This window comes from Hydra vulgaris, chromosome 02 (assembly GCF_038396675.1).
Source record: "Hydra vulgaris chromosome 02, alternate assembly HydraT2T_AEP".
NCBI lineage: Eukaryota > Metazoa > Cnidaria > Hydrozoa > Anthoathecata > Hydridae > Hydra > Hydra vulgaris.
Window position 1 is genome coordinate 52290001 of NC_088921.1, and position 235000 is coordinate 52525000.

General features: G+C 27.8%; 3 protein-coding genes and 1 long non-coding RNA gene across 4 annotated transcripts in view; 3 read left to right on the forward strand and 1 right to left on the reverse strand.

The window, feature by feature from the left end:
- The first annotated feature begins 24469 nt into the window (after positions 1 to 24469).
- On the forward strand, positions 24470 to 129700 carry LOC100202736 (DNA (cytosine-5)-methyltransferase PliMCI). Its single transcript, XM_065791342.1, has 40 exons — positions 24470 to 24646; positions 40182 to 40209; positions 40396 to 40436; positions 57851 to 57902; positions 65194 to 65237; positions 67515 to 67548; positions 69097 to 69177; positions 69270 to 69379; positions 69644 to 69762; positions 69854 to 69946; positions 71243 to 71328; positions 76575 to 76640; positions 76835 to 76912; positions 77272 to 77381; positions 77530 to 77587; positions 82529 to 82734; positions 82819 to 82891; positions 86137 to 86196; positions 93868 to 93951; positions 102114 to 102344; positions 115303 to 115400; positions 115574 to 115682; positions 115757 to 115824; positions 115923 to 115997; positions 117615 to 117660; positions 120663 to 120750; positions 121491 to 121572; positions 121730 to 121803; positions 122017 to 122135; positions 123927 to 123989; positions 126900 to 127017; positions 127178 to 127329; positions 127498 to 127629; positions 127729 to 127931; positions 128012 to 128123; positions 128192 to 128338; positions 128438 to 128601; positions 128732 to 128972; positions 129056 to 129172; positions 129248 to 129700. The coding sequence occupies exons 1-40, from the start codon at positions 24606 to 24608 to the stop codon at positions 129380 to 129382; spliced, it is 4038 nt and encodes a 1345-aa protein (XP_065647414.1). The 5' UTR covers positions 24470 to 24605; the 3' UTR covers positions 129383 to 129700.
- A 16045-nt stretch (positions 129701 to 145745) lies between these two features.
- LOC136076543 (uncharacterized) lies at positions 145746 to 146429 on the forward strand. Its single transcript, XR_010636358.1, has 3 exons — positions 145746 to 145824; positions 146137 to 146205; positions 146346 to 146429. It is a non-coding gene; the product is annotated as an uncharacterized LOC136076543 (long non-coding RNA).
- Positions 146430 to 163020: 16591 nt separating this feature from the next.
- Positions 163021 to 175088, forward strand: LOC105849994 (putative uncharacterized protein DDB_G0282133). The gene is made up of 5 exons (XM_065791343.1): positions 163021 to 163243; positions 163356 to 163423; positions 166591 to 168609; positions 168979 to 169032; positions 170721 to 175088. Coding segments are annotated over exons 1-5 (6387 nt in total). The 5' UTR covers positions 163021 to 163241; the 3' UTR covers positions 174965 to 175088.
- Positions 175089 to 184891: 9803 nt separating this feature from the next.
- The window catches only part of LOC100199921 (E3 ubiquitin-protein ligase COP1), a 62250-nt gene continuing 12141 nt past the window's right edge, over positions 184892 to 235000 (reverse strand). Inside the window, exons 2-22 of the mRNA XM_065791344.1 lie at positions 233621 to 233680; positions 228281 to 228378; positions 227371 to 227438; positions 224900 to 225004; positions 219218 to 219286; positions 218917 to 218976; positions 218743 to 218787; positions 216155 to 216213; positions 215938 to 216016; positions 215733 to 215847; positions 213116 to 213251; positions 207464 to 207524; positions 207092 to 207283; positions 203927 to 204008; positions 203318 to 203434; positions 201667 to 201784; positions 186360 to 186484; positions 186197 to 186285; positions 185979 to 186038; positions 185425 to 185469; positions 184892 to 185293 (exon numbers count right to left, since the gene is read on the reverse strand). Coding sequence (XP_065647416.1) covers positions 185276 to 185293; positions 185425 to 185469; positions 185979 to 186038; positions 186197 to 186285; positions 186360 to 186484; positions 201667 to 201784; positions 203318 to 203434; positions 203927 to 204008; positions 207092 to 207283; positions 207464 to 207524; positions 213116 to 213251; positions 215733 to 215847; positions 215938 to 216016; positions 216155 to 216213; positions 218743 to 218787; positions 218917 to 218976; positions 219218 to 219286; positions 224900 to 225004; positions 227371 to 227438; positions 228281 to 228378; positions 233621 to 233680 — 1801 coding nt within the window. The 3' untranslated portion in view covers positions 184892 to 185275. The remainder of the gene's footprint in view (positions 185294 to 185424; positions 185470 to 185978; positions 186039 to 186196; positions 186286 to 186359; positions 186485 to 201666; positions 201785 to 203317; positions 203435 to 203926; positions 204009 to 207091; positions 207284 to 207463; positions 207525 to 213115; positions 213252 to 215732; positions 215848 to 215937; positions 216017 to 216154; positions 216214 to 218742; positions 218788 to 218916; positions 218977 to 219217; positions 219287 to 224899; positions 225005 to 227370; positions 227439 to 228280; positions 228379 to 233620; positions 233681 to 235000) is intronic.

Below are 235000 nucleotides of genomic sequence, written 5' to 3' on the forward strand. Positions count from 1 at the left end.
CTTTGCTTGCAAATTACTAGTTCATTTAGTTCGGAAAAGAAAAGCTTTCCAACTTCTTTCTCAACTTCTTTTTGTCAAGCGAAACAGTTTAAGCAAATGATTAGCCACCCAGGTTGTCAAAGTAAGATTATTCAAAATTTTTTCTGTTATGGGCAATGCGAATCTACCTTTACTCTTTCAATTAATAACAATGAGTCTGAGTCACACGCCGTTATGAAATGTTCCGCTTGTCGGCCGACGAAACCTTATTTTAAAGATGTATCGCTAAAGTGTGACAACGGTAAGTCTATTATAAGAACAGTAGCGTATTTTGAGTTTTGCCAATGTATTCATCGAAAATGCAACAAGTTAAGCTACCAAAATGTTTTAAAAATTCCGCAAAATAACAACAATGTTTATCCCAATACTCAAGATGTTGCGCCGCAGCTAGATAAAATGAATTCTTCAAAAAGCCAACTTAACAACGAAAGCAGATCCGTAAGAAGAATAAAAAAGTGTATGGCTAAAATTGGAGACAAGCAGCAAGCTTGTTTCAAAAGAATGAGAGACAAAGAAATAAAAGAAAAGGCTTCAGAAATAATTCCTTCTCTGATTGAAGATGGAACTCGTAATGGTTTGAAAAAACTTTGACATTCTTCAACGTGATCATTGAATAAACTGTTGTGTACCATGTATTATTGTTAAACACCCATAGCATTAAGAATGACTGGTAAATAATTATTCAACTTGTAGTCAGTGTCTTACAAACCACTTCAGCTGCTCGCAAAAACTGTTTTAATCAAAGCTATTTATAACTACGACGTAATGTATTTTCAATGCGTTCAAAATTCAAAGAAAATGAGAAAATATAAGTTTAGAAGCTATACATTTATTGGTTTCTGCCACAAATATATTTATAAAGAGTGTTTTTTCTAAATTTATTAGTTTATTTCTATTTAAATTAATTTACTGTATAAACTAGATGGAAATATATTATGATACCTATTCAATTATAAGTTATTGTTAAGAATATTTTAGTTTTTATAATAATATTTTAATAGAAGAAATTTTTTCTTTATTTTCTGAAATCCAAAGCTTTTCAGTCGGCTCATAGGGATGTAGCCTCAAAGCAAATACCTGAAGTCAAAATATATGGGAAGTTATTGTCTTTAATGTCATTTTATTTGCATAAAAAATGAAAGATTATTAAAACTGAAAAAAAATACAAAGTAAATAAATTAATAATCAAATTAAATAAATAATTGTCCTAAAAGAATTTGAAAGTTAAAAAAAAAGTTTAAAAACACGCACCCACACATACACAAATTAAAAAAACAACCTCTTTTTCTGATTTCAAAAAAATCTGTAATATAAAAAACATTATGTCGACAAAAAAGTTGTATTAGTCGACAAAAAAGTTTGAACAGCATAATAATTCCAGCTTACACCTGCGGCTAAACGCTAGGCGTAACTCTATAAATATAAATATAAGAACCTAATGCTTAAATTTGAAGTCTAAGTCAAAGTATAGGCTTATAGCATTTAGATCACCCCAGTGGGCACGTGTCGTCTGGGGGACGTGTCGTCTGGGAGAAAATAATTTTATTCTTTGATAAAAAAAATTTTAACAATTACTCCTATATTTAGGGGTCGTTCATAAAGTACGTACGCTTTTTTTTCGCCCACCACCTCCCCCCTCTGAGTCCCCTTTGAGTACCCTTTACCTCCCTAAAAGTACCTACGGTTTTAACCTACCAACCCAACATTTTATGATATTTTTTTTAATTTAGTGTCTTCATGCTTTTATAATTTGCAGACCCCCTCTTCCTCTCCGAGCGTACGTACTTTATGGACGATCCCTTGGTTAGTTTTTCAAAAATTGACTCAATGCTTTGTTGGTTCGTTCTTTTTGGCTCTTCTTATTGAAAAATGTAACAGAAAAATTTATAAATGTTATAAACTTTAATTATAAATTACTTTCTATTAAGTTAATTTACTTTCAAATTCCTGAATCCTTTTTGTAATGAACAACATTTATTAAATTGAAATGTACATAAATTTGAGAATTGTCTGTAATAAACTTTCAATACATAAATAGATAAAATAAAAAAATGGCAAAGCTGAATACCGACGAAATCAAAAGGCAATGAAGCGTCAAATAATATTAAAAAATGTTTTTTTTTTATTTTTTAATTTTTTTTTTGTTTAATATTAAATTCGTTAGGGGCAAAAAAACATCTTCTTTCCCAAAATGCTGGCCCTAATTATTTTTTCCATATTACTGCTCTATTTGTATTTCCGGTTAGGATTATTTTTCCGGGTCTGATATATTTTACGTTTAAATAATTTTTTAAATAGGCTTTCTGAATTAAGCTCTTTGTCTCTAGAAACATTTTTTATAAAATGCAGGTAAGCATTTATTTGAGTATTCTTTTTTTTGTGCAACTTAGGTATAAGATGGTTATAGTTCTTTTTATTAAAAACCAAATTTAAAGAGAAAATTTCAGTTAGACATCAGTAATCTGACAATTTATTCTAAAAGAAACTTATTTATTGTGCCAAAACCATATGTCATTTTGATTGAGCTTTTTTTCACTAAATTGCTTAATAAATTGGAAATATATTTAACAATATATAAATTTTTAAATACTTTTAAAACATCAAATCAGTTTTACTTAAATAACATAAAGCAAATAATTAATTATCAATACTTTTCCTTATAATCGAACAATCAAATTGTTACGCATCAGTTTGTGGATCTTTCTGTTTCATAAACATCCACATTTATAAACTTGGGAGGAATATCGAAAGATGTAAGATTGTTAAACTTTTCCTGAACTGAAATTATTTTAAACTTGTTATTTAGGTATCGGTTAGATCTACAGTTTATGTTTTTAACCTAGAACATTTTTAAATAAAGAATTCCTGCAACATTTTGTAACATTTATAAAGAACATTTGCTAGCACAAGTACCAATTGTACAAAGTTTCAAAAGGTTTACAGTAAACAAAAGCCTCCGTAAAGCATTCTATTTGGAGAAATTAAATTGTTTTGTGAACCTACTCTACGTGTATTTGGAGCCTTTAACATTTATAAACTCAAAAACAAAGCTAAGATTATTTACAAAAATATTCCACACCTTTTTTAAAGAAGTCGACAATATGTACTCTACGAGACAACAATTTAAAGCACTCCTCAGACAGCAATTTCGTTATTTCCGAATTTAATTTAAAAGTAAATACTCAATTCGGTATTGTGAGCCAAATTTATAGAGTTTTCCAAAATAAAACTAATTTATATATATATATATATTTTTATCTATTACAAGTTTAAACAATAAAATTTAAAAATAAATTTTTTTAGCTCAATCAAAATCCTTTAAAATAAAAGTTAATAAAAAAACTAGTGTAGATCAACCTAAAACAGAATTTAAACTTCGTTTTTATTTATAGATTTTAGTTTATTAGAATTTAAATGTTTCTTTTAAATTAAATTAAACTTGATAAAAGCATAAATATATTCTTTAATTAGATTAAGTTTAGAAATGTTAATAACTCCAAATCTTTTTACTTATAGATTATGTATCTAAATAATTTGAATTAATTGCTTTTTAAAGTTTTATTAATTGTTTAAAACAGTATTATACATTAATATTTCATATAACACGATTTTATAAAAATTGAACTTAGTGATAGACTGTCTTCTCCAAACTTCTTACACACACATATATATCAGCCTTCTTATATATATATACATATATATATATAGTGCAAACAGTTATAATCGTCACAATTTTCTTTAACAAGTGATTCACAGCATATGAAAAAAACCGAAACTTTCTTTGTGGGAAAATTGTACTTTAAATAATGATGAACAGCTTAAACATGATGCAAAGTAAAGTGGTTTTAAAGAACCACTTTTCTTTGTCTAAAAAAAGCGAACAAAGGTAAAGTAAAGAGTTAAGTAAAAACCAAAAATGATTGAACACGTGATAAAATTAAACTTTTAAAGTGTTACTTTTTTGCAAACAGAAACAGTTTTAATCAAACACTGTTCACCTTGAAGTTAATATTTTTTTGCTGTTGTTATATGTTCAAATTTTGCATAAAATCTGTATTTTGTATAAGTATTAGTGTTTATATATTTAAACACGTGATTATATAGTGTTTTTTTTGTGTTATAAAAAAAAATCATTTTTCATTATTAAAAGCTCTTATTAAAAGCTTTTATTTGTTTGTAAAATCATAGACTCTGTTTCTTGTTGTGTAAAATGTACTATGAAAAACAAAACTTTTTAAATAAAAATAAAAAAGTTAGATAAGATAAAAACAAATGAAATTAAACAAAACAAATTGAAACTATCTAATCTATTATAAATTATAATGGCTTCCTTCTAAAAAAGGTCCTAAGTTATGAGAACTCAGCCTAAGTCAATTAAATTAACAACAAAGAAAAGTTCAAAGATTACAAAAAAAAACTTTATAAACTTTAAAAAACTTTATAATTTGTAAGTAAAGTAGTATTAAATAAACAAACTTGATGCAAATTTCAACTTCTGCTTCAAAATTTCAACATCAAACTATGTACAAAAATTGAAGAAAAAAAAAAGTATAAGAAGAAGTTGCTGAAATTTATTTTAAAAATTAAAACTTTTAAAAATTAAAAAAAATTTTAAAATTTAAAAAAATTTTAAAATTTTTAAAAATTAAAAATTAAAAAAAAAAATTTTTTTTTTTTTCTCCTCCCTTAAACGCGGTCTCTAACGACCCGAAAAAAAAAAAAAAAAAAGTTCAAAACTTGTCAACTCAAATGCTATCTGTACCAATTATGGGGGGTGTAGAGTGTGGATATATATATATCTATATATATATATATATATCTATATATATATATATATATATAGATATATATATATATATATATAGATATATATATATATCTATATATATATATATATATCTATATATATATATATATATATAGATATATATATATCTATATATATATATATATATATATATATATATATATATATATATATATATATATATATATATAGATATATATATATATATATATATATATATCTATATATATATATATATATATATATATATATATATATATATATATATATATATATATATATATATATATATATATATATATATATATATATATATATATAAATAAGAAAACATCAAACAATACGAATTCTCTTAATACAAATAATAATTTATTTTGAGAAATTTTCACTGGGTTATGGATACCAGCATCATCAGCTCGTAAAGTATTACAAAATTTTTTGAACGTTAAAAAACAGTTTAATAAAAATTTTTTTTTTTAACTGACGTCAGCAGTTGAATGGCTTCTTGTTTCGTTACGCAAGAATATAAAAAATGGAGTCCAAAATTTAGTTTTAACAAATTGCCCATTATCGAGATTTATTCGGCCATTCGATGGGAAACATTGGTGCCTCTGTATTTCGAGTGCTTCTCGTACTTTACGGTCGAATTTTTTTGTTTCAACTTTAAGAGTTTTAATTTTCTCCCAATTAATTTTTTCAGAGCAAAACTTGCTATGTGTTGCAATTGCTGACTAATGATGTTTGCCATCATTTAAACTTTTTTGGTGTTGTTGAATTCTTGTTTTAATTTGTAATTTTGTTTCTCCTACATATTTTTTCGAACAATTGCATTCAACTAAATATGTACCAGGCTGGCTATTTAGGGGCAATCTAGATTTGTTTTTACATGTTAATATTGTACTTAAATTTGGATTTAATTTAAAAACTACTCTATAGCCAACTTTTCTAAATATTTTCCTTAACTTTGGTGATAGTGAAGGTATCCACGGTAATGATACTGTTGGGAAAGCATTGTTCTCGGATTGAATTTTATTGTTTTTTAGGTAGCGTTTTTTCCTAATTTGATTTGCAATACTTTTTAGTTGGCTTTCGGTGTACCCATTTTCATTAAAAACTTGAATAAAAAAGTTTATCTCATTTTTTAAATGTGTAACACTGCATATGGAGTATGCCCTGTGAACATAACTTTTGAATATTGTCCATAAAATTTTGGGGTCGTGATTCGAGTGCGGTTTTATTTGAATATTTGTAATGGCTTCTTTTCTGTAAACTTTAAACTCATACTTACCTTTGCTGTTATTTATTATTGTTATATCTAGGAAATTCAGAGTTTTGTTATGGTTTTCTGTCTCAATTGTGTATTGTATTGCAGGGTGTTGTTTATTTAAGATTATTTTGAATTTTTCTGCTTCTTGGATGTTTGAAAATCTAGCATGGCTATCATCGACGTATCTTAGATAGGATTTTAAGTCGAGAGGAGGATTTAATGTCTTTGCAATTTTGAAGGCATTTTCTTCGTGATGTTGCAGAAAAGATTCTGCCAATACAACGTTGTTCGTTGTTCCACAAAAAATAGCAACGATATAAACAAAGCTCTATAAGTGTTTTTGTTTCTGATATAGTAAGCTTGGTAGAACATCTGTAGGAATCATCTTTATTTAATTGATCTATAAGAATTAAAGTAGCTTCTTTAAGTGAAATTGATGGATAAAGGTTTATTACATCGAATGAAACTTGAACTTCGTTTTCGTCTACATTCCATGAGTTTGCTTTGTTAATAAAATCAAAAGAATTTTTCAAACGTGTTTTATTTTTATTTAAGATAGGTTGTATTGCTTTAACTAAGTCGTTAGATATTCCATAATTAGGTGTGCCGATAGTTGATATAACTATTCTCATAGGGTAAGCCTTTTCAGGCTTATGAGCCTTAATTAGACCATACATACGAGGTGGGATTGGATCACTTGGATATATACTCTCATATTCTGTTTTTGAAAATCTTTGTTTTTTATTAAGTTGTGAGAGGTTTTAATTTTTATAGCATAACTAGAAGTAGGATCTTCACTTAAAACCTTTGTTTGACCAATTTGATCGCGAATTCTTTCTAAAGCTTTTTCGTGTTCAATTCTCACAAACCCATTACCCTTATCAAACGGATATATATCGACAAGTTTGTTTTCCTTAATTTCCTTTAGAGCTTTTCTTTGCTCTCTTGTTAAGTTTTGACTAATTTTTTTACCCATTTTAAGTTCTTTTAAAACATTTTTTCTCAAATCCAGCGCATTTTCAATTTTGTTGTTATATTCTAGCTTTAAAGCAAACGACTCTGTTGTGGCGATAATATCCATATAAGGGATATGTTTTAAAGAAGGTACAAAGTTTGGACCGAGATTAAGAAGATCATTTTGGTTATTAGGAATTTCGGTATTGCATAGGTTCAAAACAGCGTTCTTAGTATGTGTAGTTAATTTACCGTTTTTAATTTTTTGTTTATTCTTAAATTCGTTTTGAAGAATATTAAACTTTTTGAATAATCTTTCTTTTGATCTTATAAACATTATTTCCCGGGCTTTTTCAGTAACTCAAAATAAATTATTATTTGTTTTAGAAGAATTCGTATTGTTTGATGTTTTTTTATTAATATAACATACACTCTTATACACGATGTCTACACTGAAATCATATATATATATATATATATATATATATATATATATATATATATATATATATATATATATATATATATATATATATATATATATATATATATATATATATATATATATATATATATATATATATATATATATATATAAATATATATATATATATATATATATATATATATATATATATATATATATATATATATATATATATATATATATATATATATATAACATTTTTAAAGTTTTAAAACTGATAATATTGATCACAAACAAATTGATTGTGTTTAACCTTAGTTTTAAATTTCTAACTAAAGACTTTTACAAGTCTGGCTTTTGACATCACTTAAAAATATAATTACCCATAGTAAATGTGAGAAAAATTTATATATTCGGTTTACCTAGATTATTTGTAGAACTTAAATAGTAATATTTGAAGAGGTAGTATGAACTTAATGTTTTATTAATAAAGCTTCAAGAAATTTCAGAGCCGACGTCATGGGTTTCGAAGTGGGTATGTAGGAGGAGGGGTGCAATCTTAAATTTCTAAAAAAATCCACTATATCTTGAAATTTCGGAACTTAAAAAAAAATGGGGGGGGGGGGGAGAGAGAGGAGCGTGCCCCCTGACTTTCACGATGGCATCGGCCATGAATTTCTTTAATTAAATCAGGATTTATGTTTATAAGTCAAAAGATTGAAAATAGTGGAAAAAAATAATCCTCTCCATAATTTTTTTTTAACTTAAAGATGCAAATTAACAATAATAACAAAACGAAATTGAACTTCTTATTTCAAATTCTATAATAATTCCAATTGAAAAACTTTCCAATATTCATTTAAATCTGAAGTTGTTTATTTGTGAAATTTAATAATAAATTTAGACAATAATTTAATTCATAAAATAGTTTATAAAATAAATATTAAAAAAATCTTAATTTGGAGTCGGTATTAAGTACGAGCTAAGTATTAGCTCGTGTTTAACTCTAGCAAATATACGTTGTTTAAGTTCGGCTTGTTTGAAATAAATCTCATAAAATCAAACAAGTGTTTGTCGTTAAAACAAACAAACTGATAACACAAAAATTTAATTTCGGTTCTTTTAAGCATTTTAAATTAAAACGAACAAAAAAAATAATTAATAAATATATGGTTGATTTTATTAAAAAGTCATCAATCGACAAGTTTTTTAATCAATCTTATTTATTAAAACTGCTAGTTTGTCAACTTGCATATGTTCCAACCTTCTATGTTTTAATCCACAATGCATGAACTATTGTTTTTTTCAAAAAGGTGGGAGTTGCAGTCCCTTCACCTTCAAATAAACGAAAATTCCTATCGCACCAATCAAATTTGATCAAAAATAAAAAGAGTATTTTCTTTATAAAAATTTGAAAAAAATACAACTGATTCTATAACTATAATATTATATAATATATATGATTATATATGATTTATAAAAATTTGAAAAAAATACAACTGATTCTATAACTGTTAATGGGAGTCATTTCAAAATTGTAACACCAAAACCTGGTGAAAATAGGTGCACAAAAAAGCAGAAAGCACATCTTTTTACTGCAAAACATTTTAAAAAAATCCAAATGCTACAACTTGATAAAAATATTTTATTCAAAAGTCTCCTATTTTACAAACTGTTTTTTGCTGTTTTATAAAGACAAAGTGAATTTAATAGCTGTATGAAGTAAGATAATTATCAAAGGTTTTACGTTAGGATAAACAGAATTAGACACCTGCAAACAATCTACGTAGATCGAAATTTTTTTTTCTATAATATTCAATAGTTAAATATTATCATTTAGTGATGTCAAAATCCAGACTTGTAAAAGTTTTTGATTAGTTGGAAATTTCAAAAAATTCATAGGACCAATACATTCGTGGTCTAAACATAAGGGGCGCAGAAAAGCATGTTCCCAGGCGAGACACTTGAACAGATTAATATTGTGTTTTTTATACAGCACTAGTTATAAAAATAGACAAAAAAGATTTTAAGACAGCGCTTTGTTTATGAACAAAAAGACGGCACTTTAAAAGCTTTTTCTTGGCACTCTTTAGATATCATATACAAAAACTTTTCTGGTGTCAAAATCATTTTATGTAAGGTTTTTAAAGCACTCTTAGTTTTAATGTAAATATGAAGTTCTACTTTTATTTATTTGTTTGATCTTTTATATTATTAAAAGTTATCATGCTGGCATCAATGCTGTTGTGATATTCTTAGCTTATCCATTTATCGGTAAAGGCATTACCAAACTGGCATCAAAATCAACGTCAAGACTTTATATTTGTTTTTGGCATAAGTAAAAGTATTACTCTATAGTCAATCTCAATTGTATTTTTGATTAGTTAATAGCATTATCATATTAAAAATACAATTGACACTGGCTTAAATATTTCTTGTGCTAACACCAAGAGACATGCGGCATGTCGTGTAGTCTATGTGCATAAAATACGTGTCTATTTACTCAATAGATATACATTTTTTAATTTGTTCATAAAGTATTGCGTTAATGTATGTAATTGCGCAATTTTTTACTGGATTTAATATACCGCTTTAATTAAACTAATACGTCGAAAAAATCAAACGAACATTCAATTATTCAAACTGTGGGGCGGAGCAAAAATTTTTTTAAATAAGCCGGCATTTCATCAAATGTAAGATTTAATATAATTGGCCAAATATGTTATGGAACATTTTGCATAAACTGTTGGTAAAATAAGAGTAACAACTCCAAATTTTTCTCATTAATTTATTGTTTCAATGATTTCTAGATTAAAAGACATATTTATTTAGCATTCATAATTTGAAATGTGAGTCGATAAGTAACCCGTGGATACCTCGCTATTGAAATATAAACTACTTTGTTATTGCTATGATATTTGTCGTCTTTTTCATGTAATTCGTATTGATCACAGTTTAAAAGAGTAGCTTTTATTGAGTAGACACTAGATAATTGGTATTTTGTGAGTCAATGCCGAGAAGGATGGTTTCGTGTCGTTTGGTAACACTTATATACTAATGTTAATACCATCAGTACTAGTTCGATACCACACAATACCGATAATAAAAAGAATTGTATGGTATCTAGTGGTCGCGTAGTCACGCTGAGAAAAAAAAAAGAAAATGTGACCTTTTTAATTTATTATTAACAAAATAGTAAGATTGCTTTGTAGAAGTTTAGTTTATAATGTTTAGTTAACGAAGTTATAAGAGGCATAATAAATGATGATTAGTTTACTATAGTAATGGAACACAGTTCAATGTTGAACACAGAACAAAAGATTACACTTAGCGAGATTTAACTAAAGTAAAGAGACCAGATAAGAAATTAAATTACGTAAGCGATACCACATAGTTAATTAAACTAAAATTGCAATACTTCTTGAAACAGTAAATGATAAATATGATATAATACAATACCACGCAATTCTTGAGAATTTCTGTTATACTATATGAATCAATTATATAGAGAAGAGTGGGGAGAAGTGGACGCAGGAAAAGTGGTACACCTCAAAAATTCCAAATTTGGAGAGATCTCTTATCAATGTTATCTAACTTAAACAATGAGATTCCCCGCCCCCTTTTATTTAGTAAACGTCTCCCTGCGTGTGGTATAAACTACGTTTTTCAAAATTACCTCAAATAAACATTTTTTTGAGGAATGAAACGAAACAAAGAAATTTAGTTAATCTTCCATTTCTATCATATCACTTTTGTGTAATTTACGATAGAAAACTCTAACATTTTTTAATGAAGACTACGTGTTTATGGTTTTAATAGTTTTTAATTAATAACTTTGTTAATATGTCGTTAATTACTCGTTTGTCCCACCTTATCCAATGGCTGTCTCACTTTACCCCAATGGCACGGTTCCTCTTTATTATAAACTGCTCTCAACCTGAGGGGATGGAATCAGTGCCCGAAATGATGCTTTACTTGTTAAAACTAGTTTTGTGCAGTATATACATTATATAAAAAGATATTAAAATTATTTTAGAAATATTTTTTAATGTCCCGCTTCTCCCTACTCTCCCCTACATCTCAGTTATTATATAAATTTACCATTTTAAGTTACAAATCGTTTATAAAAATAAAATACAAATTTCCGTAAAGACCCGAGCTGCAATACCAAGTGATACTATCGGTACCAAACGATACCAAATAACCAATAATTTTAACACAAGTATTGGGAGTTATCACTCAATAATAGACAATAAGTATCAAAGAAATGTTTATTTGTAAAAAGGGTTACTTTAATTCACTTTATGTGAGTTTTTTATATCAAGTTTCCAATATGCTCTATTTAAAAACTGTTTTACAATTTGCTCATGTTTAAATCGTTGATAAAGATATCAACTTTTTCTTTGAGCTATTTGAAAAAAGATCAAAAGCAGATATATTTAACAGTTTTAAAAAGTGGCTAATGTTGCCAAGTTAGTGTTTTTTTTAGCCATTTATATATTTTTAACATTTTATTTATGCTTTAGTTAATAGGTGAAGGCGCATGGCTTACATTATCATTGTTTGATGTTGCACTGGAGCTAATATGTTCAATTCTTTTTCTTTTCTAGAACACTTTTTTAGGTTATTATTGACTGGTATAATTTTTGATTCAGATTCTGGAAAAATTCGTTTTTACTGGTGCAATATTTAATTACTTTTTGCATCCTATTGTTAAAGTTACTCGGTCTGCTCAATTGTCATTTAAATGAGTTAAATATGTTTTAACTCATTTAAATGGCTTTTATTGACAGAATGATTTATCCTGCAGTAGCATACAACTAATAAGAAGTATTAAATCAAGATTAATCGAGAGAGAAAATTCCTCACTTAGCAAAACCTAAATTTTTACTTTCACTAGGTGTTTAATTCACAAAGTTTCTTTCTTTAGATACAAAATGAAAATTGTTCGTCTAAAAGTTTTCTAGTTAATTTTTAGTGTTTAAAACAGACAAAACTTAATGGTTGTGTCAAATGCGTTAAGTTAGGAGGTAAGCACACGTAAAAACTGTGTTATTTTTCTGACACAATTTTAAAACATTCTGACTGATTTACGATGACAAATCCTGTCCGTTTTTTTAGGATTGGAAGACTGAGAGCTGTTAACCATTCAAATGTGACATCTTTTAGGTTACTCTTTCAGGGTGTTTCACCCTCAAAGACAAAAATTTTTTTTGCGGGTTAAGCTATTACTTTGGTTTATTTCACGGCAGTTTTATTTATTTTCTGATGGACCTTTTGTCACAACTTGTGTGAGGTTTTCAATAAACTTGCTTAAAGTTATTTCTTTTAATAACAGCTCGACTGCGTTTAATATTGGCTGCAAACTGTACTGTGAATTTAGGGTGTCTTTTTAAAAATTATTTACTCCACTTGCTCTGGAGAGGTGTTTTTAAACGATTGAATAGCTTTACTTTGGTAAGAATTTGGGAACAATTACGATGCCAAAATGTTGAACTTACCCTGCTAAATCGATTTAGCAATATAAGTTAAACATGAGGGTGGGTATTGAAAGACGATATGGTTCTTTTATCATTTGTTTACTTATCTCGATTGAAGTGTGAAGGTGGACAAGCCGAGCTAAACAGCTAAACAATAAATAAGTATCAATTCAATACAATAAGCTTACAATTTTTTATTATGTACAAAGAAAATCCAGATGATGCACTATGCATCACTAAGGGAAATAGAATTTTACTAACATTTTATAAAGATTTTCCAATTAAAACTTTTGAAATATTTTTTTACGGAATTAGGTTAGTCGTTCCTAATTAAAAAAAGATGTTTTAAAATTTTTTCAATTTTGGTTTTTTAAGAGGGGAAATTTCAGGGTTCAAAAAACATATGTTTTTCATAAAATTTTGAATTGCTTATGATGAAAACCAAACTTCTGTATAATACTCAAGGCCCTCTCAAAGAGATATTAAAGTTGTTCTTTTTAAAATTTCTATCCATTAAGGAGCATTCCCAGAACAATTATAAATTGCAAAAATTGTTCCTATTTTTAAAGAAGGGGACATGAAATCAGCAAGTATCGCCCCATCTCTGTTCTCTCCAAGCTTTCAAAATTTCTAGAAAAATTATGTTCAACATAATATACAAATATTTTCATCAAAAAATCTGCTTTACATCAATCAATTTAGTTTCAAGAAAGATAACTCAACTGAACATACAATTATCGAACTTGTTTGTGAAATCTCAAAAGCAATCTAAAAATCACAACATGCACTAGGAATTTTTATTGACCTATCAAAAGCTTTTAAGGGTCAGGGTAACAACATCAGTTTTTGCCATGTTTAATTAACATTTGTTCAACAACATCTGTAAATATAATGATATATAATAACATCTGCTCAACAACATCTGAAATTTTATTGATGTCTAGTAACATCTGAAAATTCATTGATGTCAAATATCATCTGTGCAAAAATTAAATGAGTATTGCGGATGTTGTTACATCTTTTAAATTATCAAAGTGTAATAACATCTGTGCAATAACATCTGTAGATTTCAAGATGAAGTTATTTTTAAGATAAATTAACTAATAATGCATTATTTTAACCAGATATTATTACATATAGAAATTTTTTCAGACGTAACTTCATCTGGAAAATAATAAACAAATAATGAATTATTTTAGCCAGATGTAGTTACGTATAGGATTTTTTTCAGATGTAACAACATCTGGAGAAAATTCTTCCAGATATTATTGGAATTGGCTAAAAATTACCAGATGTAATTACATCTTTCTAAAGATGTTGTTAGGGGTCGTTGAATTTACAGATGATATTGGACAGATGTTATTAGAGTAAAAGAAAAATACAGATGATTTTGGACAAAAGTGTACAGATAATCTTGGACTACTCCACAGATGTTGTTGGACAGATGTTGTAATCTTTTACCGCTTTTGATACGATCGAAACTTTTTTGAAATTATTAACATTGAAGAGAGTATGGCACAAATTATAAAAGTCATCATGGAGATAGAACCTTTGCCTAAATTAATTGCGAGTTGAATAGAATTTTTGAAATTTATAAACATAATGAATTTAATTAAAATTCTTTTTTAATTAATACAAAATGCTTTTTATGATTGTGTAAACTATTAGATAATGACAATCATGGTTCAAACTTTTTAAAATTAGTAACATTTTGGGACAAATTTTACAATTACCATGGAGATAGAACCTTTACTCAAATTAACTGTGAATTGAACAGAATTTGTAAACAATGTTCTTGTAATCAATATTATTAAATTCTAAGTGAAATCTTAATCTTAATTAGCAGAAAAATCAGAAAATTGTTATAATACTGAAAAAAATGACTGACAAAAAACGAAGTCTTAGTTCTATTTATCTTCATAGTCCGATTTAAGAACAAAAATTGTTTTAATAGCAAAATTATATAACAGAATAATAATAGTAATACTGAAAAAAATGACTGACAGAAAACTAAGTCTTAGTTCTAGTTGTCTTCATAGTCTAACTCATCAATTTCTGACTCATCAGCAGTTGGTTCTGGTAAACTGTCTCTCATGGCTACTGCAGACGGTAGGTTGTTATACCATTGGGCATAATCTGGTGGAATAACACGCGATTTCACCATGCGCATGAGATCTTTTTTTTTCGCACCCGAAATAGGCAGGCGAGTAGGATACAATGGCCGAAGCTCTAATCCTTCGAAGTTGGATCGTCGTCCTCTTCCAGACTGTACATTTATTTCGATAAAGGTAGGCGATGTAATGCTATATTTGTACTGCATAATGAACGGTCTTGACTTTTCAAACCTTGCCCACTTAATATTCAACCAGTTGACGGTTTCACCTTTAATACTTTTTGTACGATTTTTCACAATTTTACCGCAAAGTTGTTTTGAGTCAAAAAAATCGGTGTGTTGCAGTGGTTTAACAAGATATGGACACAGATTCTTGCGCACTGCAGCAATCAGAACTTCGTATTCTTGTGTAGTGTAAATTTTTTGATGGCTCTTACTGCGTTCGATAGTACTGTGCATAGAGTCAACTTCTAAATAAGAATGACCCGACTCCATATACTTCATATCGATGCATTCCAGGTGAGTTGTTTGAACAATGTACATCATTGTGGCAACAATAAATTGGTTTTTATTTTGTCCAGAGCACGTATCACTAAAAGAAGTCACCCTCTTCACAGAAACTGGAAGAGACTTCATATAATCTAACAGAGCTGTATTTATTTCATTGGCTCCTCGTTTACCTTCACTTTCGTCCCATAGGTAACAAATTCCTTTTTTGGTCGACGTTTCATAAATAGTAAAATTATAAACGGCAAGTTTCTGCATATAGAAAATTTGTGCATCACCTGCAAATGGAAGTGGTAACACTGTTTCGAGGTCAAAAGTTATAGAACAAATGGACTTGTCAGCAGCAGATGCAGTCTTATCAGAATTTTTTTTGTCCATAGCTTCCTTTTCACGAAATTTATGACTGTCATAATTTGGTCGTAGCGTTTCTTTATCATCACCACTGGCATTTCGAAAAGCATTGCAAATCGAGCGTTGGTCTTTTTTGGGAATAAAAAATTTTATATTAAAATCAGTAACAAATATTCTTCGATATACACCAATAGAAACTGGATCTGTGATATTTTTCGTTGTGCAATAATCATCTTTGTATAGTCTATAAAGTTCCTCAATACTTAGTTCAGGACTAAGGTATTTTGCCTTTGATGAAGCCCGACAGTAGTGAGATTCGACCTGAGGAAAGCTTAGGATGTGCTCTCGAACTGCATTGGTTCGCATTTTTGAAGTCTTATTGACTGGAGTTTTTCCTTTTTTTGAATTTGGTGGTATGAAAAGACCAATCTCATTTTTATTTTTTACAACAAACTGAACAGTTTTCTTCCTTATGCCAAAGTCGTGCAAAAAAATTTTTGGCACACTCTAATGACACTGTTTTCATTCGCTTCCACTGGCAGATGATATGCACAGGATATTGTTTTTGGTCTTATTCCTGAATTGTCACGACGACGTGAAACACTGCTACTTTTTACTAAATGGCATATGAAATCTTTTTTTCTATTTTCACCCTCTAGTTGGTAGTAGTGTTTATTAATTTCTAGTCGATTGGTTTCCTCAAAATGTTCTCCACACTTGAATTTGCACTTTAAACAGTTCACCATTCTAGGTGTTTTGGGCGGTACTGCTTTACCTTTTCGTGTCTTGTATGCCATTCCTTTCTCTCTTTTGTCTTTTTCAACAAATCGTTTCCAAAGATTTGGTCTTTTGCCTTGTTTGCGTCCAATTTTTGGTTCAGTGAAAGTTCGCTTTTTTGAACCATTGTTTAATTCCATGGTGAATTCTTAGAATTACGAAAAAAAACTATTTAAAATTACCTCTGTTTTAATAAAAGGTTGTTTATTCATTATATTTCGTTTGTTATCGTCTGCCATTTTCAAGAATTACGTCATAGGGCAAAGAAGATATCTCCGGTATAGTCAGATGGCAAAGGAGATAACACCTTTGCCATTTTGGGATTCCGCACAAATGTAGATAGCTCAAAACTCGCACAAATTTATTGCTCTTCTCCTACTATGTGGAGATAGATCCGCTGCCTAATCTGATTCTAGCACTTAAAATAGATGTCCCTAAAGTCATAGTTGAATTTAAGCACAACATGGAGATAGAACCTCTGCCCTCTTAGGCGACGATATACATGTTCACGTTTATAGAAGTTTATTCCTACTTATTTATTGTTCTTATACTTTTTACTTTTTAATTTATATGTTGGTTTACTCTTGTATAAAATTCTGATGAGAAGATCCTCTTGACCTTTCTCCAGACACGGAATATTTACCTTACAATTTTGTAAAAGTTTATTAATTTTATTTTTTTAATCTTATCTTGTTAAATGCTTATTTAAGGTTCTGACGACTAGATCCTTCCGATCTTCTTTTAAATACCTAGTTTATATTTGTTATATTTTTTATCATTGTGAGCTGTATAACGGCTAACAAATGTAAGCCAAATATTAAAAAAAAAAAAAGAGTACATGATACTAGAGAGAAAACCAGTTTTTTATTTGACGCAAATTTTATGTAACAAACCGACCTTTTATAACTAAAAAAAAAGTATTCTTGCTACCTCTGTAGTAAGAAACTTTTATTCATTTTTACGGGTGTGAACTGAATAGAGAACCGATTCAGGTTATTTTCCTAAAATATGGCCGGGTAGCTAGGTTGGTTAGAGCGTCAAACGAGTTGTTAAAACCCGGACTGTTTTGCAATACGAGTTCAAATCCAGTCACAGCCAACTCAGCACTTGAGCAGTATTTTGGTAGACAAAAATGTTAGTTAATAACAGACGCTACTTTGGATAAGTTTATATGACTATTTGGGGCTGTTCCTTTGCTTAGCCAACAATATCTTCGGATATAATAGCATTGTATAACAAAATATAGCATGAAATTCAAATAGATATATAAATATGATAATAATTAAACCTTTGTCATTTTTTTTTAATAACATAATAAATAAACATGCTTTAGTGTTTAATAAAGAGAACTATTGGTTTGCAACTTATTTTTACTGGTAAACTAAATTAATCCGGTAAAGAATAAATCTCCGGTTTTCTAAACAGTTAATTTTTTTAATATGAATAGAATTTGTTAATGAATGAAATAAATAGAAAAATTCACAAAAATGAATATATGATGTCCTGTGTAAATATTATTTCAAATATTAAATGATTCTTGGATTAAGAACTTATTTCTTTTTTTAATAAGAGTGCGATGTTCAGTGTAATGTTAGTGTAATGTGCGACGCTCAGTGTATTGTTAGGACATATAATGCTTAAGTTTGTTAAGATATGTGACAATTACTAACTCGGACATTTTTTTCATAGAGAAAAAGAAGGCTTTAAATATTGGGAGCCCTAAGTTATAGCATATGAAGCCTACATACATAAATTCTGCACTGAATACGTATTAAAAACAAAGATTACTTTAGTCAACACCCTGAAAAAGCTTGTTTTATATAGTCTTTTTCAAACTTAATCAAAAAGTTTTCTTACAATTCAAAATACTGAATATTAGGTAAATTGAAAGTAAGATTTTATATTTTGTTTATTATTAATTTTTTCTTCTTTTCAAAAATGCTGATTATATCAAGTGCAATAAAGTACAACCAATAAGGCACAACCTTGGCTCTATACTTTACCCAAAAGGTTCATTATTTCTACATTGTAATAACAATATGATGAACATAATAAGTTAAACATTTGTTTAACTTATTATGTTCGAATTGTATATATAATTCGAAATGTTCTAAAATTTAAAAAATAATACAAGATTACAAGTGCAATGTTCAAAAATATTTGTTAAAAACAAAGTCAACTTTATTTCAAAAAATTATTAAAATAATAAAGACAATAAAACCTCAAGTGCGTGATCAATTTCATCAATGAGCTTCTGCTTATTATATTACTAAATTTCAGAAGAAGCAGACATTTAAATTCATTTTAATATTTTCTTTTAAATTTAATACATAATAAATTTGGTTTAGCTGTTTGGTTACAGTTGTCGCAGTATACGACGAAAATATATTAGTCGTTCCTATTCTAATCAAATTAATATACTTATAACTTAATCTTATTATATTTTTAAGCCAAGCTTGTTATATCTAATTCATCGTTATTATAATTAACTTTACATTGCTTTTCACATAGATGCTTTATGAGAAAAACTTTCTCGAAATAGTTATTAACAACAAATTATCTAGCTTCGTTGCATCAACCAGGGGCGGGTTTTGTCACTCGCCAAGGAGGGGGCTAAAAAGGTTTAAAAAAAAAGAGGTCCGCATATTTTCATTTATAAGTAACTTTTATTTTTAATTTTTTCTACTTTAGTGTAACAATCAAGTTCATATACGTATAAGTACGTATAATAGTCAGTTTCATTCGTCAGTATAATTTTCCAATTCTGTATAATAGTCAATTTACAAAAGAATATTTCTGAAAAATGGGGAAAGGGGCTACTACCTCATGCACCCCCCCCCCCCCTAAAACCCGGAAGTAGCATCAACTATATCTATTTCACTCCTTCAAAAAAAAAAAATATCAAAAAAACTAGAATAAAAATAACATACTTTTTCAAATAATTTATATTCATTAACTAGAAAAACAAGTAGAGGCGGTTCTTCGCTGTGTGTATGTGTGTGTGTGTGTGTGTGTGTGTGTGAGAGAGAGAGAGAGAGAGAGAGAGAGAGAGAGAGAGAGTGAGCGTGTGTAGGGAAGGGATGGGGCCGGTATTATATCTCCTCTGCCCAAAGAAGGCGATTTTCGAGTTATAGTGGGTTTTTTGAGGAGTATAGTTGGTTAGTTGGGTATTTTACACATTTCAGTCGGGTGATTCTTACTTTTAAGGAGTTTTTTTTTTCAAAAAGTAGTCAGTATTTTTTAAGGATTCATCTCCCCCCTTATTTTATTTCAAGAATCGCCTCTTAAAAAAACAACAACATAGACTTGAATGATTTTACATAAAATATATACTTTCTAAATTAAACATTATTTATTTTGCAATTTTATTTAGAACTTTATTTATGTTATTTTGTGATTTTTTTTAACTCTCTTTAAAAATATTATTATTTTCTTCATAATTTTTAATTCGGCAAAACTTTTAAAAAGGACTTTGTTCTTTTAAAAAGTTTTTCTGCATTAAAAAAAGTATTGGGAGCAAATTTTGTCGTAATTTTAAATCAAGCATCTCAAAATGGAAATTAAAAGAGTGGCGTAAGCTATTTAGAAGTTTAACGGAGGAAAACAAATTTTATTAACCTTTAGGCTGCTACTCAATCGATGAATATAAAATTGAGCATGGCATAGTAAATTGTCTCATACAATCTAACTGGGAAAAAATATTTTATTCAATAACTTGATTGCTCTAGTCATGAAAGGTTGAAATACGTAATACTTTGTTGTTCTATTAAATAATTATCTAAGGTTTAATAACTTAGAAGTTTTCTTCTGTAGAGAATAAGGGACAAACCCCCTCGGATATAACCCCCATACTCCCTCATTGCTGCAACTTTTGTTATAAAAAAAAAAGTACGAAAAAAAAAATACATATTTAAAAAGCTAAGTTACATAAAATTACAAATCAATTTTTATGATTAGTTATCAGAAAAATCACGATTTGTATTATTTGAACACTCATAACTTAAATCTTTAGAAGTCTCACCATTTAAAACATTAAATTATTCATCGGACAATCAAATTCAAAACCATTTATTGGCAAGTTTTTGCTTCTTTATGCAGGCAGTTCTCAAAGTGAGTTTATTTCAAGGTCAGGTGTTCTTAAGAGCATATTCAGCAAATGTATAAGTATAGAAATACCCAATTTTTATCCTAGTATGGTGTTCTCGAAGTCTCCAATAATCTTTGTTTTGCGCTTCTTGAGATTCTTTCGAGAGCTAGTTAGTTGGAAGAATACAGAACTTTATAACTTCCGTATTATTCATTAAAATTTTGTGCACTGTAACAGACATGTAATACCACGAAATTAAACCTAAAGCCCTAGTTTCAGAACAAAGTTTTTCAAATTTGACATAATCAATATCATGGCCTGAAGAAAGGGTTCTTAATAAAACGCTTTATTTTTTAATTAATTCGACGTCTAATCTTGGAATCTCTGCGCTCGTTTCTGGATTAAGAAAAAACCTGAGAGATGTGTTGCCATCTTTTGTATTGCCATAACAAGGTTTCGGTCTGTCCATAATAAATCCCATTTGCATTTTAATCTTTTGTTTAATCACTTTCGAATGTTTGTGATACGACATTTAATCTCATTTGATACGAAATTTAATCTCATGGCTTTTAACTTGCCACTTTCCTCTGTCCAAAATATAGCTAATGTGTAGCAAGCATTTCAAAAAATGCTTAAAAAAAAAAAAAAAAAAAAAAAAAAAGAATTTAAGAATGCAAAACTGTTAATTTCTTTTTTATCAACCATACCTTTTAATTTACCATTCATTATTTTTGGAATAGCACCACAAGTATAACATTTTTGTTTAGAGCACGTATCAGTTAAAATACTTCATACTTTTCCGTTTGTCATTTGTCATTGTGTTTCACAATAAATTTAAATTCACCAACGGTACACAGTGTTAGAAAAATTTCAGATATTTCTTTTAAAACTTAGTTTCTAATACTGTAAATTCCAGTGCTTTTTAAAAAATAGGCTTTTAATTGGTCTGCAATAAAGTGTTAACGATGGCCAAGGATTTTGCCAAATAAACATTCCTCAATCTCAACAAGAAAGTGTTGATTTAAGTAGAATATATATTCTACTTAAATCAACACTTTTGTATGTCCAAGTTTTGTATGTTTTGTATGTACCAAGGGCGGGGCCGGCCAGGCCGCGACCTGAGACGCCAAAATTGGGAGGGCGCAAATTTTAATAAATTAAAAAAACAAGAATCAGTTTATGAAACAAATTTCTACGGCGTCGCTGCTGTTGATAAGAAAATTAATTAAAATTTCGCCTCTTGACACAAACTCCTAAATATTAAAGCTCATTTACTGAACAAAAGAGCGCCCTTTAACACTAACATACATTTGATAACTTTTGAACATTATGATTCTATTATGAATCGAACTAAAAAATTATCTGGTGCTAAATTTAAGAAGAAAAGAAAACAGCGCCAAGAAAGTGACGAATAACTACGAAACTGTTTCAAAAAGTGGTTGGTAACAAACTCAGTGGAAAAATAAATTATTTCAGAGGAAATTTGTATTGAAGTTAATGACAGTTCAACAGATCCTATAATTGACTTAAGTTCAGATCATCATTTGGAATTAATTGAAGAGGAGATTTTCATCAGCCAAAGTCAAGAAGAATTTTGCACAACTGGTTTAGAACCAACAAGGAAAGATGGAAATGCCCAGCTTTCAGACCCAGCTGAAATGGACGAGGATGAACTTTATTAAGAAATTTCAGAAACAGAACTCAGATCTTAGTGTAACCTTGTGTTTGACAGCATTATTACACAAATTGAGTGGTGGTTTGAGGCTATATCTGCTGTATCCTCTGATTTTGACTCCCTCAGTGGGCATTCACTCTCTAAAAGTTCAGTGGATGAACTCAAGAAAAATCTCAAATTTGCCAGGCAGATTTAGATTCTTTCGATTTCCAGTCAGAAATGACAAGCTGCCGCAATGATGGACAACTTTGAAAAATCTAGCCCGATCGACATTTTGCGGCTTATTCATAAATATTCTTTAACCGATGATTATCCCAACACGGCAATTGCTATTCGCATCTTCCTCACCATACCAGTCACAGTTACTCCGTGTGTAAGAAGTTTCAGTAAACTTAAGCTTATAAAAAACTATATGAGGTCAACAATGGGCCAAGAACGTTTGTCTAGTTTGGCTATTATTTCAATTGAAAATGAAGTGGCAAACAACATTGATTTTGAATTTGCCTCAAGAAAAGCAAGAAAAGTGACATTGAACTAAAGTTTGTGCAACCTTAATGACAAATTTTACTTATAACTTAATGTGATAAATTTTGTGATCAATAAATCATTTTTTTTGTTTAGTTTTCTTCTTTTTTGGGGGGAAGGGTGGGGAAGGGGGCGCGATTTTCTTTTCTTGCCAGAAGCGCAAAATTGGCTCGGTAGGACCCTATAATAGCAAATAATATATCTGATCAAATTTATGTCGTCTAAAACATATTTGACTGAGTGAAAATGTCATTTGATTTACATTACATTAATAACATTTTTCTTTATAATTTTTTATCCACAACTACAACCCATAATCTGCAGTACCTAGATCTAAAACAGCTAACGATACAAATTTTCACTTTTCTCTAACAAAAAAGTTCGCTCCAACAAATATGCTTTACTTTAGTCTTGTACATAGTCAGCTTTTGTACGCAAATATTGTATGGGCCAGCACCCATAAAACCAAATTGCTAAAATTGCAAAATCTGCAAAACCATGCATGCAAAGCAATTAATTATTTAAATAGGTTAGTAAACCCGGCCCCAGTGATGAAAAGCATGATGGTTCTAGATACTGAGAAACTTAACACATTTCAGATATTAATTTTTAAAATTAAATCACAGCAGTCAAGTTTTCTAATTACAAACCGTGGTCCATCAATATCGAATCGTTTCCAAAATAAAAATATTTAAGACCTAAAAAGCATTTCATCGTTTAAACAACAAACTAAAATGCATCTCCTTAATTCCTGACATATATATTATAGTTTACAGTATTTGTTTTCAGATTTTTTTGTATTTTTTCTTTTTATTTTTTTTTGTATTTTTTTTTTCTTCTTCTTATGTGTTTTAATTTTTTTTTTTTTTTCAAATTTTTACACAAAAAAAAAAAAAAAAAAAAAAATGAGTTTTGATTTATTAAATTTTTATTTTACTTTAAAAATTAAAGTGTTTTTTATTTTTATTTTAATGAGTGACTAAAGGGGCTCTATAAATAGGTTGTGATGATAAATACATCATCCTTACCTTCTTTGAGTCCCTGATTGATTATAACAGTATATATATATATATTATAAATTAAATAGATTAAAAAAGTTTTTTATAAAGGTTTTTTATGTTTACGATGTTATTTATTTTATATGAAAAATTGTAATGTTGTTTAGTCAGCGAAATAAAAGTTAAATAATAATAAATAATAAATACTTTAAATGCATAGAGAAAAGGAGAAAGCTGACAATCTCTTTGGGAGGGGGGGGGGGAGAGTAAAGAGGAAATGAGTTGAAAAATACGCATTGCATTAGGGATGGAGAAGGAGGGGAGGAAGGATGATGAGAGGAGTTTTCAAAATTCTTAGTTTTCGGCGTACGGATTTTATAAAACAAATACAATTTTAAAAAAAAATATTCGGCTGTCGTTGTATTAATACAAAATGTGTTCGCGCGGGAAACCTGATAAACTAAATAATACTCTTGTAGTAAAACTATATTTTATTTATCGTCTTTTGTCAGTTATTAAGTATTATTACATTTATTAAGTGATATTTTTCAATTTTAGATAAAATTATAAGAGTATTAATTAAAAAAAATAAAAAATAATGCCTGTTTTAACAGACGAAAGAGAAGCTACGGATCACAAGTATGCATGATTTTTTTTCAAATGTTTACTTTAAACTAAAACAAAGACATTTTACAGATTTTTTAATTATTTTTAATTGACGTTAAATATAATCAGAAACTGTAACATTTTAGTTATCTAGAATATTATAATAATATCCTGTTGATAATTATTAAGATTATCAACTTCAATTTATTATTTTTGTTTAATTTATTATTTTTTGTAATTTTAAGTTAGATTTCATTTGTTTGTTTACTTTAATTTTGCTTTTATAAAAAATACTTTTTCCATTACTCATGCAAAATAAAATACTTTAAACCTCTTCACTTTTTCACATGTACCGTAAAAAAAGGTTGATTTTTTCAATTAATTTTGATTTTTCTTCTATACTAGCCATTCCAGAGGATTTTTTTTTGTCAATATATTTATATATGATTAACATAGTTGTATAGAATTTAAAAAGACTTGAAAGATGAGAAGCCTTTTAACTTTAGAAGTTAATTGGATTCAAAATTATTGCATTTTTTGTGCTGGAAAAACTAATGATTTTTTGACAAAATACCTTGTCATTGAGTATGAAAAATTTGGAGTGAAATGGTACTGAAATTAAATATAAAAACATCGCAAATCAAAACAAACAATATGCAAAGGAATAAAAACATTATATACATAATTTCTAAACAAAATTCCTAAGCACCATTTCCTCAAAAAAACATAAATATATACTTGATTTGAATAGAGGAAAGGCATACATAGTTTTTAAACGCTTTTATACTACTATACATAGTTTTTAAACGCTAAGAACTTAGAAATTATGTTTAAATGTTAAAATGGGTTCCCTATTCCATTAGATTTCTTATCCTTTTTTAATCTATATGGAAATTTGATATTGCTAGCTATACCTTTTCTTGTATATTTGCATTTTTTTTTTTAATATTATTTATTGCTATGTGGCTAAATTATTTTTGGATTGTGTTTAAATTAACTTAGCTAAACACAAAAGATAAAAGTAATTTGTATAACTGTCATGTTTTAAAAATTAGTATTAGATTTTTTTTATACAGCCCAATCAGAAAAATATTTTCACACTTTTGAGGACCTTTTTCTTTTTGCTAACCCAAAAAAGGGTCCTTAAAAATTGTCTGACATAAATATATGACAATATATATAAAGTATTATTATAACTCACTGACTGTGCTGAGATCAAGCAATACAGATTCTGTAGTAAATTTTTCTAAATCTAATTTTTTTAATATTTGTAAACATTCTTGATCCCAGAATGGGCTGCTCTTATTAGCCATATTGGTTGTTGATATAAACAAAATAGTTCATATGTGACTAGGTACAAGTTAACTCCAAAGTTAAACTTCTTTGCTTATACCTTTGTTTGCTTTGAGTGCTTTGTTTGTCTTCCTGTTTACTTGTAGAATAGAATAATGGAAACTGGAAGTAAAACATAACTTTTGCTCTTAGATCCTGAATTTAGGGAACTAAGAGGAACTTGGTTGCCTTGAAAGAAAGAAGTTCTATATGTTTTTTGTTTTCTGCATAAACAACATACTGTAAGACACAAAATGCTGGAATTATGACTGATCAGATTATTAAGCATCTGTTTGATATAGACCGTGTAAATTAAATGTCATTGATTACTATTGAGGAAGACATTTTGTTCCTATAGCTGCAAAAAGAAGGTAGCATTGGGTACATGGTATAAAAAAACATAGAGTTATCAGTGCTGGAAGTTAGAATAGTTGAATAGAGAATAAATCTGCTGCAGCCGAACAATCAGCAGAAGACCAAAGGAGACTTAGTAAAGACGGAGTTAAAAATATTTGGCTACACAACTTTACAGAATGACAGAAACAATACTGATGAAAACACTAATTGTTCTGATTATAAATCGAGCACACTAAAATGAAGAATGTATCAGGATTGGCCAGGAAGGGGTGCGAAAACAAGCCTTTTTATAACCCACAAATAATATATTATTTTGACGATTTTTTGTTCCTTTTATAATAAGTATTTGTCGAAAACAAAATATTTTATTTTTAAACATTAAAATATTGTTTGCATTCACAGCTTCCGAGGTCATGTTCCACATCTCAGCAACTCAGTAAGAAAAACCATAGTTTCCTAAATCCAAGCTACAAAATTGTTTGCCTATTTTATAAAAATTACCCTGGATGTGGCTATTGTCAATTGTATAGAATATAGATTGTTCTGTACAATTTTTTTAAAGGCCCCGAATTTTGAGTGACCCCAAACCAAGCAACTGTAGTCTATTATGATAGGACAAGTTTTTAAGGTTCTTAATTTTCTTTGTAAATTTTTGTTGGACACTTTCAACTGATTTAATCAATCCAATTTGGTGTGGCAACTGGTGAAAAATATTCTAAAATTGGTCATATATATGGAGTGAAAGCTACATATATACGTAATATCGTATATTTTTTATATTTATATAAGTATACATTTTTTATTATAAATTCTTTGAATAAAAAAATTATATAAACTTTTTAAAGAAACAATTTAATTATTTTTCCTATTGTTTATGTTACTGCAAAGAACTGTTAAGAATCTTTTTTTTTAACTTTTAAATGTGCGTATTTATTAAGCAATCATTAGATGTAAGTTACTTTATTTAAAAGAGTTTCCCATAATATTATATCATAAAAACATTAGTAGAGATAAACTATGTTGTTCATACCAAATGAATAACATCGTTTGTTTAAATAATCAAATTAAATAATCAAATTATTATAATTTATTATTTATTTATAAAATGCGACCCCTGCATGACTGTAATATTTCACTTAATTGTGTTGTCTCTTTGTTTTGTGACAACATCCAGCAATATTATAATCCATAAAAAGCCTCACACTTTATTTGAGTAACTGTTTAGGCATAGTTTATTGCATACTGATTTCCATCACCATGTTATTAAAGTTATCCTTTTACATGTTTTTAAGCTGTGCTTTGGAGGATTATATGGTCCTGAAAATAAACTATTTGAGTGTTTCTATGACTCTAGGTTTATCTATTTTTTTTTTTTTAATATCTTCACTACTATTAAAGTTGAAAGTTACTGGAAGAGAAAAGATAAAGTTTATGTTTTTTTTATAGTATTTATAGAAAAGAGAAAGAGAAGCAACATTATGACGATATGATAATGGTTAAAGGTTGGTTGCAAGAGCAGGTCCAAATAAGTTTAGAATGCGTTTTTGCACCTTGTCTAAAACAGAAAGGGTATCATTCGAAGATCTGCCCCAGTTAGGTAAGAAGCACATTTGTCAGAAGGAAGACAAAAGATTTCTACCCAAGGACCATCACAAAGAAAATCATGGAAAAAGTCCCATCAGCTTCAAGCACCTAAGGGTAAATGTGGAGAAACTAGGCACTGACTAAGATCAGAAACAAGACATAAGTCAAGTTGAGAAAGTAAATGATTTGAGTTGTCTGGAAAGCAAGTTGGAAAATTGACTATTTGAGTTAGAGATTGAGAAAGGCAAAAGTTGTGGGTCTTGCCTGCAGAGTCACTGACACTAAAGCTAAGCTATTCAGTATGCTCAGTCACTAGCAACAACAATATTGGGTGAATGATAAAGAGAGATAATATGGTCAATTTAATCAGAAATAGCACCAAAGAGAGTGCAGTCTTGAAATAAAGGAGAGTGGTATAGAACAAAGAGAAAGGCGATAGAGTGAAGTGGTGCTAAATGAAAGGACATAAAGGAGTAGTCTGTGTAGACATAAAAGAGTAGTCTGTGGACCTAGTTTCCTGACAAATGGGTGAATTCTTATGGATGTAAATGCCTAGGCTAAACATGTGACTATTGGAGTCTTTACAAAAGGAAGATAACCATCAACACAAAGATCACAAGATGAAACGACCAAACTCAAATTAGTCTCACAAAGAGCAAGTCTGGTAAATTTTGCAAGAGATAAGACAACAGAAGAAAAGTTTCTTTGAAGGCCACGAATATCAGTGAATGATAGATTTAGAGAGCATAATGATGACGATGGTTTTTTGAGTTTTATTGGTTTTGGTACTTTCGTTATTTTGCATTAAACTACTATAGTGTAAGGACTGACATCTGCCCATTCACAACACTGGTAATTTATTTGATAGGCATTTTATGCTATGTAGTGAAAAAAAAAAAAAAGGTAAAAAGATTCTATCTGTTGACCAACTTCACACTCCTATTCTATTATCTCCTAATTATTTTATTATCTCTATTGTTCTATTATCCTATTATTCTATTATCTCCTAATGAGGGTACATCTCTAAAACTCAGTTTTATGGTTCTGAGGCCGGCTGTTAGTCAGGTTTCCCGAACTCTGTGGTAGCTCTCAGAAAGGCTGATTCCATCAACAACTGAAAAATATCAAAGTATTAACAGTGCCATGTTGCGCATGGACATTTACATTCGTAAGAATTCACTTATTTGTCGTAAAACTAGGTTTGAATCCACAGACTATTCTTTCATGTGCTTTCGTTTAGCACCACTTCACTCTATTGCCTTTCTATTTTTTCTATATCGCTCTCCTTCATCTCAAGACTGCACTCTTTTTGATGTTATTTCTGATCATATTAACCAAGCCCTCCCTCTTCCATCAGCCAATATAGTTGTTGTCGGTGACTTAAATGCTCACCACTCTGAATGGCTTGGCTCTAGTGTCAGTGATTCTGCAGGCATTAAAGCCCACAAATTTTGCCTTTCTAAATCCCTAACTCAAATAGTCAACTTTTCAACTCACTTTCCTGACAACCCGAATCATTTACCTTCTCTACTCGACTTATGTCTTGTTTCTGATCCTAGTCAGTGCTCAGTTTCTCCACACTCACCCTTAGGTGCTTCTAATCACAGTTTGATCTCTCTAAAACTAATATCTCATTCTTCTTCATCATCTGAATCCCCTTATTATCGAACCTCTTACAACTACAGTAAAGCTGACTGGGATTCTTTCCGTGATTTTCGTTGTGATGGCCCTGGAGTAGAAATCTTTTGTCTTCCTGTCGACAAATGCGCATCTTACATAACTTCGTGGATTCAGGCTGGCATGAAATCTTTTGTTCCCTTTCGACAAATCCAGGTCAAGCCTCACTCTCCTCCATGGTTTTCCTCGAACTGTGCTGCTGTGATTGCCAATGGAATCAGTTACTTCCATATTTATCAACAAAACAATTCTCCATGAAACAGAAGTCTGTTTATTACTGCTAAAAACCATTGTGAAAAGGTTTTGTCTAACGCCAAAGCCCGCTATTCTCAGGTCATGAAATCTCGTATCTTATCTCAAAAATTAGGCTCTCGTGACTTCTGGAGAATCTTTAATAGTATTAATAATAAGGGCAAATCTTTAATTCCACCTCTCTTGTATGGTTCAGACTTTGTCACCTCACCAAAAGACAAAGCCGAATTGCTATTGCTAAAAACTTTTCATCAATATCATCTCTTGATTCCACTAGTTGCGTTCTACCTGATATTGCCAACAAACAGGTTGATCCATTGCTTGACATTCATCTCACTCCAGCTTCTGTATCTAAAGTGATTTCCTGCCTTGACTTCTACAGCTTGTGGCCCGAACAACATACCTGTTATTGTCTTGCAGAAGTGTTCTCCGGAGCTGTCGTCTATACTCTCAAAACTATTCAACAAGTGCTTATCAGAGTCTTGTTTTCCAGCCTGCTGGAAAGAGGCATCTGTTATCCCTATTTTCTAAAGTTCTGGAGAGCGATCTGATTCGTCTAACTACCGTCCCATTAGTCTTCTTCCTATCATAAGCAAGGTTTTTGAATCTTTAAATAACAAACACTTAATTTCTCATCTTGAATCTAATAACTTACTTTCTGACCATCAATATGGATTTCGATCTTCTCGTTCTACAGCTGATTTGCTAACAGTAATAGCAGATAGGTTTTATCGGGCATTAGATAAAGGTGGAGAGGTTAAGGCCATCGCTCTTGACATTTCAAAAGCTTTTGATAAAGTTTGGCATGCTGGTCTTCTCCATAAGCTTTCTTCTTATGGTGTATCTGGCAACATCTGTAAGATTTTTGAATCCTTCCTTTCCAATCGTAGTATAAAAGTTGTCCTTGATGGACAGCACTCTTCTTCTTATTCTGTAACTTTAGGGGCTCCTCAAGGTTCTATCCTTTGTCCTATACTCTTTTTAATTTACATTAACGATCTTCCAGATATTCTCACATCTAAGGTGGCATTGTTTGCTGATGATACTACCATTTATTTTTGTCGTGATAAGTAACCAACACTCTCTGATTGCTTGGAGCTTGAAAAGGGTCTCACTTCTGCTACAGCATGGGGCTCACAGTGGCTGGTGAACTTAAATACTCAATTTTTTTCAGCCAATCGTTATCGCAATAGTTTAGATCTTCCTATATTTATGAACGGTGATGTACTCGATGAGTCACCTACTCTTCATCTTCTAGGATTAACTCTTACTTCCAATCTTTCTTGGAAACCATATATCAAATCAGTTGCAAAATTAGCATCTGCTAAGATTGCATCTCTTTATCGAGCTCGTCACTTTCTTACTTCGGATTCTATTCTCTATTTCTATAAATCTCAAATCCGGCCTTGTATGGAATACTGTTGCCATACCTGGGGCAGATCTTCTAATGATGCCCTTTTTCTTTTAAACAAGGTGCAAAAACGCATTGTAAACATAGTTGGAGCTGCTGTTGCAGCCAATCTCCAACCATTATTACATCGTCGTAATGTTGCTTCTCTTTCTCTTTTCTACGAATGCTATAATGGGCACTGCTCTAAAGAGCTAGCGTCTCTTGTGCCATCAGCTAAAACTCATTCTCGTGTTACTTGTCATTCAATTAAGTCTCATCCCTTTTCTGTGATTGTTCCTAAGGGCTTCAAAAATGCATATTCGTCTAGTTTTTTTCCTCAAACATCAGCTCTTTGGAATTTGCTTCCTTCATCATGCTTTCCTGATTTATATAATTTGCATTCCTTTAAGTCGTCTATCAATCTTTGTCTTGCTCTACGATCTTCATCTTTTCTCTTTCAGTAACTTCCAACTTTAATTAGTGGCTGTTTGCTGCCTTGTTGGAAGCGAAGATGTTTAAAAATAAAAAAAATGTTGTGTTTTTTCTTGATTTCACTGACAATAGCTTTAAGTACTTAGTTGAATAAAAGTTTTCACTTTATTTTTTAGTTGTACCAAATTTTTATGCCATTATCAAACACTATTTTCCGTAACCTTAATCATTGAGCAAAATTGAAATGTTTACGCATTTGAAAGTATGGTATGCAACATTTATACTTTTTTACTTTTGCATGTTATAAATTCATCATTTAAATTGAACAAATTCTTTGGTCTCTTTGAGGTTTAATATTTATGATTGAACTACTATAATTTGAAAACTCTTTCTATTTTTAGTATATTAAATATTTCTTTTTATTATAACTAACATATTTTGATGATTTTATGATCTTATTTGCATAAGTTCAACTGTAAAATGTAAACATCTGACAGTATTTGCCCAATATTAGATTTTTGTATTGAACCAATATTGTTGTCAATATTAGAGTAATATTTGTTTATAATATTGGTGCAATATTGATTGCAATATTAGACCAATATTTCAAACAAAATTACCATGAATTGCTAAATGTTTACTTTTTATATTAAACCAATATCATGAAAAGTATTGCACCAATATTAAGATGTAATATTCAGCGTGGAAAATAACGGGCGGTCAACAGTCACTTACCGCCCGAAATGACTGAAATTGATATTTTGACCTCTCAAAACGGATTCTTCCCGGTCAAGGTTGACCGGTTGAAAAAAAAAAGAGTTATATAATGTTTGACAAATTAACAGGATGTCTTTGAAAATGCATATACCAAAATTTCATAAAATGTAAATCTTTGAAAAAAGCTTTAAATATAATATTATCGTCTGTACGCTACTTTAAATCGCTTTGTTAGTGAGTATTATAAATGACGTAAACTATTAATTTTTTTTTGCTTCACTTATCAAGACTAATTTCATTTTACTGGTGGTGAATTCCATAACTGCTCTTTTCCATAAATGATTGAAGTTCTTATTTTATTATTGTTTTAATAATAATATAATATTAACTAAGAACATTTTTTTACTCCTACATTTTATTTATATTTCCTTTATATCATTTTATTTATTTTTTAAATTTCAATGAAAAAATGCCTTTATTTTTTATTTTTAGTTAAATTTATCCGTAGTCAACAAAATTTACAAATTATTGACTTAAAGCGGCACACCAAGTCCCTCTGTGATGAAAATAAATTTTTTAGATTTCAATTAGTTAAGACTCTGAAAAAAAAAAAAGTTCGTATTTGAAATAGTCGAGGTTCTTTGTGTTCACCGCATTTTGGGTCAAAGAATTCCATGGGTTGACAACACGGTCGGTGAGAAAATAGTTTCTTTCTGAGCAGTTTTGAATAAAATGTCGTTTGAGTTGCTTTGTGTGTCCACGCGGTCGATGACTCTACTTTAAAGACTCTTTGTTCGGTTGACGCTGAGTGACTGAGAAGTTAGCTTTAATATTTAGATAAAATTTAAGTTACCAAATGCGCGTTTGCTGTTTTTTCTACTATTGAAATCTTAAAAATATATATATATATATATATATATATATATATATATATATATATATATATATATATATATTGTAGTATAAAGTTTCGTTTTAAGTATCATAAATAACTTTGATAGTATTTCATAAAACGATTGTCATGATTTTATTAAATATTAGTTCAGCATCTGCCAGCGAGAGGCATTAACATTATCAACTAATTAACATTAGCAGTTTATAAAATGATTTAAAATGAAAATGAATGAAAGATATAAAATGATACAAATGAGAAATAAAATGTGCAATCATTTTTCTTTCTCAACATCAGTACAGATTGAAGTTCTTATTTAACCATTATTTAAAATTAATGTAACTAAGAACATTTTCTCCTTTTTTTTTCATTTATTTTTCTTGTAACCTTTTCCCGCGATTTCCGAAGTCATAGCAATGAATGAGTTACTTTTATATAAATTTCAAATTAACAATTTCGAATTTGCACATTTTTATATATTATTAGATTGTAAGAGAATCGTCAAACATCAACACTTCAAAATGGAGGCGACTAAAAAGAGACAAACAACACTTTCATTTTTAACACAAGCAGGATCGGAATTAAAACCATCTGGTGAAAAGAAGAAAAAACTCAATAGTAGGAAATTACAGCTAACAACAGCTCAAAAATGGGTAAAGGCTACTTTTGCAAAATATAATGCAAAAGAATGGCTAGAGATATTAAATAATGGAAATTATGTTACAGATTAAAATGTACTGTATGTCGTCAGTATACTAAACAAATTGATATTTATAAAGGCTATACGCCAGAATGGGGAAGATTTATAAAGGATATACGCGACATCAAAGAGCCTACGAATTAGCAATAAAAAGTACAGGAATGGATGTAAGCGAACGAAATGATAAATTAAGCAGCCTGCAGAAAGAAATGCAGCAAACTGATATCTTATCGGGCCTGAAAACCATGCCCGCAAAATATCTAAATTTAAGAAGAAAAAAATTTGAAGTAGCATACTTTATTGCAAAAGAAGAGTTTCCGCTTAGCATATACTCTAAAATACTACGTTTGGAAGAAAATCATGGTGTAGAGTTTGGCCAAGCATATAGAAATAAAATAACTTGTGGAACTTTTATTGATTACATTGGATTGTTTGTCAAATATTCTCAGAATTAAATTAAAAACACAAAATTACTTCAGTATTTTAATTGATGTATCAACAGATGTATCTGTAATTGAAAAAGAAGCTATATTTATTATCAGTTTCGATCCTACTCCAATAGGAAAGACCGAGATATGCGTTGAGTGTTTTTTTCTTCCTATTTCTGATCTTGAATACGGAATATCTGAAGGAGTTTTCAATAAAATCAGTCAATCCCTTGAATCAGAAGGTATCGAAAATTTTAAAACTAAATTGGTTGGTTTTGGTGCTGATGGCGCAGCTGTAAATAGAGGAAGTAGGACAAGTGTAAATGTATTACTCCAGAAAGAAGTTGGTTGGTGTGTTGCACTTTGCCTTGAGTTAGCGTTAAAAGATAAATCATTTTGAAAATGCATAACTTTTAAAAAAAATTCCCTAAAAAAGTTACGACAGCTAGGAAAGCTTGTTGCTATCCTTGAAGAAGGTAATTCATTTGACATTGCAGGTATTCGCCCCTAAAAAGCATCAGATATATTGGATTTTTTTTTTCAATTTTATCTATAAAAAATATTTTATAAAATAATATACTTTATTAAATGCTCGTTTTTTTATACAACATAAGTTTTTTATAAAACAGTGTTTTGAGCAATAAAAACTTTTTATAAAATAAAATACTTGTGCAATAATAAATAGGAACATGATGGATTGTACATAAAATTCAAGCACTTGAGATGATCTTAGCCAAATATGGAGTATATATGAAACATCTCGAAAACATGATTGCAGATTTTAGTTTTACTCAAGCAGAAAGAGCGAAGTTTAAAGGGTATCATCAGAAGTGGAATCATGGACGAATACCTTTTTATATAGCATTATTCATAGAAGTTTTATCGCCAGCAAAGTTGCTATCTTAATCTTTTCAAAGCAACGAAATTGATTCCGTAGCATCATCTGGATTTATTGAACAAACTTAAAAATAGTTTAGTCGCTTGAAAAAAAAGAATTTAATGATTTACCAACAGTCAAACGTTTCCTTGCAAAAGTAACAAACAACACTGAAAAGTATTCATTCCAGGATGTTGAGCTTCATGACTTTACAAACGCACTAACTTTAGTTAAGAATTCGAAATCAATGATTGTAGCGTTAATTGCCGAATCCATAGAAGAACGTTTGGAAGCACAATTTACAGCTCCTGATATGTATGGAATGTTTATCCTAAACACTGGTGTCTGGTTTCAAAATAACACCAATAATTCATTTGATGACGATAACATTAAAAAATTGTATGACTTTTATAATATGCTGTTACGTTATGCTGGCTTCACTGGGAGTGTAAATGATATGTTAGATGCTTGGCATAACTTAGTTGATTACACTGTCAAATATTTGGTACCAGATAAAACTGAGTACCGTAAAGTATGGTATTAAATTTTTTTAGTCCAGCGTCCAGTTCTACTTCTTGTTAAATTGTTGTTTGCATTGCCTGTTTTGAATGGAAAGGTTGAGCGTCTTTTTTCTCTTGTAAATAGAATTAAAACTGACACAAGAAATCGCTTCACTGAAAAACGGCTAAATAATTTAATTCGGGTGTGCACTGATGAAACAAATAGTGAAGATTTTGATGTGAATCCTGTCATTGAATTATGGGCCGAAGATACGTTGCGAAGGCCTTCACAAGAAAGTCGAAAAATTTATTCAAAAAAAAGCAACAAAAAAAAACTACAAAAAACATTATTTGATTTAGGATCGTGATCAGACGAGTCTTTGGATCTAAAATCGTCTTTCAATGAAACTTTGGATAATGAATCAGATGAGAAGTATCTTTAAAAAAACATTACATAAAACTTACATATAAGTTACATAAAACTTTGTTTTTTTTTAACTTGGGCAATTATTATTGTAGTATTACATAAAATGATACTTGATTAAGTATTCAGTTTAAATTATTTGGATATAATATAAAAATGTTTATATTTTATTTTAAAAAAAAATAGAATACAAATAAAAAAAGAATACGAGTTCATTCAATTTAAAGTATCAAGTTATTTTTTTATTTACAAAGTTTCGCCATGCAGAATAATTACTTCGATGAAAATTTAAACCAAAAAAAAAAAAATTTTTGACTGCCTAAAAAAAAATTGACCGTCAATTTTATGTATTAGCCGGTCAGTTTGACCGCTCACCTTTGATTTCTTATTTTCCACGCTGGTAATATCTGACTAATATTGCAAAAATACTGTTTTGATTAGTATAAATATTCAAATAGCACTAATACAAAGTGCTGTATTCAATATATTAGTTCAATTTTGAAATTTTTATTTGTAGCATTGTCGATCAGCAATTTAATCATCAGCTGTTTTTATATTTTTACTAATGTTTAGTTTATATACTATTGTTATATTAATTTATATGAATACAGACAATGCACCCAAACAGTGCTTACAGTAATAAAAAATAAAAAATAATTTTTTTTATAAAAATTTAAGGATGAACAAAGACATACAACAAATATATCACCAAACAAAAACATACAAAACAAAATACTGACTACAACATAAAAAGTATGCATACAGCAATGTAGGGCCTAAAAATGGAAGAAAAACATTAATGTGTAAGCATAATTTGTGTAGTGATAATGTAATAGTAAGCGACCGGGGTTGATATTTGACCGGGGCCGGGGCCGGGTTTGATAAAACATAGCCGGGGCTGGTGCCGGGTTTGTGACCGGGGCTGCATTACTATTGATATTCCTTATAAATATATTATTGTTATTTAAAATTTATGATATATTTTATATAAAGGTATATATATCATCTCATCGTCATCACCATCATCATCATCATCATCATCATCATCATCATCATCATCATCATCATCATCATCATCATCATCATCATCATCATCATCATCATAATATCATCATCATCATCATCATCATCATCATCATCATCATCATCATCATCATCATCATCATCATCATCATTACCGTCATCATCATCATCATCATCATAATATCATCATCATCATCATAATATCATCATCATCATAATATCATCATCATCATTATCATCATCATCATCATCATTATCATCAAGCATACAGTTGATGATGATGATTAAGATGATTATGATGATGACAATGATCATCATCATCATCTTAATCATTGGCATCATTATTATCTTCTCTGATACACACTATAAATATAATTACTACTCTCATACTCTCTCTAAGATCATTGCTTCTTTTCCTATCTTTTAAAGACTCCATATATCCATCTGATTCACTTTGTTCTTTCTTATTTGTCATTGTAAATATTTATGAATTATATTATATTTGTATATATTATTTTTGTGACTTTTTCTTATATTTTCTTAAACTTTCATAACAAATTTTAACTTGAACAAAATAAAAAAAAACAGCAACAACAACAAAAATCCAGCCCCGGCTAGTAACCCCTGCAAATTGTGTTTGTTTATTCAAATGTCATTGCCACTTATCCTTTACCCCGCGACTTATGCCTATTTCATACTGCAGTAAAAAAGGAATCACTACTAATAGCCAAAACCCAATAACCCCAAAATAACCCAAAAAATGTAAAGCACCAATATTTTTTTTTGATATCATACAAAAGTGTAGATCTACTATACAATATAAATAAAAATAACTAAATAAATCATTTACCATTCCACCGGAAGAAAACATGAAAACACAATAAGTTAAAGTTCTAATAGAAACACAAAAATAAACAAAAACTGTAACTGCTGCCCTGTATGTTATGTTATAATATATAGTCCATAATTTTTGTTTTTCATATTTAGTTCATCCAGTGTCTTTACTTCATATTTATAGTATAAAATCAACGCAAATATATGATATATATTTAATTTATATTTTGTTGTGCTAGTATATGAATGCAAATATATTTTTTTTATGAATAAATTTTAATTAAATCTTTTATATATAAATTTAAATTATAAAATGCTTATGACAATGAAGAAAAAGAAAAGCAAGCAGTAAACACTTTTTTAAAATTGACAATATTAGAAAATATGATTATTGTTCCTACAAATAATCAACATTGAAGACATTAAAGTTAGATGACTCACATGGACTGCTGTAAAAAAAAAAAATATTTTTTTAAAATGTGACAAATGATTACTGAACAAAAATTTTGTAACTTAATATAACAAACTTAAACTTTATATATAAGTTTAGCAGCTTTATATACAAAGCCACTGCGTTGAGTGCAGTTCTACCAGAGACATGGTGGAGACGAACTATTTCTTACAAAGCATGTACACCTACTGCATGTACACCGCTAACCATTTGTTCTCAAGAAAGTTATTAAACATGTTAATAAACATGTTGTATTTTTTTTTCAAATCTATTATTTTCCACAAAATAAAGGGTATTTAAGAAGCTATTTGGTCAAATGTGCCACTACAGTCAAGGAGGCTACATTTAAATATATATATATATATATATATATATATATATATATATATATATATATATATATATATATATATATATATATATATATATATATATATATATATATATATATATATATATATATATATATATATTGTGACTAAAACCCTCTCTTAACTCTATAACTCAAAAACATTAACCTTGACGAACAAGGCCACTGTTATTAGAAACACGTTGAGCGTATTTCCAGCAACATTAGGATCGAAATCAGAACCTCTTGCCTAAGTGGGAACTTTACCATTACACAACTACTTTGTCTCTTAAAAAGGTGTTTAAGTTAAGGGATAGAGAAATAATTTTATTTACTTTTTATCTACTTTTATTTACTTTTCATGTTCCCTAAATTTGATTGATTTGCGTTTCCTAGATTTTATTTGGACAGTTCCAGAAGTTGCTTTGATTTTTATATATATATACTATATATAAATCAAATCAACTTCTGGGTTAGTTGCAACTTATGAGTATTTGTAGACTTTAACTTAACAAAACTGGTAATGATCAACTTAAAATAACAGACTAAGAAAAAAAGCAGGTTATTGCAGATATTGATCAATACTGATTCCAATTAAAAATATTTATCAGTTGATTCCAATCAAAGATATTGCTTAATTTTGATTCCAATTGAATATATTGGTCAATAGGGTGACCTTAAAAAACAACATTCTTAAAAATTGTTTACTGGGACCTCTCAATGTATTTTATTTAATGAAATAACACTGCGCTTAAAAATTTTTTAATTAAGATTTTCTTTAGGAGTGTTGCTAGACCATTTATTATTTAACAGGTTCCTAATATTTTGGAAAAAAAAAGTCTTTCAAAAGTAGGTCAACCTGATACTTAAAGGAAAGCAGAATTATACAAAAAGTTCAAAAATAATAATCGTTTTATAAAACACTTTTTAAATTTTTAGTTGATAAACTATAGTTTTTAAGCACTTAATTCTAAAATAAAAATTTGTATATAAAAGGGTTATTATTTTATAATTTTTTGTTTAATTTCACTACTTTTAAGTGCCAGGTTGACCTGCTTTTGAAAGACTTTTTTTTTTCAAAAAATATTAGGGACTTGTTAAATAATAAAGGCTCTAGCACCTCTATAATAAATTTTTAATTAAAAGTTTTTTAAACTTGATGTTATTTCATTACATAAAACACATTTAGGGGGTTCCAGTACACAATTTTGAAAAATGTTTTTTCTTATGGTTACCCTATCGGTTAATTCTAATTCCAATTAATTATAAAAGGAATAATTTAATGGTTTGTTAAAAGGTTAAGAAACTTTTTTAATTTAAAAAGATAACTGTTTTATATTATTTTTCAGAGCATGTGGAAGTAGTAAAACTAATAGGGTAAATTATTTCTATTACTTACGTTAATTTTTTTTATGTATTTTATTTTTTTGTAATGTATTTTATAAGTAGTGTATTTTATTTTTTATGAATGTGTTCTATTTTTTATTCAAATTTATAGCTTAAACTTTTAGAAATAATAGAAGCCTTTTTAAGTCATTCAGAAAAATAATTAATTTTGTTTAGCAAAGCAAGCAATCAACAATTAATGCTCTTTTTAAAAAAAGGTATGAATTATTTATTAGTTTAAAAAATTTTCTGTTTTGGTTTCTATTCTTGTTTATATCTATAAATATGTTTCTTAACATAGTGATTTGAGTTGTAATAAAAATTATTAACAGTGCACACTTAATTGTACATCCATAACGATATAAATGTACAAATATAGATATATATACAGGGCCTATCTTAGGAAAAAAATTCGGGTGGCGGTACCCCCTGGTTCCCGTGAACTTTAGCAGAAAATTGGTTGTCGTATAGTTGCCATAAAAAACGGTTTTTTTTAAAAAAAAATTTCCTGATATTTTTATTTGTGTAGAGCCCAAATATTTTTGTCTCTATATATAACTAATAACCCACGATATATATATATATATATATATATATATATATATATATATATATGTATATATATATATATATATATATATATATATATATATATATATATATATATATATATGCAGGCCTTGCTAAGAAGCCTTCGTAATTGCTGCTCACATTTTATGTACGAAGTGCCGATTTTTGTACGTGTCAACTGTTTTTTGTTAAGTGAAAACTTTCATCTTTTGGAATATTTAAATTATCTTTTAATATCATTAATGTGACTTTTATTTAAAAAAAGATATTAAACTGCAATTGTGAATTTTTTTGTTAAAAAAAACAGTTGAAGTTAAATATGATATTAAAAATTAAAAATTTAAATTTAGTTTCAATGGAATGTAAAACAGTTAGTAAAATTTTTTTTTTTTTTTTTTTTTTATTATATTATAACCTCCCCACCTTTCCAAGGCCCGAGGGGGGCCACTACAGTCGAGGAGGATACTCATTTTTTTTTTTTTTTTTTTTTTTTGGTCATTATTCGTGATGCAACCCTCTCTCAACTCTTTAACTCCGAAACATGAACCTTGCCGAGCAAGGCCGCTGCGCGGAGAAACTAAGTTGAGCGCGGTACTTCCAGGGGCGTGGTGGGAGTTGAACTCCGAACCTCTCGCTTACAAAGCGAGCGCTCTTACCACTACACCACTACCGCATGCATGCAAAATGCAGAATGTAAAAATTTAGTTATAAAGAAATGTTTTTTTTTTTTTTTTTTTAAACATCTTCACATCCATCAAGGCTGCAAGCAACCACTATTAGAGTTGGAAGTTACTGGAAGAGAAAAGATGAAGTTTATAAATCAAGATAACGATTAACAGACGAATTAAAAGATATCAATTATGACACCCTAATATATATATATATATATATATATATATATATATATGTATATATATATATATATATATATATATATATATATATATATACATATATATATATATATATATATATATATATATATATATACATATATATATATATATATTCTTTTTAAATATATGTTCTTTTTAAACCAGTCAATAAGGTTTGAGCACAGTATGACTCTCGTTTTTTATTTAACTCTTGTCACTGTTGTTCAGTGGATTTTTTAAGTATTTCTAAATCAAAACGTGTTTCCCACTCCTTTCGAATTGAAAATATTAAATATTTAAAACCCTCAAATTCGACTTTCGTTTTCTACGGATCTACATCTCTGTCTTGTTGCACCGTTTGACTGAATTGATTACTTTCATGAAGGTTCCCATAGTGATTAAATAATGTTGACAACTCCGCTTTGCTGTAATCAATCAGATCAGTCATCTTTGTAGGAAAATTGCAAAGATCAAAAACTAATAAACATTTCCAAAATTTCATTTGTTCAAATGCTTTCATTAGCTCAATTTTAAAATTAAAAATGTCAAATAAATGCTCTTTTCAAGGTTTTCAAAAGTTATTTTTTCCTTGCGCAAATGACTTGATGTAGGTAGACATGCGCAAATATCACGGGCAATAGATTTCGTATTTTTGTAATTTTCTAATATAAAGAATTTTCTTACTGATCCGTTTAAACTTGCATTCAAATTGATCTATGTTTGTTCAAATATATAGAAATATCACTCAAACAAATACTTTTTTGGGATGACTGCCGAAAAAGTACAAGAGGACCAATTGCAGAAAAAACATCTAACAACATAAGTATTGACAGTATTATTTCTTTACTTGAAGCTTGCATAAACAAGCCAAGGGCTTCTTTTTTTATGTTATAGCAAGTACATAATGCAATTAAAAAGTTGTTATAATTGTCAAAGAAAGTCAAGCAGGCTCTTTGGTGAGATGTCCATCGAGTTGTACTTGAGCATATATAGGCACAATATTGTCAATATCGCCATAAATATTGGCATTTTCCTACAGCATATTCATCACTGTTTTTCAATATTAAATTTCCTAAGATTAAGAAGAAACACGCTAGATTCCTTTACACATTCAAAGTCAGATATAAGATAATTAAAGCATAACGCTAACCTGTGGCCACTACAGCCAACCCAAATTAGTTGTGGGACTGAATGTTCTAAGTATGCCTTCAAACCCCTTTCTCACCTGATTTCACATTGGTAGTATCCATGCATGCATAATTAGCGTTACACATGGAACATCTATGATATAAAAAATCTTCAATAACTTTAAACAAGTTTTTGGCAGATAAGCTAGTTCCAACTAGTTTACTTAACAGTAGGGTAGTAGTCCAATAAAATGTTCTTTTACTAAACCACAAAATTCAAAAAATGCATAAATAGCTAGTTGTTCAACCGATGTCATATCTGAGGTCTCATCTGAATAAAATGCAAATTTTTTCCCTTGAAGTGACTCAAGCAGCGGGCGCTTGACAAAGTTGCGTATAATATTAATATACTTAGATATATACTTGGGTGACATATAGTTAGCATTTCCAGGTGCAAGCAGTAGATGAGATTGAACATCTTTTCCCCCTCATTGCCCTATAAGCTCTATTAAGTCTTCAAAGTTATGAGTATGAGCCCAATTCTTCATTATAAGTAAATGAGTTAGGCGAAAAAAAACTTTAGAACAAATCTTTAATATTTTCTTGTGCAAAATTATTTTCATGGATTATTTTCTAAACATCTGTGTCTCTTTAACTCTTGGAATGTTTGTTTGTTTTTTATCGCATTTTTATGTCAAACCAATTATAAATGGCAGATAAACGTTCAACAGGATGCTCTGCATTCCAGGCTTTTCAATAAAAACCCTTTAACCACCATGAGCGGCAAATGATGTGCAGATTTTACAGAACCAACAATTTAACGCTGACGAAAAATAAAAATCGGTAAGTAGTCTCTCGTACTTTTCAGTCGACTTCAAACGTAAATTAAGTTTTGGTTTCTTAGCTAATGAATCTGCCTGCAGTTTAAAATTTTAAATATGATTTGGGAATCTTCAATTTTTACTATTTATGAACCGTCTACGAAAAGCGTTGTTACGTCGAATTTAACTAATAGCTAGAAGTAGGAGATTAATGGCTCTCGTGTGCACAGATTTTTAAAGTAATATAGCGATTTATGACAACCTGAAAGAGAGCCAATAATCTTCTACTTATTATCATTTAATTTCTGCTAGACGTCCTTTGTGGACAAACCCTTACATCATAATGTAATAGATTGTGTCCTCAAAAGGAATGTTTTATTAATAGAAAAATAGAAAATGGTAAACAGGAACTAGTAAATTTCATAATTCACATTTATTGTGAGTTCAATTTTATAATTAATGTTAATTTTCTTTATACATATATCGCATAGCGAAGCAGTCTCACCAAAAACATTACCAAATGTCATTTAATTACAAAAGAATGTTGATTGCCAGCGATCGGATGCTATCGTTGCCGCGAAGAACACTAATAATAATTTTTTCATTCATAGTCATAAAATGTTATTATGACTATGGTTCATTCAAACATTTGCTTTTATGTTTTAAATTCAAGCAAGCGGTGAATTTAGTTTTCTTGTTTTTTAAATTTCTTGTACCAGTTTGTTGTTATAAAAAAAATATTGTTATTAAACATATGAAATTTACATTTTAATATATGTATTTAATTCATTTTTTAAATACAAGCAAGCAGTTAAGTAAAGAAATCTAATTTCCACGTTAAACAAATTTCTAGTAACAGTTTGTTATAATTATAAATCATTTTTTGTATTTGATATATATTTCAGAGGGCTTTTTTAAAAAAGTTAGTTGAGAAATAATAATAGATAAATAAAAAAAAGATTTATGCGATCACATAATTCAGTTGATATAAAATACCAAACATAACAAAAAAATAATAACTAAAAGATTTAACTTTATATTCGCATTGATCAAAATTTCAAAAGTGTCTGACGTAAACGGCTTCTCGATATTTTGAATTAACCTTGGTGACGAAGCAGGTGTACTACTTGAAGTAGAATTTGTCAATAAGTTGTTTGAATTTTCAGCCAAAACGGGTGAAGCTTTTGAAGAAATAGCATTTGCAGGTTTTTAAACCAAACAAACTTGTTATTTTTTTAGATTGCACTTTATTTCTTGCTAACTTTTTTATATATTATTTGCTGTTGTTGGAAGACATTCCAAATAATGATTTGCAAATTTTGAGAAATAATTTTACTAGCAAGTTGCCGAGAAAATCCCTAAAGTCGTTTGGAAAATCCCAATTCTCAAAAAATTTTTCCCAAGAGACATTTTCTTGGTATAATTACGTGATACATTTAATTAGTATAATTGCGCGATTTTGAGCAATCGCATAATTATACCAATAATGGCGATTTTATTTCAAGTATGACACAAATAATAAAATTAGAAATTCTTACGTTATTTTTCTCGTAGTATTTAATAATAATTAATTTTCAATAATTTTTAGAATTATTATTAAACTTTAATTTATGATTTGGCAAAATTTATTTAGAGAATAGGATTTTTTTTACCTTCAAATTGGGAATTTTAATTTTATGAGCATTTGGGAATATTTCAGTTGTGGACAAGAAAGATGTGCGATCCCACTCTATTCCTGACCACATATTTCTTATTTTTTTGCGACAACTTAACCACAGCTTTTTAGATTTTTGAAAACGTTTAAAAAATGCGCTAAATAAAGTATAAGGTTATAAAGTATATTAGTTAAAGCCAATGCTTTCCGGCATTTAGAACAAAGAGTCTTGAAACTCCAAAAATGTTTAGAAACTTAATTATGATAAAAAAAAAAGGACTTTAGGATTTCTTGAAATTATTTTTTTATTATTACTACCTATTATTTTTAGTAATTAAGCAAAAGGATCATAAAAGGTGTCATTCATTTTTTTCATTTTTTAAAACTATAAATAAGTTTTTTAGTTGCAAAAAAACATTTTTTTAAAAATATTTTTTTAATTAGTTTACACAATCTTAAACATAAAATAAGTCAATAAGTCAATATTAGTATTGCAATATTAGTATAATAAGTCAATATTAGAAATTGCTTTCAAAGATTGTATACTGTAAAAGACATTTATTTAAATTATCGAAAGATATTATTTTGTTAGAAAGTATATTTTTTATGAAGAGTATAAATGTTTTCAAAACAATTGGTACAATTAATTTTATAAAAACAACGAAAACGATTTTTTAAATAAACTTTTTGATGAATCCATAAATTTAATTTAATAGTCGAAAACATAAAAAAGTTATTTTTTTTGTTATGCTATGTAAACTGTCTAAATTTGTTTACACTTAAATGCTTTTAAATAAAGTTTTAAAACGCTATTAAATAAGTTATCATAGAATATTCAATAAAACTTTTATTTCAAAAGTATTTTTTTTGATGAATTGATGAATATTTTTTTAAACAATTTGTATTCTTATTTTTATAAACAACGGCGACAACAAATGCATTTCAATAGACTTTTTTTCAAAATACTTTTTGATTGTTTAAATAAAGTTAGTCTTTTATTAAACGATAATTAGATTTTAGTATTTTTTTATTTAAAAGAGTTTACCTAATATTATAAAAACATTAGGAAAGATCAAAGTTTTATAACACAAAAAATCATGTTCACAAAAAATCCGGAATGAAAAATTGTTCTTAATTGAATACAAAATTAATCGATTTTTTACAAAAATTTTAACTAAAATGAGTGACTGGACATTGTTAACTATTTTATAACCGAAAGTGGTCCTAAATCAGCGGCTTTTCGAACTTTAGTTTTGACTGAATCCATTATGTTAAAAAAGTAGTCTGGATCAAACTCTTTCAACTTTAATCGAATTCTATTCTTAAGGTGGTCAAGATTTTTCGCAGTAAATCCATTTCCATAAACTTTTGCTTTTAAATGTGCCCAAAAATTTTCAATTGGCCTCAACTGCGGTACATTTGGGGGGTTATCTTTAGCGTCGACAAAGTTAATACCTAAAGTGTTGTAAGTTTCTAATGTGTGTTTTGCATAATGACATCTCGCTCCGTCAGGCCAAAATAAAATTTTCATGTTTTGATGCTTGGAATTTATAAATGGAAGAAGTCTTTTTGTAATACATTCTTTAGAATAAGTTTTTGCATCCAGTGCACAGTTTTTTACAGCAAAATAAGGCAATGAATGACCAAAATGACTGATTGCAATCCAAACGAGAACTTTCTCGTCAAACTTTTTTTTGAAGTTGAATTTAATGTTAGGATCAGTTTGAGAACTATCCTTTGTATAGTAGCCAGAGTTTTGTTTTCTTTTGTTTAATTTCTTGCTTTTCTGTTGTTTTTAGTGCATTTTTTCTTTTGGTATACTTTAGTACATGCATACTTAATAATCTATTTACGTATGAAACGCTTATCTTATATTTAAGTGCCAATTTTCTTTGCGAAATCCCGATTCTCTCTTCTGCTCTTGCAATCATGGACTCTCTCTTTTCTGGTGTAATTTTAAAAGGTTTTCTGCCACAACCGATTTTTCTATTCATTGGCAAATTATTTTCAGACCTTTTAATTATGTCATAAATTGTAGATTTAGCGATTCCTATTTTCTTAAAATGATCCACTGTAAATTTCTTTCCACTGTTTATGTTTTGTTTATAAAAATTTCCAATCACATTTCTAACATCGTTCTCTTTTAGATGCTCCATGTTTATTTGAATTAATTATTTAAACTCAATTTTGCCACAAAATGAAACTGTTGTTGTTGACCGATTAAATTTAAAAATTTCGAATCGAAAATTCGAAATTTAGAACAATTTGTGTACATTTGAAATCAGTCCGGATTTTTTGTGAACAGACGTTAGTTTGTCCCGTTGGTATGAAAAGGTTATTAACTGAAATTTTATTAGGTGAATTAAGTGAATTAAAAAAAAATCTTTTTTTTTTTTTTTAATGTTTAATTAAAATTATTGATATTATTATTTTTTATTTGTTTATGTATTCTTTTTTTGATTGATATCTAAAAAATACATGAATAAATAAAAACTAATCATAAATAATTTTATTTAGACATTAAAAAAAAAGAAAAAAAGATTTAATTGCTATTCTCCTAATATAAAAAAATCAGTTAGGAACTCGTCAAACGCGACAAGTTATTCAACTTAAATGTAATTGCAAAGTATAATTAAAAATAATTTTCTATTAAAGTTTTAATTTTTCATATTTATATTAGTTGATTTTTTTTAGAGCTATAGGTTTTAATTTTTTTTTTTAAATTTCTCTTTCGTTAAGATTTCTTTTTTATATAGTTTAGCCTGTACATAATTTTTTTCCTGTCTGTTTTTTTCAGCGCATTTAATTATCGAAAAAGCCATGGTCAAGTTTTCAAGAAAAACAATTACTTGCGTGGTCATGATTGGAGTGCGATTGCACACCTTTCCTGCCCACAACTGATATATGTATATATAAATATATACATTAGGGTGATGCAAAATTTTTAGATTCAAAACTTTAGTTGTCGTCAAGCTTGCCCTTGTTCTATATGACAATCGTAATTATTTTCCAAAATTTGAATCAAATCGGATGATATTTAGGGGTTGCCATGTTTTGTCACATTTTGGAATGAGGTTAAAATAGTAAAAAATAAAATTATTTTCTTAATTATTTATTATCAGTTACTTATTATTATGTGGTGGATTGTGGATGTTTAATGTTAAACAAACAATAATACAGTACTGTACTACTATGTAATTACACTAGGCAATAATAGATCAATTATTTTTATCATTCAACAGTCATTTTCATCAGGGTAGACTTTGATGTAACGGGAAATTCTTTCCGGTGAAGATCAACCAATCAAAGAAGAAACTGCTTTTGGTTTTCATCTTTCGTAACGCTTTTGTTGAAGGATGTTATAAGTGCTATGCCTTGTTCTGCACAATCGTTGACGACCTTCATTTGACGAACCTTGTGCTTCATTTTAAGATATGTTGAATCCATTTCCCACTCTGAAGATTCTTTCATTAAAAATGATTCAGCTTTTTCTTTGCTATTCATCAAAATTAGATCGAAAAGTTCTGTGGTGCATTGTGTAACGAAGGAAGACAATGTATTGTGACAATTGAATGTGGCAGCATCAAGTCTTTTGAGAGATTTCTGTTTTGGCTGTTGTTTTTAGGTTGTTTGCCATGTCTCTCTTGGTGTTGTTGTCGACACGGGAATCAAAGAAAGCCCATCCTATTAGATGTTCAGAAAAATACCACAGATGGCGATGAAAAGCTTTTGCTGCATTAATTGCAATTGTACGATTTGGATATTCTTGAATTTGTTGAAGAAGCTTGGCATCATTGAATGGTGCTCGTTGAGCTAACGGAGCTTCATTCCAAAACTGTCTGTATATAATTGCCGCAAAAAGACTTATGTCTGTTATTCCTTTCTTATCCTTTGCAGTAATAATAAATTGATCCTGAAACAAATATATCTTCATACAATATATAGCTTTTGCCATCCAACGTGCATTGTGTGTTAAACTTTACATTCAACTTCGATGTTGCAGTTAATCCTCCAAGAAAAATAAGGCACAAATTCAAGAGTTCTAATTAATCATCCCTGGGTTGTTGACCTTTAATTGCTTCACCATAATACACTACCATTTCTTCACGGAGTTTGAGAAAAAAATCACAGTTATACAATTTTTCATTCCCTATAGTGAACACCTCCTTGTTGATTGCTGGCCGTTGTTTCTGGAAACGGTTAAAAATTCCAACTTTAGGTCCTCCACTGCTTCCAAATGCAGTCGTGAAAATGGTGGAAAGCATGACTTCAAAGACATGGTATCTGCATGCTATCCGTATAAGATTACGGTCAAGATTCTGCTCTATTATTGTGCAGGCACCAATTTTAAATCCAGTGTTGGATGAAGTAGTGTCAAAAACCAGTCCCTGAACAAGTTCTTCCAATTTTCAATCTTTAAGAGCCTTCATGCAAGCATCAGCCTGTTGCTCACCTGTACCTCGACCAATCTTTGGAATGCCCAGCAATTTTTCCACCCCACCACCAGTCACAAGGATGGCAATTTTATCCACTTTTTTTTGACCACCAGTGATATCAGGTAAGAGCTTTCCATCCTAATGCAGAAGAAGTGGATCATCAGGAGAGAAATCAACCTTGTCAGCTGTAGTCAGCGCTTCATGAACAGATCGCTTTTCTCTGCGGATTGTGCTGTACGACAATGATAAATCTTTTAGAGAGTGACCAAGAGCCTGAGCAACTGTTTCAACCATGAAGAGTGCATGGCGATCAGAAATATTAACACGATCAAGAGACGATACAACATTATTTGTTAGAACTTTCATCTTCTTTTTCAATGAACCACTTGTGCTCAGTGTGCTGGAAGCGGAAGGAGACTGATATTCATCATCATCCGAGGAACTTGAGCTACTTTCACTCACAATGTCAACTGCTGATGAAGAAGAAATGAGTTCTTTTTTTTCTATCAGTTCCGCTTTACTGCTTTGACGCCTCAATTCCATTTTAGTTTCTCGGACTTGTTTCCGTGCCTCCCTAGCTGTTAAATTCCGATCAATTCCTGCTATGCTACAACTTAATGGATCTTCTTGCTGCTGATGTAAAAATGCTTTATCTTCATCGTTTTTCATAACTTCTGATGCATTTTTGGTTGATATATCAAAAAGTTCTTCAAGGTCAGCATGGAAAAGTCCTTTTTTCATTTGACAGCTGTCCAATTTTGATGGTCTGTGTTTTTTCAGCAACAGATATTCGTCATAAAGTTTTTTTAACTTTCTTTCTGCATTGTCAATTCTTTGAGTTGGAATTCTTCCTCTCTCCCATATAACAAGAACTGCTTCAATTGTTGCCCAAATACTTTTTTTCACTTCTTGTTTCTCTTCTATATGATGGAAGAGCAACCTTCTCTTGAAGGAAGTCTGGCAGTCGACAGAGTTTGTGTAGGTTTACCAACAAGCCACACCACAGCAGAAGATCTAGTGGTTGCTATATTAATTTCTATTCAAAATATATTGTTATATATATATATATATATATATATATATATATATATATATATATATATATATATATATATATATATATATATATATATATATATATATATATCTAAATCTAAATCTAAAAAAAACAAAAACAAATTTGCAAAATTTTAGAGAATCACAAAATTTTACCAATGGTTAATTCATCTTATAAAACATGGCAACCCCTAAAATTGCTTCTTTTAGTCTAATTTTTGGCACACATGATCCTAGGTGATAAAGAAACACAGGCAACCTTGAGGAGAATGCTTTTTGTGAACTTTTTTTTGTCTATTACAATCTGAATTACCCTAATATACATATATATATATATATATATATATATATATATATATATATATATATATATATATATATATATATATATATATATATATATATGTATATATATATTTAATATATATATATATATATATATATATATATATATATATATATATATAAATTTAATATATATATAAATTATATATAAATTAAATATATATGTATATATATATATATATATATATATATGTATATATATATATATATATATATATATATATATATATATATATATATATATATATGTATATATATATATATATATATATATATATATATATATATATGTATATATATATATATATATATGTATATATATATATATATATATATATATATATATATATATATATATATATATATATATATTTAATATATATATAAATTATATATAAATTATATTAGTGTATTCTACAAACAGAGTGCTCAATGTTCTAAAAGAACAGAGCAAAAATAAATTAGTAAAAACACTTATCTAATTTTTGATTTCTTCTACACTGTGTTTCACCATCAGTAGGTTCATCAGGAAGAATGTCTAAACATAAAAAAGTTTTTAAATTTTAGAAAGTATATTTCACAGGAAGTTAGGAATTGTTATAATTAATTATGTAATAACTGTAGTATTTTCTGACCAGAAGGTTGCATCAACTACATTAGATAATTAAAGAATCATGAAAAAAATTCTTTAGAATCATAATAAATTTGGACTGGTCATTTGTTTTTATAATTTTTTAAAAGGAACTTATTTTCATGTCTGCATTTAGAAATTAATTCTGATTTTTTATTCAGTAAATTTTCTTGATCTAAATGAGTAATAATTTCAAATTTTTCTTGTAAACAGTATACATTTTTTGGAAATGTTATTATAGGCATGTGCAGTTCTTAGGATAGACCAGTTTAATTTAAAATTAATATTTTTTTCTTTTAGTTGCCATATATATTTAGACAGCATAGCCTCTTTTGAGTAATCTTTATGTTTAAAAGATTGTTTGTGATTGGGATAACGTTTTTTCCATTTGCCCTCGGTTAAGCCAATATAATGTTTATCAGGGTTGTTTTGCAAGGAAACAATGCATTTCCAATGTTTGTTGAAACATTTTTGCTATACGGAGGGTTGGACCATATTATATTTCTATTTCTATTTCGCTTTTTTGCAATTTTTGTTTCAAATTTTAGCTCGAAATTTTTAAATCCGCTCTTTATAAGAGCATCTTCATCACACGTTTGGAAGTGTTAAAAATATTTTCATTTGAGGAGTTTTAAATAAGTCTATTGTTGTAGCAGAAGTGAGATCCTTTTCAAGCTCAAATGCCCTCAACTGAAAATAGCCAGTTAATTGATTTTGGTTGCTAACTAACTTTTTAAGTTGCCAGTCACTATTTTTTTATAAAAACTTTTGCATTCAGCAGATTTTTCGCATATTCTAGTAATTTTACATTATAGGACTAAGTGTAAACTAGAAATAATTTGCGTAAATAAAAGTAATATTGTAAACTATTGATAACATTCACTTTTCTACTTTCAGATAAAGTACATGCTGATATTCCATTAGGTTTTTCACTCGAATTGATTACTTGAATTATTATTGTAACACTTGAATTATTTTTTCAAAAAAATATACTCTTTTTTTTACAACAATAAAGTATTGACAAATATAAAAAAACAATATACAAATACTTTAAGTACCTTTGCTTTTAATGTATTGTAATTATTAAGATCTTATTTGTCACAGGAGCTTAAAAACTAATGATATTTTGAAACTATTTTAAAGTATCGTGTGGTAATTAAATTAATTAAAAATGAAACAAAAGATTACGAAAAGTTTAAGATTGTTTTAAGAAATAAATTATTAGGAAATATAATCTTTTTCAAATACCAAACTTGGATTGCATCAGTAATTTTTGTAAAATAAGTTTAAATGATTTTTATCACATATTAAGATTAGATTTAATTATAACATGATACTTCAATATACTCCGTTTAACTTTTAACAACGTAAATATCCAAGCTGTGTTAAAGTTACATTTATTAACATTAAGCGTTTTTACTATGCATTAAAATCTCATAACAAGGTCTAAATAAGACTATGCATTGTGTAACTTAACGAATTATCTCCATACAAGTTTTAAAGTTTCTTAACAAACAACAGTTTTTCAGCATAATGACAACAAGTATCAGAATTATCAAAATTTGCTTGTGTCAAAGTGACAACATTTAAAAGCATAAAATAATGGTAAATTTCTATTGACTTATTTCATCAGGAGACTGGTTTTTTGAAAAACCTACAAGGTTTTAACATTTTGTAAACCACGAAGCCAATACAATAACAATTTTTATGTTGCACCGAGGCCTACAAGGTGCAATTTGGAAATATAAACAACATTAAGCTCTAGAAGTGGCAACAATTTTTTTTATCTATGATGCTGTTTTTGTTTAGAATTAGGAATTGTGATATCTGTTCAGTTTTCTGCATACAAATCTAGAAAGACAACTTCTTTTATTATACTTTTATTATACAAACTTAAATACACATCTATAATAATCTTTTGCATCTATAATACCTATTGTGGTTTGTTATATGAAGGTTACCCCAGAACTACCTAGCCTAACAAAGAAAACGCAAAAATTTTGAAAAAATTTATTGTTATTTCTCAACGTAGTCTCCTTTTAGCTTGATAGACTTTTCCCAGCGATGTTCAATTGCTTCGATACCTTGTTTATAGTAAGAACCATCGAACTCTGCAAAATAGCCATCAACCCCACACTCTACCTCTTCATTTGTAAAAAATCTTCTCTCACCAAGCCATTTTTTCAAGTTTAGAAATAGAAAATAATCTGAGGGGGCTAAATCTGGTGAATAAGGTGCGTGAGGAAGCAAATCAAGCTTTAATTCATTAATTTTAGCCATGGCAATGACAAATGTGTGAATGGGTGTATTGTCTTGATGAAGCAACACTTTCTTTGCCAAATGCGAACATTTTTCCTTGATTTTTTCACTCAAATGCTGTAATAAGTTTGGAAAGTTTGGTTTTTTCTTTTCGAAGTTAATCAATGAAAATTATCCCACACGCATCTTAAAACTGGCACCATAATTTTTCCAGCCAATGAAGTTGTTTTTGCCTTCTTTGGAGCTGATATTCCCCTTTTGGCCCATTGTTTTGACTGCTCTTTTGTTTCAGGAGTGAAATGATGAACCCATGTTTCATCCATAGTTATAAATTGACGCAAAAACTCAGCCTTATATTGGTGAAACATCACTAAACAATTCATCGAAACATCACCAAACAATTCATTGAAACATCCTCATGACATTGTTTTTGGTTTGTTGTGAGTAAACGGGACACTCATCATGCGCACAGCTTTTTCATGTCCAAATTTTCAGTCATGCGATGTACAGCACTTTTTGATATGCCTACCATATTAGCTAACTTGCGCACTTTCAATCGACAGTCGTCCAGTATGATTTTGTGGGCTTTTTTAAACATTTCTGGAGTGGTGGCCTCATTTGGTTGACCACTGTGGGGTTCACCTTGACAGGTCATATGGCCTCTTATAAACTCCGCAACCCAATATTTCACAGTTAAGCTTTCAAAGGTTAAGACCATGGTTGTTTTGTTTTTTTTTAAATTTTGTGTTTTCTTTGTTAGGCTAGGTAGTTCATTTGTTAAAGATATGAGGACAACCCTCGTATCTTTAACAAATGCACAACTAGTTGAATCAAATATAAAAGCATTCACAGATGGGAAAAAAGGGAATCTGCTGCTACAAATCCAAATTCCTTAAGTTTTTAAACCTCTACAATAAAATCAGATAAAAAAAAAGATTACATGTGTGCATTTTCTTTCAATTTTATTAACTGTTTTTTAAGTCCTGAATAAATGTATTTACCATTATTTTTATGGAGATAATACAATTTAGATTACACCAGCAAATTTATTTGTTTTTAAAACGCTGACATATTTTGGGAAGGAATGATATTGGCCTAAAATGGTCGATAAATCTGATAGAAAAAAGTGTAAAATAAGTTTTTTTTTTTAAATTTTACACTGTGTGTTATTAACAAAGTTGCATCAGAGTTTTAACTAAAAAACTACATGATATGTTAAGCTATAAAAAAAACTTTTCTGTTAAAGCTTGTCAAACTTGTCAAACTTCTGTTAAAGCTTATCAAACTTCAAAATATACTTTAAAGAAAATTATTGATATTCAATAAAGGCATGTATATATACATGTTTTAATTGAATATCAATATGCCTTTAATGAATATAAGCATGCCAGTATTATGTCAATATTATCCTTTATTTAATGTGCACACCAGTATTATCCTTCCGTTAATGTACATACCAATATTATCCTTCTGCTATTGTGCGTACCGATATTGTCTTTCTGCTAATGTACATACCAATATTGCCTTACTGCAATTGTACATACCAATGTTATCTTTCTGCTATTTTACATACCAATATTGTCTTTCCTTTATTGTGTATACCAATATTTTTTTCCATTATTGTACATGCCAATATTTTCCTTCCGTTATTGGCATACCAATATTAGGTAACAATATTGGTATGCCAATATTAGTATAAAGTTGTTTGAAAATATTAGCACAATATCACAAATCTTGACCAATATTGCTCCAATAATGTTTGCTACTTGGGTGGCTATTGCGGATTAAGGTCTGCATCAAAAACTGTTGTAAATTTGGTTGAAATTTATAAGGAATACAGAGCACATTCTTTGATAACTATGGTTTTTGTCAACATGAAGGATTACATTGGAAAAATTTGCACTAAATTTTAATATCTGGGACATTTTAACTCCTTTTGTAGTCATAATCTTCTCTACAATTTAAAAAGCGACATATTCAACATATTCCTAATCCAAATAGGCATTTTGACTTTTCTCTAATAAATTGTGAGATTGTCTTCTACTAAACAATGAACTGTGGCTTAATTTGAAAAAAGCAATTAGAGCCATTCAGTGTGAGGAGCATTAAAATCACCAAAAATCAACATTACCTGGCGTATAAAGAAATAGACCTTGTTAACTTTATAATAACATGGAAAAGATACACAAGCATCTTTTTGATATTCTTGATCAAAATTTTTATCATCTTTTTTTAAGAATAATGTTAAAAACTTATTATTGCTGCAATTTAAATTATCAAAAAATATATTATTAAAAAAAGTTTTTCGAAAGTATCTCATGTTAGGTCTCAAGCGAAATTATATATTAAATTTAAAATAAAAAACAGAGAAAAAAATTATAATTTAAAAAATCTAGTTGAATTCCCTTTTTTTGTTTTAAGTTAAAAAATGTCATTTTCTATTTACTAAAATCTAAAACAATAATTTATTTATAAATTGATTCGTTTTTTTATATATCTGTATTTTTGTGTATATGTATGTATTTATTTGTGTATTATATGCTTACTCTAATCATAATAGTCTAATAATAGCTATTATGTAAAATCATATAACTTGGCTAGTATATTCTTTTCCTCATCTAGTATGTACACACAATTCGTATAATAGACTTGTAGAATATTCAACATTTAACATATCATTCATATAAAATATTGTACACAGTACATATAATAGACATTATATATTCAATAAATATACTAGCCAAATATACTAATATATGTAATTGCATTGTATAAATATACAATGCAATTACACAATACAATATAAAGTATAAATTAATATTTAATACTGTGTATTAATTATCTTATTTAAAATTAAAATTATACATAAGAAAATATTTTCACTCAGAAATAAAATAAGTTTATAAATTTATAGTGTATTTTATAGTATAATTCTGAAAAAATGGTCTTTCTTCTTTTTCTCTACTATTTCTAAAGAGAAAAAACCAAGTAGAACTAAATCATCAAGGTGGATAGCCTAGGTGGTTTCCATTTATCTACACAATGTAAAGTAAAAGTTGCAAAACACAAAACAATTAAAGCAAAAATGGCCTCTAATTGTTAGAAAAATTTTTAAAGTTTCTTATACATATTGTTATGTATATATTATGCATATTTCATACACAATCTTTACATATATAATTCACATATATGTATATAATCCTTACATATATAATTCACATATATATAAGTAATTATATTGTGCATAATATGATATGAGATACACTTTTACTGTGAAGTTTAATGTACTTTTACTGTCAATTTTTTTTTTTTTTTCTTTTTTAGAAATGATTACATCTAATTAACAATTTCAATGTTCTGCTCTTAAAATAGAGTAATTCTCAACTGAAAATTTAGATTAGGGTTAGGGTGTTACACTATGAAAACTAAGGTTAGGGTTAGGGTGTTTCACTTTTTGATGGGTAATTCATTAATAGTTGTCGAACTCTTTGTCTAATAAATATATATGTTCTTTATAATATTGCCTTTATGCTTGAAAACAATTAAATTTTAAATGTATACTTTTTTCTATAAGCAACCTCACATACATTTTTTTTCTTCTTTATCTTTTTCCGCTTTTTTTTTTATGTATTTGTTTCTTATGTTCATTTTCTTGCTCTTTTTCATAATACTTATAGAAATAAGCATGTTATTATAAATGTATTTATTGTATTTGCTGTGGTTATGTGCTTTCTATGTCTTGCCCTTGAGACATTTTTTTTATGTTAAAATCTTTGACAGTTTTTGCAATTAGAAATATCTTCAGTGATAGAGGGCTGGCATATATATAATGCATATGTTTTTTTTTTACTTTTTTAGTGTGAAGAAAGCAAAACGTTCCATTTCTCCTAGCAAAGAAGAGAATGAAAATGTAGTTTGTTCAAATATATATTTAGCTGTTTTTTATTATTTTGTTTGTGTTATGAATAAAAAGTTAATTTTAGTTCTACTTCTATAGTATAAAACAAACAAACATTATTTACATTATAGTAAGAATGTTATATTACATATAACATTTTTACATTATAGTTGCATACTAATTCTTTAAAGATTTGTTATTATATTAATAAAGTGATAGTTTTAAATAATACTGCCCAAAATAAGAGCTGTACCATAATTTTACCATAAGAATATCATAATAGTTAAAATAGTTCACAAAATATTATATAACAAATATCATTCCTTGCTATTAATTTTTGGTGCAAAAAGCTATAGAATAAAAATTAGTTTTTGTTACATAATGCTATAAAGTTTTTGATAAGCTTTTATTTGTTTCTTTGTGCTTTGTTTTTACAAACAAACATACATACATATATACATACACTATTGTATAATCTCTTCTAAGTCTTGTTTACAAGACATAGTGAAACTTGTTTGTAGTAAAGATCAAAGAAATTTAATGTGGTACCTTATTGTAAAAATGTCTTTTAACAATTTGCAGCAAGGCATTAAAGAACTGAATCTTTTGCCTTGTTCATTTTGCATGTAATTGGGCAAGAGCACATATGTAACACAGTGTAGCCATACCTTATGTAAATATAGAAATGTCAAGTATGGAAGAAATTTTTCTTTTTTGCAACTTTTTTTTGGGAACTACAAAAGCAATGGGCATCTTGAGTAAGATAAAAAGTTATCTCATAAAACACAACTTTGGTTGGAAAAAAAAGCTTGACAGTTTGTATAGATGAAGCACCTGCAATGCTTGAAACACTTGCTGGATTGGTGAAGAAAAAGATCCCTTATGTCACAATAATTCATTGTTTCTTACACCGAAATTTACTGGCATCATGAACTTTGTCTACTTTACCAAAAAGAGCCATTTAAATAATTAACTTCAAAAGAGCCAGGGCTTTAAATTGCCATCTTTTTAAGAAAGTTCATCACAAAATGGGATCTGAAAACAAAGTACTACTCTATTATACAGAAGTTTACAGGTTATCAAGAGGACAAGTTTTAAAGTGCTTATTTGAGTTATGCATGGAAATATTTCTGAAAGATAAAGAAACTTCACTGTACCAAAATCTGGAGAATAAAAACTTGAATTTCCAGTTATTTGAGCAATATATATCTGTCTCTTCAAGATACTGTGGTAAATATAGTTGGTGCAACTGAAAAACTAAAAGCTCTTCTAGGTAAGCTTCGGAAAAAGAGAGTAGATGCAGGAGTTAACTCAAAGTTTTTGCACTTCCTAAGATTTCCTTAATTTAAAGTTTATAACAGAGGCAGCAGCAACTTTCTCATTAAACAGCTTTCATGTGCTAATTCTTACTTAATACTAATAAATGGTTATTGTTTTTTTAAATGCTTTAATTTCTTTCTCTATACATTTACAATTAAGTTTGCAGTGTGTTTGATAAAACTTTAAAAGTGGGCTGTGACTACCAGAAGGGTAAAAATGACTGACAAACAGTTTCTTCACCGTTTATTTATTTTTCTCTTATTTATCAGTTGCCGCCTGTTTTTTTTTTCCAATCTTGTTTTTTTTCTCTAAACACTAGAGTCTAGCACGGTATCTAATACACCAATTTCTTCAGTTTTTATTCTATTTTTAGAGCTGTAAACCAGGCAATATTTTTAAACTGTAACTTGTAAAATTTGAACTGGCCTGATTGATTTCTTGGTTATATTCCCTCATGTTGCTATGTGGTAATGACAAAAATAATTTAGCCAGAGTAAATAGTTGAAAGATTCGTTGGATGGAGTAAATAGTTTTCTTTGTTGGTCCTAGAGGAAAATATGTTTATCAAAGATGCCTGTAATAAAATATTAGTGTATAATAAAAGTCAAAAGTAATGTAAATAAATGTCAAAAGATATGTTTATGAACTAGTAAACGCATAGTAATTAATATTGCAAGTAATCAATATCGCAAGTAATTAATATCGCAAGTAATTAATAGTAATTTTTTTAACTTAATGGTGAGAATCGTCAAATAGTCAAATAGAATGTTTAAAAGTTTAATAAAACATTGAATAATCAAGCCAAAATAAAATACATTATGTATAAGTTAATAAGCTGTAAACCAATATCTTCATCAGCATCTTTAGCTGCTCTTGTTTTTCTAAAATCATCTTTCTATATAGTTAGACTGGAAAGTAAAAAAAAAATTTGTTGAAAATAATTTAGGCCTTAGTAGGACATCTGAAGCAATTGTTTCCACTTAACTAAGTTACTTAAGTTACTTGTTTCAATTCCTGAGTTACTAAATTACTTGTTACAATCCCTTCTGCAAGTTACTAAATAACTAAACAATAGTTACTTACACCATTTATTCTTTCATCCTTAATAATTTTTATCAATAATTATTCCAAACAAAAAAACCAAATCAATAAATTTTATTGAATTTTTGAATCAATAAATTTTATTGAATGCGCTTAACTAAATTTTTTTTTTAATTTTTTTGAAGCCATTATATAGTCATTACTTGTATTTTTTTTATTTTTTTTTTACAGCTAAGCATATTGTAAATAAGCATTATTAATAGTTTCTAATTGGCTTGCAATGACATCAACAAGATGTTCTTCTTATAATGTTAATTGTGCAAGTTTCAAGTAACGGTGAACTTTCATCAAATTACTTAATTTATTTAAAAAAAAATTTGTTATGAAATAAGTGAAAAAATTATTTGTTTGCAATTGCCAAAGCGTTTGCTAGCCTAATGGATGCAATTTTTTTTGTTTTCAATAATTTCTCATCTGTATTTTGATTATATTTATTTCATAATTGCTTTTTATTGAACACTACTACAGTATAATAATAATTGTACCTAGATTAAATTGCTGAGAGAAGATTGGCATAAGTATGTCTACATTTGTAACATAGTTTTCTCAAGCATTTAAATCTTAAACCTATTCATTTGTATTTATTTAACTATGAACAGTTTTTTTTTTCATCTGCACTAAGTCAGTTAGTTTTATTTTTCTCTAAATTGTTTTATTTATTTTCTTGTAAGTTTTGCAAATAAATTGCAAATAAATGAATGAATGGTTTCTAGATAAATTAAAAATTACTAATTGAGCGCTTGCAGTTTTTTTTTTTTTTTATTAAAAATTATTAAATATTATTAAATATTATTAAAAATACATATATATTTATTTAAAATCTCGTTTTATGTTAATTTAATAATTTTTATAGTGTTTCATTAAACAAATTGTTTAATGTTTTAAAATTTAATTTTTAAAATTTGCTTCATTAAACATATTGTTTAATACTAAGAAGACGAATGTTTAAAACAATTTAAAGTATTAAATATTCAGTTTAAATAGTATCTGCAAACAATAGTTAGCAGCATTATTATTAACTCATTAACATTAGCGGTTTTTGAAATGATTTTAATGAGCAAGAGATATAAAATGTGTGAAAGTTTTTTGAAATTAACTATTTTTAAATAAATTAAAAATTATCAATTGCCTGTTTGCACTTTTAAAAAAAACATTGATTTTATTTAAAATTGTTATTATTAAAATAATTTTTATTTTTTACCCTTCAAAGCATTAACTTATTTTTGTATTTATAAAGTTTAGTCAAGAAGAACTATTACTAAGATTTAAACAAAGAAAAAAGAAAAATTTTGACTGTCCAAAAAAACAATTGAGCGTCAATTCCTTGAGTTGGCTGGTCGAATTGACTGCTCGCCTTCAATTCACACGTCCCGGGAATCATGAGAAACTGTCACGGAAAATTCCGAAAAAATCCTTTGGAGGGAATGATCTTCACATATTACTGTTCTCAAAAATGCAAAAAATGAAATCTTTTGTGACCGTCCGAGAAAAAAAAATCAGTTTGAATTTTTTCATTTATTCCTTAAAATCATGAATTGACAACTTTGACTCTTTTTGCATTTTTACAGCATATCTAAACAAGTTCTACTCAAGCACTCTTTAGATATGGATACTGAGATGAATTTGACCAAAAACATCTTTACTAAGAAAAAATAAGTAAAATATAAATATATTAATATAAATCCTTTTTAAAGTTTTATATCTATTCTAACAAGCCATAAATGATACCATTTCCTGATATGTAATTTTTTATTAGACAGGATTTGTTAGTTCTTCCCAATATGTCTAAAGGACCAATCTTTAAATAAAAAAAAGCAAGGGGAGAGTCTGTCACCATTTCTCCTGTCTTTGACTTCTCCTCTATCAGGATGAGACCAGTTACAAGAGAGCAAGCATGTGACTGTTTTATCTGTAAGATAGGGCGGATGAAGCTCCTTGAAAAGCATCCTCTGGACAACCCACCATCTTCAAATTCAGCACAGCCTTAAGCAACACAGCGGAGGTGCTCAGACTGCCTTTCAATCATTGGAAGAGGGGTGCCACACAAATGCATCAATGCCTCCTTCAGTGAAAATATGACAGCACTTGCACTTGAAAACCCTAAGGTTGAAGAGCAAATTGCAGCATCTGTAGTTACTGCCAAGGAAGCCTCTCCACATGGAACTGACTCAAGCCTCTGGTGGGCGCCCTTTGCGAGTGAAGAAAGGTAAAACTTATTGTTCTTAATAGGTACTGCTACATTATTTTCGTGGTTTAAATACTTAAGAGATTTTTGTAAATTAGTAATGAGAATTCCTCTGTGATCCTAGGTCCATCCAGTGCCAAAAATCTCTTCCCTGAAGCTGATGTTTTGAGCGCTTGAGACTTAGGAGTGTTGGCTTGAAGTTGCACTTAAACCCAACACCAGGCTGTCAAATCAGTCTGTAAATAAGCTAGTGTCCACACTTAATCACTTCTCCCAGGCTCGAGTTTTGTAGCCAAACATTCACGCAATGTTTGCTGAGCTTGGCAAGAGCTTAGCAGAATACTTTACCCAATCTACAATTGAGATCACCACTGACAAAACAGAAAAAAGAAGTCAAATTGTTTTTCACTGCATCAAACTAGCAGACCTTCTTGATCAGCTGCTGCTCCAAAGGAAAATTTACTCAGAACATGTTGTGAAGCTTAGCATTGATGGTGGAGGAGGCTTTCTCAAGATCAGCCTCGGAGTTCAAGAAGCTGAACAACCTGAAGACTTACAATCTCCCCCTCGAAAAAAGACTCTGGCTTCAGGTGGCAAAAGACACAAGCGTCAAGTGCCAGCTTCTGATTGCTATTGCTGAAGATGTTCCTGAAAACTACACCAACATTCAGAAGATCCTTGACTTAATCCATCCTGATGGAGTTGACTTTCTCCTCTCCTGCGACTGAAAAACTGGCCAACATTGTATGTGGCATTCAGTCCCATTCCTGCTCACATCCCTGCACTTGGTGTGATGTTGAAGAAAAAAACTCTCTCAAAAAGGGAACCTTCGGGCGTTTGGGTCACTGCGACAGTGCTTTGATGCCTTTCAGGTAAAAATTACATTCCTTCTTTATGTGGAAAATTTATAACAGTCTGAATTTTTGACTATATCAGTTACCAATTCAAACAACAATAACTGTTTCTTGATACCAGATCTAACCTTTATTCTTTCATTAATGTCAATTTAATAGAAAAATTAGAAAAATAAAGTTGTTCTTGTGTTTCAGGTACATGGGCAAGATCCAAAACAAGCACAACTGTTCAAGAATGTCATTCACTTGCCACTCTTCGACAAACCAGACAGCTCTTTGTTCCTCCTTTTTAAGTTTTACAACTTACCTTATGCTAATCTCTTCAGATGTACATGGTATAGTGTTTTGTTTTTATTTTTCTTTACTAAATTTGAGCATTTATTTATACAGGATTGTGCCTTTAATATTTTCGGCATCATCGACACTCTTCAAAAGTTTGATGCTGTAGTGTCCTCCTGCTTTGGCAGCACCCTTGATCCTCACTTCGCTTCAAAGATTCAGGCCTTCAGAGCATCATACCTTTCTCTCCAAGGGGTCAGTGTCACCCCAAAAGTTCATGCAGTGTTCTTCCATGTGGAAGACTTTATTCTGTTGAAAAATAAATCACTTGGCAAATACAGTGAGCAAGCCACTGAGGCACTGCATCACAGCTTCAAATATCATTGGGAAAGATACAAAAGGCCCAACAACCATCCAGAGTATGCAAAGTGGCTCACAACATGCATGGTTGACTTCAACAGCAAGAGTGTCTAAAGTCATCAAGAGTTTATAATCTGTTTGGCTTGATTTAGGAATCCTTTTTAAAGATTATTGTGTACACATTCATCTTATTATCCATATATAAAGAGTGCTTGAGTAGAATTTGTTTAGATATGCTGTAAAAATGCAAAAAGAGTCAGAGTTGTCATTTCATAATTTTAAGGAATAAATGAAAAAATTCAAACTGATTTTTTTTTCTCGGACAGTCACAAAAGATTTCATTTTTTGCATTTTTGGGAACAGTAATATGTAAAGATCATTCCCTCCAAAGGATTTTTTCGGAGTTTTCCGTGACAGTTTCTCATGATTCCCAAGACGTGTGAATTCCTTATTTTCCATGCTGATATATAGTAAATAATATAATATATATATATATATATATATATATATATATATATATATATATATATATATATATATATATATATATATATATATATATATATATATATATATATATATATATATATATATATACAGGGGCTATTCTAGGAAAAAAACTTGGGGTGGCGGTACCCCATCCCGGAGAAATTAAGCAGAAATATTCCAGAATCTTGGCATTTTTTCATGAAAAAACTAATATTTGCCGTAAAAAAAGGGTCTGCAATTTTTAATTTGGGCATGCCCAAATTGGCGCTTAAATACAGTTGACACTGTCGAAAATGGTCTAAAATAGCCCCTGATATATATAGTAAAAATCAGTCTTGGTCAATTCATTTTTTTAATTGAATGTTTTTTGCCACTAAACACAGAATTTTGGTTGGCTAATTTAGTAATTAACACACAAAATTAACACAAAAAATTTAAATTAAGATTACAAAAAGGATAAGATGTTTTAAACATGATCATAAAGAACAAGGTTCCTAATGTGCAAACCATTGTAATATATGTAACTAGTATTTTTTTCTTAAAAATTTTTAAGAATCAAAGCTTAATCATGGTTCGCATCTTCCATTTTTACTTAAGTTATTATTTTGTTATTTTTATAAATAATTCTATTATTACTGTTATTACTAATTACTGCTATTAGTTAAGTAATATTTTCACGCTATATAATTATTTTTATTCTTTTTGATGTATTTAGAAAAAAAAAAGAACTAATGGTGATATTAAAGAAAAAAATACAAGGTATGTTCATGAAAATTTTCAAAGATTTTAAGGCCAGCTAGTATTAAAGTTTGCCAAACTCAAAGTTCAAAGCTCTCAGAGAATAAACTCTGATTTATTTCCTATCAGATCTCAGAGAGCCTGATTCCATCAACAGCTGTAAACTCTGAGTTAGCTCTCATAGGGCCTGTGTCCATCAACAGCTGTAAAATTTTAGAGTGTTATTATTACCATCATACACGTGTTTTCGCTGTTAGTGCTTTTAGTTTGTAATTTGGAGGCTACATAAGGAGCTATTATTTATGATTTTAAGTTAATTATAAGTGCTGAGGCAGCTATATTATCGTTAAGGAGGCATACACTATCTATGATTAAGTAAGTGTCTCTAATAGTTAAATATGATAATAGTGTTATAAGGTATTAAACATTAAAAAATCATTATTACCACTAAATTATTTCAATATATCTTTTACAAATAGTTGTGGTCTTTGAAGTAACCTTTTATCTATTGAATTTTATATTACGAAAAAAGCACCAGACCCATCTGCTCTTTGTGAGGTTGATTTAAATTTGGCTGTTTTAACTTTGGATCTCAGTGTTGTTGGAATAGTTATTTGGTTTGTAAAGACTCTAATAGTCACATGCTTTGCCTAGGTGCATATCAATTCATCTATTTGTTGTGAAACCAGGTTTGAATACTGTGACTGTTTTCTTAATGTGCTTTTGTTTAGCACCACTTTACTCAATCATCTTTTTCTTTTGAACACTAGAACTTAGAGTTTTTGTCTTTCTCAATCTTTTTATAGTTTTCCCGACAACCCTAATCACTTCGCTTCACTCCCTAATTTGTGTCTTGTCTTTAACTTTAGCATGAGCTCAGTTTCTCCATGTTATCTCCAAGGTGGTCCAGACAATATTATTATGTCACTAAAACTTGAATCTTCTACAACTTCTAAATCTCATTCATCCTATTGTTGGCCAAGTTTGAGCTTCTGTCTCATAATTGTAAGGTTGCATCTCTTTCTCTTTTCTGCAATTATTATCATTGCTGCTTATTCATTAACTGAAATAGCATTTAGCAATAAACATTAGCATTAACTCAACTTTTTTTCAATTAACATTAGCATTAAATCAACTGTTTGTGAATCATCATTAACACTCACATTAACTCAATTATTTGTGAATCATCATTAAGCTAAGTTGCATCATTTTATTGTAATTATAGTTTATGTTCAAAATACTTTTAGTCGTCTAGTTTTTTTCTTGGAACATTGATGCTTTCAAATTCTCTATTTTTTTTCTTCGTATTTTCCTGAGTTTTTTAGTTTTTCAAGACTTTCAACAGTTTGTGTGCTTTTTAATATGTTACTTTACTTTCTGTTAACTCCCAACTTAAATTGTGGTTGCTGATAACCTTGTTAGGATTCAACATGTTTAAAAAAGAAAAAATGCATTTTTTTAAATCTTTATGTTTACAATTTTTAATATTTCATTATTACTTAATTATTACATGATTCCTTTAATTAAAGAAAGACTTTTCTAGTTTTTTTTATAGTTAAGCACTACGGTATACAAAATATAATATTTATTTATATTTTATATATAATATATAAAATAAAATGTTTATAAAATATATTGTATATATTTTGTTACTGTATTTAAAAAAAAAGGAAACACAGATTTATAAACCTTGAAATACCATATTGTACAGTCATATGTGTTGTTGTTACTATTATTATTATTATTAATATATTTATTAACAGGCCTCGGTGGGAAGCAAGAGTTTTAGCTCTCACCTACATTCTCCTAATACAATTTAAGGAAGCAATTTACAGCTCTCGCAAAAGTATAATTTTTTCTCTCAAAAGTATAATTATCATTGTGACTAAAATGAAAAACACGAGGTCATTTTTATATAAATAAATTAATGGGCTAATAAACTGCAATGCTTTTTAAAAGGCACAGTTTTTGCAACAAAAAAAATTTAAGTCTAAAGAATTTTTTCGCGGCGCAATAAATGATGCTTGTTATGTATATATTATTGTAATATTAACGTTACAATGCTTGTAACAAGTATAATGCCAAATTTTGTATTTAATAAGCAATTTTTGTATAAATAAGTAGATAGCTTGTGCAAAAACCAAAAGATCTCGAAAAAGCAGTTTAGAAAAGCAGCTCGCATTGCTCGCCATGTTTGTTTTAGGAGAGCTTTTCTCCGCTCTTGTGATTATATTCTCCTGCCGAAGTCTGTATTAATATTAATTTTCAATATTTAAGTAAAGTGTACTTTTCTTGTAGTTTCTTAACAAGTTCAGAAAAGCCTGGAATGAAGGTTTGTCTTGTAATTAATTTTTTGTTACTGTTTGTATTACAATAGTTTTTTTTTTGTATTTCTAATATATTTAAATATTTATACAGTATCATATAAAATATTTGTGCAGTGTGATTTTATGTAATCGCCACTATTTAATCACAGATATTATTTTGGATTATCTTATAAAGATAATCCAAAATAACCTATAAAAAATAAATATCTAAAATAAATACTTGAATGTTGTTAACTTAAATAACAATTGACTTGAAATTAACTTTGATCTGATTAGGAATGATATTTGTGCAATGTTGTAATAGCATTTTTTAAAGGTTTTTATTATTTTATTGAAATTAATTTGTAAAATAATTGTCTTAGTTGTCCACTGGAATAAAAAAAGTTGTCGGAATAACTTGATGAAACATGAACTTAACATTCCCTACCAGTTCAATGAGAAATTTCAAAATTTGACAAAAAGTTCAATTTTTAATGTACTTTAATTAATTCTTTGAATTGGAAATTTCTAATTGAAAGAGATTTCCAGTTGTGGAAATAGAAAATAGGTCAACCATATACCGATGTCTCCAATCATAAACAATTCAAAAAATCTCTCGATGTAGACAATTTGAATTTTTTTTTTTAAATCATGATTTGCCATTCCTTTATTGTTTTAAATTTGAACAAATTTATTATAATTATATAATCTAAATTTAAACAAAAAATGTAAACTTTCATTTCTTCTATAATTTTGGATGGTTTTGTTAATAAGCTTGAGTGCCTGCCATATAACTTACACCTAAGAAACATATTTAATTTCTTTTTTCTTTATATTTTTTCAGTCAGAAAAATCTTTAAAATGTATTCAACTTTTTACTTTCTTTTGTAACTATATCATAGTTTTATAGTTCTTTTATTAAATTTGTTAGTATATATAATATATATACTATATTATTATAATATTACTATACTATTATTATACTATATTATTATACACTACTATAATACTATATTATTATTATATACTAGTATAGTACTATATTATTATAATTGCTATAGTATATATAATATATATACTATATTAGTGTGTATATATATACTATATTAGTGTATATAATATATATATATATATATATATATATATATATATATATATATATATATATATATATATATATATATATATATATATATATATATATAGTTCTTTTATTAAATTTTTATAGTTCTTTTATTAAAGTTGTTTTTTACTAAGTATTTGAAAAGTATATGGTAACAATGTGCTTGTAAATATGCATTAGTTTCTGATTGGTAATTTTTTTCTTCTATGTTGGACAAAGTAAAAATATCTCTAAAATATATTTATAAAAGGTCTGAAATATTTTGCCAATTTAGTGATGTTATGTTGGTTTATGCACAACAGAGCTGTTTTTATTTTATTCATCATGTCTTATGGCATCAAATTCATGCAACTGCCATCTTTTTACATTTGATGTTGTTGATGATTCAATGATGGAAGTTTTGTTTTAAAATTTATTGCCAAGATAATTCAATTTTAATTTCATTGTTTAGACTGTAGAAAAATGCAAAGAATGTCGACAACTATTAAATAGCAATGATATAAAGTTGTTTCAAGGCGACCACAGTGATGCTGTGAGCTTTTTTTTATATTCTTTATGAATGTTAAACCTAGGTTTATAGATGAATTTTTTTATATTTTCTGAATAAATACAAATTTTTATTAGTTGGAAGAATTTGCAATGCTGGTTGATCCAAGATTATCGTTATTGTCTGGAAATGAGCAAGATTTTGATACATACGAAGATAGACCTCAACACAAAGTTACAGAGTTCAGGTATTTTTGTAAAAAAACTTTTTATATCATTTTCTGCATTCTTTGGTCCTTATTTTTTAGTATTATATAATTCATCATAATGATCCAAGAATCTTACAGTAAATAATTAAAATAAAAGATAAATGTAATGTAATTTATTAATTTAATTTATAATGTAATTTACATTAATGTATTTAAACTATTCTTTGGGTTTTGATAAATATCATGTTATATAAAAGTTTTACCTTTTTTCTCACTCCTTGTAAGCTCTTGTTTTTCGATTAGTGTTTATGACAAGTGTGGTCATCTTTGTGCTTTTGACACTGGTCTAATTGAGAAAAATGTTGAGCTCTTTTTCAGCGGTTATGTTAAGCCAATTTTTGATGAAAATCCTGATATAGAGGGTAAATCATTAGTGATAATTTTCGACTATTACAAATTATTATTAGTAATATTTTTATTTTTAATTAATGTTTTTATTGTTGTTATTCCCAGGAGGCATTTCCACTAAAGCTATGGGGCCAATCAATGAGTGGTGGATTGCAGGTTTTGATGGCGGAGAAAATGCTCTGATTGGTTTTGGAACTGGTATAATTTCATAATTTTATGAGAAAATATTTTATTACTAATTTTAAATGTTATAGAAAAAACTTGTCTAACATATGTAATATTTAAAACTTGTCTAACATTTGTAACATAAAACTGTTACATGTATAAGATTGAGAACTCATAAATATTGATGTTCAAGGAAAAACTTTTAATGAATAAAAATATTTTGAGTATGAAGGAGCAGTTACTGAAAAAGAATGTGGCTTTGCTGATTGATAAACCACGTGAGATTGCATTTTTGTTGATGGAACAAGATACGATTGCTTGATTAAGCAGCAAGTATGGAAGTATTTTTAGAAAAGGGAAAGAGATGCAAACATACAATGGTGGGACAGAATCAAGATGAGTAGCCAGAGCAGGTCCAACAACATTTGCAATACATTTTTGGACCAGTATGAAGTGCAATAATAGGGTACGTGAGATATAGAAGTAATATGACATCGAAGTTTTAGTGAGAGTAAATTATGACCTAAACCACCTTACAGAAGACTAAGAGAAACTTTGCACAAACTAGGGTTAGAGATACAAATCAATGAGTGTAGGTAAAAGAAACTTAACACAAACTACGATCAGAGACACAAATCAATGAGTGTAGGTAAGAGAAACTTGACACAAACAAAGGTCAGAGACAAAAATCAATGAGTGTAGGTAAGAGAAACTTGACACAACCAAAGGTCAGAGACAAAAATCAATGAGTGTAGGTAAGAGAAACTTGACACAACCAAAGGTCAGAGACAAAAATCAATGAGTGTAATGATAAGTAATTAGAGTTAGTTAGAGAAATCTCTAAAAGATTAAAAAAAAAGATTAAGAAAAAGAAAAAAATTAAACCAGCTGGGTTAGTGCTACTTAAGCTAAGTTATTCAATCTAATGAGCATTAAAATCATGATTAACAAAAATATTGGCTGAGAGATCATTGGAAAAAATGCAGCTTTGGTAAGTAGAATAATAATAGAACAAAACGAAAGAAATGACTTCAATGGATAAATGCAAAACATATTAGGGACGAAGGTTTCCTTCTATAAAGTTATTGAGGGGTCATTTAACCTCTATACACTGAACTACTATCTTTAAAAAAAAAAATTTTTTTTTTTTTCTTATAAATTATAATGATAGATTATCTTTTTAGCAACTGAAATGTTAGGGTTAATTTAGAGAATTTTAGGGAACACGACCTTATTAATTTAGGGAAATTAAAGGAGCACAAGCTTCCTAATTTCAAATAGAAATTCTTATATGTGTACATGCAATTTTGATTATATTATTTTTTTAAGCATTTGCTGAATACATCTTAATGAGACCATCTGACGATTATGCTTCATTTATGAATGCAGTTACTGAAAAAATTTATATGAGTAAGGTAAGAAATTATTACTTTTGTATTATCAAAAATCATACTTAACAAAATATATAAATAATTTTTGAAGGAACTAATAATTATGAAATATTTATTTTTATTAAAAAAAAAGTTTATGAATTGTGAAAAAACAATTAAAAGCTTTCTAGTTTAGTAATCTTAATTTTGTAATGTTTTTTTTTGTATGCATAAGTTGAACATTTTTGTTTTGTTAGATGGACATAATATGTGAAATTAACTTTGAGTTAATTTCACATATGTCCATCTGTAAAATTATGTTCAAAATTTTATATATATATATGTATGTATGTATGTATGTATGTATGTATGTATGTATGTATGTATGTATATATATATACATACATATATCGGCCACTTTTTGCACAATCGGTATCGGCATCAGCCTCATTTTCTGATTTTTCAACTAATACTTTTACTACCATTGTGTTGTTTTTAGAATAATTTTATTTTGTGTTGTTCTTTTGTTATACTTAAAAGTAACCTCTTTAAGCATTGTTATCTATATGTATTCAAGTATACCCTACCCTACTTTATTTCTATATTTTTATTTGTTATTTTTGTTATATTTCAATTCACCTTCTTAAGGCCACTGCATTCAAGGAGGCTACTTTAGATTTGGTTACAACCCTCTCATTTTTATAACTCCGAAACACAAACCTAAACAATAAAGGCCGCTGCGTTGAGAAACAAGTTTAGCGCGATACTAGAAGGGACATAAAGTTGTATTTATTTCTTGAAAGCATACTTTTCATAGTAAAAAAAACTAAAAAATGTATATTTTTTAACTGAGTTTTTCAAATATCTTTTAAAATAATGGTTTGACTCTAATTTGAATCCAAGTATTTGTTTACCAGTACTGATTCCATGAAAAAGATTACATGATTTAAAGTTGTATGGTTTTATATTTTCAAAATTTTAATAGTTAGTTAATTCATCGGAATCGGCATCAGCCAAAAAAGTGCTATCGGTACATCACTAGTGTATATATATATATATATATATATATATATATATATATATATATATATATATATATATATATATACACATACATATATATATAGATATATATATATATACATACATATATATATATATATATATATATACATATATATATATATATATATATATATATATATATATATATATATATATACATACATATATATATATATATATATATATATATATATATATATATATATAGACATACATACATATATATATATATATATATATATATATATATATATATATATATATATACATACATACATACATACATACATATATATATATATATATATATATATATATATATATATATATATATATATATATATATATATACATACATACATACATACATATATATATATATATATATATATATATATATATATATATATATATATATATATATATATATATATATATATATGTTGAAGTTATAATTATGATTTTTGGGGAAATGAATCCTTAAGATTAAAAAGTTGTTTTATGAAATTCTTATTTTAAAGAAAAAGACAAAGTTTACTACAAATTATACTTTTTCAAGTGTCATTTTTTATAAAAAGAGCTAAACACAATCTTGATTTAGAATAATACAATCTCTAATTATGTAAAAATGTAAACATTGAATTAAAAAAATTAAATTAAAATTCTCTCTATTACTATGTTTTGTTATAAATAAAACAAAACAAATACGTTTTAAACAGAATTAGACTTGCAAGCCATTGGTAAATAGAACATGTGGCTGGCTCACAAGTTCAAGTGGCAGGATAGCCAGCTAGCCACTAAAAAAAACACAAAACTAGCTGCGGCTGGCTTATAAAGAATGAGGCTGGCTAGCCGGCTGAAAGTGGAAAATATCCTCTCTTGTTTTTAGTTATTACTAAATTTATAATACAACTCTAAATTATTTCACAGCAAATAATGTTTTTGTGTATAAAAATAATCATATTCATATTAGTTGGGTCCAGTAAACTTCTGCGAGAATTAACAATCAATCCAGCAGTTGAAATCATGGATTCTACTGCTACACTACTTGATGGAATACATAAATATTCATTCGCCAAATGTGCCAGATAGGGAAATTTTTTATGGTTATTTTTCAAAAATACCACAGGATCTTTTTCTTCTTCTTCTGTTGGCAGACAATTAACATAATTATTTACTTCTCTTGCTAGTGTTTGATGTTTACTTTGATCATGATTTGGTAGTGTAGTTTTTATTTCTAGAAGCAGTAATTTCTTTGCAGTTGAATGATTTTCTAAAACATAATGATTTTAATTGAACATCATAATGGTTTTATTTAAACAACATAAACATTTAATTGAACAACATTTTTGGTCAATTGAATGTTTGTTTAATATTTGATTAATTAAAATTAGTTTTATTATTTAACATTTTTATTTTATTTATATCATAACTTTTATTTATTTAGCTTACCATCTTATTTTATATTATTTAGCTTACCATCTTTTAGTAGTTTATTGTCATTTTTATCAACTGTATTGTTAATTGCTGAATTTGAATTTGAAATTTCTGTAAAACTTGATAAAGTCCCTAAGAGTATATCAGTTGCATCATTATTTGGAAAGATGGATTTAACTGCTGGATCTAACAAACATGATAGTTTGGCTGTTTTTGACAGTTTCAGACGCTGTTCTAATTTTGAGCTACAAACTAATTTAAGCTTTTTTATCACAGGTAAATTGTTAGAAGATACCTGGAGGAGTGATGCAACTTTATGCTTGACAAATGGAAAAATAGAAAGAGATTTACCCCCACTCACAACTTTTGTCAAGTTTTGAAATGGTTTAAGGAACTTTACAAGTTCGCCTAATAATTTTACATCAAATTCATCTAGACACAATTCTCTTTTTCCAATTTTTTTTTAAAGTTTTTTTACACCATTATATAACTGTTCAATAGACTCTGTCATAAAAAGTGCACTGTTCCATCGACTACATACTTGGAGTTTTAAACTTTTATGTTGTTTAGATTTGTATTTTGAGTTCTCTTCAAATAGATTATCATTTTTTTCATATTCATCCTCACTATCTACAATAACCGGATTGTCATTTGGGTTTAATTGATTCTCATTTGATATTAGTTTAATTGGGAATTGTTCATCAAGATTAACAAGTTCTTTTACTTCAGCAATTTTTCTTAATTTATTATAAACATCCACATCATCATTTGTGCACAAAAATTCCTTAATTAGAACAGTAGATTTGAAGCTCAAACATGTAACAATATTTCGACATTTCTTGAGCAATTTTAAGACTCCGGAACATTTGTTAAGACCATCAGAAACCAGAAGTAAATTCAGCACATGAGCTAAGCAATTTTGTGGCTCTTCACAACCCAGTAGACTAGAAGTCTTCATCATATTTGCAGCACCATCGTGAACATTATGCAAATGTAACTCTCCATACTGCTTGCTAAACATATCTTTAATAACATTCTTCATAAAAACTGCAAAATTTTCTGCTGTGTGGTTTTCCAGTGGTGTACAAGCTAAAGAAAAAATTTTCCTATCCCATTCACTGGTTATTACTGAACACTTTACACCTATATATGACAGTTTTTTGTATTTATCTGTCCAGCCATCAAAGAGTAAAGAAGCAGCAATGGAATATTTTAAAACATCTTTGACACTGCTTTTGACAGCATTGAACATATCAATTAAAGCCCAGCATCCCAAAGATGAGCGTGATGGAGTGACTATACCTAAATATTTTTCAAAAAAATTTATATAACCAGTTCTTTCAACAAGATTAAAAGCTAGCAAATCAGTACAAAACCAAAGTGCAATGTCATGAGGAATATCAAATTTTGATTTCAATGATGAACCGCTAATGCTGCACCAATTTTTTAAGATGTTTTTATTTTTTTCTTAAGTAAATACTTTATCAGTAATAATTTTGTGTACTAAAAACAAATGATTTTTCATGTTTCCACTTGATGTAGAACGTTTTACTGAATGAATTTTCGACAAATGGGCAGACTTTTTATTCTCTAATTTGGCTTTTTCAATTTCCAAACATGGTTTGCAATAATAATTGCTTTTATCGAGATTTTGACCATCTTCAGCTACAAATTCTCCATAATAATTCCAAACAAGTGAAGCACATTTTTTTTTAAAGGTGCTGCACAATCTTATCTACAAATATTTTATTGATGAGTTTTCATTTGGTTCGCGACAAAATAATGATGTATTATTTATTGATCTTTATATATTAAATCTCTAATTACCAAAAAGTAAATGTACCTGGAAGAAAAGGAAATTTTTTTTATATGCAGTTTGCTCCTAATGCGACGGTAAATAATATTTGTTATCAAATTATAAACCGAGTCAAACCATGGAAGTAAAAATTATTATATTGCCATGGTCAAACGAAAAATAAGCGCAAAAATGAAGTAAATTCACAACAAAATTCATAAAAATCAGAGGGAAAAAAAAAAGGATTGAGCATAACATTATAGTTTTAAAAAACAAAAACTGACCATTTCAGCTGTATTTTAGCGGCGGCTGCATTTTGAATAAAATAGCGGCTATTAGTGGCTATTAATAAAAAACTGGCGGTAGTTGGATATTAACTAAATTGGCGGCAGCGGATGAATAGAGGCGGCGGCTACCAAGTCTAAACAGAATATAAATATAGACTTCTATTAATTGTTTTTTGCCAAATAGCTTTTTTTAATAAGTTTTTTTATTACATTACAATCATTTTTGCTTATGTAGTTTTGTGAGACAAATTTTTAATGGTTATGCGTTAATAGTTTTTGTACATACTTATATATTTTTTTTTTTAACGTTATTTACCTCACCAAAGTCGAGAAGGTCACTACAGTTGAGGAGGCTTCTTTATTTTGGTTACAATCCTCTCTGAACTCTTTAACTCTGAAACACGAACCTAAACAAAACAAGTTAAAATTTAAAGTTTAGTGAAATGTGCACCAGCTGATAATTTTGTTTTGGGGAGGTATTAGTCATGATTTTTGAAAACCAGACTAATGCCTATTAAAATTGCTAGTTGATTTGTGTACACTTAACTGCACTTATGTTGCTAAATGACAAACGAGGCAAAGTTCACATAATTTTTTTTTTTTTTTTTGTGCTTGAGTTTTATTTACTACTAATACTAGTTAAAACTTAAATTAAAAAAATAATAATAATTTTTTATTCAGTGAATATTCTTACTTTTTTTAAACAGATAGTAATAGAGTTTCTTCTTAACAACCATGATTCAGAGTACGAAGAACTTCTTAATAAACTTGAGGTAAGAAATTTAGTTTTTGGTTTGAGCTTAAAGTTATAATTTTAAAGTACTCATCTAACCTTTAAAACGATAAAAACTCTAAAAAAAAGTAAATAAAAGTTCTAATTAATTTTGTAAAGTTTTAATTTTCCCTTTGAATTTTAAAAGTAAAACTTTTAAATCTGAATTACTTAAAACTGTGATTTTATTTTCAGACAACTGTACCACCTGAGAATTGTGCAAAATTTACAGAAGACACTCTGTTGCAACATGCGCAGTTTCTTGTTGAGCAAGTTAGTTATTATAATTTTTTTAATGTCTTCTCAATGTATAGCGTACATAAAAAAATGTTTGCTCTATCACTTTTATATGTATTTTTTTTCTGTATTTTTTTTTAAATATTTTTATAATATAATGTACTTAAAGCATAACAGTGTATAATTGTTGTTTAAATATTTTTTTCTACTTGTAACATGTACATGTTCTTGATTTTCTTTGTGTATTTACAGACTAATCTTTAATGTATGTGTGTGTTGGTGTTGTTCCGCACTTACTTTCAATAAAATTTTCAAAAAAATTTTTGCAGGTTTTTTTAAATTCTAACCAATCTTATGTATTTTGTGCAACCTAAAATATAAATATTGTCACTCAGGTTGAAAGTTATGATTCAGCTGCATTAGATGAAGAAGATTCTCCACGTTTGATTACATCTTGTTGTATGAGAGATCTTATAAAGTTGGCTGGTGTAACATTGGGAAAAAGGTAAGCATAATATATTATGAGGTCTTTGTCTTTTAATTTTGTCAATGGAACCACAACAAAGTGCTGTGATTTATATATAAAATATATAATGGTTATATATAATAATGATTAGCAACTAATATGAAATATTTTTATTTTTTTTTCATAGACGACAAATGCGTGGGTTAAAAGTTAAGGAAGAAAAGAAAACTCTTGGTCCAACTCTAGTAAGTAAAGTACCTATTAGTTTTTCTTGAATTTATGCTAAATTATAAAGGGATTTTTCGATAAGCATATTGTGAAACACTGTATCCAAAACCACAAAATCTTGTAGTATGAAAACAAGTTTCAAATATGGCTGTATTTCCGATATGCTTAAGACTAAAGACATACATATAGACATACACATGCAATAAACATAAAGTTGATATAGTTAAAACAGATTTTGACTTTAAGTAAGTTCAGAACTTGGCAGCTAAAGCAAGTGTAAATATAATTGCAATGTAGATTTTAGAAGAACCATCACAAATATGAAGCCAGTGTTCCATACGGATAAAGACAGATTCAAAATATATAGTTTGTGAATGGAATCTGGAGTAATTTATTGAAAAATTAGCAGATATTAACTTTGCAATAAATTGTATACATGGTTTCAATGAGAGTTCAATAGTTAAATAGAGGACTTAGTAGGAGTGTTATTTACCAAAAAAGAATCATCAATATTGCAAAAATTATTAACAGTAAGGTCATCTGGAAGATTGTTAATATAGATGAGAAACAATGCAGGACCAAGGATAAAACCATACTTACAACTCCAAAAGTTACTGGAAATGAATTGGAGTGATGTCTATCAAAGAGATTATGATGCCTTCTTCCTCCTCCCTTCTCATATATTCCCTTCTCCTGCTCATATATTCCCTTCTCCTGCATACCATTGCTGCACTGAGTCTAAAATCTAAAAAAAAGTTCTTTCTAACATATAATAAATATTTAAGGCATCAGGTTAAAGATGAATATGACATACATGAATAGCTTTAGAGCACCACAGAAATTAAAGTTGTTTTCTTATGATATACCGTCAAGACAAATTATGCTTGTTTTAAAAATAAACATTAGAAAACAAGTTTAAAATTATATAAACTTTTCAATAAAAAAAATTTTGAGATGTTTAGAAAAAAACTGTGTTGTTTCACCATTATACTTCCATTTAGAAGGTTAACAAACTTACACAAATTAGATTGGGTTTTACTCTTATTTTAGTCTGTGGTGTTAAAAAAAAGCTTACCCTTTTTAATACGACTGGGAACTTACAAACTATTTGAAATTGTGTTTACTTGAATAATACCGCTTTCCTACTTTCATTTTAAAAATACATCAAAGTATATGTTTATATCTCCTTATAACTTATTTTAAATAAATCATCAGGATGACATCTTAAATTTTTTTTAAATTAAAAAAAAATATATTTTTAAAGTTATTAATTGTGTGGAAAACCTTTTTTTAATATTTGTACACTTTTTGTATATTTATATTTAATAATATTAGATTATAGTTATACTTCATAAAACCATATTAAAAATAATCTTGTCTATATTTTCAGAATGTTTTAAACTAGTATAAACTTAAATTGAGTTCATTTTTTTAATAAAAATTATACATAACTTCTTTTTTTATATATTATTTATATAATTTTTATAAGAAATTTACACACATAGGAAAATATTTATTTTAATTATTATATTTTCTAATGTAATTATTTTTTAATTTAAATAAAACGTTTTGTTTTAAAGCCACAAGAAAAGATTGTAGTGTAAAAAAATCAATGATTTACATTAATCTTCAACTTTTGAAGTAACATCATATGTAGGTGTTACACCAAACAAGTTTTTTATTTTTTCAAGACTGAACTTGTTTTTTATATAGTACTTGATGTTGTTGAAGACTTGAACATAATTGCATATCATAAATTACCGATTTTATGAAATACTCGCAGGGGAAATCCCAAGTAATTTTTGTTAATATATATATATATATATATATATATATATATATATATATATATATATATATATATATATATATATATATTAATTTTAGTTAGTGAAATTAAAGCTGAATTATGCAAAAAACCATGATTTTCTTCAATGTTTTAAAACGGAGCTTTAAAATAGCAATTTTCTTAAAAGTTTTATTCATTAATAAGTTACCATTTCTATCATTTTTATTTTTAATATTTAAAAATTAATAGCATAAAAATTAATAGCAAAAAAATTAATGGCAATAATTTTCAAAACTATAATAAAACTTTGGTAAACTTCTTCACTTCCAAAAGGGCTGCCGACATCCACTATTAGAGTTGGAAGTTACTGGAAGAGAAAAGATGATGTTTAATAGACAACTTAAATGATTGCAAATTATATAAATCAGGAAAATAAGATAAATTGAGCAAAAAAAAGAGCTGATGTTTGAGGAATAAACTAGACAAAAAAATTTTTTGGGGCACTTAGGAACAGTTACAGTAAAAAGATGAGACTTAATTGAATTATGAGTAACACAAGAATGAATTTTAGTAGTTGACGCAAGAGACGCTAGCTCTTTTGAGCAGTGTCCATTAGAGTATTTATATAAAAGAGAAAGAAAACCAATATTACAACGATGTGACAATGGTTGAAAGAGAAATGTGATAATGTTTGGAGGTTGGCTGCAAGAGCAGGTCCAACTATGTTTACAATGCGTTTTTGCACCTTGTTCAAAAGAGAAAGGGCATTGTTTGAAGATCCGCCCCAGATATGGCAACAGTATTCCATACAAGGACGGATTTGAGATTAATAGAGATAAAGAATAGAATTCTTAGTAAGAAAGTGGCGAGCACAATAAAGAGATGTAACCTTAGCAAATTCTTATTTTGCAATCGATTTGATATATGGTTTCCAAGAAAAATCGGAGGTAAGAGTTAATCTTTGAATAGAAAGGGTAGATGACTCATTGAATACATTACTGTTAATAAATATAGGAAAATCTAGATTATTGCAATAACAATTAGCTGAAAAATTGAGTTTTACCTGAGTTAAAGTTCACCAGCCACTGAGAGCCCCATGCTGTAGCGGAAGTGAAATCCTACTCAAGCTCAAATACCCCCTCTAAGCAATCAGAGAGAGTTGGCTTCTTATCAAGACAAGAAAAATAGTAGCATCTTCAGCGAACAATGCCACCTAAGATGTGAGGATTTCTGGAAGATCCCTAATGTAAATTAAAAATAATATAGGGCCAAGAATAGAACCTTGAGCAAACCCCTGAAGTTACAGTATATGAAGAAGAGTGCTGCTGTTGAGGACAACTTTTATACTACAATTGGTAAGGAAGGAATTAATAATCTTAAACATGTTACCTGATATGTAACATATTTAAGATTATTATTTAGTATGCTGATCTTATGGAGAAGACCAGCATACCAAACTTTATTAAAAGCTTTAGAAATGTCAAGAGCAGCAGCCTTAGCCTCTCCACATCTATCTAATGCATGATATAACTTATCAGTTATTACATTTAACAAATCAGCAGTCAAACAAGAAAACCTAAATCCATATTGATTATCTAAAAGTAAGTTATTAGATTCAAGATGAGAGATTAAGTGTTCATTAATTAAAGACTCAAAAATCTTGCTCATGATAGGAAGAAGACTATTGGGACGGCAGTTAGACAAGTCAGATTTTTCTCCAGAGTTTTGGAAAATAGTGATTACAGATACTGCTTTCCAGCAGGCTGGAAAACAAGACTCAGAGAAGCACTTGTTAAATAGTTTTGAAAGTATAGACGACAGCTTTGGAGAACACTTCTGCAAGGCTATAACAGGTATGTTGTCCAGACCACAAGTTGTAGATGAATCTAAGCAAGAATTTACTTTAGATACAGAAGCTGGAGTGATACGAACGTCAGGCAGTTGATCAGCAAACAATTCTGCTTTGTCTTTAGGTGGCGTGGCAAAATCTGAATCATACAAGTGAGGTGGGTTAACAGGTTCGCCCTTATTATAGATACTGTTAAAGATTCTCTAGAAGTCACGCCTAATTTTTGAGATTAAATACAAGATTTCATGATCTGAGAATAGCGTTTTTGGCATTAGACAAAACTATTTTACAATGATATCTAGCAATAGTAAACAGGTGTCTGTTTTCATGAGAATTATTTTGCTGATGGATATGAAAGTAATGATTACGATTGGAAATTGCAGCACCACAATGAGAGGAAAACCATGGAGAAGAATGAGACTTGACTTGAAATTATCGAATAAAATATTGAGGGTTCAAATCCTTTTAACAGATAATTTTCCTTTTATGTTTTATTTGCTTAGTAGGCATTAGAGAATATAAAAGTTTCAAATTTTTAAATAATTAAGTTTTGAAGTAATAAAGCTTGGATTAAATAATTTTGAAACTTCGATCTTTTATAAATTCTATGAAATAAAACACTTTTAAATTAAAATAAAGACATTAAAATGATGCTTTTATTTTTTCTGTTTTGCCATTTATTTATTTTATCATTTGTTGAGATTTTTTTTTTTTTAGTTTAGTTGTGTGTTTTTTTAGTTTAGTTTTTATTTCTCATTTCAGTTTATAGTTTGTTTATTTTAACTTTAGTTAAGTTTACATTTGTTTATTCAGCGCATTTTTTAAAAGCTCTAATTTTCAAAACTTGCAAAGGGCAGTGGCCAAGTTGTCAAAACAAAATATTATATGCATGGTCATATAATGCGTGCAACTGCACGCATCACCTGAGAAGGCTTGAGTTTAGTATGTTTTTAATTGATTCTTTTTTGTTTATACTTTCTTATTATGTATTCATTTTTTAAAGAAAAAAAAACTTGCACAATAAAGATAGTAATCAAAATGTTTTAATTTTGAGGTTAATAGATTTTGCTTTAAAAAATATTTTTTAAATCAAAATCTATAAGCAATTACAAACTTAGTAAAAACAAATATAGATAAATAATAAGCAAAAAAATGCTGCTTTTCACTATTTATTCCTTTTTAAATTTAAAGCGAATTTCAATAATCGAATGAAGAAAAGTGATTTACTTTAATTACTTTTATTTTTACTATTGTTGATTTATAGCATTGTTTTAATACTTAAATCAATTGTTATTAAATTTTTATTTTGTTTTATTAAAGGCAACAACAACACCACTAGTACGGCATGTTTTTGATACGTTTTTCAAAAACCAAATTGATTTAAAGGGTGTGACTACACAACGTAGGAAGCGCTGTGGAGTCTGTGAGATTTGTCAGCAACCAGATTGTGGAGTTTGTCGTTCTTGTAAAGACATGGTTAAATTTGGAGGAAGTGGCAGATCAAAACAATGTTGTATAAATAGAAGGTAATGTTTTTTTTAAACATTTTTACATTAATCAGTTTTGTGTATTTACTTATATTTGTTTTAAGTTTGTATATTATAATGCAGATGTCCTAATTTGGCAGTTCAAGAAGCTGAAGAGGATGCATTGTGTTCACAAGATGAAGATGAACCAATGCTGGTATTTATACTTATTTAAAAGCTAGATATATATTTCTGTGTGTATGTGTGTGCGTGTGAATGTGTTTATATATATTAATAAACACATTCACACGCTATATTTAACAGGTTAATCCATTGCCTGACCTTCGTATCACTCTAGCTTCTGTATCTAAAGTGATTTCCTGCTTAGACTCTTCTATAGCTGTAGTCTAAACTTACAAAACTATTAAACAAGTGCTTACTAGAGTCTTGTTTTCCAGCCTGCTGGAAAGCAGCATTTGTTATCCCTATTTTCAAAAATTCTGGAGAGCAATCTGACTCATTTCTAACTACCTAACTACCGTCCCATTAGTCTTTTTACCAATGCTTTTATTAACTTGTCGTCTCTGTTTGTTTGTCTGTGAGCATCAAATCTTGCAATCAATTTTTGAGTCACTTCCTGATGATAGATTGTTTTCAAATTTTGCTTACATACTCTTGCTTGATGACAATACAATATTCAATAATTAGTTTTGTAATAAGTTAATTAATTTAGGTAATTTTAAATAAGTTTATTTTTTGTATGGAAAAAAGAATAATAATTTTTGAAATTAGTGCATTGATTGTTTTCATATTTATATGCGCATTTACCATATTTAGATAAGATGTTGACTTGGTAAACGGAATGTCTGTGATTTAAGACCCGCATCTTCCTGAACCTTTTTGTTTTTTTACACAGACATACAGCCATATGTTAATAAAATAAAATAGTAATATCAAAAAAAAAATGATTGCAAAATTTGTGTTTTAACATATAAAAGCATTGGGTTTTAAAAATTTGTTTTTAATTTTACTTTTTATTTTGCTACTATCATAAGCAAGATTTTTGAGTCTTTAATCAACAAACACTTAATCTATTATCTCAAATCTAATAACTTACTTTCTGATCATTAATATGGATTTTTATCTTCTTGTTCTACTGCTGGTTTGTTAACAGTAATAACTGATAAGTTTTATTGTGTATTAGATAGAGGTGGAGAAGCCAAGGCCAACACTCTCAGCATTTCGAAAGCTTTTGATAAAGTTTGGTTTTTGATATGCTAGTCTTCTTCATAAGTTCTCTTTGGGTGTATCAGGTAACATCTTTAAGATTATTGAATTTTTTCTTACTAATTGTAGTATAAAAGTTATCCTCGATGGACAGCACTCTTCTTCATCTTGTTACCTCAGGGGTTCCTCAAGTTATCGCAATAATCTAGATCTTCCTATATTTATGAACAGTAATGTATTTGATGAGTCATCTACCCTTCACCTTTTAGGATTAACTCTTACTTCCGATCTTTTTTGGAGACCATATATCAAATTGATTGCAAAAGTTGTATCTGCTAAGGTTGCATATCTTTATCGTGCTCACCACTTTCTTACTCAGGATTCTATTCTTAATCTCCATAAATCTCAAATCCATCCTTGTATGGAATACTGTTGCCATATCTGGGGTTGATCTTCGAATGATGCCCTTTCGCTTTTAGACAGGGTGCAAAAATGCATTGTAAACATAGACAAGGTGCCAAAATGTATTGTAAACATTGGCTGCAAGAGCAGGTTAGACCTACTCTTGCAGCCAACCTCCAACCATTATCACATCGTCATAATGTTGCTTCTCTTTCTTTTTTCTATAAATACTATAATGGGCACTGCTCTAAAGAGCTAGTGTCTCTGGTGCCATCTACTAAAGTTCATTCTTGTCATTTAACTAAATCTCATCCTTTTACTGTGACTGTTCCTAAGTGCTTCAAAAGTTCCTATTCATTTAGTTTTTTTCCTCAAACATTGGTCCTTTGGAATTCGCTTCCACTTTTTTTCTGATTCATTTTATTTCCAATCTTTTATGTCATCTATTAATCGTTATCTTGCTCTATAAATTTCATCTTTTTTTTTCCAGTAACTTTCAACTCTAATAGTGGTTGCTTGCAGTCTTGTTTGAATTGAAGATGTTGAAAAGAAAAAAAAATTATGTGTGTGTGACCCAGCTCGGTAAATAATTAGAAAAGTGAAAATAATGTTCTTGATGTGTAAATAAAATAGTAGAAAATGTGGAAATAATGTTCCTGGTGAGTAACTTCAAATTTCATTGAAATGAACAGCTAGAGACATTCGCATTTGTGCCAACACCATCAAATGAAAATCTTCTTATTTTTAATGAGGTGTGTGACATTTGTATAAATCTATTTTGGTTATTTGTGTCCCAGCTATTGTAAAAGATGAATTGTATCTTCCTTTCATCACAAAAACTTACTATGTGATGTTGCAAAAATATGCCACTCTGCAGTAATGTTGAAATCTTGTTTATTGTTTATCAAAAATTTTATTGATAAACCAATGAACATAATTGAGTTTGGCATCTGTTATCATACTATCTGTATCATCTGTTTTGTGTTTCAGATGGTCTGATATAACATAGTAACTTGCTTTAGATGGTCTAATATAACATAGTAACTTTGATTATCAAATTTTTCATCTTTTAGAAAATAAAAAAGAAAGGTGAGCAAAGTTTCCTGGCTGCTATTTTAGTGGAAACCTTGCAATGCAACTTGTATTGCAAAACTGTAGTTTTCTGCAAAGTCAAAGAGAACTAAAGCTTGTTTTTCTTTTAAATTAGTTTCTAAATGTTGGAAGTAGGTGGCTTGACTTTTTGATATAAAATGATGTTCTCGTAAGTTGTCTAACTTATCACAAACTAAAATTCATAAAAATTGAATTCACTAATTTAATGAAAATTTTTTCATCAATTAATCATTAATTGATTTTAATCAAAAATATTGCAAACGTAATCAGACAAAACTAGCTTTGCTGCATACAATCTCTATTTTTAATGCTGCAAATCTGTAATTCCTAGAGCTTTTAGTACAATAAGCTTTGCCTTTTCATGACAAAACAAGCTGCATGCAGTTCGTAACCCACAGAAACTTTTCTAATTTCGATATAAATATTTATGTGTATGTACGTGTGTATGTATGTATGTATGTATGTATGTATGTATGTATGTATGTATGTATGTATGTATGTATGTATGTATGTATTTATATAAAACTCGAGTGGTCACAAAACGCAATAATATATAGATAAATATATAATATATAAATAATAAGTAAATATATAAATATTCATTTTGAGTTGCCTAAAAAACAGATATATAAAAAGAAGAAAAAATAGTGTTAAAAGCAGTTGCGATTTGTGATCATAGTACACTTAATATTGTATACTAATATTTTATTGATTTTTAAGAAATCACCAAGTAAAACAGATATATCTCCTCGACACCACCGAAAAGGTCAAGAAAAAAAAGTAAGATTATTTGACTATTTATATTTTTATTATTATTAAGCGTCTTTTTCTTTTGCTTTCAATTTAAATATTTAATCATACATTGAAAATCAACTAGAATTATATCTATTTTTAATTCATTAACTTGAATCGAATATTGTTTGAATTAATATTAATAGTTAAGTATTTTAACAAAATATTATTAACACTATGTTAATGTAGGGTAAACCACCCAGTGGGCGACATTTTTTTAACCTAGTCTTACACAAACATTAATCTCTCACTCATTATTCATAAATTATCAATCTTAAAGTTTTATCTTATGATCGGGTAGTTGCTCTTTATTATACACTTAGAGTGACTGATCTCCCAAAATAAATAAAGGAGTTGACATCTTAAAATTGATAACATCTTAAAATTGATGTTTTTGTTCTCCAGTATTTAACTCTTATAAAATTTTTTAAAAATTAGATACTTCTTTAAACACAAGTACTTAAATGATACGTAGTAAAACAAAAAAGTATGTTTTTTATAATTTACAGTGTAATCTATAAAAAACAGTATATTTTTAAGAAGACATTTAAAAATCTGTTTTTACAGTGTTTTTTACAGCGTAAGATATCAGGGTGGCCACGCCTCCTAAAAAATCCTAAAATGTCCTAATATTTGAAAAACATCCTAAAAAGACCTAATTTCTCCTAAAGTACAGATGATTTTCTCAAATGCTCCTAAATTCTCCTAATTTATATCTCCTGAGTATAATGCATAAACTATTATCAGCCAATCAACAATAAAGTTAATAAAATGGTTCAGACTTGGAGTTAGTACTGTTGTATACTTAGAGAAATTAAGTTACTCAAATGTATATTCAATATTTTTGTTATATTTTAATAATTTAAAAATTTTATTCTATTAAAATTTAAGTTTTTTTTTCTTATTTCTGTCTAAGTTCTGAACATCAAAATTATTTTTATTAAAATTTTATTTTGATTAAGTTGACCTAAAATAATTTGTCCTTTCAGAATAGAAAATGTCAGTCAAATATAAAGCTAAATTTTAAGAGAAGTTAAAAGACAATAATTATAAAAAAATTGTTTAAGTATTATGATATTATATTAGGTATGTTTGATGATTTTTTATTTCCAGATATCTTTCTTTTAACTATTCCTTTTTGCCAAAAGTTTTTTTCTAAAATATAATTTTGTAATACATAAAACTGTAAATCATAAAGTTGAGAAAGTCACCAGCTGTATTCTTAATTTATAAAATAAATTATTCTGCATTATTTAACAATATTTTTTGCAAATTATATTATGAATTTTTTAAATATGACCTAGATGATTGCTGTATGTTTAAAGGTTTTATCTGTTGCAGATCTGGATACAAACACATTGGAAATACATGTTAATGAAAAAAACATGTATTTTTGAATGTTATATGTGCTTGAAGTTTATGTTTGTTGCAGATCTAGATACAAATACAATGAAAATACATAATAATGAATGAAAATATAAACGATGTATGCCTGTGATTGATAAAAGAAATACAAACAGTCATTGAGCTACAAGTTGCGCCAAAGGTGTACACTGTGTACACTTAAATTGTGTTTGTTTAATGGTATAAATTTAACATGGTAACATGGGTAATATTTAACAGCATTTGTTTTGAAAAATTTTTATAACATGCTTTTGCTATTCACAAAATTTAGTTTTTTCACATATTTATTTTATTTATTTATCTATGTATGAATAAATTTAATATATTATGAAAAAATGTTATTAAATTTTTTTATCTGTTTATTATAAAAAATATTGTGTTTTGTTATTTTTTCTAACTTTACACTGCCATAATGTGCCAAAAATGTAAGTGTTTAATACAGGGTACATAAGTTTCAAAGGATTCTTTTTTTATTCTAATTTCTAGCTCTACTTTTTTCTTATTTCTGTCAGTGGCAAATCTGGGAATTAAAACTATTTTAATTCATATTTTTATTTTATTAAGTTAACCTTAATAATTTTTGTATTTTTAGAATAGAAAATGTCAGTCAAATATAAAACTAAATTCCAAGATCATTGGTTAAATGATCTTGGAATTTAGTTATTGGAATTTAATTAAATAACAATAATTATAAACAATAGGTACAAAAATGTCCCAACAATTTGTATTCTGTAAAATGTAAGGTATGTTTGAAAGTTATATCTGTTGCAGGTCTGGGTACAAAAGCGTTGGAAAAACATGCTAATGGTAACAAACATAAATAACGTATGCCTGTCTGTGATAAATATGCATTAAAAACTGTTGTAGAACCACCAGCTAGCCCAAAAGTAGCACTATGTCCACATCAAACTTCTATTGTATTTGTTGCAGAGTCACAGTTAGCTAAGAAAGCAGAGATAATATGGGCAGTTGATGTTGTGCTTTCAAAACATTTTTTTCAATCAAGTGCAAACAAATCTGAATTATTTACTGCAATGTTTATTAATAGTCAAATAGCTAAACAATTTTCTTGTGAAAAAACAAAGTGCACTTATCTGGTGTGCTTTGGAATTGCACCATATTTTAAGGAAATTTTGTGTAAGGCATTATCAGAGCTTGATCAGTTTGTTTGCCAATTTGATGAATCTTATAACCAAGTTGTCAAGAAGAGTCAGGTAAATTTGCATATTAGATATTGGGACTCCTCATTAGAGATGGTAAAAACAAGGTATTTCAACTCTGAATTCTTGGGAAATGCTGCTGCTGTTGATATTATGATAAATTTCCGTAAATGTAGTGGTTTAGAAGAAGATAAAATGCTCCAGGTTTCAATGGATGGTCCAAATGTTAACATGTCTTTCCTCTCTAATTTGAATGCTAAGAGAAGTGAATGTGAACTCAGTCAGTTAGTATCAATTGGATCATGCGGCCTTCACACAATGCACTGTTCATTCAAGAATGGTGCAAATGCTTCAGGATGGAAATTGAACAAATTGTTGTCTTTATTGTATAAGATATTCCATGAGAGCCATTCCCGTCGTACTGATTTCAAAAATCTTAATCAAGCTCAGTCTTCAGACTATGCTCTACAGTTCTGTTGCCATCGTTGGATTGAAAATGAGAAAGTAGCAAAGAGAGCGATGGAAATATGGCCCAAGATTATTGTGATTATTGACTTTTGAAAAAATTTACCGTAAAGCAAGCAGCCTGGTCAATGTAAGCCTGGGCAAAATACTAGTTATGAATACCTTTCTTCATGCTTTAAAGATGTGTTAGTCCCAATAAAGTTACAATTTTTTAAGGAACCTGCAAAATTGTTAAATTCTTTCTTGTTAGTTTTCCAAACCGACAATCCTATGACACCTTTTCTTGTGGAAACACTTGAGAATTTCCTAAGGCTAATTTTATCAAAATTTATCAAAAAAGAAGTTTTGTCTGAAGCATCTACAACTTTTAAATTATTAAAAGTTGATATCAGTGATGTCAAAAATCAAGTGTTGGTTGCAAATATTGATCTTGGGTTTGGAATAAAGTATGAGTTGCAGCAACTAAAATCTAAAAAAAAAGTTACCGATGCACAAATATATAATTTTATAACAGAAGTTCAACAGTTTTTAGTTACAATGTACAAACATATGGTTGGAAAAAGTGCGCTAAACTCATGTTTTGCCAGATACTTATTATGTTTATCACCTTTGTACGTGGTGGAATCTCATGAGATGTGTGAACTTTATTTTGACAAGTTGTTGCTGAAATTAGTTGCTTATAAAAAGGTATCACCTTCAGCTGCTGATCAAGCTAAATTGCAGTATTCACAATTTTGTGAAAGTGAACAAGGAGAAATTTCTTAGGTTCAAAAAAGAAAGTGATAGGTTGGATTCTTTTTTGGTTCAATATACAGATGCTTCAAGATTCAAGGACTTAATGAAAATTAACCAATTGTTACTAATATTGTCTCATGACCAAGCCAAGTAGAGCGTGGACTCAGTATAAACAACCAACTTCTAGATAATAATATGCTAACTGATACTCTTGTTGCACAGAGAATTGTACATGACCACATGTGCAGTGAAAATATAAAATCGTCCCATTTAGCTATGACAACTAAACTTATGGGACATGTTAAGGATGCACGAAAACTTTAGCAGTCAAAAAGAGAAGTCCCTGAAGGCCTTAAAAACTGACCATGATATCAAACTGAAAATTTTTAATAAAGAGATTGCTAGTCATAATGAACATATTCACACCCTTGAAGGTACCATACTCCAGCTCAAATATGATGCGTTGAGTATGCATTGCAAGCGGAAAAGCAGAAGTCATTGATAGAAATCAAGTCAACAATTTTAAAATTTTATGCGCTAAAAAGAGTTGCCTCTGAAAAGCAGGATTTACTTGAAAAAATTACAGCAACAAAAATAGTACTTATTGACAAGAAGGCTGAGATTTAGATTTGGATGTTTGACTTTTTCAATTGTTTTGCTTTTCTTATTTGATTATTTCTTTATATATAAAAAATATTATATAAATATAAATTATAATATAAAATATAAAGTTTAGTTTTTGTAATTGGCTGTGTATTTTAATGATTTTTGAGTATTTATTTTTTGTTACTTAGTCATTAAGTAATCTATTTAGTACAATGTTAAGTTTGATAAATTTATAATGCAAGTATGAAATCGATTTGTTTCAAGTTAATATTTTTGTATGTGTAGAGATGTTAGACTGTTTTAAGTAACAGTGTTTTGGCCCTAATTTTATCTAATTATCTTAGATAGGCATTCTTACAGTTTTTAAATAAAATGAAAATTTTTTAGTGTTACTTTATTTTTGAAATCCTCCTAAAATCTCCTAAGATTTTTATCCTTTTTTTTTCAAATTTCCCGATAAATCTCCTTAAAAACCTTTAAAAATCTCCAAAATTATCCAAAATTATCCTAATTTTTTCAGACAAAAAAAGTGTAGCCACCCTGGATAAAAACTCACAATTTAAACTAAAATAGGAAACATTTTTCTGCTTTATTTTTGTGGTTTTCTTAGCATCACAGTTTAAGTTTTTTTTTTACACCAGCCATTGGTGTGTTTTTCTTCTTTTCTGCAGTTGTCAGTCGTATTTGCTTATAACTGTTTGTTTATAAAGCGATGCTTATGGAGTTAAGACAGGAGGAGGTAAGAAAGTTTTGATTGCGTATATAAAAAAAGGAAATTAAAACATTAAAATGGAGTTTTAGGGCAAGCATTTACATGCTGGAGTTTCAGGGCAAGAATACATGCAACTTAATACAGGGTATGCTGCTTTAATAGAGTTTAAAGGAAATATAAATATTACCTGCTACATGGCTTCATTCCTCCAGATGTCTCATTCACTCTGCAAGGTTCGTTGATTGTCTGCATTTCTTCTTGGCTCATTGATTATCAGCATTTCTTCTTTGTAAACTATTTTTTCCTAGTTGGAAAATGCAATGATTCTAAATGAAAGCATTCAGTGACCGAATCATCATATCCGAATGAACATCCATAAAAGATATGTACCGAAAATAAATGGATTGAATGTTTGTACGGCTATTGATTTTTTTTAAAAAAAAGCTTGAACTATGGTTTGAAATGATGAAAAATAACTTACAACTTTATAGTTGCACTTGCTCCCAGTGATTCTATAAGATTAGTAAGATATCAAGATACTTGAGTAAAAACTGATTATAAAATTAAGTAAGAGAGCATTAAATATACTAAATTTACATCCTAATATCTTGAACTGCATTACCGATATCCTCCTTAATGTATTGGAATCTTAACGTCGTTTTCGAGCAGCTGCTTATTTTAGGAGAAATCATTATTTTACTTTTAATTTAATTTTTTTTTTTTTTGATTCAGAAGAATATAAACACATTATATAATAATAAAAACATTTAGATATTCATTTGAGAACTCCAAAGTTTGGAGTTAATCTCCAAAGAATTGCTTTGTTGCAATATTTAATGATTGTGCAAATAAAACTTTACAAAACATTATTAATTGTCCGAATGGAACTGTAGCAATCATAACATTCAAGAAAGCAATATTTTTTAAAAGTAATATTATACGATAAAGTAATGATGGTAAATTTTTTTTTTTTTTTTTTCGAATACTGGAAAGCATAATAAATATCTTCCGGTCTTTGACAACCCTTCTACCCCTTCTCCCTTATCAGTATTTTGATATTAAAGATTTCTACATTAATTTCACCTATTTCTGTGCCAAGTTGGAAAAGAAAAAGTTACGTTACATTTGTCATGCATTATTTGTGGTTATTTGAAAATAGTTGTGTAAATTATTCCCAAGAGTTAAGGGTATTTGATCTGGGCAGCCAGTTCAAATCTCCTAAATGGGAAATCACTTAACTAAGAAATAGGTGTCTTCAAATCTTCATAGTTCCCCAAGTTGTGTGAGCGGTTTCTCCATCCTGTTGAAATCAAAAATGATCAAGAGCCATTGCAGAAACTTGCAGCAAAAGACAAACAAACTATTTTAGCATCTTCTTGTAATGGTAGCCATTTACAGTAATACCAGCGCTATTGGCATCTTTAAGAAAGTAAGGACCGGTCACTTTTTTACTATGAATGCTGCACCAAACAGTCACTTTGAGGGGATTCAATTCATTTTTTTGCATTACATGTGGATTCAAAAACTATTACAACGAAGGTCTGCTGATACTTAGTTGTGTGTATTAGTGATGTGCCATCAGCAAAGGCCAATTAAAACTAATTATAGAGTTTAATGTATGTATATAAAGGTAATATCTTAATATTAGGTATGCAACTTGCATATATAAGGTGTGTCTATGCACCTAGTTAGTTTGGCTTAATAGTCAATACCGATGCATCGGCCAATGCCGATTAATCAACCCATTAACCAATGCCAATTAATCATGCCATCAACCGATTAATCGGCCAATGGTTTAGCTGATTAATTGGTTGCTGGTTACCAATAGCATAGGCTAGTAGGTTGAATCACTTCTGATGAATAGGTACATGTTAAATATGTAATTTAAATCCTTATTATTATTATAATACCCTTAAATAAATACATTAAACCTATCATTAGCCACAATCAGCATTAGCCGATGGCACATCATTAGTGTGTATCCTTGTTTTGTTGGTGTTTGTGGGTTCTTTTTGATGTTGTTTGCAAGAACAACAATGTTCTTGTTCAAATGAGCACAATGAGGCCAATCACTTCTTGCAACATTTGTAGTGGACCCAGTTTGCACGAGACACTTAACACGAGACAACAGCAAAAACAACAAGGAAATTCCCGTTAGTTTAAAACAACAGATTGAAAATTTGTCAAATAAGCAGTAAAAATAAGTCCTTTTTCTTGAGGTTTGTATTGCTCCATGGCTTGTTGACAACTAATATACTATATATTTATATCATAGTTGTCAATGCACAGTGATACTCTGTGTTTTAACCAAAGCTAAACTCATTTATTTACTTTTAAAATTTTTGTTACAGTGTTATATTGCACTGTTAAGTTATTTTTAAATGACATACTTTATAAATTTACATTTACTTGTTTTTATGTATTTTATAAAAATGTTGTTTTATAATTTGTTTTAATGTAATTGACTTCGTAAAAAAAAGCAAATTATTTATCACTTAAATAATATTTAAATTATGGCCTAAAATTTTTTTATATGGTCTAATATTTTTTTAATATGGCTTATAATTTTTATTTTAGAGTTTTGTAAAGTGGGCATGCGAAGACTTTGTTGAAAGAAAAGGAAAAAAGTTGTACAAATCTGTACAAATCAATAATGAATTGGTGAGTTGAAGATAATGTTGTTTTTTTGCATACTTTTATAGGTCTTAGTAATTTTTGGCATTTTTCCCCATATTTTCAAATTTTTTTTTGCTTATTAACATTGTAAACACACTGTATGTAATAATGCTGTTACTTGTAGTAAGGGTAGTAAGGGTAATACAGTTGGTAATTTTTATTGCTTGCAGTAAAGTTGTCAGTAGTTATAGAGTAATTTAAAAGTTATGTTTAAAACCAGAAAAAGTTTCCTGGTTTTAAACTTAATTTTAAACTTTTATATTTTATTGCTTTATATTGTTTAACATTGTCATTTTTATGACTATTTTAAACAATATAAAGGAATATTTATAACATTGGTAGCTTTATTTAAAACATGAGGATCTGTCTCACTAAATTTAGGCATTTTTTTTTATCTCATTCTCATGCTTTTACCAAAAAAATCTAATTAATTTTTTTCAATCTGAATGATCTGAAAAAGAAGAAACTGAACAAAGAAGGAAACTTGTAGAAACAACTGTCTTGGTATTTAATTTTAGTTTTTAGGTTTTCCTGACTAACCAGAATCAATGGAGGCAACATAAAAGGGACCACATAGTAATACTGAACATTGAATATTCTCCTTACCTTCTTAAAGTTGTTTTTATGAATTCTATATTAGTGCTATGTCTTTGTGAGTCCAGATGGGGATCAAAATGTTTCTGGAGAAGAATAAAGTCAGATGATTTTTATTTAATGGAGTTATTTTACACAACATAAAGCACTTCTGCATAAAACATTTGTTGCATCAAATAAACATTTAAGTTATGCTTCACAAAGTTAATAATTTCAACATCAATGACTATTTGATATCTTGGATTGTCAATCAGCCCATTGTCAACATTAAAAACTAAAGACTTGACACGTCTACGATCATCCCTTTTTTTTCTTTTTTTTTGACATCTTACTTCCAACAAGGCTACAAGCAACCACTATTAGAGTTGAAAGTTACTGGAAAAAAAAAGATGAAGTTCACAGAGGAAGATGACAGATTGACAGATGGCTTAATAGATTGGCATGATGATTAAATAATTGACAGATGGCTTAAAAGATTGCAAGTTTTATGAATCAGGTAAAAAAGATAAAGAAAGCGAATTCCAAAGAACTAATGTTTGAGGAAAAAAGCAAGAGGAATAAGAATTTTTGGAGTACTTAGGAACATTCACACTAAAAGAATGAGACTTAATTGAATGACAATTAGCACTAGAATGAGTTTTAGTGTATGGCACAAGAGACGCTAGCTCTTTAGAGCAGTACCCATTATAGTATTTTTAGATAAGAGAAAGAGGAGCAACATTTTGGCGATGTGATAATGGTTGGCTGCAAGTGCAGGTCTAACAATGTTTACAATGTTTTTGCACCTCGTCTAAAAGAGAAAGAGCATCTTTGGTTCTAATCCTAGAAGATGAAGGGTAGATAACTCATCAAGAACATTACCATTCATAAATATAGGAAGATCTAGATTATTGCAATAATGATTAGCCAAAAAAAATGGAGTTTTACCTCAGTTAAAGTTCACCAGCCACACTGAGAGATAATCTTAAAGATATTACCTGATACAGCATAAGAAGAAAGCTTATGGAAAAGACCAGCATGCCAAACTTTATCAAAGGCTTTAGAAATGTCGAGAGTGATAGTCTTAGCCTCTCTACATCTATCTAATGCACAATAAAACCTATCAATTACACAGGTCTGGGACATAAAAATTGTTTCAAATTTAATAAGTGACTTTTATAGTATTTTCAATGCTGATTTTGGGAAAAATAGTCAAAAAATTCCATCTTGTACAGTTATTTCTTTAAACTGCTTGTCTAGTTTTATATTTTTTCTATATTCTTTAAAAATAGTTCAGCACTCTAGTAAGTTTGAATTTTGGTTTTAAGATCTCCACAAACTGTTATTTAGCCTAAAGTACAAGTTGTTTTATGGATAATGGCTACCAGAGGATGTATAAACATACCAGATTCCTTCTGCTACATTTGTGGTATCTATACCATTAAAAAGAGACAAATAAACTGATTTTGTTGAAAAGGTATATTTTGCCTATTTTGGTATAAAGTTAGGCGATCAAGATAAATCTTGGGCTCCACACAAAGTTTGTTCAATATGTGTTGAAGAACTGAGGCAATGGTTTTAAGGTAAAAACCAGTCCTTACGTTATGGAATACCAATGGTTTGGAGGGAGCCCAAAAATCATAGTGATGACTGTTATTTTTATTCTTGCAAGGTACAAGGTTTCAATTTGAAAACAAAAAGGATATTTCTTACCCTAACATTCAATCAGCCATTCGCCCTATACCTCATGGACCTGGAGTACCAATACTCTCTCCAGATTCTTCGGATGATATTTTAGATAATCATGAGACATTGGCTCAGCAAGGTGATAGTGAAGAAGACAGTGATTGCTATGATCCTGGCACAACCGATCCCGTTCCATTCCCACAATCTGAACTGAATGATTTAGTTAAAGACCTAGGTCTTCCTAAAGACTCGACAGAAGTTTTACGATCTAATTGAAAGATAAAAATATGTTGGCTCCAGTTACATCCTTTTCTTGGTATCGATCAAGGGAAAAGGAACTTGTGTCTTTCTTCTTTCAAGAAGGTGACCTGGTATTTTGCAGTGATGTTCCTGGACTTATGGCGTGTTTTAAAATAGAATATGTTCCTGATGAGTGGAGACTTTATCGATTCATCAAAAAGAAGCCTTAAAGCAGTACTTCTGCACAATGGCAATAAGTATGCTTCTATGGCAGTTGGACACTCGGTGCAATTTGTTAAAGCATTGCCAAAAGAAGAAGAGACTTTCAAATATCTTTGTGGGTAGTTTCCTGGTTTATCCGAGGCAAAGCTAAAGGAAGGAATTCTTTGTCGGACCAGACATAAGAAAACTTATGAGAGATTCTAGTTTTGTGGACAAAATGGAAACAAAAGAAAAGGCAGCATGGACATTCTTTAAATTAGTTGTTACCGGTTTCCTAGGAAACAGCAAAGATCCAAACAACAAGACCATTGTCACAGACATACTCGACAACTTTAAGAAGCTGGGCTGTAACATGAGAATTAAAGTTCATTTTCTCCATTTACATCTTGATTTCTTCCCTGCAAAACTTGGTGATGTAAGTGAAGACCAAGGCAGAAGATTTCACCAAGACATCAAGGAAATGGTAAGAAGATCTCAGAGAAGATCAACATGATAGCGGACTACTGCTGGATGTTGAAGAGAGATGATCCTGAATGAGTCCATAGCAGGAAAAGCAATAAAAGAAGCTTCAACAGAAAGCAAAAACGTTATTATAAGGACTTATAAGCTGAATGAGAAATGTAACCGTTCTTGAAATAGTTTAGAAGATGATTTATACTTAAAATAAAATTCTATATTGTTTGAAATATGTGAAAAATTGGTCAGATTTTGTTATTTTACCCAAAAATAATCCCTTTTTTGTGAGGAAACCTAACGTGATAAAAAATAATGGTTTGCATTTTCGAAAAAATTCTGGAGAGCAATCTGAAATTTCCTCACAAAAAAAATATTATTTTTGGGTAAAATAACAAAAATTTTCACATTTTTCAAACAATATAGAATTTTATTTTATGTATAAATCATCTTCTAAACTATATTTCAAGCGCAGAGAAATACATAAAAAACAGTTATCAAATTTCAAACAACTTTTTAAAAATATTTTTTTGCAGACCTGTATTGTTATTGTTAAAAAATCAGCAGTAGAACAAGAAGATCGAAATCCATATTGATGGTCAGAAAGTAAATTATTAGATTCAAGATGAGAAATTAAGTGTTTGTTAATAAAAGACTCAAAAACCTTGCTTATGATAGTAAAAAAACTAATGGGACAGTTGTTAGATGAGTCAGATTGCTCTCCAGAATTTTTGAAAATAAGGATAACTGGTGCTGCTTTCTAGCAGGCTGGAAAACAAGACTCTGAAAAGCACTTGTTAAATAGTTTTGAAAGTATAGACAATAGCTTTGGAGAACACTTCTGCAAGACTATAACAGATATGTTGTCTGGACCACAAGCTGTAGAAGAGTTTAAGCAGGAAATCAGGAAAAAAAACAGATACAGAAGCTGAAGTGATACGAATGTCAAGCAGTGAATCAACCTGTTTGCCGGGTATATCAAGTAGGATGTGATTAGTGAAAACAAGAGACAAAATTGATGAAAAGCTCTTAGCAAACAATTCAGCTTTGTCTTTAGATGAGGTAACAAAATCTGAACCATACAAGAGAGTTAGAATAACAGATTTGCCCTTACTATTGATACTGTTAAAGATTCTCCAGAAGTCACTAGAGCATAATTTTTAAGATAAAATACAAGATTTTGTGACCTGAAAATAGTGGACTTTAACATAAGACAAAACCTTTTTACAATGGTTTCTAGCAGTAATAAACAGACGTTTGTTTTCTGGAGAATTGTTTTGTTGGTAGACATAGAAGTAATGGTTTGGATTGGATATTGCAGCAGCGCAATGAGAGGAAAACCAATTGGAAGAGTGAGGCTTGACTTGGTATTGTCGAGAAGAAATGAAAGATTCTATGCCACCATGAATCCAAGAAGTTGTGTTGGAAGCACATTTGTGAGCAGGAAGACAAAAGATTTCTACCCAAGGATTATCACGAAGAAAATTGTGGAAAGAGTCCCTTCAGCTTTAAGGTAGTTGTAAGAGGTATGATGATAGGGGGAGTCTAATGATGAAGAAGAATGAGGTAATGGTTTTGGAGAGATCAAACTGTGATCAAAAGCAAAGGGTAAATGTAAATAAAACTGAGCACTGACTAGGATCAGAAACAAGACACAAGATAAGTTGAAATGGCAAATGATTCTGATTGTCTGGAAAGCGAGTTTGAAAGTTGACTATTTGTATTAGAGATTGAGAAAGGCAAAATTTGTGGGCCTTAACTCCTGCAGAGGGCTTGGTCAATTTGATCAGAAATAACATCAAAAAGAATGCAGTCTTAAGATAAAGGAGAGCAATATAGAACAAAAAGAAAGGTGATTGAGTGAAGTGGTGCTAAACGAAAGCACAGACAAGAATGAAAATAAAAATAACTGTGTGGATTCAAACCCAGTTTCCTGACAAATGGGTGAATTCTTACGAATGTAAATGCCCAGGCCAAGCATGGAAGATAACCATCAACACTAAGATCACAAGATAAGATAGCTGAACTCAAATTAGTCTCACAAAGTGCAAGTAGGTCTGGTGATCTTTGCAAGAGATAAGACTTAGCATAAAAAAAGTTACTTCAAAGACCACAAATATTTGTGAATGATGGATTTAGAGAACTTGGTGATGATGATGGTTTTTTGTGTTTTATAGTTTTTGATACTTAAGTTATTTTTGGAATTTGTCAAAAAACTTTATTCAATGCACAGCAATAGTACCAACAGGCACATGCACAATATGGCACTGTTAGTACTCTGATATTTTACAGTTGTTTATGAAATCAGCCTCTCTGAGAGCTGCCACAGAGTTAGGGAAACATGACTACGAGTCAACCTCAGAACCATAAAACTAAGTTTTTAAGATGTACCCTTATTAGGAGATAATAGAATGAGTTGCCAAATCATATAAACAAAGACACAACCAAAACCCATGCATTGAGTCAAGAAGATCCAACATTCAACATTCTAAACTGGAAACAATGTATTTTTATATTAAATTATAAATACATCTATGCCAGCCTAATAGATGAAATATTAAAATCTTGTTTATATGTAAATGTAGATGAAGGAGCTTATTTGCTGGATTGACTTACAATGTGTATTGCAATAGAACTAGTCACATCTGGTTTATCAAGACCATGAGCATTGATTTTGATTCCAGCACAGACAGAAATATTTATCTTGTGTTAATGAATCATTACCCAGTCATGGTCAGGAAATGCATTTATATTTCAACATTCATAAGTAATAGTGCTTTCTTATTTCTGCTGTCAATCAAATTCCAAGATTTATCATCCTGGCTAGTAAAACATGCTTCTTTTTTTTTTTAAGTAAGTATTAAGTTTTCTAAACATATACTTCAAAGGAAATTTCACTTGCAGAAGCATGCTGTATTTTAGTGTGCACAGTAGATTTGTCTGAAAATGTCGGCTGTAGAACTACCTACTAACACAAACAAGGTTCAGCTTATAAGTGTTTTTAATTTATAGCAGAAAATATGCAGCAGTTTTAAAGTTCCCTGCTTAAGACAGCTTAAGATCAAGACACCATACTGATTAAGCATGTGCACATTACAAAGGCAAGTCAAATATGTAATGCTTTTACAAGAAAGTTCAGTTGTTCAATTGCTTGCAGTTCATTGAAGAAAAGTCAAGTTCTACCTAAGGTGTCTGTTCAGAAAGCTTTCTAAGCCAGGCAGCTAGCTTTAAACAGTTTTACAATCTATGAAAGTGAGGAAAAAATTTACTGCTATACATGGATTGAGAGTGGAGCAGCATGTGGATTGAATTAGATAGCAAGTGTGGTTTACCACTTTCTTAGTAAGGTCTTCGTTAAACTATGCAGTTTTAGACAAGTGTCACATTTCAAATTATTCAGAGTTATTCAGGTATCGCATAATATCAAAGCAGCTGCAGCAGCAACATGCAAACCGCTTGTTGGACTGCAAGAATATTCATTCATTTGTGTGAGTCAAAAGGAACGTGCATTATTACAGTAAGTACCAGTCATTGTTGAAATCAAAAGCATTTCATTCAAAGGTCAAGCCAAAACAAGTGACAGGTTCCCGACCTTTGCCTACTGCAAAACTTGCGGAAATTAAAAATTTCCTTAAAGTGACATTAGGTGAAAGCTGGGAAAGTATTTCAGAGTCAGCTTTTTTACAAGACACTTGTAGCCAGTGAATCTATTACACAGGTCAACAAAAAAAAAATTTTTTTCTGGTGCCGAGCAAACAGTTTGTTTTTTGTATAGCATTTCTCATTTTGATTTCAAATATGTAACTCTTTTTTTACCATCAGGTCAAGTTGTAAAGATATTTAGGTTCAAATCTTAAGTATTTAGGGTAAAGTCCCTAATATTGTTGAAAAAAAAGTTATTCAAAAGTATGTCAACCTGGGTCTCAAAAGAAGCGTATTTTCATAGAGATTTTAGAAAACATAAATATTTTTCCTTAAAATTTATTGACAAAAAAATTATGTGAAAAAATGCTAAAGACTCTTAAAAAAAAGTCAACAGAATGTTATTCACCAAAAATACACAAAATACTTATTTTTATTACAAATGAATAACATTTTTAAAATCTCTATGAAAATACGCTTCTTTTGAGACCCAGGTTGACATACTTTTGAATAACTTTTTTTTCGACAATATTAGGGACTTTACCCTAAATACCTAAGATTTGAACCTAAATATCTTTACAACTTGACCTGATGGTAAAAAAAGAGTTGCATATTTGAAATCAAAATGAGAAATGCTATACAAAAAACAAATTGTTTGCTCGGCACCAGAAAAAAAAATTTTTTTTGTTGACCTGTGTTATACTTTGTTATATTTTGTTGACCTGTGTAATACAGATAATACTGAAAGTGAATGCTACTGCTGTACCAAAGCAAAAATTTAATATAGTGGTATGGACTTTGTGCGACAGCAATAAGAAGTTATTATGGTCAAGAGTACACTGCAGTAAAGCAAAGTTAAAGACATAGTGCTATCAAAAGTACAAAGTGCTGTGTATTAATGGTCATTATAATAGTTCATTTTGTAATAATAGCATCGTTATCAATTATGCTGAGAAAGTGCTGCAAAACCAGACAGTTTCCTATTTTGGTGCAAATACAGACTAGTCCAAATTTTACTTTTTCATAAAAACTTATAACAAAGTATTTTTAAGGACATTTTTTATTTTCTGTGAATCATGATCCTCGTCAATATATGCTATGTTGGTGACATTAGAATGTTTCCAACATAAATCAAGGCATTAAAATTATCAAGATATGTTAAAACTTTTAAATATGGATTAGTCTGGTTTTGTGTTGGAGCTCTTCAATTATACTACAGAAATTATAATATTAATATTGTTCAATTATTTTTATATGAATTATTAATTACAAAATCTAAAAAGGCAAAGTAAATAGTTATTTACAAATAATCAGTTTATAAATTATCATAGATTAATGTCGGTGAATTTGTGCAAGTGTACCCTACCGATCCCTCTGATCCGTTGTATATATGTCGTGTGATGTACATGTGGGAAGACCTGAATGGGGATAAAAAATTTCATGCTCAATGGTTATACCGCTCATCTGAAACTGTCCTTGGCGAAGTTGGTGACCCAAGTGAAGTTTTTCTATCAGACGATTGTGATGATATTAAACTTGGAGCAATAATGTCCAAATGTAATGTAAGTGATCTATAATAAATTGTTAACTAGCGCTATAGAATTCCATTAGCATAAAGTTCAATGATAATTATTATAATTATGATAATTATTTTTTAATGCTGTTAGTTGTTTTCAATTAACTTTTTTTTGTTTTTTTTGTTTGTTTGTTTGGTGCAAATAAAAATTGTAAAATTTGAAATTAGCTTGACGCATTTAAGTGCTGCAATTAACATTAAAAACAAAGGAGCAACACTTTTTATTTGTTAACCTAGCAAACAAACAAAAATTTTGATTATAATTAAATGTAATTTATATTTGACATTGATGTTTTATTTTATCCATTTACTTTTTGTTAGTTTACAAGCAAAGAGTTCTATTACAAAAAAAAAAATGGTTTAAAATATTGGAGTTTTAGTTTAAATATTGGAAAATATTGGATATTTAGTTTATTTTAGATGTGACATGGCAGATTATACTTTTTTTTTTTTTTTTAATTCATACAGAAATTATATATTTTGAATATTTATTATTGCACTTATTATTGTTTTGAATATTTATACAAAACATTTATATTTAGTCATTAAATCATTGGTTCTGTTGATTCATTTAGTCTTCAAGTCTGTTTTTTATGACTATATAACTCTTTTCAACAAAAAATATAACAATGTTATTTTGCAATATTATTTTTAACAGTATTTCTTACCTGGGTATTACCTTAGCCATTACCGGGTTAATTTGCAAGTTTTTCTTACCTGTTACCCAAGTAATTTTAAAAAATTACCCGGGTAATTTTAAATTTTATAAGTTTTTCAAAAGTTATTTCCTTTAATGAACATTTTTGACTGTGATCAATTTTGCGAAGATATTTAACTGTATAAAGAAGTTTTATAATATAAACCCACATTTATTGAATGTGTTGAGGTTTCCAGCTTAGTCTGTAGTCCAAATGCTAGTTATGGATAAACTAATCATAGTTAACACTGTTTTTTATAAATTTTCTAAAATTCATTGATATTAGAAAACAGAAAAACAAAACAAAAAAATTTTATTTGTTTATTTTGTAATAAGCTTTTAGTTTAATGTAATTATTCTTATTTTATTATATTTTTTTTATTCTAGGTTTGTTTTGTTCATTTTTCATTAATTTTTTTATTTTATTGTTAATTATTATATATACCTATTATTATTATTATTATTATTATTATTATTATTATTATTATTATTATTATTATTATTATTATTATTATTATATATCTATATAGTTTGTTAACTTAGTTACTTTAGTTTTACTTATTAACTAATACTAAGTATAAACTTAATAATTTATTATTATATATTTTCACTTATTATAACTAGAATATTTTACTTATAATCATTCATAATTTTTTATTATTTTAATATATTTTATTTTATACTTATAACTTATAATTTAACTGATTATAACTTGTTTTTAATATAAATATATTATTCTTCTCTAACTTTTATTTTTTTACTTTTATTTTATTTATTAATTATTTAAAAAAATAATACTATTAATTTTTTTAATTTTTAAAAAAATAATACTATTAATATTTAATTAATAGTATTTTTTTTCATTTTTTATTTTAATTGTTAAATAAATATTATTTTTATTTTATTATTTTATTAATTGAATTATATTTATATTATTGATAAATACTATTATTATTTTTAATATTTTTGGTTTTATTGCTGTTTATATTACTGTTTGTTTCCTTATTTCACTTCATTTCATTTTATAAACAGTACTACTTGAATGTCAACTCACTGCAAAGATTGTTTCAAGAAAATTTATACAAACCATCACTTCCTTCAATGTATTCATTGCCTAAACCTTTTTCATAAAAAATCTTGTCATCTGAATGATTTGAAATAAATCAAACAGGGACATTTAAAATATAAACGATAAAGTGGTTCATATTAATGAACTCTCAAACAACATCTTTTCCAAACACCACGGAGTCTCATCTTTATAATGAACTTCATTTAATGACTTCATTTCCCATCAACTTAATAACAACAATGACAATGGCGTAAACCTCAAAGAAAACCTTATTAATTGTAAATATGGACATAGAATGTTTTAAGTCTCCCAATATTGACAAAAATAATTTTTCTTTTTTATTTAAATATTGCTTCTCTTATTAAAAATTTTGATGAATTAAACTCACTTTTATCTCTTATTAACCATGAATTCAGTATAATTAGTATAACTGAAACTAAACTAAAGTATGATATTCTACCAACTATCCCATTAAATCTTACCGGTTATGTTTATGAGCACATTCCAACAAAATATTATTTTGGAGGAGCATTATTTTATATATCTAATACATTAATTTACAAACCTTGAATCGATCTTAATATGCTTAAACCAAAGTTTTTAGAATCTGTGTTTGTGGAAATCACCTTTCCTAAAATATTGAACATCGTTATTGGCTGTATTTATTGCCATCCTATTATGGATATTTCAGAATTTATTAAATCATATTTAATTTTACTTTTTAAAAAGCTATCTATGGGGAAAAAAAACTACTTTTTTTAATGGGCAATTTTAATGTCGAACTCAGATAATTCTGTCTCTGAATTTTTAGACACCATTGCTTTAAATAACTTTTATCCCTTTATTTTATTGCCAACAAGAATCACGAATCACTCCAAAAATTTTAATTGATAACTTTCTAATGCTACTTCTACAAATATTTTTGCCGGTAATTTTACTTCTATCGTGTCAGATCATTTACCCCAATTTTCAAAACATCCATTTTATAGAACCAAAATTAATCCTTGTATAAGCTGCATTTTTTGTTGGAATTTAAAAAAAAATTGCAAGGAATTATGTAGTGATTTTTCAAAAATTAGCTGGACTAATGTAATCAATGTCGACAAAGGTAAGACTAATAAGTCATTTGAAGAGTTTTTCACAAGTTTCAATTCTCTTAGATAAACATGCACCATTAAAAAAAGTCAGCAATTGCTGCTTATCAAGATATCTCAAACCTTGGATAACACAAAGAATCTTGACTTCAATTAAAATACAAAATAAAATATTTAACAAATTTCTTATTACAAAGAATCCTAATCACAAACTCAATCTAGAAAAATCTTATAAAACAAATAGAAACTTACTTGTTACTCTCACCCGTTGTAGTAAAAACAACCATTACTCTAAGTTCTTCTTTGATAATGCCAAATATTTGAAATCTACATGGGATGGTACTAGGAATCTTTTAAACATCAGTTTAAGAGATAACTCATATAAACGTTTGAGAGATAACTCATATCCCTCCTGCTTATCTTCTAACAACTCCATGATATATGACCCCATTTGAATTTCAGAACCTTTAAATTCATTCTTTGTTTTAGTTCCGGAGGAATTACAGAAAAAGATTTACTCATCCAATACTAACTTTAATAAATATCTTAAAAATCCTAATCTTAAATCAATATTCATAAAACCTACAAAAACGAAGTATTATCTATTATTCATTCTCTTAATGACAGCAAGGGTTCAGGACCTAACAGCATTCCAATACCTATTTTCAAAGCACTCACAAATGATATCTCTCCTGTACTTTCTGAACTATTTAATTTGTCATTCATCACCGGTGTATTCCCTGATATTTTAAAAACTGCTTCTGTTATCCCAATTCATAAAAAAGACTCAAAATTTGAATGTAATAACTACAGACCAATTTCATTATTATCAAATGTTAGCAAACTTTTAGAAAAACTTATGTATTCTTGACAGTTTGGGTTTCGCTCAAATCACTCCACTTCTCATGCTCTTATTAGCATTGCTGAAATGATTCGTGGTTCCTTTGCTTGTGATGTATTCATAGATCTTCAAAAAGCTCTTGATACAGTTGATCACAACATTCTAATAATAAAGTTAAACTACTATGGAATACATGGTATTGCTAATCATTGGTTTTTTTCATATATTAGGGATTGCACTCAGTTTGTTTCAATTAATGGATTTGAATCCATGCATAAAGTTATTAAATATGGTTCCGTTCTTGGACCGTTATTGTTTTTATTATATATAAATGATTTATCTTCATTAAAAAATGCAATGGTACATTATTATGCTGATGATACCAATCTTTTATATATCAACAAATCACTTACGACTCTTTGTAAAAAAGTTAATTAAGATCTTCATTGCTTATGTAACTGGTTAAATAGTAATCGTATTTCATTGAATGTCAATAAAACTGAATACATTATTTTTCATTCCCCTCAAAAAACTATTGATAATATTATAACTAAAATTAACAGAAAAAACTTTTTCTGTCAAAATATATATAGTATCTTGGAGTATATCTAGATGAAAACCTATCTTGGTATAATCAACCGTACAATCTTTAAAAAAAACTTACACGAGCTAAAGCGTGTACACAAAATAAATGTGAAAGTAGAAAAACAACTAAAAAAAAGTACTCCTCAATTTTTATTTCAAACCAAGTAATAATTTTAATACAATAATATAAGAAGATCAAACATTGAAAAAAAAAAGTTAATTATTTCTGTGGGAATCTAATAAAATTTCAAGCTTTTGCTTTAGTGGTACCCATAAGCTTGTGCACAGAATAAGAATCAAAACTATTTGATGCTTTTTTAAATGATATTTTATTATCTTTAATGTTTCTGCAAAGCTTTTGTGTTTTTTTCATTTTTCTATAATAATAACAGCCCAGTACTTTTCAATAACTCTCAATTTTGGGCAGTTTGGAGGATTTTCTGTTTTAGGCACAAATTTCACATTATTCTTTTTATACCATTCCATAGCTAGTTTACAATAATGAATTGAAGCTAAATCAGGCCAGAACACAGGTCTGTTATTGTGTGATCTAATGAGAGGTAAAAGGCGTTTTTGTAAACATTCTTTAACATATATTTGACCAGAAAGTGTGGACTGAGAAATATTTGGTGCTGATTTTTTGCCACAACTGCAAATAGCTTGCCAAATCTGTTAACCAGTTTTCTAACTGGTTTTATATCTTTAAAACCTTCCTTTCTTCCACCACCAGATTTGCGTTTGATCGATATTGTTTGAGAAAAATGTTGAATAACATGACTAACATCATATTATTCAACATATGGATGTATTTGAAACAATTTTGCTATCGAATTGTAGCTACTATTAGGATTTTATAAATATTTGTGCATAATATTTTCTCTTACGTCTTTTTCTTTTGTCATTTTTAAAACTAATCTCAAATCAAATCCAAAAAGTAACATATTTTTTTGAAACCACAGCACGTTGCAAACAAAATACAAAACAATTAAAAAGATTTTAATACAACCATTGAAAAAAAATGAAGTGCTTATTCTTTCACATTTATTTCGTGTACACGCTTTAACAGTATGCTTTCTCTAATTCGTTATTATGTTCCTATCCAATCTTCGAATGATTTATTCTTCTTTATTCTCTTCTCACCTTTGCTATTGTTGTATTGTTTGGGGTAAAAAAACTAACCTTTTACTTAATAGCATTGCTAGTTTACAACGCACATCTACTAGAATAATGACATTTTCATCAATGAGATCTGATATCCAAAAAAAATTTTTGAACTAAAAATACTAAAACTCTATGATCTTGTAAATTTTTACAATTCTCTTTGTGTTTGACTTTCTCCAAAATAAACTAACAAACTCTTTTTAAATTTTTTATTAAAATAAATGAAATTCATAATCATCACGCCAGGAATATAGAAAGTAGTAAGCTATGCTCTTCTTTTTTCAACACAATTAAATATGGTAAGTTTTCCATAAAACAACTATGTATTTCCCAATGAAACCAGTGTATTCCTGCATTAATAAAAAAGTTTAAAAAAAAATATCCCCTTAATACGGATTATTTACTGCTCAGCAGAATTTAATTTAAAAATATATTGTTGGAGTGTATTTCTTTATAATTTCTCTTTGTAATGTAGTTGTCTTTGATATATAATTTCTTTAACTTTCTTTGATTTTTGCTTTAATTATTATTTATCTATATTATAGTTATTTATTATTGTGTTATTATCGGTACATTTTATGTTATTATTATATTTAATTATTATCTATGATATGTACATACAATTTATATTGTATTATAATTATTCTTAATGTTATTAATACTTTATTATTATTGTTATTATTTTGTATTAATACTATAAATATTACAAATATCATTATTATTTGTTTAACAATCTTTTCTTTTTTTCTCTCTTATTTATTTATTTTTTTCCAAGAGTTTTATGTTTTTTAGGTGTCGCTCCATTGACTAGTTTGTAACTATGAGTGACACCTAACTAAATTCTATTAATTTACGATGAGCATTTGTAAATTTTTATTGATATGGTTGAATAAGAAAATAAAAAAATAAAATTATATAAATAACTTGTTGTCCTGATATGCCCCATAACAGTTTACTAAAATTAATACACTTCAAAAAGTTCAATTTCAAATATTTTTTTAAAGCCATATTCTAAAAGAGGATAAAAAATAGTCTTAAAATTATAAACTTTTAAATAAATAAAGCAAATCAGCAATAGTTCAAGATAAATCTTTTGTCGTTGAATCGCTTATGAAAATACACAAATTTACGCTAACTTACTGATGCGTTTTGGTATTTGGTAACTTACTGATGCATTTTGGTAAATACACAAATTTACGCTAACTTACTGATGCATTTTGGTATTTCTAAAATTAAATTTTTATTACAATAATGAAGCACAATAATTTCAATGTTTTATCAAAAAAATAATTTTTTTTAGCTGAAGTATAAGGCTTAAGGCATATTTTTCCTGTTATGCCCCACTGTTCTGATATGCACGGCTCTACCCTATATATATATATATATATATATATATATATATATATATATATATATATATATATATATATATATATATATATATATATATATATATATATATTTTGTGCTACTTAATTGTAGTTATAACTCTATAACTCCGAAACACGAAACTTGACGAACAAGGCCACTGCGCAGACAAACAAGTTGAGCGCAGTACTACCAGGGACGTGGTGGGGATCAAACTCGGAACCTCTCGCTTATGAAGCAAGTACTCTACCACTACACCACTACCGCATATATATATATGTAGATGACACAGGTAAAACCACAAATGTCACATTTTTGCTCATTTTGAGAAAAATGAAATTTAGTGTTTAATGACATTAGATATCTGTTTGTTAATAATGTATTTAATTAAAAGTATATTTTTATGACATTTTGGACATCTGTGATTTTTCCATCGTTAATTCATCAACTCATAAACCACGTTAGCTTATAACCTTTTTTAGCACTTATTTTTTTAAAAGGTAGATGGTAACACATTGTAATATACAACCACAACGTACTAAGTAAGAAATGGGATAATAAAGCCGCCCCCCTCCTTTCCCCCATCTCCTTCTTTTCATTAAAAAAAATCAAATAAAAAATTGCATGAAAGTTTTTTTTTTAAACTTTATACAAAATAGCAACCTTATCTTGCCCCAACCTCTTAATTAATTGGCTGTATTTATTACTATTATTACTATTATTTTTATTACTATTATTGTATTTATTATTTTATACAAAATAGCATTGCAACCTTATCTCGCCCCAACCTCATCTATTTACCATAAATAATTCCATGATGTTTGTGTTTCATGACTTTATATCAAGTTTGTATAAACCATACAAAAAACCAACTGTGAACAACACGTTAATAAAAATGTGTTTTTTTAATTTCAAAGAAAAATAAAATAAATTTTTTAAAAATAAGATAAAATAATATCAAATAATGTCTTCTTTTGTCCACTTAGAAAATGTTTAGCTTCGATAAGTTTTTAAATTTTTAATAGAAAAGAGGCCACAGAGCTATGTATGCTTATTTCAGTTTATCAGGCGCTTCGATCTTTGATCTAAACATATGGGATGTAAAACACATAAAATTAAATATTTCCAATTTTCCATATATTTAAATTTTAAATAGCCTTTAATATTTCAATTTCTCTAAGTGAACATGTCTTAAATGAACAAACAACTAAGAATTTTGGCTTTGAAATTCTGCAAATTCCAGAAATTTTTCTTGTATCATGTTTGTATCTAATATTGAATTGTTATGGTTTTTTGTGAGATTGTCTAGCGTTTCTGCCAGAAACTTTTAATTTGCAATGGCCATGTTTCTGTCACATTCTATAGAAGTGTCGTGCCTATACAAAATGTGACAAAGTTCTAATTGGTAATGAAACAGTAAAGCTGTCAAGTTTTTCAGTTTTATGAACCAGATAATTAAATTGATCTAAAACTTTTCATTTTATATTTTGCTCAGCACATAAGTTGCAAATCAATTTAATATCCTTTACATTTGAGATAATTGATAATTTAAAATCATGCAGCATAGAACATACATCATCAAATTATCTGTGTCCAACAGTTTCATCATAGCAATAAAAATGTAATTTTTGAATTGAAAGTATATTAGTGCTTAAAAAATAAAACAGCTGTTGCCTGGAACATATTGGTTTCAAACGTTTAGGCATTTTTTTTTTTTAAAAAACCAAGCAAATTACTTAACAATTAAAATCGTGATGAGTTAAAAGACATGTAACTCTTTTCCTCTATTAAAACATTCAAGCTTTTCTCTGACATTCAAAACATTCTCTTTTTTTAATATATAGTTAACAGTATCAAAATCAGAATATTATTGAGTCTATTTTTTACTTTGTTAAAATACAAAAGGTATACCTTATGAATTAAAACAAAACTTAAAATAATTCAAGAGAAAATTTTTGTCACTATAAAAAAAAACTTTTATATATGTACATATATAGTTGTTTTTTTAATATTTTTCTGTGAACATAATGTTGTTTACTTCATCTGATGTATTTTTATTAAAGATAAAAATTAGTCATGTGACTTTTATTATCATTGATTTAGTTTATAAATAACTTGGACAACTATATTTTTTACCCGGTGAACATTAGACAACAGTTGTTGTTTCATAGAACCTTAAAACATAGTTTTTTTGTTATAAATTTTTAAATTAAAATGGCTTAGTACTAAAATTTTATAAAACTATATAAAACTTGAAATTTTCAAAAAGTACACATCTGTGGTTTTACCTGTGTGGTCATATATATATATATATATATATATATATATATATATATATATATATATATATATATATATATATATATATATATATATATATATATATATATATATATATATATATATATATATATATATATATATATATATATATATATATATATATATATAGGTTGATTCATATTTTATGTACATAAAAAAAGTGAAAATGCAACTAAGAATATTTTAAATTAAAAGGTATTTTACAAAATATTATTGCATAATTATGCAACATCATGTTAAGCAAATTGAAAATGTTCTGATGTCTCAACAATAAAAACCCGTTTTTGAAGAATATTTTAAAACTTTAATTATTTCTTTTTAAAATATTCAAACCTGAGAAGTTAATTTGAAAAGTTTAACGAAATCATTAAAAACCACATTTTTGTTTGAGATTAAATTTCTTCCTAACAACTCGCGTAAATGGCTTGTAAATAAAGTCTCGCTTGTAGCATTTTGTCTTCTTTTAAAGTGACTCTGATTTCAATAAAACAAAATGCTCATTATGGCATTTTTTAATTAAAAAAGCGCAAGAAAAATGAAGTGTTAAATTATAAATAATATTATTTTGATGAACTCTTCTGAAACTTTAGGTTTTGTGTTTTTAGTTGAACTTTTTACAAAGTTAATTCTTTTTTTTAAATTTCTTAATTTATGGAACTCTTTTGTTCGAAAATACTTTTAAAACAAAAGAAATTTTTATTTACTTTTTAATAATTTACTTAAATAGCTTGCGTACATAAAATACGAGTCAACCATATATATATATATACACACACACATATTTACATATTATATATATATATATATACACTTTTTTTAAAAAATAAGAAACTAATTGAAACTAGACCAACAATTTTTCAAGAAACTATTAGTATCAAGTTACTTTTTGAAAAGAAACTTATTTTATTCAGAGTTCGAGTTGTTAGTTTTCACCTACATATCACATTCACATAAGTTGAAGTTAAAACCAAGCAATATCTACAATAAAGAATAACAGTTGAAATGAGTATTTAATTTGAATGTTTAATCAAATGGAATTCCATTTCAAATTTTCTTAAGAAAAAGTTTCTTGTTTAAAATTGATTCAATTGAAACATCATTAATAACTCATAATAAATAACTTAATAATAATAATAACAATAATAAACAAAGGCATTGAATTTCATATGAAAAACATGTAAAATAATTAATATACAGAAATACAAATTTAAATAATTTATATTGCAATATAACTCTTGATAAGCTCTAAAGAATCTTTAGTATCAGACCAGAGCTTAAAATAAGACACTTTTTAGTAATTAATTTTCTTGGTTTCTTATAAAAAAAGTGTAATTATTTTTTAATTATACATAGTTATTATTTAACATATAACTACTGTTTGTCATTATTTGTCACTATATTTAACAGAGGAAAATAGATTTTTTTTAAATGTTTGACTAAAAAGGCGTCAGTTCTCAAAGAAAATCACTTGTTTGGGAGCATTTTTTGAATAGCAAAACAGAAGATAGTGCAAAGTGCAAAATTTGTGCGGCAGTTTATAAAAGCGCATGGAACAAAAAGCCTTATATATCACCTTCAAGCATTATGCTTTGCTTGAAAGTGATATATAAAGCTTTTCAAGCTAAATTTTGTTTTGAGAAAGATCTGTCACCAGAAAAACAATCATCAACACCATCAAAAGTTTCTCGCATTGAAACTTTCTTTACGAAAAGCTTTAAACCTCTTGGTGAGGTGGTGAACCTCTTGGTTAATTTGTTTATGGTAATTGGTTGCAATTGATGGTCTTAGTTTAACCAAATAGCAAATATCTTCTTAAAAGAGCATTTAAGTCAGATGGTTATACTTTGCCAAAAAGTCCTCAAAATATCAGAGATCAATCTATGGCAGAATATGGTAAAATTATCACCATCATTAAGCAAGTCATTTGAAAGATTCAAGAAGAAGAAGGTTGTTTTTCTATTAGCTTTGATGAATCCACTTCAATCAGAAACCGGCGTTTTATGAATCTGAACTTACATGGTTTAGATGGTTTTCAATCACTAGGAATGATCCGTGTCAACAGATGCACGAACACTGAAAAAGCTATTCAACTTGTTAAGTCAAGATTGTCTGAATTCCAATTAAATTTGGACAACAACATTGAGGCAACAATCACTGATGGTGCGAGTGTTATGATAAAATTTAGAAAAAATACCAGTCCCATTCATGTTGGCTGTCTTGCACATGCAATCCATCTTTGTGTTTGTGATATACTTTATAAACCTCATAAGATAAACAATAATTTAATTTTTGATGAAACTGAAGAGGAAGAGAATTATGAAGAAAAAATAAAGGAATGTGATGAATTAAGCACTGAGACAAACTTAGTTTTTGATATTGGTACTATTGTTGTTAAAGTTCGTAAAATTGTTAAAGTCTTCAGAAAGCCTAGTCAGAAATGATGACAATCTTCAACCTTAAAATAATCAATCCTTTAGAAAGGAAAAAGTTATACTTTAGATTATAAAATACACTGGAATAGCCTTGTTAAAATCCTATGAAGATTTTATGAAGTTCACAAAGAAGTTAAAGTAGCAATGATCCATCTTGAACAAGAATTTGATGTTTCCACTAAAGAAATGGAGAAGATTAAAGAACTATGCGATGCTCTTGCCCCCATTAAGATGACTGTAGAATATTTATGCAAGGAAGATGCTGATATTTTGCTTGCTAAAAAAGTTACTAAATTCGCTGCTAAGAAGCTGATAGGTCAAGAGACATCAATAAGCCTTAATTTCCTAGAAATTTTTGGATTTTGAATTCAAGAAAGAAGAAACCCCGATCTTGTACACTTAATACAATACTTAAAATCTCCAGACACTTTGAAAGAGCAAAAGAATAGATAAGATTGGATCTAAAATTTTAAAAAAAGAGATGATTTCATTTGAAGCTACTTGTGCAAGGCCAAATCTTGGAAAGCTTTGTAAAGCTTTATTAACTATTTAACCAACATCAGTGGAGCCAGAATGAGCTTTTTCAGCGTTGGATTTTTTTACCACAAAAGTTAGAAATAGATTGGGAGATGATACCATTGATGCATTGATATTTATGCATCGTTTCTACAAAAAGAAATAAATAAAAATGTAGTTTAAAAATAAAAGTTATAAGACCTCTTCATTTTAGCCTTTAAAAAACTTGTCTATTTTTAAATCAAAATTAACTAAATATACACCCCATAGGTTATTTAATAGCTGCTGAAACATCTAATTGTTAAAATTATCCAGGTATTACCCAAGTAAATTTGAAATTACTCGGGTAAATATTTTTGGCCGGGTAAAAGAAATACTGATTTTTAATGTAATTTGCAAAAAAACAGTTTTATCTGAAAAATTAAGACATTCATGAAAACTATAGTGAAATATCAAGACCAGTAGTTGCTTCAATATTGAGCTTTATAATTGACTCCAAGTTCGATAGCATTAATAAAAAAAATTTTTAGTGAGTTTTGAAATTTATAATATAAATTTATGTTTACATATCTTTCTAATTCTCCTAAAAGTTCTTTAGAACTTTAATATGAACTTAGTAAAGTTCATAATAAAGCTCTTAACTTACTGATGACGTATTACCACTTACATAAATGGATTATCTGTCTTACCAGGTCATTGCCAAAAAATATAAACCATCAACATCGGCTCCAGCTTTTGCTTCTTTTTTTCACCAGCATTTAGCATTAGAAAGCATTAGAAATTCAGCAATTCGACAATTATTTTATGTTTTTGCTGAAAAATATTGTATAAAAAGGTTTAAAAAATATTTTTTTTGCAGGTCAGTTCAAAGTTTGCCAGTGAAAACTGGTTCCTGGAGGGGGGAAAAGAGGGTTGTATTGTTTCAGAAGAAAACAATGAACTTTTCTACCAGAAATGGTAAAATATTAATTTAGTTGTTTTTTCTTCTTTTTTTTTCAATAGTTAATTTTGTTAGTTATATTAAAAAGAAATAATTATGTTAAATATTGAGACTAATTTTTATTTATTTTTTAAATTTGTTTTGATTAAGGATATAGATGTTATTATAATATAGTTATGTTATTATAAAGGTATGATTATGAAGATGGTCTTTTTACAGATCCCCCTACAGAGTTTCTCTTTTCGAAATTCGATGAAAAATATTGTCCTAGTTGTGAAAGGACTAAAACAAAATTAAAGGTTTTTTTGTTTTTGTTGTTGCAAAGTTTTGTTAATTTACCTGTGTTTAACATATAAAATTCTATATTCGATAGTATAAGCAGCCAACTCTTGGTGATGAACTACAAACAGAGAGTTCAACAAAATCAGAACATTGCTTCAAGTAATTTATTATTTTTTTACTTCATTATATGCACAAACACATGTATAATGCATATTTGCATACATATATAAATATACGTATATATATATTATTTTTAGAACTGTAACTTGGCAAGGTGTATGTTATAGCTTAGGTGATTGTGTGTACTTAGATCCAGATGCATTTACTTTCAAGTAGGGTTTGTTATCTTTGTTAGCTTTGTTTTTATAAAACACACAATATGCAATTAAAACATATTTTTAACTTTTTCAAATTGTTCAACTTTTTCCCCCTTTTGTATAAACATGACAAGCATAGCTGACATTTTCTCAGAAAGCATTTTCTCCTTGATTTTAAGTCAATTTAAAAATTTCTTTTGAAGTTTACATTGCAATTTTATTGTGACATGTCACTATCTAGATATTTCAGCTTTGTAGAAATCCATATTACTAGGATATAATGTTAGCTGCATATTGTAGCATTGTAACTAGTGACAACATAACAACAAACCTGTAGTTAGTCAATGGCTACATATTACAGCTTTGCAGCTAGTAATATTGTTACAATTTTATTAGTTACATATTGTAGGTATGTAGCTAACTACAACATAACAAACTTGATGCTAGTTGATGAATACATATTGTAGCTATGATATGTTTCTTATAAGCTGTTGATACATATCAGCTTTGTCACTAGCTACTACATAATGACAATTTTTTTAACTTTGTTGATTGTTACATATCATAGATTTTTAGCTTGCTAAAACATAACTATAAATCTATCGGTGGTTGATATCACTAGCAGTATTGGCTTTTTAGTTAGCAATAATAGTATTATTATATTATTGTAGCTAACTATAATATAACAAGTCTGTTTCCATAGCTACATATTGTAGCTATCAATATTGTTATTTTAGATAAAGTTGTTAAAATCTATTGTTATCTACTATTAATAATACAACCATAAGCAAATAATAAAAAGAGTTTGGGTGGTTGTTTTTTCATTTGTTCCAGTTTTCAATTTTAAAATTGAAATTTGGCTATGATATATAATAATGCGTGATGTGTAAAGTTGGTTAACAAAGTTTTCTGTAACTATTGTAGATAAGTTAATAATATGTAATAATAAGTAATAATCGCATAGTATATAGTATAAACATGAATAAGTTACTATATAAATAATAAAATAAATATGAATATTATTGATTTAATAAAAATTTTTGCTAGTTAATTGCTAGCGATCATTGTGGTCAAATTGTTGCCTTTATTGTTATGAGTTGTCGCAAACTAGTTGCTAGCTTATTAAGCTAGTGATTCTTTTAGCTAAATTGATGTCTTTATTTATACAAGTACTAGTTAGTTGCTGGCCAATTTCCTACCAGGTACCTATTATATCAAAACTAGTATTTTCAGAGTTTTTTTATGGGTTTGTGGGTTTATTGTGGAACAGAAACCTTTTATGGTTAAGTCAGAGTTAATAATAAAATCTATTTTTAAATGTAAACAAAGTTGTTCTAAAATTTAAGAAATAAAATTGTAAAAGAGTAAATGTCTGAATAAATTATATTTGCACTGTCTCTTTATATAAGTCTCAGTTTCTTAAACAGTTAAAATGTCAGCTAAAAAATGTTCTTTAAATCTGGTTTACCTAAAATGTTTACATTAAATATTAAAGATCACATTTTCATTAAATATTAAAGACCAAATTACATTAAATATTAAAGATCATTTACATTAAATATTAAAGATCAGTTTACATTAAATATTAAAGTAATTTTATATGAAATTAAAATTGTCTTAAATATTTATTAGAATAAAGCAAAAATCTGAGCCTCCAAAAAGCAAAAGTGTGGTGAAGGTATTTTATTTTATTTTTTTTATTTTTTATTAAGTTAATTTGTGTGTGTGTGTGTGTGTGAGTATGTGTGTGTGTGTGTGAATATATATATATATATGTATGTTTATATATGTATATATATATATTTATATATATATATATATATATATATATATGTATGTATGTATATATATATATATATATATATATATATATATATATATATATATATATATATATATATATATATATATATAAAGAGCCTAAATAAAAATCTTTGTTTATATGCCAACTTAAATAAAAAAAATTTACATAACTGAAAAAATAACACATAACTAATTATAAAATATGTTAATGCAACAAAAAAACTTTAAAAATTTGCTAAATATTAGTAAACCAAATAATTTTAATGAAGTACACTTTGATGCGCAATTTATTTTTTTAATTGAATAATATTTAAAGTAGCACATAAAATCAAAACTGCACATACCACATTTTGAAAATAAGCTCTTCATGTAAAAAAAATTTATAAATATAACTTTTTGATGCTTTTTATCACACATTTTTCTATTTTACTTTTTATATTATTCTAGAGTTTCTATGAGAAATTGAATAAATATTAGGGTTTAGGTCAAATATGTATTTTTATTTGGTAATATTGTGTTATATTGTTTTATTTGTATTTGAATTGTTTTTGATTAAAAGCTTTTAATTTAATATTTACTAAGTACTTAGTTATTTATATCTATTCTTCTATTTAGCATATCATTTTAGAATATTGTCCTAATTTCTTTAATTATTTAACAAATAAATGTTTTTAATTACTTCGTATTAAGTTAAAAGAAGAAAAAAAAGTTATTCATTTTTGTTATAAAATGCTTAAGTAACAATGAGTCTATTTTTGTTTATTTTTTATGCAAAAAGATTTTTAATATAAGAAACTGTTATATGTTTCTTAAAATTAAAAGTAAATGCATTATTTAATAAAATTAATTTAAAAGTATTTGCAATTCCATAAACTAGGTTAACCAGTGTTTTTTTGGGAAATACCACTTTATTGTTCTTTTTCATTTTTAACACTAAAATAAAACAAAATTTTTTAAAGGGATATTTGTTAGCAGACTTGTTTTCATTCTTCTATTTAGTATTGTTTTATTTAGTTTTTTTCTATATAGTAAACCATTTTATCAGTCTTATCTTGAAAAAATCTTTAAATTTTTTCTTCATCTAAAATACAAATATTTGTATTTGGTAAATGCTGATTGAATATATTTGCTTTTGAATTCGCATTTGGAAATCTGAATCAAATGTATTTGACTCAGATTTCCCTGGTTACAACCCTCTTTTAACTCTTTGAATTCCAAACACAAACCTTGATAAACAAGGCTGTTGCACGGACAAACAAGCTGAGCGCAGTATTACCAGGGATATGGTGGGAATTGAATTCAGAACTTCTTGCTTTCTGAAGCAACCACTGCACCATTACTGCATCTACCACATCTATTTGCTAGCACTAATAAAAATAATCAGAAGGTTGTTACAAAAAGTTAGTATGAGAAGTCAGGCTTTGATCCACTGCCTACCAACTCATTGTTACTTTGTCTGTATACTTCATCTTGTTAAAAATGGCTCAAAGAAGGCTAAATCAAGTAATTTACTGCCTAAGTGTTAAAGTTGGTGTCTTATGTTTGTCACTCTAATTTAGTACCAGATTTGTTGCAAATTAAGACTAATGGTCAATGCAATACATTGACAAAACTTGATTCTAAGTTTGAAATCAGTGTGTATATACAATATATGTATATATAATACAATATATGTATATTGTGTGTATATACACTCTGTGTGTATATACTCTCTATTGACATCTAACTAAGTATGAAAACATTGATGTATTTCAAGTTGTAGCTGTGTTAGATCCACGCTATTGCTTTGGATTCAAGCTAATGTGTTTGTTTTATGTTCAGAGTAACTTGTATATAAAAGTTGATTATTTGTATTTTAAAAGTAAAAATTAAAAATTTGTATTTTTTCTTTACCTAAAATACAAATGTTTTTACTTTGAAAACTTATATTTGTATTTAGGAATCTAGCATGAACATTAGGGTAGAGCGATTTTAAAAATTTTCAAAATTTGATTTGCATGAGCTGTGAATCGATGTCTTTTGGTGAAAAAAATTCCTTTTTTAATTTAGATGAGTTCTTGAGGTTCCTCTTTGGATTCTAAATTTTTGACAAGTTCTAATATTGTTGAAATTTTTTCTAAACTATATCAACCTATACTCAAAAGAAGCAGAATAGTATGCTGATTTTGAAAATATTTGTTTTTTATTTAAAAATAAAAAATAAAAAAATATAGTCTTTTTTTTCCCCCGTTTTCAACAAAATGGGGATTTTAAGGTATATTTTTGCAACAAAAAAAATTTTATTAGAAAAATTTTTTCTGCTTTTTTTGAGTTTAAAGTTAACATGATTTAGAAAAAAAAGTTCAGGACCCGTCAAGAATTTAGAATCCAAAGAGGAACCTCAAGATCTCATCAAAATCAAAAAATATTTTTTTACTTTCATCTTATAATTAATAGACATCGATTTGTGTGTCAGGAATATTGGTTTTTAAACTTTTTTTTTTTTTTTTGCTATGAAACTTGCTCCACTCTAATGAACATATTTCTATTTGTATTTTAACAAATGTGTTTGACTCAAACATTGATCAATATCATTGTAAAGTTTGCCATAAACTTTTAAGAAAGTTGTTCTTAATATGCTTCAATACTTCAGTAACTTATCTAACTTTATTCACTGTACCTTTTCTTCTTAGAAAGTGACAATTTTTTAATTAAATTGTTTCTTTTTTTGTGTTTAAGCACCTGTACCATTTTTTTTTCCGTTTTGAATTTGTTTTGTTTTGTGTTTTGGATAAAGTACTATATCAATGCACCATTATATGTTTTAACTTTTGAAAGCCATTTTTGCAAGTCATACAAGTCAATGTTTTTATAGTATTATTTATTGGTAATATTTAGGATGAGGATGAATACCCTGAGCTGTATCGCAAATCTAATGATTATATCAAGGGTAGTAACATAAATATTGCAGAACCTTTCAGAATAGGTAAGAGTTTTCAAAATTTTTATATATTTTTAATATTTTTTTAAATTAAACACAAGTATATATATATATATATATATATATATATATATATATATATATATATATATATATATATATATATATATATATATATATATTAGGGCCCTGTAAATCGATTTAATTTTGCGAATCAAGTGTTTCTTCGATTCTAAAAAAATGATTTGATTTTTTCGAATCAATATTTATTTTGTGAGTGTTGATGTTATTTCAGATATCCAGTGCTAAGATACTATCAAAATGTTTTTATCTCAGCTAGAGTAAAATAATTGTAATCAAAAGTAATTGTAATACTGTTTCTAAGCAACCGCTAAAAAATTATTCAGAGCAAAAAAAAGTTTTTTATTTTTTTTTTTAATCTTTTGGTTGTTGAAAAAAGATGCTTAAATTTGGATAAACTTTGGCTTTAAATTTCCTCATATTGCTGATTCAATTCTTGATTTGATTCGTAAATCAAGAACAGCTTTAATTCGAGATTTGATTCGAAACTAAAAATGCCAATTTGCAGGGCTCTAATGCATATATATATATATATATATATATATATATATATATATATATATATATATATATATATATATATATATATATATATATATATATATATATATATATATACACATACATACAGATACATAAATTACTTTTTATTTATTTCTGTATCCAGGCATAAACTACTTTTATGCATCTTTAAAAATTTTTAGGTAAAATTATTAGTATAATTAAAAAAACAGACAATTATGGAGGCATGAAATCTATAATGCTAAAAGTTCGAAAATTTTACAGGTATTCTTTTAAAAAACTTTTTAAAGAAAAGAAAGGAAAAAAACTTTTTAAAAACTCTTTTAAAAGACTTTAGAAGAAAAAAATTTTGTTCTTGTCTTTTTAAAAGAAATATACTTTTGTAAAAAAAATCTTTTTATGTATTATCCTTTTTGTACAGGCCAGAAAATACACACAAAGGAATGAGTGGAACAATGAATTGTGATCTAAATATGGTTTACTGGAGTAATGAAGGTAAGAAATTGTAAAAATAAAATATTAATTACATGCTTGTTAGCATTAGGAGTATTGAACATTGGATAAAAGTAGTTAAGGGAAGTAGTAGGTAAGAAGTAGATAGGACAGAGCTATCAATGAAGTTAACATTGTCAAAGTATTGACAATGCAAAAACTAATGACTGTTTTTAGTTTTTAATGAGCTTAATAAGTTTTTCTTACATTTTTTAGAAGCCACAGTTGACTTTCAGATGGTTGAAGGAAAATGCTATGTACTTTTTGCTGATGATGCTGATATGGACATGTTTAAGTTTACTGAAGCTGGACCTGATCGCTTTTATTTTAGAGAAGTATTACTTTTTGGTTTTTAAATGTAATTCTAAAAATATCAGATATGTTCATTTAATAATGCCCGTTCTTTTATGGACAAGGTCAAAAGCACATTGAAAATGTAGTTAAGCCTCTATATGTTGAGCATCTCATCAATTTTTATTAATTTTTTTTTACTATGGTTACTGCTTATGTGAGCTATTATCTCTTGTTCCATTAATCTATTCACAATCTTGTCATTCAGCTATGAATTCTTTTATTGTATTTATTTGTTAATGCTTGAATAGCTTTTATCTATATAGATTTTTTCCTCTAAAGATCACAGAAAATCATTAAAAAAGTCCTTTATGTGACAAGGCAGATTTCTGTTATATCTGCCTTGTCACATAAAGGACTTTTTTAATGATTATCAAGATCAAATATTAAAACCTGATGACTTTTACCTTCCAAGTACAACAGTTTAAAATATTTTATCTGCAGACAAAAACTTGATTGTTAAAAAACTTTTACCAAAAATAAACAGCTGATAAATGAGGTGCAATGCAGAATGCAGTGAATGGTAATGATAGTGGTTTTAAGGAAGATGATGTAAACAATACTATGATAAATCCAGTTCACTTCAAAGTCAATGATATATAGGATGCATTACAAGTGTTGCATTACTATATGTTTTTATATTCTTAGCTATGAAGATATTCATAGTTAGGTTCATAGTTAAGGGTGTCTCTTGTATATTATTATAAGAGAGCGCATCAAGCACTCATAAAATAATAATAAGTACATATGGTGTGTTCCATGTTTAACTTATGTTACACTTGCAACAACTTGATCAAAAGTTCTCTAATTAAAACCATTAATCAAATTTTAAGTAACTTTGTTTCGATGTTTTTGGCCTGAAGAATAAAATAAATGATTACTGCTTAGATAAATAGAAGAATATTAATAAAGTAAGATAAACAGCCTAAAATAAAAACAAAAACTTTCAAGTTAATGTTGTTTTTTTGTTGTTTTTTAAAAAGTAGTTAAATCTAATTGTTTTAAGGCTATTTTTTTATTTATTATATGTTTAAATTTTGTTTTAGGACTTAATCTATTAAATTAACAAAATTAATAAATCTGAGTTGATATAAAAGTCATTTTTTACCATTAGTAAAAATGACTCCTAAATTGATAGCAGTATATATACACACACACACACACACACACACACACACACACACACACACACACACACACACACACACACACACACACACACACACACAACCCTCAGAATTAGGAAAAATGAGGTTGGCAATAAATTGCCAAACTCAAACTGTTAGAGGTTGGCATCAGGTTGACAAAAAAATTTGACACAAAAAGGTTACCATAAAATGTAGAAACGAGGTCTGAGATATTTTCTCAACATCAAGCGCTTTTAAGTCGGCAGTTAGGTGGACATTACTGAATGCTGACCCAAATTCTGAGGGCTGTATATATATACATATATATATAAATATATATATATATATATATATATATATATATATATATATATATATAAATATATATATATATATATATATATATATATATCTGTGTGTGTGCGCGTGCTGCATTTAACTTGCAGTTCTTGTATATTTATTTATATATTTATTTTTTTGGCAAAATATACATTTATGTAAGTGTATTTTTTTAAATAAGAAAAACTTGTATTTGTCAAATATATGTTAACATTGTTAAGTTGATTGCACCTTTTGAATTGTGCTATTGTTTACTATAAAAATTTTATTTATTGTTAAATTATATTTAACTTTATAATTTTTATAAAGGCTTATGATGCTGATAAAAAAGAGTTTGATGTTCCTCCTAGAGAAGCATGGAATTCCAATAAAGTAACTTTTATTTATTTCTCATAATTATAGTTAAATAAAATAGATTGATAAATAATATTAAAAGAATGCAAATATTAGATATTAAAATATTTATAATAAAAATATAAGGTATAAGAATAAATGCAATAAAAGATTGTTGATTTTGATTTGATAACTATATTTCTAATAATCCTATCCTGGTTTAAATGATTCTTCTTCCACTATATCATACAAATCATTTTCTCACAAAAATTTAATTTTTTTAAAAGTATTTTTTTTTTATTTATCTTTTTTTAAATGGTACTGTGTGTTATATATAACTATATCTTTTTTTATTTGCATTGTTCTTGTTTTTGTTTGTACTGTTCATGTTTTTATTTGCACTAGTAATGTTTTTTTGTTTTTTTGGATTGTTGATATCTCATTTGCATTGTGGATATCTTATTTGCATTGTTGATGTTTTAAATTGCACTGTTCATGTTTTAAATTGCACTGTTCGTGTTTTTTTTTTTACTGGTAATGTTTTTATTTGCACTGTTATTGTTTCTATTTTCACTGTTATTGTTTTTATTTGTATTGTTAATGTTTTTATTTGCTTTATTAACTTTCTTATTTACAGTCATGGACAAAATTAAGTTGATAAAATCAACAATCAAACAATAAAAACAAAATTATTTACGTCAGGATCTACATAACTACAATAGTTTTATGTTTTTTTTTAATTTGATTCCAAAGGAAAACAATATATTTATAACTCTTTTAATAAGTAACTCTATTATATGAAATTAACTATCCTACAATTTTTTTTCCCAAAATAAATGTGACAAAAGTAAGAAACTCTGAGTTTTTATTATGAAATATAATATTTTGTCAATAACTATTTATTAAAGTTGCAAGAATATAATGTCTGATTTTCATTTTAGTACTTTGTTTGTCTGATTTTCATTTTAGTACTTTTGCTTTTATGACTGATTCTTAACGCCTTGGCATGCATTTTACAAGCTTTGATGTGACGTCAGCACCAATTAAATTCCAAGTTTCACTAAGAACCTCATAAAATTCTTTTCTATTCGTTCATTTTGAAGGAGGAATTTTAGATTAAAATTGCCCATAAATTTTTCAATAGGGTTAAGGTCTGAGCTTTGTGGCGCCCATTTAAGGATGTTAACTTTACTTTTTTTGAGGAACTGTTGTGCCACTTTGCCGGTGTGTTTGGGGTCGTTGTCTTATTGAAAAAAGAATTTGCGATCTAAATTCAATTCTTTAGCGATTGACATAAATTTTTTGAAAGCAAATTAACATACAATTGTCCTGTCATTATACCTTCAAAATTCACCATACCCAAACCATGATTGAGCCATCTCCTTGCTTGACAGTTTTTTTAAGATTTCTTTGTAAGAGTTCATCACAAGGTCTGCACCAAATTCTACGTCGTTTTTTAAAGCCAAATATTTCAAATTTACTCTCATCGGACCATAACACTTCACCAATGCTTCACCCTTGTTAATATGCAGTTTTGCAAACACTAAACGTTTTTTTTTTGTTTATACCACTAATTAGGGGTTTACTTTTCTGAAGACAGTTTATTAAACCTCTTGAATTAAGTCTTCTCTGTACAGTTTGACTGGAAACATTTAATTTAAAATTTTCAACAAACTGTCTTGAGTAGGTGGTTCAAAAAATAATTTTTTTTCAAATAGTCTACTGCACTTAACTAAATGTGTTCTATATAATACAAAAACACTAGGTTTAAAATTTTTTCGAATAAAAAATATTTTTAGGGGTCCCTCAAGACCCTTAAAAATTTGACAGGTCCCTAATATTTTGAAAACAAAAGTTTTTATAAATATGTCAACCTGGGACTCAAAAGAAGCGAAATTATATAAAAACTTCAAAAATAATAATCAATTTACTTAAAAATATTTTTTTCAGATATAATAGCCTTTAAAATATTGTTTCTAAGATAAAACTTAAAAAAAGTCAATATTTTAAAGTTTTTTCAAAATAATTTTTTTAAACATGTTTTTTATGTAAATTGATTTAAAAAAAAATTATTTTGCTTGTAGTTCAGTATTATATAAATATAGTTTAAAATGCTTATTTTTAATAACAAAATGTTTCTAATAATAATCATTTTTAATAAATACTTATTGACAAAACATATTTCATAATAAAAACTCGGATGTTTTTTACTTTCGTCACATTAATTTTTGGCAAAAAAATTGTAAGATGGCTAATTTCATTCAATAGAGTTACTTTTGCAATGAGTAAAAAAGAGTTATAAATATATTTGTTTTTCTTTGGAATCAAATTTTAAAAAAAACTTAAGATTATTGCAGTTATATAGATCCTGACATAAATATTTTTGTTTTTATTGTTTGATTTTCGATTTTATCAACAGTGTTACTTAATTTTGTCCGTGACTGCACATTGTTAATCTTTTTCTTTGCATTTTTGATATTTTTATTTGCATTGTTAATGTTTCTTGATTGATTTTTAAATATTTAATCAAAAATAAATAATTATATGTTTATAATAAAAAAATTTATAAAAAGAAGCATTCATGATTGTTCACTTCTATAAAATTTGTCCACCAGCGTTGTGTAGGGTGCCATTATCGTTTTTTTTATTTCTGACATAAGTATTGGATAAGTACGGTGTAAAATATATAATTAATATATGCTCAAATGCAAAAAAATATATGCTTTATAAACATACACCATATAGAAATAACTGAAAATTCAAAAATTAAAACGGCTTTAAAAAGATACAATCTTAATGAAAAGTACAAATACCCATATCATATGCACAATCATATCATATGTCATAGGTTTTCATTAATTGCATAATCAAAAAAGTGCTAGTATTTGTTTAACATGATGAAAAAAAATAAGTTATCACATGATTAAAACAAAAGATTGTTGTTATTAGGGAAAAGGAAAAGGAAAGTCTAAATCAACAAAGCAACAGAACGAACTTGAATCAAATTTTCCTGCTTATGAGAAAGTTGAGAAATTAAGAACTTTAGATATATTTGCTGGTTGTGGAGGTTAAAAAGCTGCTATTTTGAGTTTTTATAACTATTTAATAGTTTCTTATTATTTACATTGTAATTTTTACTTGACTTTGTTATTTCGGTTCTGTAAACTTACAATTAATTATTGATATTTTGAAACTTATGTATAAATAAAGGTGTATTCTCGGCATAGGCTTATCAGAAGGTTTTGATCAAGTGGGCGTGGTCAACAGTTGTTGGGCTATTGAGTTTGAACCTTCAGCTGCACAAGCTTACAGGTTGAATAATCCTAGTGCAATAGTTTTTAACCAAGACTGTAACAATGTTCTCAAGCAAATCATGGAGGTTAGTTATTTTTCTAAACACTTTTACATATAAATTGTTTTTTTGTTGTTGTTGTTGTTGTTTTTTTTTCAACGTATGACATCAGTATAGTAAAAAGCAAATAATAACAAAAATAAATAATGTTGTTATCATTTTTCTACTGGTTTAGATTTTTTGACTTTTGTTTAGGGTAAAGAAAAAGATGACTTAGGTCAGCGTCTACCCCGCCGAGGGGAAGTTGATTTATTGTGTGGTGGTCCGCCTTGTCAAGGATTCAGTGGAATGAATAGGTTCAATCAAAGAGAATATTCTATGTTTAAGGTTTTGAGCTTGTTACGTTTTTTGTGAACTAATAAATTTATTTGCCAATCTTTATTTTTCTTTTTTTTTTTAATCTTTCTTTTTTGTTATATAATGAAGAATTCGCTGGTGACGTCTTACCTTAGTTATTGCGACTACTTCCGCCCAAAATTTTTTATTTTGGAAAACGTGAGAAATTTTGTTTCGTTTAAAAAAAGCATGGTACTAAAGCTGACACTAAGTTGTTTGGTAAAAATGGGTTATCAATGTGAGTTTGGGGTGTTACAAGCTGGTTCTTATGGCGTTCCTCAAACCAGAAGAAGGTAAGTTGTTGTTGTTTTTAAAGAAACTTTTTTACTTTCCTAAAGTTTGACCTAAGCATAAGATCATTTTTGCATTCTAGAGCAATAATAATAGCAGCCGCCCCCGGTGAAGTACTTCCAAAATTTCCTGAGCCACAACACGTGTTTGCATCAAAGGCACTTTCTTTGTCTGTTACTATAAACAGTCACAAGGTTAGTATTATTCTAATAAATATTATTATTATATATAATAGTGCTTTAGTTTTTATATTTTAACGCAGTATCAAGCGCTGAAACGACTACATTCTGCCCCATATCGAACTACTACAGTATATGATGCTATGAGTGATCTTCCGGAAATTAAAAACGGTGCAAATAAAATGGAAATCGGTTACGACACAGAACCATTGACTCATTTTCAAAAAAAGGTGTTTATTTGATAATTACAACAAAATTAAAATATTGTATTTGTACAAAACACTTTGTTGGTTGTTTTTTTTTTTAATATTTTAATAACTAAATTATAGATACGTGGCAAACACATGCAAGTTCTTCGTGATCATATATGTAAAGATATGAGCCCTTTAGTAGAAGCGCGTATGAGTTATATACCTTGTATACCAGGATCTGATTGGAGAGATCTACCTAACAAAGTTGTTAAACTTAGAGACGGAAACACGACGAAATTGCTGTATGAAATCAGTATTTTGCATTTTCATGGTTGTTTTTTTTTTATATCTAGCTAAATCTATTTTTGTTATTATTGACTAAACTATGCCATTCAAAACTCGTATTTTTCATTTTTCAAAATTTATATCTAGTCTATATCTTCATAAAGACAAAAAGCAAGGTCCTGGTAAAAACGGAGAGAATCGAGGTGTTTGTGCGTGCGCCAACGGCAAACCATGCGACCCATCTGATCGTCAGTTCAATACATTAATACCATGGTGTTTACCTCATACTGGTAACAGGCATAATAATTGGGCTGGTTTATATGGACGTTTAGAATGGGATGGGTTTTTTAGCACAACAGTTACCAATCCAGAGCCTATGGGAAAACAAGTAAGTGAAGTTTAAACTATTTGAATAGTCCAAAACTAATTGACTTTTTTATGTATATATTTTGATTTTTTTTTTTAATGTAGGGTCGTGTACTTCATCCTGAGCAACATCGTGTTGTTAGTGTACGTGAATGTTCCCGCTCACAAGGTTTTCCTGATTCGTTCCGTTTTTATGGCAATATATTAGATAAGCATAGACAGGTATTTTCACTGTGTTTTTTTTTTTAGTCAATAAAAAGTTAGAATTCGATTTTTGTACACTTTTGGTATTTTTAGATTGGAAACGCAGTAGCACCTCCTATGTCTGCTGCCATTGGCCAAGAAATAAGAAAATCTATTATTGCTAAGAAATTACGTAATGAACAGCTTCAAAGTATTAAGGAAGAAAATAAGCATATTGCTATTTTTTAAAAGTTTTAGAAACGCTTAGTACCCAAAGTGAATTCTTAATGTTGAGAATTAAATAATAATTATTCAAGTAATTCTTAGAGGTCTGGGAAAATTACTCGAAAAAATAAAAATCTCGTTTTTTAAAGTTGCATTTAAAGATATGCGTTTGTTTTGGCTAACTTTGATTGGGTAACTTATGTCAGATTTTCGGAACAAAGTTTTGTCTTCATAACGTGGTATAAAAAGCTAAAACTCTCCTATTAATGAAACCTCATTGCTATAACACCTTTTGTAAATATTGATGCTATTTCAATAAAAAAAATTTAAAATCTTTTACAATATGTCTAAATATTATTACATTAGAAATTTCTTGAGAAATATTTTTTTAGAATGCGTAAAATTTTTATAATTTACATTATTTAAACTTTATACTTTAACAAATAAATAAAGCTATTTTTAGCTAACAGTTGTTGCAATCGCGTATTACAAATTTAAAAAGACTTTTACAAGTTAAATAATCAAAGTAATCGAGTCTAAACTGTTGAGGTTATGAAGTATCCAAAATAACTTTGTTAAAAACATCTGCAGCTCGTCCGGTCCACTATTGCTCTTTTAGTTATTTGCGTTTTTAGACATTTAAAATAAAGTAGCTAAAAATTCCGGGATTTTTGTTTTTGTAAAATAAGTACTTATTTTGTATGTATAAAAAGGGCATGTGTAGACCGATAAAAGTTTAGCTAAAGAGAGTTTAAAAGTGCCTTAAACTTTCGCATATTGTTTGGAGCAAATGTTTTCTTTTTATTGATGTCCTTGTTTGATAACCACTCGCAAAAGTGATAATTTTATGCAACTTTTTTCTTGAGTAACACTCTGTTGTAGCTTCTATGGAAATAAAGCCGCTCCTTTTTTTTTTGTTGTTGTTGCATAATATAATTTTTAGACTTGGTTATTTCAATTAGCATTTTATTCGTTATTACACAACAGTGTTTGTGATTGCCCCCCGATGTGTTCGGAATTACCCCACGTACGTAGGGTAATTCCGAACACCAATGGTTTTATTTTTGCCATAAATTTTTATTTTATAATAAGATTTTTAAAAACTGCTTTTGAGGGTTTGTGACTGAATAGTTAAACTAATTGATAAGCAATAAATATGATCAATTTTGTATAACTGGTGTCTTTAATTCGCATTTCCGCTTAGTGTTCGCCATTACCCCACTCTCCCCTATTCAACTTTTACAAATGTTTTTTTGTTTTTTTTTCTCAAATTGCATAATACGTTAACTGTTTTATTTTGATTACAAAAACTATTTTGTATTTCTAATAACTTTTTTTCAATTTTATTTTATAGTTACATTGCTTTTCTGCTTCCAAGACTTGTTTGGTGTCCATACTTAAACAACAGTTTTGCCCATTATTATTAAATGTCATTCCAAACTCATTAAAAAAGTTATTTAAAAATCGTTGTCCATCATAGAACTTAGAACAGCTGTTCCTACTTCAATACTCAGAGCAGTTCTTTCAACATGTATACAGTTCAGACATCTCGTATAATTTGATTTAGCGATTCATTGGAACTCTGTTTTTTCCATGTAAACATTTTTCAGGAAAGTTATCAGAAGAAATGATTATAATTATTGGTTTGATAGTGTACACAACAGCTAAAATAAAAAAATTCAAATAAATGTTATTTTTCTAGCTAATTTTTTAGATAGGTATTTGTACCGTGAACCTTTTGGTGCCCATACGAAACTGATAACAATATTTTACCCAATTTACGAAATACAACAATATTAGGGTTTATGTCAAGTGGTCAAACACACGTTTAACTAGATCATTTTGTTTTGCATTAGAGTACTTTTTAGCAATAGTAGTAGATAAATAAACAAACAGTTTATTTATCTACTACTATTAAGTACCATTTCAACAAGTTTATTGTCCAATACCTAGACTTACTTTTTTAGAAAAATCAAAATGTAAATTTAAAATCATTACATTCTAGACATTTAAGAAGCATAACTATAATTTAAGGTAAAATAAATCTTATAATAAAGCTAAAATCTTCATTTTTATTTAAAAAATCTTGTACAATCTCTTTGTTTGATAACTAATTGAAGGAGAATGAGTCTGAAATATTTTTAATTGAGCTTTAGTCTGAAAGTAAGCAGTGGTTTCTTTAAAAATGTAAACCCCTTAATCACTGTTTTCACGAAACTTTGGTTTTTATTTTTGATCCATCCGTAGCAATTTTATTTAAACAAGATATTAGAAAAAACAACTAAGGTATAGAGTCACAAATAACCTTGACAAGAACATAAAGTAGTACAAAGAGCTGTTTTGTACGCAATGAACGCACATAAATCATGTCAATAAACAAGTAGCAATAGGTGAATAACAGTACTTTGTTTTATACAGTTAGTATTAAAGGTGTTTTTATTGGATTTTGTGGCATAATTTCATTGGAAAAATGCGTAGCAACGGAAAAATCAAAGCGTTGCTATAGATAATAATTGATACTGGATCATTTTAAAAAAAGATTAGATGTAGATACTAAAGTTTTTTTACAATCCAAGAAAAAGTTAGGAATCTACTAAGACTATTGATATAAAAATAAATTTTTGAAAAAATGATTTTTTTCAATTTTAATTACTATACTACCCCCTTAAAAGAGAAGGTGTTTTTCTAACTTTTTATCCTAATATATATTTAATTGATTCTATAATGACGGGCCTTGGCTCTAAATTGAAAATTTTGACCCTTGTGATTTTACTCTGCTCAAGTGATAGTTATAATTGATATTTGACCGAAGATTGTATTTTTGAGAAAAAGTCTACTTAAAAACATCAGAAAATACTTTTAGTAACAAGTTATTTTTATGTTTAAGCATAAATATTACTATTTGAAGCATAATTAATTTTGAAATATCCAGAACATTCATGTATTTCATTACAGGGGTAGGTTTTTCTAACCTTTTTAGGTAGTTAATTTCTTTACACGCGCAGTTTTGTAAGCTCTGTTATCTTATTAATTTAGTTTTGTGTGTGTTTGCCCAAATAATATTAGCGTAAAGCATTTTGCGCGAATTATAATCAAGAAAGACCCTAAATTTATGTAATACACTTATAGCAGAAGATACTTTTGTTTCAACGAGACTAATATTGTTTATCCATGATGATTCTTATTAGGTATTGCTCACAAAAACTTTGTATAATTTACTCGATTAATTTAACTTTTAATAATTGATAGTTATGGCAACTAAAACGGAAGTTTAAACGATTGTCTTATTTTATGGAAGACAGTAAAACTTGTTTTTTCGTAATTTAATGATAATTTGTTTGCTATAAACCATAGATTAAAGCTTTTTAGTTCAGTGTTCATTGTTTCGAACGATAATGTTACATCTGAGTCGGTATAGAATATATTTGTATCGCCTGCTTACATAATTGCTGCTATTTTTTGAGAAACTTAATTCATATCATTAATATATATTAAAAATAATACAGGTCCCGAAATTGATCCCTGTGAGACTCCGCATACAATATTAAGAGCTCCTGAATCCTCCAAGACAACATACCGATTTCTATTAAATAGATAACTTTTAACGCACTTATATATTAGGCCTTAAATGTCGTAATGCTTTAACTTTGAAAGTAAAATATTATATAATAAAATTTTTAATCACTTATCAGAAAACAAAATATTATATAATAACCAATATGGATTTAAAAAAAATAATTCTGCAGAACATGCAATACTTCAACTTATTTTTGTTGACAATATTGAAATAAAGCGAACAAAAATTACAAAATTTTTAGGCATTTATATTGATGAAAATCTTAAATGGAAACACCACGTTAACAACCTAAATAACAAAATTGCTAGAACTATAGGAATATTATATAAATCAAGAAGTTTCTTAAATAAACATACTTTAACTCAATTATATTATTCCTTTATTTACTGCCATATTAACTACGCTAACATTGCTTGGGGTAGTGTGAACAAAAGTATACTAGAACCTTTTCATCGTCAACAGAAACACATTGCACGTCTTATAAACTTTAAAGACCGTTTTACTCATGCCAGGCCTCTCTTACTTGAATTAAATATATTTTATATATATTTCAGCTAAACGTTTATAATATTTTATGTTTTATGTATAAATGTAAAACAAACGATTCCCCTTCTTCCTTTCATAACCTATACTCAATAAAAGAAAAAAACAAGTACAATCTATGAAATGATAATTCTATTCGACTACAATTTTCGCATACAAATTTTGGTAAATCTTGTGTTTCTTTCCGGGGAGCCTTTCTTTGGAATAAAATAGTTTTGAAACATTTTGACTTTTCTCATGAATGGACTTATACCTCTTATAAAAGGAAACTTAAGAAAATCATTTTGTCTATTGATAATATACTTTTATACTTTTAATAGGAAATTTATTTGAAAATTTCTATTTTTTGTTTAAATTATGTTTTGCTTCTAATATTGTTAAACACAGTTTTTTTTTTTTTTTTTTAAATATGTAACACGTAAATTTGTAACGAGTTTGCAGCGGTTCTCGACGACAAGACCTTAAGGTCTTCTACGAGTCTCCGCATTCTTTTTTTTTTATTATTTATAGTAAAAATCCTCACTTGTAATTGTTTATATTATTATATCTTAACTTGTAATTTTATAAATATTGAAGAAATGTAAAAAAGAATTAAAAAAAAAAAAAAAATCCAAATTGTTTTTGTATAAAAGCATTATGTTATGTAATCATAAGTTCTTTTGAAAATTTGAAAAACAACAGTAGTTGTAAACAGAAAAACAATCATCTTTTTTAAAAACTGGGTGAATTTTATTGATTTTATAATTTTACTGATCAGGAATTCTACTATTACCAAATGAAAATGCTATTAAGGAATTCTACTATTACCAAATGAAAATGCTATTAAATCATTGTTTACTTATACTATACATAACACAGATAGTTACATTACTGGTAATGTCGTCATACCCACATGACTTGTTACGTTTAATTTGTGTTGGCAGTCATCGTTATAAATATTTTGAAAAGTGTTCAAAAAGTGATCAAACGCGCTGCAGAGGAATAGACTTTTTCCCATCGCTCTTCGTACAGCTTTTTTTTAAACTTATCGTACAGCTTAGTACAGCTTTTTTTTAAGCTTATTAAGGTTTTTAAAACAAAGATTTTTTTTAGTAACAAATATTTTTTTATTGTCGTTATTAGATAAAACTCTGTGCGCATTATGATAGGTAGAAAAATGATTAGAGAAATCTGTAATAAAACTACCTGATTCAGTGAGTATCTAAAAAATTATTATTTAAAATATTAACAATTGCAGACGATGTAGTTTTTGTGATACGAGTATGCTTAAAAAAGCGGTCGATAAAGAGAGGAAATTAAGTAAAGCTTACCGGTTTTATTTAAAATTTCTATGCCCAAAGTTTCTATAAGTTTGTTTGCTTTATTATTTGAAAGAATTTTTTGCTTTAAATACATACTTTTTAAGAATTTAGATTGCAACGCCACCTACCTTGCTTCTAACATGTGGTTGACTTAATATTTTTTACGATGATAAATTGTACAAAGAGTTTTCTAACAATGGCAGTTTTGCATCTTTCCATATTTTATACATATAACATTAAAAAAATAGTCTATAAAGTAATAAAAATATTTAAAAGCTTCAAAGTTTTTATTCATTGATTTTATGTTTATACTTAAGACACTCAAATCTTTATTGTGTTTTTCTATATTAAATTCGTCAGGTTTATAGAAGAGTTGTCGAGACAACATATATTTATTTCAGACATTTTCCAAACATCGTCCACGGTTTTCAAGTTTTCCAAACCGATTGGCTCTTTCTATGATTATTGGTTTATTTATTTGAAGGTAGTCTTTAATAATAGTTTTTTTTTTTTTTTTACAACATCATCATATGCTTCATTGGTTCCCGCTTTAACACCCACAATTTGCAAGCTATTTTGGCGACTGCGATCTTCCAAGTTGTCTATTTTTCTTTTGTTCACGATTGATTCATTAATTAGCTTAAATTGGAAAAATTTTATTCCAATTAACGAAGTTTTATTTTGTCCATTTTTATGTCAACTATGTTTTGTCTCAAGTTGATTTCGCTGTAAAAATTTTGGCCACGCTTAAGATCTTCAACATATTTTTCAAAACTCTCAATATTTTCTAGGAAGCTTCTGAATAAAACTTTTTTTCTCTGTCTCTACAGATTTTTTTTTTTTTTTTTTTTTTAACATCTTCGCTCCCAACAAGGCTGCAAACAGCCACTAATTAAAGTTGGAAGTTACTGAAAGAGAAAAGATGAAGATTGTAGAGCAAGATACCAATTGACAGACGACTTAAAAGATTGCAAATTATATGAATCAGGAAAGCAAGATAAAGGAAGCGAATTCCAAAAAATTGATATTCGATGAAAAAAACTAGACGAATTAGCGTTTTTGGAGCACTTAGGAACAGTCACAGAAAAAGGATGACACTTAACCGAATGACGAGCAACACGAGAATGAATTCTAGTAGATGGCACAAGAGACGCTAGCTCTTTAGGGCATTTATAGTATTTGTAAAAAAGGGCAAGAGAAGCAACATTACGACGATGTGATAATGGTTGAAGGTTGGCTGCAAGAGCAGGTCCAACTATGTTTACAATGCATTTTTGCACCTTGTTTAAAAGAAAAAAGGCATCATTAGAAGATCCGCCCCAGATATGGCAACAGTATTCCATACAAGGCCGGATTTGAGATTTATAGAAATAGAGAATAGAATCCGAAGTAAGAAAGTGACGAGCTCGATAAAGAGATGCAATCTTAGCAGATGCTAATTTTGCAACTGATTTGATATATGGTTTCCAAGAAAGATTGGAAGTAAGAGTTAATCCTAGAAGATGAAGAGTAGGTGACTCATCAAGTACATCACTGTTCATAAATATAGGAAGATCTAAACTATTGCGATAACGATTGGCTGAAAAAAATTGAGTATTTAAGTTCACCAGCCACTGTGAGCCCCATGCTGTAGCAGAAGTGAGATCCTTTTCAAGCTCAAATGCCCCCTCCAAGCAATCAGAGAGTGTTGGTTTCTTATCACGACAAGAATTAATGGTAGTATCATCAGCAAACAATGCCACCTTAGATGTGAGAATATCTGGAAGATCGTTAATGTAAATTAAAAAGAGTATAGGGCCAAGGATAGGACCTTGAGGAACCCCTGAAGTTACAGAATAAGAAGAAGAGTGCTGTCCATCAAGGACAACTTTTATGCTACGATTGGAAAGGAATGATTCAATGATCTTAAAGATGTTACCGGATACACTATAAGAAGAAAGCTTATGGAGAAGACCGGCATGCCAAACTTTATCAAAAGCTTTTGAAATGTCAAGAGCGATGGCCTTAACCTCTCCACCTTCATCTAATGCACGATAAAACCTGTCAGTTATTACTGTTAACAAATTAGTTGTAGATCGAGAAGATCGAAATCCATATTGATGGTCAGAAAGTAAGTTATTAGATTCAAGATGAGAAATTAAGTGTTTGTTAATTAAAGATTCAAAAACCTTGCTTATGATAGAAAGAAGACTTATGGGACGGTAGTTAGACGAATCAGATCGCTCTCCAGAATTTTTGAAAATAGGGATAACAGATGCTTCTTTCCAGCAGGCTGGAAAACAAGACTCTGATAAGCACTTGTTGAGTAGTTTTGAGAGTACAGACGACAGCTCCGGAGAACACTTCTGCAAGACAATAACAGGTATGTTGTCCGGGCCACAAGTGTAGAAGTCTAGGCAGGAAATCACTTTAGATACAGAAGCTGGAGTGAGATGAATGTCAAGCAATGGATCAACCTGTTTGTTGGCAATATCAGGTAGAACCCAACTAGTGGAATCAAGAGATGATATTGATGAAAAGTTTTTAGCAATAGCAATTTGGCTATGTCTTTTGGTGAGATGACAAAGTCTGAACCATACAAGAGAGGTGGAATTATAGATTTGCCCTTATTATTGATATTATTAAATATTCTCCAGAAGTCATGAGAGCCTAATTTTTGAGATGAGATACGAGATTTCATGACCTGAGAAGAGCGGGTTTTGGCGTTAGACAATTTTTATAATTGTTTCTAGCAGTAATAAACAGACGCCTGTTTTCTGGAGAATTGTTTTGCTGATAAATATGGAAGTAACGGTTTCGATTGGCAATCGCAGCAGCACAGTGTGAGGAAAACCATGGAGGAGAGTGAGGCTTGACCTGGAATTGTTGAGAGGGAATAAAAGATTCCATGCCAGCCTGAATCCACGAAGTAACGTAAGAAGCACATTTGTCGACAGGAAGACGAAAGATTTCAACCCAAGGGCCATCACAAAGAAAATAACGGAAAGAATCCCAGTCAGCTATACTGTAGTTGTAAGAGGTTCGATAATAGGGTGATTCAGGTGATGAAGAAGAATGAGATATTAGTTTTAGAGAGATCAAACTGTGATCAGAAGAACCTAAAGGTGAATGTGGAGAAACTGAGCACTGACTAGGATCAGAAACAAGACATAAGTCGAGTAGAGAAGGTAGATGATTCGGGTTGTCAGGAAAACGAGTTGGAAAGTTGACTATTTGAGTTAGGGATTGAGAAAGGCAAAAGTTGTGGGTTTTAGTGCCTGCAGAGTCACTGACTCTAGATCCAAGCCATTCAGATTGGTGAGCATTAAAGTCACCGACAACAACTATATTAACTGATGGATAAAGAGAGAGGGCTTAGTCAATATGATCAGAAATAACGTCAAAAAGAGTGCAATCTTGAGATAAAGGAGAGCGATATAGAACAAATAGAAAGGCAATAGAGTGAAGTGGTGCTAAACGAAAGCACATGAAAGAATAGTCTGTGGATTCAAACCTTGTTTCATGACAAATCGGTGAATTCTTACGACTGTAAATGCCGAGGCCAAGCATGTGACTATTGGAGTCTTTACGAATTAGCGGAAAATAACCATCAACACTAAGATCACAAGATGAGACAGTCAAATTCAAATTAGTTTCACAAAGAGCAAGTAGGTCGGGTGAACTTTGCAAGAGATAAGACTCAACAGAAGAAAAGTTACTTCGAAGACCACGAATATTAGTGAATGATAGGTTTAAAGAACTTGGTGATAATGATGGTTTTTTGTGTTTTATAGTTTTGGTACTTTATTCATTTTTAAATTAGATTGAAGAACTTGACTCAAAGCATAGATAGTACTCAGAACACCGTTTAATAGCCCAAGCAATTGCCTCATTACTACTAATAAACCCTAAGCCGTAACAAAGGGCTCCAAATGTGGCCTCCGCAATGCACACCAAAAGTACAATCAGGGACACCATCCATGCGCAACATGACACTGTTAATACTTTGATATTTTTCAGCTGTTGATGGAATCAGCCTCTCTGAGAGCTACCACAGAGTTCGGGAAACCTGACTACCAGCCGGCCTCAGAACCATAAAACTGAGTTTTAGAGCTGTACCCTCATAAGGAGATAATAGGATGAGTTGCCTAGTCATAAAAACAGAAACACAAGCAAGACCCATGCATTGAGTCAAGAAGATCCAGCATTCAACATCTTAAACTGGAAACCATGTATTAAAAATACATCTGCGCCAGCCTAATAGATTTTTTGTAATTAGTCAGTAATAACAGCCAAATAGACTTCTTGTAATTAGTTACATTAACTACGGTTTTATTTGAAAAAATTTAAATTATATTTAGGTTAAAACAACTCAAAAATATATTCAGTGCACCACTGATTTTATTTTTTTTATCTATAGGAGTTATTATTACAATTTTTTTTCATAAGTACTCAAAGAAAAACTTAACGGTCTTGTCACAGAGCATTTAGCAAGAAATTTAACACTACTTTTCTTATTTGTTTTTAGTCATTTAAACGCTCCGAGCAGTTCTCACAGAGCTCCGCGGAATAGCATTTAACCAAAATACTCACACCTCCTTTCTTACTAGAGATCTATGAATGACCAGAGCCAACTTCGAACCGCAGACCTCCTGTTCTGAACCCAGAAATCATATCACTACACCACGGTTGCTTACCGACATCGCTTATAGAGGAGCTATCGAACCTGGTAGCTCTTTCAGGAGCCAGCTTTAACAACTACACAACGGCTGCTCTTAATAAACTACGCATTTAAAGAAGAGACTTACACACAAGCTTAAATATTTTAGCTTCAGGCTAGTTTGGAATTTTTCTAAGAATGAAAATTTAATGAATCCAATTTTGTTTTCATAGGCAAATGCACAATAGCACACAAAGATATTATTCACTCACATAATATTCATAACTTAATAACTAAAAAAAAAACGTTTAAAATTGAATATATATAAATATATATATATATATATATATATATATATATATATATATATATATATATATTCAATTTAAAACGTTTTTTTTTACTTAATAAGTTATGAGTGTGAATAATATCTTTGTATTGTATAATAAATTGAATATACATATATATATATATATATATATATATATATATATATATATATATATATATATATATATATATATATATATATATATATATATATATATATATATATATATATATATATATATATATATAAAACAAAATAACACTGGACTTAAAAATTTTTTGCGTAAAAAAGATTTATAGGGGTTAGACTCTTGAGCATTTTAAAGATCCTTAATATTATCAAAAACAAAGTTAATTAAAATTAAGTATAAATATAAAAGGTCTCAAATAAAACTATTAAGAATAAGAATATGAATAAAATGTAATAATCTTTTGTTAAAATAACATTGAAAATATATTTTATCAAAAAGCTTACAAAATTGCACTGTTTTGATTTTTACTTTAAAAATGTTATTTTTTACACAGTAAAATCTAAAATAACAATTTTATTAATAATCATTATTTTTGAGATTTAATATGATTTTGCTTTATTTGTCACCTAGGTTAAGTTATTTAATTAAATATAACATATATTTTTAAATAACTTAACCCTTTTACATATATAAAAAAAAAGTTATATAAAACCTGCCAAAAACCCAAACCTTTTTCATAGACAAGTAAAAATATTTTAATAATTCATTTCTGTTACTCTTGGGAAGAGGGCCTAATAAAGCCATAAAAATTAACTGCAACATACTTTAAAGTTTCACATTTCAAACATAAAAAATGCAGTGCGAGCTAGTAACAATCAGAGCTATGACTAAATTTAACCTTTTTATTAAGTGTTTAAAAAACTATTTACATTTAAAAATATAAGAAGTATTTAAATAATTACAATATAAAAAAATCAATATTGTAATTATTATTATTTTATAATACAATAACTACAATATCGAAAAAATAGTTGATGCTTAATTTACTCTTTTTCATTGTCTCAAAATAAAGACAATTAAATAGAAATCGAAAAAACTTCAGCATTTTCAAACTACTCTTTTTTCAGAAAATAAAAAGTTTGATTGTGCCAAAAAGTGATGTGTCAAATAAATAATTAAATTTTATTGATGTTTTTTAGAACTTTACTTTATACTTTCTATTTATAAATTTTCTAAAATACATAAGATACATGTTTCTGCTATTAAGAAGTGTTAATATGTTTTAATTATCTATAGGATATAATTAGGCAAACCAAGGTGATTTTACATGTAAAGCATAATAATAAAGACAATCGAGTATCAACATTTCAAAGGTAAAGGCTGATGTATGAAAACTTAGCAAGAGTGCGTAATGAACAACATACATGAACTGGGATTTAAAAAAAGATTGCAAGTATTAAAGAAACGATATGTCCCGTCAATTATAATACACATACTATCAACTTATGTATTTAGAATTCAAATTTTATTTTATTTACATTAATTAAGGTTTATTCGCTGACATAATATAAATAATGTAAATAATAAATTTTTTTTCAAATTGTTTTTCAAACAATGTAAATTTAAAAATGAACTACCTCCACTCAAATAATTAGTGTAACTTTTATGATCCTCAAAGTGATAAGTATTGTTATGATGGCGACAATGATAACTTTAGTTTTGAATTTTTTAACCAATCCCTCACTGAAACAGCTGCTAACCCAATCCAGCCTTATTTTGTTAAATCCAAATACAGTTTTACAATTTAGCCATAGTCAAAATCAAGCAATGGTTGGTTATTAGCAAGCAAAATAACATACACATAAATACACACACACACACACACACACACACACACACACACACACACACACACACACACACACACACACACACACACACACACTAACACACACACTGCTTTACATATCTATACGCAAAAGATAGCTATCAATTCAAACACACTTAAAAATGCTCAGAAATATTTATTATAACAGCATTAAAATATAATACAATAAAGCAGCAACAGAATACTTCATTAAATTTATTTAAAAGCATAAGTTCTACAAATATAGTACCATGAAAATTACATATGCAAAACAAAACATCAATGCTGGAAGTTTTTGTATTTATACGTCATTTTCATAATCTTTGGGATTTTTTCTTGAAAGTTGTGCATTTTTCTTGTTGGCCCAGTTAATAATAAATGCTAAGCCAAGAAAAGGAGGAGCGACGTAAAAGACTTGAGACATGAATCTTCTGTACAAATTCGGAAAACCTTTTGATAAAAATCCAACAAAAGCTCTTTGCTCAAATGGTGATATTGAATATTCTATAACATTTTTGAATTTTACAAGTTCTCCAAATTTGAAACCCATATTTCTGTTATTATAGTGACCTTATTCCAGCTACTTAGTACTATAGCGAAAAAAGTATTATGAAATCATTTATTACTACGCATGCGTTACTTACAACAAGATTCTTGAAATTCAAATTCTACTTTTTGCTTATTACACATTGAAATTACATTTTTGTTTATATTAATTTTTCAACGTTTCTCATTTTGGTACTCTGATTTTAGTGTTATCATTAGTTTTACATCATAAAAACATCAAAAGAAAAAGCATAAAGTATATTTTGAAGTATTCACATTTGTGTAATATATGTATAATATAACGGATATGTGTAATATAACACATAATGCATTGATAACTTTAACTCCACCTTAATCCAAAGAAACGGCTGGAATGTGTGCTTCATTCTGGAGTTGATATACCAGATGAACTCAGTGATAACTGTAATTTTAAGGAGCCAAATGCTTCACCCAATTTCTCTAACCAACAAGAACTTGATAGCTTATTATAAGCTTTTTTATTTTTTATTTTTTTCTGAAGTTATTTAGGAGCCCCCAGAAGTCCTTACGATCTTATCACAGAGCACCGCAGAAGAGCATTTAACAAGAAGTTGACGCCTCCTTCCGTACTAATATCGCTCGTCGGGCTAGAGATGGCGTCGAAACTCGGACCACTGGGTTCTGAGCCAGAACTCTACCACTGCGCCACGGCTGCTCAATTTAATATTAAATCAGAACTTCTGACATCTTTTTCGAAAAAAAATATAAGATCAAGCTGTAGAACCTCAAATAATTGGAAAAGGTATTAAAGATTGACATCTTTTTATGTAGTATCAAAATCACTGAGCAAATGTCATGATATTTTTGGTCTTTTTAATGACCGTGGCAGCGTTCACAATTCTGAAGAGTGAAGGTTATAAATTGACACCTTAACAACAACTCAAATTAATTAAGAAACATAAAAACATTTTGATAAACAAAGAAAAAATTTTTTTTGTCGTTGTTGAATTGAGTAATTTCTCAATCTGTAAAACAAAGTGTGCCAAAATGCAGATAGACTGGTAATAAAAAAAAAACAATCCGTCTTATTAACAAGTCCCTAAATCATTTCTGAAAAGAAAAAAACTAAAGTTTATACGCATTATTACATCGTAAAAAGTATTTTTTTAAAGTTGCATAACACTTTCTTTTTTTCAGTTAGGGTAACTTTACATAACTTTGCCCATCACTCAATGTCGCCCACCATCTTTAGTTCCTTATATATCAGTTAACTCACACGCTGCACCATCAAAGAGATGTACATTTATAGCCATATCAACATCAAAACAACTTTGACCTCAAAAGAATTATAAATAAAGAAGAAATAAAGAATCTCTTAAAGAGAATTTGATGGTTTTCGGTAATTCTTTTCCTACTTAATTTGCCCAATTCAAACCAGCTGATGCAACTCTACTGAGTTATTTATTTATTGTGCGTTTTAGATTAAAATTTAATTTTGTTCTCCACTGTTCATTTTCTGATTGTAATAACATTTACAATAGTTTGAAATGGTAGAATATGCATAAAATTGGTTTCTGCTCAACCTACCAAATAAACTCAACCTCGCCCACAGAATAAATATATTGTCGCCCAATGCATTCAAATTCGCCTGGGCAAGAATAGATGGAGCATGTTATATTAAGACTTGCGATACCATCAGTTTTAACAAAAAAACTTTTTGCCGTTACCCCCATTATTTTTTGATTAAATTGGGATGACATATTTAAAAAGTAATTGAAGTTCAAAATTATAAAATTTCGTAAGGATACATTTTACGAACATAATGTTTTTGAATGCTTTCAAAGAAGTATATTTTATATGTATTTTTATTCTATACCCAGCAAACATGTCAGCGTTGAATCAACGTTGAAAACCGGTCGCAGCGTAGAAAAAGCGTTACAGTCACAAAAACAACGCGCTTTCAACGTTGAATCAATGTTTGTTATTGTATACTAAATCGCGGTAAATTTAAACGTTGAATAAGCGTTGAAATTGTAACGTAATTTAGCTTCTCAAAAAAAGACGTTTATTCAACGTGGAATCAACTTACGCAAAAAGCCATTTTAAAGACGATTCAAAATCTATGCTTCATCAACGTTAAAAATAAACCGCTTTTTAAACGTCACATTTTCAACGTTGAATAAGCGTATAAATATCAACTTATATTATCTTCTCAAAAAACCGCGTTTGTTCAACGTTGAATAAAAGTACGCAAATAATCACTGTAAAAACGTCGCAAAGTTGAAGGTTTATCAACGTTAGACATTAGCTGCTTTTTCAACGTATTTAAGCTATTTATGAAACAACGCTTATTCAACGTTACATATACCAACGTTGAAAATGTGGTAGTTAAAAAACGTTGAAAAAGTGTTATTTTGCCAACGTTAATTAAACGTTGTTTTGACAACGTTAAGGAAGTGACACATTGAAAATTATTGTCTCATTAACTAGCCATTACAAAAATAATTTGCCGTAAAGAAAAGGCAACGAAAACTTAATAGAATGCATGCAGATGGTATAAAAAAAATATTTTGATAAAGTTATGTTTTATAACTTCTTTTTATTGCGTCTAATTTAAAACTTTTAGATTTTGCATCAAATTGTATATAATATACATAAATCTCAGAGTATATTCGGTTTATTCAGGTTATTTTTGTTGATGATTTATTTATTTGAAAATGACCATTTTAATAAATTGCAAAGTTGTATTAAATATGTTATTTCTAAGTTAAAAATAGCACTTAATTTTAATAAGATTCAGATGTTTTAAGTAATATCAAAATTAATAAAACATAATAAGTCAGACTAAATTTAGTCTGTTCACAGACTAATTTTTTTATTTATTTGAAAAACTTTAAACACCTTACCCTAATTATCAAGCAAATATTCAGTATAAAATCTTCAACCAATAATGAAAGTATGCATTATTAAGTTTTTTTTATATAAAAACACGTTTGGATAAGATACTTTATTTCCATTTTTTTTGAAAAACTTCTAATTTTAACAGGAAAAGTATTAAGTCCTAATTATAGAGTTGGTGTTGTATATTTAATTCTAACATTTATTCTTTATCATACATTTTTATTTATTTTAATAATATGTATTTATGCATATATATATATGGGTAAATTTATGAATATATATAAAAGAAATATATACATTTTATATATGTATATATAATGTTTATATTTCTAGTCCTAGTTTTAGAGTTGCTGTTGTATATATAATTCTAACATTTATTATTTATCACATACCTTTGATATGTATTTTTATTTATTTTAATATTATGTATTAATGCATGTAATTATGAATATATATATATATATATATATATATATATATATATATATATATATATATATATATATATATATATATATATATATATATATATATATATACATTTTATATATACATATATATATATATATATATATATATTTACATATATATACATACATTATATATATATATATATATATATATATATATATATATATATATATATATATATATATATATATATATATATATATATATATATATATATATATATATATATATATATATATATATATATATATATATATATATATATAAGCTGCCTATAATAGTTTTCCAATTGATTATTCATGGAACAAGCTTAGAGTTAAAAGATTTAAAGTTACTGGAGGTCATTAAATTTTACAGTACTCATTGCTATTTTAATTGTTTTATATGAATAAAAAAACTGTTATAGTTTTATATTAGTGGTGAAGTACTATATCAAATAAACTTCTATAATTAACGGTGAAGTACTATATCAAATAAACATCTAATAAGTCTTATTTTTATTTTGGGATAAGTAAAATTTTGAATCTGTTTATTGTATTATGATTGCCTAGATATATATCGTAATCTGTTTGCACTGGGTCTACATTTTAGTTTTTACATTTTTGTTTATATTTGTTTTACTAAATAATTACTTATAAGTATCTATTATTAGATAAAGAAGTAGGCGAAGGATTTAATTTTACGACTACAGAGGACTCCAAAAAAGAATGAAAGTAATTATGTTAGTGAATGATTGTGTTTCTCTTTGCATTTAACTATTTATATGGTGAAAAATAAATAAAACTTAATAATAACTATTAGTCATATCTGATTTTAATAATACTGTTTAAATTTTTTTGACATGTGATAAATTGATTTTAGGTGTAAGTTTATTTAGTAAAGTTCTGGTGGATCAAAGATAGAGGAATGATATGGTTTTAACAGGTTTCCATCTTATGAACAAAGTACATTGTATGATTTAAATTAATGGTTTATAGTTAAAACTATTCAAGTAAGTTTAATTTAGTTAATTTATGTATGGAATTGTGACTATTTTTAATTGTAAAATTTGACTTCCATAAAATGTATATGTCTATATATATATATATATATATATATATATACATTTATATATATATATATATATATATATATATATATATATATGTATATACGTATATATATGTATATACGTATATATATATATATATATAAAAATATGTAGATATATATATGTGTATATATATATATATATATATATATATATATATATATATATATATATATATATATATATATATATATATAAATAAATATATATATATATATATAATTTATATATATATATAGAATTTATATATATATATAGAATTTATATATATATATAGAATTTATATATATATATGTAATTTATTTATCTATATATTTTATATATAATAATAATCCATTTATTTAACCATAAAATATGAAAATTTACAATAATATTTATAAACTTACATAAATAAGGTTAGGTGTCACTCATATAGTTAAAAACTAGTCAATGGAGTGATACCTGAACCTATAATTATAAATTATATATATAAATAAGTTGTATATATATATATATGTATATATATATATATATATATATATATATATATATATATATATATATATATATATATATATATATACATGTATATATATATATATATATGTATATATATATATATATTTACTTTTTAAATTTAATAATAATTATACTAATTTAATAACATTTTTTTTTTACATTTGCTTTCAGACTACTAATTGTACAAGTTTTGTTTTTTGATTTAGATTCTGTATCTCAATGATATCCTGGCCTATCGATACGATATCCTGTTAATTGTATTTTTATATATTGCATAAATATATATGCAAACACTCACACACATAAATTTTAAAGAAAATATTTATATTTTTATATATATATCTATAAATTGTATACGTTAAGCTTTTTTATATTTATCATTGTATATTACTGTTTGTATTAAAAATTGATTTTGGAAATATTGCTAGGGCAGAGTTCAACTTACAATTTAGTTTTATTTGGCAATTCAATATATATTATAGCCACGTTTAATTACGTTTAATAATATTTTGCGATATTTTATACAGCGCATTTAAGCGTTGATTCAACGTTATATTTCAACCTCCCACTCGACGTCTTTGAGTCACGTTTAATTGATGTTTTACTAACAACGTTACAAATCCTTGCAAAATAGACTGCTTTAACAGCGTTTATGCAACGCTTTTTAGGTAACGTTTTTTCAACGCTAAGTTGCGACGTTTATTCAACGCTTTTTATGTAACGCTTTTTCAACGTTTAGTTGCGACGCTTTTGTAACGTCATTTAGTAACGTTTTTTCAACGTTACGCAATAACGTTTAATCAACGTCTATTAAACAACGTTACATATCTTTGCAAAATCGATTACTTTGTCAACGTTTCCGCAACATCTTTTGCGACCGGTTTTCAACGTTGATTCAACGTTGTCATGTTTGCTGGGTATGTTATCGAGAAAATTGTTTTATAAATTGATTACCCTTAATTCAACATCCTTGGCATTAGAGTAAAATTAAACCCAAAATTTACTTGATAATTGCTTTGACAAAAATTGATAATATCCACGTTAATATATTTTTGATTGCCTTCAAAACAATAAACTTCATAAGTGTATCGTTATTAAGGAAACTAATTAAAATTTTCTTTGCATTTTCTTTTCCTGATAATTACTTTTTATGCTATGTTTTTTTTTATATAATAGTGTTTAGAAATAAAGAGTATTTTATTTACGATTGTTTCATTTATTTTCAATTTTAGAACTAATGTTTTAGCTATTAAAATGACTAAAACATTGGGTTCAAAACGTTGTTTCAAAAGGTCCAAAACTTATTTTATGCATAATAAGAATGTTTTTCTTCTTCTTCAATAAACTTTTGTAATTACTTAGCTAAATACTTACTCGCTTCAGTGTAAATCAAGTACTGAGAAGTTCTAAAGTTGGGATTAGGTTACAAATACTAACATATGGTTTTCACCGCGTGTTAATATTTGCAGCTCTTGTAAATTTTAAGCACTTTATCAAATTAATATGACATTCATACGACAATTTAGTTTATCTAGGTATTGTCTTGAAAAAAACGTGGTTAAAATAAGAGGTGGGGGATGTAGATCATTACCAAGATTTCATCGGATGTCGGTTGGAAAGATTGCTTCTGTAACAGAGGCTACCATACATTGGTGTACCCTCCGGTTTTTTCCCAGTCGCCCTGTGGGTGACTGAAACAGTTTTTCTTTCTTTTTGAGTTGTCAGCTATAACACTGGTCTACGTCAAAAATGTTCCTAGGGTTTTTTTAAGTAATTCTCAATAAAATTTGCATTTCAAATCTGAATCTAGGATTCAAATTTCTCAGTCAGGTCTAGTTTTTAAGATATTAGGGCTCCATACCGCATATAAGAGCTGAGTGTCCATTTTTTTGCAATTTCCAGGTGACAGTTGTGTATTAATATATCTATAAACAGTATCTAAATTATATTTATAAAGTTTTATTTATCATTGCCAATTTTTTTACAGGCTAATATATGAGGTAAATAAAATTTATTTCATAAAAATGAATTGAAAATGTAAAAACAGTCCCGACAGATTCTGTTATGTGGAAAGCTAACTTTTAGTGATCAGCAATGCACCATAACTACTTTAGTAGAGTCCCTTTACATTGCATATTTAGAAATAAGGCTTTACGATCAAGACAAAAACTTTGCCCCACATATATGCTGCAAAGCCGGTGCCGTAGCCTTAAGGCGCTAGAATGAGGCCACAGCAAACTGTATGTTGCCACAGATCAGCGATGCGAAGCTACATGCAGTATATTTGACGGACCCATAATTAGAACTCTGTTAAAAGACAAAGATTTTGATATTAAAATTGCAGGCATTGAACGAGATGCATGGAGAACGTTCAGCACAGTGATCAAAGGATTTCTGGGAAACAAAAGAAGCTATATATATGTTTCACATGTCAATGAGCTTATGAAAAGCTTCGAAAAACTGGGAGCTTGCATTTTCTTCAGTCACATCTAGACTATTTTCCTGAAAACTGTGGATATTACAGCGAGGAACAGGCTGAAAGATTCCACCAGGATATAAAAACGAACAACTGCCCAACAAAATAGATGTTTTCGTGAAACTTATTATTGTTCTATGGCAAAATATGGTTCAATACCACGCATGTGGCTCTGCTATTCCACTGTTTTGGACTCTGCATATTGTGAACCTTGCTTGCAGTTCTCAAATATCAATAGTCAATGGCGTTCTAGTATAAGAGATTAGAAAAATTTGTCCCCACGCATAAAAACACATAGTTGTTCCCAATAACACATTGAAGCATGTGCAGTACACGAAATGTGGGGAAAAAAAATGAAACCATTGATAAAAATGCAGAAGAACAAATACGATGTAAGTAGTATCCTCCAAGTTTCAAATTCAGTTACGACACGTAATTATTCTAATAAAAAAAGAATTAATTGAAAATATGTCTATAAAAACTTCTCACAAAGTGAGAAGCAGTTCTGAAAGAAAAAAACTGCTTAGAAAAGAGAAAAACTGCTTAGAAAGTGAATTTTCTGAAATCTATACTGCTTTCATCTTGTTCTTTACACTTCCAGTTGTTCTTTACACTTCCTTTCTTACACTTCCAGTTGTTCTTTACACTTCCTTTCTTACACTTCATGTTGTTCTTTACACTTCCTTTACTGCTTTCATGTTGTTCTTTACACTTACAGTTCCAGTTCCATGGTTATTTAGCAAATTAAAAATTATAAAGGATTGTAAAAGAAATTCTATTAGCCAAAGCAGGTTACGGAATCTTGCAATACTAGCTATTGAACGTAAAGAGACAGCAAAACTAGATTATACAGATCTTGTCAATGATTTTGCAATCGCAAAAGCGAGAAAGAAGAAGTTCTAATTAACAATATTCTAAACTTTTAAGTTACAATATTGTATTTTCATGAACGACTAACTTACAAACTTTTCAGCGTATTAAGTCATTTATTTTTAATTTTAATTTGTTAATTTGTTCAAATATTTTATTGATTTTCAACAAGAAACAAATGTAAAACTGCAAATACAAAATTACGAACACAATTTTACTTTTATAAATTACATTATGCCGAGTTAGGGCATGTGAGTGGGGATTAGGGCCCCACCACGGATTGTTGCCTATGGGCCCAAAATTTCTAGCTACGCCACTGAACCTACCTTTTTGCTCTGGAAGAAAAACTTTAGTTAGTTAGGGGTAGGTTTTGTAAAGTCACAGTTCCTGAATTATGCTAGAAAACTTGCCTAAAAGCCTAAATTCAACTTCAATAAAGGACTTCAAAGCAACTAGTATGGACTAGGGTTAAACGCCGGCACAGGCATAAATTTACTCTGCGACAACCTGAGTGTACAGCTTCAGTTTGACATCAGTGCATGGATTAAGAAAAAGTGTCAAAGTGCTTTAGAGCTTTGAATGACACCATATTGAAAAATGGTTTTTATGTTACACCAGAATCCATATGGAATATGGATGAAGCTGGTTTACAACTTGACGTAAAACAAAGAAAAGTGGTTGCACGAATAGTCACAAAAAATCTCCATAGTCGAACGAGTGGAAATTGAGAGTCAACCACTGTTATTGCATTTGTGAATACGCAGGGTAAGTTCATTCCATCTCAGGTTATAGGAAAGGGAAATACATCCAGGTCTTTATGGGGTTTTATTATCTTAATGAGTCAGTACCTCCGGAAACCAGTTGGTCCTATAGTAGTTGGACTAAACAGGTCTTTGCAGAACTACGGTTTACCAAGACATTTTTGGAAAACATTAGTCCCCAACGTCCTCAGTTATTGATTCTGGATGGGCGCTATTCTCACAACTTTATTGAGGTAATTAATATTGCTATCCAGAACCAGATACATATAGTTAAAATGCCTTCACACACATCAAACTGACTTCAACCATGCAATCGCACCTTATTCAAGCCACTGAAGGATTATTATTGCTCTACAGCACAAGATCTGTTAGATCAGTTTCCAGGAACTATTACTTGTCGTTCAAATTTTACAGGGATATTTACTTCTGGGTTCAAGTCGTGTGGAATTTATCCATTTAATCCTCAGGCTATTCCAAGTGATGTATATTTGTCAAACTATCTACACCCAGTTGAGGATATATCAGCTAATACAACCGTTAATGACATTTTAATACCTGGTGAAGATTATGATCAAGGCGTTGAAAAAGTTTTGCACAATGGTATCGGGGAATCATTGATTGGCATAAATGAGAATGAAAATTTAAACGTACATGAAAAAGCAGCAGAAAGTGGATTTCTTATTAATGATTATAATGTCACGACTCCGACTACATCACAATGCTTACAAATAATGGAAACTGAAATGAATCCTGCTCAGCTTACAAGCTACAATTATGAGTTTAAAATGGCTTTGATCTTGCTTACGAAAACGGATTTGTGATCTGGTGTGCACTGAAACGTTCTTAACAACATGTCAAAAAATATACCTGAACATCAAAATCAAGCATTAGTTTGATTTTGATGTTCAGGTATATTTTTGGAGCAAAGAAACAGAAGTTAAAGCGTGTACACGAAATAAATGTGAAAGAATAAGAACTCAATTTTTTTCAGTGGTTGTATTAAAATATTTTTAATTTTTTTGTATTTTGTTTACAACGTGCTGTAGTTTCAAAAAAATATGTTAGCTTTTAGATTTAACTTGAAATTAGTTTTAAAAATGACAAAAAAAGAAGACGTAAGAGAAAAATTATGCACAAATATTTACAAAATCCTAATAGTAGCTATAATTCGATCGCAAAATCGTTGCAAATACATCCATACACCGTTAGTCGTGTTATTCAACGTTTTTCTCAAACAATATCGATCAGACGCAAATCTGGTGGTGGAAGAAAGGTAGGTTTTAAAGATATAAAACTAGAAAACTAGTAAGAAAACTGGTTAACAGTTTTAAGAATAACCCAAGCCTTTCACTAAGGGAACGTCCAAAAATATATGGATTTTCTTATAGTCTTGTTGCAAAAGTTAAAAACAAACATGGTTTTCATTCTTTCAAAGCACAAAAAGTGCCCAACCGTTCTAAAACTCAACAAAAAAGTGCAAGAACCCGCGGCAGAAAGTTGTATGACAATTTTATTTATGAAAATTTCTGTATTATTGAAGACGATGAAACTTATAAAGTACGATCATCAACAAATTCCTGGTGCTGTTTATTATATTGCCAAGTATAGAGGAAAAGCAGATAAGAAATTTAAATACACAAAACATGACAAGTTTGCTAAAAAAAGCTTTGATTTGGCAAGCTATTTGCAGTTGCGGCAAAAAATCAGCACCTTATATTTCTCAGTCCACACTTTCTGGTCAAATATATGTTAAAGAATGTTTACAAAAACGCCTTTTACCTCTCATTAAATTACACAATAACAGACCTGTTTTCTGGCCTGATTTAGTTTCAATTTATTATTGTAAACTAGCTATGGAATGGGATAAAAGAATAATGTGAAATTTGTGCCTAAAACAGAAAATCCTACAAACTGCCCAGAATTGAGAGTTATTGAAAAGTACTGGGCTGTTATTAAAAGAAAAATGAAAAAAACACAAAAGCTTTGCAGAAACATTAAAGATATTAAAATATCATTTAAAAAAGCAGTTTTGGTTCTTATTCTGTGCGCAAGCTTATGGGTACCACTAAAGCAAAAGCTCGATATTTTATTAGTTTCAACAGGAATAATTTTTTTTTTTTTAATGTTTGATCTTCTTATATTATTGTATTAAAATTATTACTTGGTTCGAAATAAAAATTGAGGAGTACTTTTTTTTAGTTGTTTTTCTACTTTCACATTTATTTTGTGTACACGCTTTACTGAAAACAATTGTTCTTCATTTAGTATTGTACTATTGTATTTATGCTAGTACTACTATACAATAAAAATTGTCATTTAAACTTTAGCTAGCAACTGTGACTAATATTTTATGTACAAATTGATAAAAATTTTGAATGAAGCACAAAGTTTACTACTTTGCATTTCAATAGTATTATTTATTATTTTCTTAGGAATTCCAATCATCAATTATCCAAGAAACTAATTTTTCAGACTTTGATGCTTCTATTGATGCTGGAAAAGTTGCTAATCATCTAGAACAATTACAAAATGGCACAGAGGAAGATAACGCAATTGACAGTTTGTTACAAAGAAACGCTTCTATTTTGGAAGCAGAAACTGTTGTTTATGAAGCAGCTTGCATATTTAATCAATCAAGTTAAAGAAAAAAATGTTGAACTCGTTGTGAATAGTTTTACCGATCTTACGAAGCGAAAAGAAAAAAAAATCTTAGAATTACCAAACTTTAATTCTACGACAGTTTCAGACTTTCCATTTGCAAACTCTTCCTACCCTGGTAAGTCAACCATTTCACAAGTGATCAATAGTTTCATAGCAACAATGCAACTTTAATAAATTTTTAATTTTAAAATGATTAAAAATTTTTAAAACTATTTAAATATTTATACTTTTATTAAATTTATGTTCTTATCAATGCAGATGATGGAGATGACGATGTCCTGGTATGTCCTAAAGAAACCGCACGGAAAAAGATAGCGAGCAGAGAAGGTCAGCTCAAATACTTCGTTTTTAACTTCTTAATTAGCATACTCAGCAAAGCTGAAATATCACCAAGACAAAATCCAACAGGAAGGAAAAAAATGCGAATAAAAACAACTGCAACTTATCAATGCTGCTAAGCGACTCAAAGAAAAATAAAGAAAAAGAAGAAATATAGGTATTGACTGAGAAAAAAAAAGAAAGAAAATTGTGCCAACAAGTCTACAACAATAGCAAAAAAGTAGTTCATTTCACTATCATCTGTATTGCAACCTTTGGTTGATCCCAAGGACAATACTGACTAATATGTAATAAATATTAGACAAAATTTTTATATAATTAAAAATGCATACAATTTATTTTATTTATACAATTTTTTTGATTATTTTTATTTAAGAATACTCTAATGGTCTTATGTGTGATAAGACCTAATGGTCTTATCACAAAGCACCACCACACGGGTATAAGCATTTAATGAGTTGGTTCCCCATTTCAAGTCTAGCCGAAAACGTATATGCTTTGATCAGGATTCGAACTCGCAACCCTTGTACTACGAGTTCGGATGTGGGCGAGGTTCTATTAAGTTACCCTGCATTTTTTGGTACAAAATGGTAGGCGTCCAACCGGAAAGTATTCGGCCCATTTGCTTTAAGTTTAAATAAACTTTGGTTTTGGTTTGGTTTAAGTTTAAATATCTATAAACATAATTCACTAAAAAACTTTTATTTTGATTCTAATGTGAGCATTATAATTATTTGATAAAAAATCGGCAATTTTTTATGTCTCGCAAACTTTTAAGACTTTACACAGAATCAACTAAAATAACCGCTTAGTGTTATTAAAGAGTAGGAATCACTAAAGACTATTTATTTCGACTCTAATGCGCAGGGTCGACGACACAGGTTTCAAAGTGGAGGGACACAATCGTCATTTTTTTAAAAAAGTCCTCTATATCTAGAGTTTTCTTTAAAAAAAAGTCCATTAAAAAAGAAAGTGTGAGGAGGGGGGGGGCATGTGCTTTTCTTGGTCCCTCCGGTATCGTCGGCTCTGAATGTTAAAAAATTAAAAAAATGTAGCAATTTTTGAAGACGTTAGTCTTTATCAACTATAATAACCTCTTTATAATGCTAATAATGAGCAGAGATGCGTCCCTTCCGTAATAAAAATTCTTGGGACTTAGGAAATTTTTTAAATTTTATATCAACATATTATGATAATATGTTGGTATAAAATTTAAAAAATCTCATAAGTCCTAAGAACTTTTATAATACATATGCAGATATAATATAAACGTGCATATGTTACATATGAACGTTTATATTATATTAGTTTTATGAACACTTTCAGCATATGAACGTTTCTTAATTAACCCTGAATAACATTTATAAGTTTATTAATAAAAATTCAAATTTTTTAGCAGTTGAATAACGTTGTGTGTGGAAATCCCTCCAGCATATAAATAATTTTAAAATATCCAGTGTGTTTACATCAACGTGTTCATAGATTGTCAAAGCAGTCATTGATTTTAAAGAGAATAAAAGGTGAATCACAGCATATGTGATACACCAATTTTGATACACGCTGATAGCTAGATGATACACACTGATAGCTAGATGCTGAATTATGCTTAGGCTAGGGTTGTCATTGTCCCGGTTTTTCCGTAACAGAACGCAATGAGAATTTTAGTTTAAATACTATAAGGGTAACTACACCTTTAAATAAATATATATTTTAGTGATTTAAAATAATAAGGAATACTTTTAAAACAAAAAAACAGAAATTTTAAAGCAATTAATAAATTTCAACATAAAAATGACAACAAAAGTGTCAATAAATAACTGTCAACTTAACAAGACAATTTTTAAATTTTTCTTCTTTGTTTGATTTTGGTGTAGAAGGTTTACAGTGGTTTTGATAAAATATATTGGACAGTATAATACCATGATGTTGTTTCATATCAAAAGAGTAATGCTTCGATATAAGCATAAAAGTGTCGCTCAAGGATGTCCGACAAACTTTATCTTTAAAAGAGTTAAAAATTACAAATATGAAGAAAACCCATTCAACAGTATTATCATAAGGAATTTTTAACCCACCTCAACCAACTGGTTTTAGATGTTAGTAAAACTTTTTAAAGTAAAAAATTTGTTCGGGTTAAAACTTCATTTTTGTTAAGCAAATCATCATTATGAGACACGTTTTTTTTTTAGCGTTGGGAAATTATCAAAGACCCTAGATGAAGATTCATCAAGTAAAAATTCACCAAATTGACAAGAATGCCTTGCATCTCTAAATGTCCTGGAGTTTTAATTTTATAGTTAATTTTAATGTTGGCACATTAATGTTATAGAAACATTGAACTTTTTAATTATTTGTTGGACAAAATGCGTGCCGCCAGATCCTTGTCTTAACTTGCTGAATTCTTTTTCAAGTAAATCTGTTTTCCCAGCATAACATACTCGTGTACTTCTCTAAATAGCGTTTTTGTCAGCTCAACAATTTCTTTACATGAATGATTTATGTAATGTCCTGTATCATGTGTTAATTGTTTTATACACTTTCACTGCTTGCTTGTCATGCGTAATGCCATTTCTCTAAAATCCCAAATAAATTTTAATCACTCATCATTTGGATCTGTGATGAAAGCTTGTAAATCATCATTAAACTTACAATCCATACCCACGATTTTAAAGTTGCAATTATAATTTTCCACAATGTGACAACAAGTTTAATAAAACCAGCAGTCTCATTTATGTTTCATAAAACCAGCAGTCTCGTTTATGTTTAAGATGTTGGAGGATGATTAAGTAGAGAGTTGTATGTTTTGTCAGAAAACACTTTTAGACAAGTAGAAACAGATTGTCTTTCAATATGACTTGGTTAAACAAAAACTTCATTTAAATCAAAAGGTTTAATTAGACAATTAGATTCAGTTTCAAAATATTTTATTAAATGATTCCAACAAGCTGTATTTTTTAACATCATTTTTATCAAAATTAGACCTTCTTTTTGTTAGTCAATTATTTCGGATATTTTTGATTAGGTGTACAAAGTCAAACATCAAAAAAGTTCCATTTGTGATTTACAAAGGCTTTTCAGGAAAAGTGTCAAATTTTATAAAAAAAGCTTGATTAGTTTAATTTCCACCACATTTCCAACACCTTTGCTTTGCCATTAGGCTCTTTAACTGCTTCTACAGTCAAATGATTCTGATTATATAAAAATTAGGAATTTATTTTTTCAACATTTTCACAAGAAATTTAGGTCCACCAAACATACAAGTTATCATGACACCGACAGTTTTTGCAAGAGAAACTGGGCTATCTAATACTTTTCTAAAAAAAGCACCTCCATGATACAATAACATTTTTTAAACATACACCTCATCGTGGCGAATCATAAAAGTTTTTTGATCATCACTTCTCAAAAAAATTATAATTAGATTTCGATACTTTTGAAGTAATACGTGTTAATGTTCGAATAGAAGGTATAGCGAATCAGCATAAGTGCGAACTGGCATAAATGCGAACTGGCATAATTGCGAAACAGTTGCAAAAACTGGCATAAGTTCAAATTGACATAAGTACAAAATACCAATATGCACTCAAGTTGATATTTGCAATTGTATTCTTATGCCAGTTCTCACTTATGTCGGTTTTTGTAACGGCTTCGTACTTATGCCAGTTCGCACTTATACCAGCCCAGCCGGTATTTGGTTTTAAAAAGACGTCATTTGGACGTTCAAAAGTACTGAACGTCTATTGAACGTATCTGAACGAATTGAACGCTCAAAAGACATCTTTTTATGACTAGGTACCGGCTGGGAGTTTTTGCAACGCTTCTTACTTATGCCAGTTTGCACTTATGAAATTCACGCCTATTCAGCCTGCCGCTGCGTTGATGTCTAAGCAAAAGAAAGTACTTTTCTAACGCGGTTTCCATTTATATTTTTTAAACTAACAGATTTTTACTGATAAAACTGTTTTAAAAGTTTTTTTAAACATAGTTAGAAAGTGCCATTTACAAGTGTAGCCATTGAAGTGTATTGAATGTGTCTGAGCACTTCGTCAGAATAAAATTCGTAATATTTTTTGAGTCGCTATTTTAATTTAATAATTTATCATTTATAAAAAAGCATTACGACATTTTGGTTTAAATACGCGTTTAGTTATTATAATAAATAAGGTATTAGAGTATATTACACGTAAATTTTGGGAAAAAAAAGTTTTATTTTGCAATAACTTTTTTCAAAAATTACAAAAATATGTAATAAAGGTTGTAAAATAACTTAATTTGGACCTAATTGTGAAAAATGATAACTTAAAAACTACTGGAAACTAAGCTTCGTTTTTATTAAAACGTTTTAAATGCATAGAATAATGGGTCTGAACCAAATTAATTGCCAAAACTCGTGATAAAAGTTACAATTTTTGATTTTTTTCTGAAAAGCATCAAAAATGAAACAACAAAATAGTAATAACTCATAAAGTACTTTATTTTTGACATCATGCTTCAACCCTTCTATCATTATATGTAGAACAAACCCTGAAAATTTGAATCAAAAATCTTTACTATTTATAAGGAATAATTTTTCCAAAATTACAAATTGCACAAAAAGCAATATCTAAAAAACAGCAGTAAACATTTTATAACTAAAAAAAAAATCGTTCAGATGAGTAAAGTTTATAAGTTTCTAGTTGTTGTTCTTCATTTCAACCCTTAATAATGGCTTTTAATTGCAATCTTCTGCTTTTTCTTTCTAAAGTATCTTTTTTGCTCATATAGATAATGCGTTTTTGGTACTTAAAACATGAGCACATTGCGGTTTTTAAATCAGTCTCAAGGTTAAGGCGGCTCATTACTCTCAGAAAATCAGCCATTCTATTATTAAAGTACAATACAGTTTACTCTTAACTTAAATGAAGCTTTGTAAATAAAAAATTTTTTAATGCGATTTAAAAAGCTTTGCTAATACCACAAGAAATTATCACATGATACTATCTGATAAACCATACAACTATACTATCTGATGAACCATACAACTCGTAACTAACACACACTTTTATCATATAAACGTTAAGCAAACCATGTTGGTCTAATTAACTAACGCGTGATTAACAAAATCTTAAGAAAACATAAATCAGGAAAAACATAATAAAGACATTTAACCGTTGTCAAGTTGTCAAATGTCTTAATTAAGTCTAAATAAAGTGGAATAACTCACAATAGACTGAAGTTATGTCAAAATAAAATTTACAGCTATGTTGAATTAATATAAAATAAAATAAATCTAAAAAAAAAAGTTCAGATAAAAATAAAGATTTATTTAGTGGTGAGCCACCTTAAGAAAACTTTTTTAATTTTAAATGTTGTTTTAAGAAAAACAACATTTAATCAATTGGATTAAAAAGTAAAAAATAAACTTTTTCTCGGGATCCAAGGACTTTGTGTACACACACAACCTGAAATATTCATTAAAGTCAATGACTGAAAATTTTAGGCGCCAAATGGTAACAATATATTTAAAGTTATAAAACTGCAACTAAGTTCAACTCGATCCGATGGGAGCCCAAAATTTTCAGTCATTGACTTTAATGGATATTGCAGATTGTGTACGCACACAAAGTCCTTTGATCCAGAGAAAAAGTTTATTTTTAACTTTTTAGTTCATTTAAAAAATGCTGTTTTTAAAGAGTTTTTTTAATATTTTATTCAGATTTGAATAGGGTACCACTGGACTGTCAAAAGGAACCGTGGAGCGATCAAGAATCTCTATAGCGCAGGTTTTATACTGCTATACCCAGACAGCAAAGATATAGTGGTCGCGCACTGGTCCTGTGTAGGCTGCCACGCTGGACCAGATGCGATTGCATACCTTTGCAAAGCTCCCTTTTGCTCAAAGAATTTTTCATGAACTAACCGTGGCTAGCCAGTGGTGGCAAAACAGCGGCTAGCCACTGCAGGAGAAGAACTGGCAGAACAACGATTAGCTATTAACTACACATTACCTTCGTGATTTTGTCATTGGTAACTAACTGGGTTACGCATGGTATTGCCATGGGTTTTCTATGACCAATTCTATTTGAATCCTTAATTAGTTATTTGAAGTTTTAATTAGCAGAATCGGCTGCTACTTTTTGGTTAAAAATTAGCGTATTTTTCATAAGTTTAGGAACAATAAAAAACTAGACACATGTTTACTGACATTTTTAATTTTCATGACTAAATTTGAAAAACAGACTTGAATTGAAAAATATATTTACGCAACAAAAAACAACTATAATGCAATGAATTGATTTATAACCATTCGAAAATGGCGCTTTTCAGCGGTTCATATCTAATTGCCAACATTATTTGTTATAAACTTCTGCTTTAATTTGTAGTGTTATTTTCTTCTTTCGTGCTAGCATTCATTTAGACGATGTTTCGTCTGACTTTTTTTTCCCGTGAACTTTGGGAAGTCACTTCACACAGTGACTTCCCGAAGTTCACGGGAAAAAAAGTCAGACGAATTATCGTCTAGCATTCATTTTAACTTTAATAAAATAAAAATAAACATATGCTTAACCTAATCATTTATTACATATATATTTATTCAACATGGACTCAACATAGGAACATGATAAACATATACAACATGTTTATCAATTACAATTACTATTATTAGTAACGAATAAAGTTGAAGTCATCATGACATTACATCAAACTATAGTTACCTAGACTATGTGTTACGGATCTTATAAATTTGTGAACTAAAATGTGATTAAAATCACAATGAAAATTTACAATTATAACAAAGTGTTGGATACTTACAAATATAAATATTAAAACATGTGGTACTTAATTATTATGGGACAAAACTCCATTACCAATTTCATGTCTTGTGATAAATTTTAAGATTAAATATTTAACTAACTTCACAGCAGATTCTAAATAAAGTATATAACACGCTATTATAAATTAATTTAACATTTTATTATAAATAGATGACTCTCAAATGTTGCTAAGGTAGAATTTAAAGCACCGATGTTGTTACGATTAGAATTTAAAGCACCTTAAACATTTCAAAAAAGATGCACATCATTATACTGTTTAAATATTTAAGATTAAATATATAGCATTTAACATTATAAATATATAAGTTTAAAATATTTAAATTGAAACCCAAATAAAATGTTCTTCATTATTCCAGATGAAATCTGTTTAATATCCAGATGAAAGCTGTTTATCTAACTGCAACACAAACGTTTCAGCAAGAGTGCAGAGAATGAAAAAAAAAAGGATTTAAATTACTACCTGTGTCTGGTAGGTATAAGATGTTGGAAAGCACTAAAAATGTTAGGAGAGTTCTGAAATAGAGAAAAAAGTTCATCAAACTTGAATAAATATGGCAATTAAGCAAATTTAACAGAAATCTTGAAAAAATCCAAGTATATAAAGGTAGTCAACTAATTGTATTATTATAATGTTGTAAAATTATAAAGCTAAAAAAGTATTAATACTCAAAGATATAATAAAAAACCAGCTATCTAAAAAATAACCATTACCTGATGTATTAATTAGTGCGCAGTTTTTTTTGAGTGTCAATTTTAGTTTGACTTTTGTTATATATTTAATTAAAATGCCTCTAAATCTTCCTAATTAATTTCTATACACAGAAACTAATTTATTTATTTTATGAAATCCAGTAAATCTAGTGATTAGTAATAGGAAAAATAGAGGAAAAAAACTAATAAATATTAATAACTTATTTGATTAAGTGTAAAATTACCAGATTTAGATAAACCATTTAACTTGAGATTTGACATTTTTGAGTCAACGTTATGTTTACTGCCATAACTTCATTAATATTTGCTACATTTATGTTGTGACACATATCATCATAAACAAACATTAAAAACGAAATATAAATATTACTAAATCTAATAATTAAAATTATTTTCTTAAAGGTTTTTTTAAATAAAATAACAAAATAAGAAAAGGTACCAAACCTATGAAATGCAGTTATTATCACAGTAGGAGAGAATTAGCAAAAAACGACTTTATCAAACTGTATTACGATTAAATTTCTTTTCCAAGATAACTTTAAAAAAGCCTGGTTTCTATCAATACTATAAAGCAAAACTGTTTAAAAATGCATAACGCATCAGTTTCTAATTGAAACTGATGCGTTATGAACATCAGTTCAAACCATGTACATTTAATCCCGCCAATCCCTATTTGTCAGCCGATGCATGTACATTTAATTGCGCCAATACCTGTATAGGCGAGATAATTTATGCCTATTTTCAAAAACGTATATACGTTACAAGAAAAGTGTTTCTCATTCTGATCATGGTGAAAATTAAATAAAGTGTACATAGATTGAAACGTTTAGAGCTGTAATATAAGTTTATGAAATCTTTTGTATTTAGGTATTCGTGCAATTATAATATAATTTTTGTGCAGACATAAAACATAGCAATCAGTTTAGCATACTGTGTATAGTGCGGGTAGAAATCTTTACGTTAGAGTCAATTCAACATTACTTTAGCAGCAAATATGTTTCTTTAAGTTAAAAATTTAAATAAAAAAAAATATATAAAATTAGTAAATAAATATTTAAATAAAAAAAGTTAAAGCTAGGACTAAACCTAAATTTATTTGGTTAGCAAAAAGCAAATGATTTAAATGTCATTTTTTTTTATAACTAATATTGATATTTAATTTGTAATTTATTCATCTATTTATTGGTTTTAAAAGAAAGACATATAATTATCTAAACATACAATTATAATGATCTAAAACGTTTTTTGATCTTCATTTTAATGACTAATTAAAACTTAATTTTGCTGCATCAAAAAAAAAAAAAATTAAAATTAATTACACGGTTCACAGCTGTTTATTAAACATTCCGCATGATTATCAAACATGAAGGTTGATTTTGACGCTCACAACGACCCGGTCGTTCACTCTCAAGTTTGCGAGAATTTTAAGTAAAAAATGATAAATAAATTGAATAAAAAGAATAACGCTAAATAGTAAATTATTTAATGTGTAAAGACGACCATGTACAATAAAAATGTATTCATAGGTATACCAGTATGTAAGTAACGACCGATGTTTTTTGATTTTATTTTTTATTTTTGTCATTATACAACCTTATATAATTTTTATATTATTTCGTAAGCGTGCAATTTATTTTTTGTGTTTTTTAGGTACGCAATTGAACTGTTACTTTTATTCATTGGGCTTGTACCGCTGCATACCACCGCATATGAAGCCAGTAAGTAATTTAGGCGTCATATGACTTTTTTCTCTATGTTTATTAAACCTTATTTTTCTTTGTCGAAAAATGTATCATTTAATAAGTACTACTCTCTAAAAATAAATTTCTGAAACGCCTAATTTTTTATAATATTATTAGTACTATTATATGTTTTTGACTATATTTCAGCCGGAGCTCAATATGCAGTTAATGCACTTCGGTCAGGAAAAAAGCAGTTACTTCCTTATTAAAGCCTCATCTACGGTGCTCTTTGAAAAGATCATTAGATCTTATTGGAGCACTTTGTAATCATAAGTAAAAAAAGAAAAGATGATTGTACGTCATTGCAATGTTTTTCTCTAAAAATTAATAAAAATTAACTTAAGTAAGGTTGGTAAAATATAGTATAAAGCACATTATGTCATTAATTACAAAACGAGCGCTGCTCTTAAGAGCTTGCGTCTCTTATGCCATTTATTAAAACCCACTTCCGTGTTACTCGTCTCTCAATTAAATCGCATCCTTTTACTGTGACTGTTCCTAAGTGCTCTAAAAAAATTTTTTCGTCTAGTTTTTTCTTCAAACATCAGTTCTTTGGAATTCGCTCCTTTCATCTTGTTTTCCTGATTCATTTAACTAGCAATCTTTTAAGTTGTCTGTTAATCGTTATCTTGCTTTATAACTTTATCTTTTCTCTTCTATTAACTCACAACTCTAATATTGGTTGCTTGCAGCCTTGTTGAAAGTGAATATGTTTAAAAAAAAAGTTTACATTTTTTAATTTGCTAATTGAAATATATATTTTCTAGCATTTTTAATGAGATTTTTTTAAATCTCGATTATGATTTTTGTTTCAGTTATTATGTTTTGTTATTGATAATATATTCTTTTACCAGTGCCATCGAGATAATCAGGAGAGCTATCGAGATAATCAAGAGGGCAGAAAATAACTAGTTAACCAACTAATACTTCAAAATTAATTTTTGAGTTCAGATTTTTTTACCTATAACCTAGGTGATTTCGTAAGGCTTTATACTGGAACCCTTCCTAAGGCTTTATACTGGGACCCTTCCTAAGGCTTTATACTGGGACCTGGGGCTTACTAAAATCTATAAATCCTCCGATTTAATGTAAACTATGTTTATGGATAACTGAAATTACACCATTATTTAGCGATATAAACAACTCAAAAAAATCTTGTACTGTTACTAATAAAAAAAACACTAAATAAACCATTGATTATCATTAAAAAAACCAAATCAACTCTTTTTTACCTAGTTTTAAGAAAATATCTACCAAATAATATTTCTTCTACCGATGCTGATAATATTGAAATAAAAACAGCAAAACTACAAAAATTGTAGATATTCTTATGAATAAAATTTTGCATTTAAAAATCATGTCAATAATTTAACCAGAATTTTTAAAACTAGAAGGAAAAATGAAAATCAAAAAATCTCCAACATTTAATTCAATTGTATTATTTATTCATTGGTGTATTAACAACGAAAATACTGCTTAACTAGAACTTTTTTTTATCGTCAACCAAAGTATGTACTAGTGCTGAGCATTATTTTGACCAATCCGCTTCATTGTTTTTGAGATAATCAGCTATTTTTTCATTATTATCAAGTATCAGCCTTAATAATTCGAATTACGATCTCAGATCTATTGACAATCGGCTCAATATAAGACCCCTAATAGCAAATACACCAGGGTTTTCGAGTTTTTCACAATTTATTATTAGATACCCACCTATGAGGTAGGAACTAGGAATTAGAAAGTAGCAAGTAGGTATTTACTATTTTTATTAATAAAAAAAGGAGATGTTATGGGCGTATTTGTATGCAATTCATAGCCAAATCTAACCTAATGTGGTTTTAAAATAAAAAGTCAAAGGTGTTAAAGTTTATTTTATTGATTTTTCTAATCAATTAATATATTTTTTTCATTTTTTCAAGTTATTTTTGAAAAGTATATGTATGTCCCATCTTGTAATATAGATAATATATAACATGGGTTTTTAATCAAAATTATTCTTGAATTTTTCTTGTTTTTAATCAAAAGAAATTCTTGAATTCTTTACTCACAATTTGTAGGTTTTTGACTCATATCTATTTAAAAAAATTTAATTTTTTTTTTCCCTTTTAAACTTTATTATTATTAAATTTATAATCTTGCAATTTTTACTTGAAAAAAAGTATAAATTTTAATTATTATGATAATGAAAAATAATGTTTTTCTATAACAAATCCAAACAGTGCTAAAAAAATATTAAACTTTAATACAATTTATCTCTTTATATAGGTAATTTTTTGTAAATTTCTTGTTTGAAAAATTAAAGAAAAAGAAAAAGATTAGGTTGACAAACAACTTGTATATATATATATATATATATATATATATATATATATATATATATTATATATATATATATATATATATATATATGTATATATATATATATAAGTTATTGGGTTGCCATTTATTGCGGCTGCCACGAATTGTCCACTAACAAATGAGCAAAACTCCAATAAACCGCTAACAAATTCTTACATATGTCCACTGCAAATCCACTAAAACAATGTTTGTTGGGTATAAGTTTATAAACTACTTGTTATTGATAACAATATATATATATATATATATATATATAATATATATATATATATATATATATATATATATATATAAATACATATATATATATATATATATATATATATACATATATATATATATATATATATATATATATGTATATATATATATATATATATATATATATATAAATACATATATATATATATATATATATATATATACATATATATATATATATATATATATATATATATGTATATATATATATATATATATATATATATATATATATATATATGTATATACATATATACATATATATATACATATACATATATATATATATATATATATATATATATATATATATATATATATATATATATGTATATATATATATATATATATATATATATATATATATATATATATATATATATATATATAATATATATATATATATATATTTATACATATATATTGTTATCAATAACAAGTAGTTTATAAACTTATCAACTTAAACTTTGATTTTATATTTTATATACATATATACTTGTCAACTTCTTTATTATTAACTTTAGATACTTCGTCAAATATCCTCTCGTCATCATCTCATCTTGTCAACCTTGTCCAAGATGAACCCTTTTATATGTCAACACCAAGAAGTGGTAAACTTAATATGATTGTGAAGAGAAGTTTTTTACTCAAACCTGGTCATAACAAATCTAGTTTTTCTGGTCAAAATAAGTCTATAGTAAGTAGGACAATTTGGCCAAATAAACTTTTTTTGTTTAAAAACAAAATTAAAAAAAACAAAGAAACGCTTCTTGAACCAAAACTGGCCACCAGAAATTTTGATTTACGCAATGATAGCAAAAGTCAATCCAATAACTTTAGAAAAGGTTTTTTTAGAAAAAATAAAAGCTTTTTTTCTAATAAAATGTACTTAAAAGATTTTGGTAACCAAAAATTAGTTTTACGAAAAAATGACACAAAAATAGGTGCAAAAATTACAAACAAAAGTCAATTAAAAAAAAGAACAGTTGACTCAAAAATTTGGGAGCAAGACTTGATTTCAGAAATAATTTCCAACAAACCATCTTTGAAACGTTGGGACCAGCAAATTGTACCAATTATAGATGAAACTTTTGAAACTTCGAAAAATACAAAATTTCATTCGACCAGTTCAACAACTAAGCAGCTAAGCGATCAATCAAATAATCATAGTAATAAGCGTTTAAAACAAGTTTCAATATCACAAAAAATAAAACCAAAAATCAATCGTAAATCAAGCACTTCTGTACTAAAATCATGTATTGAAAATGGGCAGGTAGTCATTGCAGAAGGCTGTGGAGACGAAATAATTGATCATTCTAGTTTGAATTCAAATAGTTACGTTGCAAACCTTTTGAGAAACACTCAATCAAATAGATACAACATGGAAAATGTTGGAGTCGCTAGTAAACAGCAGTGGGATGCAAATGACAACAAACAACAGTGGATATCAAACGATATTAAGCCTCAGTGGGACGCAAACTTTCACAATAGCCACTCTTTATTAAAACCATCATTTCAGACAAATGGGTTTTTTGGAAATTTTAAGAACGAAGTTAACACTGAACTTGCATTAGCGGCAGATTCAAAAGACAAGGCTATTGAAGATGCAACATCAATAGAATCTTTTCAAGATTTATCACCGTCAGTTCATTCTCTGAGCTATAAACTGTTAAATGCACTACAGGATGATCCAACTCTTGATGAACTGGAGTATCATTCTGAAAATCAGCCGAAAGGATGGCCCATGATAAAACATGGAGTTGAAAGAGAGACTAATAATGGTTTTCACCCAACAAATAATTTGAATCTAGTAAGCGAAGCCCATAAAGATTTTCACGAATATCCTCAGAGTCCAGTAGATATTCTTGGAGCTTATAACCCTTTAGTAGGCGGGTCTTTGCTTAAAAAACCTAGTGACTATCATTTTTCAGGCGCTTCACAAAATTCTCCTGGATACAGGTTTAATGAAGTAAATGAAAAGCTTTCTCATACAATTGCAAGCAATCAAAAAGTTTCTACTGCAAACCACAATCTCGAAAGTAAAGTATTCAGTAATATGGGTCACGATACAAATACCATATACATGCCCACAAGTATGATGTCTAGCTCTCACATGCATGGCGTAACAATAGAAAACAGTGGTAATCCACATATATGGTCTCATCCTCCATCAGACAACTACAACTATCATAACCAATTGCCACCAAGTGATCATATTGCATTTTATGATCATAATCATGCCGATGGGAACTCACTCAACCATCATGAAATTGACCATGACCATGATCATGAAATTGACCGTAACCATGATCATGAAATCAACCGTAATCATGATCATGAGAATAGTCATGATCATGAAGTTGACCATAATCATAATCATATTGTTATTCAGGACCATGAGTCTGAACATATTCATGATCAGCAAAGCATAATTCAAAATTTTGATGCTCATCATGGATATAATGAAAATCATGAAAAAGTTGGAATTGGTACAGACTTTGATTCCCAGTTAGGGCACACTTATAATTTAGGTGGAAGTATCGGTAAGAACTTTTTTGCTTTTTGTTGTCAATGTTTACAATCAATCTCGTAAAAAAAGTCTATTTTGTTAAGCATAAAAAAATATTGTTGCCAAATATTATTGCGTTTGTTAGCTATTTTCCAGAGAAATGTAGTTTAATATTTTTTTTAATGACAAACTCTGAAAAATTTTCTACGCCAATATAAAACAAATGCTTATGTAGACAGACTTCTTTTACAAATAAGGTTGTTATAGTAACCCCTTTTTATTGTACAAAACAGTTACATTAAGAGTTGTTTGAACAAAATATAAAAATAATAGAGTCATAAAAATTATAATTTATTAAAAACTATATATGCTATATTAAGTAAATATATATGCTATTTTTAAGTCCACGCTATGGGTGATCCCTTTGCTGGCTTGGAATACTCTTTTAATTCACCAAGTAAGTATTTGGATATTTTTCAAATTTAACTTTAGCGTATAAAATACTTTTAAAATGTTTTATATATATATATATAAATATATATATATATATATATATATATATATATATATATATATATATATATATATATATATATATATATATATATATATATATAAATGATCGGCATTTTTTTTTAAACTTGCTCTTGTAATCAATTTATAGCAAACATACGGTAGAAATGTTGTAAACTTCCTTATCCGCGCTTAATTTATTTTTCCACGCAACGGTCACGTTTGTCAAGGTTTGTGTTTTGAAATTGCAGGGTTGAGAGAAAGATATAAAAACAGTTACAATTATATAGAATTAAAAAAAATAAAAATAAATATAGAGTAGATTCTTCGACTATATTTACATTAAGAATTAAATATAGAAAAACGGCCTGTTTAAAATTTTCAAACCATAGAAAGTTTTTATTTAGAGACAAAGCAAGCTGGCTAAGGACGAGTTTCCTGAAAAAAAAATTCTGTTTGTGTTTGTGATCACTTTTAGAAATGGAGCACAAACGTCAATAATTGAGCTTTTTTTTTTTTTGCCGTGTTTTATTGTTGTTATAGTTTGCTGTATATTTGTTGTTTTCTTCTCTGCAAAAAAAAAAAAAAAAAAAAAACATGTATAAAAAAGTCTTTCGTCATTCGCCATTTAAATTTGCAAAGAAAAGAATCAAAGTAGGTAAAAGTTTGTTATTTCCTATTGCTTTATGCTAATGTATGAAAAAATACATTTCAATTTTAATGAAAACTATATTTAATAACTTAATACAAGAAATAGCACATAAAAATTAGTTTATGTCATTTTTTGAAATTATGAGATAACTTTTCAAATTATGTCATCTGTATTTAAAAAATTAGGATTAAAATATTTGTATATTGAATAAAAAAAAACGATTTAAATCAAGATATAAAAAAGGGGTAAAAACAATTTTTTGTTGGTGTCTTGGACCGAATAAATTTTTGGTCAATAATTGGTAACGTATCCTTTGTTTCTTTGTACTGCTTTGTGTCTTGAAGACATTAAGTCAACTAGTTTTTGACAACTGCTAGTTGGAATTTAGTTATAAGTTTTCTATGGGATTTAGGTCCACAGATTGTGGTTGCAAATCCAACACCCTTTTATTGTTATTATGGAAACAAGTCTTTGTCATCTGCTACTGGTTATAATATATACTAGTAATAATACTTATAAATACCTCTACATACATATATTAAAACATAATTTTACTTATTGAAAAATCGAGCTTACTACCATACCAGGAAAAACAGCCCAATAACATAATGCCCCTTTACCATGTTTAACAATTTATAAGTAGATCTTGAAAAAAACTATTTATTTTTCGGTGTTTTGACATACTGTTTTCCATCTTAAGTAAATCAATTTATTGTAGTTATATATTTCCATAGAATTCTTCACTATACTAATGGTATTCACAACTATATATATATATATATATATATATATATATATATATATATATATATATATATATATATATATATATATATATATATATATATATATATATATATATATATATATATATATATATATATATATATATATATATACCCATGTATACATTAACAGCTTTTGAAAATTTATTTTAGTTTATTTAGTGTATTTTTTTAATTTATTTATATTTTTCATAGTTTTGAATCATCCATCCGGAAAAGGAGATAATGGTATGGTAGGAGCAATAATAGCTGCCGGTACTGGTGCAACAAGTGGAGCTGTATTTGGTTTAGGAGTTCCTTTTCCAGAAAAAATTTCAGAACCTATGTTTGAAGGAGGTTCTGCAGTAAGTGTTAAGTTATCAAACCAGTCACCAGATGGTTCTGAAAACAATAAAAGTTCTAACAATAAAACTGCAAATGATTCTCAAAGCAAAGATGATCAAAATAAAAATCAAGAGAATAACACTGGAGATGTTGGAAAAGATATGAACGTTGGGGGAAATAGTACTACTTCAAATGGAAATAATAATAACCCGAATGAGTCAAATGGAAATAACAATAAAAGTAATGGAAAAAATGGAGGCTCTAGTAATGCAGATGGGTCAAACGAGAAAAATATCAACACCCCTGAGTTAAAGGGAAGTGACAACAAAGATAAAAATAACATGGGTGCTAATAACAATAGCAATGATATGAATAATGGAAATAATAATGATCCTAATGTTAAAAATCAAAACAATAATAACCCTAATGAGTCAAAAGGAAACAGCAATAAAAGTAATGGAAAAAATGGAGGTTCTAATAATGCAAATGAGTCAAACGAGAAAAACATCAACACCCCTGAATTAAAGGCAAGCGACAACAAAGATAAAAATAACATTGGTGCTGGTAACAATAACAATGATGTAAATAATAAGGCTCCTTCTAACAAAGTTGGAACGAACAATAAAAATAATGAAAATAATGGAAAATCTTCTAATGTTGGTGGGTCAAATGAGAAAAACAGTAACACTCCTGAATTAAAAGGAAGTGACGGCAAAACTCAAGATAATTTAACTAACAAAGATAAAAACAACTCAGGTTCTGGTGACAATAGTAAAGATGGAAATTCTTCTAATGTTGGTGGGTCGAATGAGAAAAACAGTAACACTCCTGAATTAAAAGGAAGTGACGGCAAAACTCAAGATAATTTAACGAACAATGATAAAAACAACAAGGATTCTACTAATAAAAATGGAGGAAACAATAGAAATAATGGTGGTAATGAAAGTGTTAACAGTAATGGTGCAGTAAATGATAAAAATGGTAAAGGAAACGAAGATGCAGCTAAAGATAGTTCAAAAACAGATGGAGAAGGGGGAGGTTTAGTTAAAAACGAAGCAAATAATACAAACTTAAGTGAAAACGAAAAGAATGGAAATAGCAATTCAGGTACAAATAATGTTCCAGCTAATGGAAATATTGGAAATAATAAAGGTGGAGGAATCAGTAATGGTGGAAGTAACAGTATTGGGCAAGACAATGTCAATAATATAAATAATAGCAATAATGAAGCTAACGGCAATATTAATAGTAATGGAAATGATGGAAATGATGGTGGATTTAACGGCAGAACTGGAAGTAAAGAAAATGCAGGTAGCTCTGGAGGAAACAATAATAGTGGAGTAAATAGTAACAGTAAAGATAACAACTATGGTAGAGTTGCCGGTAATAGTAGAATCAACGTTAACAATGGAGTTAATGGTAACGGTGGCGTTAACGGTAATGATGGTATTAACAATAATGGTCGAGTAAACAATAATGGTGGAGTTAACGGTAATGAGGGAGTTAACGGTAATAATGTAATTAACCGTAATGATGGAGCTAACAATAACGTTGGAATTTACGGTAATGGTGAAATTAATAGTAACAATCAAAATAATAACAATGTTGGAAACAACGTTAACCGTGGAGATAACGGTGATGGTAGATACTCTAATAACGCAGCCGTGTTAAGTGAAAATCAAATTTCCAACTCCGAAGGAAAAGAAACTGAAACTAATTGTCAACAAAATGTCCAGGTAAGTCAAAATGCCGCAAACTCGGTGAACATAGGATCTAGTAAAATTGGTTCAAACGGTGAGTACGCTAATGGAGGTGCTGTAAATGAAAAAACTGCCGTTAACGGTGTATATTCTGCTGGTATTGGTGACAAAAATATTAATTGTCCTAATAATGCGCGTATCGGAAATTTTGGAAATATTGAAGAAAATAAAATGATTAACACAAACATTAATGGCGGTAAGTCTCAAGAATACGCAAATAATAATGAGAAAATAGAAAACAATATTAGAAACAGTAATCTTGGCTGCGAAGTTGTTGTAGGGAATTGCTTTCATGAAAAAGGTAATGAGAACAACCATGAAATTTTAAATGGAAATTCAGGGACATTAAATAGAAATGTGAATATTAATGTAGATAGCGGAGGAATTAAAATTGGTATAGGAAATGTTGATCTCGGACAAAACATAAATGCTGCACGTTTTAATGGAATAAGCCTTAACAATAATAAAGAGGGTAATTTAAACGAAGGTCAACCACATAGTGATAACATAGATGTTTATGAAAATAAAGATGCTGGAGGGTGCTATGAATGTAATAACTTAATCAGTATGGCTGGCAACGGTATTAGCACAACAACAAACTTCCGAACTTTTAATAGAGCGGAGAATAACAATTTTAATGCTCAAGGCGGCAGAAAGGCAGGTAGTAGACGTGATGGAAATGTAAATAACATTCATAACAAAGCTGATGAATATTTGGTAGCTGGTATAAATAATTTTATAGACAAAAATTTAGGTAGTAATTTAAATAAAAATGGAATCTTAAGTGACGCTACCAATACATATAACAATAATGCCATTAATGTAGGAATCAATAGAGGTAACAAAGGGGTCATGAATACAGGTAGCAGCGCAAGTAACTTTGGATTTTTAAATTTTGGTAGTAATGAACCAATGGATGGAGCAGTTAATTTAGATAAAAATAAAGTTACCAATCTAGATACGAACAGAGTCAAAAGTTTAGAATCGGATATTGCAAATATTCTTAATTACAACAAGTATAATATGCTAGAAGGACAAAAAGTAAATAACTTATTAGATACTAAAAATAATAATAAATTTGATGATTCCAAAGATGTTCGTATTAATACAGGCGGATTTATTAATGAGAATAGAGAACATGATATGAGTAACAATCAACAAGCTGATAATCATTTTCCCAATGAAAATGGAAAAACTAATATCGCAGTTAACAATTTTGTAAACGGAATAAGTGCACAAAATGGTCAGCTTTTTCAAAATTTAATTAAAAACGAAAATGGAAAAGGAAATGGTGAAGTTCTAAATACTGGAAACAGTTGCCAAAAACAAAATGCTTTATTTACTGGCAACAATTATAACACAAAGTGTAGCACAATATATAGAAACGTTGACAAAAAAGTAAACTTTGTTAATCCAATTTTTAATAATCAAATTAATAGAAATTTTGGAAGCAAAAAAAAAGATTTAACAAAATTAAATGGAAACAGTCTCAACCAAGAAAACTCGCTCATCAACAGATTTAAAAACAGATTGAACAATGCTGGTTTTATGGTAGGTGATAGCGGTTCTTCCCTCCACTCTTTTGACGGGATATCAGGAGGTTTAAATAGGAAAGGCGTTCTCTGTGTTGTGGGAACGGAAGTTGACTGTAATAATGTCAGTAAAGAAAAACAAACTGTAATAAAAAATCTTTTAAAAAGTAATAACCAGTTGTGGGATAATTCAGTCCGAGCTGGGTTACCTTCAAGCGCTTCAGCTTTATCTTCTAAAATAATCGAGTATAATAATGGAAACAAAGCAAACAGCAATAGAGATCGAAATTTTGATGGTAGCAGTGACAATAATGTACAAATTTATAAAACAGGTAATAATGAGGACAAAAAAAATGAACTAAACTCTGGTGTGCCAACAAATAGTAAAGAAAATATTAAAGGAGTCAGAATAAACCGGTGTGGCTGTAATAAATTTATATCAGCTGATAAATTTTGCTCTTGCAAAAGTATGAACCCAATGGAATTACCGTTAAAAAACTCACAAAATTCAGGAGGTAATTTGACTCATCAGTTTGTAAAATTTTTTGAAAACATTGCGGAAAAGCTACATGTCAATGAACTTGTAGCAGTCGAAGAAATTGTCAAAAATTTTAAAAATAGTCATCAGAATTTGATAAAACGAAAACTCAACGAACACGTAGAAAACTTTTCCAATTCCATTTCGAATAAAAACACTCGTTTGTCAGTTCCCGAGACAATTACTCGCGTAACTTCAGCGGTTGCGAAAGATAGACTTCCTACTCCCCAAGAGGCTTTTAATAATAATTTTTCACCAATAATAAAAACAATTGTGGAAACCTAGCAATTTTAAGGTAACTCATAGCTTTTTGGAATATTTCTGGATTACAAACTTTCTAAAAGTGAACGCATATAAGTGTAAGAATGTAAACCTATAACTGATATGATAATATTAATATATTAATATTTTAAAACGTAGTTTTACGATTTTATCAATTATTAATTATTGAACACTACTATTTTTTAAAACTAACTAATCTTTTATTCATAAATCTTCTATATATATATATATATATATATATATATATATATATATATATATATATATATATATATATATATATATATATATATATATATATATATATATATATATATATATATATACATATATATTTCTGCACATATTTGAACTCTTATCTATTTTTATTTCTATAATAACGTATAAATATACACTTACATCGAGATAATTATAAATACTTTTATATAGCCCCTAATTTTTCTGCTTAAATAATTTTTAAACAACAAATTCAAAATTTTGTATGATTTTTTTTTGTGATGATATTTTCTATGAAGAAGTTTGTAATTTTATGATATGTACATACTTATTTATTATATATTTTTATTTATATTTATGAGTTTAATTGGTGTTTCCTGTGTTATTTTTTTAAATACAGATACTTGAATACTACAAAAAAAAAAAAAAAATTATTTCAATACACTGTTAAAGACAAAAAAAAATGTTTTTAACAAAACTATTACTGTTTGGGCATCGTTTAATATTTAATAAAAGATAAGTTTCATATAAAAACGAAAAAGTATTTTATTTGTATATAAATAAAATCAGGACTATTAAGATAGTTTATAATATAATAAAATAGGTAAAGTTTAATTGTTTTTTCATGACCTTCGCCTATTTAAGTTTAATTAAAAAATGTCAGCGCTTCCGATTTTTCTTTACACTAATTTAAAAAAATAAGTAAATCCAGCTGCACATACTTCAAAAAACTCTTTATTTAAATTTAGTAATAATAAATCAAATTAAAATTAAAAAAGTTATATATATTTTTTAAATTAATATTTAAAGGTAACATATAGGGTAGATTAGGGTAATATGAGCACCTTGGTAATATGAGCATACTTAAAAATTTCTTAGATGTAAGCAGTGAAGTTAAAGTTGCTATGTATTTTTTGAATCGACTTTATGTGGTGATTACAGGAATTCGTACAATTAGCGTAAATCTATATGCAGTAATTAGCGGGTATCATCTAATTAAAACGCTGTTAAATTTTTTGCGTTTTTAAAATAATATCATCACGCATGAATAAATCTGTGGCGCGAAATTTTGGTGCTAAAATAATGAAATTAATTTTTTCATAAAGAAAAATATGTCAGCTAAAAATCCAATACTTTTTGACTTGAAAAACAATGCATAGAAACATTTAGTTTTGACTTTATTTAAAGATGCCATTTTTGTGTAATATGAGCATGCTCAAATTACCCAGTGATTTTTATTGAAATTACCTAGTTTAAATTCTTAAAAAAGCAGTGGTTTTAATTGGTTTTTTGAATAAAAATAAAATATAGTAAAACTTTTTATTATTTTAACAATACTAAATATTTTTCTGTAATTTAAATTCAAAAAAATGGAATTTTTATCGTTCAAAGGTTTAAGTTGATAAAATTGAAAAAATAACGAACTAATTTTTGTTCTTTTCTTGCGGAAAACATAGTGGTATTGTTTTAACAAAAAGTGGCTTAAAATTTGATCTTTTAATGATAAGTTTTGTTAATAACGAATCATTGTATTCCAAAAATTAGTTCTAATTGCCAGGTTGGTATTTTTTTTACAAAATTAATGTTTTTTGTGAGCTAATTTAAAGTGCTCATATTACCAAGTGGTCTGGGTAATATGAGCATTTTTGTGACTTTTTTAAAACCTCTGTGTTTTTAAGAAAAAATTTCGGGTGCCCAAATTTTGGATCCAGGTCAATTATTTTTGAAATTATTAAGGTGCTCAAATTACCCTAATCTACCCTATACATATATATTTTTTTTTAATGGCGGAAAATAATATTTTGAATGTTTTTGATATACCTACAAGAGACTTTTAACAAATGACTTTGACCCAGAAGTGAATTATTTTAATAATTTTTCAATAGATACTGTTTATTTTAATATAAGTGATGCCTCAAGTTATTTAAACTCTTCATTATCCAACTTTTCATTATTAAATTTGAACATCAGGAGTATGAATAAAAATTTTAAATCCCTAAAAATAACTTTAAAAAACTTAAACCACAATTTTAGTGTAATCTGTCTAACAGAAACTTGGTGTCAAAATGGCGATTAGTTAAATTCTAATTTTTTTCTACCAGGTTATAATTCAATACACCAACCAGGAAAAACGGCATCGGCGGGGGCGTATGTATTTTTATTCTTATTTCTTTACCTTTTAGAAAATTACTAAACCTCAGTGTCAATGACGCTAATTGTGAGTCGCTAACAATTGAAATTCTTAATCAGAAATCCAAAAATATTTTTATAACTTTTCTTTACAGACCACCAAATGGTAATTTACAGACCACCAAATGGTAATTTTGAAGCGTTTGAAAGACACTTAAAAATATATATTGCCAAAAGCGTTTAAAAAACATATTTACTTAATTGGTGATTTTAACATAGAAATTCAAAAAATGAATAATGATTCCTACGCTAAACGGTTTGTAAATAATCTAATTCAGAACAGTTTAATACCTGTAATTAACAAACAAACGCGCTTAACACGCAATACTTCTTCAATAATTGATAACATTATCACTAATATTGCCATGACTTGCCAAATCAAAAGTGGAATATTAAAAACTGATATCAGCGATCATTTTCCAAATTTTCTTATAAATTACTCTTTAATTCCTGAATCTAAAAATTTATTCGCAACATATCTAAGACAAATAAACAACAAATCTATTATAAAATTTCGAGAATTATTAACAGAAATTGATTGGAATCTTTTAACTGAGTGCAATGATGCTAATGATGCATACAACTTATTTTTACGGTTGTTTTCTAAACAATACGAAAGATCCTTTCCAAAAATTAAAAAAACAACTAATTCTAAAAACTTTAATAATCCGTGGATGACAAATGGTCTTAGAAAATCATCCAGAAAAAAACAAAGGTTGTATGAAAACTTTTTAAAAAATAAAACTTATAACAATGAAATTAAATACAAAAAGTATAAAAATTGTTTTGAAAGAATAAAAAAGCAAATAAAAAAAAATTATTATTCTAACCTCTTAGAACATTCAACTGGAAATAGTAAAAAGACATGGAAGTAATTAAAGAAGTTACAGGGAAAAAACAATTACAAAAAAACACCACTATTCCAAATAGGTTAAAGCTAACCTTGAACAAACAAATATTTGATAAGAAAGAAATAGCTGAAAACTTCAACAAACTTTTTATAAACATAGGAAAAAAATTAGCAGCAGGTATAACTCCTAGAAATAAAACATTCCAATCCTATTTTAAGAAAACACACTATGTAATGGATGAGTCGGCACTGTCTCTAAATGAACTTCAGGCATCCTTTAATGCACTTAAAATAAATAAAAGTGCGGGGTTTGATGATATTAATGTTAATTTTATAAAAGCTAATTTTGATGTTATTAAATTACCTCTTTTGTTTATCTTCAATCTTTCAATAACAACTGGTATTTTTCCTTGTCAATTAGAAATAGCAAGAGTAGTCCCTGTATACAAAAATGGCGATGATTCTATACCATCTAACTATCTACCTATATCTATCCTTTTTTGTTTTTCAAAGTTGCTTGAGCGTATTATGTATAACAGACTGTACAGTTATCTTGAAAAACATAATATCTTATACAGCTATTATTTTGGTTTCCGAAAAGGGCATTCAACACATCATGCAGTAACTGATTTAGCCAGTCAAATTCTATATGGGTTTGCTAAAAAAAGTTATACTCTCGGCTTTTTCATCGACTTCTCAAAAGCTCTTGACACTATTGATCATAAAATTCTCTTGTACAAATTAGAAACATATGGAGTAATAAATAGCAGGTTAAAAATGGCTGCAAAGTTACCTTAAAAATAGAATACAAGGAGTATCTTATAATTCAACGTGTGCAAAGTTAGAAACAATAAGCTGTGGAGTTCCTCAAGACTTTATTCTTGGACTCTTACTATTTCTGATTTACGTCAATGATATCTACCTATCATCAAGCATGCTTAATTTTGTTCTTTTTGCTGATGACGCTAACCTTTTTTATACCCATTCCAATATAAAAAAATTTTCTTTACTGTAAACCGTGAGCTGGAAAACCTTAATGACTGGTTTAAATCAAACAAACTCTCTTTGAATATCAGTAAAACTAAGTACATTTTATTTCATCATCAATCTAAATCCGATGACTTGCCTTTGCAACTTCCTCAGCTAATAATAAATAACAATATAGTAAACAGAGTTTCATCACTTAAAATTTTAGGAATAATATTTGATGAGCATCTTAATTGGAAAAATCATATTATGCTAGTTGAAAACAAAATTTCTAAAACTATAGGCATTATGCATAAAACAAAACACCTACTAAGTAAAAAATGTTTAATAGATTTAAACTACTCTTTTATCCATAGCTACATAAGCTGTTGTAATATTACTTGGGCAAGTATTTGTCGTTCAGCATTAAAAAATATATATATTAGGCAAAAACAAGCCTGTAGAATTATATGAAATGTGCATAAATAAGCCCACTCCAAGCCGTTACTCCGAGAAATAAAAGCTCTTAATGTCTTAAGTTAAACGTGTTCCAAAACTTGTTAGTCATGTTTAAATATTGAAATGACATGCTTCCAAAATCCTTTAATAACCGACTTCTAAAAATTAATCATAAATACTTAACGAGGTGCTCTATCCATAATTTTAATTTATAATTTTAAGTCAACTCTTAAAACATCTGATTACTCAATTTCATATAGTGGGCCTCGTCTGTGGAACATAGTTCTTAATGAAAGTATGAAAAGTATAGCTTCAATAAATTGTTTAAAAAATATAGTTAATAGTATTTGCTTGAATTAACAGACACGAACATATTTTTGTATTTTTAAATGGAAAAAAAAGTCTTGTAATCTTTCTTACTGTATGTATTTATTTAATTTTTGCAATTTGTCGTATTCTTGTTGTAATTATGTTTCAACTTGTTTTATATAACAAGTATTTGTAAATTTATATAATGAGAACTTTGTAAAAAATATTTTACGCTTACTATAGGGGCTTGATGACAAGGCTTCTGTCTTCTACTTGCTCCTGTCGTTATTTATTATTATTTTTTATTTAAATTTTATTGATAAAATTTGTACAACAAGATCGTTGTAAAATGTTTATAAATGACGAAATAAAAATGCTTTCTAACATTATGCAGTCTGGAAAAAACACTATTTCAAAATGTTTGCTACATTTACCCCATATGTAAGAGAAATTAGCTTCCTAAATCTAAATTCATTGACTGATTTCAAGTTTTATTTAATCTTTTAGTGTCCAAAAGTTAAAAACATTTAAAATATATAACCTTCTCAATTTGGAAAAGTAGAAACCTTACATGGTCACAATTTTTGAACAGTAAAAGGTTATTAAATGAAATTTAAAAAATTATTATTAATGGAAAGTTATATTTAATCTTGATTCGGCTTCGATTTTTGATTTTAGAGGACCATGTTTCTTGGTAAAACCCTGGACCTGTAACCTGTGAATCAGATTGGTCAAACTCATTTTTTGACTCCAAAAACCCATAATTTTATGCATAATATGCTATTATCAAATCTATAAATAGTTTCAGCCACTTTTCTGAGTCATAACACGAATTGACAAGTTGTTCTTATACTTAAATAATAATTTCTGAAATAATATCTGAGATGTTTGGCTGTGTCAAGGACCAACATATTTTTTATTATAGAAATAAATATTCTTCTTCATTTTAAAAATAACTAACTGCTTTACATGCCTGGATTTATAAGTTCTGTTTCATTAAAACTTTATCAATTTTATTTTTGGGTGCTTGCCCATATATCTAGGGTACATTATTTATATTACAGTATATTGTGACTTGCAAAGAAATTCAATTAACTATTTTAGGTGCTCCAAGAAGTCCTTACGGTTTTATCACAAAGCAGCGCGGAACTGCATTTAAAAGGAAGTTCACACCTTCTTTCTTACCGATGTTATCATAATTGCCCAGATGTGGTGCAATTTTAATAACATCGTTGAACTACGGGTCTCTAGTTTCTGAGGCAAGCGCACTAACCACTACGCTACGGCTGATGAATTCAATCTTTACCTCTTCATATATATTGAACTTGATTTTATTTTAATATAGAAAGTCTTTCAAAGAATTATAGTTAAGGTGTTTCACCAGGAAATAAATTTTTTTTGTCAAATTGAATTTTTTTTTTTTTTTAATTTAATAAAATAGTTCTAATAACGAGTTTTAGTTACTAGTTATAAAAAAACAGGAAGTTTTTATTTTTTTTCTAAAAAACATCAAATTTTAGCTAAAAAAGGTACACATAGATGAAACAAGAAAACTCAAAGATAAAATATATTTTTCTCACAAAACTTTGCACAATTATTTTTGATAATATTATCTAGTTCTTGAACTAAAATGAAGCTCATTGCATCGGTAAAAAGGTCAAAATTTAAATTTTACTATCACTTTTAATACTTTTCGGGGGTATGCATGAAAATATTATGAACAATGAGCAATAACACTGTAAATATAGCACCTTATGTCTCGATTTTAGCTCATTCTCTAGATCTAAGTGATTATTCCAAATGCTGAAAATTCAGAACAATATCTTAAACCAATCTGAAAATATCTTGTTCCACGCAAACGTAAATAGTGAAAAATGAAAATTGAGAAAACAACATTTTAAAAATAAAAAAATAAAAAATGGTCTAAAAACTTCCAGAAGCATGCCATTTTTTAGCTTCAAGCTCTTGTTTTTTAGAAAACCAGCCTTTAGAAAACCCTCTTAATTGAATTCTTCTTTTTTTATTGATAGTTTCTTCATATTACTAACTCGACGCATGCCCTTTTTCAATGAACCGGTTACAGTCTTACCACTATGTACAATATTAAGATATTCAAAAACACGTTTAAGACTAAATGTTCCTTCGTTAAAAGTCAATATAGCTGAATTTACTCCAATTTCTAGGGTACCTTTCTTCAGAAATACATTTTTGAGACACTTAGACCAAATAACATTATTGATCCCTTCATAACAATTTTGTGTTTCTCCATGAACATACTCTTTTAATAACTGGTCATCGCTTAAATCGTTGAAATCACTTAATATAATATCATGGACCCATATCAGTAGATTAACTTTTGGTTTATAGTTGTTATTTTCCTGGTCACCTGATTTTTTCCACTTACACCAACTTTTAGATCCTATAGGATATAAAACATGACGATGCGATTGACAGTTGAAATTGGTACAGTGAAAAAGTTCTGCATTGATGTTCTTTTTCATCTGGTATACTTTTTGTGTATCATCTAACTTGCCATTTTTAGCAGTTTGACGAATAGCCATTCCAAAATAATTTTGGATTAAGTTCACTGCCCTTTCTGTCAGATTGTTTTTTCCAGTTAATTTTAGCCCTCCATGTTTCTCCTTCCGTCTAATACGGAGGCGGGTTCAAATTCTCTTCTGAATGTGCCCAATGGACTCTAACTTTTCTAGCTTGATATTATACTCAGCATAAGGATCATTTTCTACTACATAATTAAAAGAAGATAAAATCCCATCTCCAAGATAGTATCTCTATAAAAGACCATATAATTCCAAAGAGCGCTGAAAGATATATAGTGCACCAACTTTTTCCATAGCTCCTGACAAATTTGTGTGATTTAAAGAACAATTGTGATTTGTTTTCCAGTTTTCATAACCTGGATGTTTTCTGTTTTAAAATATGACACCCTCTGCAATACCTGCTTAATACATCTGCATCAACACATTGGCCTTCACTTATAGCAGCAACTACACCATTAAGAAAAGAATATCCTCGCTTCTGCCAAGTACCGTCAATAGAAACTTGTATTAATGGAACACCGGTAGGAGATATCTCAACAGCATTTGATTTAATTTCGTTTGCAGCAAACTTCATACATTCTTTAGCAGCAGAATCATAGGCAACTTTGATCAATTTATGATTATGTTGAAAAGCATTCATGCAACTAATATTTGCTATATAAGCGAAATAACTCATCGGTTCATGACCTTGACCAATCTTGCGAAAAGCAACAATCATTCTTAAGTTAATGTCAAATGCACTCCTGCCTTTATTTTGTGTGTTTTTGTCCACAGTATTACTTGTAAAAGTGCACCATTCATAAGAACAAAATGTACATTTTATTTTCAAACTATATGAAAACCCCATTCTTTTTGAATCGTCATTTTTTATAGTTACTCTATTATAGTTACTCCAAAATTAAATAAATAAACAACTAAAATTCATAAAGACCTTTATTTATAAAGATATATTCACATATAAAGTTCCATCACGTATTTGTTTCTTATATAACACTAAAAGTAAATGTCGTTTGCTTATTTTATTGCAAACTACGGTATAGAACAAACTTGGTATAGTATAGAACAGACTTGGCTATCATACTTGATTTCAAGTTTTTGAAAAGTATACAAAAATAAGCCCAAAACAGAAGAGAAAAGTGTGTTGCTAGGGGCCGGTTCACCAGGAAATAAAGTTTCACTGGGAAATAAAGTTGATATTTTCAAAATATCAACTTTATTTCCTGGTGAACCACCTTAAATATTGGTGCCTAATTTGAAAGAACAAGGTAATAATTATAATATATAATAGGAAAACATAAAAGTTCTGGGTCGCTAGAACTTTTGTTTTGGTCAAATTTTGTAACGGAAAAAGTCTTTTTATTTGAGTAGGTAAAAAATAGTCAACTTTACCACATTTCCGATTCGGTAAAATTCACGATTGGAAATCTTAAATTAAACTAAAATTTGAATTTACTCTGTACGTGTGTGTAGATAATTCAAAAAGAATAGTTTTTCCACTATGACATATCATTTAATAACAATGTTTGTCGTTATTCTCTTCGTCTATGTCAATTTTTTATGCCAGAGCAAGTATAGAACCAAGACTATTCGATTCTGAAGTCAACGCTCTAACCACTACGCTACGGCTGCAATTTCAACCAATAGCATAAACTTAGATTATTGATTTAATTCAGCCTAGTAACCAGGTACGATGTTACGGCCGTTGAAGTACGTAACCCTGACGGTGTATTAGCTTCAGCCATAAACAGGCTTGCGTGATTTTACTAACATTGCAATGTATTTGAAATATTTAATGTTTTTTATATTATTTTTGTCGTCTTTGGCGTTTTGACTTTTCATTTTTCAAATTTAAGAAACAAAAATGTTGCCATTGCTAATAGATTTTACAAGCATTGTTATTAACCTAAAAATTTAATTGATTTACTTTGCCAATAAAAAATTAACTTTAACATTTCCCAAATATTTTTCTGAATACTCAAATTGAGAGAGAGAGAGAGAAAAAAAAAGTCAAATAGAAAACGTTAATTTATGTATAAGTAGAAATTATCGTTTAATTACTAAGACTTTGATTTACAGAAATTTTAAGAACTTTTCTAAATGCTTTTTAACTGTAATTAACTCCATTAAGTAAACATATAAGCAACGCACAGTGTATTCCATTGCCTTAAATTATAATTAATTACTCTATTTTAATGGCCTTATCTAAATTTGAATTTTTTAAAATCTTCTTAATCATAGTAAGATCTTTACAGATTTAGACAATGAATGATATTTGAACCATTCGAGACGACGAATAAATCGTCATCTAAACCTGGAAAGATATTTTTCAACCGTCATTTTTAATAATAATGTCAAAACTCGGAATAAAAAATATATAGATGTTGGAACGTAAATATTTAAAAAAATATAATTTATTTCACAAAGGTTTGAAATATAACCTTAAAAAAAAATAAAAAAATTAAACGTTTATGATTTTTGCAATAAAAAAATTTTCGGACTTCTGGCAACACAAAATATATAATAAAAAAAAACAAAAAAAAAAAAAAAAAACACGAGAATATTCGATTGGAACCTTTGAAAGCACTGAGAACGGATATGAGAAAATTTACAGAATAGCCACTCTCAATTTTACCGTATATAAAGTTGTGCAAATTTTGTGTATAAAAATACAGAACAAAGGAGAAAATTTAATTTTTCTTCTGAAAGTTTATTCAGCAACAGAAAACAACAACTATATTGAAGAATGACGCTTAAAGATTGACATTAAACTAATTCCAGAACCTATAAAATACAAAAACAAGTATAAAATATGAAATCAAGGGTTAAGAACAACAATATAAAAACCTTAGAAAAGTATGATCGCAAGTAAAATTATTATATCAGAGACAGACATCATTCTGTTAAATACTTACATTTATTAAACCTTGACTGTTTGCTGCAACTATTACATTAGAACCCTAAAAGGAAAAACACCAAAAGCTTAGTATTCAAATTAGATATGTATTTGATTAAGTGTTTGTTTAAAACAAAGATTGAAAAATCAGTAACTTTATTCCACATGTTCTTTGTAGTTTTTAAAAAATTATGTTCGTTAAATCTAAAATATTTACCATGATTACATTATCACGGTTTTATAATTACACACGAACTCGTGGTTGCTAGAAGATCGCGTGGTTACCTCCTCAAGGTAATCCCAAACACGTTAAATTTAATTTTTTTAATCTATTGCATTAATTATTTTATATAGTATGACACATATACGTTAGCAAATGAGACATGATTCAATTAAAATTCCGCATTGGGCATCACTTTTTTATTTTTAAGTTCGGCGTGGCATCTTCTCTTGTTGTAAAGTTTTAACTACCGCAAAAATTCCCTTGCACCCCACTAGAAAAATCTCCGACCATCCTGTTTACAATACATTAACCAATACAACTAATAGATTCTTTAAAAAAAAGCAACTTACAGGTTTCCAACACACAGCTGAAACAAATTCATTAGATTCTTCGACACGTTTTTCTTTATCCTGAACAACGATATAAACAAATTTGAATAATCATTAAAGAAAAATTTAACAATTTTTCATCAACAACTTCAAAGCAACAAACAAGTTGCAACTAAAACCAATAAAAACCTTTAAAAATGAGTGAAATTTAAACTTATACAAGGGTTTCTAAGCCATACCAAAGGTCCGTGAATTGTATCGAATTTATAAGTAACGAGTTGCTTTGAGACACCTTTGTAGTAACAAAATAACGAGTTGTTTTCACTACCTAAAAACACAATTCATTATGTAACAGATTTTTGAATTAATATTGATAAAGAAATTAAATGTTTTTTTAATTACCACATGCAATGTAATCTCCATTTGTTGCTAATCCGACGAAATTCTTTTCATTGGAGTGTCCCGTGTAGGTCCGCAAACACTGAGCATTATTTACATCCCAGAGTTTTAATTGGCTATCAGTAGACCTAAAGAAAAATATTTTATACAATTTCTATAACCAATAATGATCAATACAAATATTTGTTTAAAAATAATAATTTAAAAACTGATTTTCCTAGAAAGTAATGAACATTAAAAATCTTCTGTCGTATTTTTATTTTTACCATTAAAGAGGATAATTTTTTTTAAATCTCTTAATCAAATCATTAACCCTTAAACAAGAGCTTTAAATCCATAAACACAAACCTTCAAACAAGGTGGCCAGATAATAGTAAATTTAAAATTCTGTTATATATATATATATATATATATATATATATATATATATATATATATATATATATATATATATATATATATATATATATATATATATATATAGTATATATATATATATATATATATATATATATATATATATATGTATATATATATATATATATATATATATATGTATATATATATATATATATATATATATATATATATATATATGTATATATATATATATATATATATATATAAAATAAATAATGCATTATCTCATACAATTGAAGTTGTTCTGAAGCAAATTTTGCTAAAGTTGTTAGAAACAACATTAGCAAAATAAACAAGGAAGCATATACTGAATTTATGAAGTTAGTGAAATACAAAGAGAATCTAAGACATTTGGATAACCCAGGATTCGACAAATGTCAACATTAGATGATACCATGAAATTTTATAAGGGAAAGTACAAGTGAAATTTTCAGTAGTGCTTTTTAAATTTATTTTTTTGTTGTGTGTGTGTGTGTGTGTGTGTGTGTGTGTGTGTGTGTATATATATATATATTTATATATGTATATATACACACACACAAGAAAATGTATATATACGCTCATATGTAAATATGTATATATATGTGTATACATATATAAATTTTAAATGTCTGCTCTCACCCTCTAAATGTGTCCTATATAATAAAATAATACTAAAATTAAAAAATTTTCAGAAAAAAAATATTTTCAGGGGTAGCTCAAGACCCTTAAACATCAGACGGGTCCCTATAATTATTAAAAAAATAGTTCTTTAAAAGTATATCATGTTGGGTCTCAAAAGAAGCGAAATTATATAAAAATTTTAAAAATAATCATCATTTTATAAAAAACATTCAGAAAAATAAAATTATAATAATTTTTTTGTAAAAATGCATAATTTTAATTTTTAGTTTAAAAATGTCATTTTCTAAGCAGTGGCATCTAAAAAAATACTTTTTTTTTATAAATGATGATTATTTAAAAATCTTTTATATTTATAAAAATAAAATATTTTTTTATTTTTTAATAACGTTTATTATAAAAAATGCATACTTAAACAATTTATATAACATAAATTTAAAAAATTGTCAATTATACTTTTAAAAAAAATCATTATTAGCAAATTGTTACTTTAATTAAAAGCCTTTCTTATAAAAACGTTTGTTAAGAGGTTTGGATGTAACTTATTTAATTTAAGGTATAATTCAGAATACTTTTCATTCAGCGTGTTTTTAAAATGTTTTTTGAAAAAGCTGCGGTCAAATTGTCAAAGTAAAATGTGATTTGCCTGGTCATATAATGACGTGCAATTGCACGTCTTCCTGTGAAAAACTGAAAAAGCAAATATTCAGAAATTGACAAAGTCATTGCAAAAGTTGTTGAGAAAAGGGAGCAAAGAACCAATGACAAATCTTTTCCAACATACTTAAGCATGTGTGTGCTTGCAAAAAGAGCTAGATAGTCCTTTGTTGTGGTTTGTACGCTGCAGACATTTGGAGAAGTCATGTCTAGCGGCTGTTGGAATTCATTAAATATAGAGGCTTTATTTAAAAATACTTTTAAATAATGTTTACTACTTCTAGTTTTTATTTCTAGTTAATTATCAATTTCCAGGAAAAGCAAAAAAAGAAATAATAAAAGGACTAGTGAGTAAATAGAAATAAACACTTTGTAATATTTATTTCAACATTTTCATTAATCATTCAAATAAAATATATAATGCACAAATGTATTTTAACAAAATTTCTCTTATAAACAACACAGCTATCACTGAGTCCTCTTTTTTATGTCTTCTTGCATTATCATTCGCTACTGACCTCTAATGCAAACCATGGAAACCATATATACAATCAATTGCAAAGTTAGCATCTGCTAAGGTTGCTTCTCTTTATTGTGCTTATCTTCTGATTCTGTTCTCTACCTCTACAAATCTTATTTGTCCCTGTATGGAAATACTGTTGTCATATTTGAGCTGGTTCTGCTTATGATGCTCTTTCTCTTCTTGACAATGCCCGAAAAAACATTGTAAATGTAGTTGGACCTGCTTTATCTGCCAAGCTTAGAAAATAACATTAAATTTTTTAAAATGTTATTGTCTACAACTAGTTAAATAAAAGTAATCTAGCAATACTAAATAAGTTAAAAAAATCTGCCGATCAGTTGTGCTAAGTATGCTAACCTTCAATTTCTTAAACATTTTTATCAAAAAGCACATATAGAATATATTTTGTTCCTTTTGAAAAGTTTATAATATTTTTATACAGCTATTATTATATATGGCTTTTTTATATTCATATATACATGGAAAAATACAAACTTTCTACCAAAGAGTTACATCATAGAATTACTATCTACGTCATCAGCCTGTTTACTGCCTGCATTGCTGGCAGTTTACAATAACTGTAAAACTGCCAGCACTGCAAAACTCAATAACTGTTATTCTGAAACATCTTTTGAAACTTTAGAATTTGAGTTAACATTTATACAAACATCATTATGGCAATATCTACGAGAAAAGAAAATGAAACTAAAAGAAAATGGTTTGCTAAAAATTCTATTATTGTTATAAAGTGAAATAGAAATATACCCCATGCCAATGTATTTAGAACAAACTAACACAGAAATGGTAAAACTTGAAAAACATATGATATCCAAAAGGCTTGCAATGCTTTCATTAAAATATTTGTGGTCTGTGGAACAATCAATCTAACGTCGTCAATCTGTTTAACAGCAACAAAAACATTGACATATTTGGATTGGCTGAAACCCACATATGCAAAGACAACTCTAGTGAACTATATGATATTGAGGGCTATACATTTCTAAACAGCACACGTCAAAATAAACTTGGCGGAGGTATTGCAGTATACAAATCTAATAAGTCAAGCTGGGTAAGACATAAAGATCTACAAACCAACGAAATAGAGAGCATTTATTTTGAAAGAATTCTTCCAAATATAAAAAGTATATTATTCTGTGTTCTATATTATATTGCCCATCGGATGGCTCAAAATACCTAAACCCAAAATTTCCCTAACCTATTTTCAGAAATGTTATCTAAGAATGATTTAATAGAAACAATAATAATGAAAGATCTCATTGTTAATTATTTAAAACCAAATGATCATATCAAAATAAAATCTATGCTACAATTCTATAGTTTCAAACAACTAATAAAAAGCGTTACAAGAACAACATTAACGTCTTCTACTATAATTGATGTAATTTATACAATTAATCTAACTCGTAATACTGATATCCTTTAGTAACCATGGTCTGACTGGATGCATTTGCAAATCTGATCATGCTAAATACAAACCAAAAATAATAAAGTGTAGAAATTTTAAACAATACATAGATACAAGAGTTCTGTAATTTGCTTTGTAGATGTGATTGGTCCTCAATTCTACTTTCAACTAATGTAAACACATCGTGGAATGAGATGAAACACATAATTTTAACATGTCTTGATACCTTAGCCTCAAATATTAAAAAATGCATTCAAGGCAAACCATGTCCATGGCTTACAGGGGAAGTAAAATATTATATGAACATGTGACAATCTACTCCATAAATTTTGTAAATAAAATTTAGCAATTGGCAAACAGCTTTTTAAAAACAAGAAAAATGAAGTTAATGCTATTATAAAACGATCAAAACAGAACTACTACTGAAATATACTACACGAATCTGTAAATGAATCAGAAAGTTTCTGGCATAATATTTACCCTTTTAAAACTAAATATTCAACTAGCACAACATTTATTGATTTCTCCAACCTCTAATATCTCTAATTTATCTTAATTTGCAAATCTAATAGTAGATTATAGAGAATAATAGAGAGATATCATCAGTAGATTATAGAGAATAACATAAGCAATATAAGTTTATAGAGAATAGTAGAGAGATATCATCTGCGTTTTGTGAACTTTTTTTTATAATTTGGCAAAAGTATATTTTAAAGAAATATACTTTTTTTATTAAAAGACTGTGTATAGGCTTTATTGCATTGGGAACCAACTCGTAATAACAGATCTTTTAAATTTATACCTGTAATGGTTGATCAAATAGAAAAAGAATAACGCGGGTTAAAAATAAAAAAGTCTACCAGTCTCGACGGTACATCTCCATCAATACAGCTAACATCTAGTCTAAACATACAGGGCAAAGTGACCGAACAGTGAATGCATCTTTTTTTAAAGGCAGGGCTTACATTGACTTAGACTTAAATTTTTTGTTTGTTGTTGTTGTTATATTTAAAAATATAGCAAAAGCATATAGGGCCTATTCAAATAATACATGACATTCTTAGATAGAATGGGGGAGGGGGGGGGGTGTTTAATAGTGTCACCAAATATCACATGAACTTTTTAAATTTAAATAATAATCACAGCAGAATAGTAAACTTTTAGCAAAAAATTACGAACTGGAAAATATATTTGTTTAAAAATCTCACGCCATGAAAAGGGCGGGGAGGGATTATTTAAAATGTCACATATACAAATTAGGATGGAGGGGGCAAAGGGTTTAAGTCTAAAAACAGTAAAAAAAAGTGTCTTGTATTATTTGAATAGGGTTTACCTCTGCTCAGATTAGTTTCAGGAAGTTAAAACAAAGTACTTTAGTTAAGCATAAAATTTCACATTCATAAAATAATCGAAGTGCTAAACTTAAGCATTTTGTTTTAACTTCTTGTTTTAACATTCTCACTTCTCATACAATAGGGTATAAGAAAACATAATAATTGTCAAAATTTCTTTTCAGTGGTCTTGTTTTATCACATAATTGACTTGATTCAACAACACTTTTATTTGCGATAGGGAATAGCAGTTTCATTAATTAAAGAAATTGCTCCAATAAATTCAAGAAATACTATTGATTGCATTCTAGTTTATGTAAAAATATTTACAAACAAAACTTAAATTGTCAGAAATATAAAGAACATTTTGAAAACATAAACAAAAGTTCAACAACTTTTCCATAACATATTATGAAAAATACATTATTGCTGTGTGACTATCTTTTCAATATAAATCTACATTCGTAACTTCAATGCGTACAGTTTTAGTTTTATTAACATAATTAATAAAAGTTAAGTTTGAATTAAAATCCACTTGATTTTTATTAGTTTTTTTCAGTGATATTTCAGATTAAGAATTTATGTTACCATTTTAGCACAAATAAAAACATGATTCTTATATTTGATGGATAGAGTAAAGTTAATTCTGTAAATCAGGCACGTGCAGTATAGAAAAGTTTGACTCATTGACAGAGCAAGTATTGACTAAATCACAACAACAAGTATTGTAAAAGGTTTTCAAGACACAAATACAGTACAATCTAATACCTACAACCAGCGTGAACAATGTGCTGTCAACTCAAGAATTGTAATATTATTTTCAACAGCAACAGATAATAATTCTACTGAATTGTGAAAAGCACTCCATTTGGACTGTTGTATCAAGGATTTTTTTATGGAATCCTTGCTCTTTGCAATAAAAAACAACAACAACCAGATTTTATATAGAAATACAAAATTAAAGATCTACCAAAACAATTTAAACTATTACAGAATATGCTTATTATTTGCAAATAACAATATTATTTATTAATTAGGCTTTGAAAAAGAATGCTCTTTTTTTAATTATTTAAATGATCCATAGATATTATTAATATCTCTTGATAATTGAAATAATTAACAACAGAGCATTATTATTCAAAATAATTTTAATATTGTTAATACCTCTAGATAACTGAAATCATCGAAAAACATAGCATCATAATTCAAAGAAAGTTTAATATTTAGGTTGTAGTACTTTGTTACTTCAATAGCCTGATTACTGTATTTTGAAATAGCCTTGTTCTCATTTATAAATAAAAAAAAAATAGATATTTGAAAAACTAATGAATAAACTACATAACTTTATGAATATTGTATCTATATTAGCACACATATTTCCTCTCTCTCTCTTTAAGGTAGTTATGCAAGTTAAAGTACTTACTTCAACAATATTCTTGTATATATTTTTGTATAGGATACTATAGATAGTATAGTATAAATACAACCATATGTTAATATACTTTATGATACATCATATAGTTTAGAAGTATAACAATAACTAGTTATTAAGTTTAATTTTTTTATTTTTTTTTAAACATCTTTGCTTCCAACAAGGCTGCAAGCAACCATTAATTAGAGTCGGAACTTACTGGAAGAGAAAAGATGAAGATTGTAGAGCAAGATAACGATTGACAGACAACTTAAAAGATTGCAAATTATATGAATCAGGAAAGCAAGATGAAGGAAGCAAATTCCAAAGGTGATGTTCGAGGGAAAAAACTAGACGAATAAGAGTTTTTGAAGCACTTAGAAACAGTCACAGAAAAAGAATGAGACTTAATTGAATGACGAGTAACACGAGAATGAATTTTAGTAGATGGCACAAGAGACGCTAGCTCTTTAGAGCAGTGTCCATTATAGTATTTGTTGAAAAAAGAAAGAGAAGCAACATTAGAGCATCATTAGAAGATCCGCCTCAGATATGGCAACAGTATTCCATACAAGGCCGGATTTGAGATTTACAGAGATAGAGAATAGAATCCGGAGTAAGAAAGTGTCAAGCCTGATAAAGAGATGCAACCTTAGCAGATGCTAATTTTGCAACGGATTTGATATATGGTTTCCAAGAAAGATTTGGAAGTAAGAGTTAATCCTAGAAGATGAAGGGTAGATAACTCATCGAGTACATTACCACTCATAAATATAAGAAGATCTAAATTATTGCGATAACGATTGGCTGAAAAAAATTGGGCTTTATCTGAACTAAAGTTGGAAAACAAGACTCTGATAAGCACTTGTTGAATAGTTTTGAAAGTATAGACTATAACTCATGAGAACACTTCTGCAAGACTATAACAGGTATGTTGTCTGGGCCACAAGCAGTAGAAGAGTCTAAGCAGGAAATCACTTAAGATACAGAAGCTGGAGTGATACGAATGTCATGCAATGGATCAACCTGTTTGACAGCTATATCAGGTAGATGATATTGTTGAAAAGTTCTTAGCAAACAATTCAGCTTTGTCTTTAGGTGAGGTGACAAAGTCTGAACCATTCAAGAGAGGTGGAATTACAGATTTGCCCTAATTATTGATACTATTAAAGATTCTCCAGAAGTCACGAGAGCCTAATTTTTGTGATGAAATACGAGATTTCATGACCTTAGAATAACGGGCTTTGGCGTTAGACAAAACCTTTTTACAATGGTTTCTAGCAGTAACAAACAGATGTCTGTTTTCTGGAGAATTGCTTTGTTGATAGATATAGAAGTAATGGTTTCGATTGGCAATTACAGCAGCATGGTTTTTTTTTAGTATATATATATATATATATATATATATATATATATATATATATATATATATATATATATATATATATATATATATACTAATATAATTAAAAAAGTAAGATGAAAAAAAAACAACTTTTTTACGGTACTTAAAGTTTCATGCCGTTTGCGGCACTCATCAGCCATATATTTAAATCAAGAAAAAACCGTTCAAAAATACAATTAAAAAACCGTTACAAAATTAAAGAAAAACAATGGAATGAGTTCTGACGTCAAATAATAATAATAGTAATAATAATGACAATAATAATAATAATAATAAAAATAATAATATGGAAAAACATCTTTTTTAATCGCCAGTGTCATATTGGGACAGAAGGAATCTGTTTCTATGTCTACACTTAGAAACAATCTCACTCCTTTTATTCAATAAATTAGTACTTTTATAATATAGAATTTCATATTTTTCGGTGAGACATAATTTGCAAGATTTAGATGTTGGATTATATGCTTTACATCGCCTGAGAATTTTCCACTTAACTATAGGGACTAAATTAGCTTCTTTTAACTTCCACACATGTTTTGAGAGTTCAGTATCATTTTTGTATTTAGCAATGTTAAATGATTTAACGTGATTAGCGTATCTTAATTTAAAAGGAGTCTCACTTATCCCAATATAGGATTTTTCATTAGAAGATGAATCAAGATTATCAGTTGTAACAGTTGCTTGATATACAATGTTGCTTGTTAAACATTTATTAAACAACGGACAGAGATTTTTATTATAGCAGTTACAGTCCTGTTGATTAAGGTTTGTATTGTTGCATAAAATGTATTTGTTGTGCGAATTTATAATAGATTTTACACTTGGCATACAACTGTAACTAACTTTGACTGTGTTCCTGTTAAAGATTTTATGCAGTTTATTATTATTAGGAAAATGTTTGTCAATAAGTTTCAAAAAACATTTTCCCAGGTTGGTGCTAACGTTTTTACTAAATGGAGGGTTAAACCAAATGATGTTGCGGGCTCTTTTCCGTTTTGGAGTTGATATTGTTATAGGATTATATGTTAGACTATATTTATAACCAGACTTTAATAAAGCTTCATTATATAGAGGAATAGTATTTTGAAATATTTCTTTGTTAGATGAATTTGTAGACAATCTAAGTTCAATCGAACGTGGTATTTGTTTTAATATACTCGGCGGGTGATTTGAATCAGCATGGATGTAATTTAATGTATTATCAGGTTTGAAATAAGGTTTAAAAGTGCAGTCACTAAGATTTAGAGTCACGTCAAGGTAGTTTACAATTTTCATGTTGCATTGTATAGAAATCCGTAAGCCATTGCATTTAAATATTTCGACAATATGCTTTTTTTATTTTTTCCATTTGAGGGCCGCTTTTATTACTAAAAACTGCCAAGCCGTCGTCACGGTATAAACCAATCTCAAGCTTGTTATAAAATTTTGAAATTTGAAAAAGGAGAAATATTCCTACCAGCTCACAAACCTCTGCACCGTCGAACGCTCCCATGGAAACATCAAATAAACCGCTTGATTGTTAGCACCAACCTGGGAAAATGTTTTTTGAAACTTATTGACAAACATTTTCCTAATAATAATAAACTGCATAAAATCTTTAACAGGAACACAGTCAAAGTTAGTTACAGTTGTATGCCAAGTGTAAAATCTATTATAAATTCGCACAACAAATACATTTTATGCAACAATACAAACCTTAATCAACAGGACTGTAACTGCTATAATAAAAATCTCTGTCCGTTGTTTAATAAATGTTTAACAAGCAACATTGTATATCAAGCAACTGTTACAACTGATAATCTTGATTCATCTTCTAATGAAAAATCCTATATTGGGATAAGTGAGACTCCTTTTAAATTAAGATATGCTAATCACCTTAAGTCATTTAACATTGCTAAATACAAAAATGATACTGAACTCTCAAAACATGTGTGGAAGTTAAAAGAAGCTAATTTAGTCCCTATAGTTAAGTGGAAAATTCTCAGGCGATGTAAAGCATATAATCCAACATCTAAATCTTGCAAATTATGTCTCACCGAAAAATATGAAATTCTATATTATAAAAGTACTAATTTATTGAATAAAAGGAGTGAGATTGTTTTTAAGTGTAGACATAGAAACAGATTCCTTCTGTCCCAATATGACACTGGCGATTAAAAAAGATGTTTTTCCATATTATTATTTTTATTATTATTATTATTATTGTCATTATTATTACTATTATTATTATTTGACGTCAGAACTCATTCCATTGTTTTTCTTTAATTTTGTAACGGTTTTTTAATTGTATTTTTGAACGGTTTTTTCTTGATTTAAATATATGGCTGATGAGTGCCGCAAACGGCATGAAACTTTAAGTACAGTAAAAAAGTTGTTTTTTTTTCATCTTACTTTTTTAATTATTTATTGATCTATTTTGTGATTATTTCACTTTATATTGATCACTCTCAAATCGAAAAAATTGATTATTATTACACAATCAAAACAACAATATATACTAATATATATATATATATATATATATATATATATATATATATATATATATATATATATATATATATATATATATAAATAATATATATAATATATATATAATATATATAATATATATATGGAGAGTTCCAAAAACAACACCCCCAAAAAGTTAACTTATTTTATAAGTTATTGGTGTACTACAAAACTATATGATACATCCATTAGGGTGTTTCATATTTTATCAATTTTTGAAATTAAACTCGCAAATTGATTTATAAATTGACCATTTATATGGAAATAAGTTTGAGCAAAAAAAATATATATATAATTTTTAGGGTCCCCGCCAGTTTGATTTTGTGCAAAAATGTTGGGTGTTTTAAATGCCTGACGGGGACCTTAAAATTTATCCTATAAAATTTTTTATTCTTTTAAATAATATATGTTGGATTGAATATTAATTACATAAAAGGAGCATGTTGAAAAAATTAAGATACGCCTCTGAGTTATAAAATACGCCACTGAGTTATAAAATAGGTTTTTGTAAAGAAAAAGTTTTTTTAAAAATCGATTTGAGAAGATTCTGTAGAAGATTTTCTTAATTTTTTCAACATGCTTCTTTTATGTAATCAATATTCAATCCATCATATATTATCTAAAAGAATGAAAAATTTTATAGGATAAAGCCAGGTGTTTAAAACACCCAACATTTTTGCCCTAAATCAAACTGGTGGGGACCCTAAAAATTATATATATACTTTTTTGCTTAAACTAATTTTCATATAAATGGTTAATTTATAAATCCATTTGCGAGTTCAATTTCAAAAATTGATAAAATATGAAAAACACTAATATCCATGCTATGGTCGCTCTCCTTGTTTTAGCTAGGCTATGAGAGAGTGAACCATCCATTATATAGATTGTATGTATACTTTTTTAACCTTAAATTTAAGGTGAAAACAAGTTTTATAAAACGAGTTTATGTAGTATGTCGATATTTTTGGTAAATATATTGCTATTGTTGTTGTTAAAAAAAAAGTTATAGTTGTATTATTTAGATAAAAAACTTAACGTCGAGCAGTATAAAATTAATTTAAAATTATATTTTATTGGCAATAACAAACAAAATCAGAAATCTTTTACAATAATAAAAAACCCATATTTTAATATTATTACTTGATTTAAAGTTATGCCGAACTGAAGTCAGAAAATAGCAGATGTAACTTTTCTTGCGTAAAGTTTGCTAAGCACTTTTTAGGAAAATGTTGTGAATAACGTTTTTTAGACTTTTTGCGTAAGTAATAACTTATGTAAAAACTTAAGAATTTCGTAAGTTTTTGTTAGTGTTGTATAGTAATGATTACTGAAAGTAATGATTACCTTTTTCAAATGGCAAAGTAATGATTATTTGGTTTGTGGCAAGTAATGGAAAATGTAGTCATTACATTTTTTTAAAAGTAATGAGAAATGGTGATATTAAATTACCCATTACTTTTGTTTTGTCTCCTATTTTCAGAATCATAACTCTGGATAATATATTCCTCATGTCATCATTAATAATCCTGATTCAAAGACCATTTGGTTTAAATTAACATTGTGATAGCTAAAGTTATATAAAGTATTTAAATATATTTAGTAAATAAATATTATGGCAACGACAGTTTCATAGAGTGGTTGTGATAAAGAAGATGGGGCATGGCATACTAAGGGCGTATTTGCTTGTTTTGAATTTATTTTATCTGCTACGCTTAAAGCAACAGACAATGTTGTTGGAATATGCAAGTTATGCTCTAAGTCAAAAGCATCTAAAATATCTGGTAGAGTAGCAGTGTCATCAAATTTCAGAAAGCATTTAAAGGTCAGTAACACGTGTTAATGTTATTATTTTTACAAACTAAAACCATCAAAATTAAAAATTTGTGAATTTTTTGTGTACATAATTTTATTTAATATTATTAATTTAATAATTTTTTTAATATTTGCAGTTTAACTAAAATATTTTGAGATTTGAATTAATGTGTATTAAATATTGACCGCTTTTCTTTAATTGTAGACTGCACATCCATTGAAGTTGTCTGAATTGGAAATTGACCTGAAACGAACAGAAGATTCAAGCAGAGGTACTATCAGCAACCCAGCAAAATAATGTTTTTTAACAGACTTTAGCAATGTTTTGCTGTTGGTTTGCTATTAACAAACAGTTAACAAGCTCATTCAGTATTTTATAGATGTAGAAATGAAACCTCTCAGTACTGTCGAATGTCTTTCTTTCCAAGTGCCGGTGACTGGATTGTGTCCATCTGCAACTGTGCCATCTAGAGTTACATTGACAGAAAGCATAAAGTCTGATTATGACACAATGTGTCTCGCAACCAAGGAACATCTCTGCAGTATTGATGTCTGTACTACTGCTTATATCTGGAGCAGTAATAACCAAAGTTTTCTAGGAATGACATGCCACTGGATAAATCCTATCATTTTGGAACAAAAATCTGTTGCCTTGGATTGTTTGCAATTTAAAAACATTCATTTGATGTAATTGCATAAGCAATACATCAAGCGCATGCACGTAATGCTGTTAAACAGAAAGTTGTGATGACGTGCACAGATAATGCATCAAATATGATAAAAGCATTCCGTATCTTCCAGAGTGTCAATGTTGGTGAGAAGAACGAGGATCCAGCACCTGGGGAATTAGTTTTGAACTTGAACGGAGAATTCGGAGTCAGAGAATGATGACAAGGACACTAGAGATTTACGTGAGACAACTGCATGCTTTGATAGTGCTTCCGATTTAATTCTTAGCTCAATAAAAGAAACTAATGTTACATTGCCCCCACACATGCTGCACACATTCCTTAAATCTGGTGTCAGCCACTGATGCTGCAAAAGCATTAACAGATAAAACTTATAAGCGCATTCACAATCAAGCAATGGAAAAAGCAACAGCTCTATGAAAATTTAACAAGTAGAAGTACAGATGCTGCAGATTTAGCATATGATTTGCTTCAATTCCGGTTCAATGTACTACAAAGCTGTCAAGAAGATTCTTAAAGCCAAACAAAAACTGAACATTGTCTGCTTTGCATTAGAATTTCCAGTATTTTTGCAGACGTTTTGGCTTTTATAAAGGAATATGTTATGTTGTTTAAACCTGTGGCAACTTTTTTTTTTTTTTTTTTTTGTTATTCACCTCCTCAAGGCCAAGAAGGCCACTACAGATGAGGAGGCTACTTTAAAAGTGATTATAACCCTCTCTCAACTCTATAACTCCGAAACACGAACCTTGAGGAACAAGGCCGCTGCGCGGGGAAACAAGTTGAGCGCGGTACTACCAGGGACGTAGTGGGGATCAAACTCGGAACCTCTTGCTTATGAAGCGAGCGCTTTACCACTACACCACTACCGCATAACTGCTATTATAATTTTACAAGGTGAAGCCAATTGCTACTTGGCATACGTACTTCCAATAATTCAGTAAGTTTGAACAAAGCTCCAATGCAGAGATCAGATGGCACCACTAAAAGAAGCTCTTCTACAAGGAACTGCAAATTGCGTTGATGGGTACTTTGATGATCCAGAATTTCTCCTGGCTACAGTTTCACATCCTAAAATTCTAATTAGCCTGGACACAAAATATAGCCATGAAGGAAAGGTCTATGCATCTATTGAATGCACAAGCTACAAAATTTGAAGAAAAAATTAAAGAGTCCCAAAAGCCAAAGACGGTCAGAAAGTTCCAACTGAAAATAACGAAGATGATTTCCTTTTCTCTGTTAGCAAACCAAATATAATGTCATGTGACAGCTTTCTACAGGATTTAGCCCGTACTTTGGCCATGCTCCACTGTTATGAAGCAGTCAAGCATGTTTTTTTTAAATACAACACCACACTGCCATTAAGTACTCCAGTTGAAAGACTTTTTAGCAATGGGTCATTAATTATGACAAAGCAGACAAACAGACTGAGCGATGATTTGTTTGAAAAACTTTTATTACTGAAGCAAAATGGGAAGATTGAGTTATAAAACCTCAAATTATTATAATTTATAAGTTTCAATGTTTTTCTTCATACATCTGCACTGCAGATGTCAGCTTCTTGATAAGTAAAGCAGTTCATAGACACACAGACTTTTATAAAATACCTATTCTAATTATATGGCACAGTCATAGATGATAGAATATTATATGTATTATGTATTATAATACATAATTGTTTTAATTCTTTTATAATTGTTTTAAATTTTTTCATGCATCTTTCAGTGAATAGTAATGGGAAAGTAATGATTACATGTCAAAAGTAATGGAGTAGTAATCATTACTGCACCAGTGAAAAGTAATGGCCAAAGTAACCTTTACAAAATCCAAAGTAATGGATAGAACACTGGTTTTTGGTTACGCAAGGTTTGTGAATATGACTTTGTGTAACTTTGAACTTAAGCAAAACATGCAAACTTTACACAAATTTTGGACTTACAAAAGTGTTGTGAACTCACACCCAGCACATACATTAATTAATAATGATGAATCAGTATCAAAGTTGTCTGGACAGAAGTGAATTTAAATTAACTGGTGATATCTAAAAACCGATTTTAGGATTTAATGCAGCATGTGCAATTTGCATTAAAAAAAAATTTTATTTTATAAATTTTTTTTTGCACTAATATATAATGTAGCAGGTCTTGCAAACTTAATATATGGACATACATTAAGCTTGTAATATAAATTTAATATAATAATTTAATATATGGACATATATTAAGCATGTAATATAAATTTAATATAATAACTTAATATATGGACATATATTAAGCTTGGAATATAAATTTAATATAATAACTTAATATATGGACATATATTCAGCTTGTTATATAAATTTAATATAACACAAGCTTGGACATATATTAAGCTTGTAATATGAATTTTTATACTTTTTTCAAATTTTATTTTTATTTTTTCAAAATGAAAAAAAAAAAGTGGCATCACTGATTTTAACCTTATATACATTTAACATCTCAATAACAAATTTATATTGCACTTACGCTGATACAATTTGATTTCCATCAAGAAACTTAGCATACGAAACTGCTTTTCTATGTCCTTTCAAGACAGATAAAGAACGCTTGGGATTACGTAAATCGTAGTAGTGTATGCAATGATCTAATAAATTAAAGTTAAAATTAGTTAAAATAAATTAAAGTTAATTTAATTTAAATAAAAAAATTAATCAAATGAACATTTTTGAACATAAGTTTTTTTTATTATTTAATATTTTATATTAGAGCTAACCATTTACTTTTAAAAAATAAATAAATGAGTAGCTCTATGGGTAAACATAAAAACGTAAATGTATATAACAAAAAACATATGAAAGCATATATAATTAAAAAATAAGGTGTTAATTTACTTCATGGTTCAAAAAACTATAAAAATCAACTACAAATCTGAAAACAAACTGGCTGCTTAGGTCTTCAAAGACATTTTAGATTAAAAAAAAAATGTTATCTTTAAACAGACTCATCAAATTACTTTTCTTTTTTCCTGTATATCCATGAACTAACTGATCCTCTAAATATTCCTAATACCCATTAGTATCTCTTTTTATTTTCAATTACAAACTTTTTTAATTACATGAATGTAGCAGTGTATTAACAGTAGAGTAAGCAATCATTATGGATATAGATAATTTTGAACTTTATACTGAAAGGATTTAGTAATTTTTCCTATTACACTATATGAAGACAGCTAATAGGGAAGACCAGCGTTTAAAAATTTTTCAAAAGTCAATGAAATCCCAAGATTGTCACTGCCTCGCTAAACCAATCAAAGATTTTTGTATATAATCTTTAGTTTTATTGTTAACAGATCAGCAGTAGATGTGTAAATTGTTGGATTCATAGAGAAAATGAAAAATGTGCTAGTTACAGGCTAATAATAGGAGATTAAACTGAAAACTTCAGAGAATACAATGTTTTCTGTTTAATCAGAGTAATCTTTAGAAAATAATTTTTATTTTCTAAAGTTTCAAATATATTGGTCTTAAAGAGATGTGATAATTACTTGAACTATAATAAAAGCTTCTATACCATACAAATTTGTAATTAAAAAGTTTTTTCTTTGACCAGCTAACTCAAGCTGTTCAAAACTTTATTTATTTTTTAACCAGCATAAAACTAAAATGCTTTATATATCTAACATAAAAGTTTTCATTTACAAAGTAAATTAATGACTTAAAGCCTACAGCTTTTGTTTTGCAAATTAGATTTTTAAACTATTGCATAGGATAATAGTAAAACTATTTCATATAGTTGGCCTGTATTCATAATTTACACAACTATCACAAGCTTTTCTAGTTTTTGCAGCTTACCTAGTACCTGTCAACCCCATTGGTTAAAACCAATTTAAACCTAATTTAATAAAACACATGCTTGATTTACATCTTGAGTGATAAGCATAAGGTATTGATTTAGTAAACAACATACTAACATATGCATGGTATGTAGTAACAATTTCTACAAACTTTTGAATTTTTTTTTTTTTGCAAACATTTTAAAATTAAAATTGTCAACTAAGTTAATTTAAATTTTGATCAAGTTAATTGCTTGTTCTCAAAATACCTAATATATAACCTTAGTATGACAAAAATTATAAAAATGCTATTACAAAAATATTATTAAACTAAAAATAAAATACCTGCTGATCCAAAAGCTACATTGTAGCGACTGGTTGGATTAAATTTAACACAACAAACATTAGCTTTAGCTTCTAATGTGGCAACTGAATGTTCCATATTAGTTGCCCATAGCTTAACTAGAAAGATAAAATAAAAACAAAACCTTTGATAACTAAAAGATAAAAAATATAAAGAAAATAAAGAAATATCTTTTTGAATTTTGAAGATAAATTAGAAACTTAGAAAAAATATCAGTTAAGCAAAAAGGACAAAAATTAAATTTGCATTTTTAATAAAAAGGTATTTAAAAAATTTAAGATAACTGATCTCAAGAAAAAACAAATAAGTTTTTATAAATGTTTTTTTTAAAAAAAAAACATTTCCTTTTTTTTTCTTCTTTTTTTCAGAACACAAAGCAATAATAAAATTCAGAAAAGCTTTAAAAATTATTTTTCAATAATATTTATCAACTACGAAACAAAATGATTTTACAAGCAGCAATTTATATTAAAAAATGATACACATAAACTTATTGAAAGCTTTTGTGAAACAACCTGGATAAAAAAATTTAAGAATTCTGTTGTATGTTATTTAATTTTCCTACAAAAAGTTTGATTGTATAAACATACCCTTTGCATCATCTGATCCTGATGCAATAAGATTTGGATCAACAATATTAAAGTCAACACTCCAACATCTTTTTTCATGTTCCTAAAGTTGTAATACTAAGTAAATAATAAAATATGTAAAATATTGAAAACCTTCAAATAATAAAATAATATTTGATTATTGATAATAAATATCAGTTGAACGTGATGATAAGCAGCACCCATTAACCCTTAATTACTCTAAAACTGCGTTAATATTTGCAAATATATTTTTGTCAAAAGTGACCTTATTAACAGGGAAAGCATATATATATATATATATATATATATATATATATATATATATATATATATATATATATATATATATATATATATATATATATATATATATATGTATATATATGTATGTATATATATGTATATATATGTATGTATATATATATATATATATATATATATATATATATATATATATATATATATATATATATATATATATATATATGTATGTATATATATATGTGGCCATTGGTCAATTTAGGATAAGTGCAAATATGATATTTTGCAGGAGAGGAGTTTGATTTCTTGCAATAAATCAGGTATTAGAGAAAAATAAATTATTTTTCATAAAATTATTTCTTTTAAACTACATAAATCAAAGTTTGACCAAATGAAAGATCTAACGAAATATTACAAAACTGCATACCTCATCTCAAAATCACCAATTTTGAGATGAAAAAAATTGTAATTTTTGGTTTTATTACATAAAAATTTACTTTTTTTAACAAAAAATGAAAAAAAAATGCATTTTTTATGCTTTTTTATGATAATTTTGACAAAAAGGTTTAAACTTTTTCAAAATAAAAATTATTTTTGAAATTTTTATATAATTTCACTTCATTTGAGTACCAGGTTGACATATTTTTAAAAAACTTTTTTTCAAGACCCCTTAAAATTTTTTTGAATAAAAAAAATTTTAAGGGGTCTTGAGGGACCCCTTAAAATATTTTTTATTCAAAAAAATTTTAAACCTAGTGTTTTTGTATAAGATAGAACACATTTAGGGGGTGGGAGCAGATTATTTTCAAAAATGGTTGTTTTTTGGGACACCCTAATATATATATATATATATATATATATATATATATATATATATATATATATATATACATATTTTTTTTTTTAATTTACATATATATATTTTAATTTATATATATATATAAATTAATATATATATATAAATATAAATATATATTTATTTCGAACTTGGAACCGCTTCATAAGCGAGAGGTTCCGAGTTCGATCTTTACCACGTCCTTGGTAGTACCGCGCTCATCTCCATTCTCCGCAGAGCGGCCTTGTTCGTCAAGGTTTGTGTTTCAGAGTTATAGAGTTGAGAGAGGGTTATACTTTTTTATACAAATAAGTAGCGTCCTCGCCTGTAGTGGCTTATGTGTGTATATATATATATATATATATATATATATATATATATATATATATATATATATATATATATATGTATATGTGTGTGTATATATATATATATATATATATATATATATATATATATATATATATGTATATGTGTGTGTATATATATATATATATATATATATATATATATATATATATATATATATATATATATATATATATATATATATATATATATATATATATATATATAGTGTAAACAACAAACTTTAGTGAGAAAATGAAGTATATACATCTACTATTGGCTTTCATATATATATATAAATATTATATATTATAATAACTCATAACTCATGCAATGTATTCATTTATAATTATAATTCTTGTTTTGCAAAAAATAATAGTTAAGAAAAATAATATCTTATAATAGTTACATTAGCTTTATATAATTAACAGATTGTGAGATATCAAGAAAGTGAAAACAGAAATTTATTTATAATTTAGAAAGAATTTTGAATAAAAAAGTTATTTAAATTTAAAAAAAATTCAATTTTTTTCTTCTCGGTTTTTCTTCCTCTATTTATATTTTTTACAAAAAATGAAATTCCTTGTAAACATGTTATAACTTATAACACTGCATCAAAAATATTCATAAAGCGTATCTTTAACTTTTTTGCCTTAAGGCAAGTGAAAGCACAACAGTATATAATTTATAATAAATGGTACTTGGAAACTTAAATCTGTTTGCCACACACAAAAAAAACCCCTGGTAAAGTAATTAACTTGAGTTTTTTTTTCTTTGCAACAAGTAATTCATTTGTTAATAACTTTTTAAAAATAAAATCAATCATTTACAAAGTTGCAATTTTAAGAAATAAAATGAAAAAAAAAAAAAAATAAGATATTTTAATTCATTATAAAAATGTTGAGAAAAGAAAGAAATTGATTTATGTTCAATGATAATAAAAAATGTAATATTAAATTTAATTATTCAATATTAAAAAATAAAAAATAAATTTGAAAGAAAATACTTTCCACAATATGTACATTTAAAAAAAAAAACGCTTCTAGATTTGTTTTTCTTAATAAGTAAAATAAACTTGTTGTGCGGTAATTTATTTTATTGCAATAGTTGAAAAAAAAATTTACTTAAATTAAAGGAGAAGAAAAAAAAAAATTAAAGAAGAAAAAATATATATGCAGTGACAAATCCAGTAAATATAAAGTGTTTTTATCAAATATATATATATAATAAAAATATATATATATATATATATATATATATATATATATATATACATATATATATATATATATAAATGCACGCCAAGATAAGCACTGTGATGATCCACTGAAATAGTCTGCTGCCAGGGGCTTCAGTACATACATTGACATACTATCTTATAGCCTGTGGCTTCAAAGGAGTGCTGCTACACACACACACACACACACACACACATATATTTATTTATTTAACTAAATAAAATAACAGCACTACAATTTTTTTAAATAAAAATAGGTAACTAAAATACATGTAGACATTTAATAATGCATTTATCATTTTAATAGTAACAACTTTTTATTTATTGTTAGTTAAAGTAATTATAAAGAATAATTTGAAAATATATATAATTTGTTATTTATTGTCTAAAATTAATTTATTCAATAAAAAAAATTTTTGGTTTTGTTTTCTTTAAACAATAAAATACTTTTCAAAAATAAACTTTCACAAGTTATTATCTTTACCTGAAAAACTTGTGTTTGAGTACCAGTAAATGCATCCCATATTGTAACAATCCCCTCATAATCACTACTTGCTAGCATGCCTTTGTGATACTGACTCCAACTTATACAACTTATTTTTGAGTTACAAGTCATTTCATGCACAGGGTAATGAATATCGACGACATCCCTTAGTATTTGACCATATTCAAACACCTAAAGTAATTAAAAACTAATAATGATATTTTACAGCTAACTGATTCAAGAGCTATAATATAACTATTTGTTATTAATACGCACAAACTTAATAAAAATAATTTCAGTTAAATCAAAATAATATAGATGTTAAATTAATCCCAATTATAAATATCCTAATATAAAACAAATAAATCTTACTTTAATTTTCTTGGTTACACCAGCAGTAGCAAAATAATCGCAATCACGGTCAAACTCAATACTACATAATATAAATGAGTTTACAAACATATAAACATACATACAAAATTTAGCTGATTACTTTTTTGTTTTACAATTAGTGTTATTAATGCTTTCGAAAAAAAAGTAAATTTAAAAAAACAAAAAAGGCTGCAAATAAATGTGTGTGTGTGTGTGTGTGTGTGTGTGTGTGTGTGTGTGTGTGTGTGTGTGTGTGTGTGTGTATATATTAGGGTTATGACATTTTTTGAATCTGTTGTGGCCATACTTCTATAACCTGAGAAATGTTGAGTAATTGATAAAAAACTGGTTTAATGGTAGTCTAGTTGCAAAAATATCCCCCCCCCCCTCTTGATAATAACGTGTTTTTCCATAGATTACATGAGAAAACATAAAGCTTATTTCCAACCCATTTGTGAACAGCCACAAAAATAAATAAAATTAATTGTAAATTATATTTAGTATTTATTAAACTACATATCATTGAAGTGGATCAATAAAAGTAATTATTTTCAGCAAGTCAGTTTAACGCTTCACAGGTCATTCTTTCCAATAAATTTCACATTTGCATATTCCCATTTTTTTGAATTTTGAAGGAGATCTTCCATCAATTTAACGCCTCATTCAGCAATGATGTTTGTTCTTGGAATATGAACTACACTATCTTCTTTGCTCCAGTGTTTAATAAAGCACTTTAAAGCAGCTGTACACTTAATTTCAGTCAATGCATCAAGGATATTGTCATATGATTTATCATCAAATAATTGTTTGCTGAACCAAAGTTTTTTCCATTGATTTGCAATAAAAGTTGCTGCACTTTTAAGTTCACACCTCCATGTTGGTATAAGAAAATAGGCAAGAAGAACATATGATGCTCTAGAGTTCCATCTAGCACTGTGCAATGGAGGAAGCTTGTGCCACCTAATTTTTAGCAATTTATTATGATTCTTGAAGTAACTAAAAGCTTCACATAACTCATAAAGGAATTTGAAATCATCTAGCCATCCCAAGTTTATGTAATGATTAGGCTCAGCTTCATATGTATAATTTTTTTGAAGATTTTCATAATTTTCGGTTAAGTCCTTCACAAATTTATAATCAAAACCAGGACTTGTTGATTTATAATTTACAAAATGATCCAAAGCGTGTTTTAAAAGGAGATCCAGTATATGATGCTGACATCCTAAATATTGTGGTTTAGTAAAGTCTCTGGTTTCCATTTCATTTTGTATTTTTACAACTATACCATTTAATCTTCCTGTGTTTACTGCTGTTGTGTCACATATAATCATTGAAATACATATCCATGCATCAAAATCATTTAGCAATTTTTTAAAAGCTTCAAAAATATCATTGGATTTTCCACTTTTACATTTAACAAATCCTAAGTTAATTTTCCTTTTCTTGTTTTGAAGTATCACAACTTGGTATTCAGTCTTGTTTATTTCCTTTCCATCAAAATGTAGGCAGAATTGTTCTTCTTGTACCATTTTAGCAATAACTTTCTTCATGCTTTCCCCTTGCCTTATAGTTGATCTACATATTCCTGTCTGACTTGGAGTTTCTATTTCAATACCTTTTTCAAATAACTTTTTACAGATTCTAGCTGATTTATTTGTACTTAAAGATTCAGTTATCACAAGATTAGATGCTAACTTTGTTCTGTTATTTACTCTCTTTCTTGATTTTTTTAATTCCACTGGTTCATAACTGTCTTGTGAATCTAAATCTGAACCACTTTCTTCTGATGCAGTTGAACTGTTAACTGAACAATTATTTGCTTTGCTTGTAGAAGTTGTATCTTTTGCATTACAAACTCTGATTTTTGAAGGATGTAATGACACTAGTGTTAGTACTGTGACCAACTTCTCCTGAACTTAATAATTGTATGTTATAAAATTTTTTATCTTCCAGACTAAGCCATATGCCCTTAATATTAGTGATATCAAAAAGATCTCCAAAAACAGAGCATTCTTCCTTTTTGCCAGGCTTTTTAAGATACTTGTCATGTTTTTCTATAACCTTTACAATTTTTCTTCCAACTGATTTTTTAGAAATACTTGGAAAGTTGAGTTTGTTCCATAATTTACTTATTTCGACAGCAATTAACTTTACTCTTTCTTTTCTGCTTTTTTCAATTGATGCCAGGTAGTTGTAACGTCCAATAATAAGTTTTTTTTAGCATTCTATTAAATGAATCCAATGGTTTTTCAATAAAGGGTAGACCAATTCTTGATGTTGTACATTTTTCAAACAAAACTAAATTTTTTGTCCATACTCTTGAATATTTGTCAACAACAGTTTTGCTATATTTATTTGACATATTAGAAAAATATTAAAATGCATAGATAATATATGTTAGTAATGTTCTATGATTTAATATTATTTTAATAAAAATACTTTTCTTTAAAAATTTACTGTATAAATATAAAATTAATTAAAAAAGACATTGAAATGGGTAAGACAAAAGAAATGAGTAAAACATAAAACGCATTAGTATTAACTATTTTCTGTATTTGTGTAATATTTCAGTTCAGACCAACATATTACACAAGCACATAAAATAGTTTTTACTTAAATGTGTTTTATGCTTTAAAGCGAATTTAAAAATCAAATACTTCCATAATAGTCATACAAACAACAATATTTTTATAGTATAACTTAATTGTGGGTGGGGACATTTTTTAACTATATTCAATATTACTATGAAATTTTTATTTTAACTATCAATTTCTCAGGTTTTAAAACTATGGCCAATTAAAACAGTGACAAAAGTTAAAAAAATCATAACCCTAATATATATATATATATATATATATATATATATATATATATATATATATATATATATATATATATATATATATATATATATATATATATATATATATATACACACACACCATTATAAATGTAGACACACACACATATTTGTACATATTTCTCTACAATTAATCAATTCAATCAATAAATTATTTCTGAATTAGGATTTTACATTCAAGGATGTTTACAAATAGTAAATTTACTAATATAAAGTAAACACCTGCTAATGTTAATAATATCTAATTCAAATAAATGCAATGCTAATTTTCATAATATATAATAAAAATAATAAACTTTATAACATAAAAATAACGGTGTTAATAATAATTTTATAACATAAAAATAACGGTGTTAATAATACTACTAATAATAATAAAAATAATAACAATAATAACAACAACAACAATAATAATAATAATAATAGTAATAATAATAATAATAATAATAGTAATAATAACAATAATAACAATAATAATAACAATACTAATATTAGTAGGAATAGTTAAAAGTTGTTAATAATAGTAATGTAAATATTTATAAAAATAACAATAAGCAATAGTAATGACAATAAAATATATAATAGAAATTTAAAAAAAACAAAAAAACAATACTAAAGACAACAAAAATTGATTATAGAAATTATAAACATTAACTATATTTTTTTAATAAAAAGTAGAATAAACTAGTTTTAAAGGTTGAGAATGAATTATGAGCTTTTAGTTCATAAGGAAGGTTGTTCCAAGTTTTAATGCTTTGATATTTTATAGATTTATGCCCGTATTTATGAGAGCAGTGTTTAAACACAGACAGGTTTAAATTACTATTGGAACAAAGGTGATAACGAGTGTTGGCTCTTTTGAAAAAGAAATCGATGAAAGTTAAAGGTAGGTTATTGTGTTGGTGGTTCCAGACAAATTGGCAGTTTGAAAATTGAATATAGTCACATAGTTTTAATACTTTAGAAGTTAGGTAGAGCACATTAGAATTAAATTTAATAATTTTTAAAGCCTTGTTTTGGAGGTGGGATAACCTAATAAGAGCTTGTTGATGGGACTGCCCCCATACTTGGCATGCATATATAAGATGTAAGCCGAAAATAGCATGGTATATGTTTAAAAGTGTCTCAAGATTAACATAATGGCGAACTTTGACCAACATACCATTAGATCTACTTAGTTTCATTGCTAAGTCTTCACAGTGGGATAAAAAGGAAAGATTTGAATTAGTTTTTATACCAAGATATTTAATTGAGTTACCAGGTTCAATTTTTTTGCCACTTAATCTAAAGTTCATATGTTTATAGATTTTTGTTTTATTAAAGTTTAGAAAAAGTTTGTCGGAGCGAAGCCACTGAACAAGATTGGAAAGATCATTGTTAATGTGTTAACTTTTTTAAAGGATTTATTAATTAGTATCATCAGCAAAGTGGTAAACAGTAGCAAACTTAATGGACGTACGAAGATCATTAATATAAAGAAGGAAAAGCAGTGGTCCCAATACTGAACCCTGTGAACACCATTAGAACACTTTACAAGGGTAGATTTTGAGTCATTACTAGAAACAAATTGTGTTCTAATGTTTAAATATGTAGTAAACCATTTAAGGGGTACGCCTCTGATCCCATAATATTCTAATTTTTTTAACAAAATTGAATGATCTACTGAATCGAATGCTTTCTGTAAATTGACAAATACACCGCATGCAAAATATTTATCATTGATTGCTTTTCTAATCAGTTCAGTCATTTCAATGAGAGGATGAGTTGTGGAGTGATTGGCATGAAATTCATACTGATGGGTGTAAAAATATTTAAATTTTTCAAGAAAGCATAGAGCCTAATATGCATTGCCTTCTCAAATAGTTTACCTATATTAGAAAGCAAGGAGATGGGTCGATAACACTAATCAACAAATAAAATTTTATTGTGCATATCTTGTTAACTAGGTGGTTTTTTAAAACAAATTAAATATGCTGATTTCAAATATGCAAACCATTTTTCACCATCACGTCAAGTTGTAAAGATATTTGGGTTCAAATCTTTTGTATTTAAGGTAAAGTCCCTAATATTGTCGAAAAAAAAGTTATTCAAAAGTATGTCAACCTGGGTCTCAAAAGAAGCGTATTTTCATAGAGATTTTAAAAATGGTATTTGTTTGTAATAAAAATAAGTACTTTTTGTATTATTGCTGAGAAACATTTTGTTAAAATTTTTTTTAAAGTCTTTAGCATTTTTTTAAGTAAAAATATTTATCTTTTCTAAAATCTCTATGAAAATACGCTTTTTTTGAGACCCAGGTTGACATACTTTTGAATAACTTTTTTTTCGACAATATTAGGGACTTTACCTTAAATACAAAAGATTTGAACCCAAATATCTTTACAACTTGGCGTGATGGTGAAAAATGGTTTGCATATTTGAAATCAGCATATTTAATTTGTTTTAAAAAACCACCTAGTTAACAAGATATGCACAATAAAATTTTATTTGTTGATCAGTGTAATTGGTGAAATCTAGTAAAGAGCCTTTTTTAAACCTTTGATTCTATAAACTTTTTATAAAGTTTGTTTTTAACTGAGATACGCTATCCAAGGTTTTGATTTTAGTTTAATTCTACATAATTTTAAAAAACAATCCAAAACATAAAATCAAAAATAAATAACAATAACAATACATTATATAGAAAGATAATAAAAAATATTACCAAACTACAACTCTTTAAAACTCCTCCCTGGTTATACATTCTCTTGTTCTTAGAAAATAAAACTTAAAAATAAATTTTAACTGCATACCTGGAAACAATACTCGAGCCATTATAAATATCGCTTGCATAGTTAAGTGTAGCAAGTTTTTTGCAAGAACTAAATTGAGTAAACTTTGTAAGGCTTTCAGCAACAAAGTCTAATGCTGCACCAGGTTTCACATCATCTTAAAAATTAAAATACCTTTCTATTAGAACTTCAGCCTTTTGAAAATTAATTTAAAAAAAAAATATGTTTTATAGCCAACATTTTTATTTAAAATATGAATTCTGAAATATAATAAAGAAATTTTGATAAAGTTGAGGTAATTGTTAAATTAAACTTTGAACATGCCATATATATATAACAAATTAATTTCAATTCTGTTTTTCACATATATATATATATATATATATATATATATATATATATATATATATATATATATATACATATATATATATCCTATACTGCTGATTTAGGTGAGCAGTGTGATGCCATACTGAAATAGCCTGCTGTCGGGGGCTTCAGTACATACATCAACTGATAAATAGCCTGACTCGCAGTGGAGTGCTGCTACATCGACTGAGGGTTCGGGTTGGGGCAACAATCTTATCATTTATTATTCTTCATTTTCTTCTTCTTTTTCTAAAAAAGCCATATCGATTTAGATAAGCAAAAGTGAGGAAATGCTCACATATATATGGTATAGTATATATATATATATATATTTATATCTATATATACATGTATATATATATATATATATATATATATATATATATATATATATATATATATATATATATATATATACACATGTCAAAGATATATATGAATAATTTATATATATATATAAACATAAATGAAGCAAAGGTCCTTGAGGGACTTCTGCTTCATATATTTACACTTAACAATTTATGTATATCATAATCCATATATATATACACTGGCGAGCAAAAAAAAGTGAACAGTACAATTTTTCAGTAAATTATGTATTATTAATCAATTAATACATAAAATATCGCTTATGTTAAATACATATACATACACATATATACGACTCATTTTGAAAAAAAAAAATTAATATTTTGTTTTTTAAGAAGAGGTACTTTTTTACATGGGTGTATTTTGAACCCCTGATCTTTAAGACGCCTCGAAATTGTCTTACAGCACGCCATAAAAAGGCAAGGTTAGCTTGGGTAAAATATAATAAAAACACAGATCGGACAAAAATATTATGGTCAGATGAATCACGATTTTGTTTGCATTCAGATCGTCCACAGATGTGCATTAGACGTAAGAACGAACAATTAAATCCAGATTGTATTCACCAAACAGTAAAGGGTAATCTTGGAATTATGATTTGGGGTTGTTTTTCTGCCAAAGGTGTGGGCAGATTGCATAGAGTCGAAGATGGATTACAAATAAATTCCAAAGAATACATTAGTATTCTACAAAAATCTTTGCTGCCCACAGAATTAGAAGAGGATGAAATTAAATTTCAACATGACAATGCTACTTGCCATACCTCTAAACAAGTTAAAAAATGGCTCAAGGATAACAATATCTTCCTTTTTGAAAATTAGCCTGCCCAAAGTCCAGACCTTAATCCCATTGAAAATTTGTGGGACTATATGGATAAAGAGGTCCATAAAAATAACATTTCATCTTTGGATGATCTTTGGGCAGCCATAAAACAAGTTTGGGTTACGATACCTGACCGTTTGATAGCAAATTTAATTGAGTCGATGCCGCGTCAATTAAATGAAGTGATGAAAAATGGTGGTGGCCACACAAAATATTAATTTTTTTTTTCAAAATGAGTCATATATATGTGTATGTATATGTATTTAACATAAGCGATATGTTATATTTTATGTATTATATTTTTAATTGATTAATAATACATAACTTACTGAAAATTTGTACTGCTCACTTTTTTTTGCTCGCCAGTGTATATATATATATATATATATATATATATATATATATATATATATATATATATATATATATATATATAATTATAACTTAGCATATTTAGATAAACAGTCTGATATCAAACTGAAATAGCCTGCTGCTGGGGGCTTGAGCACATACATCAACTAACTAAATAGATAGAACACAAGGAGTGTCACTACATTGACTAAGGTTTGGATTGGGGCGGAACCCTTCTTTTTCATTATTCTTAGTTTTTTTTTTTCTTCTTTACTCTTTAAAAACGATATTGAATAGAGTAACCAAAAAAAGTTGACAAATGCATATATTTACATATGCTATAGTAGATTCTGAACCTTACGTTATATTAAATTGAATGTTATACTATGTTAGGTTGAATGTTACATTATATTCAAAAAAGCTACTTTTTTTTTTACAAAAAAAAGTAGCTTTTTTGCAGTCATAGTGTTGAATGCTTGTAAAAAATTTTAAATGAAAATTTAAAAAAAATTAAGCAAATAAGGTAAAAAAAAATAAAAAAATATAGAAAACGGAGAGAAAAAGAAAGGTTATGCTTTAATGCATTGGATCATCATTAGAGAGAAAGAGAAGGAATAGTTTTAATACATCAACAGAGGGTTGAGTGTGGACAAAAATGATTTTAAATTAAGTTATAAAAATTAAAAAGTATGAGCTAAATATATTAATTAAAAAATAAAAAACTCACTAAAAATGCTCATTTTTTTAGCGTTATAATAACATGTTTGTAAGTCATCAAAGTGTTGAAACATTCGTTGTCTACGCGATGCTAAAGCAGATGCAGACCATCCATACTGAAATGTCTACAAACCAAGTGTGTACAAAATAAAAAATATCTATAGTGATAAAAAAAATCAGTATATAGCTTTAATAAAAAAGGAGTTTTAACATACTGCTTGACTGTGTCTAGTATTATTAAAACCATCATTTTGGCTAGAATCAATTTGTTCGTTGTTGTCATCCATTGGAAAGCTATTGGTAAAACAAGCAAGTAGAATAGTAACAAATAACCAAAAATTATATTGTTACACATTTAAGCTAAATACAATTTAATTTGTAATTGTAACGCTCAAAATTTATTTTTAGGTAAAAAAAAAAAAAAAAACTAACTATGTTCCAGATGAGTACCGAACAGGTATAATTGTAGGAGTTGTTGGAACTACATGCATCTAATGATAAAAAAAAAAATTACTTTGATATAAAATTTTTAACCTAATTGCTGTCATCACAATTTACAAGTATTGACAGTTTATTTACAGATATTGACAGTTTGTTTACAAGTATCGACAGTTAATATTTCCCATAATATATCTTTTATCTAGAACAAATAGAAATTTTTTACCAAGTATGTGATGTTCTTTGAGAAAAGACAAACCCTACCAAGGCAAAAAGCATTGAAGGTAACTAACAGTTACAAGATTCTGACGAAATATAGTGATATGATAAATATGATGATAAAATTACATTTAATAAATTTGGACATAATGACGAGTCATACTGCTTAATAAGCATTACATTCACTAATGATTTACTAAGCAGGGTAAAAAACCTAAAAGATTCAGAAAGTTCGAAAAGTTGTTCAAATGTTCAACAAATCACCTCTTAAAAATGAAATCTCACAAATGTATATAATATATATGTTTTAAGCTGATATTGGATGTAAAAGGTGAAATAGACTTAAAACATATATAAAGTATATGTTTTAAGCTGATATTGGATGTAAAAGCAAGGTGAAATAGACTTGGCTAGAAAAGTAAAAACATGTATACTAAAAGCAATTATCGATTGTTAACCAAGCAATGATGAATGATAAGAAAGTCAATATTTAAAAAAAAAGTATGCAATAATGAATGCAATAAAAAACGTTTTAACTAATTAATGTTGGAATAGAAAGGCTCGACAGAAGTAATTCTATTTTATGCAGAAGGTGTATTGATTTCATCTTAGACAATTTGGAAAATAAAAATAAATTAATTGCTAACTCTCTTGATTTGTACAAAAGAAAATTAAAGAATGCAGAAATTTAATTAGCCTATTAAAAATTTTAAATAATTCATTTACTTATAAGCACTAATCAAATACCAATTCAAGATTTGTCTTACACTCCAAACATGCATTGAAAATTTTAAATGCATTAAACTGCTAGTTTGTTATAATATTTAAATTGTAATTTTAGATAAAATAAAAATAATGCCAGGATCCCAGGATATAAAAAACTACACACCAAGAATCATCAGAAACCCTAATATATATATATATATGTATATATATATATATATATATATATATATATATATATATATATATATATATATATATATATATATATATATATATATACAACCCTCGAAATTAGTTAAAATAAGGTCAGCATTAATTTGCTGACATCAATCATTTAGAGATCGACATCAGGTCAGCAAAAGAAATTTGATACAAAGGTCTTACCATAAAACATAAAAATGAGGCCGGCAATTTTTTGCTTGCGTCAAACACTTTTAGGTTGGCAATTAGGTTGACATTGCCGAATGTTGAACCTAATTCCGAGGGCTGTATATATATAAATATATTTTCACTTTTACTATTGATATTACCATTATTATTACAATAATGTTAATCTAAATAATAAGCAGATTTCTTATTCTTATTGACAACAACAATTAATTGATAAAGTGATCACATTTAAAGTAATTAAGTTTAGTTTAAGATTAATAATTTTTGTATTAAGTATAATTTAATAATAATTAATTTAAGTTTAATTAATTTTTAAAATAAAATAAAAATAAAAATACAAATAAAAAGTTTAAGAGATAACATTCCAAGTGGTAAAATACCAAAGTTAATGAGGAAAAAGGAGATTCCAAGCGGAGGAAAAATGACATTCCAAATTCAAAAACGAGTACCAAAATTAGTAACGGAGTTACGTCATTTTTCATACAATGAAAGGCTATAAAAAAATGAAATTGACATCCTTAAAACATCGAAGTATACAAGATGATCTCATTCAAATGTACAAGTGGTATCATAGTATTGAAAATAACTATTTGGAAAATACTACCGAATCATTCATGCTCTATAAATGTTTCAGGTCTATCTTCAAATATTTGAGGTAACAAACATCATTTATATGCTGACAAGAAATATGTAATCATGAGAGATTTTTTTACAAACGGTATAGTCAAATTCTGAAATAGATTACCATAGTAAAAAGTATTAACTTATTTAAAGCTAAGCTAGACTTAATTGAGTACATTTGACTTTCTCGTTTTGTCTGTAATAGATTTAAGAAGACATCAAATCTCAACAGAATTGTATTGTTATTATTATTAAAATAAAGATAATAAAAATTATTAACAAAAACTTTCTTAATTACCTTGAATGATGAAATTAAATTATACAAGAATTATTTCAAAAATTTAAAATTAAAAAAAGAAAATAATTTTTTTGCATTATAAATATATATATATATAATAACAATAATAATAAACATTATTACATAAATATAAAATTTTATATATCTGATAAAAATAGTATTATTAACAATAATAATGATAACAAAAATTATAAATAATTTTTTTTTTTACTTTCTTAAATGTTAAAATTAAAATATACAAGAATTCACAAAATTAAAACTAAAAAAATAAAACAAAACTTCACACTGCTAAAAGTTGATCAAGAAATTTCATTTTGATAAAACTAACCTGTCCTAAACAATGTTTTCCAGATGAATGTGTATTTATCTTACTCTAAAAAAAACAACATTACAAATATAAAAAATCGCATAACTGAATCATTTCGAACTATATGTATTAGAATTTAATGCATTTTGTTGCATAATTTTTGAAAACGCACTTTGTTGCTTAAAATTCTCTTACTTCTGTTAACGACAAATCTTCATCTAAAAATCGAATTTCTTCTTTTAGTTTATCGAATTCCTAACAAATAAACTAATATATATAATTACAATATTTATATAACAATTAAACTAATATATATATAAATATAATATTTATATAACAAATAAACTAATATATATAAATATAATATACAATTCCTTTAAGTATGCTAACGATAAAAAGTTAAATAAAAAATGCCTTGAAAAACAATAAAAATTTATTTTATTTTTAAATATTAACTAAATATATTCAAAACATAAAAATGATAAATAATAAGAACCTGTTGCTTTCGATTTTTTAGCTGAAGAAGAAACTCTTTCAAAATTTCCAACTGCACAGCTTCAGTATCCTGAATAACACTTATAAATAGAATTATGCATAAACAACATAATCAATTACAATCAAACAAATGTCAAACACACATGCTAAATGTCACTTTTAGTATTAACATAGTAACAAAATATAGATAGACAAGTGCTTCAGTACAAACATATAATCACAAGTTAGGGTATGGACAGGCAGAGGTAATAAAAGCCAAAGGAGGTGTAACAACAAAATATTAAATTATTATATTAAATACTTATATTGAAAAACACACTTATTTCACTCTAAAATCAATCTTTGTTGTATATTATTTTAAAAAGTGGAAGTTATGGCCATAGCTGTGTGTAAATAATGAACTAGTTAACATGTATAAAAATATATATAGTGAAATTATATATAAATATATTTTCATATATGTATTTTTTACTGTTTTCACCTCCTTCTCATTCCAATACCAATGGTATTATACTATAGTCATTGATACTGTTCATTTTTTTAAACTTTAAAACATAAGCTTTAACAAACAATTTAAGAAACAAGTTGAGAACTGTACTACAAGATATGTTGGGGGATCAAACTCAGAACTTCTCATTTTCAAAGTGAAAACTCTACCACTAGACCACTACTACATTAAATATCTTCAACATAAATTTATAATATTATAAGAATATTTAATCATAAATTTATAATAATAATATAATAAAATAAACTATTAAAAAGCTGTTAAACTTAAAGAAGAGATGAAGAAAACACTACATTTAGAAAGCTGGTCTTTGATGGTAAACATATTAGTAAATACATATCTTAAAGAGAAGTTAAGTTACAAGCACTATATCTACCAGACGGAAAAGCAGATATTGTTTTTAAAGGTATTACAGCTATTCTGGATCAATTCAATTTATGGAAGATTATAAAGGTGATTTTAGCAGAACAAATCAAAGTGCAGAACAAGCAACAAAGTGTCTTCAAGATATTTTAAACATCTGTAAAAAAAATAGAGAGCCTCCAGCATAGATTTATTTTGTCTAATAAAGCATACTACACAATACTGAATACTACACAATACTTTTTTGATATACAGTAGATTTTCGTACTAGTAGATATTTACTTGTAATTTGCCATGGTTGTTTTATTTTATATTTATTTGGAATTCGTCAGGTAGTGTTATGATGTAACAATAAACTGCTAAATTCCTAAAAACTACATAACTCTCCAATTTAAAAAATTAGAATTAAAAAATAATGATTATAAAATTTTAAAAATTTTATCCATACGCTTATACCCTTAATTCGAATTTTTGGTTTGTGGGTGACTTTAGGGATTGTCCATAAATTACGGAAAGATCAATTTCACTGATAGAGAAAAAAAGATCGAAGTTTTCCCTGTCGGAGAATAAGTTATATAAAAAATCAAAAGAGTGATGTTTAATAAAAATTGCTGCATAAAAGAAATCTCCTACTTATCTTTTTGAATTAAATTTAGCGTTGCATAATTTATGGATGATCCTTTTTTTCAAAATGAAAACTGAATTTATATTTTTTTCATTAAATTTGTACAAATATTCATCAACTTATTACCCAGGAACATGGGGTCCCCCTAGTGTGTGTGTATATATATATATATATAGATATATATATGTATATATATGTATATATATATATATATATATATATATATATATATATATATATATATATATATATATATATATATATATATATATATATATATAGTTTGTTGCATTTGGGAAGCACGGAAGGAAAAAAATGATTCTTAGGCCAACACATACGTCACTTTTAATTACTTTTGACTTTCGTCTAACATTTGCGTGTTGGACGAAAGTCAAAACCATAAATTTAATTACAAACAAATCGTTTTTAAAAAAAACCACAAAAACGCAAATTTAATTGACCAGAATGTTTTTAAAAACAATGTTTTTAAAAACATTCAGAATGTTTTTAAAAACATTCAGAATGTTTTTAAAACACTTTGAATGTTTTTAAAACAATGTTTTTATTTTTAATTTTTTTAATAAAATGTTTTTATTTTTATTTTTATTACTGTAAATCAGAGTGTTGCTACATCGACTATATCGACTATCTTATAGCCTGACTCGCAAGGGAGTGCTGCTACATTGACTGACAAGTAGCCTGACTCGCAAGTGCTGCTATATCGACTGACAAATAGACTGACTCGCAACGAAGTGCTGCTACATCTACTATCTTTTAGCCTGACCCACAAGGGAGTGCTGCTACATCGACTGAGGGTTTGGTTGGGGCAGGCAGTCTATCAATTAATAAAAAATAAAAATTTCCATCTTGCATTTTAATTTTTACTTTTTGTCAACAAAATATGGAAAAAACTTTCGGACAACATATAAGAGTTCTATATATATATATATATATATATATATATATATATATATATATATATATATATATATATATATATATATATATATATATATATATATATATATATAGATATATAGTTCTATAGTTTGTTGGCTTTAGGAAGAGCGGAAGGAAAAAAGTGATTCTTACGCCAACACATACGTCACTTTTAATTACTTTTGACTTTCGTCCAACATTTCCGTGTTGGACGAAAGTAAAAACCATTAATTTAATTACAAATTAATCGTTTTTTAAAAAAACCACAAAAAAGCAAATTTAATTGACCAGAATGTTTTTAAAAACATTCTGAATGTTTTTAAAACATTTTGAATGTTTTTAACAATATAAACAATGTTTTTATTTTTATTTTTTTTAATAAAATGTTTTTATTTTTATTTTTTTTAATAAAATGTTTTTATTTTTATTTTTTTTACTGTAAATCATGCGCGGAGTGTTGCTACATCGACTATCTTATAGCCTGACTCGCAAGGGAGTGCTGCTACATCGACTGACAAATAGCCTGACTCGCAAGGGAGTGCTGCTACATCGACTGACAAATAGCCTGACTCGCAAGGGAGTGCTGCTACATCGACTGACAAATAGCCTGACCCGCAAGGGAGTGCTGCTACATCGACTGAGGGTTTGGTTGGGGCAGGCAGTCTATCATTATTAAAAAAAAAAAATTCCGGTCTTGCATTTTAAATTTTACTTTTTGTCAACAAAATATCGAAAAAACTTTCGGACAACATCTAAGGGTTCTATATATATATATATATATATATATATATATATATATATATATATATAGAACCCTTAGATGTTGTCCGAAAGTTTTTTCGATATTTTGTTGACAAAAAGTAAAAATTAAAATGCAAGACCGGAATTTTTTTTTTTTAATAATGATAGACTGCCTGCCCCAACCAAACCCTCAGTCGATGTAGCAGCACTCCCTTGCGGGTCAGGCTATTTGTCAGTCGATGTAGCAGCACTCCCTTGCGAGTCAGGCTATTTGTCAGTCGATGTAGCAGCACTCCCTTGCGAGTCAGGCTATAAGATAGTCGATGTAGCAACACTCCGCGCATGATTTACAGTAAAAAAAATAAAAATAAAAACATGTTATTAAAAAAAATAAAAATAAAAACATTTTATTAAAAAAAATAAAAATAAAAACATTGTTTATATTGCTAAAAACATTCAAAATGTTATAAAAACATTCAGAATGTTTTTAAAAACATTCTGGTCAATTAAATTTGCGTTTTTGTGGTTTTTTTAAAAAACGATTAATTTGTAATTGAATTAATGGTTTTTACTTTCGTCCAACACGGAAATGTTGGACGAAAGTCAAAAGTAATTAAAAGTGACGTATGTGTTGGCGTAAGAATCACTTTTTTCCTTCCGCTCTTCCTAAAGCCAACAAACTATAGAACTATATATATATATATATATATATATATATATATATATATATATATATATATATATATATATATATATATATATATATATATATATATATATATATATATATATATATATATCAGGCCTTGTTACGAGATTTCGCTGTGTAGCGAAAACGCATAACGCATTTCTAAGTAACTCAACTCAGCAAATATATTTTGCATCGTTAGAAGTTATATTGCGTCACTAGCGTCTTTTCAAGTACCGCATTGTAATTAAAGTTATTTTATTAACGCGTTAAAAATCATACAAACAGTTTTTTTCTCACTAGAACAAAAGTTACAAATAAAATCTAAGTTCTTATTTAATAAATCATTTTTATTATTTTTTCCAAATATGAACTAAATTTTATTTTGAAAAAAATATTCTTTTCATGAAACGTAAAATAATGTTTGTTTATTTTCTTATGATTTTACAGTTGGTTTTTGATTATTTTATTAACTGTTAATAAATTTTTTCTGATTTAATTTGTGAACTCTTTTTAATAATGTTTTTTAACAATAAAGAGTTTTTTTTTGTTATTTATCAGTTACCGATAACATATTAATGATCATAATTTATTTTCATAAATTAAACGAACATCATTAAAACTTTACGTTATTGAATTAAAAATAAACAAAATATCTTATTAATAAAATATTTACATTAAAATAAATCGTGCATTTTTTAAACTATTATGACAAAAAATAATTTTTACATTTAAAAGGAATTTATATATTTAATTCCTTAAGATAAAACTTAAAACACTTTATTTTTTTTTAACTTATTTTTATCAACAATAAAAAAAATTATTAAACAAACTGTTTTTTTAACAAAAAATCTATTAGTTTACAATTGCGGTTAAATGTTTTTACTTACGACTTTATTTCTTCAGAATAAACGTCACATAAACGATATCAAAAGATAATTAAAAATATTCTAAAAGATATAAGTTTTTGCGTTTTTGCGCAAAACTGCTGAACGCGTAGGCAAATCGCCTTTTCGCAAGCAAAATGCGAGCTGCGTAACGCTTCTTAACAAGGCCTGATATATATATATATATATATATATATATATATATATATATATATATATATATATATATATATATATATATATATATATATATATATATATATATATATATATATATATATATATATATATGTAAAGCTGGGGTGAAAATAAACAAATGTGTGAACTTCATCACAAAACTCTGTAACTTATTTGCCATTCCATGTATAAAATCAGAAGCAGTTAATAAAAATGCTTTACAGGAAGTGCCCTATTTTTACCCTTAAATATCAGATAGGTTCCTTTTATAGAAATTATTATAAAAAATTTTCAAAAGTCATAATGGATCTCAAAAAAAGTGAAATTTTGTAAAAATTTCAAAAATTTTAATTATTTTGAATTTAAATAAAATAATAATTTTCACGGTTTTTTAAGGCAATTTTTTATAGAGATGTTTCTATAAAATACGATTAATATTTTTGAAATTTTTTTATAAAATCTTTCTATAACAAAAATAGTAAAGTTTTACTAAGTTTAAATTTTAATAACAATAATAGTTATATAATAACATTAATATATTATTTCTTCTGAGTAGTTACAGTATAAATCAGAATCACAAGTACATGATAATTGCTCTTGCAGCTAAAAGATAAGGACAATAAGCTACCGCGGGGACTGTAGCAAGTATTTATTTTCCTTAAAAATTATACTATTATTGCTAGATAATGCGTCTTTAATTCATTAATAAATACACTAAAACTTTGAATAAAGAAAAAAAGAGGAATAATACTTACAGCTTCTAATGACTCTTTTTTTTGTATAAGTGCATCGAGAAGATTATTAACTTCACTAAGGTCCAAATTTTCTTTTTTGACAATATCATAAATTTCATTGCTATGCTAAAATAAGTCAATATTTATCAATAGATTTATTTATTATTGCTAACCTGTAAAACAGTATAAAAAAGCACCAAATAACTAAATGTACCTAGTTGCAAGAAGAAAAAGTGTTTAGTTCTTTTAAAATAAACTTAGCTATAAACCTTGCGCATAAAAACATAAGTAATTACAAGCAGATTTTTTAAAAAAGAACTTACAGGGTGCGTAAAAAGTTTGGGGCCATTTTTCTATAAAGTTTTAAACAAGGTAGACAAACTTTTTAGGCACCCTATGCAGTTTTTCAGATTTTACATAATGTAACCCCATTTGTAAACAATGTTTGTATTGTTTTTTAGGAAAAATGTCTGAACTCAGACCCACTATTATTTGTCTATTTGAGCAAGGAAGAAGAGTGAAAGAAATTATCCAACTTCTAAACATCAAACATCACCAAACAGTATCCAAGGTCATTAAGCGGTATTAAGAAACTGGGAGCTATGAAGACAGACAGAGAAGTGGACATCCTCGGACTGTCAACACTCCAGCTAACCGGAATAAGATCTTAGGTCGAATCAAAAGAAACCCACGAACACAGAAGAACTCAACAAGAAAAATGGCCAAAGCTGTTGGAATTTCTGAAGAATCAGTCCGAAATACTCTGAAAGGAGCCAGATTAAAATCCAGGAAACATGTTACAGCTCAATTACTTACAGAAGAGATGAAACAAAAACGTTTGAACTGATGCAGGAAACTTCTGAAACGTTTTGGTGCTAGGCAACACCGAAAAATTCTGTTTTCTGATGAGAAATGGTTTGATGTTGAGCAAGCTCATAACAATCAATATGACAGAAGTTGGTCTAAGGAACCCCTGTAACTCAAAAAAATAATCATTTCCCATCAACAGAAGGCACAGCAAGTGATGGTTTGGGCAGGAATCACCCACAATGGTAAAACTCCTCTCTTCTTTGTTCCAGACGGAGTCAAAGTTTGTGGTGCTGAATATCGAGTGATGCTTGAAAAAAAAAATTTTGCCTTGGACCCAGCAGCATTTTGGAGATGAAGACAGGACATTTCAACAGGACGGTGCACCCTCTCACAAAGCTATACAGACTCAAACTTGGCTGGAGGAGAACTTTCCCAATTTTATCAAAGTTAACATCAGCTCTGAGAGACAGATCGGAGAATGGCCATCAAACTCACCAGACTTGAACCCGTTGGACTACTCGCTTTGGAGTATTCCAACGTGTTCAAGTCTGGTGAGTTTGATGGCCATTCTCTGTATTTGGAGACCAAAGCTTGCATGAAACCCCATCGATCAATTAAAGAGTTAAAAAAAGACCTGATTAAAGCCTGGAAAGAAATCCCAATGGAAACCATTCATTCATGAATTGTTTCCATTGGGATTTCTTGATGATTTTCAAATGAAAATCATCCACAGCTAAAGCTGTGAATGATTTTCCTAAGAGGTTAAAAAAGTACATCCAGGTAGAGGGAGGACATTTTGAGAATATGTAAATAATGTCTGACGAACTGTGTACATACATTCATAACCTGTGTACATACATTCATAACCTGCTTTGCAAATGAAATATACTGTATTTTGTAAATGAAATACTGTGTTTTGCAAAATGGCCCCAAACTTTTTACGCACCCTGTAGCTACAAGTCCATTCCCCAAATAAAAACATAAGTAGAAAATTTAACAAAATATTTAAACAACTAAAACACTGTATTAGCAAAAAAAAATTATATAAAAAAAAAAATTTACATAAATATAATAAGTATAATAATATCAATTACTTAAATTAGTTTTATGTTTTATGAATTATTTTTCAAATTTGGCTTTTGACAGAAATAAAGCAATAAAAAATTCTTTTCTTTCTTACTTCCATTATTATCAAGTCGTATACCATAACTTAATATATAGTATTGCAGATTTGGTGAGAGAGAGAAATTATACTTTAGTAAAGTAATATTTACACAACATATCCTTTCATAGTGATTATATCTTTGTGTTCAAAAAATATTATTAAACTTTATTTTCTGAGGCTCCGTGTTCTTTAAAATTTAAAGTTTTTAAAAATGCTGCAAGTTATGTTCATAGTTTTTAAAAATGCTGCATGCTATGACATTTTATTTATTATTTATAAGCCATAAATAAAATGAATATATGAATAAATAAGTTGTATTTAAGTCAACGAGAATTTGTTATCAAATTCTTAGTACCACATTAGCTTTATTTTTTTTTTTTTTAAAAGACTATTTCATTAATTATAATTATAGTACAGAACCATAATTATGCTATAAATATATAACCATGGAATCAATAAACAAGTAAAAGCAATACAACAAAAAATTAAATATTCAATTGTGGTTGAAAAACCTTACTACAGAGAGATCAGCTTTCTTCCGTTTCAAAAAACCTCTGCCGCTGCATGCATCAATAAGAGTATTTACTAAAAAAATAACTTCATCTTTAAAAATATATTTAGAAGACAAAAACTTAAATAAATAGATCAAACCAATCAATATACTCTTATGAATTTTAAAAAATGTCTTTGAAATAGAAAGTTGGTCACAATTTTTGAACATAAAAAAATTATTTATTTACATTACAACAGCATTACAACAGCAACTGTGAATTGACCTTCTCAGGTTAAAGCAGCTGTTGACTAATAAACAATATCAAAATAATTATTTTTGTTTTTGTTGTTCAAGAAAACCTTGCTGATCTAAGTTCTTCTTAAAAAACTGTAAAATAAAATCTTGGATTGTGTTAAACCTTTATAAGCAATAAAAGTATTTGCTGCACACATTTCCAGTATTTACATTAGTCTCTCAAGAATACTTTCTGATGCAGAACGGAAACTTTAACCTAACAACTTTTAGTAACCAATGGTTACTAAAAGTTATAAGCAACAGAACTTTTTGGGTGCATATTAAATATTTCAAAATCACTTATTTTTATGCATTTTTATCCAGCAAAAAAAAAAACTATTATTTATTAATTTATTTATCTATTAATTATTTAACTATATGATAACAAAATAAACTTAGATAAAAAAATGTTCATGAAATTCATTTGAATTAATATTTAATAAGTTGAATAATTATTTTATTCATACAAGTTTTTTATTTAACTATATTTGATTAAAAATTTTGTCTAACGCAGGTTACATGGAAAAAAAAGCTTAATTACATTATTTTAAAAATAACAGCAACTTTATAACAAAAATTTATTTTATAATCAAAAGACTTTTAAAAGCAGATAAGGAAAAAAATCAACATATTAACTTACATGCTGTGTTTGGAAAAATCTGATCTTTGCGATCTATTACAAATTTACATTGAGGACAACGATTTGAAACTTCCAAACTAGTCTTGATGCAATTGAAACTAGATACAAAGTTTAGTATATTTAATACATTTATCTGTGTGTTTGTGATTTAAAAGATGGCACTGTGTGTTAAAATTTACTATTAAAACATCAGAAAACATGTTATCTCTTCATACTAAAAACTTTTTATTTAAAAATATTTGTTATCATAGATACCATATATACATCATCATTAAAGACACCAGATTTGCATCATCAGCTTATTAAATGTTACAAACATTGTAACATATAGTAAGCTGATGATGCTGGTATCTATAATCCATCAAAAACCTCTAAAATAAAAAATTATTAGTTTTAAGAGAGAAACCAAATTTTTTGATGTTTTAAATAATAATAATAATAATATAAATAACAATAATAGTGATAATTATATATATAGCCCTTGGAATTAGGAAAAATAAGGTCGGCAATAATTTGCTGACCTTGATATATGTGAGGTTTGCATCAGTTCAGCAGAAAAAATGGAAAACAAAAGTTTGACCATAAAACATAGAAACGAGGTTGGTGATTTTTTGCCAACCTCAAGCACTTCTAGATCAGCAGTTAAGTCGACACTGCTGAATGCTAACCCTATTTCCGTGGGTTGTATGTATATATACAGGCCTTGGTGGGAGTAAATGAGTGCAAGAGCAGAGAAAAACTCTCCTAAAATTAACATGGGGAGCCATGCAAGCTGCGCAAAAGTTATAAGTTATATATTATAGTATATAAGGAAAATGGGGCAGTTTGGTTTCTACTGAACATTTCAAATCATATCATGGTACTTTTTACTGGTTGCATTCCATAACCATATTTATTGCTCCAGAGTATCATGTTCGCAAAATTAAAGAACCGCTTGAAGTAAACAGAACTAAAGTTCAATAGATAAAACTAAAGTTGGGAAGAATTGAAAAAGTTCCTTATAGGGATGGCAGTGATAACATGACAAAAAAGACTTGGGGGCCATTTTTTATTAGATTAGTTTACACCAGCATTTGAAAAACATTTTTTATATTTTATCATGTTCTTTTTAATGTTATCTTTTTAACTGTTTGTTTTTATTATAACCATTTTCTTAAAAACGATTTTTATTTATGATACCTAATGATGCTGATCTCAATAGATCAGCATCAATGTTTTGCTGATCTCAATAGATCAGCAAAACATTGATTAATATATATCAAAATAAAATAAATTTTATTTTGATATATATTAATCAATAAAGAACCTAATGAAATAATTGCTTTATATTGCATTTTAAGATTACAGCATTTTCATACTTTCTTATTATATATAGCTCTTCGAATTTTTCTATCTCTTATAGATGTATAGTATAGTGTAGTAAACAATAGAATGATAAAATATAACAAATAGAGTACTAATCTATTGATTACTTCATAAATAATAAGAATCAATAAAGAACACGGTTTAATGCTCAGTTGAAGGGTCCAATGAAATAATTGCTTCACATTGCATTCTAAGGTTACAGCATTGTTATTCTTTCTTGATATACATAGCACAGCTCCTCAAACAAACTCCCCATCTCTTATAGATGTATAGTATAGTGTAGTAAACAATTGAATAGTACTATTGATTACTACACCCTTTTTCTAATAACTTCAAGGCTAATTATTCTTTGATCAAAACCATATAATTTATTTGAACTCTATTTTAAATTATTACAAAAATGGTGTCTACCTAGTTCATACTAATATAACTTGTTAAAATTAGTGTGTTTAAAGTGTTTAAACACACTAACTTTAATGGGGTCAGGAACTTCTGTATTAACCAGTCCTATTTGACTAAGGGGACTTCTGGCCTCAGTCAAATGAGAGTTAACAGTTCCCTTTCATGTCAATTAGACACATATCACAAAGATTGGCTATCTATAATCATTTTCTACTTATCACAAAGATTGGCTATCTATAATCATTTGCTAACTCAACATTAAGTTGATCTAAAGTGAGTCAGACTTTTCTAAGCGCTTTTTATTATCATTCCCCTAATTATATTAACCTCGAAAAATTTTTGAAATAATAATTGGTCAATTAGCATTATATAACATAACAACATAACAACTTTTAGCAACAATTAGCATTATATAACATAACAACATAACAACCATGATGTCTTAGTGTCATGGTACCACCTTATTTTATGGTTTTAAGTTATTATTTCTTAAACTTGCTGTCTTAGGATTAACTTCTAATTTGTAAATTACCTATGTAAAAATTTCAACAATTTGCTTGATTTAAAAATAGAAAAGTTGTTACTAATAAACATTAACTCTTCTTGCAAAAACTTTAAATTCAAAACTGATATACCTAGACTGATGTAAGTATACTTCAATTTTTTCCTAGCATTTGTTCTGTTTTCTACAAAATTTATTCTGTTTTTACCAGCAAATAACAAAATGTTATAATTGGTACCGCATATGAGTTAATTGTTTATAAACTCATTCCCAACAAGGCTGCATGCTACCACTTGAGAGCTAACAGAAAGCAAAAAAGAGTTAAAAGCAAGAAAACAATCAATAAAAAAATACAATTTTATGGAGGAGCCCAAATATGACAACATTATTATATACAAGGATGGATAAGACATTTATAGTGGTAGAGAATGGGATCAAAAGTGAGAAAATATTGAGCATAATAAGAGAGACCATCTTAGCAGATACTAACTTTACAATTGAATGTAAAGTTAGTATCTGCTAAGATACAAACTTAACATTCAACAACCTGAGAGTTGCAGCTTTTGCTACTTTTTTGCAATTTAAATGAAGCAAAACTTGCTGAGGTTTACAACAATCATGTTTAAAGCCAACCTACATAAAGAACACAATGCTAATATACTTGTATATATTGCACTTTAATTGTTTAATTACATAAAAAATCATCTTTAAATACATACTGTGTCCAAATATAATCAGACAAAAATTAATTCTAGTCCATTTATTTTTTTTCATAATGTTTCAGTACAATAACAGTTCACTGACTATAACAATCTTGACTAAGATGTAAGATCATTTAACTTTTAATTTTCATGTTTGAATTTTCTAAAAATAATAACTTTTAATTCTGTTGGAATTCAATTAAATAAAATATTTATGAACATTGATTTATAAATAGCAGTTTCCTCACCAAGGCAGCTTAAGTTTCTAACACTTGTTTCATATTTATCATACACCATACAAAGTTTTACAATGTCATTAATTGATTTAACTTAAGGTAGTTTGAGCAAGTTCTCCATAGTAGTTGAAACTATTCTTGAAGATTTTCAAACTGTTGAGCCAACATGGTCATAGATCTTTTACACTTAGTGTCAATCTTAATCCAGAAACTAAATCATGATCCTTTCCTTTGACAAAAGTTTTTATAAATATAATTTTATAAATTTCTATACACCAATTAAAGTGTTGTTTTCTTTATTAGCTATTTTAAGTCGTTTTAAAAATACTACCTTCAAACTTCTCCCATGTCATTTCAGATAAACATACATTACTGTTGCAAGAATAAATCATTGATTTGGATGAAACCTTATTTTTAGTAAAAATAAGGTTTCATTCGCTGGAACCAAAGATTTTAGTAAAAATCTTTGGTTCCAGCGAATATTAACTTGAATTTTTTAAGGATATGAAAGCTTTCCTTAACTTTAGTATTAATGACATCCTAGTCTATCATGGTGTTAATGCACGCTAGCAATAAGTACTTATAATAGGAATACAACATAATAGAAACTTGCTTCAATTTTTAAGAGAAAAACTTTAAGAACAAAACTAATAAATATTGAACTGATGAAAACCTCAAAGACTATTCTCGTAGAATAACTGTTTTGTAAATAGTTTATATAATAAACTTATAATCATAAAATAAAGTGATACCAAGACACTAAAACATCATGGTTATTATACTTTTTTTATAGTTTTTAGGAAAAACTAAAACTTTTTATAAAATGCTAATGGACAAATTTTTATTTTCAATAATTTTCAATTTATTTTTATTTTCAATAATTATATGTTAAAAATTGTATACTTGAAAGATTTACTAAATAGAAACTGAAAGATAGTATCAAAATTGTTACTCTTGATAATTCTTTTGTAATGGAATTACATGTTTATATTGATTTTCTTTATATGAAGAAAATTTGAAAGAAATGTATGTAAGTATGTATGTTTCATGCAACTTAAAATTGGGCATTACACCACACGTTTATCAAAGAATTAACAATTTCCGAACAAAAAATTTTAAAATTCCTTGATTTAAAAAATAAAAAAATTATAAAAAGATCGATCTTTAATTGTAAAATAAATATTTAGATTATCAGAACAAAAACTAATATTGTCAAAATATTGCTAATGATTTGGTATCAATTTTTTTGTTTTTAACAATTTTTAAATACAAATAAAAGAAAAAATGTATAAATAAATTTATGAGTTTCAAACTGTTATTGAATGTTTGTGTAATATTTTAAAAATAAAATGTTTATTATCCGATATATTTTTTCATAATGTTCAACTTTTTTTAATTTTAGATGATTATTGGTTTTTGAACAAGTTTTTTAATAAATTTTAATAAATTAATAATCTATTTCCTAATCTATTTCTTTAGTCGCATAAGTATTACAGTTTGTTACTGTTAGAAAACAGTGTAAACAAAAGAATATCAGTTTGTTTCTGTTAAATAACAGAGTAAACAAAAGAATTGCAGTTTAGTATTTTTTATGATAAATTTAAATGTTTAAAACTATTTTCCCGTCTTTCTAAAAATTGTTTAAAAGCTTCTTTTTTTTTAAGTTACTTCAAATTATGAATGAGTTTGCAACTTTTTGTGAAAAAAAAAAATGTTTATATAATTTTAAAATATTCTATATAACACTTTTTAATAATTTAAATAGTTTCAAAGGATAAGTTTTTAAGTAATTTATTTCAAATGTTGTTACAAACATAAAAAAAATTAACATTCACTTCCAGTTTGAGTTTTATTTTAGTCATTATAAAGTTTCATTTCAGAAAACAATTCCTTACATTAATGTAACGCATTGTTTTCATTTTTCTTTATTATTTTTATTTTCTTTTTAGTATTCTTCCTAGTTTAAGTTTGACTTTGCATCTTTTTCAGTGCATTTCTGAAATGTTTAAATCAGGGAGGTTTAATAAACCTTCTTGGTTAAAATCATTAAAAAATCTAAACAACCATGATAAAGTCATCAAAAAAAAAATCATTGTATGTATGTATGCATATAAAATACTAAATAAATTCTTACCAAAAATTATGTCCACATTTAGTGACGTAAGGTTCTTTTATTACTTCAAAGCATACTGGGCTAAAATATTTTAATAAATTATATTATGATTATAGAGTTCTCAGAGTGGGGATAAAAGCAATAGGTTGAAATTCAGTATTTTTGTATGATTGGCTTGTATAACCATATAACCATATATATATATATATATATATATATATATATATATATATATATATATATATATATATATATATATATATATATATATATATATATATATATATATATATATATATATATATATATATATATATATATATATATATATATATATATATATAGATTTTTTGTTAAAAAAACAGTTTGTTTAATAATTTTTTTTATTGTTGATAAAAATAAGTTAAAAAAATAAAGTGTTTTAAGTTTTATCTTAAGGAATTAAATATATAAATTCCTTTTAAATGTAAAAATTATTTTCTGTCATAATAGTTTAAAAAATGCACGATTTATTTTGATGTAAATATTTTATTAATAAGATATTTTGTTTATTGTTAATTCAATAACGTAAAGTTTTAATGATTTTCATTTAATTTATGAAAATAAATCATGATCACGAATATGTTATCGGTAACTGATAAATAACAAAAAAAAACTCTTTATTGTTAAAAAACATTATTAAAAAGAGTTCACAAATTAAATCAGAAAAAATTTATTAACAGTTAATAAAATAATCAAAAACCAACTGTAAAATCATAAGAAAATAAACAAACATTATTTTACGTTTCATGAAAAGAATATTTTTTTCAAAATAAAATTTAGTTCATATTTGGAAAAAATAATAAAAATGATTTATTAAATAAGAACTTAGATTTTATTTGTAACTTTTGTTCTAGTGAGAAAAAAACTGTTTGTATGATTTTTAACGCGTTAATAAAATAACTTTAATTACAATGCGGTACTTGAAAAGACGCTAGTGACGCAATATAAATTCTAACGATGCAAAATATATTTGCTGAGTTGAATTACTTAGAAATGCGTTACGCGTTTTCGCTACGCAGCGAAATCTCGTAACAAGGCCTGGTACTGTGAATAAGTTTTAGGCCACTTGTATAATTAGACGTTTTTACAATTTTTTTTCTATGTAATTTTTTTTAAGCGTATTTAAGTTTATATAATATATAAGAAAAGTTGAAAGAATATATTATTTTGAATAAATAAACAAAATTGATGAGGAAACATGAGGGATTTGTTTGTTTATTTATTAAAACGATGTGTCATAACAACTACATCCAAAACAGGATACTCAAAGAATGCTGTTACAGAAATCATTAAAAAGTTTAGAGAAACTGGCTCCCTTGAAGATAGAAAGAAAAGTGGTAGACCTCCTAAGCTAACGAA

Excerpts from the sequence above, each read along its gene's own strand:
- LOC105849994 (XM_065791343.1), top strand. Across the intron at positions 163,424-166,590 it reads TACCACCGCATATGAAGCCA|ATACTTCGTCAAATATCCTC; the intron begins GTAAGTAATTTA and ends TATTAACTTTAG. Across the intron at positions 169,033-170,720 it reads ATACTCTTTTAATTCACCAA|TTTTGAATCATCCATCCGGA; the intron begins GTAAGTATTTGG and ends TATTTTTCATAG.
- LOC100202736 (XM_065791342.1), top strand. The coding sequence starts at position 24,606 with ATGCCTGTTTTAACAGACGAAAGAGAAGCTACGGATCACAA. Across the intron at positions 69,178-69,269 it reads AAGGCGACCACAGTGATGCT|TTGGAAGAATTTGCAATGCT; the intron begins GTGAGCTTTTTT and ends AATTTTTATTAG. Across the intron at positions 69,380-69,643 it reads CACAAAGTTACAGAGTTCAG|TGTTTATGACAAGTGTGGTC; the intron begins GTATTTTTGTAA and ends TTTTTCGATTAG.